At 41.7% G+C, this 288,358-nt stretch overlaps 5 protein-coding genes across 6 annotated transcripts; 1 reads left to right on the plus strand and 4 right to left on the minus strand.

The window, feature by feature from the left end:
• Window positions 1-39,050: 39,050 nt before the first annotated feature.
• Window positions 39,051-65,947, minus strand: PGM1 (phosphoglucomutase 1; the record flags this gene model as incomplete). 2 transcript variants are annotated; one of them, XM_082311802.1, is made up of 11 exons in its annotated part: window positions 39,051-39,832; window positions 40,788-40,922; window positions 41,998-42,181; window positions 43,630-43,765; window positions 46,977-47,092; window positions 47,691-47,845; window positions 48,264-48,454; window positions 49,458-49,583; window positions 50,725-50,871; window positions 51,156-51,318; window positions 65,696-65,947. In XM_082311802.1, the coding sequence occupies 11 exons, from the start codon at window positions 65,939-65,941 to the stop codon at window positions 39,743-39,745; spliced, it is 1,689 nt and encodes a 562-aa protein (XP_082167928.1). In that variant the 3' UTR covers window positions 39,051-39,742. The 2 variants fall into 2 exon arrangements, with proteins under 2 accessions (XP_082167928.1, XP_082167929.1); XM_082311803.1 differs by lacking the exon at window positions 65,696-65,947 and adding an exon at window positions 54,884-55,141.
• A 1,856-nt stretch (window positions 65,948-67,803) lies between these two features.
• EFCAB7 (EF-hand calcium binding domain 7) lies at window positions 67,804-96,973 on the minus strand. The gene is made up of 14 exons (XM_082311769.1): window positions 96,947-96,973; window positions 94,474-94,661; window positions 91,393-91,604; window positions 88,546-88,632; window positions 87,498-87,687; window positions 85,686-85,807; window positions 80,067-80,208; window positions 77,968-78,077; window positions 76,813-76,970; window positions 76,477-76,610; window positions 74,191-74,339; window positions 72,096-72,305; window positions 69,331-69,438; window positions 67,804-68,232 (listed from the first exon to the last, which is right to left on the minus strand). Exons 2-14 carry the CDS (start codon window positions 94,658-94,660, stop codon window positions 68,158-68,160), a joined length of 1,884 nt encoding a protein of 627 aa, XP_082167895.1. The 5' UTR covers window position 94,661; window positions 96,947-96,973; the 3' UTR covers window positions 67,804-68,157.
• Window positions 96,974-97,544: 571 nt separating this feature from the next.
• ITGB3BP (integrin subunit beta 3 binding protein) lies at window positions 97,545-131,914 on the plus strand. The gene is made up of 9 exons (XM_082311918.1): window positions 97,545-97,617; window positions 101,690-101,732; window positions 107,287-107,425; window positions 114,582-114,654; window positions 118,103-118,181; window positions 119,292-119,385; window positions 121,368-121,427; window positions 129,560-129,613; window positions 131,648-131,914. Exons 1-8 carry the CDS (start codon window positions 97,613-97,615, stop codon window positions 129,610-129,612), a joined length of 546 nt encoding a protein of 181 aa, XP_082168044.1. The 5' UTR covers window positions 97,545-97,612; the 3' UTR covers window position 129,613; window positions 131,648-131,914.
• Window positions 131,915-135,411: 3,497 nt separating this feature from the next.
• On the minus strand, window positions 135,412-155,897 carry ALG6 (ALG6 alpha-1,3-glucosyltransferase). The gene is made up of 14 exons (XM_082311755.1): window positions 155,792-155,897; window positions 152,468-152,552; window positions 148,900-148,989; window positions 147,854-147,942; window positions 145,471-145,553; window positions 144,710-144,774; window positions 142,216-142,401; window positions 141,579-141,714; window positions 139,398-139,483; window positions 138,692-138,776; window positions 137,511-137,581; window positions 136,434-136,502; window positions 136,087-136,285; window positions 135,412-135,817 (listed from the first exon to the last, which is right to left on the minus strand). The coding sequence occupies exons 1-14, from the start codon at window positions 155,871-155,873 to the stop codon at window positions 135,620-135,622; spliced, it is 1,524 nt and encodes a 507-aa protein (XP_082167881.1). The 5' UTR covers window positions 155,874-155,897; the 3' UTR covers window positions 135,412-135,619.
• Window positions 155,898-167,340: 11,443 nt separating this feature from the next.
• Window positions 167,341-169,622, minus strand: FOXD3 (forkhead box D3). The gene has a single exon (XM_082311836.1). The coding sequence runs from the start codon at window positions 169,016-169,018 to the stop codon at window positions 167,804-167,806; it is 1,215 nt and encodes a 404-aa protein (XP_082167962.1). The 5' UTR covers window positions 169,019-169,622; the 3' UTR covers window positions 167,341-167,803.
• Between the last annotated feature and the right edge of the window lie 118,736 nt (window positions 169,623-288,358).

A 288,358-nucleotide genomic window follows, 5' to 3' on the forward strand; every position in this document is an offset into this window, starting at 1 on the left:
CACTACCCTGGCATGCGATGAATTATTTGCATCTTTTAGATTCACATTCTGCATAAATCATTTGATGTGTGAGCAGAAAAATAAGCGAGGAAAAAGAAGCATATTTTCAAGGGGCAGGAAAAGTAGCAGCAGGGATACAGCCTTAAAAAGTCTCTCTGAGATCTCAGATGCCCCAGCACATCACTAACCACTGGTCAGGTCTCACTTTCAAGTCTCACTCTTGTAAATGAAAAACAACTCAAACTCTCACTCACTTAGGCCCTGATCCAGAAAGGCACTCAAGCGAGTATCTGAACACAAAACTAGTCCCATTTAAATCAACTGGACGTCTCGACTGTTTACAGTTACAATATATGTTTAAGTGCTTTGCTGGATTGGGGCCTTAAGCAGAGATTGTTATTTAACACTTTCTTCAAGGTATCTTGCCAGTTTCTTGTGCCTCAACAAACTTAATCTATTTTCCATCCACTGCATCTCCTGTTGTTTCTTGAACAAACACAGATGTCCCCAGTCTGAACACTTCAGATTCTGCCACCACAGTTATCTAGGAACCAGCAGATATTAAATTAAAAGGCAAGTTACTATTTTCAAAGTTTTCCTGAAGACAAGAATAAATAAGCAACGTTCACTGTCAATAGAAGAAAAAAGGCAAACACAGGCAGTGGTGCATATGCTGTGGGGCAAAGGGAGGCGATAGGAAAGGGGAAAACAAACCAGCCCTGCGGAGGAGGTAACAGCTTGAGGCATTTTTCCTCACCACAGCAATTGCCTCCGTAAGAAGATTAGCAGGAGGAGTTCTCACTTCTTGCTGTAGCTGATAAAGCACCAGAACTTTCCATAGGACTTGCCTGCTGAGAACCACCAGAGACATCTGCAGCAACGCCACGTGGAACAGCTTTTTCAACAGAAGCAGAGCATTTCCAGCACCGGTTTGCACAGAATGGCTTCTCCACCAGTCTCTATCTGACGCAAGACTCGTTTACACAGTCCCCAGCTTAGGGTGACAAACCTGGGACGCACAAAGACGTACCCCGGTTGGATGAGACATGATCACAGCAGATGTACCAAGAAGCACTGGCAGCTCTTTGGCCCCTTCTCCTCCCAGCTCTTCCACCGCAAAGAAACTAATCACACGGACAGCAATGGAATTATTTAAGTAATCAAAGGGAACAACTTCTTTTAAATCAGAGCTGAAGAAGCTGCTTAGACAGACCTCAAAATAGTCAGCAGGGGATCACTTTGAAAAAACAAGACTCCCAAGGACCGTGAAAAAAAACACACTGGAGAACAGAGATTAGAAAAGAGGAAAGAAACAGCATGAAGAGGAAGAAGCATCATGTGCTCTGCTAACTGCACCTCTTAATTAAAAGAATACAACTCTGGCTCAGTGAACTGATGTTACTGCACATCCCTGCTATAACACACATTTTTAAAAGGGATACATTCCTGTTCTTCAAAATGCTGAAGGATTTATATTCATCTGGCTACAGTATGTTACAGAACCAAAGACATTACAAAAATATAATCTCTGGAAAGCCTGTGCTGTTATTCATATATTGAAACATAAGTAAGATATTATTGGTTTGGAAGCTGTCAAGACACTTCTCTGTGTGTGCTGCAACAGAAGTCAGAACAAGACATTATCCAGCCTCTATGAAAGGCTTCCATTGGACACTGGAAAAATCAAAGGCCAGAAATCCTTTGGGGTGTTGACATTACTTTGCTAAACTAAATCATTACAAGTATAGCTCCCATTCACATAAAGCTAATTTTATTTGAGATATAAAGCTTCTAATATAAACAAGGGTTTTGAAAGAAAAATAGGTCAATTATTCTAGCTGCCACCCCACATAGCGTTGCAGCTCTGTCATTTGCTAATAGCATTACAGGGTTGGGGCACGTGAACATCTGTAATTCTGCTCCCCAGTACATTCTCCCCTGAAAAAGTAAATTGGCACAGATGGACTTTTTTTTTTTTTTTAATAACCCCAGTCACTAAAAAGTGGAAAATAAGAAAAAGCACTGGAAACTACATTGTCATTAGTGGGGCTGTATTGTATTAGGCCAGACATGACTCTGCTTGGAAACAAATTGATTGCATCTCTTAGTAAATCAGTCACACTGTGGATAATATACCAATCATTCCCTAGATTAAAGAATAAGCATCTGCTTATAAACACAAAACAACTGAAGAGCTGGCACTGCTGCATAACTTCATGGTATGTTATATTTCTCTGCTGTTCATCATGTGCACATAAGAATTGAACCATACCACATTTCTAACACCAGGTCAGGGTGTTTATTTAAAACTAACTGCCCTATGCTTTTGGCACATATACAAAAAAAATGCATTTAAATACATATTTTAAAACAACGCATAAAAAGTATGTCATGGAGCACTTATCAGTGACTACTGCTACCCATCCACGATTTCGAAGAGCTACCCTTCCTTCCATCTATTCTTTATAAAGCAGCTCAGATGAGCAGGCAAGCCTTGCAGCGTGCTTGGAAAGTCAAGAAATTTGGAGTCTTGCTGAACCAAAGGAACTGGAAACTTTCAAATCATGGACTCTTCAACAAAGACAATTTATTACCAGCATCAGTCGCAGTATGCATTTATTCTGCATTTACATTAGTGTAAGGAAGAACAGGTTTGGTCAAAATATCTTCCTGTGACTTCAAAGTTTCAATTAAGCAAAGCATATCCCAAAATTAAAAGGATGTTAATAGAAAACATCTAAGCAGATGTTGGCTGACACAAGAATACACTAAAACCCAAACAAAACTCCAGGACGTTGAATTGCCAATAGCAATGATTCGTCAGAGTAGCTCAATAACATAGCCCCAAAGTGCGCTCTGCTCCTCATAAAAGAATGTGAGTGAAAATGCAGCTGCACTCTGGATCAGATGATGCTTCCAAATACTCCTGGCATCTTTGAATAAGCCTTCTACCAAAGACAATATAAATCACGAAGTTCAGTGTACGCCATTTCACCTCCAAATCTCAACAAACAGAGTTCCAGAGAGGGCAAGTTCATCATTAAGAAACACAGAACAAAAAATAACAAAAAACCCACCCTGGAATGCAGGCACTAACACTGAATTTCCAAACCATCAGCGTTTGTGCTCTCCAGGGGTGACTCTCCTGTATATTGTATCTTCAGACATACCAGTATCCAGATACAAGGGAGATGGAAACCCTAGAAATGCCTCGGATTAAAACTGGCCCAGGACAGAACCTGTTGGTACAGGCCAGAAAAGGGCTGCCAGAACCTCGCCTGCCAGGTGCACCCCTTTTCCAGCACATTTTCACCTGGGCTTATATCCAAAATAAACCACTGAAGTCTCAAATCCCAAACATCAAAGATGAATGAACATAAAATATCCCAAACGTTTCCTAGTTTGGCTCAAACTAGTAAATTCTGCAGAACTCAAGCAAGGATCAAATCTTGTGCAACAGGAAAAAGATACTTCAAGCTGTCTTCCCTGTCACTTCATCTGAACAAACGTTTGATAGATTCAGGCAAAACAGAAAAATCCTGAAGATTATAAAATCCTTTTTCTACATACACAAAAATCATTCATTTCAGAACTCTATAAAGTGATGAGAAAACTCATAAAAGCCAAAGAAGCCACATAGGAGACTAAAAACAGGAGTTGTTTCCCAATCAAGAAAGCTAATTTAAATGCACAGCATTAAACATTTCCTTTTTCATATCTTTATATTCCTCCAAAATGTGAAAAGTAAGTTCAGGCTCAGACTCCTATTACTCTCTTGAATTGCACATGCAATTACTAAATATAGGCTTCAAGAAAAAATATTGTCTCAGGTAGTAACAGCTTTCATCAAATACTGTAAATGCTTTCCTGACATACAAACGGATTTAAAATTCGGAAATGAAACCGCTTATTTCAAGTCATACATTCAGTCTGAGAAATACTCTAGTAGAAATAAACAGCATCTTGTCGCTAGGATTTGACTGAATTCTATACTATTTATTACTAGGCAAATGAGATGCCTTTTAATTTCCTAGTATATATTCCTTTAAGAAAAAAGACAGGATATTATGGTTAAGGCTGGTAGAGGGCATGAGAACATACATGGAACAAGAAGTGTAACCATTTGCATTTGGCTGTTCATTTTAACCCCATTATGGTATGAAAGTCATGCAAAGAAGGTTGGATAATATTTTGTTTAGCGAAATCAAATACCCCCTGAGCAGATATTTTCCTGTATGCAAAGCATTTGCTTTCTCCCTTCCCCCAAACAGCTATGCAAGAATAGACACTGTTTTCTCATATGGCAAGCACTTTAAATGACAGTCATCTTTCATCCCTGAAAGCTGAGACAGCTACACATCACAGTATGGATAGCACAGATCAAAACTATCCTTTCTCCCATGGCATTTGGTGCAGGAAGCAAAAGCAACACTATATTCTGCTTAAAGACAAAATCCAAAGTATTCAAATTTCACACATTCTGCAGTGGACACTTAACATCTATGGGAAAAGGGGCACCGGCAGAACTCCAGACTATCACCATTTGTCAATTAGTTTTCCTTTGCTGCACAAACCTACAGAAGCGTAACCATCTCAGTGGTACCACCATACATTTGAACAACACTGAAGTTGATGGGAGATACTCAGGAGTTGCACCAGTGTAATGGAGCAATGTGGCAAAACAAAACAAAACACCTCTCCCATTTCTTTAAAGCACCACGTGTACTTTAAGTCCCAATGAAGTCAATTAGAAGAATTGCACTTCTCTGTTCTTTGGGATAAAATATTCTAGGACAGTCAGCACTGAAATTGCTTTCTATAAAAGGACTCCCCTTGTTCACTGCTAGATGAAGCATGCCTGGAAACAAAGTAGCAAAATTATTTTCGATGGAAAAAAATGGATTTTATTTTAAAAATAAGGAAAATATATCAAAGTAACTTTTCAATTTACCTTCTGTGTCTAGTAGTAACAAGTATCATCATTAACAGGAATGAATTCATGTTAACTGTTTCAAGATGCACCTTTTAGGGCAATAACATCACACTTAAGGGGTAAGCTTGCACCCCACATTATCACTTTCACATTGAAAGAAGCTCTATTTTATGCAGAAGTCCCATGAAAAGCTTAAAGAGTGATTCCACTGAGTCCAAAATTAAGACAGATAAATCTTTTTTGAATCGTTAGATAATTCACTTTTTACCCCTTATTTAAATAAAACTGATATGCTGAATAGCTTCAGACGCCTGTATTACTTAATACGCTCCAGTTCAGAAGAAACGACTTAGAACCCAGGAACAATATAGAACAAATACAAATCTAGTGCAGTTAACATTTATTTTTAACAAAAACAGTGATCATTAAAAAATATATATTTGTAAGAAGATACAATGAATCCAGCCTGTAATTTCCAACAGGACAGTTCCTTCCCAAGTCCAGCACAGTAGGCATTCTTTTATATGGGAAATATTTTAGCTGACTGAAAGCAATTGCCCGCTAAATTTCCTAAAAGATGCATTACATGTATTCTTTAAAGGACTTTGGCAGAAAATCTGTCAAGCTCTGTTGCTCAGATGGACTATTTTAATCAGCATTAGTGAATGAATGAGCCCCAGAGGATCATAACCATTTGTAGGATCTTTAAGACAGCAAGGCAAGTACAGATCAAAAACTAGTATTTCCTTCCTGCACCTCAGTCATCTTAGTTGTAATCACCAGCCATCTCTGGTGTCAGTAATTTACAGTAAAAGTACAGTAACAAATAGCAGAATAATATCAGCCCTTGATACCTGATGAAATGAAAGCTAAATTAACACAATAATCCTTCAAGAACATAAGTGCCTTCTCAAGGAGCCTGACACTAGCTTATACAGGCAAGGGGAGAAAAAAAAAAGTGTATCAAATTAGCTGCAGTGGGATAATGCAACAAAAGCAAAGAAAGTTGAGCCTCCTTATCACCACATAACTATCCTTTGCAGTATTTCAAATGATTTTACAGTTCTTCTGACAGATACATACATAGACACCTCTCAGCAAATTACAGGGAATATATACACGCTTAATCCCCTGCTTGCAACGTCGAGACAGAATTCTTCCCCTTAGGCTTTTTCAGTTATTACAATTAGTCCATGTGAAGTTACCCTTGATAATCTTAGGAGATAATAACTGGCAGGGGGAATAGTATAACAGAACATCGAACATCCAACAATTACAGGGCTTGGGTAGGGGGTTTCTGTAGAGCTGACCAAAAAAAAAAAAAAACCTAACGTACAAAACTGCGCAGAACCATACACACTGCATTTTTTCCAAACCAAAGGCAGTGACAGCATTGCTCTCCCTGCTATGACCCTTGCTTGATGGTCTGTGACGCCTGAGGCAACAGCTTCAGTTATTTATTGACACAACAGGAAGAACGATGCCAGTTAAGACACTTGTGCTGCACTCAGTTGAAATCTTCTTGAAAAAGGGGACTGCTCTTAGAGCTACCCATGGATTTTTAAAGCTGGATGGGATCATTATACCAGAGGTACCCCACAATAAACATAACGCAGGCCAAAAAATTCTCCCAGTACTTAAGAGTACTCCAAGCCCAGAGTCTTCAGAATGGCCTTGAATGAGAGAACTGAACAGGCCCCATGAATGATGACAGAGCAACCTTAGATGTTCAGGTTCCCCGAAATCCTTGTAAAGGTCTCACATTTGTAGGAGCCACTTCCACCTGCAACCCTCACACAAGAGACTGTATTACCCAACCAGGAGCCTTATGGCAAGGAAACGCAGCGAGTTTGCAGGTAGTCTCTCTCTCTTTATTGAACAAAATCTTTGAAAATTAACTTTACCTACTATTGACACTGAGAAGACCTTTTTCCCCTTCCCCCAATACCAACTATCAACTTTTTAAATTTTCAAGACAGATCAAAGAACTTCCCCAGAACTATTAGGACCTTCACAGATAAATATGTTTTGAAACCCGAGACAAGTGTGACGACTGCCAAATCTGGCTCCCCATTAAAACTAGTTCAGGAAGAAAGGAATGGGACAATTATCTTAATGCTCAACCTAATCTGTCTCGCCCTGACTAGCACAACCAAGAAAATAAACCAAAATCAGTCTGACTTTGACATTCCCTGTAGATTTTCAGTGTGAAATGAAAAAGGTTGATCACAGAGATCCTCATATGTGGACCATATTTGCTGCTAGGAAAAGTAGGAGACCAAAGATCTTAAGAGAAGTCCGGATGGAATGTCAAATTTCTGCACATAAAATTTTCTCAGGTTTTGTGAACCTTTTACTACTGCTCAAGGTTCACTACGCAACCAGTCATAAGAGTCAGAAATACTCATTAGGATTTAAAAGAAGATTGTGTCTTAAAAAAATAATCACAAAACCAGAATGTGAGAACATAAATCATGTCCTACAAACAGACTCTCAAAGGAAAAATGGCAAATCAGATATCATCCCCCCCACTACGTAATGGAAGAAAATCAGGAGAACATCTTCCTTTGATCCCTGATGAATTAGAATTCTGCTAATGACTAAGATTCCTCTACAGTGAGAGGATGCCTTTACAGCTTCTTCCCTCGCCTGGGCCTCTTTTTGGAGAATTTAAGTAGCAGTAGGGGCTAAAAGAAGCAAAACCCCTTCAACAGTTCTTTTTAGCTGGGCGTCCAAAGGCCTTCCTAAAGGTCTTTGCTGTACTAAAAATCTGGTTTATACACATGTAAAATACTACTGTTCTTAATGTTGTGAAGAACATGTGTTTTTCAACATATAGCAATATACTGTACACAGGAAAAATAAAGGGAGAGGATAAATAATGACAACATCCAACTTACGGCCTGGCAGTGGAATGACCCATAACTTATGAGAAACAGAGTCTAGAGCTATGATGGGCCTCCATTCGCTCTGCTGGGGAAGGCACTGTGCTCCACTACTGCATGCACTAGAATGCATTCTATTATCCCACACCAGGTTTCAATTATTCATCTCTTACTCAACTTCAGATTACTTATTTAAAAGGATACAATTTTAACAATAAATCTCATGGACAGTGTTAATTAAAAGCTAAATCTTGCCCTGAGCTGGACTTCCAAAGTCTATGAGAATGTTCACAGCCCATTTATTTATTCCAGCATTGTGTCAGTTATTAAACTACAGTAAATTAAAAACACAGTGACAGACCAATAGCTAAAATAAGTGAGGCTTGTTGCATCTCACTTACAAAGGCTGCCAGACTTGGGCTCTGACAGACTGCCAAGAAAAGTGAATTTAAAAGCAAGGGGCCCTCAGTTCAAAAACATCCTATCGTGAACATGAAGTGTTTCAACCTCAGGGATGCCAGCAGCCTGGCATTCCCAAGTTAATCATAACTGCTTCATGCAATATGGGGCAAACGGACCATGCGCTCAAACCACAGCTCCGGACCTTTCAGAGCTGTAAAAAGCATCAGCCACACTACTAAGATGCCCCAGATATTAAAAGGAAATCGATGAAGAGGCTCAAGCCTCATGAGCATCTACACCAGCTAGAAGGGAGCCAGCTTTGCACCAGCCTGTTTCCAGGAGGACTTCTGACATACTGCTAATCACAGCAAATGCAACTCTCCTGCCCAGCAGTAGCAAAATGCACCAAATGCCCAGACAGGGCCTGAACAAAAGAACAACCCATTTGGAATTTCAGATTTAATCGTTGGCTGATAGTTACTTCTAAACTACCACATTTTCACTTCTAATTACCAGCTTCCCTCTTGCTGCCAGCTTCTCAGCTATGGGATGTTACTAGCCCTCCAGGACTACTCAGCTCTCAAGGGCATTCTGTGCTTCTACGCTTCATAAAAAAGCAAAGGGCACATAAATCAAAACTGGGAACGATTTTTTTCATTTGGAGAAGAGCTTTAAATGTAGGAAGAGAAAATGGTTTAAGACACTAGAACAGTAAGTCAACAGTCAGAAGCAAAGACCCACCTAGTGCTATTCTGTGACCTTTTGAAAGCATTTAATGACATAAATCCATTTCCCTGACAATCAACTGGGAATTAAATGACCTCTTGTCATTCTGGATGAAACACACTGAAAGCAGAGCTCAACGTAGTGCTCTCTACACTCAGCTTGTTCTGGAGAAAAAGAGATGTCTCCATCATACTACAAATTTTCACTAAATTCAGAGAGATAATGTACTAAAAAAAAAATCAAAACATATGGAATGAATAATTAACATATAAAATAAAATTAAAAAATAAAACATACAGAATGCTTGTTACTTATACAGCACATCAAATATTTCAGAGTAAACAAAACAATTACAAAGATACTTCCTTTTATTTGAAGCCAAGTTAATTTTGCAGAAGAGATGTTCAACCATGATAACTGACCTCTTACAGGAAAAACTGGGAGAGGCGAAAGCTGTTGTAAATACAGCGTAGACTCCACAGTGCTCAGATATACAATAACTCTATAAAGATGTCACAGATGAAAGTGATATTCACTGTACAATAAAGATGATGCCTCTCCATGAAAAGAAAGGTGAGGTAACAGAAGTTTTGCAAACAAGACTTCACTTGATCAAAAATGAATCTAATCTTAGTTCTAACGCTTTTTTTTTTTTTTTTGGTCATTTGGCCAAGCTTCTGGCTTCTCCTAGAGACCACTCTGTGTACGCAATCACACTTATCTTTGAGGACAGAATTACTGAAACTGAATTCAACAGAAAGAAAACAAAACCCCTCTCCAAGTTACATATTCCACAAATGTTCAAAGGTATGGATGCTGAGGTGGTGAGACAGGCTGGTACGTTTTATTCGGCTGCTGCTACAAACACAATGACACCATTACAACACAGCATTTCTCCTCCTTCAACCAAGTCAAAAAGGTGACTTACCACTCGCTTTGTAGCTCAGAGCAGTAACGAGCACAAGCATAGATAATTTTTTCTGCAAGTGGGAAGAAAACTTTAAAAGCTTCATCAAATACAAGAATCGTCTGGAAACATTCAAACCCCTTTCAATTTGTAGTGAGAGAAGGTCAAGAATATACCCGCCTGACCTCACGGGCTGTACTGAGTCTGGGCTAATCCCTTCTGGCTTTTTCCAGACGTCTGACTATCTCAAGGACTTCAACGATTAGCAGTTCCATAACATGTTCATATTTGCAACAAAATGTCTCTGGCAAGCTGGTTTATATTATCCAAACACAATCAGTGCATACTGTTGTGTAAGAAAAGCTGGTACCAAGTCTAAGAAAGACTAAAGAGAAGTGCTCACCACAACCAACAGACTCTCCTAGGAGAACATCAAGACTCCTATGCCCTTATTATATGTGCCTCAAACTTTTTAGGATGTCCATCAGCCCAGCCTTGTCACCATACTCTGCAATTCATTCCACCATCCTGGCATTTTTTGTTACCCAAGAATCCTTATACATACGTGACCACCTTTACATCCCTGCTTTTAAGTGAAAGCCTTCAGGAAGAGCAATCCTATCCAGACACTCACATTTTCTTCAGAATCAGACAAAAGCTCTCTGGAAGACAGTGGAGAAGTCACTTTAATTGAAAATACTTTAACATAGCAAGTGTCATAGTAACTTTCCTGTAGTACTAGTGCTAACGAAAACAAAACAAAACACTAACCTGCAGCCTCTGCCTAGCACAAATTAATCAATGTACTACTGGAAGCATTGCCATTATTTTTCAAATAATGGTAGTTACAAGGTTGTAACAATTTAAAGAAACAAGGAAAGGTGGTGGTGTTACTATTAGGCCTTATTAGGGTCCACTCTTGCTCTCAGGTCTGAGCCCACATTCTGCACTCAAAAGCTTGTCAGCTGGGCTAACGAAAGAGAGCACTTTTCCCTACAAATGCCATTCCTGCCTTTTACCTAGATGCGGTTAGGAGACTGAAGTACAAAGACAGGTTCTTTTCAAAGTGGTATTAGCCCAACAAAAAGAGATGAAGTACCAGATATGATTTAAAAAGGGCTCTAGTAAAATTTCTCACTCACTGTATCAGCTCAAGCAGCTTCATTTCTCCTGACCAGGTTTCTGAAGCCTTTGGACTGATCTGCGCCCTATGCCCTTTCTGATGAGATTCTGAGACGTGCTCGGCTCTCCCAAGTAAATGTGATAAGAGCTAAAGGTCCTCATGAGTTTTGAAAATAAGGCCACACGGGTCATAAAATCCCTCTTTCTCTAGCCTGTATTCTCAGCACTGAAGCACACAGTTTCTCTGAATGAGTAGCCATTATGTTCTGTATTGACCAGCCACGACGTGGACACTCTCAGGCAGCACATTACACTTGCACCATCAATCCTTTAAAGCGTGGCTTAGCATCTTCAGGGAGAACTGTGCCATCTCCTTCAGAGGAGGACAAAATAGCTGTCTCTCAAGAGGAATGCTCACGCTGTGAATCTGGAAGTACATATCCTTCCAAAGATAATCTCAAGTTCTAAGGGTAAGAAAAGCATACCCTCATACATTTCCAGTCTCTGGAGGGAATGTGCAATGAGGTTATAAAGCTGCCGAACATTTTTGCTTGCTTATCTCTGATCTTTCAATTTCCCATGGCCTGCTGCTATGCTCCGAGACAGAGCTTCACCACCCCGTTTCTTTCCCAGATCTGCGCGGAGCAGATGTTCAGACCTCTGCTGCAGACAGAGCAGAACATCTGGGAACGGGACAGGAGTACGCACAACTAACACCCCTTGGAGGAAAGGAGCAGAAGGTCACAGGAAGCCATCATGAAGTATCAGTTTCAACAGATGAACTGACCAGTGCGAAAAAAACCTTTTAATAAAATGCAGGCTTCCACCAGGGCCTCCACCAACTGTTTTCTCAAGAACTCAGCTAGTTATGAAACTTCACCATTGCATATTGGGATGGCTAAGTCCTAACATAAACCTAGTACCAAATATCTGTTACAGAGTGAAAGCATGTCTTTGTACAACACAACACAGAACAGGGCATCAGCAGCAGTTATAAAAAACATGCAACATCTGCACAAAGTTACCAGCACTTTTGCTCGAACTCTTCAGGAGGAGGGTGTCTTGCCGCTACATACGGTGACTTACCTCAATTATTTTTTTTTAAACCTTCCTTGACACCAAGGCCAGACAGATCTTTCCCTTCGACACTCTCAAAGTGCCATGAGCGTGCCCAGGCTCCCTGCCTCCAATGTGACAACAGAAAGGCCTGGGTGGCTTAAGCCACGCCTGGACCAGCACTACTGAACTGGCATGTAATTGTCCCGATCCAGCCCACAGGGACACGCTGCCCAGACCTTGCCAGCATCAGCGATACAGGATACTTCCCACAAGAGACAATTTTTTGTTGTTCTTCAGTCTCCTGTGAAGGTGCCCTGTAGCACCTCACTGATCAAACACAACCAGAGCCTCTATGCAGCTCTCTGAAGGGATTTTGTTAAAAGAGGATATCAAGTACAATCACCCCATGGAACTCAGTAGAAGTAACAAAGCAGACTTGACCTAGGCTTTCTTCTGCTTTAGAGCCTATTTCATGCCTTCAGCATGAACTCCAGCTAATGACTTGTTGAAATACATTAGAAAAAGCCTAGCATTGTACACAGCACTGCTGAAACACAGTATTGGCCCCACAATTAATTTATACCTGTCAGTTCCACCTCAACAGGAGTGATGTGGCTTTTTGTTCCTGTTGGTGACCATTCTGCACTATTTTTCAGGAATCATATCTAACTAATCACTCTCCAAATTTGTGTCCATCCCAGCAATGTGCACCATGGGATTCTTTTCACACGTCACTAGCCATTTCCTTTCATATATTGCTCTGCAGATTTACTTGGAAACAGTGGCACTCCAGTGTCTCCACTTCAGGAGGAGATCCTAGAAAGCAATCTTCCTCACTACGGGATGCTGGCATGGAAGTATGCTGAGAAGCCTGAGTTATTGCTTTCCCTCACTAAAGGGTTCCTTTCTAAAGCTACTTCTTTTTCCCAAGCTGTCTGACTTCGCCGGATCACCATTTTCAATATCACATTGCATTAGATTCCAAATATATGCAAGTTCTTTTATTTTACATTATATTCCCAAGAGGACCTAAAAGAACTTTACTATTCTTTACCTAAAAGAACATTTATATAATGCTAATATTTAGATCTTTATTATTACATAATACATGAGTAGTATCTATTTAAGCTGAAATTACTCCATTTTTTCAACTTAGCAAACTTCATACCCTCCCCATGAATTCTGTCATTTCAGCCCAATTAAGACAGTAAACATGACCAAACCTCTCACATGCCACACTCCTGGCAAGGGGGGACAGGCAGTGACTCTGCTTGTAAGCAGACAGAAAAAATTATAACTTCTGCAGCAGCTGACCAAATGAAATTTTACACCAAATGTAAAATTTCAGGAATTTTAGAATGCTTTTCATTCATCATAACGTATGTAAAACTGCAATCACCAAACCTACAGAAGCATCCTTCAGCTAACACCACTATTTTGTTATTATTTCCAAAGAATCACAGACAATTGATCTCATTTATTAATTTCACTGGTTTTTTTTTTCATTTATAAATGAGCAGATTGACTTTTAATATCTCCATGATTAGAATGAAAAAGAAACCAGGATGGAAGAAGCCCTACAAAGTCACTTAACTATTCAACTGTTGCCCCAGCCCCAATCAACCCAAGATTTCTTTAAGCTCTGCTTTAGGGAGTTGGATCCACAGCCCTCCCAGTGCTGAACTACCCTTACCACTAGAAACTGTTTCCTACCACATAAGCAGATTCAGATTTCATATAAACCTTCCCTCTGCTTTCAAGTGCAAGAGAATATTATAAGACAACAGTTCCAGTTTCCTGATTTTTAAAAGCAGAAACTTGGATCGAAGATAGCATTTTAATAATAAAATAACTTCATTTGATATTCATTTAAGTGTTTCAATACGTATCAGCCACTGTCAAAATGTAAACTGCATTATCACTGTCATGCCTCTACCTACACAAAGCTGGGTGTGCGACTTCCCAGCTTTGCCAAGGCCAGCCCTGACACAGGCTGCCTCATTTCTTTTGGTTCAGGGAGCAACTGCACCAGTGAAGTACCAGCACGTATTACCTGGGTACCTACGGCAAGACGAGAACGTCACACTGAAACAGTAAATAAAACACATGACTTTGCAGCCCAAAATAATTGCAGCTCACAGTCTACCAGATATTACTAAATATTATTTCTTAAGATGCAAAATTTCAAAAACATGCACAATTGTGTGAACATAAAATTTGCAATTGAGGATGACTGAGTTTTTTCCCAGGGCTTGGGGAAGAAAAGGTTTACACTTTTTATTTTTTATTAGTTAACTTTCTAGATATTTCTGGCTTGCAAGACAATTCCTATGTGGAAAGCAGCTGCATTTAGTTAGAGACTTTTTAAAAGGAGTTTTCAACTCTGAGGTGCTCTTTTGAGTCTCAGAAGACTGCTGCATTTCTACATGTGTTTCCAAAGAGTGGTATCTAGTGTCACACCTCAGGGAAGCTTCCCCCTCTGCCCCCCTTTGCCTAGATTTAGGTATTTGCATTTAAAATCCATACACGAGCTTTAAAACCCTCCCCTGCCCAGATCTCATTTGCAATACTTTAACTTCAAGTTCCTGTATGTACATAATCAACACAGCAGTTTCAGTAGACATTAATTATAGAAACAAAGAAGCAATGTCCTGAAGATAATTTGCTGATACTTCCAGCAACTTTTTTCAAGAAATGCAAGACTACAATCATGGTGAGTCAAACAGTGACATCTACTCTCATCTTCTTATAAGCTTATGGCAACAAAAGCATTTTGTTTGTTTGTAAACTCCTAAGTGGATACTGGCTGGAATAGCAGCCTGTTGACCTATGGATGAAACAACCACCAGAATATTACAGGGACTAATCAAGAGCTGCAGAACTTCAGCTCACAAGAGAGAACTTTCAAGGAAATCAACAGTACCCCCTATAATCTGAAACATAATCTAGAGATCTGTGGTTTTACTATATGCTTTTAAAATGCTTTTATACTATTCACACTTCTTCCATTGTGACTCCTCACAAAGTTACATGACACGGAATAATAAAGCTGAAGTGGTAATATCCACAGTCAGATACTGCAAAGAATGAAAAAATATCCAAGTTAGAGCGCTCTGTTATTTATATTCCCATTAACTTTGTGGTTTTATTCAGAACACTTGGGCCAGCCCGTGAGCACCCTTGGGAAGAGCACGCATTAAAGATGGCATGAATGTACAAAGGAAAATGAGCTTTCTGTTTTGTTTTGCTCTCTACAAGGAAAGGTCATTGACTAAAAGGAAGCAGCAGGAGACGGGGGAAAAGTGAAGAGGAGAAGACAAAAAAGAGCTTTTGGAAGGCAACAAAGCAAAACAGTTTTGGTTACTTGACAATATCTCAACTAAATGGACGACTTGGTAATAATCCCCCCAAAAGAGATGTCACAATAGCTGTGCAGGTTCCTGGCCTCCAAGCAGATACACATCTGACTTGTCCTACTGAGCTGCATCAGCCTACTCACACGAGGCCGTTTGTGCACATCTGTATGCGTTTACTGGATCACAGTGTCAAACTGGGAAGTCTCTGGAGTGGGAGTCATGTCTTCACAGATGTTTGGACCAAGCACAGCACAATGAGGCTCTGATCCTTCTGGACCTCAGGGAGCTAACAGCCCAAACTACTCTTCAATATTTTCCTTGTGTTAGACTGTCAGATCTTGGACTCCCAGCCCATCTTTTCTGGTAGTAGAAGTTAGGCTACTACCAGAGATGGACTTACACTGCAGTCCTTATTTGACATGCCTGGAAAAAAAAAAGTGGTTTACTTATTTAGTGGTCCATATTCTATCTTTTTGAAAAATGTGAGGCTAAAAGGGTAGGGATTGAAGGGTTCTGTATGGTTGGCTGGGTTTCTGATGGAGCAAAATCTATTCACCCAGCCACTATGGTTATCTTAAAGAAATCTGTAAAACACTTTATAATAGGTTGTTTGTTTGTTTGTTTTTTAATTAGAGTGTTAGATGTTCAGGTTCCCCTATTCTTCTACAAAATCTAGATCTTTAGCAAGTTTGGGGGAAAATGTAGTATGTGGTTGTAACATATGTGATAGATAACTATCTATAAAAAAAAAAAAAATCATTTGATCTGCCTATAAGTCAACACTGTAAGTTTTTGCCAAAGATATTAGTTAAAATACAGGAAATATTTCACTGTGGAAAGTAATTGTGCATAATGACTGTATTAATAGTCATACATAAAGGTGAATTCATATAATGAAAGATACTTCCCAGCAGAATTCACAGTAAATAAAAAACGGCCAGTTTTGGACCTAACGTGATCAGTTGCTTTATGTTCAGGTTTTTTTTTCTCCTCCAGGCTCTTAGAAACCCACAAAATTTCACATTATAACCCTAAAGTTTTGAAATTAACTGAAAAACAAGAAAAAAGATGGCCTGTCTTTTTTCCACCCCTTTTAAAAGTACAGCTATTTGTTAAGCACATACAGCATTCCCTGGAGACACTAGAAAACAACATTTGAAAATTTTCTCACTGAGATGTCACAGAGAATTCCTACCCTAAGCTACAACATCATCCAGCCATTGAATCTGCACCAGGAGACTCCTGTGTCCAACAGAGTCGCACTGTGGTATCTCGAAGTCATTCAAACAGATCTACTGCCTAACACACGGTCCCAGGTAATGGCATCATTACGGACACACTGAAACACAGAGAGAAATTCAGGCACAGCCATACGACAAGAGCGATGTATCTGCTAGCTACGACTTTTTAAAGGCAGTTATCCTACAGTATCTGCATTTTGGCTTAGAGGTTTTATAACCACGGCTTTTTCAGTTCTGAACTGCTAGGTATTTAAACTCATCAGCTTTCTCTCTTTAGTGTTCACTTTTTTCCCTTCTTTAAATACTAAGTATGTCCATATTATCAACCAGGACTTTTCAGAAGTGGCTTGTGATTTAAGTACCCATCATAAAATACCTTCAAGGAGTCGAAGTTCACGAATATCCACCTCTTACTGAAATTCTCATGCAGGCGTCCAAAAGCGCTGCTCACTTTTTACTGACTTGGCCTCAGAAATCAGTCCTTCTTGCCTAATTCCGTCTAGGTCCCTTTATGCATGTGCTACGCTTTAAACGTAAATCATTTGCAAAAGGCTGAAATCAAAACCCTAATAAAACAGAAGGATCGCAAAATAAATATTACTCGTTAAAACTAAATCAAAGAGGCTTTCTTTAAGGTTGTTGTTAAAAAAAAAAAAAATTAATAAAACCTTCTTGGACGACGACAAGGGCGATGAGATGGCATCACATCCCCCAAAGCTGGAGCTAAAGCACAAGTCATCATTGATAACACCACCTCGGGAACCATCAATCACGTATCAAAAGCGGGACCGCCTGGGAATGGTTACGCTTAGCTAATAACTCGGCCAAACACTTGGAAGGGCTTTTTACGAAGCAATTAAACACAGATCGAGTATAAAACTCGGAGTTCGTTAACGGGAAGGGGGGGCGGGGGAGCGCCGGAGCCGCCGGGCTCTCCGGCGGGCGGCGGGGCCGCGCAGCCCCGCGGACGCCCTCGGACCCCCTCGGCAGGGCGGCGTCCCGCCGGCGGGCAGCGCCGGGCCGCGCTCCGCTCGCCCTCAGGGCCGGGGCAGGGCGACCGACCGCGCCTGAGAGCCGGCCCCGCCGCGCCGGACCCCCCGCGCGCGGCCCGCGAGGCGGCACCGACGGCTCGGCGGGGGCTCGGTCCCGGCCCCCCTCACGGGCGCCCCCCGCCCCGGTATCACCCCCGTCCCGCCGCGGGCGAGGGGAGGCTCCCGCGGGACAAAAGCCGGGACGCGGCCCCGCGCACCCCTACCTTGCGTGGCGTCCCCCAGCTCCGCCCGGCTGCCCGCGCGCAGCAGCAGGAGCAGCGGGAGCAGCAAGAGGCTCCCGTCCCCGCCGCCCGGCTGCTGCATTCCTGAGCCGGCGCCGCGCTACTCGCACATCCACCGCGCAGCGCCGGCGTCCCGGGCCGGCCCGCGCACCGCCGCGGGGCCGCGTCTCCTCCCGCGCCGCCGACCCGTCCCACGCCGCGCCCTCGGGGCTGCGCTCTCCTGGCGGGCGGGGAAGCGAGCGCGGGCGGCCGCCGCCTCTGCCGCCTTCAGCCCCTCACTTGTCACTTTCCGCCAGCTCCGCTCGCAGACCGGCCCGGCCCCGGCCCCGGCCGAGCCCCCCCGGCCCCGCCGCAGCCCGGCCGAGCAGCGCCCCCTACTGTCCCGCCCGCGCCGCCGCCGCCGCCTCCCGCCCCGCCCTGGCCCGGCGGCCGCGGGCCGCAGGGGGGCGCTCGCCTCGCCTCTCCCCGCCGGGCGCCATTTTCCCCCCTCCTCAGGCGGCTGCTCGCCGTCCGGCCCGGCGTCTCTCACCTGCGAGCCCTCACGGGTGGCCGCCGCGTCCCTGCCCTGTGAGCCAGGGGCCGTAGGAAGGGGAGGTGCCGGCCGCCGTGCCCACACGGCTGAGGTGTCCTTCTTCACAACCCACCTCGTTCCTTCCCCTTCCAGGCAGGAGGATTTATGAAAGCACCAGTTGGGCTTACCACGCCTTCCCCTTCTCTTTTTGCTTTCCAAGGGTCTGCTGCTCATACAGTAAACGTGATCCCTGGGATCCCCATGATCCCCACCTGCGGGGGCAAAACACTCTTCCAGATAGAGCCCAGTTTTGTTACTTGCTGCCTCCATTCCTAATTTTCCAAGGTCTCCTCCTGGTCTTCCCCTATTGTGCATGAGAACCAGGATACCTTGTTGGCGAACTTCACTGAGGAAGCTCCCCAGCCACAAAGTAAAGGATGCCGTGTCAGTAGAGAGGTGGTGAAATCACCATCTTAGGGTGTCCGGCACAACTGCAAGCACAGGTCAGCCTGTACCTGTCCCCCACACCAAAGCCTCCCACAGGGCTCATGGCAATGGGGGTGGCCAGCGATCAGGAGATACCGATGCACGTCTGAGCCACGATGGAGGCACGCGACTGACACCAGCCACCTTCTGTCCCTGGGAAGGGCATCGCTTACTGCCCAGATGCAGCCATGGCTCTGGGGAGGGCAGCTGATCGGTTTTACAGAACTTAAAGTTTATCCCACTGAGCTCTGTGGATGTAGTGTTCTACTTATTAGACCATTTCTCTTGAAACAAAGCAAAGAAATTGAGAAGGAGCAGTGTGGAAAAGTGATTTCTCAACTGTTCTTCATATGTGGGTTGATAGTCAAGAGCTTCTGATTTTCCCCTCACAACATTTCCAATTTATTGGATCTTTCCTACTTTTCCTGTCAGTCAGGACCTCAGAAGTCCAGTTTGCATCTTAGGAATCATTTTGAACCCTCTCAGCCTGAGTGAAATCAACATTTAACATACTAAGTTCTCCTAGTTTAGCTTTTACACCAAAAAAAAAAAAAAAAAAAAAAAAAAAAAGCCTGCCTGAAAAGGAGTAGGGTGTAGCTACTGCCTGAGATCATAAGTGCCAAGAGCAGCATTTTGCTCTCATTCCCCGATTCTTCAGCACGTCTCAGGCCAGGCTGGGGACTGGCCTCATGAGCATCCTTCCTACACAGCTGTGGCCTCATTACAAGGGCTCGATCAGCCCATGATATGGTGCCCACGACCAGACCCCAAACATGCTTTTCCCTCTCACTGGTATGGGCAGGAGCGTTGCAGTTTACTCCCTTCTGCCAACACAAAGTACCAATTCACCATACATTATATCAGAGCTGTAACTGTGGTCAGGCAGATTCGATAGTGGGTAGCACTGTTTTGCTGGAATTGAAGGACACTGCCAAAGCTGGTTGAAGGTACTAAGAGTGATAACTACTTTCCATTGAGGAGAATGATCACATTCCTGGAATGCTTAGATTACGTTTAGGATTTCAAAAGTCAGCAACTGTTTAATAAAAAGTTCATAAGCAGAGTGGAAACAAGGACAAGATTAAAGGAATTTCCTCCTCACTTCCTGCTAGATCAGATCTCACCCCTCTTAGGCTTGCTTTCTGCCATATGAATCTTGTATTTCTTGTCAGACACTAATAGAGTTTCAAGAGGAGGAACAAACCCAGATAAGCATCTGGCTGCGTGTTAGGGAAGGAGGCTGAGGTCTGAAACCACCTTCTCCTCACTTATACAAACACGCACATATTCCTCCTCAGACCAAGGAAGACAATGGCAAGAGATTATCCACTTCCTAGTGAAAACTGATCAATATACAAGTATGAACTAAATGGAAGAGGCAAGACAAGCTTGATACTGCCAGAGCTGTTATAGGATCTAGGTGTGACACATGGTAGGGACTGTCTGCTGCTGGGACCTGGGTGCCTATGTTTGCAGCATGGTGGGGTTTAATCTCTGCAGCATTAGACCAAGTAGCTCCTTGTTCGAGGTGCAGGACTTTTTACCACCTTGCTCTGGAATGCCTTAGGATGCAGTTTCAAGGCTGGCTGAAGACAGCCATGTTTCCACCTCCTCCCCCCGCCTTTCCCAATCATTCATTCCCAATACAGTCTTTGTGTCGGCTGTAGGAGTTGCACAGCCACACAGGGCCTGCCCTTTCAGCAGCAGTATGAGCTTAGGTCAGCTTAAACCGACCACAAAGCCAACCCCCTCCATACCAGCCAGAGATGATTCAACTCAAAGTTAGAAAGGACCCACACCATTGGCTTCCCCAGACAGCTACATGGTCTTTCCAGTCCTACACATTGTTTCTGACACAATGAACCAGGAGCTGAGATGGTTCAAGAGCTAAGCTGGCAGACCTAAGCTCCACTCTTCAGAGCGGAGATGTTCCTGCCAATTTAAGTCCTTGAACCACCTTTTTGCCTGGGCACCACAAATGCTCTTTGGTCCTTAAGGGACAGGGAGTTGAAGGGGTGCCACAGCCAGCAGAACAAGGGTCTCACCAGCCAGAGCCTGTCCCACTACCCCCAAGCAAGGGCCAGGTCCAACCAAGAGTCTAGATCACCAGGCAAGTTCATGGTGGTGAGGCAGGTCTGCGATCAAGCTGAGAGATCAACCACAGGTCAGGGTCCATTCCAGCAGTGGTCACTGGGACACAGCCCAGTGATTGCGAGGCAGGTCCATAGTGATAAGGCAGGTCTGAGGTCAAGCAGGGAAGTCAATCCACATGTCAGGGTCCAGACCAGCAGGGTCCATAGCCAGACACAGGGGAGCTGGAGTTACAGACTACTAGTCCTCCAACATAGCTCAGGCAGGGGCTAAGCGGGGGCCAGGGCTGAGCTTAAATAGAGCCCCTAGGCAAGGGTAGGGCGGGGTTGGAGGCCCCAGTTGAGACTGGTCAGTCATTAAGAGCTATGAGTGCCCTCAGGGTCCTGACGCTTACAATCTAGATACAGGAATACTAGAGCTAACGCCAGTGAGAAGGTCAGGCCGTACAGCTGGGATAGAATTTCTGCAGCACCAGCCCAGGCTTGCCTGCCCTGACCCTCGAAGGTGACATTTCAAGTTACTTCTAAGCTGATCCAACAGCAAGCTGCCTGCAATAAAAAAAAAATCTCTTTTGTTTCCTGTATGTTCATCTGGGCAAGTCCATTCAGCCAACTGGCCCAGTGGAAAACTAACCCTCTGATGAGAGAAAAGAAGAGCAATGTTCCTCCAGATCATCCAGCTGGGTCAGCTCCCCCCACAGCTGCTGGGGTGTTACATCCAGCAAAGGCAAGTGGGACCCTTGTTCAGGGGTGGGGTAGAAGCAGTTCAACCATTGCTTTTGGCAGCAACCTGCCGTTGGACTTGTTTAGCTGTAACACAGAAGTGTTTCCTTAATCGCTCTGTCTGTTGTGTAATGAAGCAAGATGTCCATGAGGTCCAGATACCTCTGAGCTGGGCACAGGGACAACCCACAGTGGGTGCCTAAAGATACAAAAGAAGTCTATGGCAGATGGGGAAACTAAATGCAGATTCCCCAAGTCTTCAGCTAGCTTCTAAGTGTTAGATACATGCAGTGTGAAAGGATAAATCATTTATAATTAAAAAACAAACCACTTATTTTTAGCTGCAAATCTACCAAAGTGCATGCAATTAGCAAATATAAATCACTTCCTGGCTTGAAGACTGTTCAGCACAGCACATAAACGAAAGTTAAAACATACGTTTTGGGAATACATGGTACATCTGCTCTCAATCTGCAGCATTTTGAAATCAATACAAATATTCTCCTTACTTTTTCTTTAACATGCTGCAGTCTGTCATACCACAGTGGAAGAACTAAAAATATATTAAACAAAGGAACTAGAGTGGACACAGCCCTAAACACCATAAAATGAGTAGCACAGAGTATTCATAACGATCTGACGGCAAAAAGTAGTCGAGGTAAGGATAAGCACTGGCTTGGGAGCACAAATTACAGAGAGTTTCTCCTACATGGTCTGCAGGATGCTTCGGAGATGTAATGCACAGATAAAGCTTCAGAAGGTGACTCTGAGGAGAAGAATCAACTGTTTGATGCATGTCTACATATTTTAAAACAACGAAAGGCTTGTAGTCAATATCTTTGTGGAATTAGTTCCCGCAGGGAAAATATATTACACACAAAACTTTTTTATTCTTTTTTTTAATGAAAAGATAGCAGAGAAGCTGACTGTCTGGGAATAATTTGTAAGTACAATAAACCTCACAAGAGGATGATAAGCAAAATATTGTAAGAGAATAGTGTCAGAAGTACAGCAAAATAAAAGAGAAACATTACACATTTGTAGTTACTGACGTGTGTTTTTAAGTATCATGTCACATTATAAAAGAATCCTTGTTTTCCTTTCCATCTTTCACTAATTCTCCTATTAATCTATACCAGAGTTTTTTCATTTCAATTGTTTGAGGCCACATCAATCACCCATTGCCCATTTGAAATTTAACAAGAATTACACCAATGTGTTAAGATTTCCAGAGAAGAACCTGGAGATAAGGCTAGAACTGCTCGTGGATTCCTAGCATCTGTGCATCCCTGGAAAGACCACTGTAAATCTGGTTTCACCACTGATTTTTAAATGCTGACATAATATGGAAAACAACAATTGCTGGTACTTTTTAAAGGTTGGAGATTTACATACATCTTTTCTTACACTGTCAATTCTTTAGAATAGGAATTCTGTCCAACTTATGTGAAGACATTTTCTCACTTGATGCATCCTTCATTTTCTAGCTGAGTTTTCAGGAGCAAGTGCAGTATAAATAATAACACATTTCTTTAAAAGGAGCAGGAGATACGAGTGTAAATTTTCTGAATTCTCAAAAAAAATCAGCCACTTTATAGAGAATTGGCATGTACAAGACAGACACATATCTTGCTAGGCAATTTTTTCTGGCAAGTTACATTTGTTGTAAAAGTCTGTTGCAGACAGTTTAAGAAATACAGATATTGGCCAACATGCATGTGAAAAATTTTGCTTTATACAATCACGTAGCAAAAGCTTTCCCTTTTGTTCATAACTGCATGAGAAAATGGTTGATAAATCTGGTGATCATGACAGAACACTATTAAGCAATTAAGGCTGGTTTCAGTATTTGTGTGTTCAGCGGGAGTAAGAAAAGACACCAAAGACAGGGAGGTAATGGATTGCACTTGACGTGTTGTTCTAGTGAGTTAGGAGTTAAATCCAGCGCTGGTCCTTGTCAGGATGTTTCCTGACATGCCTTTCACTGCCTGAATCAGGCAGCTCAGCTGCAGACATCATGGAGTAGCTCAAGGTATGTCCACAGGCAGTGGGATACGCATCCTCTGCCAGGGGCCTCTTTTTATTTTGAAGGCAACGGGTTAGGCCGATGAGTAGGTGCGTTTGTGCCAGTCTTTGCAACAGCTCTGTCTCCTTCTCAGGCTGAAAATTTTTCTTTGCCTTAAGAGGAAAGCAAAGGACTGGCTAGCCGTAGGGAACGGTGGAAGAGAGCACCAGCAGGGGTCAGAGGACAGGTTGTAGCCCTGGGGAATGACAGAGGGAGTATCAGGAGGTGCAGCACAATCTTGTTCAGATAATCTAGTTCAGTCTGTGATCTGGGAGTACTTTGAAAATTGGCAGGAGACTATGGAAAAGATAAAAGGAAAAGCCTTGAAATAGACCACAATTCTTTCCCTTTCATATGGGTATTACACTGGAATTTTATATATATAGCAGAAGGACTCTGTTCTTTATATCCTTGAATTACATACCTCCATAACATGTAATGTTACCCTTCTGGAAAAATGAGGGTGATGGAGTGGGACACAAACACCAGCAACTACTTAATAACATATGCAAATACTGGCACACTTATTATGCATTGCTTTTGTTGTTGTTATTACTTTATTTTTGCAACTGTGTGTTGACACCCCAGCATTTCATTAAATTTGATATCCATTGTGCTGGGCACTTTCAAAGTGTTAATTTAACAATCAGACATGGTACAGAGCAGGACAGGCAACAGGAGAAGTATGTGACAGTGATGCTTCCAAATAGTCACACAGGCTGGTCATTTACATTTCGGATGCTGAGCTTTGTAGTTATCCTTCAGGAGGAAAGAATTGCAATTGTTTTATCTCTGACTTTCCCATTAGCCCCAGAAGTGAGTCTTGGAAAGAAGGCAACAGATTTACAGCTTAGTTCAGGCACGACCAGGTTGTACTTTTGCAAAATATCTCAGGTAATTTCAGGTGAAACTCCTCCTTAACTTCAAAGGGGCCATGATTCCTCTTGCAGAGTTGGTTTGCATTTTCTAAAAGGAATCATTTAACCCAATCCTCAAAAATCTGATTGAGGGAGGAGGTTATTAAGGCAATAGTTTGGAAAGCAACTGCTATTACACTCAACTGTCTTAATCCATGACTTCACACCATTTGCAGGTAGCCCCAGACCAAATTGTAGTAAGTCGTCCTGCCAGGGAAGGGCCATGGCAGTCATCAGCACGAACAAGGGAGATTTCACCACCTTCCTAAACAATATCATCTTTGTTACCAGGCATGTAAAGCAGCAAAATACTTCAGTCAGTAGAAGAAGAAGAATGTCACAATTTTTGCAGGAGAAAAATAGATTCCAGAATTCGTGGTTTGATAGGTTAATAAGAAGGCCTGTACGTTTGCCTTTACAATTTATTTACTTGTAAGTCTACACAGGGATTTTGTTAGGGATTTGGCATCTTAAACAGGTTTTTATTCCAACAACATTTCAATTCACCTTTAAGACTTTCAATTAAGACAAACTGAACAAGAGATCCATCGGTGGAATTTGCATGGAAGTTAGCAGGGGGTTGGCAAAGTCATGATAGCAGGTTTTAGGTATCAGGTTTATAGACTTGTATTGTACTATCTAACATCTCGTATTTTCCACTAATTTTGCATGTAAAACTTTTATTGATATCAGCGTGAGTTTAGCACGCCACTAAAATGGAGACTATGCCCCTAGGACACAAAATGTTGTAAGGTACCCCGTTTAGTTATAACAATTTGGCTGCACTAAATCTTGATGTTGAATGTTTGGTTTAGTTCCCCCATAAACTTCGTCTGCTGGATTTATATATTTTGGCTCCTTTTATTTTGACTCTAGTGGCTAGATTTGCCATGGGCTTAAGTGAATGCAATTCCACTCACACCAGCAGCAAATCTGCAGCACAGTGGGTATTTCTTGTTATATAAATATGGGGCCTCATCTGGCAAGATGCTGAGCGGACTAACTTGGTCGGGTTTCTGTGAGATCCGAGAGTGCTCAGCACCTCGAGGGAGAAATTCCAGACCTTGCAGCAACTGAACCTCCACACAGCATGTCTGTGGTCATTTTCTATAGCCCTTTGTCCGAAGCAGAGTACACAATACATTTGCTTATCGTCTTTTTAATCACAAACACAAAAGCTAAAATATTTATTTTCCTGGCTCCTATAAAAGCACACCTCTATCTGCAACAGAGTTATGTAAATTATGAGGATGATGGAGGTTTTTTTTCCTCTATAGCTCTGTGAAATTTAGCTTTCAGTCACATGGGTGTGGGGTTTTTGAAATAAAGCAGTATTTCAGTAATGGCTTCAGTGGGATTTTTTAATTCTTTTGCTCTATTTAGAGGTTTTTTTAAAATCCATTTCAATTCCAGTGAAAATGTCTCTGATCTGATAAAGGAGATGAAGTCACTGCATAGGCTTACTATTTTATTTCCATAAGGTTTGAAAGTTTTGTTCCCTGCAGTGTTTTGGAGCCCAGGAGTATTCATCTGTTTTGTAAAAGGCAAGTTCTACGGAGCAACATTTGGTCACTGTTGTCTGAATTTCATTATTCTGTTCTCCAGACTAGCAGAGGGGAAAAGTGCAAGTTAGCTGGGTCACAGTCTGAAATGTGAGAGCAGTCAACTTTTTCTGAAGTTTATGGGAATGAAAGGAAATTTAATACTGTTCAAAAGAGAGATTTAAAGTTGCATCATGTGAAAACAATTGGAGAAGTTTAATCCTGAGGTCTTGGGTTATTTGGTAACTTACATGACCATTTGTCAGCCTGCAAAAGATGAAGTTGGCTTTGCCTCTGTTAACAGTTGCCCTCTGTTTCGGAGTGGTATTGCAATGCCAAAGGAACAAATACAAGTTATATTGGTTTTATAGACCACTACTAGTTCTATTCTTCTTTATCCTTTCAGCTCATGACATGTCTGCTGGTCTCCTCTGGGTTGCCAGTGCAGATCTCCCACCGATCTCAGCAACACGTGCTGACAAGCCTTTCATGTAAAAGGGACCACAGAGCTTGACAGCTTCTTAGACTTTTAAAATGCTGAATACATATCCATAATTTAACCTTTACCTCTCAGACTGCTTCAGGACTCATACATTTCATTGTACGTGGAATAAAAGTGATAGGACCCTGGGATGTAACTGAATGCTTAGTATTTTGTAATGTTTCTAGTGTATCATTTATGCTAAAAGGTGTTGATTAAAACATTCTTTACATTTATATTAGTTTCTATGGAGTAAATTAAACTGAAAATCTACAGAGCTTTAAATGCATAAAAATTAGAGATGTTTTCCAGAATGTTTCATCACAAATTCCATCAAACAACCCTTAGCAAAATCTCTTACTGTTAAGAAAATTCTCTTAAAAGAGATACCTCTTAAAAGGTAGCCTGCGCCTCCCTATGTCATCTCCTTCGCCTACCACTGATACATCCTCTCTGGTTTTGGCATCCACATCAGCGCCTTCTGCATTTGGCCATCACTCAAGGTCTCTCTGCAGAGATTTAAAATAATGCTCATCATTGTTAATGGGAAAAAAATGAACAATGTCAAAATAAAGACACCTTGGTTTTGAAGGACATTTCATATGCTTTTAAAGACTGTTTTGAGGGAGCTGAGTCCCATAACAAGACTAACTTTTAAGCAGATCTTTGAGGTTTACATTGGTACTGGGTATCACTGCCCCATGCAGCTGGCAGGAGTGCTGGAGCTCAGGGAATAAGACCACGTACATAGCACAAACATCCTTGCTTCTACTTCTGGGTTAAATATTCCCTGTTGCCCATCAGTGCCTGAGTGCCCTGGTGCATCCGCGCCAGGGGCTTCTGCCCATGTTCTGAGCTGGGCGAGTACCGAGCTGCTCCCGTCAGGCTGCTGCACGCTCAGCCGGGCTCTGCAGCAGAGCACACTGGTTTGTGCACAGGGTCGTGGCCATGTAGCTGCCATGCAACTGGACAAGATGTGGTTTAATCCATCTAGCTCAGGTTTGCAGTGACTGATGAGCCTCTTTCCCTTTGTTTCTCAGTGTGATTCATTTATAAGTTGCTTATACCAGCTCTGAAAATAGGGGTTTATGTCCTTTTTTTCCCAGTCAGTGCTTCATTGCTTCAGCATTCCTTGCAACGGACAATCACTGCAGTGCTGTAAAGCGCGGGAGTGAGGCAGTCCCGTATGCTATTGCTACTACAAACACTGCAGTTGCTATGGAGCATGTTCTTTGCTTTAACACAGCCGTACACATTACAACATCTTTTAGTAGGACAAACCTACACAGCTCAGGCTACATGGCCAGAACTCCCCCAGGCTCCCAGCCACCCTCAGCCAGCCCAGAAGGAGCCACTGCAGCCGAGGTGAGCCAGAGGAGCCACCACCTCACTCTTCTCCCGTGGGCGCTTTCCAGGGACGTTACAAAAACTGCAGTGTCTACCTTTTCTGCAAGCTCACCTGATCGTACAGTGACTCCTCAGACATCCACACTGGAGTTCCGCAAAGGGGATTTTAGTCAATGCTGAAAGCACAGACCAGCGGAGGGCCTGCAGATGTTAAACTTCAATATTGATCTTGAATTCTTGTGTTCGCACACAGAGTACTACAAAAGAGAAAAGAAATCTAGAGGGGAAAAAATATTATGTACGCAGAAGATGGCAAGTTGGAAAACTGTGAAGGAGACTGAAGAGGAAGAAAAGCTGGAAACAAAGAAGAGAAAGAAGATAGGAGAAGAAACTCCAAAAGTTAAGATGAAAGAAAGATCCAGTATGCAAGCACTGAGCTACAAAACCATTAGGCATAATTTTGCAGGAATTGGTACATAGTGAGAGGAGTCTGTAACACTTCCTTGGATCTAAAAACCAATTCTTACGAAACACCAGCGGCTATGCTGTTTAGCATTACCCCACTTGGTAATGGCAGAAAAAATTAGCAGCATGTTATTTATATATGAGCTGAGGTATATTCTGTACCTTCTTTCTACCGCACAATAAGTTTAACATACATGCACGGGGGCATTCAGCTACTTAGTGGGTTTTCAAGGCCTGTATATAAAATTGAAAAATGCAGCTCAGCTGCTTTTTATAAGACATTTACAATAATCAGTTCAAAGTAGAACATACAATAGCTGCTTAAAAATTGACTTTGATTCCCTCTATAATAGAGAGCTTACCAGTACAGCCTGGGTATTTGAAACCACTAATGTCTAGTTTAGTTTTTGCTGCTGTTTAATTTGCATGGATCTATTCCATCGTTGCTTTCTTTTTTTTTTTTTTTTTTGGTGAAAGCAGGAAAATAAAATGTCTTACATTGCTAGTGCTGCCATAAATGTTACCAACAGTAAATGCTTGAAATGCTGCCAGAAGTTCTACTATCCCACCTGCTACTGCGAGCGAGATACTAATTAACAGCCCTGTACATCTAGCACATTTTTGCTTGCAATTTTGTTTTGCAATAAACTAAAAAATAAATGGCTTCAATTTACATTAAACATTTTGCTCAATCAAAATAAAAAGTACAACAATGAGGAAGTTTATCCTGATAATACAGAAGCAGAAAGATTAGCTTTTTAAAAATGCCTCCCTGATTTTCTGAAATCAAAACCATTTGCCAAAGCAAACAAGTATCTGCAGCGTCACAAATCATGATCCATCTTCACCGGGGCGCACTTCTGGAGAGCAGCCCCGGCTCCGCACGGCGCCCGCCAGCCCCCACCACGAGTCCTGGCCTCCGCTCAGCCCCCGGTGTTGCACCCAGCCAGGTGATGCAGGCCAGCACCATGGCTCTGCAGGGTAGATGTCCAGCTTTTCGTGGGGGGTGTCTTCATGGCTCTCATCACATACAGATTTTAATCGAACACACACACACAAAAAAGTCTAAAATGTCAGCAGCTAGCATCCAACAGCATGTTACTATAAACAGAGCAAGTTATAAACTAGCTGGGAGTGTTACCAAAACAGAAAGACAGCTTTTATGCCCTGTAGATTCCCTTTACTTCTGCTGGGCCAGCTTTGGCCATATTCTGCCATATTTCATTCTGTGTCGTGATTCTAATGACCAATATCAGAATCTCCAAATATATTTTTAGGCAAGATACAAACAGCACAAGTAATGATACCCAGCAGTTTTGTGTCCTTCCTCCTTTATACTTGCACCTCAAAAGTCTCCCACCATCCCTCCAACATCCATCATGACTCCAATTTTCCGAGTTTCCCACCTCCTCGCAGAGCCCCCACCTGCCATCTCCCTCCTTGCCCCAGAGCTGCTGGTGTGGCTGGTGCCGAGCTGCAGTGCCTGCGCACACGCACAGAGGCCAAGGGCAGAGCAGCCAGAGGCTGAGGTCACACCACAACTTTTCCCTTAGGAAAATAAGCAGAAGAAAGAGTAAACAAAAAAAAAAAGCTTTCCAGCAGATCCTTCCGCAGCTGACCAAGTGCAGCTGCTGCTGCAGTTGCTCTGGGGCTGAAGAGTTATGGCACCCCTTTTCACGTGTGGAAGTACCAAACCCTGAGTTTGGAGGGCTCCTACAGTGTCAGGGATCATGGAAAAGAAACTCGACATTAACAACAGTGACCGGAGACAGGATGAGCCAGACCTCTGCCATGAGCCAGACTGCTGCGAGCTCTGCCCTGCCTGCTAAGAGAGGAGGAGGTGAGAGAAGCGGGTTTAGGGGCTCTGTGCCACACCACGCACCCCAAGGGGAAAACAGCAGAAGACCGTGGAGAAGCACCAGAACCTCGCGCCTTTCTTTTGGACAAACAATTAGAAAACAAATAGTTCCACTGGCCCGACAGACAACGGTACTGGGCTTCCTATGGGTGTGTGTTTTGGGCATGGAGTCCTGTCTGGATTCACTGATGTCTAGGAAGGGCTGATCTCCCAGAGCTGCTGTTCTTCAGCAAAGGTCTCACCAGGGTTTCTCTCTCTCTCCCATTCTGCTGTGAAGTGCCATTGAACTGACAGTATTTAACATCTTTGCCAACTCTACATCTGTATCCAATTCGAAATATGTCAACAGATTTCCTGGTGTCACCTAGAAGAGACATGCAAAGGTGGGGTGACCGCATGGGACTCTTTAGGAAACCAGGCTAAAAAATTCACAAGAGTGATGTGCAGGAGGTGTGATACCCATGCCTTGCCCATTAAGAAGTTAAACTCGGGAAAATAAAAGTTTCCTTTGATTGCAGGAAGTGGGAGGGAATCTCTGATAATAGGGTTTCGGTTTGAACACTGGAAACCAGAATGTCTTAAGAATGTTGAACAGAATGATTTTAGTTTTTAATAAGCTTGACTAGTTGGTTAAATAACACAGGATGAATGCTGCCATCCTGCGTTGGGAAACCTGTCCTTAAGTTATCTAAACTTACTGACTTCTCTACTCTCCCTACAACCTAGTGTTTCAACTTCCACAAAAGCAAAAATTTTATCAGGAGGACACTCAAAGCTAAAAACCAGTAAGCATGGGGTACACTCTGACCTCTCAAAGTTGGTAGGAGCTCATGTACTCCTGAAAAAGGCAATCAGGACCTAACTGGGCCATACCCATTTTAGCATTCTAATAAACTCCGATTTAGCTATTTAAAATAACACTTACAAAACTTCTTCAGCCTAATCTGCATGTAACTGATGCTTTCATTTTTCTTCACTCTGAAAGACGTAGGCGTCTGGAACTAGACAGGACCATCATTTAAATATATTTTTCTTTCTTCTCTGTCATCCAAGTGACCAGACTCTCAAACTTCGAATTTCTTACAAAGGGAGAAACACCTCTAAACTGTTGGTGACCCAAATTAAACCCCAGCATTGTTTAAAAAAATCACATTCTTTCATTTTGTGCCATGGATTTTAAGAGCTGAGCATCTGATTACTGCCATCATAAAGTTTCTTCTTTGAGGCTGACTATAATTACAGAGTATTTTAACGCTTTTGTCTTTGGGCTACACTGGGACAGGATAGATCTGTAATCTCTGTCTCCTGTTTCATCCACTTTTGCACAGTCAGAAGGAAAAGATACAGAAAACTTTCTCTCTCCTTCCCTTCTTTCAGAACTGAAGTGTAGCATTAGCATAGCCAAAACCAGACGGCGGCAATACACTAGGTTCAGGGAGGGAACATTAGTGACCTGAGCACGAAAATGCTTATATAGATGTGCTTGCCTTGAAACAAATCTTAAACTCAGGAAGGCCTCTCTCTTGGTAAGGATCCTTGCAGGCAGGTGACCCCAAAGGAGAAGGCAAAGCCCCACATGCTACTGCCCCTGGTCAGTGCTCCCTCGCGCGAGGGATCCTCCGGCCAGGGCAGGTCTTCAGCTTCTGCTGCCTTGATGCCGAACGGCTGGATCATGTACCTTCCTCCGAGCGAGTCACCCCCCAGCTCTCAGCACCATTCAGAGATAAAAGCTGTTTCTCATTTCAATAGCAGCTGTCTCCAGCACTTTAACCCGCATTTATCAGATTTATCCTGCATAACTGGATCCTGCCCCACCTTGCTCATGGCTCCTACCGGCAGTCCAAGCCTTGCTGCCACCAGGAACAACTGCCTACGTCATCCGTGGAAGTGGTAGAGCTGATCATTTCTGAAGGTCTCCCAGCCTCGCCATGGGAGGTTAATGGCATTGCGAAGGGACACATGACTGGTAATTTTGTGCCAGAAACAACACAAGCACTCTGCTTGCAAACTTCCTAAACTCCTCCGCTTCCCTCCAGCTGCCCCCGTCTCCCAGGAGCAGTGGATAAACACAGAGTCAAATGATTCAAAGCTTCGCATACAGTGACACAGGACTTTCTTTGCCCATTTATTCCCTCTCCAACTTACCTTCTTTTTACCTTCCTTTCTGCCATGGATGCGAGGAGGTTCACCGGGACCTGAAAGAGCAGAGGAAAGACCCCACAGGGAGCTGTACACCATGGTGGGAGCTGCAGCACATCTAAAAGTTACCCTGTGGCACCCAAACAGGCACCTCAAGGGAGCAGAGCATGAAAGGTTTTTAATAGTCCTTCCAGAATGGCTTTTATAAAGCAGGCGAGGGAGCTGATTTGATTTGAAGTGGTGCAAAGTCTTTCTAATCAATGGCATGATATTAAATATAGCCATTAAATACTGCCAGACTCCTCTGATGTTCATCTCATCCCGACTGCTTCTAGGGATGGGGTGTGGAGAGGGGTGTGTGTGTGATACCAGATGTGTGAGTGGCTTCTCTGTACTGGATGACAGCCAGGAGGGACTGATGGAAGTGCAAAGTTTAACCCCTGGCCATTAGGGAATGCCCTGCACTCAATGACTAGCACCCTGCTATTGTAAAATGAAAATAAACAAGTGGATAGAAAGGTCGAAATTATGCAAAATTGAATGTGCCACAGGCAGGATTTCTTCACCAGCCTTTGCCTCACTGTAGTTTTGCTGGTGCGGTGCACAGCATTGCTGCTTTGTCCAGGAGCTGGTGGGATGCCGGGAGACATTACCCATGCCCAGCCCCTGTGCGCAACCCAAGATGATGCAAATTATAATCCGTGCCATCGGAAATGGGAGGATGGATATTTAATAATGACTTCAGATGCCGTACGAATCCCATCTAACGGCTGCGGCTTTGGCTTCTCTCACACGCTGTTACACAAGCCTGGAGCATGCCAATGAGTTTCAGATCTGGACTGTTGCTCCTTGCTAGGATTCCTCATCCTAATTAAAACTTAATTTGTTCCCTGTAATCAAGCTGTATGTGAGTATATCTGAGTGTTTAGCCACAGAGGAAAATGTGAGTTTACAGAATTAAAGTGCAGGTGGGATGCTGTGAACAGCAGGTTCTGCACTGGCATATAAAGCCATTTCGCATAATGGAGAATAGGGCTGTTATCTGTGTTAATTCTGGCTTGTAATCACAACCTGTGAAAACAAAGGCAGTAAAATCAAATCTGTCACTGTTTTGAAGTTTTTATCCCTTCCAGTCTCCATATATACCACCCCACTCCCCCCACCTCCACCCCAGGGCCAACTCCTGATCCCATCTCGTTCTTGCCATGTTTCCCTGACCCTGCTCCTTCACCCACACTCCTTGGCCCCAGCCTGGTCCTGCTCCTCGCTGATCCCAGCTCATGGTTTTTGGGATCCTCCCAGAGCCTCCTAGATCCTCCCAGAGCCGGGGACTGCAAGGGAATACTAGGGGAAGGGTTGAGAAGAAGCTCTTCTGATGGTGGAGAAAGTGCACAGAGACACTGGGATGTGCTGGCAGTCCCACATGCCTGGACAGCGTGTGAAAACATTAAGGAAAAAAATGAGAATTGGTTTATTTGATTTGATAATTGGCTTATTTCATTAGCAGCCACTTTCCTTGCCTGGGCATAGCTGTCAGTGCTGTGATGGAAACATGCTGAATAACACATGCTTTTTACGGCAAAGCTGAGGGAACAGATTTTTTTCAGTGGCAACTGGAAATTTTGCCCAAAACTGCATGCTGAAGATCCGGGGATTAGACTTTGGATTTATCACATGGAAATACCCCACAAAAGCCAGTATTGTGCGGCATTTTCCTGACTTGTTTTAGTCAGTCTCAAAGTGACCTTTCCTTTACCAGGCTGGGTTTCAGCTTTGTGCCAATACTACGCTCAGGAGACTATGCTTAGGGAACAGCTTGGCAGCCTCTGTACTCACTAAGGACTTGAAAGATGCAGTAATTTCGAATTGTGAATGAATGCCTGAATTAGAGATGAAATCATGCCGAAGTGAGGTGTAGCAAGACCCTGGGTCCATTGGAGACTGCCCTGAGACTCTTTACCAATGCTGCCATCTAGAGAGAAACAGTCCATCTTCCACGGGTGGAGCATTGTCAGATCCTACAGAAGAACAGGATTTCGGAGCTTTTCTGCCTCTAGCGTGAGGGTTCAGCCTTTGGTGCTCACTGACACCCACTAGTCATCACCCCGTGTGCTGGGAGTCACCCTGGCCGCTGCTGCCTGCTAACTTGGCTTCTGGCAATGGCAGCTCTGCAAGACCCACCAGATTGGGACAAGAAATCACCGAGCAGCAGTTCGGTGCTGGGCCGATTTCCATTCCGTGTATGGCTGCACTTGCTTTTGTCGGTGAGCTCCTGTGATGTATTTTCATTTTTGTACAGTGGAAACTGCGTGCAGAAATCAGATATTGCATTACGTAAACTTGGGGTAAAGATTAAAATGTATACGACTAGCGAGACATCTGGATCTAATTGGGTTCCTCTGGGACAGGAGTCTATAGCTTTAGTCTGAAGAGAAGCAAAGAAAGAGCAGGAGCAATTTTTCATGCAAATACCCATCTGCGCAGAGGGGCTGAGTCACTGCAAACACCTCCATTGCCACGTCTTTGGCAAACGCGGCCCATTAAGCGCTGTACAGGCTGACCGTGTTTCTGTTGTTGCACGCAGTCACTGACTTGGAAGGAATCTGCTATAATACAGCCCAGGGGTAAATGTGAATTTCCTGAGAAAATTATGACTAACTGAACCTTGGCGTGTAGAACGGAAGTCTCCCGTATTCAGAGCTGTACCAGTTATCTTTAACCACCAGCCACTTTTCCTGCATTTGCTGTATATTCAGAGACTTGCTGGCACTCGGGCAGCTGCCGAGAGCTGTGTCCTGCTCAGCGACCCAGTGGGCAAATCCACCCAGGCTTCCCCAAGAGCAATCTTTTGCCCGTAGCCGTCTCCCTCACCCATGCAAGGCTCCAGATCCCACGAGCTGAACAGGCAAGGGCCGCACGGGCACAAATTGTTTGTCATGGGGGAAGGGTTTCGACAGGGGGGAACAGTTTGAGCTCCACTTGTAGGTGCAGTGGAAAGGAACAGTTGGAGGAACTGTAGCTGAGATAAAGCCATGGGAGTGCAGGAAGGTTTCCATCTCATTCTGAAGCTGCTGAAATAAGTTGGGAGCCCCAGGAGAGGAGAGCTGCGTGCCGCCGTTGAGCCATTAGCACCATTATGGGCAAGAGAGCAGTTTTTAATACACAGAGTTTGACTGAAAAGCGCCCACGGTTCCAGTAGAAGGAACTTGGGACTGACCTGCTTTAAAAAGAGGCCAACCATAAACTACGGGGTCACTTGTTCACGCAACGCTTAAAAGGCAAATTGGAGCAGCCAAATTGTTTTTCCCCAACTAATCCCAGCTTTCTGGTTTAGTGCTTTGCAGCCAGCACTGAGGAAAGCCTCCGAGACCTGACCCTGCCAAGTGAAGCGCCGGGCTCGCAGGCACAGGACCATTGCACAGAAAACATGGCTCTCCCGGACTCGGGCACAAGCTTTCCCCGGGTCAGCAGCCGCCGCGCTGCTGGACGACAGCGCTGTACACACACACGCGGACACACACACACATTCATGCTCAGCTCACCCCAACGGCTGATCAGCTGTCTGCAGAATGCAGCCCGCGGGCCCTGCCAGCACAGCAGCTTAGCACGGCCTGCTTGTGGGCAGCAGCGTTTCTTACCTTGGCTTTTAGCCTTTATTAATATCTCCTTTTTTCTCTTTACCCTAAGCCTGATCTAGATCATTTTGTTGAGCAGCTATTAGGGTGCTAACACAATTTACAAAATGTATTATTTGCAATTCTAGTTTGTTTTTATAATTGAATCAGACTGACGCTCTATGGTGCAAATATAAGTTCTTTTGTCTCTTAGCTTAGTGATTTTATAATCACCAATTTACATTGTTTTCAATTTTGTTATTAGCTGACCGAGAGATCAAATGTTTCCATGCCATATGTGTCCCTACAGAAGAAGCTGTCAAGGAGATTTAGGCTTGGTCTTTCAAGTGCTCAGAAGAAAGGAGACTCCCCAGATTAATTTGGAAGCTTCCTTGCTGACCGCATCTGCCCTTTCCTGGCCACACGGCTCGCGCTTCCAGACGGATTCATTTGGCAAAAGTCACAGGAGCGTCCGTGCTAACAATGCCTGACATGCAGCATGGAAATGGAGTCCTTCATTAGAGCCCCAAATACTCTGAGCATTTTCTCCACTGAAACAATTACAAACCTTCTTTGCGGATTAAAAAGGGAAGAGTGAGCCATCTCCGTGCTGCGGAGCAGCAGCAAAGAGGTGTTTTTATCATAGCCCAGCACTAAGTGCTCTCAGGGAACAAGGGCTTCTATTAGAGGACTGAAATCAGTGTTTGCCAGTAAAAATGTTGGAAGAAAATCAGAAAGAGGGTTTCACAGCAGTGATTCACTTTTGAATAGAAAGAGGCAGCTGAGTCCCATGCTCACCCACATGAGCTGGGCCAGGGAAAGGGGATGGAGCAAAGATCTGACAACAGTGGTGAAAAGCAGCGGGCTTTGGTCCCGTGTCCCTGATGCTTCTGTGCTACAAGCGAGCAGGAGCCAGGCTGAAGCGGCCGACGGGACAGTGCACAAGGGGGATGTGCAGCTGATGCCACCCAGAGAAATGCTGGAAGCAAGGATTTACAAGTGAGAGGCTCCAGGTTTCACTACCAACCTCCAGCCCCAGCCACCCATGTCTTTCGACAGCGGAGCTCAAAGTTGAACAGAGCATCCAGCTTACACTGTGGATGTGCCTGGACTGCACAATTTCACTTTCATACACCTTACACTTACATGAGGACATAAGTAAGGAATATAAATTTAACTGCCATTAGCTGGGTTTGACATGCAACTCAGGTTTGATTTAGTTTCCCCCCCCCCCCCCCCCTTTCTCCCTTTAATGGAGAAGCCACAGTGTTTGCTGGGATATTGGACTGCTTTAGTTGTGTTTCGTTAAGTGACATGGCACAGCTTGCCCTGGGTAAGGCTTTTGTGCTCCCTGCGAGCAGCACCCGCCTGCTGCTCTCTGCACCTGTGCTGCCTCCCAGGAGGTTTTCCTTTCGCTCAGCAGGTTGTGACAGGAGGAATCCGCGGCTCAGCAGTGGCTGTGGGGGTCCAAGGTGCAGGAGCGAGTCCCACGGGAGCCCAGCTGCACCGGCAGAGCTCTGCACCAGCACACAGCGATTTTGGTGACAGCCGTTGGCCACTCAGCACTTTCAACACATGGACTTTGGAGACTGACCTTTAGCACCTGTTTTTTCTGAAGATCCTGATCACCAAAGCTCCTCTCCCCCACCACGTGCTAGGGTGGAAACTCTGGTCCGTCTCCATACACGTGGGTTGTTTGGGTTTGGTTTTTCTTTTGGCTTGGAGTGGAAGAAACCCATGCACCACCGCTGCTACTTTTCACTGTAAACAGGAATCCTTGTTGCTATAGTTTGTGGCCAGACCCTGAGCACAAGCATTGCTTCCTCAGACAGATGACAGAGGGTTTATTCAGATAATCTGGTGTTCTTCTGCGTTGCTGACCTGAATCCATCCAACACAGAGGCCATGGCTGATCCAAAACCAGAGCTCGGGGTGGACAGGGCTGCGGTGGAAATGGCACGGCTGCAGCTTTCCCCCAGGCCCGTTTCTCCGTGCATCCCTGTGGGGATGGCTGGCCAGCGGGAGCGAGCAGGGACAGGAGCTCTGTGCCCCCGACCCGGCAACATCCATCACTAGGGTGCAGGCAGACAACGAGCAGCAACAGGCTGCGAGGTTTTTTGGTTTTTAACATGCTCCATACCAAAGCAGCTCTGCCAGCAAAACTGTTTAGCGCATATTTAGCAGAGAAGTCTGTCTGTCAGAAGAGACACCTCACCTCTGTGAGGAAGACAAGATAAAGAGCTTTTTGTCAGCACATCTGCACCTACCTCAGAAGTGTTGCTGGCAGGTCCTGGTTAGGGTGAGGGTGGGATGTTTCACATTCCTGGAAAACAGAGCCGTTCCCTCAGGCCTGCCCAGGGACACAGCCTGAATTTCAGCTGCATGGGGAGTACCACCACAGCAAGGCCCCGCACTGCTGAGCCCAGCCAGGGCAGAGGGCGAGTCGGGGCATGAATGTTGCATGGATTTAGGTGACAAAGGCAAGCAAACCAGAAGGGGAAAGTCACCTCAACTCATTCCCACTCATGCAACTACTTTTATTAACATAGCTTAAGCCACAACAGCCTGGAGATGGAGGATTTGCCTGGGGGTATTTTCCAGAGTCCCCCCCATTGCTGGAGAGCGTCACCTCCATGGATGAAGGGCACTAAGTCAGCGGCATGAGCGCCTCTAGACCTCTCCAGGGCCAAGCCCGCCGGTTGGGCCGGGAGCAGGAACACAGCTCAGCTCCGAGGGGATGGCTTCCAGGAAAAGGGCAGGAAGGTGCAGCTGCAGGGCATTAACATCAAACAGCTACAACTGTTTCCAAAGTGACCCTCTCTGTGCCCTTGGATAAGATATTGCACATTAATGCCTGCAAATCTGATTACTCCAAGGATCTTAATATCCACGTTCAACCAAACAAGAGCTCATCAGAACAATCTTTTATTCTTCAAAAGGGAGCCTATCATGATGTAAGAAAATAAAAGAGCATTGAACAGTAATTGTAGCTCATATCACTTTAATATCCTGCAATGCTTGTTATTGCTCATTTCTATGTGGAGGGCTTGTTGTGGGTTTTTTCTTATACAGAAGGCAAATGGAGATCAATTTACATAATTTGTTTTTGAAAGGGAAAAAATCCACCTAAGCGAAAAAATACTCAGCCTTAGTACACAGCCATGGCTTATTCAGAGACATCACATTTAAAAGACTATATATTAACAAGGATAAAGTATTTGTGCTTCTTTTCCAGGAAAGTTTCCAAGATAGAAAAAAAATCTCTGTATTATTGAAGAATTTAGTCTCTCTGTTATTTCTCTATTTTCCTTTTGTTTAAGGAAAAAAAAAAGTACATATGCTAAACCAAAAGGCTGTGCTAATGTGCACCATATACAAATTGCCAGCGGTGCTGTGTGATGCAGAAAAGCAGTACAGTAACATGCACACAAAGTGTTGACAGGGCTGGGTTTTATTGTCTATCCTTAGCAGTCCAATAGTGTTCTTAAATACAGAGATAAAATTAATATTCCTCTTTTAGTAACAGATCTGACAATAAAAGGGGAGATAGGCTGACTTCCTTCACTCGGTGTGCACTCCAGCATGATGTCTGACCGGGTCTTTATGTTATGACAGTCGGACCGGTGCGGCCGGTTCTTTCATGAAGCTGTGAAAGTTTCAGTGCAATAGAAATGAGAGGTGCCAACATGACCTGCAGAAAGGAAAGAGATGGCTCAGGACTGCGGAGCAGAGCAGCGCGCGCGCAGCCTACGCACGTCGCGTCCACCCTTCCCCCGTGGGCGTCTGGTGTCAGCCCGGGACACCCAAAGCTCGGCACTGCTGGCCAAGGGGCTGTTTTGGGTTCACAACACGAGCTGCGGGACCAGCGAGAGGAACGGCGCAGTGAGGGATGCAGTGTTACGACCGCATGCAGGTTTGGAGAGAAAACCCGAGCACAGCTCCGGTGTTGCTGCTGCCACCCTCGTTGTGCTGTACTCCAAAGTCCGTTGCACCATAGGCACAGGACAGTTAAATCGTAAGTTTAGTTCATGCCTCTCAGAATGTGGGGTTTTTTTTAGTCTTTTTGTCAATAACGGCACAGTAAGTTATGCAAAAAGAGCTCACAGACTGTTTGCTGCAGAATCTAAAATGAGGATTCTTTTCCTCCTGTGCCTACCAGAGAGGTCAACAGCATTTTTAAACGATGCTGTAAAGAACATGTATTAAACTTAGTACAGAAAAGGTCAGTGTCATCTTATATACAACTGCATCCCGTTACCCGCATTTTTTTTTTTTTAAACAAGTATTTCCCAAATTTGGTATACGAATGACCTCATTTTATCCCTAGCGACGCACCATTTCAACTAGAAGGTCAGTTCAGGACTGAAACAGTGTCCTCCCACACCTGCAACCAGCCACAGATGTAACATAAACAAACAGGAAAACTAATGTGCAATTGCAGGAGCAGCTGTGAGGGATTCTGAAGAAGTAACACTTGTTCCACACAGAGCCTTTTTTTTCTTTTTAAATCTATTTATACTGGGATTAAAGATACCAAAGCCCTTGCTTCCAAAATACCCAGCACCTTCACATCGCTCTAAGCAAAGATTTAAGCTTTCTAGGAAGCCTGGGAGCCAGTGGTGCCATGACCGAGATGCAATGCTTACCTGTGGGTCTTCGTGTATCTTCTGAGCATCCTTCTCGTAGCTGTCAATGTACAGCCGCACGGTTGCTCCAGCACTGCCAGTACCGCTTAATCTGAAGATGATGCGGGAGCCATCAGAGAAGATGAGCCGCAAGCCCTGGTAAGAGAGAAGGGGAGGAGAAAAGCCTCTCAGCTACGCACCTCTTGGGGACCCAAGGTATTTTCCACGAGACCCAGCATGGCTATGCCTGACCTGCGCGATCCCTGAGCTCCTCCTCTTCAGGGAGCCACAGAAGGCTCCTCTGTTATCCTCTCCCCACTCCGGAGCACCTCTCCTAACCCACTCTGGAGAACTTGCTAGAGCTCCACACGAAGCGCGTTGCTGCTCTAAGGTCCCTTGCTTCCTTGCTGTAAGGTTTCAAGCACTTGCTTGGAAACAAGAGCCAGGGACTGATTCTCTGTCAGACACAGCATTACCAACCCACTGCTCTTCCATGAAAATAAGACATAAAGAAAATGCTCCTGTCATCCCACAGGCAAGGCAATCATTCCTGCAAGATTTCTCCATTATTCCTTCCCACTTACTGTGCTTCCACATTATGCTGTCAAACCAATCCATCTACGGGACATTTTTATTTCAATAATCTCTGGTGACAGGTTACTCATCTCTCAGGTATTTAAGACCCCTGTGACTTCTGGAGCCTGGAACTCAATCCCTCGTTACAGCCGCTCTGCACTGCTGCCTGCCCTCTTAGGGGCAAGCACATGAGGAGTGCCATCAGCTCAGGGACAAATGCATCTAGGGAGGATTCGCTTGCAGCAACCTGGGGGTCTAGTGCTAGAGACAAGACGATACCTGAACAGGAGGGTTTGTGTCTCGTGCTCCAGTGGGGTTTCAACCTTTCATTCAGCACAACCCGTTTCTTGGCTGCTGACCCATCGCCCAAAGGATCCCCCTCAACTCAGCTCCTTCACTCCTTCCCCTCCGGGGTGGCTGTAGGGAAGCTCTGCTCCCCCTCCAGGCCCTGCTGGGGCTGGAGCAGCCTCCAGACCCTTCCCTCACGCAGGGCAGGATCCCACCAGCAAACACAGGGCAGAAAAAATTTTCCAAGGGACAAATGCAACGTTTGACTTTAAAGCAGGTGCAAATGCACCGGACAAAGGTTAAGCCCAAAATACACAGCACAACAGCCCTCTGAGGTCACATTCAGCCCAGGCGAGGCTATGCCCACCTGGTTTCTGGAGACACTTCCATCCACTGGATCGTTGTACTCAAAATTATCAGCTTTCTCAACCGTGTAGACTTTGTCACCACATGATAACTGCTTCCCCACAAAGGAGCGGTCAAACATCACAGTCTCCAAATCCTTCATCATTTTGTTAGCTGCATCTGCATCCACCTCTTCATAGTCATATCTACAACCAGTCACCACACAATAAAGATTAGGAAGGGGAGGCTGTAATGAGTAGCAATGTTTTGTGATGCCCTTGTTTAAACACTGAGGTCTGCCCCGTAGATGTTCTCTACGCCCTTACTGGAGGGGAGGACAGGAAGAAAAGAGGAGGATCTGTGTGCAGCAATATAGCTACGATTCAACACAAATCCGTGGGATACACTGCAGACATTCGGCGTCAGGAGAGATGAAAGCACAAATTGAGCTGTCTTGTGCTAGGCATATCGAAGACAGAGGGCTAGACTCCAACAATGCTGACTGCAAAGAATTTATTCTAATTCTGCCGATAGGATCTCAACAGGTTCCTCACGATAACAATTTTGCTTGAACATCCTTGTGTGCGTCCCCACAGCAAAATGCAGGTGTGATTGCAGCACATGATAACATACCAGTGCCAGCTTTGATCTCATTAACCCGGGTAAGAGAGGCAGCAGAGAACGGCTGAAGCACACATCAGGATCCAAGACTTTGTACTCTGATTGCCAGTGTGATTTGTGCCGCTTTTATTTGCCCGGCTGGCTAGATGAAGCACGCACAGGCTTGCTAACCTGCCTACCACTGCACTTAGCTTGCTATGCAGACATACCTCTGGTGCTAAAAGACTGCCTTTTTATTCTAGACTTTGGCATTTTTTCCACAGGTTTAAATGCCTCAGATGTATGCTGGCTTTGTGGTGCGGGGGGGAAAAAGAAAGAAGATGGAAAAAAAAAAAAAAGGAAAAGGCAAGTTCTTTCATTTGGCAATCTGAGACAGAATTTTCACGTAGGTCTTCCAAGCTGAAAGGTTTCTGCCTAATGCTTTCACTCCAGACGGCGTTCCCACCTCTGTTTATGTGCAGGTTGGTTCTCACTCTTTCCCTTTTCAAATTCCATGTCTACTGCAGTTTAAGTTAGAGTATTTTGGGACTGGACAGAAACAACCAGGTAAATAATGGCCTAGGAGCTGGGCATCCATTCAATAAGACATTTCCATCACTGAAGATATTACAAATTAACTTGTGATTTGTGGTCTCAAGAAATATACTGTTCCAATGGCAAAAAAGACTCTTGCAAGAAAAAAAAATCTCCATTAAAAGGAAAAAAGATACCTTGCAGATATAAAATGTACAACCTTTGCAGACTTTGATACTTACTAGATTTATGTTTAGCATTACAAATCCTGAACTGGACATCATGGAAGGTTAAGGTTTTTTTATACCCACTGTTTTACTTAACCCAGATATGTTGCACACTGCAGCAAACTGCTCAGGGAGTTTGAAATTACTGCAGCACCACAGAAACAGCAAGTGTAACGAGGTAGGAAGAGCACTGCGGTAGCACATGCTGGCGCCATCGGTGCTTGGGGCTCTGACCTCGGAGGGTCGAACACAGGACAGAGGTAAGCGTGAGGCGTCAGGAGCACCTTCCCCACCTGGTGAAGAAGTTCCTGCCATATTTCTGCCAGTGATCCTTCATGATGTCCTCCACGCTCTGCTTGCGGGTGGCTAGTATGGACAGCCAAGCCAGGACGGCCCACAGCCCGTCCTTCTCACGGATGTGGTCGGAGCCTGCAGAGAGCCACAGGAGAAACACATTTCCCACCTCTTTTCATGCAAGAGTCTGTGCTACGGCCCTACCTTGTCTTCTCTCCTCCATCCAACTGGCAGCTATACAAACTCACAAATGGAAGCCATTTCATGAGCTTGATCCCTGCTGTATTGTTAAAATGGTTCAAGATATCATCTGCTTTTAGCTATAGCCCAAATAAAACGTTCGGCCCCTTTTAACACACACACACTCATTGTTCACAGATCCTTAATTCTGTTCCCAAGGAAGTAATGGGGAATGCACAGTAAAAAGGTCATCAAAAAAAACCAAAAAACAAAAAACCACAAATGTAAAGGAACAGCTCAGGAAGGACTAACATCAACCTCTTCAAGCAGCTGTCATGTACCATCTGCCAAATCAGCATACTCTGATCAGCACATATTCTGGCTGAGCACCAAGAAAAATGTCAGCCCTCGCTGAGGAAGCCAAACCCTAACGACTCTGAAATTACCCCACAATGGAGAGAAGAGCAGCCTGTCGGACAGCACCAGCCACCCGGGCTGGCAAAGAGCAGTGCAAGGAGAGACTTCATTCACACGCGGAAACCAGAAGAGAGCCTTGCGCCTGCTCTCACTCCCACACGCCAGGCACTGAAAGGCTGCAAAAGACCCTCTTTTGGCTAGAAGAGGATTCCTCCAAAGCAAGCATTGCACCCAGAGTAGGAGGCCGTCAGAGGCCAGCCCAGCCTTCCCTGGGAGCACACTGGACAGGGGCTGACAGCGTTGGGGCAGGGACTGCACAGCACCGAGGCCCTCGGGAAACCTGAGAGCGTATTGCAACTTAGACAGCACCCTGAACACCTAAATTAAACGAGGGATCAAATGGCAGCCCAGAATACATCCAACCCAGACTCCATGCTTCTGGCTTGCGAGCTTGGTGCTGTGCCCCACAGATGCATAACTTCTGAGTTTTATCTTTTGAGCTCCGGAAAACCTCCAAACAGGTATGAATGAAATCCCAAGGAGCCAGGGTATGCCTCCTAACGCAGAGAGCACTCCAGAGCTGCCATTTTACCCTCTCAAGAATTGCCAGAGTGGACAATCGTCTGGGGAAAAAGGCTGGGGGCTGGGGCATGGGTTATGCGGCGCTTTACACAAATCCCACTGTTGTGGATGCAGCGATAAATTATCCTCATGGTCCTTTACAGCGGAGAGAGCTGTACAGAGGTGATGGAGAGGAATGCTAAATAAACAGAAGTCCCATGTGATGTATCAACTTATTGCTGGAATAAAATACCCAAGAAAGCAAGCAGGAATTCTGTCATGTCGCATTACTCTAATTGCTCCTGGACTCCAGTCCCACCGGGTCACAGTTTGTTTCAATTTTTACTGGGTCTATTTGGCTGCTCCTTCACCTCTCTCCCCTTCAGCACTCACATTCTGACCGGCTTTGAACAACTCCTCATTAACTTACTATCAAAAAACCTTCCTCACCCCTTTTCATTCCTTAAAGTGCATTTGCCAGACGGACAAACCCCCTTTGCATTACGGGGGGTGGCCAACACTCCTGGGCCCTTTCTTAACCTGTTCCCCCCAAAACTGCTTCAGTCCCTGGCCACTCAGATGTGATGCTGCATGACCAAAATCTCAAACCTTTCTCTCAGCCCCTGCTGCAAATGGAATCAGTCACTTTTATTTGTAATGTAGAGTCACTTACCTATTGGGGGATGGAGAGAAACTATGAGCTCATTGCTCATACAATAAAAGATGGAAACAATTTTAGAGAGCTGCTCATTAGAGACCATCTCCTATCAGCAGCTCCATGAATCATTTGCTGCTTTTTGTTTTTATTTATTTACTGAAATGCCGGTGCCCTCTTATTAGCCAAAGTCCAGAACATAAACTTAACGCATGCTGAAGTCATTCAGGGCAAAATTCCAAAATCTTTCCTTATTCACAATTTACTCCAAGATTTCTTTACAGAGATACAATATTTTCTGAAATTTCCCCTTCCTTCCAGCCTGAGGCGAAATCACACTGATCAGAACAGCATTTGATTGTGAAAATATTGCCACTGAAGACTGCTTCGGCCCCAGAGAAAACTGCTTTCAGCCAGAGTCCGTGATGCCATTTCCTCAGCTACAGAAAAGCTGGAGTAATCCTTTTGTGTGAAGTTGTGCACCCCAGTTCCACAAAGCACTTAATTTCAGGCATTTGGGGATTTAAGGCCATCCCTGCTCCGTGAGACACCCACACACAGGCTAAAATGTTTTTCTGAAATATGGGGTGGTGGAATGAAAACACACAAGCTTTGAGCCTGAAATCATTCAGCCTAAATTCCCTCAAGACCCCGTGCCTTGCATATCCTACCAGCTGCCCCCAGTCTTCAGGGGTCTTTAGAGAATAGGAAAAACAAGATCTTGAGGAGAATTCAGAGCAGATGAAACTCAGCCTTTGTGCATGAATTAGGTGCTGACCTCCTGCGTGCAGGGAAGGTCCCATTTCCACAGTCAGGATGTTAAAACCATGTGGTAGATGCCATGGGAGAACTCAGAAACTTCTGAGGCCTCCCGGGAAGACTGCGCGTTTTGAGCACGCCGCTCCGATGCAGAGCAAAATCTGCTCACTTTAACTTCCCTGCACAAATAATAGTTTTGTGTCACGTGCACACTCCTAGTAAATTCCTTAAGATGTTCACTTTGTTTCTCAGTAACCTAATAACTTGCTTAGACTGTTCAAAGGCAAGTGTTAATTTAAACTTTATAAATCATACCTTGTTTTTAGAACAGGAAAATGAGGGTCCTATTAAGCTCAGAGATTTAATAGTGACCTGAAACCTTCCCTAATAAAACTGCATGCTCCAAACCATATTTCTTTCCAGAAATGAAAACATTTAGAAGGTTTTCCTGGCCACCAAGAGTTGAAAAATACATTTAACACTGCACTTAATCCCCATAGACTCAATGACCGGGCTAGTAAAGAGGCCCTTAAACTTCCTGCATATCTACATATGCTTTCCTAAATAACTGAAAGGAGAACTAGCTCTTGCCTGACAAAACTTTTACCATTGTGTTCATTTCCACCAGTGATTCTTGCAAGCTTTTTTTTCATTTTATTATTTTAGAAGCATTAACAACTACACATGAAAGATAAATCCCAAGCTACCCAGCACAATAAAGAACTAAGAGGAGGAATAATACTATCATTGGTGAAATCAGGAACGCTGACTTACCAGTACCAAAACTTTCCTCTCCACACAAAGACAGTTTGTTTGCATCCATCAAGTTTCCAAAGAACTTCCAGCCAGTTGGAGTTTCATACAAAGCAATCTTTGTAGCATGGGCCACCCTTCAAAGGTAAGAAAACTAAGTCACTTCACAGCTGGACTCTTAGCGCTCCCATCTGAAATACTGCTGTAGGACCTTCAGGTGCTACCAAGCATCTCTTTTGGGGTAACACTGAAGGCAGGTCATGCCACTGTTTTGGTTTTTTAAAACGAACAATTCTTTGTACAGCAATCCTCTATTTTATCCCGGTGTAACGTTTGGGAAATGGGTGGGATGCACAACTAAAGAATAAACACATAGCTCTTCTAAAGCAATTTTAAGTTATAGATCTCAAAGCATTTAACAAAGGAAGTATCACTATCAAATGAAAAAAAAAAAAAAAAAGGGGGTGGGGGAGGGAGGATCATTTGTTTGGGTTTATCTGTAGAGAAAAGAGCGGACCCCAGCTCTGCCATGTCTCCAAACAGGATTTAATTAATTAAACTTCACTGCCTCCCCTGGCAGCCAGCCCACAGCAGCCCTGGCACTGCTTCACTCTTCAGGCGGACCATGCACTCATTCCCCACTACAGACACATGTTAAACCACAAAAAAGGGACAGTCCCTCTCCCTGGCAGGGCTCCCCTCCCCTCTCCCACCACGCACAGAGGGAGATGCTACCTATCAAGAGCCCCACTGGTGGGCATGCTCCGGGCAAAACCACGGACTCCAGTCTGCTGGAAATAAGGGATACTGAAAATATTGGCAGCGATGACGGCGACAGAGTCGGAGGGGTTCACAAAGAAGCCGTGTTTCCCAAGAATCATGTTGCGATCCTGGTGAAGACAAGAGAAAAACAGCTCTCATCCCTGCTTAGCATAAAAAGGCTGCAATAGGAGAAGTGGTTCTACTTGGCAGGTGCAGCCTATAAACCCAAAAACTCTCAGAGATTTTTGACTGCACTGAAATAAATAGAGTTTTGGAAAAGTTAAATAGCAACACCTGTACAGTATTTCACTTTCCTGCTGATATTTCACAGCCTTTAAAGCTACTTAAATACAGTTTGGACTTCATTATTAACACAGTAGCCAACTATTACCATGGTGGCAAACTGCTGCAATTCACAATTACAGAATGAAGAGAAGGAGAAAAAAGGTCTTTGCCTTTGTCCTCCTCTGCTTAAAAGCAGCTGAGTGGTCACTCCCCCACAACTGCCTAGAGGGCAAAAAGGTAAATACAGAACAGCCCATTTACCCCATCTCCATCAAAGGCAGCTCCAAAGTCATACTCTCCTGTCTTCATGGTCTGGACCAGGTCAGCAGCGTAGGTTAAGTTGGGGTCAGGATGGTGGCCACCAAAGTCCTCTAGCGGGGTGCAGTTCACAGCTGAATTTGCTGGGGCTCCGAGCTCCTCACACAGGATCTTTTTTACATAAGGGCCCACAACTATCATGACAAAACGTGAAGAGGAAACGAGTCAGCCTGTTCCCTCAGGCAGCTCTGCACCAGCCACGAAACCACCCAGGCCTCCAGCCTGCTCACTTTGGGTCAGTTTATATGGTTTATGGTACTAAAGCACAAGCGCTCAACATCAAAAGCCCCAAGCAGCACATAGGTGTGCTTAAGCCTGATCCATCCAGGCACACAGGCTCTTGCCAAAGCAAGCTTTTCAGCTAAGGGGCTGTCCCACTAAGTAAGTGAAACCACTCATGGGTTTAGAAGCGAGGATGAGCCTACGCCAAGGGCTCAGCGTGTGAGCCAGGACCCCACTGTGAAGGGCTTATGCCCCAAGTGCACCGAGGTATTAGTACGACAGCCCCATATAACAGAACAAAATGCACGTGTGATTCACAGACATCCAGCGGTACAATAGGATTTACTGCTCTCAAACGCTAATAACGTAGACAATAAAAAATAAGTGAGCATAGGAATGGGAATGGCCTGCAGACAACAGAAACAAGATGCTAAGAAAGCTAGGGTGCTCCTGAAAATGTTTACTGAAAGAGACTCACAAGCTTGGCATATATATTAAATTATATAAAACAGTCCAATGGTCCCATTTTTGAACTCAAATATCTATGGGCAGAACTTTGCCTAACGACTGTGACCTCCACGGGACACTGACTGATGCAGTCTGCCAGGGCAGCTTGGATCACAGCATCAGCACTAACCTCCTCTGTCTCTCAGGTGTGTATTGACATGTGTGAGCCATATGGCACCCCCCCGAACCCCAAACATTTCCCAAGTCCAAACATTTGACAAAACAAAACAATGTAAAGCCATAAAAAGTTTGCCTGCAAAAAGAAAAATGCAACATGTTGCAAAACAAGAAAAAAATGTACAAATGATGGATATAAATATCAGAAAAAACTTTTCTCTCTGAAGTAGGTGGCAAAGCCCCAGGGACACCTGGCGCCCCGCAATCCTGCAAACCCAAGTCCACCCGTACCTCCGTGCATAGCATCTATGCGAATCTTGAGGTGGTTTTTCCCCGAAAGCAGTTCCTTTAACGCACTGAAGTCAAAGATGTTCCTCAGCATATTCGCATAAGCTTCTACCGAGTCCACAATTTCCACTGAAAAAAAAAGTAAATAGAGACCAACTCTCAGAGTCTGAAATCTTTGCGGAGAAACGATTTTGCTACATGTGGCAGTGTGCTGACAGTCCTTAGTGCAAAGGGCCAGGGCTCAGCATAAAGCCTTTAAACATCCCATAGAATCATTTCATAAAGACAATAATAATGGTCCTATATTAAGAACTTAATTACAGGCTGTCACTGTTAAGGATTTTGTTGGTCTGTTTGGTTTGTAAGCTGATTAAGACAAACACTGTTCCCAGCTACGGCTCCCTGGACTTCTTTCAAGAGGGCTCAGTCCCACTCCGCTTACCTGGAGAGCAGGATTAAAGCGGGGGGGGGCGATAAAAATAAAAACAGATCTCCAATTTCCACCAAAGTCAACAGGAACTGTGCACCTAATAATTTGAAAAAGTTGCACCTTTGCAACTAACAGGCCATCTAAAGACAGAGCCATGAAAACCCCATTAACATAAAAATCCCACTATACAGAAATGGGGACTGAGAGAAATACCAACTTTTATAATCTTTTGATTTAATTATTTTTTTTAATTACAAGCACAGGTCACCAGGAGATGGTGAAAAATACTTGCAGTAAGTGTTTTTCAAAAGTCTTTTTTTAATGTATTTTCATATTTCACTGCTAATTGACAAAAGTCACGTGTGAAATGTAATGGCTTTCCCGCTCACAGAGAGAGCTTTTATATGTGAAACCATGGAAAAAAAATTAGTTACAAAGATTAAACACTAACACTAAAACTTTTAATCTGGAAAATGCACTTTAACTGCAGAGTTGTGTGTTTGGCAAGTACATGTTAATAGTAGCCTTAAAGACAAAATAGTCTCTGATTTTAGTGAAGTTTGATGGACCAGATTTACCTACTGAAGTATAACCTTTTGCAGGACAGATACAATGACACAATTAAAGTATCTACACAAGGTAAGATGCAGACCAAAAAAAAACCCAACGCCAGGATGCCAGGAGTGATGTCCTTGCTTGGATTATCCAACAGATGAGAAGGAGAGGTCAGAACGGCCACGTCTGTCCTTCAGAAACACCAAATGTCCTTGCCCATTCATGGCAGGTCCACGCTAACTCCACCTGAAAGGAAGCTTTCCAAGAGGAAGAACAGTTGTTTACCTGTAAATGGTTTAAATTTGTTCTCCAAGTCAAACTGCTGTTTCCCAATGGTGCTCAGGTCCACCTGGAGGTCTGGGCAGATTGCATACTCTTCAATTTTCTTGCTGATTTGGAAAATTTTGTCTGTGATACCTTCAGGAGCTGGACCTGCAAGATAAAACGGTCAAGGAGGAAGACGTTAAAGAATCAGACTGCAAGAGAAGTACACTTCAGAAGTACAGCAAAAGACCCGGGCCTGGGAATACCTCCCTTGGGGAGGAATATCAGGGTATGAGGGGAACAGATCAGTCACTTGCTCTGTTTAGGGAAACCCACTGCTCGGGGCACTGAATCTCTGTGATATTAAGACAGTTAAATTAGGTTCCTCTGGGTCAATGCAAGAAATGGCCAAACAGAAACAAAGCAAAGCAAAATGAACCAAGCGACCTTACCTCCATTGGCAATATTGAATTTAATGCCAAAATCCCCATTGGGCCCACCGGGGTTATGGCTGGCCGTCAGAATGATGCCACCAATAGCTTTGATTTTCCTGATGATGCAGGACACCGCTGGGGTGGAGAGAATGCCGTTCTGCCCAATGACCAAGCGGCCAATCTGAAAATTAAAAAGCAAAACAAACTACTGTGAGTCCCAAATCCTAAAACCAGCAAAACTGGCAAACCCCCAAACGCTGGCAACAGGTAAACCGGAGCTCCCAGGAAGCGTGCTGATGGCAGAGGTGCTGCTTCTCTGCAGGCAAACAGCTTGTTCCTGGGAGGCTGCCGAAGCTCTCTGCTGTCTACAGTGAAGGTCAGCATCTGACGCTGCTCTGTTGTGCTTTTTTAGCGTTTTCCTTTATGAATGCTGCAGCTCAACTGAAAATGGCAGCTTGCACTGAAGAGCTGAGCTTTCCAGAAGCATCTAAACAACAACCAAAAAAAGAAATGCCAACCCCCCTTTGGCTATGGTCTCGAACTTTGCTTTCAAAAGACACAATGGGACTAAGAGAAGCCAAAACAAAACAACAAACATCATCACTACTCCCATTGGACCAGCTGCAGATTCTCTTACTCTCAGCGGGTAACACACCTCCTTCCTATAAATTTAGTAATATCACTGAGATTAAATCCAGACCAATGTACTAAGCAATACAAGGTAATCGGGATCCAGTTGCTGAAGTTCATGTAATAAAACAGAAGATAAATATTTTTCTGGAAGAACATGCTCCTTACTATAGCCCCCAAATGAGGTGACAGAGATTTAAAAAAATACCAGACTACTCTCCATCAACTGAGGAGATTAGACCCGGTATACAACTGAGAAAAGAGGCAGAATTTCATTCAAACACAAGATAAACCAGAAAATAAAAGGCAGTGTTCCCAGACTGAAGGTCCACGTTCGGTGCTAAGCCAAGGGCACTGGATGACTGCGATTCCTCTCCCGCAGCACTGCCTGGTGCTAAGCCCCAGGTTCGCTGCCGATCAGTTATTACATGCTACAGCTGTCACAGACCAGCTGGGCAAGCGAGGCACCGCTAAAAGAACTGCACCTCTAGCAAACAAGAAGCATAAATGTGAAACAGCCGTTTAAAAACCCAAAGTGAATGCCCTTCTTTCAGCTGGCCATAGTAGCTAATATTACAGCCCTCACAGTGCCTATCTACCAGGCTGATCGCACTAGTTTATTAGGTCATACATTTAATTTGAAGTAGCCCAACCTACATGGGTTGTGCTTTTTTCCCCCATTCTCAGTCCAAACCAGTATACCTTGTCTCATCCTTTATTCCAGCCTCCAAGTCTTGCTCCTTCAGTTTCACCGAGAATTAATGCAGTCTCCAGGAAACTCATCTCTAAAACAATCTTTTGTTTCCCAGCTTCCCTTCGAGAGTCATGCCCACCTGCAACACCCCTCTGCATCAGTGCTCTGCCAGGCGTCGCATGCAGCTCAAGGGATGCTGCGGAGGACTGGCAAAACAAGGGAGTTTCTCTCCCAAACCACGCAGCAGCTGCGGGAGAGCTGGGTGAACACATCAAATCCACTGTCCTTACACAGCTTGTCCTCCCAGCACACCCAAACCCCGGCTTTTGCATGTGTATCACTGCTCCTGTCGCAAGGAAGGAAAAGACGCAAACGCTTGTCTCCATACGAGCTGATCTGGGGTCCTCCTCGGCTTTCAGCGGTTTTTGGTGTCATTCCACCCCATCCAACACAAAATCCTTTGTGGTAACCACTGGAAAAGGTTGCTCAGTGTAGCAGCGTGCTGAGCAATTTACACTTATTTTTTTTTAATTCTCTGGAATTTCTCATGAGAAAAATCTAAGGATGTAATGATGCAGAAATACAGAATGCTCAAAACAAGCTCGTTCACAAACAGACCCACTTTATGCAGCAATTTTGGGTTACAACACTTTGAAGCAATCCAGGCAACTCTTCCACCATCCTGATTTTACTGAAAGCCCCACTGAGATGCACACAGGCAATAAAGAAGACCTCCTGTGGTCCCCCTCCTTCCCCCAGTAACACAGGCTGATGCTTTCACACCAAAAACATGCTTTCCAGGCCAAGTAAGCCGGTGTCTACAGCTCCATCGGGTCTTCAGCACACCCTTCCAGTCCTCTTTCTGTACAACAGATGCCTCACAAGAACAACCTCACCAATCCCGTACACTGTGCCACAGTTACAGTCTCTGAATAGAGACACTTCTATATATACAAGTCAGGTTAAGTGGACAAACTACCTTGGTCATTTCCTTCAGCCAAATAATCATCATTTAAAACACACGAAGTGATGCTACCAACATAGCAAGTGTGCTTGGTGCTATTCACAAATTCTGCTGATCCCACATTGGCAGAGGTAACTACCTATCACTGCCACACACCGAAAAAGAGATTTTCACATACTCCAAACACAATATGCATGCCCTCCTCGTGTTTTTTTTTATATTTGAAAGCATCCTTGGACTCATCCCTTCTATTCTATAGAGCAAGATGAGCACAATGCTTATAGTCACAGGTATTAGCCAAACTGTATAAAATCAATGAAAAATATCAAAACCAGCAGTGAAACTGGATTTTAGCCAGACACGGGCCACATTGCTGGAAAGAAGTGCATGAGAAAAGTCTCAGCTGGTGAAGATCAGTCTAATCTCATCTTCACCAGCAGAAAATCTGTCCTAGTGTCAAGCAGTCCAAGCAGCAGGCCTGGCTCTTTGTGCACATTTTCCACCTCTCCTGCTCAGCCCATAGACTGACTTAAGAGGAATACATTAATTTGCAATGCCAAAGGATTTTTTTTCCCCAAGGTGGAAAATATGTTGATTTTAAAAAAAAACAACAACTCTCTCCTATTCTCCCATTCACTACTAATTACCCTGTTGTAATCAGGTAAGTTTTTCTGTAAAACAAATTCCTAAGAGCCAGGTCTCTTAGCGTAAAGTTTTGCTCTGCACTAAGAGATCCAGGACAGACAGCAGGGTCTTTTCTTCTTAAAAAGCAGAAGGAAACAAAGACAAAACCCCAGTGCCCAAGAGCCTTGCAGTGCACGAACCATGCTCTACAGCAAACAGGCAAGCCTTCTGTTCTGCTTCCAAAATACAGGTTTCCAGCACGATCAGAGATCACTGCAAAGGTTGCCACTCACTTCCTAACTCTCATCTTATTTCAATTTTCAAAGGTTCCCAGAGTACTTATCACATAGCGACAACTTATACCTGTTGAGAAAGATACAACCATCTTTTGCCTTTTCATTTGCTGAGCAGCTCAGACCAATGCTGAATGAGCTTCTGCTGAGCTGCCATTGAACAGTGAGCCATGGCTCTACCAGTTACTTTGCTTCTGAACAGTATCAGGGTTTTATGGTCTGATGGAGAGACTATGAAATCCACAGGTGCCAATAGCTTGTGGCATGTCAAAACACAAAACAAGAACACACAAAACCCAAGCAGTATTTATTTTCTTTGCTGCATGTTTATTCCCACATACTTCTATCCAACTGCATCACTTAAAAGTGGAAAAAACAGTAATTTCTGCACTACCAAACTGATTCTGCATTAAAAAGTTAACTATCAGCAGTTGAATAAAGTCTTTGGGGAAATCAAATCTCATAGTGACTAATTTATTATGGTTTTCTGCATTTATCAACTACACAACTATAGGAATTTAGTCATTTAACATTTACCAACCCCATTGGCAGCAGCCATTTGGACTATCAGTTCCACTGCAGACTTATTAAGGTATCTCCCATCACCTCCAACTACCATAGAAGATCCTTGTCGATCTCTTAGGTCTATGGAAAAAAATATACTCTGGATAAAATTCTGCAAATAGTTCATCTTGGATTCAAAATAAAAGGTCTTCTTCCGTAATCCACTGGTTCCTGGTTTCTGATCGTTGTAAGGAGCTGTTGGCATGGTCAACAGAGGCAGAGGAGCGTCTTCCATTTTCTTTTTTCATAAAAATGCATTTAAAAAGTAAATTATGCCAAAATACAAAAATCAATCTTGACACCAGCGATGGCCCACCTATTAGACAGAAGTTCAGTGAAGTTGTTGAACACCCAAAAATAGCTCCTTGAACCTTGAGCTGAATGTGGTTTCTGTAACTGAAGACGTTTTCTTGCACTTGTTGTGGAGGATCAATGTCACGGAGAATACACAATTCCACGCTGCCGTCCCTCACTGAAACGGCTGGGAAAAGGGGATTTTTGTCTTCTTTATCATCTTCTGTTCTCCACAGGCACAGCTCCTTGCCATTCTGTGCTATCACCCACCGGAGCCCAGCACCGTCAATCCACCCAGTTTTCCCTTAGGGCAGCAGTGACAGGGGAGGCAGAGAGCAGCTCAGCCCTCTGCTCGGATGCACCGACGTGCTGCCCCGGCGTGGAGCCCAGCGTTTTCGCCAGCCAAGCAGATCTGCACGGCAGCACCAGGCCGCTGGCCAGGGCCGGCCGTCATGCCGCTCCCTGGGGCGGCAGGTCCCCGGGAGGTAAGCCTCCAGCAGGCATGGCAGCACTCTGCTGGAGTTATTTTGCAAAGTCTGGTGAGTTAAAGGTCACTCTTAAAATGGAAGGCAACAGATCTGTTACCTAGTTTGCTCATACGACTCCTGCTTTGACAACCTGACTTCTCCATGGGTCCCCTCTCAAACACAGGGACATTATACACAATGAATAGTGGGGAAAGCCACAAGAGCGATGGTTTCAACTGAATACCCACACAAGTCTCACCAAGGGCAGTATATGCACTTGGGAGTTATAAAAAACACAAAAAAAACTACCAAATGTTTTGGGAAACTGCATCTGATAAAGCCATTCATTTTGGAGCAGCTTAAACACGTAGACAAGAGACTCAGATGCCAAGAAACTTTTGTGAAGCATCACTTTCCTGAACATGGGGAAGGTAACTTTGAATGCTAGACTGAAATCAGAATTTCCTCCAAACCACTTCAATAACATTCGGAGTCCTCTGTCCGAGCTGCTGGAAACAATTTATAGATATTACTGGAGCAATTAAAGAACATATACTTTGTAATGACTCAGCTTGTCGCACTATTAAAAAGCAGGGGTGGGGCGGGAAGGAGATGTGTTCACAGCTGAATTGTGAGAATGTATGAAGGCACTCACAGGACTGTTTCCTGAGGTGCCTATTCTCTCATTGCTCCAAAAACTGAGATTTTCTTCCAAGGGGTAAAGAGATCCTGTTATATTCATCAGTACATTAAAATCGAGCTGGATAATTTGTATGAGACTGAGGGGAAACCTCATGATTGAAGGCAGAAAAACACCTTTGGAGACCTGCAAAGGCCTCAGCCAGGTCCTGTGAGGGAGCTGAGGAGACAGGCGAGCCCTTGTGTCTAACTCTCTAGGGAGGGGATTTAATTCCCAAGGAAGGGGAATTTAATTCAGGTTTGTTGTCAGAAAGCAAAGCTATTTCAGCCATCTGTGGGAACCCCAAAGGCTGCTGCCCCACGCAGCCACCTACCCAGGCTTGCCCAAGGGGCGAGCGCTGGCTTAGACAAGAGCCGGGATGTTGCAGGGCGCTGGCCTGAACACACCGCACATGAACCGAGCTGCCTGATCCATCCAGAGCCCTCTTGTCTCAGTGCCTCAGAAGCATTTATTCTGCATGGGCTCAGAATTTGATTCCTTAATTCCTCTCTTTTCCCCACCAAACCACACTGAAGCATGTGTACTGCAGAACTAGGACAAGACATATTTTAGACTAACAGCAAGATTGCCTGGGTTATGCAGCTAGAAACAACTGGTTTGTATTTTATACATTCATGCTATTTCAGCATCCTGCAAGCTGAGATGCCCTTTATTTTCATGCAAAGGCACAGGTCTCCCTCTAGTGGCACAGAAAACAAAATCCAGCCCCCCAAATGAGCTATGGGGAGCCTCCCACCGGACAGTCCCCTGGCAAGAAAAGGCCTAAGCAAGCTCTTTCGTTCTCATTCCCGGCGAGATAAACTTACTGCCCTGTGAAATGCTGCAGCATTAAGTGACAGGAGGAGGGCGCAGGTCACCTACCAGCTCCCGCAGCTGGACGGAGAAGATGCACGTGGACTTACTGGCAGGGAAAAGGCCTATGCAGGGTTTGGACTTTGTGCGTGTAATTAAGTGCGCATGTATTGGCCAGAGGAATCAAACTAAATTAAGCTGGAGAGGAAGGTGTTGATCATTAGTGCCATGCTTATGCACATAGAATGAAACACATTCTATCAAACAAAATATAAATCAGTGCATATAAAGCACAGGGACAAGAACAGCATATACCAAACCCCGCCTCCGGGGCGCCCACCTGGTCCCAGGGCTCTCCTGCCACATGTGCATCGCTATTTGGGATAAACTAAATCACCAGTAATTGGCCAAGCAGGACTGGTACAGGGGTTGGTGATCACACGGTTGCCAGAAGATTCAGAGGTGAAAAAAGCTCACCAAAGGTGGATCCTGACCACCTCTAAGGACTGGAGCAGAGACTGGGGAAGCGTCATTTGATCTGTAATCTGGGAGGCTTTGCTTGGATGACTGTGATCATTTCAGATCACTTACAGGCTAGAAGGGAATTCATCAGGTCATCTGCTCCCTCCCCAAAACTGGTACAGGATCAAATACACCTAGGGCATCGTCCAGAAAGTTGATATAACATGTTCTTCAAATCTTTTTCTCCAGGTAAGCCGTGCCAGTGCATAATTAGCCTTGCAGTTAGAAGTGTTTTCCTACAATCTGCTGTAAATCTTCCTTGCTGTGGTTTCAGTCCTCCTGAGCCGACACAGAAAACAAATTGATCATAAACCTCTTCCTGACAACTTCTCGCACATTAAAAAAAATCCTTTAGCATATAGACTCTGAGTGCCCTCTCTTTGCTACAGTAAGCAACCCCAACCTCCTTAACTTTTCCTTGTGGTCATATTTCCTAGGTCTCTTATTCCTCATGGCAGTCAGAGGCTGGTGAGGGTGTTTTCCCCTCCAAACAGCCAATCTGCCATTGGCAGGGACATTTGCTAGCTTAGGTCCCCTTTCACTATCTCGCACTTCAGACATTCAAGAATAGAGCTAAAACCATGAACTAACTGTTGACTTTGGTTAATGATAAAAAGACAAACAAGACTAATTTTGAGAGGACGCAGCTCCTCTCTCGGCTCAATACTGCCAGTCCCTGCCCCATCCCCTCTCCCATCTTCCCTCATCCCACCCACTCAGGGCCTCGGCTGCCTGGAGCCTTCCCCAAGCCTGGGACCAGACAGCCAGGCTCTCCCAAACTCCCACTCCAACACTAACTCATCCTCAGCACAGCCTTCCTCCGAGCTACATCTTATATTTTGACATTCAGGCAAGCAAAATAGTCAGGGGAGGGAAAAGCCACTGTGCAAAAGCCAGACTGAACAGTACTTCTCTCTTCTTATCCCTTGCAAACACCCTTGGGTCAGGCTTCTCCAAGGTCCAGGATGCCCTCTCCTCCGTGCGCAGCCCCTCTCCTCTCCTTTCAGCTTCCTCCCATTCCTCTGTCTCGCACTTCTCTCTCCCCATTCAGCAGGCATTATCCTTATGCTCTTTTTCTGTGATTAGTCAAAAAGTTACACTGCATGAAACCCCAGGGAACGAACAGAGTCAAATCAGGTATTTTGCACTTATTTTGTGACTCTCCTTCGAAACAGAAATCACACTTCCCTAGCTACTGCACACAGAAAAGTTCTAGTCCCTGCACTGCTGCCTGCACACTCACTGTAAGAAGGTGCCAAGAGCACCGAACAACCCCACTGTTCAGCTGCCAAAATCACGTACTTTCTGCCCGAGTACAACTGTGGTCCAGGCAGTCACTGCTGTGTGTGACATTTGGCAATGCCAAGACAAATGGAGCCATAGTAAAATAAATAGACCAACTGCAAGCCTATTAGTCATGCAAGCAGTGCTGCTCCAACTGCTAAACTCTTTTGTTTCCATAAGAATTAATTAAAAATCTAGGTTTTGAAGTTGCTGTAGAGATTCCAGGGAGGCAAAATATTCTGGCACCACCTCGACAGCATGAGTGCACATAGATGCAACCACATACATACGAGTCATTCCAGAACTAAGAGACATTGTTCTGTACCTACACTGCACCCCGGTTAAAATTAAGAGACAAGCTAGATGGGTGGCAGAGAAAGGGCTCTGCAGGGCTAGGGATGAAACCACCATCTGCAGGGCTGCTATAGATACTGTGATGGGCTCCAGGTTTGTCACACCGGCAGGGGCTGATCCTCCCTTTGCCAGGAGAGAAGTACACACCAGCAACCAAGACTGAGAAACTTCCTGTTCAAAGGTCGGCTGTTCAAATTCAAAGCACACACAAATCTGCATATTACCTTGGACTGCCCTGGTGTTTCCCGTCCTGCCCCTGCACCGGGAGACCGGAAAGGGATTCCAGCTGGTTTACCTCCAGCAAACCCAGGAATGCTCCGGGATTTCTGGCCCCAGCCTGCTGAGAGCGAGCCCCTGTCCCTGGATCCTCTTAGAAACCAGCACCTGAACCCAAAAAATCCAGAATTACAAAATGCAGACAAGGTTGTGGAGCTGAGGGAGGGCACTGGCTGGCTCAGCCAGATGCTAGCATGAGGAACAGAGACATATCTGGTTAAACCTTGCAGGATCAGGGACAGAAGCTCTGGTCTGCGGTGTACGGAGCCAAGCTGCTGTCTGGTAGCAAGCCAGTAACCCACAGTATGTATACGTGACGGTGAGGTGGCTATACACAGCAGGGAATAGCACCGATAGAAGGGGATAGAGGGGAGACATACACAAGTGTTTTCTCACAGACTTACTAGGATGTGGTAGAGAAGCTTTGTCTCTGGGCCCAGGGGAAAAAGAGGCTGGAGTACAGTAGCAGGAAAGAGGGCTGGAATGGCTGTGGAGAGGTCACCTAGACCCTGCCCTAGGCAGGGTCAACCCTACCCAAGGCAGGGTCAACCCTACCCAAACCATTCTCATTAGAGGTTTTCCCAGGCCTTTTTCATTAGCCTTAAGCTTCCAAAACATTTTCTAATGTCTAACCTGTTGCAATATTAATTCTTTCCCTATCCTCAGCAGGCCAGAGAACAATTTATTACCTTCCTCCCTGCAGCATCATTGCAGACGTTTGCGGACTGCCAGCATGCTTCCCCATCTCTAGGCTAAGTTCGTGCCTTCCTCACCGGCCCCATCTGCCCAACCTCAGGTCATTCCTGCTGGAGCCTCCCCGAAGCAGCATCCTCTCTGAGGGGCGGTACCCCAGATCAGGACTTGACGGTCCTGGTGCGACTTTATTTCCTGGGTTTCACTTACAACAACCTTATTTAAAAATCTAGGAATGACGTTTGTTTTTCTAAATAACAGGGTGATACTGTCAATAGTCTTTGTTGTCTACTCATCAGATCTGCTGCTCAGTACGTTACTCTGCAACCAGTACTATGATCATAAATGTACATATTACATTCATATTTTGTCACTTCTGCCTATGCATCCTTCTTTGCACTTCTTCTTACCGATATCCTATGTTATTTCTCTTTACTTCTAAGATATGTTCCAGCTCATCATTTGAAGCATTAATTAATATATTGATTAGCTGCGCACCTGGTGCAGCTCAGTCTTGGCATAAGGCATATGGGTAGCGCCCATTCAGTCCAACTCACCTATCCCAAACTTTGCCTTGACAAAGAGAAGGCATTAGACTCCGTCCTGCTGCCCTACCAGCACAGCCAGAGCTGAGCTTTCTGGTTATACAGTCATTGTTCCAGGAGATTACAGTTAAACCCCTGTTAGTACGAATTTCAACTCTGTCTGCTGGATTTGCAGAGGTTAACTGCGAAGCACCTTAGCTCTTCCTTTGAGCTGGAGTTTCATTATTGTAGAGTTTAAAATTCCAAAAAGGCACTGAAACTGGACAACTTGACCACTGCCTTAATAACCTTCAATTGTAAACTGATATAAGCCAATTAACTTTCCAGGCAAAAAGAAGCTAAGCTAGTGTAAAAGCAGTCTCCAAGCTGTAAGAGCTGCTGCATGCATGGCTGTCTTCTAAAACCCACCATAATCTGAAGCCAGGATATATCTGCACGGGAACGCTCATGGCACAATTGGTATCTATTTCCTTATGTCACATATCAGACTTCAATTTCCCCTTCCACTCCTAGGCAAAACAGTAACATAAGACCAGAAATTGAGATTTTTCTTAATGGCCTGTAGGATCTAGCATCACTCCATCTAATTCTGGTACACGGGGATTGCTCTTTGGAAGAGCTTTATGATCACTTTAGTTCGATGTTTTTAATACCAGGAGCTTTTACTTAAAAGGAAGATTTGACGCTGAGGGCTGAGGGAGTCTGTTCTTCAGGATAACGATGCCGATTGCTGAATGGATGAAGGTCTGTAAATCAACAAGGCTAAGGCTGACTGCACAGTGTTGTGCAGAGACAAGAACAAGAAGAGAGGTCGGTAACAGGTTTCTTAAACACTAGGTAAGAAAAACAAGTGAGGCTCAGATAGGGGTGAGCAATAATGAACGCTTCCCATCAGGAGGCCCGAAGCAGATCACAGATGTGCCAGTCCCACTACGCCCCTTCCACAGCCGGGATGCTGAGGCCGGGAACGTGGGCACGCTCTAGCCGGGACCAGACCATGGCTCTCCAAGCCTGCACTGCTTGTTATGGGCTCAGCGGCACTGTCAGAAAGGGAACTGGTCTGGAGGCTATGGCAGAACAGCACACAAAAAGGGAGCAGAGCTACAAAAGCAGAGCAGTGGCAAATAACGAGCTGCTCAGCAATGCAACAGAGTTTAAACACTTGGTTTCCCTGGGATAATTAAGTGGGGAAAAAGGTTAATAGCAGCCAAGCCAGGAAACCAAACTTTCTAGGGTAGAGAACAGTATTTCTAACAAAAGCACTGTTTGTCCTGCAGCAGTAAAACAAAACCAGGCTAGTATTTAACATGCAAAGCACTGCCTGGCATTCAAAACACCTTCAAGCTATTTGCTGTAGCGTAGCAACTTTGCAGCACTTTGAAATGTTTATTTAAGAAGGAACCAGTAAATTTGTTGAATAGCGGGTGACAGTGTTAGTGAATCCACCTGGTGCTAGCTGTATGATCAGATCTAGATTTATAGCTTCAATTCTGTAATTTTTGCATGCTTTTGACATAAAGCTATTGTACAGCCACAACTCTACTCTGACAGGTGATGCTCCAACGGGAGCTTTTAAGGTTTTATTCATGTAATTAAAGAGTCAGACTCACTAACTATGTGGGAATAACATCAAGGAAACCTGGCACAACAGACCAAAACAAAGCAGGCAGGCTACGCTGGATGCCAACTGAGAATGGCAAAACCAACAATCTCTATTTTAGTTTACTTATATAAACAGGATAAACACTCCTTAATCGCGCAACTACAAATTGAGTTGTTGCTAGTCAAATATTAGTCCTTAGTTATATATTAACCATTCCAGATGGAGACAAAACTAAAACTTACTCCAGCATCCTTTCCTTTTACATTGTAAAACTAACAATCATAAACTGTGGTCCTCAAGGCTTCTCCTGTAGCTTGAGAGGACCATTCAACCAGATCTTAAAACTACATGATTTTAAAGTATTAATCCAAACACCTCCTAATCCCTAGGACCAGAAATACAGTTTTCCAGCACTTGCTTTGGCACAGGTGGCTGGCTGGCTGACTGACTTTAGATAGAGTGAATACAGCCTGGTATAACATACCTTGTCAATCAAGCAATCAGAAGAGCTATGTTAAAAAAGACTGCAGCCCAAACTTATCTTCATTAGATGTTTACTTCTTGTTTTCAGTTTTACCACATTCATGCTATAACTATACACCAGTTCCTCCTCACATGCATTGTAATACTCAGTCTCTACAGACAAAACAGCACTGGCAGTTCAGCTGTCCAGATAGGGCAGTGCAGCCACCTCTGGAATTTTCTCTATATTACCCAGTATTTCTCAGCATGAGATTACTGAGTCTTTCTCTGAGACCTGGCTGCTGGAATCAGGAGACCCCCAAGAGCCCCAGCACTCAGACAAAACCATAGTCTCCAGGAACAAGCTACCATGTGTGCCCTGTACTGCAGTACACTTTCTTACCGGTTAACAGACGTAGTCCACCTTTCTCTTTGAAGGGTAGGCAACTTCCAGTTACTTCACATTTATTATGATGAAACAGGATTTTCATAGGCTCTTACTCAACTACACTGGGGTAACTATCAGGGAACTAATACTTGCAATTACAGACAAAAACCACAAAGCAAGCATCCCCTAACCATTCCAAAAGAGGAAAGCAAGTACATAGAAATTTATCAAAAACTAGCATTTTGCATTTGCTAAAGAAACCTCATATTTTTAGTTACTTCATTTCTTGGGACCTGACGGTTTTGCCATTCTTGAGTTTGGCAATGCAATACTTGCACTGTCTTATATAGGCCAGTGCCGCTCAAACTTCGCCAGCAACTGTATATGAAGTTTTCAATGGCTCTGTATTCTGCAGATCACTTCACTGTACCTCCTTCTGGTTACTTATTCAGGCTTTAACTGCTGTTCATTTATTAAAGAATTTGGGGGATATTTTGCACTTCTCTTCAGTGCTCCCTTATGAGGTCTTTTTCCTCCTCTTTTTTAAATGGGATACTTAGATCTATGATTTTGCAGTGCTTTTGACCTGCCAGTCCTCTCTGAATCTCTGGAGGGACAAAATGGGGTAATTTCATGGCACTCTACAGCACTCCGGCAAGCCTATACCACTACCTCTGTTTTCTGCTAAAACAAAGGTATAGAGAACCTGCGTCAGTAGATGACTGGTAATGCTGTAACATTGCCAAATTTTTGCTTGAAATAGCCTAATGTTTTGTCTTGGGCCATAGCCATTATCTTGTTTTATAAATTAATGATTCAGACCAAAAAGCTTTTAAAGTAAAACTTGTCACTTCAAATACTAGTGTCTTGGCTCTTAACCCACATATTCTTCCACCTGTTTTCTTCCTCTACCTCCTGTTTCCTTTCTTGCCTTTCCAGAACATTTTTCTGATTTTAGAGCCAATTCTGGCCTAGCAGTTTGAATTCACACAGACAAAATACTACAAGGCAAATGCCCATTAGCAAGCACACCCCTTGGGACCTGCTTCTGCAACTCTGGCAGAAAGCTCAGCGCTGTAATGCTGCACATACGTGAGTGTCTGCACGATCAGGGTTGGAGGATTCGAGCAGTGACTGGCTCTCAACCCTCTCCCAAGAAGACACCTAACCAGGCCCTAGCATGGTTTTACCTTCAGACCCTTGCTCACTTCTGGGATCGAGCTGAGACACAGATGATGGAGAATTCCTCGGTGCCTGGAAGGCTGCCTCATCCCTGGGTACACATCCAAAAACCTGTACAAACTAAGGCTTTATCCCAGGGAACAAGTCTCCCAGTCTGTTCTTCATAGGGATCCAAGGTGCTGTCTGTGCGTGCAGTCAGCTCCAACTCTTTCAACTCCAAGCCCTTCTTAGAACAAATAAATAAGTCAGTGTCTGTCGCTTGTCCCGTCAGGGAAGGCTGCACTATCCACCGCTTCCACAGGCGCACGCAGCAAGGCCGATGCTGCCAAGGGATGCTGGGACATGGACTGAAAGTTGAACAGCTACCACAAATCACAAAAGACAAATTTCTACATCGCTTAAAAAGAAACAGTTATTTGCTTCTTTATGCCAGAAGAAGGCAGCAATATCAAATTAATTTTATTTTTTCCTTAAGGAGCCAGACATTTAAAGGTATTGAGGCACCTGATTATCACTGGGAAGCTGAAATGGGTAACTCTAAGGTTTTACCCTAATGTCCAACCCTAACCACCAAGCACCCTCAGTCCACTCTCTCCTTGTTGGTCTGTGAGGAAGAAAGTTCGCTACTGATGAGGAGGAGTCAGGTGTCCCGCGAGAAAAGGTTTCTCATTTGGAAAAGACCAAATGTAGGGAAAAGCCTCCCTTTGCGGATTCAGCTTCAGCACAGCTATCCCCACCAACATCACATTCCCTGCTGGGCTTCTCTTGGGTTGACCAAATGACAGGACCAAGACAAACCAACAGTTTGGTTTGTGCTGTAAACCGGAGAACACAACTATCGCCCAAAGCAAGGGGAAGCAGTAACAGCAAAGCTGCGCTTGCTTCCCCACCTCCGCACTGGCAGAAGTCTGACTGCTCCTGCACCTATCGAAGGGAGGTGAAGCTACCAGGTAATTTTTACTGCGTGAAATACGAGCTGTCCCCACGCTGCGCCTCGTCAGCTCATGTGTCATTCGCCCGTTTACTTCCACGCCACGGCCGCGCAGAGCGCCACCGGGTTCCTGCAGCCGCTGTCAGCTCGCCCCCGCCCGCTCGCCCCGCTCCCGCGCAGCCCCGCGCAGCCGGAGCCGCCTCCGCCCCGGGGCGACACCGCTTCCCCGCCGAGGGGCGACGGTAAATGCCAGGCAGCGCAGCCCGGCGCCCCCGCCCGCCGCGCCGGAGCCCTACCCCGTTGGCGGCGGCGATGCGGACGATGAGCTGGATGGCGTCCCTCATGTAGAAGCGGCCGTCCCCCCCCACCACCAGCGTGGCCTCTTGCCGCTCGGCCGGCGGCACGGTGGCCAGGATGCTCTGGATGAAGTTCTCGGTGTAGTGGGCATTGCTCTGGAAGACCGCCACCCGCTTGCGCAGCCCGCTGGTGCCGGGTTTCTGGTCGCCGTACGGCTTGGTCTTCACCGCCACGATCCGCACCATGGCCGGCCGCCGCTGCGAGTTCCGGGCGGCCGCGGCCGGGGCGGGGGGAGCCGCAGCCGGAGCCGGCCCCGCGCCCCGCCACCGCGCCCGCCCCGCCGCCCGCCCCTTAAAGGCGCCGCCGGCCCCGGCAGACAGCGGGGGATCGCTCCCGCTCTGCCTTCCCGCTCTCGCACCGGCGGTAAGGAGGAGGCGAGGCGACGACGACGGCGGCGGCCTTGCCGCCGCGCCGGGAGCTGTCGGAGGACGCGGACGCTGCGCTGCCGGGCGCCGCGCGGGGCGAGGACGAGGGAGGTGCTCGCTCCTGGTGCGGTGTGCGCAGCACCGAGCACCGCCACGGCCTGGCGCTTCGCAGGGGCCGGGCCCCGCGTCCCCACGGCCACCAGCAGGGCGTCACCGCAGGCACGTCCAGCCAGCCGCTGGCACCCCGGGCCGCAGCGACCCCCCGGCACAAGAAGGAGACCCACCCGATGTCCCCAGAAGGGCGGCCGGGGAAGGCCAGCACTAGCAAAGCCGCGAAGAAGCTGCACTTTGTTAGTGTAGCTCTAATCCTCGAAAGAAAGATAACATTCCAGAAATTCAAATTACAGCAAGAGGCTCAGAAAAAAAAGGTTCCGCTCTGTATTGCTGTGTCATGTTAAACTAGACCCTACCTGCAACAAACCCAAGTCTTTTCAAGTGCAATGATTTCTCAGCTAAGTACTTCTTCCAGTTTTAACTGTTCCTTTCCTAAAATGCAGGAGGAGAGCCATATGGATTCCTGCCACATCTTACAAGACTGATTTTATAAACAAAAGAAATGCAAATAATGGAGTGCTCACTTTGTACTGTCTACTGTACACATAGAGCGTCTCATTATTTCCCAGCTCCTTCTTAGAGATGTAGCTAGGAACTTCTGATGTATCCACACCTTGCCTGAGGCAGCCTTTACAGAGCTCAGTTGTTTGCTAGAAAGTACCAAATATTTGTGGGGCCTCTTACTACAACTTCAACTTCTTCTAGATATTTCTGAAAATGAAAATGATCTCTCCTGTACCTGTTAAGAAAGGAAAACTAAGAGATCACCAGTGAACCTGCCTGAGGACCAATTGCTGAGGTGCGTAAATCACAGCCGGCCGCTAGCAGAGCTCTCATTTTGTAACTGACATTTACTTGCCCAGTGTACGATTACAGCAGAATGACAGCAGAGCGCAGGAGTTGCTGGCAGATGAGGTCACGTACATTTAATGTCTATTTTAAACTCAGACACTTTTCAAGCATCCAGTGACCAGGGTCATCATTTTTTTTCCACATTAACAGACATTTATATGAACTAGAAAAACATAATAGGCTGAATATTTTTAGTACCTCAAAGCTGTTTCTCATTGCTATTGCAGCTTAAACTTGGTGGACTTCAGTCTCCTTATTTCAGCTGCCCTGGAAATAATTAATTGCCGTTAACAGTCAAGAGCCTAAAACAAAACCTTCATTTTCCTCAAATAACGTTATTTCCTTATCGCATATGAAAAGGCAGATTTTATATTATACAAAAGTGTATAAAAACAGTAATTATTCAGAACAAGTGTAAGATAAGTATTATCATCAAATGCCAAAAAAAGCAAATAAAATTAAAAAAAAAAAAGTGAAAGAACCAAATCCTTTATCAGGTGGCAAAACAAAATCATAAACCCCACCCCTTTATACTTCTCATGTCAAAACCACAAGAGTATTTAATGAGAAACCCATCAGACCAATTTAACAAAGCAAGTTTCTCCTCAGTGAAACAGTTCCAGCATGTGATGCAACTCCATAACATGTTATAGAAAATAAGAGCACGTTTAGGGAAACTAGCCTTTATAAAACACAATTATATTACAACAGTCAGCTATATTACTGAACAGCACTAATTTTTATTGCGCCTCAATGTTTTCATGCCAATGTATTTCGTTAGACAGTATATTATGAATACTCTACTCTGTCAAAGGATTTTACATACTTACAGTTATTCCATCCTTACGCTGTCACTATACATGTTTCTTAAATGCCATTAGCAGAAGTGTGATACCAGAAATAAGTAAGTACTTATGTGATTCATTGGCTTTAACAAATCAAACTCTGTGAAGTATAAATGTATGCCAGCTTTTTGAGAAGGACAAGACTAGAAATTGTCTAGAAGCTGCCAAAAAAAATTCCTGGTTTAGTCTGAATGCTACCAAGAAACAGCCCTCTAACTAGAACATTTAACGTAAGAGGGAATGCACACAATTATAAAGCCATTCTTCCTGCTCGTTCAGTGGCATCACATGCTGAGAAACCTGTACAGAAGAGAGAAAACAGGTAAAACAGTTGTTTACTGGAGAACTGCAGGTATGCTACCTGAAGTGCTATGTAAGCAAAATGAACTGTTTCAGTACTTATATCACTAACATTAAATGATAAACATTCAGCATCTATAATGACAGCTGGTATTCAAAACTTACTATTGAATTTAATTGCACGACAGCAAAAAAATCCATAAGGGACACTGAGCCTACAATTTATACTGAATGAAGCCAAAATTAAGATTAATAAACCACCTTACAGGATCAGACCATAGATATGTTAAGTGTCAGCATCAATATTAGAATAGGCCCCAACCCTACCAGTGTCATGAGACTGTATCCATTTACAATGGGTTTGACTGCATTCACACGGGAAAGCTGTGAAATATAAAATAGTTTGGATGCGTCTTCTTTTAAAGAAAGAGACCTTACTTTTAGAGTAATAAAAACTGGATTTGCTTCATAAATGAATGGAGAAAAAGATCATCGGCATTTGTAATGCGTTTTCAATCTCATTCTATCCCTTAGAACCCTCATTTAGAATTTTAACTAAAGCCTGCCCAGCTCTGGAATAGGATCAGCAGATGAAATTGCCTTGCGGCTAAACATGATCCATAAGTCAAGTTTAAAAAAAAATTAGCCATCTGCAAATCACACTGTGTGTACGAGTGCAATACATATAGATAGATAGATAGATAGATATGTGTTTATCTCTGCTTGATCTGTTTCTCACAGACATCTATATATCTCATTAAAATTTGCTAAGTAAAAAAAAAGTACAGCCTTAGAAAAAGAATATTAAAAAATATTAGTAAATGATACATGTATTGAATGGACAAACAGGCACACGTATAAAGAACTGAACAGCAACGGACTTTTATAGCAATCTGCACAGCGAAACATGGATACATCAAGTACATGTTCAGCTTTGAAATATCAAGAACTATATCTGATCTGTACTGGTGATGAAGATGCCACTATCCACATGCTCATTATCATGATAAAAGACCTGCAGAAGGAAACTGTAAAGATGTCACATGATTTTTTTCTTTTTGCTTATATTTTAAGTTGGCTAAACAATAAAAATCTTACCATCATGGATTTTGGTGCCACTTCCACAGCAAAAACAGTAAGTCCCCTATTACTTAGGCAGTTCTTACTCTGCTCATTGTTGACATGAATAATCACTTTGTTTTCAGACTGCAAGTGAAAAAATGTGAAGGAACCCATTAGTCTTAATGGTTAAGTGGCTGCTCTTCATGTAACAACTACACATTGCTCTTACTTCCTCTGACTTTGCCATTTTATAGGATAGAAACGCTTTAAAGATGCTGATGTCTATTCTGTTTGAAGAGTAACAGTTTCAAATCTACCTTAGCATCATCAGAGCCCAGATCCATTGTCAAAAGTCATTTAAGACTCATTGAAATAACTTAAGCACTTACGATGCAACTTGGGAACACCATTTATTGAGAAAACTATTTGCCAGAGAATGTTACAGATTCTAACAGTTTACATAGTTTCAAAAGGTGACTGGACAAATTCATAGTAGATTTTAAGTACAAAGAAAACATTTCTGTCTCAAGTAGTCCTTGAACTGCAAATCACTAGAGGCAGGACAGTGATCTGGAGAAGTGTCACCAGATGCTTGCTCAATTTTTGTTGGCAACATTCCTTACAGGCCATTTCTGAAGACTTCATTAATAGAGATTTTAAAAAATATTTGACAAAATTCATATAATTACTTGAAGAGCAGATGCTCTTGCTAAAGCTATGCAAGAAGGATCCAATATATAAAACTGAAAGCTTGGGTAGCAAAATTCTTTAACCACCAGTTTATCCCAGGCAATACTCAGACACAAGACCTAAGGACATGCTACTATACCCCGCTATTCAGTTGTCTCCAGATAAATCTAAATTTGACAGACACGCTGGGAAATGTTTGATTTAGACAATGCCATCCAACAATCTCTCTGTATTGAGAAATGGAATAGAAACACAGTTACTTTACACAATCAGCCTTACACAGCAAAGAAGCTACTATTAGACTGGTAAGGACTGACCTGAAAAAAAAAAAAAAAAAAACCTGAAAAAAACCCAAACCAATAAAAAACCAAAACACAACCAAAAAAAGTTATCTCTGGTGTTCACAGTACGAAGGGTTTGTGGACAGCAGAGTGCAAATATGGTAATTCCTGAAGTACAGTACCGTTGCAGAAATTTAAACACAATCTAGTGTTAAGCTGCTTATTACTTTGATCTAGCTGTTCTGGCATCACTTTGGTGAAGTCCTCATTTCTACGTGGCAGTGAGATAAAGGCAAACAAAAGAATTATCTCTACAGGAAGATACCTATGGCAACGGGAACAAGGTCACAGATATTCACCTAGCACAGAGGATATATCATAGTAAGTTTGTGCTTTGGATGATAGGAAATACCTCATTAACTATTTGTTTTGGCATATAAATGGGCAGACAATAGACTTGGTACTGCTTACTCCCTGAGAAATTTGAGGCTCTGTATGCAATGTCCTTCAATCTCCCCAGCTCACACCCTGACTAGCGAGGGGTAGAAGACAGACACCTTCCTCCACCCACTGATTAAATACATATGCAAGACTAAAACAGAATCCCTCAGGAACTAGCATATTTCCTTAATTTAATTACAGAAATAACAAAGAAACAATTATTTCCATTGAAATCATCAGTACAATAACTGAAGATATAATCAAGCTGCTTGCACTGCAGGAAGCTTAGAAGACGACAGATGCATGAAACTGCCTTTCTACTATTTCTTTCCAGACATTTACAATACAAAAAAGCCTCCAGTCTGCAAATTCTAATGAGATTTTCAAGGAAGTGCAACTATTTGCTTCAACGCAGAACAGAGGCATTTATGAAACCTAAATGCTGTAAATGGCAGTGGTCAGTGATTTTCATCAGACAGCATCCAGCTGCCTCAGTACAGACCTCATCTCCTTCTCTGACATATCCCCAAACATATAAATAACTCCAGTATATCTACCCTAAAGGGCGAAGTGCAGATCTAAACCTGTAGTTCCAAGGAGCCTCGGCATTCAGTCCTAATATTAGTCCACCAACCCACCCCCTTTTGCATGTTTGTCCATTTAAAAATATACTTCTTGCCGTGATCTTTCAAGATTTAAAGCATCTTAAGTTTAGCATCTTACTGCACTGTGTTTATTTACCCACAGTTCCTGATATAAATGAAACTGAGAATGAACAGCACGTTCATTAGGTCTATGAAAAAGATTTAAAATCTCTGCTTCTCACCAACCACTTTTGCTTGCATTTACAATTGTTAACTTGGATTAGTAATAAAGTAGACCTGCTAGCCAGTTAACAATTCATCCATAATATGCTTCTAAAACACCATCAATGCAAATCACTGCTCTTTTCCTTTCTTACACATGCTGAAAATATTAAACAGTGTAAATGCTGTAGTCTTTGCTCTTTCTGTAATTGTATTTCCTGTTCTTAGTATTTGTTTTCTGGTATTATGAACGTATTATCTCTCCAATAATTATCAAAATATTAAAAAATTGGAATGTGAACACAAACAAATATTCAGATTCTATATGATACTTAAAACTGCTTGCCTCATTACAATAAGCTGTCCCTTCCAAGAACATTGATCCAGACAGACTCTTTTGAAGTCTGAGTCATATATCAAAAAGAGCTTTGCTTCAGGCACTTTTTTTTTTTTAAATGAACTAGATACAGAAACTTGATATCAGAAATATCAGAAAATTTAATTCTCAAAAATGATGCTAGGAGGGAAGAACAATAATAATAGACATTAAAACAAAGCACCTTACAGGAGTCTCATGCCATACCTTATTTTCAATAACAGAAGTGATTCTTCTGCCTGCTTTGTAGGTATAGATGATTATGTTTTCACAGCTGTCCATTACTTTGGCCTCTCCTTTATTAACAACAGACTTGCAAATAGCCCTGTTGAGTTGCCAGCTCCCTGCCTCTAGATACATGGCTTTAATTCTGGGTTTGCATTTTTCTGCATAGATGTCAATGACAAAGGGGCATGCCTGCAATGGAGAAAATGAGGTTTATCATCACTTTATCTGTAGTTTTTCCTCTCAGGTTTCATCCACAGCTCCTAAGTATTTTCATATATTCTGTGAAGCAGAATTACCCAAATACAAGTATGCCACTGAATATTAAGTATTCAAAACCTGAGAGCTGTGGCAATCTTTTAAACCGAATGAAAGCTCCGGACAAATGAACGTTTTTCATGCCAGTCACAGCACACTCGATATGCAGTTTGGTGCATTTGGCTCCAACACAGCAAACCCTTCCTTGGATAGCAAAACATATAGGAATTAAGATGACGTATGAATGTACTTCAGTGGCTGAAATAAACCCATCTCCTTTACCTGTCACACTCTTCCTATTTGTGCCACTTCATTCAGATTTAAAATATCTGCAATGTTGCATTAAGCAGTCTGCTCTTACAGTATCTTGGCTAAGATTAGTACATGTAACAACCAGGAGTTTGCATTTTCTTAGTAATAGCACCTCGGTTTCTTTCAAACGACTATTGGAATCCACTAGGATTTCTCAGTTCTGTCTTTAATTTGTTAGGCTCAATGCTCCTGAAATATCAATCTCTTAAATCATCTGAAATCAAGGAATTAAAGGGTTCTGTTATAGACACAAGTTAAGTAGATATAATTTTTATAATTTCTCATCATTTTTAGATGAGTGACTAAAGAATTCAGAGAGCTATCTTGTCCTTTGGAAAGCAAAGACTATAGCCATAAACCACAGCTAGTATAAGGCACAAAATACCTTTTCGAAATTTCTAACTTGATAAAAACCTTCCCCAAATCTTCTTACTTAGAGGATAGCTCCCTCTTATGCCTGAAATGCAGAAAGACAGTTTTGTAGTTGCTCTGCTAACCATATTCGCAGGAAAAGGAGAAAGTGCTACTCATTAAGAAATCATTCACCATGCTCTCACTATTTTCACTGAGAGACAACTGAAGTCTCTCTACCATACTGAGTATTTTTGGTTCCGCATATATTTGTTTCACACACATATGTTTCTATATGGTGACTACATTGACCTAATTTAATTTAACAAAAGTTAAAGACATAATATAATCAGATTATGATTAAAAAAAAATCAGCTTTTCTTGGGAAAGTTGAATGATTAAATTATCTGCATATTTAATGCTTTCTTTAATTTTTATGATTTCTATTGATTAAAGATATCCTCTTTCTTTAGTAAGAACTATTAACACTAACACTGATACTGTTTCTGAATGAATAAATAAATAAACGAATAAATAAATCTATAAGCACACAGAAACATTAGAGAAATAATCCCTGGTCCTGTAAAGTAAACGGTGTGCCACCAGAAGCCCTTTCATTAAAATTTTTTATTGAACACCTTCAGATACTGTTGTGAAAGGCAACAGTAACAGAAACAGCCATGTCTGAAAATTATGAATTCTCAATCATGTGGAAAAAATGTTACCTTCTCATTATCTGCTTCTGTTGTGACTTGGGCCAGGAAAGTGACTTTTTTAAGCAGAGCAAGTGCTGCATTTTGTACGTTTGCTGACAGGTCACAGTTTACCATCACTATCTTCTTATCACTTCCCACCAGCAAGGTGCATGAATTCTTTCAACGGGTGTAACCTAAGATTCCTTCCTCTACAACCCCACAAAATACTGGCTTTCTCTAAAGCAAAAGGCAGATTTCCTCTTCCAGTAATGTCAGTGTTATCCTAAGAAACAGGATACCATAATGACTGAAAGTCATAGTGTAAACCCTGTATTAACAGCGTTTGGACTGCATCGCTGACCTACTGAAATCAATTTATGACAGACAGAAACAGTACTGCAGTTAAACATGTTCAGCAAGTTGTATGCAAAGCAGTTATTTTTGCTATATGGCTATCATACCTCTGTCATTTCCAATGCTTTATTGTAGCCCAGAGACAATAAAGTGACCCAAAGGTCACTAGGATCCCCTTCACGGTCATTGGCTTCCATGAGATTCAAATCCATAAATCCTTGTCTTGTTAGTTCGTTCTTCTTCATATCAAAATTCTCTGTTTAAGAAGAAATGTACGGTAGCACTTAAACGGCTGTTCTCTTTGCAAACATCCCTTATCCTTCCAAAGCCAAACTCCCACTTTTGTTAACAAGGTTTACAAGATGAAGCCATCTTGCAGCCCCAGGCTCTCCAATGTTATTTGGGAAAGAATGTCCTTGGCCAGATACATGCTCTTTGCAGAGCTTCCCTGTGGATTTTAGATAATGACTAGAAACAGCTGGCCCCTTGTATAACCCAAAAGAGAACAAGATTTCAAAACAGAAAGAGTTCATATTGATTCTTTTTTTTTCTTTTTTCTAGCAGTATCTGTTGTGGTTGAGATTTGCAAAATGGGGTATATTAGGAATGGAAAATGAAAGTCTGCTGGGGCCAGCACCCTTAGTGCTTGAGGTCCTTGATATAGAAGTGATTTACGTAGTTCCTAAAAAGCAATAAAATGCCAGTAATCCTAACACCCCTCTCTTGATAGAATATCATAGATAGACCACTCTCATGTCAGCAAACACATAATTGAAATGTCCTTGTGTCAGAGATTTTTTTAAAATGGTTTTCTCATCTTCATAACAATGCTAAATCTTTACTATATATTATTAAAAAGGGATTAGCAATTTAATAAATCTATCTAAGGGTACAGATGCTATAATAAATGGCTTGAACTTTGGTGTCAAGATTTATGATATTCGTTTGAACCCTTCAACTGATTAATGACCTGGTAAAACATTCACCATATTCTCTTCTTTCCTCTCTTATACACTTCACACACACATACACCCCTCCTACTCATACCGAGACCAGTGCGCAGAAGGATAACGCTGACAAAGTCATAAAGTGTAGAACAGCATGTACAGGCATGAAAGGGACAAGAAACTCATACACAGAAAAGTATTTTTGTATGAGCTTTCCATCATTTAGGAAAAAGTCCAATATCTTAGAGTGTTTTAGGGAGAAACAGTTAGCAGGACTTGCCAGATTTAAAGTATTTTGGCCCAAATTAAGCAATGTGTCATAGCCTACAAAGCAATTATATCAAACGTGACATGGACCGATAGATAATGATATGCTATACTGGCATGTCGTAAATGAGTTGCAGAAAAACTATATTTCTTGTAGTAACTTCTAATTTTCATCCAATGGCTTCTCAATCTCCAGTTTGTTCACTCACTGCAGCTAAACTGCCAATGCTTTGAAACCACTGCTTTCATGCACTGTATTACTAGAGCAGCCTACAGTCACTGGTGGTTGTATTCTCCTAGCCCTGTTATGAGGTAAATATGTGCACAGTCAAGGCATTTGCAAGCTTAAAGCAATGCCACAGAATTCCTTTTTTCTTTAAAATTGACATTTGTGGCCCAACGCTGCTCCTGCAAGCTGGCAAGATGTCTAGTAACATTGATGAGATGTATCAGCAGACAGAAGACAAAGTGCATCTGGAAGAGTCTTAACTGTCTTGTCAGCTTCCTCGTCTCCCTCATGGAAGTCTCAGAATGTCATGGCTGTCACATAACGCTATATGCACAAACTGACGCACCATAGATGAACCTTCAAAAGAGATTTTTAATGAAAAGCTGCTTACATCCAAAGAAGATATATAGTTGCAATAGGCATTTTCTAGTGTCTCATTTTCTAATAACTAATTTTCTAAACAATCATCATAAGCTCTAGATGCCATTTTTAAAGCATCATATACACACTCATTAAATGTCCCTCTCAACACTTTGTGAGATATGAAAGCAGTATCAGCTTAATCTGCAGAAAGGAGATTGATTAAACGAATACCTGTTACAGCTTCATTCACCATATCCATGATTCACCATATCCATGATTAGAAAACCTGTAGTTTTTGGCAGCTATAAAATCTTTCACCTACAAAACTTTGGAATTAGCAATGGGAGGAATTTTCTCATCAGAAGGTCAGTGGCATACAAACCAGAATGAAGCAAAACAAAGGACAGGAGACTGGAGAAGGAAAAAAAGAAAAACAAAGAAGAGAACAATATCTACATGCGTTCTTGGTATAGGCTACAAAATACTCAGTTCTTCTATACTATATATATAGTAGGATGCTATAAACAACAGCTTGCAAGTAGATTGATAGCCTTAATTAGTTGTATCAAGCACAGCAACTAACTTACCCTTACATACAGCCCATGCTTCCTCATCACATTTCTCACCACTAGTTCGCAGTTCAAAGAAATTGTATTCCTCCAAACTCAGAAGGCCATTTCCATCCAAATCAATTGTCTCAAATATATCCAATAAGGCGGCTCTAAAAGATTAAAAGGCAGAACTATTTCCAAATAATTCTGTTTCCTTTACTGTCTCATAATATTGTCGATAACTATTCAGGCTATTTGAGAATATTCTGTACAAACAGTATTTTAGTAACATACAGCTTTTAAAAAGTTAGATGTTATCTGGAGCACACACTTTTGCAATAGTTACCATGCCTATTTGGGAATAGGACTCACCGGAACTCTTTGGTCAGAGCCAGTTCTCCATCTTCACCTCTATACACCAGTTTTGCTTCTGCAGTAATTTGTGGTTTTACCTTCTTCAACCTACAGCCTGTTGTGAATGGGAGCAACCAGTAAATGCCTGATCCAAGCTCCCCTTTCCATCCAGACACCTACTCTTAAAGAAAGAGAGACAAGTTTGTAAGTTACTTCTCAAATGATACCTTTATTTATTACTAGTAACATTCATACAAAAGTGATTAATTACTTGAAAACACTGGTAATGCTAGGTTCTTTCCTTAAAGAAAACATGTCTACAGCAAGATGCTGTGTGATGCCATTTTAAAGACACAAAAACTAGTGAATCTCTTAGTTATAACAGAAGTTAAAAAACATACAGGACCAGAGAGGAGGGGAGAACAGTCATTACTGGAAATGTCTAACAGCAGTCCTATTATTTTTCAGATTTGTAACACTCTTTAATTGTTAAACTTTAAAACAAAAACAGCCAGAAGCAGGCTGACAAAACCCACCGAGTTTTTAATTTCCTCCCTGATATATCAGCTTTGTTCACACTAGCAACAAAAACTTCCTATGTAAAAAGTCACAAGTGATGTGGGTTTAAGAAGCAAGCCAAGTTCCCTGTGGCTCGGAAGGGGGAAGTAACTTAATGCTACCATTTCTCCTCCCTTATTTCTGCCATAGGATAAGAATATTCTGTGCACTATGAAGTTCAAAATCATATATATGGCAAGGAGAAAGAAAATTAAAGGACATTTTTACCAAATTTTACCTTTGAACTTTTGTTTTTAAAGGTGCAGGAATATAAGTGAGTTTCCACAGAGTATCTATACAGATAATCAGTAACTCAGCGATACTTGCCAACACACCACATGATAATATGGTCCTCACAGGAATTTCATTAAACTTCTATACAAGTGGCTTGCAATTCAGCCCATCCAAAGGGCATAACTAAGACAGTATTACATCTTACCTTGTGTAGGTTCTGCCAGTTTTGAAAGGGAACATGCACAGAACAAGTGTTTCTTCTCTCCGTTAGTCTGATTAGGTACAGTTTGAATTCCTTCCAAACACTGGGAACTCACCCATGCAGCATTAACACACTAAAAATGTAACAATTAAAATAGGAATACAACAAAAATATCTAACCTCTTTGTTTTGTTGTTCTGTAAAGCTCACAAGCTGTAGATTTTCTTGGGTTTCATTTTCCTTCAGAAGATACAAAGCTGTATCCACTGACAACCAATGACAAGATTTTCCTAAAAAGAAAAACGTTCCCAACACAAATGCTTAATAATGGCACAAAATTGTTTTTCTTTGAACCCGAAGTAGATATTTCCATGGTATTTATAATATTGATCCCTGTTAATGTAAGATGGAAAAAAGAATCCATTATATGTTATCGGGATTTCCTTCCTATTTAGGTCGATCAGATAAATTGTTCCAAGTCTTGTGATTGTCTTACAGATAATGATTACTATTAATAGTTCTAATATTAAAACCTTTGATAGTTAAGGAAGCTATTTTCATTGTTCTCTACCACTAGTAGAACATTATTATTTATTACTTTTCTTTATATCAAGGCTCCTAAATACTTGCAATTAATGATGTTAGCAAAATTATATCATATTCTCCTCTGAAGTTCTGCAAAACATTGTTAAACTCACGTTGACTGGAAACACAGATTATATGCAAAAGCTAGGGATGGCAGAAGATGTAAATCTCAGAAGTATACGTTTCAATTATTTTTAAGATTTAAATAGCAAGATTCCCACTACATGGGATCACTAGTTGTTCTTTCTTTGTCTTAGGTTGGATTGGAATGGAGGCCTGGTCTTACATATGTTAAATGGCTGCCATTTGAACCTCTTTGATTTCTTGTAACTACTGAGTTCCTGAGGGCAATCAATCAATGAGCTATTTAGTGGTCTTCAAGTTAATCATACCACAGCAAAACAATGAATGCAGGGGCTTAGTTTTTCTACAGTTAGGAGTCAAGAATACTAAAGAATGGCTACACACCACACAACTTTGTTAAAAATTTGAAGATATTTTTGATTTCTCATAAAAAAGTTAATTGCTCTGCTAACATCAATCCTTTCCTTACATACTAGTATTATGCCTTCCTCTTCACAACAAAGCACAAAGATACTTCTATATACAGGACAATAATGTTGTGCAAAGTAGAATTTTTTTTACAAAAGACAAGTAAGTACTCTTTTGGGTACACAGAATGTCTGGACAATCCTGCAGCAGAACTATTCTAAGGCACAGTTTAAGAGGGTGCCACATGAAAAAAGAAAAGTTATGAGCAGAACACTTGAGACATTCTGTTACTCAAATCTGTTAGCATCGGACCACGTTTCCTCACCATTAGAAGTCTGTTGATCAGCTTCCCATTTCAGCCAGGTAGTAACTGCAAAATGGCTACTTTCTGTCAATTATTTGCAGTGAAGTTTTTATTACCAACCTCAATCAGAATCAATTACCAACCTGCAGCACAATAGCCAGTCCAGATGACTCTAAAACACGTTTGGGATCTAATGGCTCCTGTTCACAGGATTAAAGAGGAAATAATCTACTTGGGGAAAAAATAATTCCAATGTAGCAACTAGATAAAGCTCCTTGGTAAATCACTGGAGAGAACAAAGCCAACAGCATTTGGAAAAAAGGAGCACAAAGGCTGACTAATCTCAGGTGGCTCCAATGCTGGACTTCACTCTTTTAAGATAAAAATTAAAATAGGCAAACCAAGCTCTAAATCCCTCAGACAAAATTCATAATTAAAACATCAAGATACCGTACTGCCATAAGAAGCCATAACCTATTTTAAGTATTTACAAAAGTATTTGAAGTGGAGAATATTCACTAAGTTTTGTATTGTTGTTTCCCACAAAGTGCATTAACACCTTAAAGAGAGATACTGCTAACAGTGCTAACACTTGAATTTTGTAATAAGACTTCACAAATCTATGGCCAAAAATAATCTAAGAGGTTGACTGAGTAAAGGGAGAAAAATAATGGACTTAGCTGATTTTCACTGCCCAAGCAGTGAGCACAAAATGACTAAGCAGAAAATAGTGTGACAAGTTAAGTTATATTTTTAATAGGACTCTGTCAACAGAGAAAAGTATCGCTATATCGCAATATTGCAAAGTATTGCAAGTGAGAAATGGAGAGATGTATCAGCAGAAGAAAAAATATTTTTTATAGAGGAGAATTCTCCAAAGAAATACAAACACACTTACCTTCTACCTGACGAACATTTAAAGGCTTGATGGTAATACATACTGTAGACCTTTGAGGTAAGTGCAACTTGTACTTGTGACTAATGATTTCACCATCTTCTTCTAAGTAGAAGCATCCTTTGGATTGTGCACACTGCCATTCCTGGAAACCAAGCAAGTATTAGATGTTGCCTTGATGTTTAATCAAGATAAAAGCACCTTCTCTGAAATACAATAATTCGATGATTTATTAAATCCTGCATAAAATACACCACGAGACACAGCACTGATCTTCTACTCCTTTTTTTTAAATTAATCTTCTCAAATAGTCCTTTTTGTAGTCAGTTTTTTGCAGAGCAGTTAGTAACATTGTTTCACTTGTGAAAATGCTTGAAAACCATACAGATTACCCCAATGCTCAAATAGTTGAAATGAAATTTGAATTGCCATGAAGAATCAAATTCAAACTCATGAAATTTTCTGAACTGTGTGATTTACCACTGAAACACTGGAATTTTGCTACATTAGTTCCATCAGGCCAATCAAGCAAAGAACATAATTGATTAGCTGAACAATGAGGAGTTATTTGCTCAGACAAATCACAAACATAAGTACTGGTCAAATTAAGTGGTTCTTCTTGATTTCTGTCAAAGCTATTGGAAAGACATAAACTGAAAACTGCTGTATTTGTGAATAATATGGTTCCTAGAGAAGCCATGATTTTGCAGAGATGCTAAAACAGCTACATGCTTCATTTTTTTTTTTAAACAGCAAGTCCCAATTTTCAATTTCAAATATCATTTGAATGATATTTCTTTAGCAAAATAAAAATAAAAGTCCTTATAGACATATTGCATGCCTTCAGAAACAGAAGACATTCTTGATTTGCCTTCCCTGGTCTGGATTAAGTCCATCATTTCTAGTCATTTTCCTAGCAATGGAAGATAATGTTTTTGAGCAGAGCCTAGCAGAAGGAATCTTTCAGTGTAATCTCAGCAGAGAGCTCTGTCCAGGTGGCTGTACCTATGCTTAGTGTTCAATGTAACAGGTAAGCTAACACAGATTTGAGAAGAGAGCTTGTAAAAAAAGAGGTCTGCATGCAACTCCCAGTAAGGAGGCTGATACCATCTAAGGTCAGTCTTCATCAGAGTGCTACATTTCATTTCTCCTCTTAAAGAATCAGTTCTCGTTACAATGCATTCACACTCAGTTGATGGTACTTTACAGTCAATGACCTAAAGGTGTCAGGCAAGAACTGGACTTTGCTAGTGTACACACACCCAGGATGCCAAGTAACACACTTGGTAATACACGTAGCACTGATCCTGAGTTTAGATTTCTCCATTCAGAACTCTACATTTCTTAAGAATATAAATTACTCAGGAATTCATGGATTTAAAAGCCTTCAGTCCTTGAAGTACTTTTAAGTACAAATACTATATACTTTGCAACTCGCTTTCCACTGTTCTTCGGAGGTTTGAGATTTTTAAAGAAAATTAAGACTTTGCTAAGGAAGTTCTAAGAGACTTTAAAAGTACACATACTTCCTCACAGCATGGACTATCAAAAAGACGAAGATCAATTAAGCTGTCTAAAAGGAAGTGGGACACCCAATCCCTGATGGAAACTAATATCCAAGTCCCTCCCCTCCCATAATCTTTTCCAGTTAAGATAACATGTTGGATCCAGGATCTTCGTGAAACCTATCTTCTCTGCCATCAGAGATGCAGAGGGAACAGCATGCTGTTAGAGGAACAATGATCTCATCACACCATCTACATCTACACTGCGAAATAAAAGACAGCAAGAAGCAAGGTGAGGCATTCAACACCCTGTCATCCATACTGTTTAGTTCTTAGCTCATTCCCTGGCTCTGTTTCAGATGATTATAACTTACACTCTTCAAGCAAATGTGTACACAGTTCAAAGGATTGTTCACTTCAGGCGCCACTTTCAAGAAGGAATACGGATGTAACTGCACTCGATTTGGCTTTCTGTCACCTACACAGTCAACATCATCCCATCAGGTTTTACAGCCTTGCACACTCCAGGCCATGACCTACCCCACAGCTTGTAACATGTATTCTTGGCTGCGATGCAGAGATATAAGATTATGAATGGCACTAGAAAATAAGATTTCTTAAACCCACAACACTACCACATGGGTGCTAGGAAAAAAAGCAAGCCAAGTGCCATTTAAAGTGGATACAGTCTGCTTGAGAGGGTGCTAGGCCTAAGCCTTGTGGAAGTGCAGCTACCTACGCTACTTGGTCCAGAGTCAGAGATCAGTCCCTGGCCACCTTTTATGTAGCAGTATAGACCTAATTAACAGGGCCAGCTAAAAGTTTTATACCGATCTTTATCCATGAAACTAGATTTCTAGTGATGGGATACACAAAAGGGGTCAAATCACAAAGGATAATTAGCAAAGAAGAGAACAGAGACAGAAAGTTCTTGGAACTTAATGGTGAGGGTTAAAGGTTAAGCAAAAGATAGGGTTCTCTCAGTCAAATAAGTGGATAATGGGAGTTGATATTAACATTAGAGTCAGCATAAGTCAGTGCTAGAATTCAAATACATAGTTCAGTCTGTTAAATCATTCTAGTACTATTCCATTCTCAATAAACTGTTTATTCCAATACTTGCATGACTCCTAACTTCGTCTAAAGTCCGTATGTAGCAAATTGAGATTTTTCCTTAAAACTTGACACAGCTGAGATAACTGGTTGTTAGCTCATTTAGTCGCTAAGCATAATACCTTACAAAACTGTTAGAAAAATGAATGACATTTCACAAAGGTCTAAGTCAAAAGGTATGCTAATGAAGCAAAATGGCTGTTCTTTGAGACATAGGAGAGCATAATATAATTTTAAACAGCAGTCCAAATGTGCTATAACTATTAACAAAGATACAGTGACAATTTTCACGTGCAAAAATTACTCTAACAACCACGTTCTATTCCCCCTTTCTCACTGTGGCAGTGGTCTTCAAACCATGATCTCACAGATAGTCCATGGAGAGTAGCTTTGTCCTGTTTGTTTACCTTCCGTTTTTCTAGCTGTTATTTCAGATGAAAGACTATCTTTTTTGCAGTTTCGCATTCAGGTGGACATTGTTACAACAGGGACACCAAACAATCCAAGTAAGCAGGGAAAATATCTCAAAATAAAATGTGCAGGTTAAGATGTGAGCAACAGTAAGCAAAAGTTCGACAGTGCTTTAGGAATCAAATACTAAACTGTTATTCTTGCAGAGGGCGTAAGGTGGTGCTATATTCTCTAAATTATCCATGTCAAATTACAAACAGGTATGTAAACTTGGGAAGTTAAAAGATGATTTTTCTGTTTTGATTTTAGTATGTCACTTCAGTGCATAACAAAAGTTGTCGAGTAATAGCTAACATAGTGGGAAATGTTTGTATTAAAAATGTTAATCATAAAGAAATGTTAGGGACTACCTGTTGCTGCCAGTGCTGGTCACTGCCCAAATAATGCCTTCTATTGCTATACCAATGTAAGTTATTATTGAATAGTCCACACACTTATGCATAATTCAAAATAAAACACAATGTTTGTGAGAGGAATTGTTCCTATGTTTAAAGCAAAGAACTTCAGTTCAACACTTTGTCTTGTACAAACCTGTTCCATATGCACAGAAGTCTTGCTAGTGCAATTGCATGAGGCTACTTCACCGATACGAGTGGGAGCATATAACTGTTTCTTTCAGGAAAAAGACTTTTCTCAGGTATTTTGCTATCCACTGTGTGTACAGCTCTTTCACTGACTTCAGCAGAGCAGAACGCAAAGGTGAGAATCCTTAGCAGGGATAATTTAACTACCCAACGCAGAGAGAAAACTTTAGAACATGATACACTGCTTTCTTTTTTTGTTAATGTCTTTCAATCTTGACTAAAACTGACAAGAAGAATATTTTGCAGAAATTTAAGATCTCCAATAGCCATGCTTTAATTAATTGTAATTCAACCACAGTTGAAGCCCAACAGGTCAGCATGTTGTTCATGCACATCTGTAGCACTTCTGTAACTGTCTGGTCTTTTTCCCCAAAAGTTATTTACATGGCTTTGAACATGTCACAAAACTCCACTGACAAAAATAAAAAACACATGGAAGAATGTACTATGAATACATTTTGTGTTTTCTACGGGTTTTTAAATTTAGATGTTCACCACATTTTGACTTCCACAGTTTTCTTCTGTCAGAAATTTAAAGTTGGCATTGGTTCAACTTCATTTTGGCAATATTTTCGTACTGTCCCAAAAAGACAGGTGAACTGCAGAAAAAAAAAAATTCTGAATAGAAGATAAATAAGAAAAATTGTGGGGTGCTAGATTCTGATCCGCAGTCTGAATGAATCACTGTGTATTTATTCATTGATTTTGACAGAGTTTGCATTGTGCCGTTAATAGTTAAGGTTAAAAAAATTAGTAGTTCTGCTTACACCTTTTCATGTTTATTGATTGATTTCAGGTTTTGTACGATGCTAATCAATAGTAATCGATATCTACAGCTGCTTTTTTTCAGTCAGTTCTTACTAGCTTGTAAAAAGAAAGAGGAATACAATATTGGGAAACTGCGTGATGGTTTTATATACTACATATCATGTTTGAACAAGGTGAAATTGCAGGTTAAATTGCATGGAGGTCCAGATACCTAAACAGACTGCAAAAAATTCCTTTGAGATTATGTTTTTAAATTTTAATATAGAACAAATGTCACTGCATAGCAATGGTGAAGATATAAAGGACTTCAGAGTTCAATAACAAATACAGAGTTGTTATTTGAAACAAAAATGTAACTCATGAGAACAATCAGTTCAGTTTTCTAGCAGCAGTTATACTATGTGGTCATAACCATTTTTTCCCTTTCATACAGGAGTCTCAAGGTGCACATTTTTAATGTATCCTAGCAGTTTCCAGTTAATGTTTTATATTTCTACAGCTATTATTTTCTGTTGAAAGAAAACTAGTAAAGGTTCAGTCAAGAAAGGGAAAACAAAGGAAAAAGATCAATATTAACACTCTACAAATATTGACTTAGCAAAGTGACTTTGTTGTCTTTCTCCCACAGGAATTTATATTGAATGAGTGATTTATTTAAAAGAAAATGATGATAGAACATATTAGTCTAACTAAAAATCAATATTTTCAGGCTACAGCATATATTTACAAATTAATGCCCAACAAACTGAATATGCTCACAGACCTGTTATTTATTTCCAATTACCTTTCATATAAAGGTTTATGATACACAATCTTTCAGACTACTAAAGCATTTAAAGTTCTCACCAACCTAATAAATTATTAAATTTTAAATTTCTCAGAGTCATTAACGTTTTCTCCAACAGTGGTTTCATTTATAAAAAAACATACCTTGTTCTATTAAACCTTCACACCTGAAAAATTATTTTCAATAAACAGACGTCAGCAAAAACAACAGTATATAAAAATGTTAATAATAATATGTATCAAGAAACGTCTCACTAGTTTATAGCCGCCCTTGACAAATTATTAATAAAACATAAGCTAAAAATCAGAGAAAAACGGTTTCTTATTTAAAATGCAATAACATATGTGCCTAGAGGAAAACAGCATAATTTCAATAGGACTAGCTTACATGATACCTTTGTGTCTGGCTCAATTAGCTTTGTGTTTCTGTTGCTACTGGCACCCATGCTGATAGTGGTAGAAATGGACGCTTTGCAACTTTGAGCTGATGAGGGTCTTGAAGGAGTTCTGCTATCACCTATAAACATAGATATTTAGTTACAATTACATTATTTCCACCCACTCCTAGGGCTGTTTATCATAAAGCCTTACATTTATAGCACACACAAAAAATGGATGACGAGCTTCAATCAGATAAGCTGACTTCCCTTAGAATTACATAACATTTAATAATTCATTAGCCAAACACCTTTACTTCCCTGACTGTACATCCTGGGTGAATGGGCATATGAGTGGCAGAACCTTAGAATCCAAATCTGCCTGAAGGACAAGGAATTGTTACTACATGATTCCATTTACCTTGGAATCAAGGTAAATCTGTCCTTAAGTGGATAGGTTTGACCTACTTCTAATTTAAGGTTATTTCTTTCCAGGACAATGCAGTTTCCCTGCCAGATAGCACATGACTTACGCACAGCTGCCCAATGCAATTACTTCCAAGCCTTTACTTTCTAGTTCCTTATGTTGGGGCAACTCTGCTGGTACAACTGTCAATTTAGCTACATAAACTCAGTCTTCATCACTGTTCTGTCATCTTAGTACCTCTTCAGTATTGCCTAGAATCGAAGCAGCTTAAACAGTGCACACTACATACAAATGCAAATATTTCATACATGGTATCTTTGCAGTCTGTTAGACTGTGGTCTTTTTCCAGTTTGGGAAGGTTTTTAAGTATCTTCATAACTTCAGGAAGAACATTAAACTCTCATATTGATTGCGCTTGAAAAGTGGCCTCGACAATTGAAACAAACAGACTGCTTATTGATAAATGTTTAAGGTTTCATCTCTGATCTGGGAAGGAAATAAATATCTTGCCTATGCTGCAATATCTGATCATTCATTTTCTCTCTTCTTTCTGGACTGTGTCACATGAGAGTCAATGAAATTCACCCTTAAGAATTTGAGAGCTTGTGCTGGTTTTGGCTTAGATAGAGTTAATTTTCTTCATAGAAGCTAGTATGAGGCTATGTTTTGGATTTGTGCTGGAAAATGTTGACAATACAGGGATGTTTTAGTTATGGCTGAGCAGTGCTTACACAGAGGCAAGGCCTTTTCTGCTTCTCACCCCACCCCACCAGCGAGGAGGTTGGGGATGCACAAGAAGTTGGGAGGGAGCACAGCTGGGACAGCTGACCCCAACCGACCAAAGGGGTATTCCATACTGTATGACATCATGCTCAGCATATAAAGCTGGGGGAAGAAGAAGGAAGGGGGGAAGTTTGGAGTTATGGCATTTTGTCTTCCCAAGTAACCGTTATGTGTGATGGAGCCCTGCTTTCCTGGAGATGGCTGAACACCTGCCTGCTGATGGGAAGTAGTGAATGAATTCCTTGTTTTGCTCTGCTTGCATGTGCGGCTTTTGCTTTACCTATTAAACTGTCCTTATCTCAACCCACAAGTCTTCTCACTTTTACTCTTCCGATTCTCTCCTCCATCCCACTGTGTGGGGGAGTGAGTGAGCGGCAGGGTGGGGCTTAGTTGCTGGCTGGGGTTAAACCACGACAGAGCTTCAGATCATAGATGCAGCAAAAGTCCATTTGAACACAGGGGTCAGATATGTTACTGAGACATGAATGTGATTGCCACAGTAGAAATGAGTCAATAACATCCTCACTAATCTGAGAAAAATTAAAGAAATACTCAACTGTTCATTGACCCAGAGCATGATCTCCAACAGAATGAAAACTCCCAATATGAAATATAAATACCTTTTGTTGATGCTAGTTTGTGATCAGTTTTCCTTGAGAGTCTTGGTGATGGTTTTGACACTGCGATCCCTTCAGAGGAAGTTTCAGCTTGACTTCCAAACTGCTGTTGCCTCAATCGACTATCAACTTCCAGTTTCTCCCGGGCAGTCTTGCAGCACTGCTCACTGGTTGCCATGTACAAGTCACAAAACTTTATATATATAAAGAAAAGTAATCTGCTAAGTGAAACATTCTTTCTCACAGTTTTAAGGATTAAAATGTAACATTAGTAAGGAAAGGACAGGTCAATAGATGTAATGCATTTTCTCTTAAAGCACAATATTAATTTTCATTTTCATGAATCAGAGCGACCACCTAAGTGACACAGTAAAATGGAGCCATGATTCAACAAGAAGGTCCAAATATTGAATAAAAATTTAAGTGCGGCTTTCAACCCAAGAGGCGATATATATTCTTTCTAGATATTTGAATACTGATTTTTTTTTTTAACATATGATTCTTAATAGGGGGTTGTTTTTCTCCTATGAAACTCTATTTATGTACAAATCTTTGTGGATTGTTTATTCAGTTCAAAACTTAGTCGTTGCTTACAGATGATGTCAAAAAAACTGATAAGATGTTGCATCTTGAAAATGAGATGTTCAACATATGCAATAATGTCCCCCACACAAGAAATCAGGAAATATCACAGACATAGCAACTCTCACTGATTAGCTACGTTTGCTGTTAATTGTCATCTTTATTCTGCCATTCCTTTAACTCTTACCTTCACCCATACTGTTAGGCTTTGTGTTTACTACTAGGCTCTGCCTCATACATTAAGTTCACTTGCAGCAAGTGACCTTTTCAAGGATAATAACCAGATAAAGTGAGTGAAACAGAAATATATACCAGCCCACGTTCCAGTAGGCAGCTGGTGGGGCCTAGGGTAAGGTCATCAATAGACCAACACGTGGAGGTGGTATGTATTGTGTTTGATAATGCTAATACTGTCAATAACGTCAAGCCAGTAACACAAGAACAAATAATATTGCTCTGTTTGCCATACCTTGTTGTAGTCAAGTTTGCCACTGCAGTTAAAATCAACTTGTTTAGTAATGGTACTCACTTCATCCCGAGTCATTTTTTCACCTCTCTGCAATAAAAAACCAACTCAGTTTAGGTTCCTAATCAAGAATGCTGTTCACCTACAGTGCACATTTACTAAAAACACAAAGAAAGATTCTTTTAATATCCTTTCCGGGAATCTTATCTCGCAATAGATTTAAATGGATTTCAATTTGAATCAACAAAATAGAGGTCAACGTCATAAAAAATTATGTCCTTACAATGCTACTAAATACTGAACAGATGAATTGCATCAGTTTATGCAATTTTGTGGTGTCTTCTGGAAACCTACCATGAATGACACATCAATTATGGAGGAAAATCTTCCATACACTGGGGAATCCCAGCTCTCGGTCATTCTTACTTATATTGTAGCATGCTAACAACAAAGAGCAAAGTGAAACTAACCGTTAGGAAGTTATTTACTTGAGCTCTGCTATTACACCAGTCTACACCTCTAATTTAGTTCACTAGAAGGGTTATTCCAGGTATGAATTTGCCCTGCACCTATCTCTACTTGGAATCATTAGTGTGAAGCCAAAGCAGTTTCTCTCCTTTTAGAACCAAGTCTGAACTTGCATGTCAGGATACCATCTCGAGTGCCCCACTTGCAATGTGGACACAAGGTACATCTCTCTGGAAGAAAGCATGTCTTCCACAAGGTTCTCCAGTGATTTCCTCTACACAGTTTCACAGGGCTGTTCGCAATGACAGAGCAACATACGATTGCTGTACAGAAATCTACTTCACACCACTTTTTAGCTACAGATGCATAGGGTAAACTTGGGACTGGAAACTACTGCGAACTTCATTGTTGGTAAACATGTGATGTGGACATATGGTCCCGGAGCCACAGTGGATTGCAATGAACCAAATCCTGATCCTCCCCTCTTAGAACAGCACCAGTTGCTACTGCAAGCACATCTAGTAAATTCTTCAGTCTTGGTCTATATGAAGCAATGCCCTGACTTTATGTTACAATACAGAGTTTATAGCTCTTCATGGCATACCTACAGTAGGATTCAATATTTGTTACTTCTACCTTTCATTATATAAAGAATATTTCCTTACCATTGCAACTATATCTTTTTGTTCATAGAATCATAGAATGCTTTGGGATGGAAGGGACCTTTAAAGGCCATCTAGTCCATCCCCCCTGCAATTGGCAGGGACATCTACAACTAGATCAGGTTGCTCAGAGCCCCATCCAGCCTGTCCTTGAATGTTTCCAAGGATGGGGCATCTACCACCTCTCTGGGCAACCTGTTCCAGTGTTTCACTACCCTCACTGTAAAAAAACTTCTTCCTTATATCCAGTCTGAATCTACCCTCCTTTAGTTTAAAACCATTACCCCTTGTCTTATCAGTACTGGCCCTGCTAAAAAGTCTGTCCCCAGACACTCATGCAGAATAAGGATTGAAGGTTCTGCCACAATGTTTGAAGTAAACAAATAATTTTGTTTTATTGGGTCAACCACAACAAATGTATGTAAATTGGTTTTTCCTTCTGACCCAGTTTGCTCTCCTCTACATTTCCTTAAAATTGTTTTATTCTCACTTTTGAGAACTCTACTAGAATTCTACTAGTAGTCCATTTTTAATTGTTACGGCTCCCTACTGTTTGTGCTGTTCAAGATGATTGGCTTTTACAATGAAGGGGGTCTTTTTGGCTGTACAGAGCAAAAAACCTGACAGAACAGAGAAAGAAAATCATTGTAATCATCTGTGATGTACATCTATGTAGTTTAAAGTCAGAGCATCAGCTCTGCGCCAACTTGAAAGACTGTTCTGTTTCACGGGTTTTGTTTGCTTGCGTTGCAGATCCTCAGAGGACCTAGATTTTAATCTTGTCAACACTCATCATTCTAACATACTCTTGCTAATGTTTTCTTTAAAGTTCCATCTCCTACAATTTCATCATAAAAATCTCAGCTGCCCTTTTAAAAAAATTCTTTTCTATCCTTTCAGATTATACAATGAAACCTAAAAATACGGTGGCAGTTCAGCAGCTAAATAAGAAGTTCCAAATATTTTTTAATGTCATTATTTTAAGCCATATTAATGACATGTACAGGTAAGCCTTATGATATTTGCATGCTTTGGGTTGATAATGCATAATCTCTAACCAAAGTATTGACTTACCCTAGCACAGTTTACTTTAAGACCCCAATGAACTAACTATATGATCCAGTGAAGTCATTGGCATGACAGAACATCATAGCTGTGATAAAACTAAAGCACTGACCTTAATATTTTATGTGTAACATAAAAATATTATTTTTTAGCCTTGTATCTGAACATACATAGACAACAACTTGCGAGGGGAGAACAGCAAAGGTATGTAATTAATTCTCTCGGTAAAAGTTCATAACCTCAAAGGGCTGCAGAGGGGATCTGTAGAGAACAGAGGGATTTGCGCTAACTGAACCAAGGGAGAGACATGTGCTTCCCTTTCTGTTGCTCCACTGCAGTATAGACAGGGTTTCAACAAAGCATTCTGTGAAAATATGAAAAATATTTTTTCTGCCAGCTTCCACCTTCAAGGCACAATTGCTGAAAGGGACAGACAGGTTATCAACTGCAAGACTGTAAGGGGAAAAAATGGAAGAAAGAGCAGATAACCAAAGAAAAATAGACATAAAATTGAAAAAAAAAAAAAAAAAGAATCAGTTATTGATTCTTTTGATCAGGAATATGTGTTTACACATTCTGTATAGTTTTACCATCTAACTTCCAAAATCTCTATTAATGGTTAAAGATGGATAATTAAGTTTCTACTGATACTTACCGTTGTAAGAATTTTATAAAGTTCATCATGTGAAATATATCCAGTGTTATCTCTGTCTATTTTTCCAAATGCTTCGAGCAGTTCAGGTTTTGTAGCTGGTTTTTCTTTTTTTAAAATAGTACAAAAATCATCAAAATTCAGTGTAGTCGTTTGTGAAGTCCAATATTTATTAACTGTCTTCTGAGATGGATTTCTTCCAGCCTGTTGAAGTACTGAACAATAAAACACAGTATTAACTATATATTCCAGCTGTCAGTAAAGGAGTTTTCTCAAAACATCCTTTACTCACTTTCCATGTTCAGACCTTTTTTTTTAAGGCCAATCAATCCAAGGGAAAAGCAGGTCTGAAGGACAGTTTTGCTTCTAGTCTCAATCCTGTACTCTACTGATACAGACTGACTGTGACCTTCCCTGGCCTTGAATTCTGTGGTTTGTACCAGAGAGGTTCAAGCAGCCCGAGGGGCAGATGAGCTCATTTGCATATTCTTTTGAAAGCAGTCATGAAACAGGCAGTGCCTGGCATCCTAGATCATCCCTCACGAACTATGATCCAGCACAGAGATGACATATGCCGCACTGCTGAGAATCACACCCGCTTTCTTCCACAGAAAAAGGCAGAAACCAGAGAGCAGTCTGTGACTTTTTGTAACACAACAGTATCACAGGAAATATTTTGCTTACAGCTTCCACTTACTCATGTGCACTGTTCTAATAAATTCAATGGGACGTCTCCCTTAAATAAAGTTAACAGGCTCAAATCATTAATTAAGCAAAATATCCATGAATTCAAAGACAGTTTCCTCAAGTGACAAATGCAAAATTCAGCCCAGCGTCTGTATTCCCTGCCTTAATATCAAGGACCTATTATTTGTAAGCTTGCACATTATTAGATCAGATTTCTACTGAGATCCACATAAGCCTCCATTTACTTTGCAAAGAACTGAGATCTAGTGTAGGATTTATGTTAAAGAATCTTTTATGTCACCTCTATACATTTGAACTTATCAATTCAAATTATGCAGCATGAATTTCAAATGTAAAGGAAACATGATACCAACAGACATACATTGCTAAGGCCAACAGCAACTAGTCCCACCTACACCTGGCATTCTTCAAAATTTGCCAGATCTAGCTAGCCTCTTAAAAGCCTTTACCGAAAACATCCTTTCATCAGTTTCCAGTGTGAAGAAGGCATTATGTTAAACTGAAATTAAATTCTAATGCAGTCTGTCTGAAACTGGAGACATGCTTTTATATCCTCCCATACAATCAAGTTTTTTAGGGAAACGCAAAAGATCCTTCATCTTTACCTAGGCTGGCAGTTTGATTTTTAGCCAGCTGACCAAGTCTATACTGGCTGAGAGCAGTTCAGTAGCATCTGTGAAATGAGGTGGTGGCATCGTTACAATTCTCAGTAGGCAACTGTGTCACCATAAAAACAAACAAACAAAATCAGACACCTTTGTTGCTAATCTCTGATTGAATGCCAAGGACTAAATAAAGATTTCTGCCCTGTCACCTCTACAAGTGGAGTCAAAAGAATACAGCAAAGCTTATATCTTTATCCATGCAATGCTTAGGCACATAGCAATTGTTTAAGGATTTCAACATCAAGGTCAGCCAAGGAAGGGCAGTTACTCTGTGTATTTGTTTACATGGATAGCTGAGTTCCCTGGAATGTCAATATAGCACAGTATTCACTTACATTTAACAGAGTATCCTTCAAATATCCGACAATTCTGTATTTTTATATATCCTGGGAGATCAGCACTTGCCATACCCTACATGCCTCCCAAGTTTGTATTTTTGAAAGTTCAATTAGACTGCACCTTTTATTTCTACTTCTTTTCAGAGTGATTCTGATAAATACCTTAAGTAATATTACACTGCAGGAAATGAAGCTACTATCCCCAAGTAAAACTCCCACAAATAAAATTTCGCAGGGCCAATCTCTAAGTGAATATTTCATAGTTTTGAATATTAGCCAAACATATGTAGCAAGAGATGCTCAAACACTGGCACCACTCATTTGATAAATGCCAGAATTTACTTAAGATGCAACATAAGTCTACAATAACTCTCAATGCTTACAAATTTTAAGAGAAGTTCTTAAGTATCTCTGAAAAGACTGAGAGCCTGAGCAACTAATTGCCCTTTCTGAGTTGACCTTGAAACCAAAATGCCCAAACACTTGCTGCGTAGCAAAGTGGCATGTGGATAAGGATGAAAGCCAAAGCATATATAAAAGAGATGACATTTGTTCACACCACTCCTATCTTAAAATCCAGATTATCCAAAACTATCATTAGGATGTTATAAAGGCACTTTTATTACAGCTGAGAAAGCCTGGACAACACTAAGTCACATACTGAAAGAATGTGCTTGCTAATGGGTAGAATTTCATGTACTGGTGTAGGGAAAAAAGCTACAAACAATCAGTGCAACAGAGAAGTACACTCAGCTTTTATAGTGGTGGTTTCCATGTGGAGACCTCACGTATTTTAGGCACAGGCAACGCAGCCATGAGTGAGAAATATTTCCTCACGTATGCAAAAAAGGGATAAGGAAGAATTTATTGCAGAAATGTCACAATCAAAAAGCAGTACCTAGGCCCACCTCAAGTAAGCAACAACACTACCATCAAATTTGGTGTTGTTAAACAACTCACTTAGGTCCCCTGTAAGCTGTCAGCTAGTATTGACTTCTGCCCATTCCTACTGGTGATTTACAGATGAAAAGCTCTGTATACTATTCCCACTTCCACGAGTCATCCACCACCTAGCAACAAAGATTAAGGATTTGAGGAAAATTAAAAACTTTGAGGAATGGTAGTTTCTATAAACTTTGAAAAATCACTATGTGACATATTTTATAACAGGTAAATGATGAAAATGTCTTCAAAAATACAGCCGCCAACACTTGAAATCTGAACCCTATCTAAAACTACTGTAAATTCCTTAAAACAGTTACTGAGTTTATGCATTGGGATACTCTCACTACTGAATTGCTGACTGCTGTTTGTAAACTACCTACTGTAATCATCACACACAATAATTATGGGGAAAAATATCTAATCATTACCTAAACTGAGTTGTTCTTTTGATTTAATATTTTCTAAACTGCTTTTTAAAACAGTTAGATAAGCTGCTCGGCAGTTCATGTAAAAGATTGCTTCTTCGGCATGCTGGGACTTCTTTGCTTGGGAACTTTCTGAGCGTGTGACTGTCTGAATGGAGAGGGATGCATTATTCTCAGGACTGCTGGCCATTCTGTGAAGAATAAAATTACAGTCAGAATTTGTTGCTGTCTTGTCTGTTTAATAACGCCTCTGCTTTGTCCTCTGAAACACAGACTAGCACAAATTATCCTAACATCTAGGTCATAGGTTTTCCATTCTCTAAATCTAGGATGAGAATACTTATCTATGCTTGTAGGTAAGCACCATGAGATCCACAATCAAAAATAGCTTGAGCTCTACTTATTCACAATTTACTCTTAATTGGCAGTAATAAGTTTCATTTTATTTTAATTTCAGACACGTGATATCACAATGATTATATAGTCATGTTATTTGAAAGCATAAAAACAAATTTTCAAGTTATCTGTGATACAAACCATTGCTATCCATGTTTAGAAATAAACTACTAGAACTTGTCCTTACAACATATTTCCACTGGAATTTCTACTCTTGCCACATTAGCTAAATTCTCCTAATGACAGAAACAATGGGAGAATTTGTACAGAAGCACACTTGTTGGCTCTGATGACTTTACTACCACTGTCTATGCCCAGCGTGATTTGTCACAATGGTAAATTAATGAACATACCATACCTACCACTATTTTGCTCGCAGTGCCACTCTCCTCGTTGCCCCAGTTCACTAGCAGTAACAAAGGTGGAGTGTTTTTAGGAAGAAAAAAAAATGCCAATTTAAACATGGCCACAGGTGTGAGAGGCACAGAGTTATTTAAAATACTTTTCCATCAAACAACAATAACTAAGTAAATATTATTGAGAATGGATGCAGCGCTTATCTCATTGGAGAGAGCTCTGTAGCTGCATGATCACAACCGACTCATCGTATGTCAGATTCTCTGTGCTATTTCTCAGTGTTAACAGCAGAGTAAAAGCCCCCTTTGTCCTCCAGTGAAAACTACACATGAGCATGTTTATATTGAACTGCATATTCGTCCGGATTTCCTCCCTCGCTCAAAAGCTGACTTTCATATTTCCAAGACTGATTTAGCTGGAAAACTGGGTAACTTTACACAGCTTCAGCAGAGACACTGTGTAATGTTGTAAACACCATATAACATTCAGTGTAAAAAAGTGATATAATAGTTATTAAATTGATTACATGCTTTCTTCTGGTGCCAGCCCATACCAGAATGGGCCTTTGTTTTCTGCTTTTACAGTTATAACTCAATAAAACATATGGCTAGTAGTAAAGTTGGTCAAAACTGTAACCCTTAATCCTTCAAGTATGTGAAGTTAAGCACACAATTCTACTTTTAAGAGGTACCTAAATATAATTAATAGAAATAAATAAGTCTGACTTTGCATAACTTAGGCCTTTTAAGTACAAAAAGATTACCCATATAATTGTAAATGAATGGAAAAAAGTATGAAATGCATTTTTTATAAATTATTAAAACAATTCGAAGCGGTAACTAATACTGTTTGCTCACCAATGGCCAGTAAACTTTAACAGCAGCTTTTTGCTTTTACCAAGGGTGATTAAGGTTTTTAGAAGGCCACCACAGAGGGACACTAAATCGTGTTGTACTGTTGGTCTAACAGCCTCCCATATTATTTTACCCAATGTTGACTTCAGAAAATATATTCCAGTATAATAAATTGTATATCTCAAGTTCAGCAACAAGACAACGACATCATAGGGTCCCCTTCAGGACTCATTGGATTTTTACTCTGGAGGCCTAAATCACTCGCACCTTGTTGAGTTATATAGGTCTTTTACACTTGGGAAAGAAAGATAATAATCGCTTATCATGGATGAAGTACCCTATTTATAATACACAGACCGCCTGCCTGACACTTTAATATTACACTGGCATTAGAAGGACCCCATAGGGACACTGTGATACAGTCTGGTTACTGCAAACGGGTGTCACTATAATTAAGCACCAGTGTTACATACACAAAATGGAAGTGGGCTAAAGTCAAGGAGGAAAAGAAGAATAAATATTAATTTTCCAGTAACTAGTTTATAAAATGTGAACTCTCGTTTATACTCCTTAGACTTCCCATGACCAAGATATTTCTTACATGGGCCACAGTTCTGCCAAGAAGTGCTGCCAATACATTGCTCAGAAATCCAGTGGGCAATAGCTTAGTGACAGCACTGCCAGCAGCCCCATGGCTTAGGTTGTTAAATTTTTACTGGACAAATGACACTTTAGACAAACTAGACGGAGGGGAGCAATCTGGCCTCGGCTGAAGCGGGAGGACGACACAGCCTAACTATTACTTTCTATTTTAGTTGCTATGTTTCTAACAAATAAAAATCGTCTTCCAACCAGGAGTTAAGTCCTACCCTTCTTGGCAATGCTGACCTTTCCCGCCGCGGGTCCGAGGCCGAGGCTCACCTCCATCCACAGCAAACGCACACCGGAGGGAAGCTTCGCACTGCCGCTTCTTAACCGTCCGAGCCCAAGCGCCCAGGCCTCGCTCACCTGGAATGAGGAAACTCTTTTGCCACATGAATCTCATCACCTCCCTCCCCGGTGGGCGCAGGGGTCTTCTGGGGCAAAATTCACCATACACAAAGAGACATTACAGTTCCCTCCCCCCAGCCCGTCAGATGGGAATCAACTCTCCCGCCCGCACGTCGGAGACCCTCCGCCCTGCCCGGCCCGGCCCGGCCTCCCCCGCAGCCCTGAGGCGCCGGGCTTGGCCACACCTCACCTCCCGCCCAAGCTGGCCTCGCACAAACCTTCTCGGGGGGCGGGGGGGCCGCCACCGCCCCGGCTCCTACCGGTGCGCAGCACCGAGCGCGAAGGCAGCGGGGCCCGACGAGCCGGTCCCCGCCCCGCAGCCTGACGGGCGCAGGCTCCCCCAGCCCGGCCCGCCGCCTCCGCCCGCCCTGCCGCGGCCGCGTCCCGCCCTCTCGGCGCCGTTTCCAGCCGGCGGTGTTTGGCCGGTGCACGACGGCGGCGGCGGGAGATCTGCAAGGGCGGCGGGAGCGGCTCCTGGCGCCGCGATGTCGTAGGTATCGGGCCGGGGCGGCGGAGCGGGTACGCTGGGCTCTAGGCGCCGCTCTCCGCCTCGTCCCCGCTGGTCGCCGCGCCTCCCGCAGCCGGGCGGCCCCCGCGGGCGCGCCGGGCGGCGGTGGAGCGGGGCGGGCGGCCGCTGGAGCGAGGGCCCGTGTGGGACGCTGCGAGGCGGCGCGCTTCTCCCCGGCGGCCTGCGGGCTTCCTACCCGGCGGCGAGCTTGTTCCCTGAGGAGAAGCGTGCTCCTCGGGTTATCCCGGAGAGGGGAGGAGCACGCCGCTGCGTGGGGAAGGGCGGGTTTTGTTCCTACCTCTGTCTTCCAGTTGTTAGATGGGACCGGGAAACATTTAAGATGGTGGCTTCTTGGGGCAGAGCCTTATCCGGACGGAGCTTGGGGGTGTGATGCCCACTGGCATGGGTAGTACCTTCTGTATGTTACATGTATGTTTTCGGCTTCCCCAGCTTTAGAAGGGGGAGTTTGTTTACCTCTGCACACCCCATAGATTGAGGCTGTGTGGTAGCGGGCGGAAGAGTGACGGGAGCCGTGTCACGGATGGGTTGTGCGGAGTTTGACGCCTGGGTTTTGTGCGGCAGGCTGCTGTGGGAAGGTATGGCAGGCCTGCGGCGATAAGGGCATGACACGTTCCCTGTCCGTTTTCCATCAGGCTGTCTCTCTTTGTATTGTCTCCAGTGGGAATAAATCCTGTTTGTCTCTCTCCTGTTCTCTGCAATTTATCAAGCAATAGTCATGTAAGTCTGATGCTGTTCTTGTGTATCTTTGCTAATCGTGGGCTTCTGAAGAACAATAAAGAAAATGTGTAGGATGTTGCTAACTTCACCAGCAGTAAGGTGAGGCCATAAGACTTATGCTACCTCTATATAGGCTTGGGATATTGTCCCAGTTTACAGCTCCTTATGCAATTTCAAAGATAACTTATGTTAGAGCTAACGTAGGTTCCAATTTCTGCCAGTCTTTCTCCTGACCACTGGAAGTTGAAGTAATCATGCCAGACAGTAGTAATACAAAGGAAACATCAATACACAAGCTTTGATTTTTTTTTTGGTGTTTAAGTCTGTTTCTCACTGGTTGCACACCGAGTTTAACTACCATGTAACCTGAACGTAGAAAATGATCACGTATTCTTTCTGCTTTTCCAATTAATAAGACATTTTTGCTGGCAGGTTGTGAAGATGAAGCAATATGTAAATAGCATAGAGGTGTTTTCTTTTTTCCCCAGTGAAGGAGAAACTTAAGAGGAAGCTAACTGAAATGGCCTCAAAATGCACTACAATACTCTCTAGGGTATTTTTAAAGAAACAATATAATTAAGTCCCTGATTCTGTCTGTTCTTTTTTGTGCATTAAATCTATACGTGACTGTTACCATTGCATTCATTCATAAATGAATTGTGAAGGAGAGAAAGTTAAGAGTATGTGGAATTAAAAACAATATTAAAAATCCATTTCTTTATAGAAAGTTAAATTGCATACCTGGACTGTCACTGTTAAGCAGTTCCTCATATAAGTGGTTTCATCAAAGCACTATTCAAGTCAGTAAAGGTCTCCCAATATTAGCAAGGAACTGACAATATGACCTGGAATGATAGATGAACAATACGCTATAGAAGTAGTGTGTAGTTCTTTAACTTGATAAATATTATGGGCAAAATAATCATTGCAGGTTGTACAGCTAGCTATAAACATATGCCATCATACTTAGCATACTTAAGAAAATAAATTAAGCCTTGTCAGGGAATTTTGAACAAATTCAAGGATAGGAAACTCAGGTAAGTAAGTTGTTGTGTACTGTCATCACATATGCCCCATCTTTCTGTCTCCTTTTCTTGTTCACACTCTGACATTTGATTCTACACCATAGCCAAAGCAAGGCTTTTACAGCCATGTAAAAAAGATAAACCGAACTAAAGCCGGTGCTCTTCCTCCATGGTGTTTCATAAAATACTTTAGGAATTTTGTTTGCACCTAGATGCACATATTGGGTTTTTTCCATGTTCATCGTTTGAAAGATCTGAGAGAAGATATTTTGGCTGACTGGGTCTTCATGTTAGGTATCTGGATGAATTTTATTTCAGTGGTCCTAGCCAGGGACTGTATGTAGGCTAAGAGCACAAATTTTAACTTATTTTGAGATTTACCTTCTCACTTCATAGCATCAGAAAGACAATCATTAAAAACAAGCCCACAAGCAAACCAGACTGCTAGGTAGGATGGTCTGGGAAAAGCAAGGCAAAGTTGACCTGAAGCCAAAATTATATCCATGCAGCTCCTTCCAGCGTTGGAAGCACTTGCCTGGAATGAGGCTGCCTCTTCGCCACCATAGTTCAGCGTGTTTGCAGGGGTTTTGCAGGCCAGCAGAGAGAGATTTGGGCTGTCTGCAACTCTATTGCTGTACACAGTACTTGACAGACTTTAAAGAACGTAGTCTTGACCAGTCCACAACTTTCTCTCTAAGAAATTTTCTAAATGTTTATAATTTAGTGGGATTTTCATGTAGTTTCTCATTTATCTTCATCCTACAGCTATGTTGAGTCCAGATTCTGCTTTGCTTTGGCTTCCAGCTTCTTTTGAAGTCCATCATAAAAACTTCCATCACAACATGCCTTAGTATAACATGCAAATGCATTGGCCCCTAGAGCATCCTTTCAGAGTAGATGTATTAATAAATATGTTTCTCTGCTGCCACTGGGGTGGAAGATGAAATGGAGTCTGCATTCCTTAAGCAATATGGGTTTCTATTTTAAAAAGAAATACATTGTAAAGAATTCCATCAAACTGTTACAGCTTTGACTGCCCTTTGGCAAGAAGTTCACACGCTTTCTTAATTTAAATGTTACCTGTTTACTTGGCTTTTTTAAGATAGAATACTTCTCTTGCCCTTTTTGTAATAGAGATGGTTGTAAAACAGTATTCATATAAGACTGTTGCCTGAGTTATGTTTCAAAGATGTGTTTTCATTCTATTTTTCCAATACTTTAATTTACAGTTTTGGAATAGTAACATGAATTTAAAAAGGATATGTTTGGAATGAGGTCATCTTAATTCCTTACAAGTCAAAACATTCTTTTCCAAGATGAAAACTGAACTAAGTTATTGAAATATGACTTATTTTCTAAATCTTGTTTAATTTGATATAATATATATGTTTCTTGGGGGCTGTTCTTATAAAGATTTTAATTTTTTTTTTCCTCATTGTTCTATATAATGCTTTAAACTATTGTTAAGATTTAGGAATGTGCTTTAAAAGTTTCAGTTGTCTCTGGGAAAAATAGTCTTAATTTATGTTGACCTTTCTTTCCTTTGAGCATTTAGTCTGCATTCAATAAAATTTTGATGACTGCTCTTTAGAAGACAGCTGTACGATATAAAGTATTATAAATATTCAGCTTTCCTCTTCTAGCGTTGCCATTAACAGCTGGGCATCCAGTTCAGCAGAGCAGATTTTGCAGTGAGAGCTTGGCACATTCCTGAATCAGTATAGTGAAGAAGACTAGAAAATAGTTTCTTATGGTTTGGGGACCTGTAAAGACATAGAGCATCTGTTCCCCAGTTAAGTCATAGTCTGGTAGCACTGAATCATGTTAAGTGCTAAAATGATGGGAAGAACTACTTTTTTCACCTTGGCTGTACCTGTGTTTTAAATGCCTAATACATTATTTCTACTAATGGCAAAATAATTTCAACCCTTACTCAGAAGGTATGTAAATGATAATGCTTTTGCATTTTTTCATTGTTTATAGTCTTTGACAAAGAGACAAATATACAGTGCGATTTCACTTCATTGTCTTGATTTTTATCTCTAGTATAAAATGGAGAATTGGATTTTCTTATGCAAACACTTTATCCTTCTAAACAAGCAACATTGTTGGTACACAGTATTTTAATCAGTTAATGTATTTGCTTTGGATGACATTAGTTTTCTTGTGTAGTATAAAAAATGTGAAACACAAGGAAGGAAAATGTCTTTAAAATTACAGATTATAGACCTTACTAACAGAAATCTTTGTGTCTAGATGACCATAAAACTTGTCCATATTTTCCTTTGCAGAGTTAAGAGAGCATTAAAGTTGGACACTGTTAAAAAAGATAATGTAAGTATTTTATGGTGTATGGAATCATCTGGGCTGTATACATATGTATGTGTGTATATATATCTATATGCACACATATATGTGCATATAAACATGATATTTCATTATAGCTGCATTTATATTGTTACAGATTGGGTGTTGTCTAAAAAAATCTTAACAAGGCACAAAATTACTGCTGAAAATATTAGTATAAAATTTATTGTGTTCCATTTGTCATAGAACTGCCTGGCTCTAAGTAATGTACATCTGCATGAATCACTTGAAAATAATGGAGAAATATGCATATTTTTATTGCCATCAGTATTTACCCAAGAGCTGAATGAGTTAAGATCCTTGGTGAAATCATTTATTAGAAATTAGCTTCATTATCCTGGGTAATGGCAAATGTTCTGCCATGTAATTGTACATGTAACAATATGGAATTATGATAATGCTGTAAGCTGCATATTATAAACTGCAAAATTGAAATGAAAACATTAAAGGCATTTTCATGTCAAGGATATAATTACCTCCCTCAGCTAATCTGGCATAATGAAACAATAAAGTACTAACACTGCAATAAATTTCACCACAGTTATCACAATAAAAATAAAATTGTACTGTTGCTATTATTTTTTGTAAATGCAGCTATAGTATACTCCTAGTACCAGCATGTCATGACATATGTCAGTTTATTATCTGCTCCTGTCAACAGTGGGTGTTGCTGCAAACATCAATACAGAGGAGCTTGTGAGGATGGCAATGTTTAAAGGAAGGAAAATTTTGGAAAAGTATATAAAGAGAAATAGCTGGTCAGCAAATGAGCTCCCAATAAATCTCCACGTCTGTGTCATTTTGAAGAGATTTGTTTATATGCAGCACATATTTGGAGGTCTCACTGGTATTTAGCAAGATAGAAATTTGCAATTTTAAAAATTTTCTAGATACTTTTTTTTTTAATTTAAACAAAGGTGGCAAAATACCGCAGTGGCACTAAAAAAAATCATTAGCAATTTAATTAGCAGCTTAGTGTACCATTACCCAACTTGTTCTGCTCAGAATGCAGCTGTGACTGTAATTTTGCATCTGTTTCTTGGGCTGTAGTAACGTTTTTGTAGATGAGTGGTCCAGCTGAAATTACATGGAATTTTTTTTTCTGCCTTGAAGCTATTCCTTCTCTGCCCCCTCTGCATAAGATAAGAGTAAAGAGTTACTTGATGGTTACCTGCATTCAGGTTCTTGTGCAGCAAAAAGCATGACAAAAGCCCATCTGAATGATAAAAACTTTTACTGGAATCTCAGTAATGTAGATTTACACTATGAGTTTTAGTTCACACGGTGCCTCTAACAGATGCATGTCAAAGATTTAGTGTACCGTAATTAAATAACATTATAGAAGGTAGGAAGGAATGTAAGGTAATAAACACACACAATTTGTGCGAAGTATCTGTTTTAGCTCTGCCACATCCATTGCTGTTTCTACATTTTCTTCCCTGTTATTTGGAAGGACCTCATTCCACCTGCTGGTCAGACTACCCAAAGCATGCCTGAACTAACCAGATCAGAAATGAGTATTTTTAGATTTTGTAATGTTAGTATGGTATCATAAAACTCTTCTTCCTGGAAGAGAAATTCTTACTGCCAAATAAATACTGTCCTTCTAAGTACTACAGTAACTTTTTCCAGGTAGCTGCTCAAAGGAGTCTTGGTTCATATCCAGAAATATGGTGGCTGAGGTGACTGCTGTTCAAGCAGGAAAAATATCCTGAAAGTATAAGCAGATTGGACATTCTCCCTGTTACAAAAGAGTTTTGATGACATGTAAATGCCTAAAGTGGCATTGATACTTTACTGTAATTAATATTTCATTTAAAAATTACTAGAGACATTTCTTCAACCTGCTTGAATGTAGCAGAATATTAGTGACAACAGATTTTTTTTTTAATAACGGATAGACTGCAAAAAGAGTGTAAACGGCTAATGCGAAATTATTTAGAGTATTCAAGACTAGAACAAGACAGAGTAATTTCCAGGAGCTATAAGAAAGCTAGGTAAGTGGGCAGCAAGTCAAATCTTTTGAAATACTGTGTAAGTCATCTCACTGATGACCAATACTAACACTGTTAGGCACTAAATTAAGGGTAACCACTCAAGGCAGAGTAGGAGAAGAAAAACATCAAAACTGCAGCTTTGTGTAAAAGTGCCGTAAGATATACCAGAAATAGAATAGCAAGCAGCACTAGAAGTATAACGCCATTGCATAAATCAGTATTTTGTCTTCACCTGAATTAGAATTGAACATACTGTTCCTCTGTTTTAAAGTGTAATTGCAGAAATTATACTTTGAACCTATGTCATTCTGTGAAAGACAATGAGTGTGAACATAGGTTGTGGTACAAGTGGCACAAGAAATGCTTTCAAATGAAGGAGATTGAAAGATCAGGATGTTTTAATAGGAGTTCAGTAGTGAAGAGCAGGAGAGGGGTATAAGAATATGCTGTATTCTTTTTAGAGGGGATGTTGAACATTCTTTATACTTTTATATAATCAAGAGGAATTTAATAATATTGCAGTGTGGAAAACTGAAAGCCAATAATGGAGACTTATCTTTTATACAACACGTTAACTTCTAGAACTCGTCCTGAAATTTTGGTGAAGTCAAGAACGTAGTAGAAGCTGTAGTTTTTATCACACTCATTCATACACATAACAGGATTATGCATATCCATGTAGGTGTGAAAAATAGGAGTATTGTGCTTCAGGACATTTAAATCAACTGCTGACCATCTGGAATTGAGAAGAAAACTTCTGAGGGTTACATAATTGTCCGTACTTCTAGGTACAACTTGTATTCCTAGTTTTGTATTTATTGCCTCTGTAAACGTATACTTTTTAGAAGCAGTTTCCTTATAACACCTCAACAATTTAAGATTAAATATGTAAACATTAATGTTTTCTATCATTAATTTACTCAGTAATGAAATGTAGCCTTTTCCCCGGTCCTGGATTCCTGCTGGATTGCAGAGGCTTTAAGTCACCTTTGTATATGTAGCTTTGTGACCTGATATGACTTCCATCCTGATACGACTTGTGGCTTTCACACATTAGCTGGTGAACCTGATTGTTGGCCTTAAAAAAACTGCTTTTGTCACCTGTACACCCCCTTTGAGACCTGAAATTGCTGTAGTTAAATTTTCCAGGGGATATTTGTGAGACCATAAACCTCTGAGGTTCAGGCCTTCTCAGAGTTGTCTTTCCATTCTGTACCATGCTCCGGACTCCAACTGCCTTTGCTCTCAACCGTGTCCCCAGTAGATCCTTTTCCCAGAGCATGCAGGAGATTCCTGTGCTGAGGAATCCTTACTGGACTATGCCCTTTGTTTAATCTGGTTTAATCCTTACTGGACTATGTCCTTTGTTTAATCTGGTTTAAAAAGGAGTAGCATGAGGGTTTTGTTTTGGCAAAACAGAACAACATATGATTAAGTATGAAAAGAGAATAAATGAGTTATTAATTTGAAATTGCAGCGGAAATGTCAATTACCAAAGTGCAAATATCAAGTAGTCTGATGTTTTTCCCCCTGCCCCAACTTCGCGTAAGTACTGTGCTTTCTTTAATGAAAGGTCCTCACCCATTTCATTCATAGTATTGAAACAGTGTAATATGCTTACCTATTATACTTTTTCTAACATTAATAAATGGAATAATAAATGGAACTTAAAGAGAATACAGAATAATCAGTACAATAAAGCTTACAATGAAGAAATATGGTATGAAATGAAGTGACTGTAATGAGTGACATGAAGACAAATGACAGATATTCAGTTTTACAGGTGGAATGAGGCTCAAGTTGGTAGAAAAGGCTGGTTGGCTGGGAAGTGGATGAGTTATTCCTTTGCTTGCTACAGTTGCAAAAATAGAGATAAATTAATTTGCTCCTCAAACTCAAAGCCCCAGGACTGTAACGAGTTAAAAAATGAAGAAATCTCTTATTCTGTTTTTCTGTGGTCTTTGCTTTGATGATACTATGTTTCCAAGAGAAAAAAAAAAAAAAAATCACTAACCCATAGAAAAAAGTGTCTGTTTCACTGCCTTTAGACAGCCCTTCTTTAACCCCTTGAAAAAATTTTGAGAAGGGCTGGAAAAAGTGGTTTTGCACAAAATGTCCCTTTATTCTTTGCATGACAAATGTTAATACAGTGAAATCAGTTGTACGCTACTTGCATTCTCGTTGGAGGTGGCTAGTCTTGTTTGGAAGCAGCAGTGTACATGCTTACTGACTTTATCTCCTTGAAATGAAAAGTAGGCAAGAATGGGAAAGCTGTTGTTCTGAAGCCGTGTTTTCCAGCTTGCTATATGGTGTACCTTCCAGCTCTTTTGTTTAATTATTGGATCGGCTAGTTAAGTAACAGTGAAGTACTGTAGGTCTGGTAGTCCTCATATGGCTTAATACTTCCAATTCAGCTCCCTGGAAAATCCTTTAGCCCCTTGACCAGGGGTTTCTAGGAGTGTAAGATGACATTAAGATGCTGATGATGCCAATGGAGTCTTCTTCAAGTGCTACCTATGTTCTATTTCTGTGTATGTCTCCTTTTTGACAGAGTCATTGATGGTGTTATTTAAAGCTGCTAAACTTCTTAGTTGGAATCAAGTTGTTACTAGAGTGGAAGCCCTTTATGTGCAAACAAAGAGTGGGTTTGGTTTGGTTTTTTCTTCTCTATATTAGTAGCTCAGTGAAATCCCAGTTTCTCAGAGTTGCATTTCAGCATCCAATCTAGAGAGTGAGCTGTGTCCCAGGTAATCCGAGTTAATATTTCAGAATCGCAGACTAGTTCTTCTGAAGACTTCTCTGCACAATTCCTTTAACATCATTAAATAGCTCCTTTTATATCATTAGACATATTGAAATGCTAAGCCAGAGACAGAATTTTGGATTTAAGGGACTCACTTGGGTTTTTTTTAATTAACACTTGTTTAGAAAATCATTAGAAATAACTGTCTTTTGATAGAATTAAAATCTAAAAATACTTACTTCCAGTTCTTGTCTCTTAAATTCTCAACGCTGTAGGAAAAATACCAGGTTTTGACTGCTTTTGAAAAGAAAAAAGAAACAACCAAACAAACAAAAAAACGTGTTCATGCCAGAATACCTAAATGTCTAGAAACCACATACTTTTTGTTTATGAAAACTAGGAGGCTAGTGTTTGAAGGGCTTTTTATTTTTTTGAGTAAAACTAATGTTAATGAGGAACGGGAATGATAAAGAGGCTTGGTGGACACCTGACAACCAGCAAAGGTCAACCCACCACAACATATAACATGGGCTTTCCATAAATGGGAGTACATAAAGTTAGGAATTACCTAGAAAAACCTATTACCAGATAGTAAATGTCTAGAGAGGCTTTGTCTGGTTTGGGGTGCAATATATAACTCTACTGATAGGAAAGGTAGAGGCCAGAATGTATTCAGTTTGCAGAAGGGAAGTTTACAACTGTTGTAGGTTTAGATGGACATAGGTACTTCTTTATCTTTAGCCAATATTCATCTAGATTTTTTGTTTTTGCTACATTTTAGCCATCTGATGCAACACCTTTGAAGACCAAAAAGAAAAATTTAAACTCTTACTCACCGACAACAGGAACACGCCAAATGAGTCCATTTTCATCTCCCACGAGTCACAGTGCACAAAATCTCAGAGATCGCCCATCAAATGGTTAGTTGAACAGTCTGTCTTTCTTACTGCAACATTTTTCTGGTTATTGGCTTGATTTAGTAACTTATCTCTCAAGTGGTATGTTTGATTTCTTTTTCTCTTAAAGAATTTTAATCTTTTTTGGAAAAGCTGATGTTGATTTTTAAAGCTTGAATCTTTTCAGTATAAATCTTGGGGGTGTTTATGAACCAACTTGTTTATGAAACTGTTGATCAATATTAAAAATGATTGACTTTGGCTCAGCAAAAGAAACCTGCACTGGCATTTTTGTCAATGATTCCATTAATTCCACTGGTTAGGCATGTTTATGCTAGCAATGTCCTTTGTTTGCTTTCTTTCTAAGTCCCAGCTTTCACTGGCAGAACTGGTATGTGCTACTGACAGTGACTTCGTTCTTCTTTGGATTATATGGGGAGATGTTCTGAGGTTGCTGTGTGCTGCTTCAGATTATTGCAAGGAAGTCCTGGTTTACTCTTGCAAGGCAGTGCAATCCATTGTTTATAATACACAGCCGAGATCTGGCCTGTCTTGTGGTCGGGAGGGCTGGAAAGAAAAGATGCGTGCAGTTGATGCATGTTTAGTTTTGTGGCCTTTTGAGAACTATGTTGAGATGTGCAATGCCAAGTCCTGGTTTATGTACTTTCAGTTTTCTGGTAGCAAACACTTGCATGTATGCATGCATACATACATATAGCATTTCTCAGCTCTGAGTCTTTCTCTATGAATATTGAAAGTTACATAGATTTTATCAAATCAAAGCTAAAGGGCAAGTTCAGTTAGTTTAACTCTTCTGCTTTGCATTCTTTTACGTAATTTTTTACTATTGTTTTTCATAGTAAGGCACTTCAAGGCAATTTTTAATTAATCTAACATAACACTGAATGTCGTTAGCTCTCAGAAAATACGCCTTTTTATAATTATATTATTTCCAGCTCACTTTAGGCTATATGTCCACTTAGTTACACAGTTACAGTTTTTGATGCAAATATGACTGCTCAAGAAGTATATTTTCAGTAGATTAATGTGCTTTTATGGCTATATATGTTGTGGTCTTTTTAAATGTTAAAGAACCATTAGGTCACCTGGTGTGACTCTCTTATATTAAAAAAAAAAAAAAAAATAAAGAGACTGTCTTGTCGTCTTTCCCATATAGAGCCCAAGAGCTTTTATTTCCCTGCAGTATAACTGCTAGAAGATGGTTAAGTCTTGATTTGAAGACTTCAAATTATTTAAAAAATAATAATAATAATAAAAATCCATCACTTCCCTTGTATAGCAAGTTCCTTGTTCAATTACCTTCACTATTAAAAAAAAAAAATTCTCCTGTCTGATTTTGAATTTGTCTGGCTTTAATTTTCAGCCATCAGTTCTTGTTATGCCTTTTTGTTGGGTTAAAGAGCTTTTTATGCCCCATATATTTTGGAATTTATGTGCAGTAATTGAGGCCTCACTAACATTCATGAATTATGATGAGCAGAAATATTCTGAGCAGGATAGAATAACCACTGTTTGAAATTTATCTAGATGTCTGCAGGTTTTCGCACTAGCTATTGCACCATGTGCTCTCATGATGGATCTGCAAAAGTGGATTTTTCCTCTAGGAAAAAAGGGATTATTTTTTAATTTTTTTTAAAGGAATGTGATCAAGAAATTTTGGGATTCTGTCAAAGCTGGCTGACCAAAAAATGAAAATTATTGGAAGCCTTCAAGCTGAAAATACTACGATCTGTGGACATTACATACCTTTTCTTTATTAAAAATAGCAGAGTACTTGAGGAAGCATGGAAGTATCGGGTGTTTTGGTGGCAGTATAGCTATGCTTAGTTACAGGCCTGTGTGTGGAGGTTTTGTTTTGTTTTTTCCTAATTAGTAGCCATGCTAGGAAACTAAACAGAAGCAGCTATATCCCAATTCTTTATCGTGCTGCCAGTCTTCATTATGACCTGGCTTTGTGTCCTCGTTACCTGTTTGTCAAACAGTTTTAACACAGTCGAGTTTTTTATGAGCACTCGCTGCTCGTCAGAATGTTCACAACTTTCCGACCAAGTTCTCTGCTTCCAGTTCTCCCCAGAACAGCTGTTCTTTTCCACCAGTGCTGTGCTTTTGAATTGGGCATTTGCCCCTGGAACTAGTATAAAAATGACTGTTTCAACCATTGACATTCCAAGAAGAATTATACTAATTTCTCCCCATTCTTTCAGTGAGCGATAGCACGTCTCAACTAGTTGTGCAAACCTGGTATATTGAAAGGACCTGTATTTTAGAACACCCTTGCCTTCACAAAATTTAAGATATATGCAGTTGATGCGCGTTTAATTTTGTGGCTTTTTGAGAACTATGTTGAGAATTGCAATGAAAGGCCTGGTTTATGTACTTCACGGTTTGGGATGGAGGTAATAAGCCTCTGTCTACCAGAAATTAAGGGTCTTTGCCACAGTGCCTACCCTGTCTTGTGAATGATTCCTCCTCTCAAAACTAATGGCCTCTTCTTGATTCCTAAAAAGATGATTGTTTGGCACGGTGGGTATCTCCACACTTCTACTTACTTCACATCCAGGAATCTTCAGTGACATTTAATCAGCCCTTTAAAGTATTGACCCCTGCATTCTTAAAAGACTATAAACGGTTTTCCTTTGGGATTATTTTCCTTTTCAATGAAGTTGCTTAAAGCATTGTCTTAAGTATTCCCATAGATATCCCTGTTTGTGTGTTGAATTTTCTCCTTGGAGTTTAAACCAAGTTAGATAGATAGCAATCTAACCCCACTGTTTTCCAACTTTCTTCTTACCGTGAAAAGTAACTCTTCCAGTGAGCAGCATTCTGACTTAGTTTGTTAGGGAACTTATGTCTTTGACATGTAAATTTATCTACTCTCTTTTTCTGCAGAGAGAAACGTATTTTCAAAGTATTCCCAGGTCAGATTTCTATGGCAGTCTCTGCTTTCATCAGTAAGAAGGAAATTTTGTGTTCGCATGTATTAACTCCTATACCAGTCTCAGGATTTGCTGGTACTTCCTGGATGAAATGAAGAGCCTATGTGTCTTTTTTTTTTTTTTTTAACCTCGTGGTAAATATGAATCTCTTCATTCTGTACAAAGAAAACTTTCAATAAGAAGAGTTGCCTATAGGTGTTCTCTGGCAGATCAGAGATATGGCTCTTGTTAGTGCAATCAGTTGGTATGCCTGTACTGGCATCTGTCATGTCATGGAAAGGTCAACTCGTACCATACTACAACTGATTGTTTTGTCATGATGCGGCATCCTACATGCTCACCCAGAATGGAGCAAAAAGTATTCAAATTCAAGCAAAGTGACTGCATGTTATACCTAGCTGCTGATGATCGCTGAATTAAGATTGCCTGTATCCTGAGGGAAGAATCAGATTAGAACAATCTATGTCACCACTGGCTGCATTCTGAGGCACTGGGAGCAGTAAGTTTTCTGTTAGTATTGCCACATCACAAAAGCAGTTCTGAAAAAAATCTTCTACTTCTTTATATATAAATGCAGATTTTAATTTGGTGGCTGTCTGCAGAATATGAAACTATACCTCAGCCTGGCTGGATATCCACCTGCACTTTAACACTTACCTTTGCAAAAAGCTTTTAAAATTGTATATAATGATAGCAGTCAGATACAAAATTAAAAATGCTCTGGCTCTTTAGATATGTTCTCTTGAATATCCCTACATGTTTGTAATTACCTGCTTTAAGGACCTCTTTAGTTTTAGTCGATGCCTTTTGAGTGACACAACACATGAGAATACACAAACGTTTAAATCTACTAGAAGTTTTAAAACTTTATCAGCATCTCTGCATTTGCATTACATGCCTTACCTCTTAGGTGAAAGAAAAAAGGGGGCAAAATGTCTTGTATTAAAATGCCTGTATATTAGCATGCCTATGGGAAAGGTGAACATGTACTGTATTTCCATACTGATATTAAGTATGGACATAGGGGAACATTCTTTTTGCCTATAAAAAGACTGATCACATGATCATAGCTGACATTTAGATGGATAATTATTCAGTAATATAGTACTAGCCGTCTGTTGTTTTTTTTTTTTTTTCCTGTGTTCATATAGCTACAAGGTGGTGGTATGTAAGACTTCCTCTTATACCACAGGTTTCAGGTAGTCCTTTTAAACCCACAATTTCTTTTCTCCTTCTGAAAAGACACTTTTATTTTAAGTGTTGTAGTGTTTTAGTAGATTATGCATATCACCTGGAAGTGAAGTGCTAGAGTATAATCTATATTCTATTTTTCTGTGACCAATACTTAAGAAAACAACAGAAGGAAAACTATTACAAAATTAATGCCATTAGCTATGAAAACTTACTTTGTATTGTGCAACGTACACAAAGTTGCGTGCATCTGTCTCACTGAGGAGACATATGGAAATTTCATTGTCTTATGAACATGACTTTCTTTTGAATAACAATGTGGAGGACTGCCTCAAAAAAAACTAAATACCTACAGAATGCTAAGGTTGTTCAAAAGTGACATTTATTTTAGGAGAAGACATGAACCAACCCAATTATAAGATAGTGTGTCTTTATAATGTTGTCCAGTGTATGTCCTCTTGGGCTGCCTGATAATTCATATATTGCCTAACTACCCAAAATCTCACAACCCATTTATGACACAAATTTCTAAAATAACAGAATACTAAATCTTCACTAGTTTCTCATCATTGTTGGCTAACGTATTTTTGAGATTTATTTTAAATGGATTTGTTTTTATTCAAATCTATCCAGGGTTCTGCCACTCCATAGTACTGGTCTAAAAGTAGTATCTGTTTGATAATTGAAGACTGATTTAAGTGCAAGTTCTACGAGTACTTAGATTTAAAATGAAATCTTTTGGGATCTTAACCTTTAGCTACTGTAGTGGAACAGCTTAAACTTTTATAGCACCTTGTCATTCTGAGGTATTTCTAAATGTTTTACAAAATATTAAAATTAAAAGTTAATTTATCCGTGAGTGCTGATACTTGTATGTAATAATTCAGTTCTAGCAAGAAGAAATCAAAGTGTTTAATGCTTAGTGTGGCCTCTCTTTTTTAGTCTGTCAGAAAGGAGAAGTATTACAGTGAAATGTGAAAAGCACCTCATTCCAGAGGGCCTGTTCTAGGATCAATGCATTTGTTAAGGCCACGGTAAAGACCTGTTATAGTTTCCTCCAAATCTTGCACTTAAAGGTGAATTTCACCTTACAATAGCAGCTGTTCAATATGAAGCATTTGTAAGAACGTGTATGTTGGAAGGACAGCAGATAAGAACTAGTTTAAAATACCTTGTGAACTTCTTTGGCACCGGAAAAAAAGATCTTTCTTGGGTTTTGGGTAGATGAGTATAGTCTGATTATCTACAAGTACAGTGAACTCTAAAGCTGAATTACTGAAATGCAATTCTAAGTCATTAATTGTCAAATGCACTAATGATCTCATTGTTTCAGGGGAAAACTGTTTTCCGAAAAAAAGAATGAATGCATGATTATGCCTCTCCCCCTTCGTATGTATGCATACACCTCCACCATTTTGTCTTTAATGAGTATCAGATCCAAAAGAAATCCATTGCACGGGAGAATAGAACTGTGTCCAAAAAAGGGAGCTTTTACATTGCAGTAGAAATTGAGGGACTGAGTGTGTGACTGATACTGTTGAGGGGGGAAATTCTTAAGGTGGGAGTTACAAACACTCCACATTATATGATGTCTTCAACTTCAGCCACAACTAAATAGAAATAATTTCTGCTAGTCAGATGTGACCTCTTTATTGCTGGAACCTAGACAGATATAACACCTACAGTGTTGAAAGGTGACCATATAGATTGTGTGGAGCACAATACTGTGAATAGTTACGGCCTCACTAGTTCTAGTAGATTCACCAAAGACTGTTGTACTGTGGGATCCTATCAAATGTGACAGTATATACTGTTTTTTAAGTATTAGTTAGGAAGGATGCAGCACTTTTTTCTGCTAGTGCATCACCCTCCTGATATGCTAATTGGAGGGCATGGAAAGCAGAATTGCAAGCTAATGAACTGACTTTAAAAGCAGTAGTAATTGATACACAAGATAAAAATTTCATGTTTTTGTTCTAATGTGATTTCTGTCTGAATTGTTTAGCTTGTGGTAAGTTGTGTAAATAGATGGAAATTCAGAAAGTCTTTTGTGATCAGAGGTGTATTGGGTGTATTGTTATACAAACGATGTACGTAATGAGGCCTTTGTAAGTGGCTGTTGAACAATCTCAAGCAGATAGCAGCCAGTGAGCCGAAGATGTTATTTTAGTGCAGCACTTTCTTAAGCTAACCAGCATCACTGAAAACATCCCCCTGTTTTGGGAGAGCGGTCTGTGTCAGACGCTTGTCTTGGAATCTGGTCATTTAAGAATGTGCAACCTACAGTGACAGAAAGGCAGTCCACCAGTTTACCAACACCACATGTGAGCCTAGGTTTTATTAACAAATCCATAGGAAAGGACTTTGTGGTAATATCCTATTCCTATTTCCTCACAGAAACATCCATCTGCTCAAAACACCAGTGCACTGAAATGTAGAAATATGACTCGCCATGCAGAATAATGGCAACTGGCATGTGATTTATCATGCCCCATCATATGATGAGCTAGAATATTATATTGTCAATATAGCATGTCAGAGCCTTTGGAAGTAATTTGCAGTATCTCTTTGCAGTTGTTTATAAGATGGAGTTGGGGGCCAGGCACTTTTTATTGAAGGAAAATGGAGGTTTCATTGCTCAGTCATTACAGTGTTTTCATGATAATGCTCTGTGCTAATATGCTGTATTTAGGCAGTTAATAGGATAAAAAGCTTCTGAGTAGAACACAGTAACTATGTGTCAGAATTATACTAACTTCCAGTTGTTAATACTATAATCCCAAGGTTTCCCCAAATATAAACGTTGATGAGTTGATGAGAGGTCAAATTACGAAAGAGTAAATTATAGTGAACTTAGTGTGTTTCATTACAAGGGAAGCTGTCCTGCTTCATAAGTGAGTTTTGGTTTTTTTCTCTTCCTAAAAGATCATTGAACAGCCAGGGTTCATACTAACACCTTTTTCATGTGCTTCAAATATTCGATATCTTATTTTCATCCTTATTGTTTCTTTTCTTTCTTGTGAACCTCCTAGGAGATGGAACTGAGCAGAATGATTCAGAAAGCAGATTATCCAGAAGAGGGCAGCCTCAAACAGAGGAGGATGCGTAAGTGTATTAAGTGTGTTGTGGGTGCGGTGCCGTGATTTTTACTTGTGAAAGATTAATCTTTCATGCAGAATTAAATTAATAGCTATTATTTTTTAATACTTCTAATTCCACAGGATTGGATATTCAAAGGCACTGAACAGCAGGATTACAGTTATAGGTACAGATTAATGCAGGGTTTGCAATACAACTGTCCAGCCAGTTCTGTCTTTCACTGGTAGTGTGGGGCAGATGACACTGCCAATTACAGGAGTCATGCTCGTAGTACTACACAATGAGGTATCGTAATTAAATTACTGAAAGGAAGGTATGTTTTGCCTTTCCAGAGTCTTCTGACAGCATACATTCCTTTACCTTATTTTTGGAAGCATTAACTGCCAAAGATACAGGGCCAGTAATGCAGGACATTTTTTGATTAAAAGCAAGCCACAGATGGTCATGGTGAAACTTCATGTTTGCTTTGCAAAACTTTTAAAACTTTTTAAGATTCTTGTCTTTTCTGCCACAATCTTATGCTGTAAACTGTAAGCTTCCTGACATTAATGGACTTTGGGCAGTCCACAGTTAGCAAAGCACTTAAATAAATGTTTCAGGTGAAGTATCTGATAAACGTGATAGATGTGAGGAAGAAGTGATAAAATGTCTTAGAAGTAAGGGTGCTAGTGTCTCATGTTGTTAGTATTGCTTATTTTTTTCTGTTACGAAAAACACATTTAATTGTTTATAATGTTGCCAAATCTCAGCTGAAAAGGGAACTGAAATTTTCTGTGCCAACAGTGAGGTGTCAGGCTAAATGTGTTAGGTATTTCAGCCAAAACAAACACATCCATCCCTAAGAGTTAGACAAAGGAAATATTTGTTTCATCTATGATAGAACTTGGTGAAAAAGTGGAAAGCTGTGAACCTCTGTAAGTTGCATTGTATCAGAGGTGCCTTTCATCTTTATGGGAAGTTACCTAATTTGAAACTCCTGGAAGTTATGAGGTTTTTAATACAGAAGTTGTATATGCTCGGTAAAACTACTTTGAGTTTAAGCTTTAGTCTAGCTAAAAATCTGAAAGTTTCCTTCCTCAATGAGCATGTTCATACTTCTTGCTGCTAATACAATATTATCCCAGATAGTCCCCCATCCATTTCCATCCTTTTTACTCAACTGAAATTGCATTCGCCAGAGACTCTTGTGATCTATTAGCAAAATTTAAAAAAAAAAATTATTCTCATTCTTCTTCAACAGTGTCTACATTTTTGTCCTTGAAATCTTATTATCCTGTTGTGTTGTCCTGCCTTTTTAGTTGATGCTTCAACTTGTCCTCTGTTGGAATCTTGACATGTATCTTTGACATCTATCCAAGAAAGCCTAATTCACAGCTCAACATCAACATGGCTATACCACATCTCCTCTTCTCTCCTCTACGGCATTATATATTTTTTATCATTCTGTGTCATGTGACTGTCCTGTATTTCATTCAGGCCTGGTGCCTGTGCATCCAATTCAAATTGTTATGTAAATTCTCCTGTCTGTAGGTCTGGCACACCTTCTCTCCAAAATCTGAGGTGCATTTCCTATGACCCCAGTTTGTCACTAAGAGCTCGCCTCTCAGTGTAATGCAAACCTCCATTGCCTACATGCTCCTTTGTTGGCCAGCTTCTTTGTACTTCCCTTGTGTGACTGTTTCTGACAACAGATCGTACTGTAAGTCCTGTTGATATTGAAGGCAGAGCGCAACTGCTGTGCTGCAGCTTGTGTCACTTGGAAGAATTATCACCATGCTAGTGCAGTATTTGTGCAGGCTAGTTAACCAACATGAAAGAGTTTGGGTTTTGTACTTGAGTGGGTTTCTTTCATCATATGCTTAAGTATACGTTGATGCTGTTATTCTTCTGTATTCTGTTGTATGTATTAAATATTTGTATCACAGTTGTACCTGGTGTCCCCGATGAAAATTCCCTTGGGGCTAGATATTTCATGCATGCATTTCTTTTTTACTAACAAATAATATTTGTGACATTTACTCAACTAAATATCATGTTTCTGATGTTTGAAGTTATAGCTCTTCCTTTTGATTATTGCACTTGAACTCTCAATGTGTTTGTTGGGTTTTTTTCTTGTAATAGATGCTTTCCCCCACCATTAGCTTGAAATTTCTTTGTTGTAGGACACTAACTATCTTCTAAGTGATGGAACTTGACAGATAGTAGAATTGTTTGCATGGCATGTTAGATAGTAATAAGTAAAATCTTACAGTTATACCAGTGGAAAGTTGTAAACTGATTAATTGGGGTTTTTTTGTGGTTCAGTAAATCCCTTGGTCAATACATATAGACTCATTTCTTAGTGATAGTAACCTTGAATTGAGAACAATTTGAGTAATCATGGTCTTCATTGACCTGTAAATATTTGCATTCAATAATTCAGTATGTTTTTTAAAAATGGAAAGATTTTTAGAAGACTAGCGGTTAGTGACATGCCAGTAAAACATATTTATAAACTAACACCTACACAGTAATATTTATGTGAACTTCCATACACTTTATTTTTACAGGTGGAAAATATATTGTACAGTACACTGACATTACGATTTTCTTTTCTGCATAGCCTTCTGTTGCCATGTTGAAATGCAACAGTGATAAGTTTTTCTAATATTGTAGTTCTCTTTCTAAATTTGGGAGTTCTTGTAAGGGTGATTCTCCCTTCTGTGGGAAGAAGCAATAAATAGGTTATTTTTCTGTTGTCTCCATTTGATTGGCATGTTTAATTGCTTCAAAGAGAAAATAGCCTAAACAATCACTGAAAGATTTTTTTTTCAATACATATTCAGTGCAAATACTTAATCATGCATTAAGGTCTGCCATTTCGATCTAATCTGATTGGATATTATTTTAGTTTTTATTGCAAAACCCATTAAACTCTGAAAGCTGACCATCTTTACCCTGGTAGTAAAATATGTTTGTGACTTAAAAGGGGAGATAGTACAACAAAGCTGAACAAATAACATCATGCGATGTTGTCTCTATTGGGCTCAGTTCTAACTTCTCATGTTTCCTATGGCTACAAGCAGTGTCGTACAGTTTTACAGTCTGTGGGTTTGGGGAGCTTGTCCTTTTAATTAAATTCCTGCTCTTAGGAACAAGTGAGTTAAATTCCTGTTTTTACCATTGTCTTCCTGCACGATCATAAGAAAATCCTCTAATATTGCTGAACCTGAGTTCCTATCCTTAAAATTAGGATATATATATATTTGTTGGCAGTTTGCATATAAATCTTAACCAAAGGCAAGTTAAATTTGTTGTTATATGACACAATCAGGTTGCACAGCCCATCTGGTCACAGCTGATCTAGATCTATCCCGATTACAATGTGAAGAAACTGGGAAACATCTTAAACACTGATTTGCAGCAAGTGGTGATGTGGCTAATTGAAATTGTTTTATTTTAACCTTTTATGCAGGTTCATGGAATTGCAGTCCAAAGTGAAAAGTTCATTGGTTAGAATTGTGAAAATAAGAGCAAATCTGACAAGTCTACAGGTCTGATTTACACTGATTTTTTTAAACTACTCTTAATACAGGATTTGAAATAAAAATGAAAATCTTTATATGCAACATTTGAGTTTTAAGAAATAGGAAAGCAAATAAAATACTTGAAACCAGGCAAGTTTGACTTGGAAGTCCAGAAAATACAAAAAAAACCCACAGAACTTGGTAGATTTTTTTTTTTTTAAACTAGAGGAGTTGTTTTTTCAAGTACACCATTTTTAATTTGTATCACTCCTCATTTTGTACACGAATAAAAGCATATGAAGTAGTTATCAACTATTATTTATAACTTGAAGTATGAATCATTGCTGCATAGGTTTTTATGTCCTTGAAGTTTAAATATCCCTTTGTGTTGAAGTGATTGTACTATTTAATTTACCACTAATGTATCATCATTTAATAGTCTATTTAATACATGCTAAAATGCAAATCACTTTTCTGTTTTATTTACATTTTGTTTCCTGAATAAATTTAGCACAAGGTTCGTTGCTGTATATCAATATCTGAGAAATAATTCAGTGTACTCAAAGTATTGTATTGATCTATTTTACTTGCATATGTGGTCTGACAATGTATTATTTACAAAAAAGACTGATACTAATTTAAAATACTGTAATTGAAATGTTTATTCAGAAAATGCTATTGAAAAATCCTTTATATTTCTCCTGATAGCGTATGGTTTTATGTCTACCATGAAATGCTGAGGAGTGTGTTCAATAGAATCTTCAATGCTTGTAGATTGCCATTTTACTAACATATTATAGCAAGCTTGTACATGTGCCAAGATTGCTTTTCTGGGGATCAAGTGTTAATCTGTTTAAACAGCTGAAGACTTACGAATGAAGCGTAAATAACAGGAGATTTTTAAGTAACACTTTAAAAGGCACCTGAATGCCATTTCAAAAGCAGTGTATGTTCTTACACCCTTAAACTTTTTAGTCCCATTGACTTTCTGTGAGGTGGAATCTCATGCATCATTTAGAGCTTATGAAAAATTTCCAAAAGTTCTTTCTTTCAGATGTTTTTAATAAGTTGTAGACATCTAAGTAGGTAGGTTGGGAATGAGATTTAACAATGTCTTTAATTATGTTTTTTTTCCAGGCTTTAGAGGGCAGTAGAGAGCTTGAAAATATTATTGGTGTTTCGAACTTTTCTTGCATCTTGAGTGCTGAAGTGCAGAAAACCCAAGTGCTAAGTAAGGAGGATTTCCAATAATATTTATCCCCTTTATAATAATTTAACAATGATCACTCCAAACGTTTCCTAGAGTCATACCCCACTCTGTGTTATAATGGAGTGTTATACCCCAGGACTCCCCATGTGTGAGTTCTTTTGGTCAGGACAAACGCACCTTAAATGTCCTTGCGCATCCAACCAGGGACATAAAAGAAAGGCAACCCCAACGGTCCGCTCTTCTAACTCACAGTCACAGATGGGGAGGAAAAACTTGCAAGAGCAACACCTTTTCTTATGTAAATAGTTAGATACTTAGTGGATAGTTAGCTAGTGATTAGGCTAAACGTTTGCACTTTGATTGCATTGCCTTTCTTCTCTTTTTGCAAGGAAGTTGTTTTGTTTGTTTGCCTGTTAGGAGGATTAGGCTGAACATAGGTTTCCAGGCTTTAAAAATTGCTATTCATGTGTCTTTAAATGATGGACATACCAGATGCTTATTGTGTTGGGATAAGGGCACTTTACAGATGGTGCATCTGTAATACTTTTCCAAAGGAACCCAGAAAGCCAAAGATTTTCATTTTTATCTGTCCATTTTTAGGAAACTTTTTATCCTTACTCCAAGTCGGAGGTTCTTGGGACACGTGAATCCTCAGCAGCAAAAAGTGCATTCATACTTCTCTTCCCAACTGCCTCTGCAGCTAGAAGAGAAGTATGTTGATGGGGAAATACTCTAATGCAAAAAACTTGCGTTATGGATAATAACAGGAAAAAAAGAAATTTGCTTTCAGAAAGAAGAAATAAAAATCACCCTTACCAGGTCATTCCTTTAAAAGCGGTGAAAGATAGCTGTAGGCACCAAAGGGGCCCCTATCTTTATGTTTCAGAACGGTTTGTTCATTTGTTTTCACAATAGTAACACCTTTTTCTGTGTACCCACATGACATGTTTGTGGTACAGGTGTGTGTCTAAGACTGCATTTACCTACCACTGTTTCTCCTCACAGGTTTGCTTAGGTAACGCTGTTCTTGTAGACTTTTCATACCAACCTCTGATAATCTAGTTTCTAGCTGACCAGGGAATATGAATAATATATGCATATACATAGTCCCTGTGTCCAGTCTGTGGACAAGTATGCAGAGAAGATAAAACAATTTCTTAATCTGCAGCAAATGTGATATTTTGCTGGTATACATTATTCTACAACCCGGTTGCTCCGCAGAGTATAAAAACACTGGAACTAGCTATAGGAGAGCAAAACCTAGGGTGACTGGGACTGCTCCTTTGTTTGCAGTTGGAAACAGGTGGACAGTAAAGCCACAGGTGCTAGAGAATTTTCCTTACCAAGGAGCACTGTGATTCTTCTAATGCATTAGATGCATGCACCCCAGCAGTGGAATTTATGCACCACGCATTTCCAGCAGCTACTGCAGTTTAAATTACCATTTATTTCCTGACTTGTATTCCAATGCTTATTCCGTTTTCATTTTGCATGTGTATACACTGTACTAGTTCCCACTGTAATGCATATAACCAGATGTTTTCTTATACAAAACGAAGTTTTCTGAAAATAGTCTGTGTTTACATTACTACCCTACACTGTGGGTAGGGCAGTAAGACTGCCCAAATGAGATGTCAGACCTGTTGTTGACATTTTCTGTTATGTCCACTCTTTCTGTTAGCTTCTTGTTGCTTTCAAAATGGGAAAGAATCATCTTTTCCCCCCATCTCTGAATTGGGAACAAAGCACCATGTCAGCACTAGAAGACAAAAATGGGAACAGAATGTGGTATGAGGCTTGTAAGCACAACTTCTCAAAATTCTGTTCATTTTGAAAATGTTTTGTTAATTTTTTTGACCATGATACATAGGTAAGGGGGCGGATTTTTCATCACTTGAAGAAAAATACGAATGCTTTGAAAGTGAAAAAGGAAGCATAGGCATTGTTTTCTTTGAAATCTCTGGGGCAACATTTATTGATTTCAGATTTATTTATTTGACTAGTGACTCAAGCAGAAGAACTGCAGCTGTTAAAAAGAAACCATGGAAAACTTCCTGCCCGGGGTAAGGAACTCTTTATGACTCCTGTGTAACAGATGTTTTGTTGATTCCTTTTAGTTGATTCCTTTTTAGTTCTTTCCACTTGAAATAAGTTGAGTAACCTTTAGTATGTGAAAATGATGATAATCAAATGCGTCTCTTCTAAGGATGCTGGCTAGCCTAAACTTTTGCACTACTCACATGTAAATTTCATCTTTTCAGCTATTTTCACTGTATTGGGTATTTCTCCATAAAACTGTGCAAGGAGAAGAAATCATTAATGCTCTTGCTCTTGAGGCATGGTCTAGAAATAAGTGCAGTCAGGTCCTAGAGAGTTTACATACCTTTCATGTATATCAGTTATCCTTGTTCTTCCTCACTCTCCTCCCTCCCCCTGCATTTTCAGTGTATAAGCCAAGTAGCATACAGTCTTTGCAGCAAAACCTTTTTCACCTTATATGTAATGTGAGGTATTTAGCACGCTCCAGGGGACTGTGAAATCCTTACTATTAGATTTCTTCATAACTAGTGCTGTGAAAATATTTGAAGTTGGTGGCATTTAATATAGTGTGGCCCACATAGCCACTTTGGTGCCTTGTCTAGCTGGGAAGGTGGCAGGGGGATACACACAAGATTTGGGTTTTTTGCCTCACACCCAGTAAAATCAACAAACATTCACCAGCGATATTCTGATATTTCCGTTATCTTCATGTGTTCTATCTTAAACTAGAGCAAAATGAGAATCAAAATTAGTGATGGCATCTCTACTGCTTTGTCTGCCAGCTGTCCCAACCAGCAGGACTGCTTCGTATCACAAGCAGCCCCTTTGATTTTGATTGTATCTGCTCTTCCACAGGCCTAAATTCTTTTTGCTGTGGGGAATTCTCTTAAAGGAAAGAAAATTGATCAAACTTAAGTTTCCTCAGCTCCAGCAGATTACCGCAAAATGAAAAGCAGTGACATCACTTTTTAAGGGATTTGGCTCATTTGTGCAATCTGCTATTTCTGATTTACAGCTCCCTATGTCCTTCTGTTCAAATGATCACAGCCCCTATCTGGCATTGATAATGGTGAACGCTATGGGCCATTGCAGATTTAAACAGTCATTGCTTCCTTTGTACAGTGCTTTTTAATGGTCACCAGGATATACATTTATAGCTCCATCTTTGCTCTAGAAACTAGCTAAACATATATCCGGTCTTGTTAGATGAGAAATGAGATATTTTGTGAAAGTAGGATGGAAAACAGAGTTATGAGTTTAAGTTGACTAATTTTGATGAAGTTTCAGTGTCAATTTTGCTTTAATAAAGAATAAATTCAATTTTGCAGTCTTGAAAATACAGTAGTAGGAGAGGCGAAGAAGTATGTGATAAAAGAAAAGCATTTGGAGATGCTTTACATTGCCTTCTAGTTTTGGATGTGGTTTTTAGTAATTATTTTTAATTAGTTATGCTCAAGACTTAAAACTTATGACTGTTCTGTGGCTTGATACGGATGGAATGTCACATTGTCATCACATGGTGAGGCATGAAATTTATTTACTTTGCATACACAACCTCTACTTAAAACAACTTAATATAAAACATTCCTTGCTTAATGGGTAGCATTATGTAGGACTCGGTATATAATGTTGTGTGACCAGCATAAAAAATGGCATCATTGTTTGTCCATGACTAGCATTTGCAGTAAACAAAATGTTTTCGAATAGAATGTAAGCAAACTGTAAAGCAGCTGCCAAGAGATGAAATCTAGTCGGTATGTTGCAGTCCAAAACATGCTTTATGTGTGTTGAGACTAAATGTGTAGGTTGCGATATGCATATTTTAAAGGAAAATTTAATTGGTTCAGAGTTTCAAGGAGTGATGATAGGATTCTAAACAGGAAAGCTACTTAAGCTGGTTGTTTCAAATTATACTAATACTTTGCTTCCCAAAAATAAAAACACTGACATAAATCGTGTCCATGACTCCGTCTGCAGTCCAAGTAAGAAACAACAGGAGAGTGTTATAGAAGATCAATACTTGCAGTGTTAAGGAAAACTATTTTCAGACTGTATCTTGTAATGAAATAAACACTTTCTTTTCTGTGTTGTTGTTCATCCTGCCAAGCCCGTGGGCAAATATGATCACTCCTGTTAAGTTTAGTTCTAAACATTCCTTCCTTTCGTATTGTTTTTAATACAAGTGACTGAAGTTTGCACTCTTTGCAACAGTAGCGGTGGCTTTCCAAGAGACCAGATCAGGGTTAACTAGATGGATTTTCATTTAACACCACTTGAAATTACTCATGAAAGTAAAGCTGGAGAGATTAGGGACCAAGTAATACTGAGTTCCCACTCGCCAATCTAATTTTTTGAAGACTGCCTATATATGGTGAAACATAAAATCCCATTTCAGAAACACTGCAAAATATAGACACCTCCTTAATAAGCAGAGTTCCTTCTCAAAACAGATGAGATGGTAAGAATACAATATTCCACAGTTTATCCCAATTCACGTCAGTTTGAGTTTGGACTTTGTATTGGGTCTTTGCGTACAAGCAACTAAATAGCTTGGGTCTGGTGGGTTGCTGTGAGTGAGGGTAAATCAAGTTTACAATATATTTCTACTTCACTCTAAAATAAAGTAGAATAAATCTGTTGACTTTTAGGCATACTTGGGTGTCTGTCTCCCGCCTGTCCTTCCTCCTCCTCCTCCTCCTCCTTTGTGATCTTCTCGGGAAAAGGGGAATACATCAGACTTTATATTTTCAGGAACATATCTGTGGATTTTTCTGGCTGTAAAAACCCTAACCTAAAAACATAGGGCTTTTTTTCTAAGCCCACCTTTGTATTCACTTGCGGGGAAGAAATGTCATTATACCTTTTCTGGGAAAAGTAAGTCTCATGAACTGGCTGAGCAGAAATTTATTAAGTGAACTGAATGAATTCGCAAGTAAATTTATTCAGAAACTGAGTTTCTTTCCAGAGTTTCCATTCCTTGAGAGCAAATGGAACAAATACCATGATTGCCTTTGCTTACAGCAAATACTCACTTTTCAGGGAAGTGATGAGACGGATGCAGGGGTTGGACCTAGGTATTGGGAACGGCCTTTTTATCTAACAAATCTGTAGGCCTCTTTCTTAAGAAGTGATACATGAGCTGACTGTAAGGATGAACCACGTGCTGTAGCTTGTGCAAACCCTACTTCTAGGCATTTGTGATAGAGGCTTTTCTGAAGTTCAGTTCTTCCATGTTTTTAATCTGTTTGGAAAAAGCTGCTAATGCTGACACAAACAACAGTTCCTTAGTTCTACCAAGGTCCTTTCAGTTAAATCCTAGGCTTCTTTCCAGCAAAAGTTTAACAAGGTCTCTCCAGCAGCCTTTTTGTGGTGTACATCATCCTAAAGGCAACAAAGATGATGCTGAAGGACTTTTTTTCAAATAGATTATTACTAGATGGAGACTTAGAGCTTGCGTTTGCAAACGATATGCTTGCTTAAGTTCTTAACACTGAAGGCACGGTTTGATGCTTTGCCGCACACCAGAAATGTCTGCTCCGAGTTAATGTCCCTACATGGTGTTGGGAAGAGAGATGGCGGTCATCAGCACTCTTTCACTGAAGTCCTGCATGCACCCAAGATACGAGTGCCCTCTTGGCCTACTCAGAAAGGCTGTGAAACTAAGACAGAAATTGAATTAGGAATTAATATTTTCTGAAGGTCTGAAAATACGCTCTAAGGCCTGGTAGTCAATGGCATTCAAGTTCCGTCAACCTAGTACCAGAAAGCCTGTGTGCCCAAGGCTGTGTAGGCCAGAGCTGACGCTTACACAGACTAGCTCTGTAATACAGCTGCAGTATGGAGTACATACCTGCCTTTGCCACAGGACAGGGAGCCCTGAGGCCAAGAGTCTTCTCGTGGCCAAAAGTGGAACGAAGGGGCTGCAGTTGTGCAGCACTTTGCAGGATTTCCTCTAGAAGAGCCGTCGCCCTGACTGGCACAACTTAGGCCCTTCAGGTGCAGGTGAATGGCAGATTAAAGAGAGAGATTGTGCAGATGCACTGCACACGTTCCCAACTGGTAGATGATGCCTTGGAGCTGAAACCAGCCGATGGAAACGAGCGTACCCTTTGAGCGTTATGTTCTATGTCATTGGTGAGACAGAGTCAAGAAATCGTAACTTTGTTTATGTGGCGCGGGAGGGAGCCTGGCCTTGTTCATCTGCTCTTCCTTGTGGAAGATCTATCTGTACTTCTGGTCACGAGGCTTTTCTACAAGTAGGCATGGGGAAAAGTTAATCTCAGTTACGTCTTTAAGTTATACCTCAGTGTGAGCGCTTGTAAATGGGACTGCATTAAGCAAAACAGAATTAAGACTGCTTCAGTGCTGAACATGCGAGTGTACGCTTGCACACAGGGACTTAGTGCAACTCGCCTGTTTCGTTTACTCGTAAGTTATTTTGAATGTCCCCATGCAGAGACCCAGAGAAATCGTTCTGCCCTCCTGCATTTACAATCAAAACTAATTGTGCGAGTGTCCCAAAATGCACCTTGAGGAGGAGTGTGTGGTATTCTCATCTGTATCGTGTGGATCAAAAGCTGTTGTTGCTCAGGCCAAATTTGACTGTACGTCTTCTCTCATTCTGTCCAAGCGAGTCTTTTTTTTTAGTTTGTAACCATGCAAAGTCCTTTACAGTCTAGAAGAGGTAACAAAACCCACTGAGCCCGGTACCCCAAATCTGCAATGTTAGTGATTTTCCTAGGACAAGTGAGTAACCTTGTCTACTGAAAGAATACTACTGAAAGGTAAAGGAGCTGGCGGACAGGTTTCTGTTTGACCCCCAAATGCTGCGCTCTTTCCCAGCAGGTTATGGGTCTGTTGGATTGTACCTGCACCTTAAGAGCGCCTATTTTAAAATACAACCTGAGATTTGAGAAGCGTCTGGGTCTGAGGTCACCAGCATGATAAGCTTTTTGGATGGAAGGAAGGGGGCAAATTACAAACCTCTCCAATGATTTAACATCCTCTGCTATGTAGATGAAATATTAAGCTATTAACTTTTGTGGCAGATACAGAAATGCACATGAGACATATGACTATAGGCCTCAGACGTATATACATATAGAACTGTCAACCTGCATTTTATATTTAGGTGTCAGCCACATTTATTCATGAATTTCACACTTGTGTTTATACTCTATTTTCCTATGTACCTTTTTACAGACACAATAGCTATTAATTTTTAATTCTAGTGGATCTAGACTTCGGTGTATTAAGCTTAATGAAAAATTAAAAAGATTGTAGTTCTTTCAACAGCTACATGTAGCAGCTCCTACATGAGAATAAATACTGCTTTCTCCCATGAATATAATTATTTTAAATGAAAAGAAACATTCGTTTGGACTCACTTAGTAGCAATTATATGTTTAAGAGGTGTAAATAACTTGCTATCCAGACATTACAAATATCCAGGTGCTCTGTATGTGCTGATGACAACAAAATTGAAAAGAAAGACTGTAATAATTCTGACTGGTTTTCTCTGCAGAAGATATTGATTATTTGTGTGTGGTGAGAGATTTGGAAAATTCAATTAAAGGAGTTGTGCAAAGGTTTCATAAATTTTCCTTGTACAGCGTGTACACAGACATTGTTGCGTATTAAATCAATGCAGCACTTCACAATATATTTTCTTTGAAACATAAAAATAAATAACATTTAAACAGTTCTGCTTACTACAGAAACAAATTTTATTTTCTGTGAAGCATTTAGTCATGTGCTATCACTGACTCATACACATTTGCCAGCTGTAACAAATTTTATAGACGTTTTCTCCAGAGACATAGCTCATATACTATGAATTTTTAAATGAGCAAATGGTGAAGAAGGGATGTCAGCAATATAAAAATTGATCAGTTAAAAGATAAAAGCATAAGTAAAGAGATTTGTATGGTAGTCTTAATAGGTTTTATTAAATAAAAATACTATAAAAAGACAGTAATGAATAGACTGAAGGTTTTAACTGTGGTTGAGGTGGAGAAAAATTATTCTGGCACATTTAGTAGAAGATTGGTTTTATATCACCTGACAGGTGAACATTTTTTTTCTCTCTGCTTTTTAGATCTGTAAATGTTTTAGAGCAGTCAAACTTGGGAAAGAATGGTGGTGGAAGTAGGAGGGGAAAAGAAACTTGGGAAGATTCTGCCCTTTTAATGCTTTTGCGGGCCAGGGACAGGAGACACCGTGGCAAGGGGCAGCAAGGTTCTACCAACCCACCCGCGCAGGGGCGAGGTTTCTGGTGGCTCTCCAGCTGCTGCCCTGCCCTGTGCAACCCTAAAACACTGAGCCGAGGAGAAGAGAGCAGGCTGGTCCTGCGCCCCGCCAGCGCTTGTGCCGCAGTCGGCTGCAGCCCAGGCGCCTCTCTGGTCGCCTCCACGGATCCCTTCCTTTCCTGGCCGCTCTGGTCACAACAGGTTTTCATACAGGAGTTTTGCTAATGTTCTCTTTGCTTTTATGTAGTTTAACTTACTTGGGAGTTCTACATATAAAAAGATTAGAGAGACAAGGGTTGTTTTTGTCTGTTTTGTTGGGGTTTTTAAAGAACAACTCATTCTCTTCATTAGCTCATACATTAAAAAAAAAAAAGCTTAAACTGCTACAACAAGCATTGTAAGTTTTTGGAACATATGAGTAGTAAATCATATTATTTGAATATCTAAATCTTAATGCCATCTGTATAAATATTACTATAAATAGGGCTGTTTTGTCAAAATGTGCTGTCATGGTATATGTTTGGAAAGAAAGCTGAGTTGATGTTTTATATGAATCTGGGCAGCTTACATTTTTTAAGACAGCTTCTCAGAGTGAAGTGCAGATCTTGGCAGGGTTGCTTCAGCATGTGTGCGTTCTTTAAGTACTGCATAGTCAGAATGCCGCAATCGGTGATTAAAGGGTTCATAAAGACTGAATTAGGAAGTTGCATTTAGCACAAAGAAACCAAAGAATAGCAACTTGTAATTAAATGTCAGTCTTTTTCTGTTACTTTTCATACAAGACTGGACAGTAAGCAATAGTTAGTGGTAGGTTTTTGATGATAATCTGTGTAAACAAACTGTTTATTAGGTATAAAGCTGTACCCGAGGCAAAGTTGAATTGGATGCCTTTTGTATGGAGTAACCTTATGAAGACCTAGCCTGGGACAGAATTTCTGGCTTGGTCTGGGTCAGCTGCAGGTAACGTCACTGGCACCGCCCGTCAGATCCACGGGCCGGCCTGCTGTGTCACATCACGCACAGGAGGCGTGTCACACCTAAGGAATCGCAGCATGCCCAACGAGGAGAACTGAGGACAATCTTCCCCACCACCATTCATGTCTTCGGTGGCTCTGAAGCCTCTCTCTGTCTAGGTTTATACGCAGCCCCTTTCCTCATAGTAGGAGGCTTTTTAGCTATAAGCTGCTGTAAATATTTGTTTGTTGTTCTCAGTATGTTTAATATAAAGCCAGTAACTCTAAATTCTCTCTTCACCCTTTTGTGGTGGTGGAATCAAAATGCAGTACGAACCATCAGCAGACGCTAAGCGTACCGAGACCAGAGCTGCTCATCTGCTGCAGAAGGCCATTCAGAAATCTTGGCACTCAGATGCACCTGCTTCCAGACCCTTTCCCCCTACGTTCTCATTCCCCGAGTTCCTTGCTACCCTTGCACACTTTTCCTCTACTTCTTCCAGCCGTCTGCTCAGCCCTTCACCCTGGCCCTGCCTGCCTTGCCTGCTCAGGTGTGGTCGCCTCCCTTTTTGCCATCCCCTCGGAGGACCCAGGGGATGGTTGTTCCTCTCATGCAGTCCTTGACTGGATTCTGCTGAATGTGCTGATACAGTCCTGATGGATTTTTATTTATTCTTTCATTAATAGCAAAAAAGAAGGACCAGCTTCTAATACTCTTAACACATTCTGTTCTGCTTTGTCATCATTGGTAATGATGCAGCATATGTGCATACACTCACAAGTAATTAAGACCATCTCCTAAATTACTGTTGAGACACAGCAACTGTACCAAGTAAAAGGGGCTCTGTTAACCACTGCGGTAACTTATTTAACTCATATTTGTGCAAGGATTTTCACAAATTCTGTAATAACACCATTGCTCCATTTATCAAAACCGATTTTCCTCCTCCACAGAGTGTGCTCAGCCTGCCAGTAGCGCTGCGTTCCTGAAGTCGCTCCTTGACTGAGGTAAGCAGCCCCGAGGTCTGCTGTGTGGCTTCTCCACATATAATCTTAAGGTATAATCTTAAGGACCGAGGTACTTCAGTTTAAAACATTTGCAGAGTGATCTAGTATGTAGGCCTGCAGTCAAGACTGCAATAGCTTGATGGGAAAACAGTTGTTACTCTGCACGTGGTATTTCTTGTTACTGGTTTGTTAAGCAAAATGACACACTGAGTCTGTAGAAACTCTGTCCCACTCTAAAATATCCGACAGCATTTCTCCTCATCAGCCCTGTCAGTTTCTACCGGGATGTTTTTTCGGCAATGGCAATTCAGCTGTAATACATTTAACGAAAGCAAGAAAATTTGCGTACTTCAGATTATGCCGCCTTAAATGCCACGACTGATGCCCTGGAATTCACCACGGAGGCTGCCTGCTGCAGCCCTCCTGTGCTGTTGATGGCAGGGGTACTTCACTGCCTGGGCTCAGGCGCTGCTTTCCTGCAAAGCTGCTGCCTGCACCCTTCTTCACTGTCACTGATGCGCGGGTAGATGCTGCAGCTCGCTCCTGGCAGGCTGTATGCGGCCAGCCAGGACAGCTCGGCCAGCCACGGGCCTCCAAGCGGTGCTCTTTTCCAGGAGAGGACGGTGGGCTGCAGGGCAGGTGGTCCAGTTGAAATAGCAGCAGCAGCAGCCCACTTCCAAGCACCCCTTTCCCCAAGAGCATCTCGCCCTCCTGTTCCGCCTCTGCACACGCACCTCAGACAGGCTGGGCTTGCTGCTGAGCAGTCGGTCCATCGCATCGGCTTCCTTAGAGGCTTCCCAGAGCAGGAAGCCTAAAACAATACCCTGACAGGCACCTCAAGGCATGTTTTACGGGTTTTTTTAATTCTTCCTCCTTTGGCTGCTCGTTTTTGTTCCAGTGTTGTAAGCAAAAGCTCAGTTAGCGACTGACTTTGTCTAGCATCGTATGTTGCCTGGGCATGAGAAAAGTGGTTGCTCCGATCTTTCATAAAGTCTAGTGAGACAAAGAAGCCTCTAAAGATGAGAATGTCTGCAGGTTACATCGATTCCCTGTATAGTGCGAGAACCCCCCTCCTTTGGGAAGTTAAAAAGTATTCTAATTTTGTAATGGAGGAATATGGAAAAGTAGCTCTACAGATTCTACAGGCTGTGTAACTGAGTGAGTGCAGGGGTGAGCTCAGACACATGCATTTTTCTTCTCAGCGAAGGTTAAATTTTATTTTGTAATCACAAGTAACCTGGTAGCAAAAAAAAAAAAAAAAGCTTTAAACCCCTGCTTGTCCCCAGTGTTACCCTAATACTTATTAGCTGCTTCTGCCAGAGATGATTCTTTCTACTCCTTACTCCTTCCAAACCAACTACTGCACCAAAGGCCGAGTAACTGAGGGATGGAAACCAGTGCGGGAGAGCAGAGCTAGCACCCTGATTAGCGGCTCATTTTCTCCACTCAGCATAATTTCTGAGTCCTACAGGACGCAGAAGGTGACCTTTCTATGGGACAATAACCAAAGTCTTGCACTGGCTTATTAGCTTGAACTAAACTCGTAGTGACCACAGCTACAAGGCTTCAATTCCAAGTTAGCTCAGCGAGCACTCCTGTGTCTACTATTAGATAGCACTGTCTCCGCAGTGAATATTGGGTTTGCACCTTATGGCCAAAAAAAGACACATTTACTTTTTCTGGTTCTCTCTATCCCTTCCCAAGCGTGACCAACACTGTACAGCCCTTTGCTTTCCGAGTGTTTAAAAAATGTGGTTGGGATAGCTAAATGAGCTTTTAGCAATTATTTCTCAACTCTTTCTACCTATAAAAACTACAGCATTTCCTTAAAACATCGTAGAATGTTACTGCAGTTCAAGGGAGGCCGTCTGTTGCTCTGCATTGCCTTAGGATGTATGTGTGTCTGTCTGTCTGTCTTATGCAGCGAGGCTAGTACTGGACGTAGGACAGACATGTAATTCTGAAGAGATCACATGAATGATGATGCTGTTGTCTAATTGCTATTTATTTTAGTCATTCCTTATCTCCCCACAGGCATTATGTGAAAAATGCATTCCACATCAACCCAAAGTTCTACATCTGCTTGACTGTACTTAAAAGGAGAGAAGAAATGACTGTAAACCTATCTCCCCAGCAAATACCAGTTCGGGATTGCTTGTTGCGCTAGGCAGGTGCACATCTAGATAAAATTTCTGGCATCCATTTACACTTAACAATGTGCACAACCAGATAATCTCAATGTAAATAATATATCATGGTCGTTTTATGCAAGCCTGTGTACAAAATGCTGATTTAGGTTTGCTGCTGCATGGAAAATAAACCTTATTTTCTGTACGGTCTTTCTGCAAATATATAATTATGCTGCCTTGTGGTTTAAAAAAACGAAACAAAACAAAACCACACCACAAAAAAAAACAAAAACAAAAACACTATAACCCTCCCTCCAAGAACTGGGTGAGAAGAAACCATGTTAAAAGATGAACTTTGGATCCCAGGCCTCCAGTGGGAAATTGTTGCTTCCTGCGGGGGGCGGGGGGTGCGCACGCACTCATTTAATCAATTCATCATCCCCCCAAAAGCTAGCAAAACAGGATTTAAATTAACGCATGTAGTTTTGCAGCAGTCTGCATAAAAATTTACGACTTTTTCTAATGATGCTTGGGCTCAGAAGAGAGAGGAAGCTCTATCGTGCAAGGAATTATTCTGAGTGCTGAACATGTTTTAAGTAAGTTGTTCACAAACACCAATCTCCCTGTCTGTGGCTGCCACAGTTAGGGACATATTTGTCATCTACGAAGGTGTTTCCTCTAAAGTCAACCCAAGACACTCTATAGAAAGGTATCGGCTTCAAGCCCACAGCATTAAAACACGTGGCTCTAACAGCATTTGCTTTTCAGGTCAACTTTTAGTTTAGCTTTGGTATTTAATGCTGTATGGGGAGAGTTGTGATAAAAGAGTTTCTTCTCTTTTTCGTTATCCTCAAAACCTCCTCTCCCCCCTAGTGAATACCCTGCGTCTCAAATCGGTGAGTTAGGTGCAACCTCCCTTACGTTGAGAGAGAACAGTAGCATGATTTTTTTCCCCAGATGAAGGTCAACATAAATGCACGCAACTGAATGTCCTTTTTTGCTACTACTGCAAAGTACTGTTAATGTTACTCAGATAGATAAACTGATTTTTACGACACATTCTGAGAACCAAAATGATAAATGTGTTCCAGTTTGCGGTTAAACATGTATGCACTCAAGCTTTGGGAGTTTTTAATTAATAAAAATGTTTTTGCGCTTTAATGCCTGCGCAGTCTGATTGGAAAAAATGCGAGTAACTGGTTGAAGGGAATTGTGTCAGTTACTCTCTGTTGTATGGACAAGATTCACCAGCTGAGTGCTTTGTATGGTAACGGAAGGCTAGCCTGAAGCAGCAATAGTTTATATAACCGGACTGTAACCACTGTAGCTGGAAATTAAATAATTATTGATCTGAAAAGGGTCTGTAACTGAACTGTATGCCAGTCTAAATCAAGCTCTTCTGTGTAGTCTTAGAAGAACAGAATAAAACTTTTACAGAAAATAACAGTAAAGGTGATGATGGACGACGAGTTACAGCAGTAACTTAGACCATGGCAATTATTAAATACCATGAAATTTGGTATTTAATATTTTTTTTAGGGAAATACAAAGTTATATACTAAGATTCTGCTGCAAATACTCCTCATGCATGCCTTAGCTATTTAAGCAGTTACTGTTTCTTTGACCTCCTGGTGTACCAGGCTTTTGCCTTTCAGAAACAGCTGGGTCTGTTAAGAACCATTTCCAGTTCCACACAAGGTGGATCATATGACTCTCACTTTATCACCCCTGGAGGCCATCTCAAGGACAAAGAAAAGAGATACACTCAAAACTAATGTTTTTATATGGGTGGGAAGGATTGCACCGTGGTCTCGTGATGAACACAAGAGAACGGGCCGATTAGAACCTGAAACCCTTCTGCTTCCTTCCATCTTAATTTGCTGTTTCACACGTTATTGCATTGGAACTAGACGTTCCTCAAGCTGCCTGAACTTTTGGCAGTCTTTCACCCAGCGGTGGGAGAGGGAGTGGTTTTCAGCTTTCACAGCCTCTGGAGACAAAGATTCCTATTTATGCGTCCTGATACACATCAATGGCACTAGGCCTACGCTTCTAAAAAGAAAGGCCATGCTGTGGGCAGAGCTCTTGCGTGCACACCCTCAGGAAAATTCTAAATACTTGTGAAAATATTTAAGTTTTGTTGCTTTCTAGTGAACTGTTACAGTGTAGGTAAACTGCTAAACTGTACTCACCACCGATAACATTATAATTGCTACTCCAGAACACCTTCTTTATTTTGTCTCGGCTGCCACGGGTATAATGTTGGCTGTGGTTACTTTTTCCACAACAAATAAAGCTGGAAAAACTGAATAAATGCACTCAGCTGGTAGAGACTTCATTTACAGTATTCCTAAGTCACACAGTTGGAAGTTCCCAGAACAGCTGATTCACACACTCGCAACCCATGCTGCAGAGACAGCCCCAGAATGTGCTAATGTCAATGACAGTTTGGTATGTGACAGAGCGCAGTGAGGTCAGGGGAGAAGCCTTTAAACAAGGAGGGGTTTGCTTTTTTTTTTTATATATATATAAAACATATATATATATGTAGTGAGTCAGAGCAGAATTAAGAAAAAAGAATTAAGAAAAAAGGATAGACTGACTCCTAATTAAACTCTACTACCATGAATGGCTTTGTGATTTATTTTCTTACTACATGCTTTGTTATGTATATAATTATTCCATCAATTTGTATTCTCTGAACTATTGGCATTGGAGGCTGTACTGTGCAGAGGGAGAAATTGCAGAGTTTAGTTCCGTTTACATCTGCAAATTACTATGCAATAGGGGGTGTTTTTCATTGTGGGATTTTTCCTCTCTTTTTTTTAAGAGCCTAGTACCTGCTTTCAAACTGCACTGCAGTACCTCAGCTATTATTTCAGTAAAACCAAGATTTTTTTGGCTTTTCAGTCCTGTTAGAAACAGTTGGCGAGAGTCATAAGACTACACTAGTGTTAAAACCAAATCATAGCTGCTGATCTGCAGCAAAGGACCTTTCCCTTTCCAAACGTCACAGCCTCTACTTCTGCGCCCAGCACTAACTTTGGTGCGTCTCTGTGGCTTATGCAACTCTTCAGCATTCTGCAACGATTGCTAGCGTGGAAAATAACACATACTGTAATACAAGAAAACCAAAAGCCTGTGGGTGAACTGAAGCTGCTACAGAATTGCTGTCTGGATGTGCGACAGAACTTGGGTCCGTCTTGCGGCTGAACACACAGGTCTCCAGCCAGCGACACTGCTGGAAGGTTGAGTTTTCTTCCCTACAGTCTTAGCTGAAGAACCAAGCGCTCTGCTTAGATCACGGCATTCGGAGCGCGCCTCACGCTGACACGCAGCCTTGCGCAACAGCCTGGATGAACGGCAGCGTGCCATATGAAACAGCGATGGAGGACAGTGGCTTGCCTACACAAGACAGTTTATATCATAAAACAATTCAGCAAGACAACTCAAGAGCCACCAGTCAAGAGTTTCTACTTAACCTGCAGTACTTCACTCACTTAGGCTTTTTGTGCTGGGAAATGTGTAAACTTAATGCTAACAAAAGTTTGCTGTTTTGCTAATACAGCCGGGGTATTTTAGCATTAATTCAAAATTTGGTCCTTTATTAGGTATTTTAAGTTTACAAATGGTAACAAAAGTATTACATGTCTGAAGAAAACACACCAAATCACATTTCCAAGTGCTCTTCAAAATACTTCTCCTTTAAAACAGTCTTTGATTACTTTGTGTTTAAATATGCATAATGTGTTTCCTGCTTTTCATTAGGTCACAGGAACTGCATTACATCACAAACAGGTTTACCTGCAATGCCAGACACTGTTCACTGAAAATACTCTGTCCTTTCACAGTTTAGTCCTTGATCTTCACAGGTTGGTTAACTGATTTTCTTCTGACTTCTACTGTTCTTTGAGTCCCAGAGTAAAACAACATTAAAATACACCAAAAATAATAAAAAGTGTAAGCAAGAAATAACAGACACAGATACAGGGAATAAATCCGGTAACCTCTGTGGAGGATGCACGGCAGCGCTCATTACAGACAGGACGCCCATCAGGGTTACGGAAAGAAGAAACTGTAAGATAAGGAATGATATATTAGCTAATGGTGATTTAGCACCTCAAACGAGTAAGCTGTTACTTTCATTACTTGGGTGCCCTGTATTCTTCAATCTATACATAGATGACATTGCAGAAAAAAATTATAGCATGCCTCTATACTGAAATAGTGTGGCTTTCCCTGTTTGGGGCTTTATACACAGTTATGGACATAAAACTGGTTTATGCAAGTAGTTCAGTACCATGAGGAGCTCAAGTAAGAGTTATAGGAATTAAAATTGCTTACCAGACTCCTGACAATCTTGGGAAATGACTTAAACCAAGAAACATATCCCTTCAGGGAAAGGGAGAATGGCTTCAGCTGCAGGTCCTCTGCTGAAGTCTTCTCAAATATGGAAAAGGAAGCCACGCAGACTGACAGGAATGCCAGCATGGTCACCGTGTAGGCCAGCAGCAGGCCGTCCTTCAGTAGAAGAGGCAACATACTGTTAAAACAGAATTACCCACAGAAATGAGTGCGCATTCCGAGTTATATTTCAAAGAATGTAAAGAGAAGAGGAAAAAGAATACATTTATTTACTACAATTGGCGACGAACGCAGTTTTAAAATAACATTAATAGCGTCCAACTCACCTGAAAGTTGATACAAGTAAAAACCATGTAGCCATAAAAGGGATTTCATTTATGATTAAGCAGACTGGTCTAGAATGAAAACAGGAAAGAGACATGCAAACACTGAAGTGACGGCACTTTGTCCCCTCAACCTTTCAGGTGGGTGCTGCGCTCCCACTCCTCTGGGAGGCAGGGCAGAGCTCTGCCCACTCCCCACTGGCACGGGCTCAGAAAGGCCAGGAACAGGCAGTGCCCAAAGCGCTGCATCCTCTGCTGGGGCACCCCGCTCCCCCCTACACCCCACTGAACCCCAACGTGCAAATACTCTGCCCTGCACGGGGGTCTGCAGCAGGAGAGCTGCTCAGCGGAACGCCTGCAGCGCGTACCATTGGCACGCGCAGCCAGCCAGGTTAGTGCCCGCTCTGTGCAAGGCTTGTTGGCTTTGAGGAGCGGCTGTACTGCAACTTCTAGACAACTGCCTGTAGAGGTACCAGGAGTTCTCTAACCACCAGTTTAGCCTCCCTGTCAGGCATGAACGAGAAGCGTTAAGAGGGCTGCCTCTCCAAATCTTCCTTTATCAGACATTACTTTCGGGTACACGTAGGACATCCACGCAGAAGAGCAAAGCTGCTGACTGCCCCTGCTGCCCTCGCCAACTTTGGGTCAGGGGATGGGAAAAAACATACCTTAATGACAAAGGGAGAGAAGGCCCCTCTACCGATGCTGTTAGCGAGGTGTCTATCACCCAGTTCAACTTACCCCCGGGCTGCAGCCTTGCTGGGCAGCTACGTGCAAGACTCTGCTGTCTATGGCAGCATCACCTTAACCAACCCCACAGCCAGGCTGTCCCTGGACAGGCAGCTGTGCCCTGTGCCACACCGTACTCCAGGAAACACAGTCAGAAAACTGGCCCGGAGATGAGTGAAGCAGGAGAGACCAGCATGGCTGCGTTTATATACTTCCATTTACAAGTTACTCAGAAAAGCAAATGTGTAGAGTTTTTAAAATCAGATATATTTGTAAGTAAGAAAGCAGCATGCAATAACAAGATGAGGAAAGGAAGATCAAAATATATCCACAGAAAAATAATTTACTTACACTGACACTAGAAGAATAGATTTTTCATGTACTTGAAAAGAGAACAGGAAAAATGACAATGCACAACTAACCTTAGAAAAGGAAAGCAGAGATGTATTAGTATATGTGACTGCAATGCAAAACCCTGTTTTAGTTTCTCAGCTGGCATAGACTTTACATGGAGTGTATGAGCTAAATGATCTGATTTTTCTAATTAACTGCTACATTTACTCCAGTGCAATTTACAAGTACACAGAGCTGCTTCTGTAACCACCTATACATACTAAAAAATACATTGTTTGAAAGTTTACCCAGAATTATTCAGAAAGCACTTCATGTAAAGAGCTCTCGCTCTTGCTTAGCTCTGCTGATAAGAGTATCCTCACCAAGTAAACACAATATTCACACACATAAGCACTGGCAAAGTTCAGTCATGGTGAGAACTACCCACCTTTTTGACATAAAATTTTGCTCATTACCATGAACAACCAATACATCAAAATAAACACTGTCTTTTTTTTTCCCACCAAATAAAAACACACTGTAAAATATAAACCAATTCTTAGAAAGGATAAATGTTAGTTTTAGGCAATGTTGCAATAAACTCTCAAACAGTACTCACATAAAATTAAAAATAGAAATTATCTTGTAACTCTTGAAACCTTAGGACCAGCTCCATATAATTTTGATTTCAAAGAAAACCGATTTTTGCATGTAAGTCATGTTAACGTGCTTAAATTCAATGATATATGATGACTAAGGAAAGGCAAATATTTGGGAAAATAGTATCATTTTCTTTTCAAACTGCTAATGAGGTTACAATGCCCATCTTGGGACTTTTTTTATTGAATTTTGCAGCCAATGCAGTAAGGAAAACTAGCACTTTGGAAGCTAAACAAAAAGAGGAGAAATTCCAACTCTATATGAGGCTTTAATGTGTACAGAACCTTCTAAAGACTCTTCAGAGGAAGGTAATCAAAATACAGCATTAAATAAAGAAAATTGAGGCTAAGGAGAAAAGACAGGTCAGACTCCCCTGGACACGTGATAGCAAAACACTTGTTAACCAACCTCTTCAGCAGAAACAGAACAGCATTTAATGGTACATGCATTTCTGCACATTGCAGCAACTCTAAGTAGAACTGTTGGTCACACACCAGTGCTGGATACAAAATAAGGAGCAATTAAAAATATACACTTACCAAAGCAAATTTAAATCCTCGGAGAGAAGGCTGGACGGTTAGTTTTATACAAGTAGGAAGCAGGCTCAGGAATGTTACAGCAAAACTAAAGAATTTTGTAAGAAAAAACAGTTTTAATACCTGAGTAACTACATCCATGATATCATATAATCACTTTTGAAAACTATATAAGTTAGGAATTCAGCTGTAATTTTCAGAAATACAAAATCACTCAAGGAGACTCAATCATAAGAGAAGAGCACTGAATGGTCTTCACTGACATAAGCGCTTCTGAAAAAGGAATAAACCATTTCCATTAATACTTCAGACTCTGTAGACCTAGACTTGAATTCTCCACTTAGTGAAAAACCAGACCGGTGAACTCTGACTTCTAAAAGCACTATAAGAGGTAATTCTTTTAAGAGGAAAGCATGCAAATTTTAACTCAGTTTTAACAAACCAAGTAGCTTAAACCACTACATAAACAAGCAGGAAATTTTTCAGTCATAAGTATTCCTAACACTTGGAGAAACTCTTGGAGACACTCTTATTGCTTGGGAGTACTTGGAGAAACTCTTATTGCTTGGGAGAAAAGTACAGTACAGGAAAGAAAACAGTTTTTCAATATTTTAAACACCACTTCTCATAATTCTTTGACAAAAATTACTCATTTTGCAAAAAATAATGCAAATAAAAAACTACCTAAAGCACTTCAGTTATGTCTTACCTGAGTTTTAGTTGAGTTTGAGGTGATATTATATTCTTTATCTTTATAAGGACACTTAAACTGCACCAAATATTGGCTACTTTATCCTGGAATGGAAAAAAAGGTAATTAGTGATATTGCATTCATTTAAACTTATGTTTGTGACAATAATGGGGCTTGGGAGGTGGGGGATTGTTGGGTGTTTATCATGATACTGCAAAAAGACACTTGCAAATATACAGCATATTCTTAGATGTACTTTAAATTATTCTGATCTTCAAAAATATAAAGTCTCAAGAGATTCAATTAAAACATGTTCTAAAATAACTGAGAAATCGTTCTTCAGCACAAGAGACTACTTCTTAACTCATGAGATCACACATTTTGTGAAAATAAGGCTCTGAAGCTATCTGTCCCTGATTAAACACTGGCATATATGAATCTTTCTTCAAATGTGAAGACGTTCTGTATACTGTCACATTGCATTACATACCTGAATGTATTTAGCTGTGCTTACTGCTTGCTAGCAATGACAGAGTTAACCTCTAATAAATCAAGAAGTCTAAAGACATTAGCAGTTGTGCTAGGATCACTTTCAAAATTAAATTTGTAACTACAGCTATCATGCTCATGAAACTCATCCCTAAACAGCTGCTTGAATCACAGCTGTGTAGACATAACAGCAAGAAAGCTACTAGCACCAACAACTGAGCCATCTTCCTCATATGCTCACTAGCAATACAGAATATGCACTTCAAATCTGCTGAGGATTACAAGTGAACAGAGGGTTTGGCAGCACCCGCAAACACACAGGACGCCTACTTAATAGCCAATACGATTTTACAACCATCAGCATTTGTTACTGCTTCTGTAAATGGGAACCAATTCAAAGAACCTGTTACACGCACCAGTATAAATTTACTGCGCATTGCTTACATGGACAATTTCTCATTTTATCTAGATTAGCATCCAGCAAGTCACTCCCCGATCAACTCAGAAAATATTTGGGCTAATATTAGACTAAAATCCTTAAGCTCTTTCAGACTCACTGGTTATTGTCATTTACAGATTTTATTTTTAAACTTTGTACTGAATAAAAAGTGTGGTGGTCAAAACTATTTATTTATAAATTCCAGATAATTCCCAAGGAACAGGGTTTATTTGGGTTTTTTTTTGTTTTGTTTTGGTGGGTTTGGGGGGGGTGTTGTCTTCTGCTGGGGGGGTGTTTGGTTTTTGTTTTTTTTTAAATAAACTAGCAGAGGATACACTGAGAACACTTCTGTACCACTGCCTAAATAAAATTCTGCCTTTGGTACATCAGCATTAACTTTTGAGGAAAAGTGCCAGTTGTGATATTATTTATATCTAAAGAAGATTAAAAAAAAAAAATTAAGATGAATCAAACTATGTAAGCATTTGCTTAAATGCCTGTGACACCAAAACTGAAAATTCAAAGCTTTGTTTTATTGGTTAAACTTGAAGTTGAGAATCTGCTTCTAAAAGTATAATATTAAAGACTCCTGCCCTAATTAAGCAAAACAAAAACAACAACTCACTGTTACTTGGGAAATGAGTACCCTTTCTTTAATCATTGAGACTGCTGTGGCATTAGCACTAGGTAAATGAGTAATTGCTTTACTGGATTAAGGCTGCAGTACTCAGCACCTTGCAGCATGCAAATATTGATAGCCTGAGGAAAAGTAAAAGCAGAACTGGCCTAAAACTTTTGCAAAATATTGTGAAAACTTGCACTGAAAATACAACGTGGGTGAAAAAGGAAGTTCTAGGCTGCACCCAAAACACTATTTTTTGATTTTTTTAAAATAATGAATCCTGTTGAAAATAGCTGAGCAGAACCAAAGACAGAGACTGAAGCTGTTAGCTTTTAAGGTTACATCTTCTGACACTGTCAATTACTATGGAATCCATTTCAATGGAAAAATGTATGGATTGAAGTATGGGTTTGATGATGGGATAAGTGTTGTCTACTCATAGAATATCCTGGAAGATGCCAGCTGAGCTAGGGTTAAATACTGGATTAAATAACTGGCAAGAAATGACTGCTGAAGAAGCCATCTCAAATTACTAGTTCTGTGGTGTGTCTCCCACATGAAATCCCTAAAGGTCACGATGAAGGTTTCTCAAGGGATCTAAGAATACAGAACATTTACAGTGGGGTGGGGGAGAAGAAAACATGCATGCCTCAAACAAGCCTCGGTCAATGGGAAAGAGTCTTCTGAGTACTTGCATGATTTGTTCCATGTCGGTACAGAACGGCAGCCAGCAGACAGCAAAGGAAACCACCACTGTCCCTGCTATTTTAGTTAACAATACTAATCTGCAATCAAGAGAAAAGCTTACATCAGAAAAGATAAATCCAGCTACTGGTAACAAAAGTCAGTTCTTATTTTATAGCATAAACCTTTTTCTAAAAGAGATACAGAACGGAAGGTAACAAATCTAAACAAAAAGAGCTACCAGTACCACAGAAAGTTCATCATCCTCAGATTAGTGAGAACTCCATGAGAACCACAGAGCTACTGCTGTCAATCTAACCTGCTTGCCCACTGCAGCCCAGATTTAATTTAGCTTACAGAATGAAGAGTGCTAAGAAAGGACACCTTAACAGATTTTGCTATTTGTTCAGTGGAAATACTTAACGTAGATCTCAACAAGAGACGTTTATTTCGCATGAGAGGAATACATTACAACAAGGCAAGTACCTTCCACTAGAAATTAATTCAGAAATGACCACATGCAAATAAGGAGAATCACATTCTCGATGCCAGGCTGCCTGGACATATTCTTGAGAAAGATAAAATCGTCTAAAGTCACTTACCCCTTTCCTTTCAGTCCCTTCTTGAAGCACTTTCCAAGTAAATAGCAAAAAAAGGGCAGAGAATGGTAGAGTTCCATTTGCTTATAATTTAAGGCCAAGCAAAATGCTACTGACCCCAAAAGGTCCCAGTCATAAGACAAATAAAGTACACCCCACAAGGCAAAGCCAAGGCTCACTGAGTTGTATATGGTTTTTTATGTCAAGGACAAGATACACATCTTAGTACTAGGAGTCAGTAATGAATGCCCTGAGGGACAAGCGTAAAATAGCACACAAAATAAGTTTTTCCACATTCGTTTTAAAAACTCATTGCCAGTTGTGACTATGTTGTTTATGGACAGAAATAATTTTACTTCTATTTAAAGTGTAATTTTTATATTTCCAAGGCTTGATTCAAAGCATGCACTGGCAAAAATGAGGACAAATAGTGTGTTCGTGTTAATTACACATGTAGTGTACACTCAGTAAACCAAGCTTTTGGTGAGAGTGACACTACTTGGTCAGACGCATCAGGGTAAATATTTTTTTCTTGGTATTTACACAATTAAGACTAAAGCTTTCAAGAGTCTCTCCTCCCAGCTCCCAAAAGGTATGTGCAGAATATTCAAACACGTATTTAAATTATGTATTATTTAGTTCAAGGACTCCTGAGGTTTTTGTGATTATATTATACTCGCAACGCACCCTCATCCATGACCAGCTCCCTTAGCTGCTAATACTGTACAAACAATGAATAATAGTTACTAAAAGCAACGTTACTTCCTTATGACTGAGAACAGGTTCCCAAGCTCAGTAGAGTTTGAAGAGACTAAGCCACACTTACTATTAAATTGCAACAAAAGATTAGCTTTGTCTTTTACTGTTATTTTTACACAAAGAGAGAAACCCAGTAAGAGATACTTGTATTGTCAGAAACTTCACAATATTTTGTTTTCTCTTTGTCAATATAAATAGCTGTGATAACACATTCAGATTGTCTACATTGTTTTCTGCCCACTCAAATTTCCCACTCAAAATCACCCCGTGTATTTGGAATCTCATCAACAAATTGTTATACCAAAAGGCTGTGATCTTGTAGAGACCTGCAGCAGCAGTTAAGGTTAAATAAATCTATTGACTTCACTTCGATAGTGAAGTTATTCACGTAAGAGTCACAGGGCTGGAAGAGACCGCAGGAGACTATGCAGAACATCTGTCTGCTTCAACACAGTGTCTGCTGCACCTGTGTCATTCCTGACATGAGGTTTGCTGAACCTCTTCAAAAGATCTAGATGCTGCAGATTCCACAACATCCACAGACAATCTATCCCAGCATTTCACTGTAACTATGGTTCAAAAGATTCTTCCATGTATTTAAAAAAAAAACAAAAACAAATATTCCCTGTGGTAACTTAGGGCCGTTACTTCTTGCCCCATCCAACATAAGACACACAGGACGGATTATTGCCTTCCTCTTTGTACATCATTTGCATACTAGAAAATTGTAACCCTGTGCCGCCTTCTGACCACCAGCTTCTCTCGCTTAAGATAAGCTGCATTCATTCCCATCCCCATTCTTGTAAGTGATGTCTCCAGATGATCTACATCTTTGAAGAATCAGACCAAAACCAGAATTTCAGAATTCCTGAACTATAACTCAAATATCCAATAGCATTATGATTTTTTTTTCCCCTCAAAATCTGCTTTCTAAGATATATCATTCTCCAAGTTCACCATGCACTCTCTTGGAAGAACACCACAAATTAGTAAACTATTTGATTGTCAAAACTTCATTTAGTAGTAGATGCTGAGATTCAGTTTCTCCTTGGAATATTTAAATATCTACATTTATTACAACTCCAGGATTGTGTCCCTCTGGCTCGACGGCACTGAGCAGCACAGCCTGGAGTAGTTAACTAACAGCATTTACTTGTTGATGTGCAAAACAAGTATAAAACCAGAAATCTTATTAAAAAAGACCCACCTGTGAAGGTATCGGTCACCAATATTGACTAGTTAGCTCTGACGGCCTAACTCGTATTAGATGCCTAGTTTTTAAATGGTTAGGCATTAAGTGAAGTGAATCCAGTCTCAAGTAATTGTAAAGGCAAGACAGAACGGCACATTTTATAGCACTGAACATTTTACACAACTACACTTGACACACTCCTCTGCCATCTGGAAGAAGATCTAAGGTGATTCTCTTTCCAAACACAAATCACAGGAGCACAAGCCATCATTCTTTTCACTGTCATAGTACCATTGACGTTTTCTGCAATAAAGTGACTGACAGAAATACGAGCTTGAGGCACGGGAAGAATGCCATTCATGTTTGGATTGATTTGTCCCAATATCAACTATTTATCTCCAATATATTTCAGACTTACGGTTTTCTTTACTGAGGGGCAGAAGCCCTTTCACATACAAAGGTAACCCTCTTCCCAGCTAAAGACAAGTACTAAAGAACAGTGTTACTTCGTGAACGGAAATTCATTTCACTGCAGAACAAGGATACTGGAAGTGTCCATGGTCAATAAGAATGAGGCCTGGATAAAGCAGTATACAGAGAGCACTGGAAACCTGGAAAGAAGGATCAAAATAAGAGAGGGGAAAATAATTACTTCTAAGTTAGGCATTAGACAGAGGCACTTATACTACTTCTCCAGTACAAAAATTTGCCCCTCGATGGTGCATCTTATATGTAGGAATCTTCTCTACAAGCAATCTTCTGTAAGTAATATTTTGAGGAATAAAAAAGGATAAAGATTTTCCATAAATAAGAAAATATTGAATGGAGACCAGCCTGCCCTTTGCCAACCAGCTCAAAGATCACCCACGCCCATCTTAAATATTGGAACCACTCAAAAATCAGAAGACTTATTATTCCAAAATGTATTGGTTCTACCATAAAGAGTGTGCAAGACAAAGCAGCTCCTAGATTCCCCCATGTCACAGCACGAATCTTCTTTTTACTACCCAAGTAATAAATTCAGAAAGAAATATAATTCAGGAGTTCATAACTACTGAACTTCAGAGCATCTTATTATTGTTATTGAAAGCACTAAAATAATTGCCGTAAGATAAGTTAATGGCTTCTTTTTTTTCTTTTTAACTGAAAAGCCTTCAATACGAGATATACCGATTGTCATCAGTTTTTCATCAACTGAAGCCATCACCATGTTCTATGTTTTAATTAACTCTCATACTGTTACATTTCTACTCTGTTTTAACAGTATGTTTTCTTTGTTTTTTAATTTACACACACCAGATACTTGCCTTCTTTTTAGTAGATGTTTCTTTCAAGGAAAAACAATATAAAATAACTGCAGGAATATAAACCAGCAAATCAGCAACAAACACTGAAAAATAAAGATTAACTTTACATTAGAATCCTCCAACACACCTCATCTTAATGCTATTCAAGTTGTGTATTTTCATCTGGATTGTGAATCTTTGACTCTGCTTCTTAATGCTCCACATCTTGGTTGTATTTGGGGTAAAAAAAACTCGGATGATAACAACTACACAGTGTTGGAGTGAGACTAGTTGCCTACCTTTTGAATGTGGGGTTTGCATCTGTATCCTCACTGAAAATTTCACTTTAGTCATTCAATTCAACAGAAGATCAGAAGTCATGTGATTATAGTTTCAGCTGAATATGCTTTTCTATTGTCTTACATTGCATTACAGTATGTTTCATTGTTTCAAAGATAGCTCAGGTTTGGCAGTTACACCAAAGCTAATTTTTTCCAATTGTTTTGGGAAAGACAAGGGGAAAATATAGGCAAATAAACATTAAAATATCAGAAAGCTCTTCATTAAAATGAACTGGGTAGTTCCACTTCAAAGGATAAAAAGAAATAGGTCTATAGAATTTGATCTTGCTAATGTTTCTAACGCTATCATTTCTGATGTCCAAAAGCTGCTGCTTCCATGTGTTCAGCTGTTTTGGCTTCTGGCACAGCCTCAGTCAATAAGGGAGCACACTCTAGTTCCTCACATGCCAAAATGAGAGAAGGCATTCTTAATTCTCAAAAGAAATCAACTACGACTAGATCCAGTCAAGTTGTTTGATGGAACAGATAGTCTGGAGACACAATTAAGAAGCTCTAGATTATAGCAATCTCCAGTGTATCTGTGTGAATTACTAGTGATGTGGATAAATAGACTAAAACTATTTTTCTGGCTTTGATCATCTGCCTACGGCAAATATATGTAAGAGGATCGACAAGAAAACAGAACCAGCAGGTTCACCTGCCTAGAATTGTGTCAACTCCTGCTCATGCTTAAACCACCAGATGAATTCTTCTTGTGTGTTGTCTTAAGAGCCTGAGAAAAATCTCAGGTTATTTCTATAAACCAGTTTCAGGAAATGTGTAATTATTCCAAGAGGGAAAGTATACTTTGCCTCTTTTTAGTCACGGGCTTTGGAAGAAAACGTTTAAAGATATCAGTTATTCAGTGATGAATTGTTTTGCAGGATTAAGCCACAATTAAACAAATACACCCAAAACATTAGCAAAATAAATACACCGACGCCTAAAATAAAGGTGTAATACCAACAGCTGACATTGACGATTCTGAATTATTTTAATGCATTCTTCTAATGGCTATTGTTAAAAAGTGTTTATCAGTTCTCCTACATCCATCAGTGGTTTGTCAAGTGAGTTGATTTCAAAATTAATAAAGACCATTTCAAGGGTAATTAAGTTCTAGTGATTTTTTTTTTTCAATTCAATCAATTACTAGAGACCAGACTGAGAGGTTTGTGAAGTACAGACAAGCTATTGATGAACAACAAATTCTGCTGTTGCAATCAGAAAGCATTTTGTGGAACTCTAGTGTTACGCAAAGCAAAAGACAGATTTAAAATGAAAGAAAATAGTAACAAGATAATATGGCATCTGCCATTGCTTAGAGAACAAGAGCTCGCTGGCCACATTGTTTGCTGTCCTACTGATACAGCTATTGAATTAAGTTATCTACAAATTTCCTTCTGCACCTGTTTTATCCTTTTCTTTGTAGAGGTAGTTCAAAATAATCAAATGGTCAGAAGAGTGACTGCAGGAAAATTAAATTTAATATAAAAGTGGTAAAATACATTTTTACTTTTTTGTTAACAGAAGTTTATCTCTAGGAAGTGGTGACCGTTGGAAGGAAAAGTGACATCTTTAAAAATATCAAATATCTCTCCCTTTCAGATAAAGTATACAGCTCATAATAAAGATCTCTGAGACTTGAAGAGGCTGTTAAGTCAGTGAATGCCAGTCTACATGCAAAATAATTTTACAATAAAAACGAAGCTAAGCTGAAAATGAAAAGTGTATTTGTCAGAATGGAAGTGAAAACAACAATACTATTTTCAAAATTGAAAAAGATGTCTATGCTAAAAAAAAAAAAGTAGCTTTGTTTTAGAGTTTTTACTGAATCAATTGGGTTGAAAACTTGTTTGTATATTTTATATTGATCAGCTTCACAAATGATGGCAGACAAGAAAAGAAAACAGGAGTTTGGTTCATAAACGGACCTGCAAAGCCACCCAAGTCAAAGAGCTGAGAATAAACTGGTGAAGACAGAGAAGCTGCATGATATTAAACATGCTAAATTAGTAAGCAAGACAAATATGTATGATCATCCTAAGGAAATATAATTTTCCTACCTGTTGTACGCATAAATAACTTATGTGGCTGACTCTCATACCCCCGAGATGTATGCAGAGCAATCCAATCAGGATTTATTAACTTTGCACTGTAAAACAAAGTACAGACACATCAAAATGTAGACAGTTCTCATTTCCCTTTACACTCCTTTCAGCAATAAAGATGACATGCACAGGAGCATATTCCAAGAATTAAGATGAATGAGAAGAAATATTTCAAAGAGCAATAGTGATCAATGAAAGATTTTTTCTCACCACTAGATCAGTTTACACTACAGACTTTAGCTACTATTTCATAATTAAAAAAAAAATCTTTGAAAACAGTAAAAATGGAATACAGTATTTATTAGGACAAGATAACCACCTTCAGTCTAGTTCCACTGACTTTTAAAAAAACAATTGTAAATACTTTTCATACTTAAGTATTAAATATAAACCATTTACAGTTCACATAGATGCCCCACATAACTGTGCCCGTGCACTTTAACCTACATTCTTATTCCATAAGTCTCATTCCAACGGCAGTAAAGCCCTTGTGGAAAAAGTATTCCAATAACAGAATTCTATTTACATGATATCCAGTCATCAAATGTCACTTGGGCTCTCAATACACGAGAGCTTTCCCATGCAATGCACCCAATTCCTATAGCAATTTTCTCTGTGCATCACTGATCCAACAGCGGCTTGTATGGAAAGCTAAATATCTAAGTCACATCTAAATCTGCCAAAATTTACAGACCTGGCAATAAGCAGAATGTAACCCTTCAGTCCCCCTTGCAATAATTACAAGACAGAAAAATAGCAGTATTAGATTTAAGCAATAGGGATACATTTAAGATCTACTTCCCTAGCTTTAAAGTAGCCAACAATACCTTCCATTTCATCAGCTGCCCAGATTGGTAGTTTTAGCTACCAGTTTTTCTCCTCAGGAGAGAAAGAAAGAAAGAAAGAAAGAAAGGAAAAAAAAAAGGGGGGGGGGGGGGGGGAGGGGGAGTGAATTTGGTGTTTTGTATTCTCCACAGAAGTATTTAAAATAATGAACTTACATGTAAGCACATACAAAACTGTGATAGGCAGTAAGAGGTGGATAATCAAGGCCCCAGTACAGTAGGTTGTTATCACTTGTATTGAAGTACCTAAAAAAAAAAATTAAAGAAGGATCTACATTTCCAGCTTTGTTTCAGCCCAAGGAAAAGGCTGAATATTAAACCAAATATTTTTATTAATGTATTCAAAATCCAATATAGAAGTTAGCAACTTCTATATCTGCTTTACTTCACACAAAAAAAATCTCAAGCAACAGAACAAAAGCAAAAGTGATTCAGACTACACTCACTTGTGTTTGCAAAACAGATTAAAAAAAGCTGCTAAAGCTTACTTACCTGGAGAGAGAAAATCCTTGATGTGAATAGAGTTTGACAAAAATCCAGAAACTAAGACAAAGCCCGCACAAAAATAGTTGTACACATCTACTGTAGCTCTAAACTTGTTTATGTGGTAGGCTTTGCAGGTCCTCACCTCCATCTACAAACCAAAACTACATTTTTCATGCATGTAAATTATTCTAGAAAACAGCACTCAATTTGCCAAAAATGAAATAAAACCAATGCAGTTAAAAGGAAATTTCGAAAGAAATGGAATTCACCAGTGATTTTTTCCTTATATTAATCCTAGATTCCTTTTTTTTCTGGACTTGGACAGCACATTTAATATGTGACAATGACTTCTGAATAGTTAAATTTTATCTGCTACTCTTTTAGACTGTAATGTAGCAAAGTTGTGAAATGCTTCTATTCAACAGACCTTAACATGAAAATTCTAAAAAAATCACCAGTTGAAGTTATACTGCTGGAAAGCAACTGAAGTGGAAAAGGGTGACATAAAGATATTACAACACAGACAAACAAAAAGTAGCATAGGTCTGGAAGAAAACTATGCCACAGCAGGTGCACCTAGGCAATTCTGTCAGCACAAATGTAGGAGTCAGGGGGCTAAAAAGTTCCTTAGAAGGCAACACCAAGTTATCAGAGTAGCACCTCCTGAATAACCAACAGAAGGTCACGAACCTCAATCAGATACGTCAGCCACAACCACTTTACCTAGTTCTACCTCAAAACTCAGGCAGACTACGTGAGAGAACAGAAAAGGATTCTCCCATTTGCAATTATGTCGTGTCAGTATTTCTGTGGAAGGGTGGCAGCAGTTAAAATTAAGTCACCTCTTCCAAATGAGAAACAGAGGTTTTATCCAAGGAAAACAGAAGTTACAAAAATAAGTCATCAGACCCTTTGTATCTTACAGTGAAACAGACTGACTAGTCTACTCTAACTGCCAAGGGGCAAGCTCTTGGCTTTTCCAGTTTCTCTCTTCAAATGCAGCCAATTTTTGACATTTATTATAGTAAATTATATTTCTTGAATTCCTTATGAGCTGCCTGAAGTATCTTAGGAACTGATGATAAATCATATTTTTTTGAGTTGCATCTCTGCTTCTTATCCTACGATTCAAGATTGCTCATGCCAAGGCAGTTCAGATTCTTCATGCTGATTGTAATAGTCTGCAACTTAGTAATAAACATCACAGTTTTGTTTATTTTTTTTTATTTTACCTTCCATAAACTCATAGTTTCAACAGAAAAAAAACAATCCCCGTACTCAGTAATATTTAGCAAAAAAGCATTCAGTTTTAATTAGCAGTATAATAAGAAAGGATATTCTTAAAGTAGCCTTTAATAAATAACGTCAAGGCTCTAAAGAATAATATAAAAAAGAAACATTTAAATTCTGGCCTGTGGGTCAGAGAAATCTCACACAAGGAAACTAAGTACAAACCATACTGTACTTTACTGCCGCATTTTTTTTAATTAAATCTTTGTTTTGGATCAAAGAAAACAAGCATGAAACACGCAGCTGCATTACCTATACATGCCTGTTTAACAGTAAACGTGACAATTAAGACTGTGAAAAGATCAAGAGATCTTATAGGACTATGTCCTCACGAGAGAGTTACTCTCTATATTCACCTAGAGAAATTTACAGAAGAACACATGCTTGCTGCATAGACAGCTTTTCTAAATACTAAACAAGTAACAGCACTAGAAGTTATTAGAATCTCAACTTCAAATCTGAACACTATTTTTACATACCGGAGTATAAAGTCTTTTCACACTGCCTATTTCTATAATACAGGAGGGGAAAGACAGCTTAGTATTCTAGAATGTAACCCCTTGCATGTCAGCCAAGATGTTCTTTTCTAAATGCCCAAGACTGAATATGACTTTGCTGTACTAGAGATTCAATTCCCAAAGCAGACCGCATCCAAAAAATTTCTGTTAGAAATAAAACGAAGAACAAATACAACAAGACCGAGATGCCCAACTGGCAGCCCATAGGCTAAACCCAGCCTGCAATATAGTTTCATCTGGCCCCTGGGAATGCCTAGAAATAACGACTGCTATAACTCTTAATTTTAAGTACATATAGTTCTGTGTAGCAGAGTGGATCAAAGCTGCCAACTCTATTAGTATGTCAGCTCTCCGTTATCCCAACTCTGGCACAATGAGGGGTTTGGATATCCCAGAAACACGCGGAAGAGAAATTAGAATATAGACACAATGGGATGATCTGAAGTCACAATATAGAGTCATCTGCAGAGTTCCACAGAGTGCCACACTTTCAGAATTGACCCCACATACATTTACAGAAATACAATTGAATTAATATTCTATTCTGTCATATCGGTCTGTTCCCCAACCGATAGCTGAGGAAAAAATTACACCAGACAAACACAATGTCACTATTGCTGTTGGAAGATGACCTGGAGTTCCAATGCATTCCAATTTGTGTTGTAGCATATAAATGGACTAAATAATTTTTACCGTTCCATGCAAGCTCTAAGGAATATTAGGAATAATGTAAAAATGAATATTTGGTGTAATTTTCCTACTGTTTTAAGTGATCTGAAGAAGTTAACTTCACTATCCTTACATCTAGATTCCAGGCACCCACATTTTAAAATCTCTATTAAGAACGTGGGTGAGAACAACGAACTCGCAGGTGTAAAAAATGACCAGCGCCTCCAGCACAAGAATTCGAGGCTCTGCAGTTACTGGCATGCCCCTGCCTTTTAGCCTAGGGAAGATGAGCAGAGTTCGGTTTGGTTTTGTCAGTGCTGATAATCATGAAATTTTTTGTGCATTAGAGATCTGGAACTCAGGAAGTTGAACTGATTTTTTTCTAAACCAGGAGAACAAGCTTCTCTATGATCTCTTACATAAACCTGCTAAAAAATTGCTTCTTGATGTTTCCAGTCAGTTCAAAACAAAGCTGGAGGTTCACAACAGAGAGACCTACCAGTCAGAATATTTTGTTAATACAAGTTCATAGCTAGCAAGTCAAAGTTCCAAATTTTAGCTGTTATTCTTTTTTGTGAAGAAAATGGTACCTCAGTCTAAGAACAGGGTGATATTACTGCAAAAGTGGTTTTAGAACAGTTCAGAGAACAGTAGAAGATAATACAGAGATCATAAACTTGAAGGTGTATTAAAGCAAGATACAAACCAGTGTTTAATTACATTTAGCCCTTTGTAACCTGAACTACAATAGCACTACGTACCACTGCCTGATGGGTAAATTGTAAGTAACTTCTTGCCAGTGTCTCTGAGCTTCATAGTCTCCATACATAGGCGGTTTTCCTGCACCTAGAAAGAGATGACAGAGTATTTAGGAATTTATTCGGCTTATGCAGATTGCTTTTCCTCCAGATATGTATTTGCATATTAATATATTATTAATTTTATTCTCCATTCCTCTATGATATTTGAGAAAAAAATAGGGACCTCATCTGCTATGCAGTCTAACAGGGAATCAAAAAAAAGTTATGAGTTCTTTTGGCTTTCTGGATATTTCTGTGATAAGCATTTATCAAGATACTCCACTGTGAAGAACTGCTTCCTCATCTGACAAAAAAAAAATCATTTCCAAGTGTAGATGAAAAATGTGGCACTTTCTCTGAAATAAGAAAATGTACATAATGAACATCTTAAACTGATTTTGTGTGAACTACTACGCTTCCTTAGTACATAATAATTGACAATGTTCTGACTTGTGTTTCAGCCATATCGTGGTACCTTGCTATTAAAAGTAACAATCAGCCTTATTTTTAAATTTACTTGGAACTAGGACCTGCTGCAAGTCCCTCAATTCCTCTCCCTTTCCTCTGTTGCCTCCTTTGCAACACCAGCAAGAATACTGCATCTGTCCCTTTCCCCATGATTCTTAATAAAGAGTTAAGATGAGCCATTTACTAAATCAGGCCTTTCAGTACACAGAATGGGTTTAGAAGAATTTTTTCTTACAATCGACAAAGCTTTCTAAATAATAACTGCTCCATTTTGGTTTACAAGAATTCTCTCTCACACATTTTTCAACTGAGTGATTGTTATGTAGCAGTTCTGCAAAGTGAATTATGGTAAAGGACACTTTTCACACATGCATACATAAGTCTCTCAGGAAACTAAGATTTTTTTTTTCCACAGCAAAAAACTTTATCAATGCAAATACTTCAGATGTCTACTCATAAACAATTCCCTCAACATAAGCCTAACTCTGATAACGGCAGTATGTTAAGCATCTTTATCACACAGTTTATTTACTTTATTAACCTGTGCTTATTGAGAACAGAAACTGGACTGATAGTACTTCCAGCAAAATATTGACACTAGCCAGACAGAGATTTAAGAGTTTCTTTAAAATATAGGAAAGCCATCTATATTTTTTTCACATGATCTATGTTTGTGGGAGTCACACAAGCTCAGAAGAAATGAATTGGCTTCAGAATGATCAAAAGAGATCTTAATCCAAAGGTTCAATTACTAAAAGCTTAGTAACTTAGTTTGAATATGCATATTTAGCTTCCATCTACAGCACGCATCAAGCATACAGCCAAACAGAATTCAGAATTTATAAACATTGAGTATTTTATTTTAAAAGGGTCATGAATACTTTACATTTAGAGTGGCCTTATTCGGTTTTATTTTTACTCTTTTTAAGGGTCTGAAGCTGACTTTCAACATGGATATTTAGCTTCTAGTCATTTAGTAGGAGTTTGGCAATCCATTAAAAAAAATTATGCATTGATCTATGAAGCCAAATTTTTCCTCAGTAATTCTCCAAGACCAGCTAATCTAAGGTCATCGTAAACAGCAACCTTTCAAAACTACGTATTAGTTATCTGCTTTCTCACCATCATGACCCTAATACCAGAGGCAGATCTAAAAGCACACTAGACAGCAAGCAACAGAATGGAAATGATACAACAAATCAACACTACACAGTAAATGAGGGCAGAATTAACGTCCTTGCTTCTGGCCATCCATGCCACGCATGGTTTCAGTATGCCGAATCAGCATTTCTACTAGAGTCTGCTTCAGAGAATGAGTACTTCTAATCCTTTGCTCGATTTTATTGCATTGAGCAGCAGTGAAAGCAAAACAACAGGACCACATTAGTTTAAACATTACCCTGCCCAATTTTTTTTCTTGCTCCTGTCATTAAAGGTTTATTACATCTGAAGGAAATCAAAGAGAAAAAAAATTTCTGGTGTACTTACGCATTTGACAGCTCTTTCTAACATTCAGGTTTGTCTTTTTCTTTTTTTTTTTTTTATTTTCAGCCAGCCAGCACTCAAAGTTAAGCACATGCTTTAATAACTTGCTGGACTGGATCAGACTCAGCTTTTCCTATTCCAAAAGAAGTTCTATGATCGTTCTGTTAGCTGTTATTTTAGTTCAGGCATTATTTTAAGACTCTCAGAATCTTGATTGGTTTGAAATTAGATCAACTTAAAAAAATCTAGTTAGCAATGTAATTATCAATACTTGCAGTGCAACAGAAATTTAGTACTGTGCGGCAAAAGACAGGGTGTTTGTTTTTCTGCATATAAATGGGTAGGAGATAGCTTCAGTTACCTACAGAACAGATCTCATAATGGCATTTTCAGAAAGCAAACTCAAAATAAAACAACTGCGTAAGAAGGTATGCATGCAACTTATCTTCAAGCAAATTCCTTCAAGTAAACAAAACCCCGAAGTTACCAGTTTAAAATCACCAGAATACTACTGAACAGTTCCAGCTACCCAGTGATGAGGCTCCCAATTGCCTTAACAGAAAACCAGAGTTGAATTTGACTGAGCTTGTGATTCTTTTAGCTGACGGGGACTGAAAGCGATGGTTCTTTTTTTTGTTTGTTTGTTTTTAAATTTACAGAGAGCAAGCTTATGCTAAGTGTAGGAGAGTGTGGCATCGAGAGGTTTGGAAAAACTTGCTAGTTCTTTGCAAGCTTTACGAGATGGAGAGGAGAAAAACTCATCTATTAAAAGAATATAGCTCTAGTTGATGCTGTAAACAATCTTAAGGAAGTATAGCTACAAGGCAGACTGTAATTGCTCACATCACGTCACCTTTACACCATCTTCATTATCACCAGTACAGTTTTATCTAAATATAAATATAAATTAAGGCTATATCCACTATAGAATTTAAAGGACAAGATTAAACAAATGTACAATTGGACTGCAATAATATTCTGCAGCTACTGAAACAACAAAGGCATAGGGGTGAACAGCCAGCTGTTCTTCGGCTCCTCCTAAAACATTACTGACTGTCAACCCCCTGAAGAAAAAAAAAAAAAAAAAGTTGTGGGTTTTTTCCCAGTGTTTTTTTCCAAGCGGCTGTGATGTTAACCATTGCACACTTCAGAAAAATAAGAACAAGGTATTATACGAACCCTAGGGAAATAGAGAGGCACTAAAATACGACAATACTTGAAATAACACAGTGCTTCCTATTTATGATTTTACATGCAAGTTTATTTTAATTTATCACAAGCTCCATAATTCACCTTCATGTGGTTGTTTTACAGACCATGAACATGTATTACCTGAATAAGAACCAAGCGATACAGTCCAGCGTACAGTAAGTGCTAGTAAAACAGTAATTGCCATTAAGCTCCACTTCTCCATAGCTGGTCTTTGTAACAAGCCAAAAGGTATCTGAAAAAACACCATAAACATTGCTACAATACTGTCCATATTTTTGTTCCTTAGGCATTTAACGGCACTACTGATACTCCCGGTTTTCTCCCCACCCAGAAGCATTCTGTTACTGTCTTGCATCTGGAAGCACACTGGAATCAGGAGGGGGTTTAAGTACTGGCGAATTTCTAACCATGAAGCCAAACGCTGCCCAGAAGCAATTTCTGCCACTTCTGAGCTAGAAGCTGAAAAGGCATCTGACAAAATGCATAAAAACAACGGCAAGAAGGGTAAAAGATTTCAAAACACTTCAGAGAATTCAGATACCAGATCAACAATACATGTACATACTTAAACATCACCTTAATAAGCTCCACACAATTTGTTATGCAAGCATGGAGCATATTTCACCTCTAAGTGACAAGAGAAGATTCTACAGCAGACCAGTAGAAAAGATTGTAGTGGTAGTCAAAATATTCATGCCAACCATATGTGTTACATAGCTCACAAACTAATATTTGACACTGAACAAGAAAAACCTCTTCAAAGAAGTCTATAAAAATTCCTAGATTAATGACTCACTAGAAAAAAAAATATCCTTAGCAAGCATATGACTCTAAAAAGTGAGTAAATGTTCCAGTATTAAGTTAATGCCACTTATTTTCTCGATTAAGAATACCACAGCCAAATTACGCAAAATGCAGATCTGGTATAGGCTTCTCTGTTGGTTTAAACATACCCAAAAACAATTTAAAAGTTAACTACATACTGGCAGGTATTATGCTGGACCAGGTATTGTCTGTTCTCCTGCAGCCATTATAAAAGCACAGAGCTCATCATAAACTCTGTATTATGTGTTCTAACTAATTCCACAGGAATACAGTCACGAGCCAGTACATACTAAAAAAATTAAATGCGTACTGCCAACCTAGGAGTGCAAACATCTGGCATTAATGATGAAAAATCCCTGATCTGAATCTTCCTTCAGTCTCCCCGATATTCAAAAAGGGGCTTGAAATTCCACCTCTCCCTTCTCAAGCATAAGCACGCTATCCATCAGCTACCCCTCCCTAGAGGATACACCAGATGAAACCTACCAGGCTCAAGAGACCTTCTCCATTCTTCTACCCAAAAAGGCAGGAGGACTGATCTCCCACCAAGCTTGCTTGACTATACTAAGGATCCAGTAACAATAAGAAACATTGCTAGATCTGTCAAATTAAAGGCCACATTCATCAAACTTGGAAATCAAGAAACAGGAAAGTAATGACGTTGCCATATGCAAAAAACACTAACTATAGAATATGCAAACTTCGACCCAGAGAATGAAAAATATTTTAGTCCGAGTTAGGAAAAAAAAAAAAATTAAGAAGAAACTACTCCAGTCTTGACAGTGAGAGACAGCAGTAAATCCAAAGGCTGTACTTCTGCCAAATCAGCAGCCGTAGCACCATTCCCTCCAGTCAGCAACAGATACATGACAGAAGAGCGGATGAGCCTGGGTACAACTGCCAAAGACTTTCCCTGCAGAAAAGGCATCATCTGATTTAAGTTAATATACTTGCCACTGCCAAAAAAAAGCAACAAAACCAAATCCCGCAGAGCAGCAGTACTGAACTGCCATTTTAGTAACGGACAAGCAACATCTAAGACATGTTTAGGTTATTCTGCTCAAACTAAATCCATATTTATTTACTATTCACAGAAAGGTATAACCCAATATCATCACCAAGGGGGGGGGGGGGGGGGAAAAAGTTACTTTAACAATATAAATCTATGACAGCAATAGATCACCATCTATAGGTAGAAACGTGAACACTGATATTTGCATGTTTCCATGCTACACCTATGCCTAAACCACAAGATAGGAACATTTATCTAAATAAAAAATATGGAGGTCAACTCTGTACATCGTTTTACCCTATGTGAACTCTTCTGCTTCCTAAACTTTGGTCCAATAAGACCAGAGTCCTATCTGTCTTCCAAAAATCAAGTGTCACAAGTCTGGCCTTTCCCTTCTATAAAATACTCACATCTGCCCTTCCTTTCTCTCTCCAGTTAGAACAATTATTAATTAATTATACCTTCTTAATTCCTACGTAATGCCAGTCTCACCTACAGACAAACTCCCCTGTCTCCGTTCCTCTCATTTCCTTCTGCCATTCCCTACGTTTGGAATAACTGTCATTTTCTGGGACATTGAGTTTCTTCTTTCTCTGCTCTCAAAAGTGGTTCTTAAAATATTCTTTCCTACTTCTTTTTCCTCTTTAGTAATTATTTCATACCTCCTGAAACAAAAGCCATGCTTTTATTAGATTCTAAAGCACAGGTCTCTAATTTTTGCTATCCCATGGGTAACAATGTTAAACATATAACACTTTTTGGATTATAAAGCTGGTTTGGTCAGCCTCAAAGTTTTTACCTTCTGCCTCTGGATGGGCAACACTAGAGGGTCTCTCAAGCGAGGTGCCACCTATAAGCATAAGGTGAAAATCACAGCTCCAAAAAACCACTATCCTTCCACGCTGCCTACTGTGAAGATTCAGATAAATAGCACCGGTACAAACGACCCACTCCTTGCCAAAGGGAAGCTGACAGAACTCAGTCACAGATGCACGACCCTTAATGTAACTCATTGTTTTAAGAGAGATGTCAGCATGCAGCTGAGCAGCATCCTTTCCTTCCTCAAAAATGCAAACGCTAAATTAAGAATTTCATTTGTTGAAGCGATACCCGTTCTATAAGCCCGCTGCTTCCTCACTCCTTGTCAGAAGACGTATTTATTTCTCAAATTTCCTCATTCATCCACCCTCCATTCCCAGCCGCCTCAGAGAGAGACACGAGGGTGAGCAGTTGCAGACGGACTTGCGCCGGGGCCTCCCCGCTACCCCAGCCGGGCCGCCCTCACCCGCCAGCGGGCACCGCGCCTCCCCTCAGCTCGGTCCCGCCCCGCTCCGGGCCACCCCCTCCCCTCAGCCCCCCACCGCCGCCCGCACCCCGGGGAAGCGACGGAGGGGAGGCGTGGTACACCCGCCCCGAGCGCTAACACCGGTTCCCCGGGGCACGACAGCGGGAGCAAGGCGGCCCGCCGAGCCCCGAGGGAGCGGCCAGGACCACCTACTTCTTCGCCGCCGCCGCCGCCCCTCCCGCCCCGGCCCTTCCCTTCCCGCCGCTCTGGCGCGAGCCCGCGCCTCCTTACTGGACACAACCGGCGCGCACGCGCTTCCGCGTTGGAAGCGGCTTCCGGCCTCCGCCGGCCGGTGCGCGCGCGCATGCGTAGGCGCTGTCTGCGCCTGCGCAGCTCCGCCCGCGGCGGGCGGGGAGCCGGGAGCCGCCGTGCCGGGGGGACGGGGGCTGGGGGCGGGGGGGAGGCGCGGGCCGCGGGCCCCGGGCCGCCTCGGGGGCGGCAGCAGGCAGGTGTCGGGGAATTTGGGCGCGACAGCGCGACAAGCGGCTTTGCCTCAGGAGGCCCGGCGGCGCGGCTTGCTGCTCAGCCGCTGTGGGAACGGCGCAGGGGCCTGGTCCGCGCTGGCCAGCCGGCCCCGGACGCAGTTTTGCCCCGGCTGGTGCTGTCAGGAGTGGGCGCGCCTTCGGTTTTTTACCCTGCTCACATGCATCCCTTCATGGCGCTGGCAGTGCTCACGTCTCTATTGCAGCAGATAAGGGAAGTGGGAGAATGTAATAGCGGGTGTTATTGGTGAAAAGCATAGTCTTCACACACGGGAAGGCTGGCTTTTTATTCAGGCAACAAATCTAAGTGTGTGTTTGTTTGTTTTTGCAGAAGGAAGGGAGCAGCTGGAAGACTTGTTCTTCAACCGTGCCGGAGAGCTGGGAAGCAGCTCCTCAGCCTTTGGGAGGCGATGTCTAGGAACCAACGTGGAGAAGGAAGATGTTGAGCACCATAGGCCTCTCTGTTACAACCTTTCAGTTTTACCCTCTTTGATTCTCTTTAAGGTCTTGACAAAGTACATAGCATAACATAAATGATTCTAGGTCGTCTTTATACAACTCTTACCAATATTTAAAAGTACGGACTCTGTTTTTCTTTAGATTGCTGTATTTTTCTTCTGGGTGTGTGTCTTAACTGAGGTTGGGATATGAAATTTAGTAGGAAACTGATTATTTTTAAAACTAACACCACGTACTGGGGTTTTCATGGCCAGACCTTCCAGATGAACTGCCAGCGGTGCTCTCTTTGGACTGGAATCCCAGGACTGGAAGTTGTAAAGGTTTGAAACCCAACTGCTACAAAATGGAGGCATGGTCAAGAAGTATCTGATCACTGGGAGTAGAAACGTTAAAGTAACCAGAGACAATAGGAAAACAAAATTCTTCATTGATTTTTTTTTTTCCACATGTGCATGTTCTTTTCAAAATACATAAACATTAGGCAACGTGGTATTGCATACCACCAGAGATGGCTTTTCTTCCTTGAAGTTCTTCCAGTGCAATGTCATATAGAATACTAGTTCCCACTGTGCCAGCCATTTGTCAGTTGAGTGCCAATTACTCGGACATCCTGGTCCCTCTTACGCCTGCCGTAATTTCAGCATTCTCAGCAACTGTCACTTGTGAGTGTTACCTCAGGCAGGATGGTATGAAGAGACTGGAAGTTTGTGGTCTTATACAGGTAAACGTAAAAATCACACTAGTCTGCTGACCTGTCAAGGTGTATGGAGCCATGGTCCTATTGAAAATGGCAGATTTCGATCATCAAATTTTATATATTTTACCTAAATCTGTTATACTCTATCACTCATATTGCTGCTCAATAAAATGCTTCCATTTTAGGATATTAATAAGATGCTAAGGGATGTCTGGAGATGGGACATGTGTAAAATAAGCGTAGTCCTAAAAATCTGTCAACTGCAAAGTAAATTAGAAGACAGGAAGAGTTGCGCCTCCTGAACCGCACCACGGTCTTGGCTTTGGCGTGGCATGTGACACTGAAAATACGTGAGGCAAAGTGAGTTCCCAGCCCAAGCCTGGAGGAGAATCCCCACGGCACGTCCCTGTTTTAATTTCTCTTCTCCCACTCCCTGCCTCCTTTCCTTCTCCTCTTCCCTCCAGGATTTTCCATGCCCGGAATTCCCTAAAACCCACTCCCAAACCACGAGGCCGGGGAACACGGCAGAGCAGTACTACACCACCCCCAAGTCCGGGAGCGTTGCCTATGGGCTACCGGGCTCCTACTGCAAAAAAAAAAAAGAGTTTTTAGGTTTTACCTTGCGGGTTATTGACAACTTGGTCCTGGAGCCGGTATGGGCGAGCAGGAGTGCCCGGCTGCACATTCAAGTGCATTATTTCAATTAGCTGAGCGCTCTTTGTTGCAAGGTGAAATCATTCACTCCCCGGGAAAGCTTTTTTATTGAATGCTTTCTAAATACTTGCATTGGTCACGTCGCCTGGAATTGAGTCTCTGTCACTAGTATTTCTGCGGTGACTTTGACCAGATCAATGACTGGAAAAGGCATTAAGGACACATTGATACCGCGGGGCAGTAGACGAGGGGGGCTTGGTTTTGGTGCTCAGTAGTAAAGAGAAACCGATAATGAGGAGATAAACGGCTTTCCTTAACCCTTGGCGTTCTCGGGAGGCTTCGGCAGGTCTGCTGGCTCTTCTCCTCCACCCCGGCTCGTAGCGGTGATGTAGAGCCGGGCGGTGGTAAGGCAAATACCTCCCGGGTATTCCATAAATCTGGAGTGAATTGCGGCCGGAATAATGGGAAAGCCTTTCCCAGGGCAGGCGGGAGGAAGGGAGCCCTGGCAGGGGCTGCGGCTGTGAAAAGTTGCTTTCCAACTCATCCAGGGTTTCGCCCCTGAGCCGAGCCGTGACGCGGCGGGGAAGCAGCCCCCGGAGAGGCCTTCGGTCGTAGCTCCAGCACCCGGCCCCCGCCGGGCCCCGGCGCGGCCGCGGCAGCGGCAGCGGCAGCGGCAGCGCCCGTCGTTGGGCGGGCAGCCCCGGCGGGCGGGGGAGCGGCGCCGCAGCCGCGACGCCTCCGCGGCTTCGTTTCCCGAGCGAGAGAAATCAACGTGTTTGAAACCCCTACCATAACCCGCAGGAAGACTGATCCCCCCCCTTCCCCTCCCCTGAAATACTAGCACTTAGCAAAGTCCTTAGAAAGGCTTGAGGTTTGGGGTTGTTTTCTCCAGTTCCCGCGGTTCTGGGAGCAGCCCTCGGCGCGGGGGGGTGGGCGCTGGGGGGCCGCGGGGCTCCCCTCGCCCGCCCGGGGCCGCTCCTGCCGCCGCGCCCGGAGGATGCTCCCAGCCCTCGGTAAAACAGGACGAGACGCTTCATCCCTGAAGGGAGAGGCGAGGCTGAGCGGTCTTCGCCTGTCCCGGCTTTTCCCATTTTGGTGAAGCTGAAGGAAAGAGGGATTTTATTGAACCTGGAGTTCAAGGACGCTCCCTCTCACGTTTTGCCGTCTTAATAAAGTTGTGAAGTGCCTACTTCCTCAGCTTGCTTACCAAATCCCGAATTAATAAAGTTTACTTAGTTATTTAAATAGATTAAATGTCACATTTTAAATAGAAGGGGAAGGTTCTACCTTACTGACCTATTTTTCATTTCTGATTTAGAAAAAGGCAAGATTAGCATGGATATTGCATTTTCAAGGACCTCGCCACTATTAAATAGACTGTTAAGTGCATTTTATGGCTGAAGAGTCTGTTCCCAGTTCAGTCTGGAAGACGTGCTAAGTTGATCTCTACCTGCTACATTGAACATTCACTGACTAAAATACTTTCTGTGGATGTAATACCTAAGCTCTGTATCTTTTAAGTACATAACGTTTAATGTTTTAGGACTAGTAAAACGTAATTCAATAAAAGTCCTTGGAACATAAGTGTTGGCTCTCTGGAAAACAGGATCGCGAGTGTTTGGCCAGTTGCACGAATTCCCGGCTCGGGAAGAGGTGAGATCAAGGGACGGGAGGCTGCGGGGATGGCGGAGCGGCTGCGGGGCCGGCTCGGATGCGCACGGCTCCGGACGGCCTCTCCCGCGGAGACTTAAGCTCCGCGGAGGTTTAAGCGGGCGCGTATCAAACGCAGCCCCGGGGGACGCGCTGAAGGACGGCGCCGCGCCCGAGCCCAGCCTTGCCCGCAGCCGCGGACCCGCGGGGCCGGGCGGCGTGACTCCGGCGCGGTGCTCGCTGCGCCGCCGCAGCCGCTGCCTTTTCAAAGCGCCTGGAAGCACACCCCCAAAATGGCAAAGCTGGTTTTCCGCCTTCCCGGACCAGGCTGAGCTCCCAGGAGCAGGCGAGGACGGGCCCCGAAGCACGCCTCAGACACGAGGGAGCTTCTGCAAAACTGCCCGAGGAGCTCCAGGAGGCAAAATTCCACTGAGCTCCCCTGTCCCCCGGGAACGGCCCCGCTGCCCCGGACCCGCAGGGGGCGAGGAAAAACCCCCACTCCCCTCAAGCAAGTCTTTGTTGTATTTTTCCCGGAGTGGGAGCCCCCCGAGGGCCCCGCGAAGGACGAGGGATGACCTTTCCCAAACCGAAACCCGCGCCCTTCTTTCTTTGTTTTTGGCCCAGGACACTGGGCCCCGGCCGGCGGGCGGGGCCCGGGGCGAGCCGCATCCCCAGCGCCGGGCGGGAGCGCTCGGAGCCCCGCCGCGCCCCCCGCTCGGAGCGGCCCGGCCGCGGGGAGCCCGGTCCGGGCAGCGCTGGGGATCTGCGGGATGGTGCGCGGCTACCCGGGCAAAATCCCCCCGGTACCGCCGGCGTGGAGCCCAGCCAGGGAAGCGGGGAGCCTCAGTTAGACACCCTCGGGGCGAGAGCCGTCCTCAAACGCTGCCCGCGTCCCCAAGGCTCCTGGTGTCACCAGTGGGTGCTTTCCTCCCGCCACCTCTCCCCGGGACAAGACCGTGTCGGAGCACCGGGAGGGAAAGGTCTCTGATGGGCATCTCCCCCGCGACGCTCCCGGCGGTGCCCCCTCGGCGGACACCGGCAAACCCGGCCTCAGCGCTGCCCTCCCGCAGCTCCGGAGCGGGGGCTCCCATCGCTCCCCCGCGGGGGGCGAGCGGCCGGGCCCGGCTCCACGCCGCCTCGCCCCCGGGGGACGCGGCCACCGGCTCCGCTGCCGCCTGCGGGTCTCGGCCGTGCCGGCCGTACCGGCCGCGGTGCTGCCAGCCGGGGGGCTGGGGGGCACAGCCCGGACGCTGGGGCTCCTTCCTGAGAAACAACGTCCACGCGCTATAAATATACATTTTTAAATAACTGCAAAAGATCTTTTCCTGCCTTTTCAAATGCTCGCCGCAATCTTTCAACACCCATTAGCCTGCAACTTTCAGCCCCGCTCTGTGCCCGGGGAGAGAGCAATTATGCTATAAATAGGCGGCGCGGAGAGCGGTTAGCGCGGAGGCGGCGAGAGGGGAGCGCAACTCCCGCGGCCGCGCAGCGCCCGGCCCCGCCGGCTGCGAAAGCGGGAGGGTTCCCCGGGAGACCCGCGTCAGCCGAGGAAACGGCCCTGATGAGCCCGTCTTGTCCCTTTTTCAAGCAACGTGGTGGTTTAGAGGATTAGGGCCAGATCCTGTCTCCAGCCGATTGTCCGTTCTCCGGCACCTTACCGGGGCAGAGAGAGCGGCGGGTCCGCAATTGTAATAAATAATGGGGGGCCCGGGGGGGCCCGGAGGGGGGGGGGGGGATAGCTCTGGGTAAACTCTCCGGGCGGCGAGGATGGTCATTTTCCCGGTGCTTAGGATCTAGTTACTTTCAATGTACCCCAGGGACCGACACGACACATCTTATACTAATAGGCATCTGTCACCGACCGTGTCAAGTTTTGCCACATGCGTCGGACAAGTTTGTGGAAGGAAAAAGACAAGAAAGAACAAGAAAAAGACTTTCTGTCGCCTGGCTGAAGCGAGTGGCTGCGGAAACTTCGCGGGGAGATGGTGTCCCCGGCTGTCCCCGGCCCGCCACCGCTCCCCGCCGCTCCGGGCCCGGCTCGGCGCGGCCGTGGAGGGCTGCGCCGCTCTCCGCTGGGCAGCACCACGCGGTGAAAGCTGCTCGCCGGCCCGGCTGCAAACCCTCCCCCTGTTTGGGGGCCGACTTCTTGCGCCCCCGGGGCCCCCGAGCCCCGCGGACCCGCCCGGACGCCCCGTCGCGCCGCCCGCTGCAAGGGCGCGACCGGCCCGGCCCCGGGCACCGGGACGGCTCCCGGCCCGCCGGGGGGCTCCCGGCCCGGGGCTGCGGGGGTGCTGCCGGCCCGGGGCTGCTGCCGGGCCCGGGCTGCGGGGGTGCTGCCGGCCCCGGGGGGGCGCGCCCGTTCCCCGCGGGCGCGGCGGGAGCTGCCGCGCCCCCTGCAGGCCCCGCTGCGCCACTGCAGCCCCGCCGCCGCCACCGGGAGCCCTCACCTGCCCGCCGGGCCCCGCCGCCGCTCCCGGCCCGGCCCCGCGGCGGCGGGGAGGCAGCGGCTCCCGCGGGGAGGCGGCCGCCGGACGGGGGGCTCGCAGCCGCCGCCGTCCTTCCCGAGCCCCGCGCCCTGCCGGTGCTGCCCGGCCCCGGGAGCCGCCGCCGCCGCCGCCGCCCCTTCCCCGGGAAAGGCTTCTCCGGCGCCGCAGGGTCCCGCCGGCCGCTCTCCTCGGCGATCGGGGGGAAATCGGGGGAGAGAAAGAGAGGACGGAGGTAACCGGGGGAGAAGCGTTTCCCGGGGCCGCGCCGGAGGGAGGCGGCGGGGAGGAAAGTTGCCGGTTCCGCCGCCGCCGGCGCGCAGATGCCGAGCCCGAGGTATTGCTGCTATGTGGGGAAATATGAGCGAGTAATTTTATAAGTAACAAAGGCTGGGGAATGGAATGAGCCCCTGTTATCCGGTGTCCTCTGGAAGCCCTGGATCAGCAGCTTCTTGAGCCTAAAAGTGAATTCAAGAAGAGGCTCCTTTCTCTTTTCCCAGGGGTATCCGCTAAATATAGAAATAACCTCCGCGCGTGTTGCACAAATCACCTACCATTTGCTGTTTGTGTAAAACCGATTAGCCAGACACAACTGTGAAACAACTTGTTACTTTTATAGCCGCCACGCACAAACAAATTTAGACCCGTTGGGTTTCGCCGGGGCGAGGAGCCGCGGCGGGTGCCCATGTAGGGCCTGCCTGACACCGAATCCCCGCTCGCTTCAGGTGCCCGCTCTCCCTTTTCGTGTCAGATGATTAGCGAGTCCTTATTTATAAAGTTCAACCTATCTCATCACCGGGCTGCTTGTTTTATTTTAGTCTATGTATGCGGAGGTATAAATATTTACTTAGGAAGAAATAATGTTTACTGCTTACCAGGAAAGCAAGGACTTTTTTTTTTTTTTTTTTTTTCTTTTTAAATCCGCCGTTCCCAGCGGGTGTTGGAGGTGAAAGAAGCGCCTCGTCCAGCTCCTCCCGCAGCGAAACTCGGCGCCCGCTGCCTCCCGCCTGCGTTTTACGCCGCCGCTTTTCCTAACAAAGACAGCGAATTATTTGGGCGGAAAAGCAAAATCCACGAAGGTTTCCAAAGGCGATGAAAAATTCAACGTTTTGCGAGGGAGAGAATAAAGTAGCAAACACTGTCAGTGCACAGGAGAGACCGAGTGCCCGAGATCTGGCCAGACTAAAACCCCCGCAGCGGTGCTTTAAATATTGTAATGCGCTACAGATTTTTTAAATTTGTTTTTACCCTCTTGGCGATCTCTTTATTTTAGCCCTGAAAATGCACATAAATGTACATTTTTTTCTCAGCTTCCCTTAAAAGTTATTAGGAATTAGCTGGGAAAGGCCGTTCCCTTTCCGTGGGAACGCAGAGCCGCTTCTTTAACACCGATCGCTTTCTGATCTAAACGAAAGATCCGCGCTCTCACACCGCACGGGCACGTCTTTAATTTTTCTCCCCCTCGCAAAATAAATAGTAAACGCCGCTTAGATCGCCCCAGCGTGTTTTGTTTAAAACCATTCCCTTATAACTAGCCACGAAAGCCAACCCGAAGCGTACCTACTCCGGCCGGGAAGGGGCAGGATCCCGCCGCGCCGGGATGCAGAGCCGAAGTCTGGCTGAGAAAAATTAATATATTTAGGGAAAAATTACGGCACGGTTGAGGGAGTCTCGGCTCTGCCGGGGAAGGTTTAATTTTGGATGAATCGGTGTGACGCCGGCCCCGCCGCGGCGGCCGGTCCGGCGAGGAGCGGGGCCGGTCGCTGTCGCTGTCGCTGCGCGGCCGCGGCCGGCGCATCCCGGAGCGGCGGAGGGGGCCGGGGGGGCCGTGGGAAACCCTTCCCCGCCGCACCGAGACCGGCGAAGCCCAGACCTCGGCGGGAAGGAGAGGGCCGGCGCTCCGCGGCCGCGGGCGCTCCGCTCGCCCGCCCGGTTTTCCAGCCTCCGCGGCCCCCGCAGCTCGTCCTTCGGGTGGGTGCTCAAAGATAACGCCTCTCACACAAAGACGGGCAGAGCATTTTAAAAATTTATTTACAAAGTTGTGTACAACACGAAGGGATAACATTTAGAATACATATATTCATTCATATATAAACAGACTTCTATAATAGAATGACAGCGTTTTCCTCCTTTGTTTTTTTTTTCTCCAAAATTCTTTTTTTTTTGATCGTTCGTTTAATATTTAAAATTTCCCCCGCTTATTTTTTTATACATTTTTTTTTTCTCGTTTGTTCGTTTATGTCGGATAAAACCGCTCGGAGCGCCGGAACCTTCAAAAAAAGTGAAAGTTCGCAGCTCCTAATCGCGACCGTCATTTCGCCTCTTTAGAAAAATAAAAACCCCGAAAGCAACGTCAGTGATTTTTGATACAAATATGTACAAGCGGCGGTGGCGGGGGGCCGACGCCCGCTGCTCGGAGCCCGCAGCCCGGGCCGGGCGGCCGCGCAGCCCCGAGGGGGCGGCCGGCGGCGGCGGCGGGGCTGCGGGGACTCCCCGGGGCTGCTGCCCGGGGCTACCGCCCGGGGCTACTGCGCCGGCCACTTGGCCTGCACGGCGGCGGCGGGGGCTGCGGGCTGCAGGAACTGCCCCGCGATGATGTTGGTAGGCACGCTGAGGATGGGGGCGATGGCGGCGGTGGTCCTGGCCAGCGCCAGCGGCTGGTGGGCCATCAGGGCCGACTGCACGGTGACGGGCGGCCGCAGGAAAGTCTGGGCGCTGGCGGCCGAGCTGGCGGCCGGGACGCCGATGATGTTCTCGATGCTGAAGGAGGGGCGGCTGCTGGGCTCCGACTTGACGATGGAGCCGGCGGCGCCCAGGCTGTTGAGCTGCAGCTGGAGGCTGGGGCTGAGCTGGGAGTTGAAGGCTTTGCGGCTGAGCTCGCTGGACGGCAGCAGCGGCACGGCCGGCGGCAGCATGGGCCCCACGGGGGGGATGTAGGGGTACTGCAGCGCGGCGGCGGCGGCGGCGGGGTGGGTGTAGGCGCCGGGGTGCAGCCCGTAAGGGCGGCCGTAGGGGCCGGCGAGGCCGTAGGCGCCGAAGCCCTGCATCATCAGCGCCGTCTGGTCCCGCAGGTGCTCCTGCTGGTGCCGCTTGAAGCGCTTCCTGCGGCGGAGGAAGCTGCCGTTGTCGAACATGTCCTCGGACTGCGGGTCCAGCGTCCAGTAGTTGCCCTTGCCCGGGTTGCCGGGCTCCCGGGGGATCTTGACGAAGCAGTCGTTGAGGGAGAGGTTGTGGCGGATGCTGTTCTGCCAGGCGGGGAACTTCTCCCGGTAGTAGGGGAAGCGGTTGCTGATGAACTCGCAGATGCCGCTGAGCGTCAGCTTCTTCTGCGGGCTCTGCAGGATGGCCATGGTGATCAGGGCGATGTACGAGTAGGGCGGCTTCACCAGGCTGCTCTTGGGCTTGCTCTGCCCCGCCGCCGCCCCGCCGCCGCCGCCGCTCGCCCCCTCCTCGCCGCCCCCCTTGCCGCCCTCGGCCGCGCCGCCGGGGGCCGCCTCGGCCGGGCTGCCGCTGCCGCTGCTGCCGCTCTCCGCGCCCGCGCCCGCCTCCGCGGGCAGCGCCAGCTCCGCCGCCTCGTCCAGCGGCAGGCGCGGCAGGGCGGCGGGGCTGCCGGCCTCGCCGTCGCTGTCCTTGCCCAGCCCGTCGTCGCCCTCGCCCACCACGTCGATATCCACATCCTCGGCCGCCGGGACGGCGGGGCCGGACATGTCGCTGGCGCTGCCGCCGCCCGACAGGGTCATCCCCGCTCGGCGGACGGGGCGCGGCGGCGGGGCCTCCCGCCCGCACCCGGCGGCGCGGCGGGCTCCCCCCGCGCCCCCCTCCCGCCGCTCCTCCGACCGGCCCCTGGGGCTAGACCCGAGCGGCCCGGCTGCCCCCCGCGGCGCCGTCCCCGCGGGGCATGGGGCGGCCGCGCCCGCTCCTCTCCCGTCCGCGGCGTCCCGCGGCGCGGGGCTGCCCTGGCCGCCCGGTCACCTCCGGCTGCGCGCCCCGCTCCCGCCGCCGGGCATCGGGGATCAGGCGGCGACGCTGGCTCCCGCCCGCCGCGATGGGCGCCCGCGGGCGCCGGGCATGGGGCCGCCGCCGCCGCGGCTCCGCGGGCACCCGCCGCTCCACCGCTCCGCTCCGCGGCCGCGGCCCCGCCGCGCACCGCTCCGCCGCCCTTGGCTTTTTTTTTTTTTTTTTTCCTCCTCTTTCCTCCTCTTTCCTGTTTGGTTTTTTTTTTTCTCCCCCTTGGCGGAGGGAGGGGACGGAGCTCCCGGCGGCCGGGCGGGGCGGGGGCAGGAGGCCGGGGCGTCGCGGGGCCTCGCTCGCCACTTTGGAAGCGCGGCGGTCCGGACTGCCTGATAGATTACTTTCCCGTTAAAGATATACTCGGAGGCGGCGCCACGTGACCGCGTGACGTCAGGCGCCCCGCTGTGAAGTCATGCAAAACTCGAGTTGTTTCTTGGACTGTCAACAAAGAGCAGCGGCGGCTCCGCTCGGCCCGCCCGCCCCGTCGGGCCGCCTGCCCCGCCGGGCCCCCGCCGCCCGCAGCCCGCTGGGACCCGCCGCCACCGGGACCCGCCGGCCCCGGCAGCCGCCCCCCGCCGCCCAGCGCGGAAAAGTTGCCGCCCCGGGGCTCGCCGCCGCCTCTCTCGGTGCGGCGGGCCCGGAGGCCGCCGCGGTGCGCTCGGCAGCGGCCGCCCCGGCCGAGCGCTGGCTCAGCGGATGCGTCGCCGTAATAGCGCTTAAAACCACCAAGTTTGGGCTCTGAAATCACTTTTCCGTGGTTTTCTTTCTTTTTTTTTTTTTTTTTTTTCAACAGCCGCACCAGCTGGGAACGGAAGATCAGAGAATGGCTATTGATTAATCTATTAGGTTAGTTGCAGAGAGAAATAAAAAAGACGTAAATAACAAAGGGAAACTATAAATAAAGAAGCTTTTAGCCGCTTCCTTTTTTCCCCCCTTCTTTTTTCTTTTTTTCTTTTTTTCTTTTTTTTTTTTTTTCCAGAGGTGTTAACGACTTAATCATTGCGGGCGTTAGCATATGAAAAAGTAGGAAATGAGGGAGTGTGTGTGAATGTGAGGACGGTATTGACGCGGCCCCAGGTAAGCCCCGGCCCGGGGAGAGGCGCCCGGCGGGGCGGGAGGGGGCCCGGCCGCCCACCCCTGCCCCGTTGCGCCCAGGAGAAGGAACCCCCGCCCGGGACCTTGGCCGCGGGTGGCTCACGGGGCTTTGCTTTTTAATTCGTACCGCCGATCCCCTTCTTGTTGTCCTTCTCGCACGTGTTGTCGGATTTCGGTAAATACAATTACGTTAGGAAAACGGCCCAGGAGCCAACAATTTCCCACGAGCGGTTCTGGTTTAGGAAAGGCAAATAGCCCCCCTCTACGCTAAAGCCCATCGGCGCCTGGGAAATGTCGGTGCCCCGGCCTTCCCGGGAGCCTCTGCCCGGCCCCGACGGGCCGCTCCGGCCGCGGAGCCTTCGGGCGGGACGGGCCCGGCCCCCGCGGGGGGTCGTGTCCCCCCCACCCCCGCCCCGCTCCGTTTTTACGCGTTTCCCGGCGGATCTCCGCGGACCGCGCCCCTGGCCTCCGCACCCGCGCAGCGCCCGCCCGCATTCGCACTCACATACCTGCCTGCGCGCTCACGCGCGCGCCCGCCCGCCCGCGCTCGCGCTGCCTCCGCGCCGCAAAGGATCTCCCGCGGAAAAGGGAGGGGGAAAGGCCAACTCCGCAGCCCCCTGTTTCATTTGTTGCGCTTTTCTTCGACACAATAAAAGTCAAATTAATTGATTCATACCATTAATTACGGTGCTTAGCGTGAAAAGAAACGTTTCCCCTCGATTAGGGCTCTATTGTGCTAATCCCGTGTTCAATCACGGCTGGCGGCTGAGCGGCCCGGCCCGGTGGGGCGGCCCCGCTCCGCGCCCCTCCGCGCCCCTCCGCGGGCCGGCGGCGCTGCTGCGGCTCCCGGGGCTTCAGGTAGTGAAGTTTAGGCAAGTATTTAGGAGGCCACCCGGCTGGAAACTATTTAGGAGCCCACCCGGGCGGAGTGGGAAGGGAGAAAAGCTTTCCTAAAAATCAGGAAACTTTCCCCGAAATATGCCGGGAGCCCCCGAACCCATCGAAGTTCAAGGGCTGAACGCGAGCAGGAGCAGGGGCTGCTCCCTGCAAAGCAATAAAATAATTAAAGCAGCCTATGCGGAGGTGGAAACCCACAATAACGACACGGCCAGAAATAGAAAGTGGGCGCCCATATAGACAGATAGATTTAGCAACAGGAGAAAAACAAACTGTATCGTCCGGATCGATACGGAGTCAAATAGAGACACGGCAAGCACCGGGGAAAGGGAGGATGGAATAAGTTATGATAGAGAGGGAGAAATTAATTACAACTCAATTTGATTCTAATATGGCAAAGCAAGACCCTGGCTGCGAAGCGAGTTAAAAATAAATCCGGAGGCTGAGCGGGGTGGGGGGGGACGCTGAGGAGGAAAGGCAGGGCTGGGGCAATTTCTGCTTCTGTAATCGTTTTAAAGGAAGGAGAAACCAAAGGTGTCCCCTTTCATCTCCTTAAGCCTATTACTTTCACTAATGAGTTATATAAATCGTTGACCTGACCTGGATTAAACCAGCATTGTGGTTCGTTATAAACGTGCGGGGGTAAAGGGGCTCGCGGGAGAGGGGCTGCGGGTGAGAAATCCCTGTAAAATAAACACATCCAAGGGACACACACACACACGAACACACACACACACACACACACACCCCCACCCACACACCCGGCCGTGGCCGCGGCGGGGCCGGGGCGGGATGGGCAGACCGCCGGCCCCGGGCCTAGACACCCCCGGCCGGGCTTTTCGCTGAAGATTCAGCTTTTCAAATATAGCTGCTTTTTTTTTTTTTTCTTTTTTTTTTTTTATTTTTTTGTTAAGGCCTCTATTTTTTCACGTGTTTGGTTTCTTTTTTTCCTTTCTTTCTTTCTTTTTCTTTTCTTTCTTTTTTTTTTTTTTTTTTAAATTGTAATAAATCGCCTGTAAAACCGGCAGACCTCAGTGTAAAACGAAATTGGTCATGTTTCCAAAACGGTTTCGGATTTATTTGTATTGGAAATGTATAAACATCCATTCTGTAAAAGGCAACACGTTTAATTAACGATGAGAGAGCAGTTAGGGGCAGAAAGCTAGTAAAATTGTGTGATAAATTTATGGCATTGTTAGCGTGCTTTTAATTATGGCTATTATGTTAATTATTTCACATTAGCATGGAGTTATCAGCAGCATGTCAGATTTAATCAAAACGAGCCTTTCTCTCGAAAATTGTGCTTTTCATTCGCCGCGAGGAGAACGGGGGGTCCCGAGCCGAAGCCGCTCCCCCCCCCCCCCCTATTTATTTAAAAATAAATAAATGAAGGCTTTTAAAAAGAGGACTTCCCATTGAAAAGAGTGGCTGGACGTGATCCGGGCTGGTGCAGGCGGCAGATCCCTTTAGGCTACCGCGAGCAGCGCAGGGAGGCAGAGGAGAGAAGAGACGCTCTTGTTTTTTAGGAATTCACCATTTTCACCCCCTCCGGAGAAGGCACTTTATCATTTTGGATCATTCTGTCAAACAATATGATGTTGCTCATTTTTATCTGTCCCGTTTTACAAAGCCCCCGTTCACACTGCCGGCCAGGACAACACGCCTGAGTACAAAAGAATAAAAGAGACAAGCCGGGAGAATATAGGATCGCTGCACGGATCAAAAAGGAGAAAAGAGGAGGAGGTGTGTGAGTGTGAGTGCGGGTGTGCGCGGAGGGGGCTCGCAGCGGGCCGGGGCCGGCTCCCTGCCCGCCGCTGCCCCGCAGGAGCGCGGCGGCGGCTCCCGCACACGCTCCGCAGCCCCCGGGGCCGCCCCCCGCTCCCCCGCCGGGCCGGTGATGCCGGGGAGGCGACCCGCCGGCTCCCGAAACGCTTTCGGCGCTTCCGTGCAAAAATAAAAAATAAAATAAAATAGAAATAAATTTTTTAAAATGCCGGTTCGGGAGCAGCGGCGCAGGCGGCGAAGTTTTGCGGGGGTCCGTCCGCGACGAGGTGCGGAGCGGCCCCGGCCCCGCGGGCAGCCCCGCTCCCCGCCACCGCGCCCGCGGAGGGCCGCGGCGGACGCCCCGCCAGCCGCCGCGCAGCCCTCGTAAATCACGGCTGCCCTCCCGGCGCCGCACCCCGGCCTGCGCCGCCTCCCGCGGCTCGGCCGCTCCGCGCAGCCCCGCGCAGCCCCGCGGAGCCCGCCCGGCTCTGCCCGCGCCCTGGCGAGCCCCCTCCTCCGGCCGGCCCCGCTCCCCCTTCCCCACGGGAGCGGGGGGCTGCGACCACGGCAGCTGCTGGCTTATTTTTAGAGCATTTCCATTCCTCCGGTTAATTTTAGATCGATTCATTATTTAGCCCCAGTTCGCCTTTAGGGAAACCCAAGCTGGGGGCGGCCGGCGCTCCGCGGCCGCGGGACTTTTCCTCGTGCGGGGTGCGCGGCCGCGCAGGGGAAGGCAACTTCGGGACCCCCCCGGGGCTGCCGCAGGGGCGAGGGGCCGGCCGCGCCCCGCGAAACCTGCGCCCTCCCCGGCGGGGCACCGTGCAGGGGCGGAGCGGGCCGGGCCGCGGCACCCCGCGCTGCTTCCGCGCTGTTTCCGCGCTTTAGGCGCTGCGTTTCCCGCTGAGCCCTGTGCGGGGATCCGGCGGCCGCGCTGAGCCGCGCAGGTCGGGTTTCACCGAGGCGCAGATTTTCCACGTTCTGCGACCTTTTCCCCTCGGGGACACAACCCCAAACCTCCCCCCGCCCCTCTCAACCGGGCGGAGGCGCCGGGGCTGCCCCGCCTTCCCGGCCCCGCTCCGCGGAGGACGGCGGGCGGGCGCGGGGAGTCCTACAGCGCTCACACCCCCCCCCGAGGGATATGGTTTGTATATGCATCTATATATGTGCACGCATATGCTCCCCCCGGGCAGCCGCTCGCCGTCGGGGCCGGGGGAGCGGCGCAGCCCCGCAGCGTGTCCATCCTCCCACCGCCCCCACGGGCGGACACGGGTTTCACCCCGAGCTTCTCTCTGCTCCCTCCTCGCTGTTGCTCAGCCAAACGCGGTGTTTATGTGAAAACACGAATCGCCTTGGAATTCGGTGTTCATTTTCCGTTGGGTGCGTATTTGCGCTGGCTGTTTGCCTCCTCTCTGCCTTCCCGTCCCCTGGGAGCTGAGCTGTGCAGGGGATGGATGCTGGTGGAGGGGACCCAGCGGTGCTGGCTCTACTCGGCTCGCAGGGGGACATTCCTGTGTTGGACACAGGCAGGAACATCCCGGGGACCTGGCAAAAGCAGGCAGCGGTGCTCGGGTGTCCCCATAATGCAGTCTCTTGGGACTCATAAAATAAACCCAAAATCGTCAGAAGAGCGGAGCCCAGTACAGCTTAGAGATTCAGGCACTTTAAAAAAGAGGGAGAGAGCAAAATTAATGAAATAAGTTAAAACACAGAATTATTATTGGGCAAATTGGGCTGTGCGAGCAGAGTAACCGTGCTGCCTTTTGTGCAAGATGGCTGCGAAGTTGGTTAAGATCTGATTAAAAAAAAAACAACACCAAAACCAGTTGGCAGTTGTTCAATAAAAAATCTGTTTATTCTTCAGATTTTCGTTTTGCAAATCCCCACTCTAAACAAATGGATAAGTGACCCAGTTTGTGGCTGCAAGCACCCTGTGCCCACTCCGCAGTCCTGCACAGCCCCGGTCATCCAGCAGTGGCGGTTCCTGGAAGGGCCTGCTCACGTCCCTGTCCATCTCCAACAAAATAGCTAAAGCTCATCCTCTAAACACCCTGTCAAATCCCTGTCCCTGGAGGAGGTTCCTGTGAGGCATAATAAATACACAGGTAACAAAAAAGCAGAGGCAAGTATCAAAAAATCCTTTAAATTTGCTTTATTTGACTTTCTCGAGGGAAGGGATGGGTGGGAAGGGGTGACCCTGGCTCAGCTCCTGGGGTGGTGCAGGAGGAGGCACATGGCAGCCCCCGGCCCGGCTCTGCTTGCAGCAGCAATGCCGAGGTGCGACGTCCTCACCCAAGCTTGCGCTTGGGGAATGGCTGGTCAGTGAAGGGATGTGCTCGGGCCATTGGTGCTCCTTCAAAATCCAGGGATTTCTCCATGCATGGAGGGAGGGGGGAGGCTGAATGGGCTGGGGAAGGAAGATACATTTTACATGAAGATGCCTTTATTTGCCTGAGGAATGGGAGTAAATCAACATGACATAATATTTTTCCCTTCATCTATGCATGGCCCAAAGGGATGGTGCAAACGGTGCACATTTGGTAGCAAACATGAGGACGTACCTCAAAAAAGAGGGGACGCAACCCAAAAAGAAGGGACACAACTCAAAATGAGAGTCCGCAGAGAGGCAGTGGTGGAAGCTCATTTCAAACCGCTGCCTATGTGTGTTTTTATACTGACTTTGCAGGTAGGCAGAAGGTGTGAGGAAGGCACAGTAGTTTTTTTTCTCAGTTATTCCCCTTGCCAGTGAGATGCAAATGGCTAAGAAAGTTAAGAGGATTTCCAGGGATGTGAGGAAATCCCTTTGCCGAAAGCAGCATCGCTGGGAGCCCTCCATGGGCTGGTCCAGTCCTCTTCCCAGCATGAAGCTAACGCGTGCTTAACTCAGAGACACTCCCGTGAGATTTTGCACATTGTGAGAGCGCCCAAGGAACACCATGAGCTGATTCAGGATTTATTTTTATTAACTAGCACAGCCAGAACGTCGGTGGGAGCCAGCTCCCCCTCCACGTGCTCTCATACTTCCCAGGGCTTCATTTGTTTGTTTTTTCCAGGATAGTTTTGTAAGCCGTTCTGCTGGCTCGTGTATAACACCCTTGATTCCCTTTATTAAGCACAGAAAGACAAGCAGTGAATTATCACTGTTGTTAATAAAATTACTCTGCTAATATTTTTCCCCAACACATTGAATATTATTGATACATAACGGATGAAACCCCTCCTGATGCAGGCGGCCGGCACAGGGCCTATGCATCACCGCAGCTCCACGTACACCATCCAAATGGTGCCTTGGTGGGGCGTAAGTGGTGCATAGGCCTTTTATGGGCCTTCTGCAGAACAGTGAATTTTACCCAAAATGCAGGTTAAAACCCATGCTAGGTATTAATGTAATCAGGTCCATAATCTCTCTATCAAAAACTCCCCAAGCACTTCTTCACCTGTTAAACCAGGTAGCTCCTTATCTGGAGAGTGCTGTAACGCATTTTAGGGGACTCTTCATTTTTTTTTTTCTGTAAAGAAAACATGCATTGCTAAGTCTCTGCAAGTCCTGGCTTAGTGGCAGAGGAAGGGGAGTCACTGAAGGGCTGTCCTGACTTGCCACATGTCTGCACCAGCCCAACATTTTCCTCCTCCACCTTCTAAATACAGAATTGAGTTATCACAATTTTTCTGTGAGAAGTGGATGTCCTCCACAAACTTCTTGGAAAGAGAACTGGCAGCTTCAGAAAGAAAAAAGTCTGCTTTTTTTTTCCTCCAAAATCCATTTTTTGGGCCAAAATAGTTTTTTTTTCCTTATTTTGGGGGGGCAACATGGACCATTTCCAGCAGAGCTGCTTCCTGCTGTTCCCCACAAAGCTTTGTCAGTTTGACCATTGGGGTACTTCGGTGAATTCAGTATAGATCCTTTACCTTATTAGAGGAATCTTTATTAAACATTTTATCAAAGTATTTTAATGCCTTCCAAGGCATGTTGTAAAACCCTGCTGATTTCAGAAGCTTCTTTGAGGGATCACAGGTAGCACAGAGCCTGGATGAATGTTTCCAGCACTTGTGTGATGAAAGCACATGTTGGCAACTTAGCTCATGCCTGGGACGGGACGGATAAAACCAGGGAGGGTTTTAATTTTGACAAAAACATTACAGGGCAGTATTTCCAGTTGAAAAGGGAGGATGTGAAGAATCAGTGTTTATTCCTTAAACCACATCAACATTATTTTTTTGTTGGATTTCCTGCTTTTGCCCAGGTAAAAAAGGTTTCCAAGAGAAATTGCAGCTAAAGAGGTGATGAAACAGCATATTGAGCTCATCAGGCAGTATTTACAGTCTGTAAATAAAGCTTATTTAGGGGCTCTTGTTAAAATATTACATGATAGAGGAGTAAAACAGGCACGTTTAAATGGATTCTAAGCAACTGGGCAGAGAGAAAATATGTCTGTGGGACCATGAAACATTTATCTGTCCAGAAGGAGAGGGAAAAAAAAGCCAGGAATGATCTATCGTAAGGGAGGAAATCTGCACCTCAGCATTTGCCAAAATGTCTTAATTGCTTTGTAAACTCATCTAAATAAATAAAACGTGGGGGGCTGTCGGAGCTCTCTGCTACGGACGAGCATGGTCTGTGCGGCAGGAGGATTGCTTGGGGATGAGAGACCTAATCCTGCCCAGGGCTGGGCTTGCACTGTCTCAGGGCTGCTGCAGGGTTTATCGCAGCCGTGGCCTCCCGCTGCCAGTGTGGGAGGACAGGAAAGGTTTCACAGCTCTGGGCTTGGAGGGTGTCATGGAGGTGTGCAGGGGCTGCCGTCCCACCGGCTGGGCAGCTAATGCAGGGAGCGATCCCCTGCACCAGCCCTTGGCCATGGACGGGAGCTGCTCCAGCAGCTTTCGGCTCCACTAGAAGCTCTCACAGCCATCGTGGCTCCTCTTTACTCATTTTTTTTACTGCTGATTGTAAGTTTTACTGGTGAAAATGGCTCTGTGCAATACTTGTAGATCATTTACTTTGAGGACTCACACAGCAGAGGTCTAAGAGGGCTCCTTCTGTTTCCTCGGGTTTATTCAAAACTTTCCAATTTGTGGGGTTTTTCCCTACTTCCCTTGCGAAAATACTCCACTGCCTATGAGACACTTCTCCTTGTAGTTGGTCTACATAGGCCATATATTAATTTTACCTCATTACTGCTTGTTACACCTCTTAGCACCAATGCAGAGTTAACGTTCATTCATAATAAGAAGACATTTGTGCTGACATAAAGCTTTCAAGCCAGTGATCTCAAAACACGGAACGAAAATGAATGAATTTAACTTGTGCAACTCATTTAACTACAGAAAAGCATTATTCTTCCCCAGTGCTGCAAGGGGGGATACTGGGGTTCACACGGAGCAACCCCAGTTAGTGCCCAACACTCAGGTCTGTCCTCATGGGATTGCACCCTCACCCTTCTGCAGGTTCTGCCAAGTCATCTTTGTCCCCTGCTTTTACTCTCTGCCCTGCTCCAAATAAGTGGGTAGATAGATAGCTTTCCTCCTCAGAATCCAAAAGAGATTGTTTCTCAGGGCATGAGGACATGGTACATTTCACCCTAAGAGCATGGGGCCCCTAGAGTGCCAGTAACTGTGCTGTAGCAATGAAAAAGGACTTTCTGGATTCACTTCCAATAAGCTCTTATTTAGTCCTTCGTGGCTCTGGGTTTGGAGGTTAATGGCTGATACTGGAGCGCAGGCTCTGCGCTCTCCAGCCTTTCGCTGAACTGCCCAGGAATAGGATATGGCTTCAGTTTTTCCAAGGTGAGTATAGTCATTAGGTCCCTATGCCCATTGAGACCTGCTTCTGTGTGTGTGTATCCGTAGCCTGGGAATGCAAATTTTAACTAATTGGACTTTTCTTGCGATGGGGTTAGGACTCACAGGACATCAGGTCAGATCCTGATGCTGTTTCAGGATGGGGTAAAGCTTGCACGGGGTTGACAGATGAGGAGGTGGCTCCTCTCTTATGCGTTTGGTTTGTTTCTGCAGTATAACTCACTTCTGTCTACACCTACAGCCAGGAGTTACAGGTCTGGCTTTGTTAGATCTGTCACGGTCTTCCTCCAAGCAAAGGGATGAACTTCCTGAATATTTTTTCAGCCCTATAGCCTGTGTTTCCAGAATTACTCATCATAGCATTTAAACCATGTAAATTAATGGGACTTAAATATGTGCTTCAAGTTAACTGTATTCTAAAGCTGAACTAGAGTTTCATTTTCCAGATAAGTCTTGTTAAAATTTGTAAGGTAAATTTTCATCTTCATATATATGAAATATGATAGTTCTTCCTTCCTTGCTTTCTCCTGATAGATTTTACCATTTTATTTTCATTTCTTAGTGAACCTCAACCTGGAGCAATGGTCATTCCTGCACTGAAGCCACAACGAACGCAGCTCCTGAGTAACTTCAGTGGCAGCTGGAAGGGTCCTGCAGGGCTAGTTTGTGTTAATACGTGCTGCTGACAGAGAGACGATGACCGGAGGAGGGACACGGCTGAGGCTTTGTCACAGTATCCTGCCGGTTTGGCTTCTATTAACCACTAACTAATGGCCCAGTCCTGCATCCCTTATATGGACAAAAAAAGGACATTTTCTCAGAAAGCTCGTGTGGTTGCTTCTGTTATAGTAATTATTTGCATGAGTCCTCGAGTTGGTAAGGATTTTTTGGGCTGTCGTCCTGGGAAGGACATATGTCTAGCATAGCTTTAGCTGACATGTCCTGCATGTTTTACGTGTTTCTTGTGTGTGTGAAATGTAATATACTATGTTTTGGAGTCATGTATTTAGATATGATCTCATATAAGTTTGGCAGATAAATAAGTTCATATCATATAGCACTGACATACTTATTTTCACTTAGGACTGCTTGTATTCAAGCACTTCTTTTTGTGCTTGGTCGCGTCAGTGGGAGCCTCGTTGCTGGCTTAGCTGGATCATAATTAGGTCCAAATTTTCCCTTCAGATTGCAGCCATCTGTTTGAAAGAAAAACATGCTATGCCACGTAATCATTATGTTTAAGTCAAACCTTAATGTTAGATATGGATCCATCCTGTCAATGGCAAAAAGATTTATGCCTGTCTGTGCGAGACTAGATAATCCCTTGAAACAGGAACCATGTTTTATTTTCTATCTGCCCATGTCACTTCAGCGACCGGTCTCTGGGGTCTTATTCCTTCAAAGAATGATGTGAAACAGGCTGAGCTGCAGCTCTTGCCCAGGTAAATGGCACTTCCCTTTGCAAACAACTTTGTGCAACTTGCTGGCAGAATTACCTGGACAGAAATCTTTCCTTAAATGTACCTTTCTCCCACATTACTTGCCTGAATTCATGAAGCTAAGGAGGAGGAAAAGGCAGGAAGAGGAACATCCTGATTCTGAAGAAGCTGCAAATCTGAAAATGGAGAGGTTTAAAAAAATTCAAGGGGAGAAATTAAAGAAATAAATGCTAGGTATAGAAGTCAAACACACACTGCCCGACGGGAGAGCAGTGCTTTAATGGCATTATTAGTGAACAATCTTGCTGAAAGGTCTCTCTGCTCACTGCCCCTTTGTACCTTACTGTGCTCCTATGGTGCAATATTTGTTCCTGGTTTCTTCTGGTAAAGTTTATAGGTGCAACTTTAAAAAAAGAGGGAGTATTTTCTGTAATTATTTGTTAACCAATCTACTGCAGTAAATTATGCCCCATCCCTGTGCCTTTCTGTTTAACACGAATCAGATGAGAGCTTCATATTTAGTTTAATAAACCGTAATTTCTGACAAAGGTAACTGTCACCTTTTGTTTCATTCTGCGCGTTTATTTTTCAAGCACCAGAGCTGACCTCCGAACTCAATCTGCACTTGCCTATTGATGCATAAATATCTGTAATATCACAGTAAATTAAATTCAGTTTTAAAGGGTTTCTATTTAACAATCTGTCAGAACTTTCACAGCATTTGATTTCTAGTTTCCTCTGTCCACTGACAGGTTTATCTCAATATGGCTTGATTAATGAAACCTTTTATTTGGAGTAAGCATACCTATTATTACCATAATCTCTTAATGCCTGCTTAGGCAACATTATACTCTGACAGCAGGGCTCCAAAAACTTCCAGCCCCTTCACTACTTGGCAGCGAGATTTGGGGGCTGGGGAAGGGACAGCACTGTCCTGCCCTGCACTATCAAGGGGGGTGTTTGCAAAATCAAGCAGCTTCCCAGTTTAGTGGGTTTGGCAATGATATTTTCATAGCAGTTGGTGTTAAACAAGCCTTATTACAAAGTACTTTTACTTAAGATTAGCAAACGTACATTTTATTTGTGATTAGTCTTATCCTAGGAATGCAATAGATGTTCTAAAGATAAGTTCTTAGGGAGAATTTGTTGAATTTCGGGAAAAAATACTGTAGCATAGCCTAGAGAAGTTTAGATTTGGTTAGCAGAGTCATTGACTTCCAGTCCTTGGTTTTCCTATCATATGGCCCCGGGTAAATCACTTCATCTCTCTGTGCTGTAATCCCATCTCACTGATGGTCGTGCGTAACAGAGGAAATAGAGTTACACCCATGTAAGGCAGAGCAAAACTGCTCCAGATGAGAGGAGAGTCGGGGCAAAACATTTCCATTTTCCTCTGTTGAGTGGGGATAATAATACCTACTAACTGCGCAGGAGGGTTTGGAAGTTGCGTTACTGATTCCATCGTGCTTTCAGCATGCAGCGTTGCTGTTGTTACTATGGACTGCTCCGCAACAGTGACTTGGGTGAAAGATGAGGTGCTTTGATACCCTCAACAAGCCAGAAGCAAGGAAGTAACCAGCAAGTTACAGCCCTGGATTAGGAAAAGACGAGGACTGTGCTTTTCAACCCTGAGAGATCTTTACGTTTAGACAAGTTAAGGAGAACTGCACCTTTCCCTGGGCTCCCCAAGGATTTTGCTCCTTCCCAGCTTGTACGAGTGGTGGGTGAACTTGCAGCCCCACAGAGAGCAACGGGAGCTCTGACACTGACTTTAGCAGGGCCAGGGTTCACTGGAGTTTGGTCCCATTCTTATTCTTGTTTACAGCTGGGGTTTGGGCTTTTTCCAAACTGCTCCTCCCTGGGACTTCTTTGTTTAAGATGTGATTGTCAGACTCCGTCAGGTTCTGCTGAGTCCAGCGCTTCTGAAAATGAAGACCCCACCTCCCAGCTTGACCACCTAAAAAGAAACTGAATGATCTAGGTGGGCTCTGACAGTTGGTTGTCTCCAATTTTCCAGGGACACCCTTTGCTTTTAGCTCTCCAAGATCTCCAAGAGATTCTCTAATTGAAGTCCACATCCTGCTGGAGTCAGGGCCAAAGTTCCCACCAGTGTCAGTAAAGATTTGATTGCTGTGCATGCCAACGTACAGATCACATGTGTAAAATGTCACACATGATACGTCGCTCCAAATAGTCACAAATCCCTTTTGCGTAATATAAAGACCTACCATGTCAGCTTTATGTAACTATTCAAGATGAGAATAATTTTTAAGGTGATTTGTGCACTTGTTTCTATGGAATTAAAATATTTCAAGAGGTTTATTTCATTAAGACATTAATCAGCATCAGGAAATACATTCTCAGTTCTGCATTAAGACCCAGAGAGGCACTGTCATTCCTATATAAATAACTCACGTATGAGGATTATATTTATCTATCAGTGTACACATACAAAGAGCACATACAGAAGCATATCCAGTACTTTGCACATATATACTCGATCACAGAATATTTTTATGGTATAAAAAGTTGGAGAAACTCATTAGAAGCAAATTGTATATTTTCAATCAATAAATGCAATATGGTTCAATGGCCCTGCATACAATGTGTGCTTCTGCAGTACCAGGAGTAATACTTTCAATAGACGAATGCTTTCGATTGTCATAAAAATGTTTATTTGCTAGAAAGTACAGACTTCTGTTCATGAAATCCTCCTTGTAGAATTATTATAATTCTCCAACACGTTTCAGACTTTTTGGGTTGTTTCACACTCTGCTTTTTAACCTTCAACAACAAATATTGTTGTATCATGAAGACAGCAAATCCAAACAATTACATATGTAGTCCAAAGGCATACACAAGAAAATCAATATTTGACATCTTTGCAACTCCCTCTTTGGAGCAGCGCTCAATAGCTCTTATTCATTATACACTTATATCTCTTTCAGATTCGCCTTTGTCACCAGAAACCCATTTTTTTTTCTCCTTTGACTTCCACATAACTTCTTTGCCCTGTACTTTTACAGATGCCTTCTGGCTATAAATACTAATGAAATCTCTTTGCTTAATTCAATTTTGCTGGTACACTTACAGTTATGACCTAACTTTCCCACGAGAGAGACTGATTGAACATTCCAATACCTTATGGATGGGAGCAAACACTCCACAGAACTGGACTGACAATTTCCATAATTATAGAATTCACAGCCTAATGACCTTAAAAAACAATAAAAAGATCTCTTGTTAATTCCATTTCTGTTACTGACATTCAAGATATTTCATTTTTCACAGGACAACAAATTTACTTTTTATTTTCAAAAGAGCAGTCTATCCTTTTACCCTAGATTAAATTTTCTGAATATTGAAGGATTTCATTGAATATTTAGCATTTCTTTGTCTTTTAAAAGTTAGAATATTTATGATCCTTAGAATGCTTCTGACTGATTTATAGCAATCAATTATAAGAGTGCGTTTTCAAATAGCCCTTTTAAAAATGAAGAATAGAATAATTAAAAAGATCAGAAGTCCTCCCTTGCATATAATTATTTCATTATTTCATTACAGTGCAGAAATTGTTTTTGCTGACTGTGAACAATTTTAATTGAGCAAAATCTGTATTAATATACGATAGCAAGCAGTTCTTCCTAAGAAATAAGATCACTAATTGCCTAAATTTTTATTCAGCACAGTGAGCCTTAAAAGCCACATTGTAATATAAACCTAATCACTAGGTACAGCAGATACTTTTGCCATAGTGGAGACATTCCCAAAGCATAACCTTGCTGTACAGCTAATTTATTCCTTCAACAGGTTTATTGTCACATGAAACATTTGTTTGGGTGCTGGTTTGTCACAGGCTGAGTGCAGAGAGCTTTGCTGCCAGCCTGCCCGTCCCTGCTTAAGCAAGGCTGCTCATGCCACACGGCCCAAAAGATGGCTCGTGCCACGTGTGGCCACCTTGTCCCTATGTTTTGGTGGGGACACTGCCATGGGTGGCCATGTGCCTTGCCTAAATTGTTCTTGTTCCTCACTTACCATTGTCGGGCTCCTCTCTCCAACTGCTCTGGGGTTTCTATCTGCCCAATGGAGAGAAAGACAAACACCACCAGAGAGAAATTAAAAGTGGGAGCCTGACTTTGGTGCCTTCAACCACCATGTGGATGAGGTTTCCTCTCACTCTAAGGATCTGGGGAGTTTCTGCTGTTGCTGAAAGGTAGATACTCCACCCTGGAGTACCTGGTGGGAAGGCAGTGATGTTTGCTGCAGGCTGGGTTTTGGGTGGGCTTACTTTGACTAGGAGACCAGTTCTCAATCTGCTCATGCTGCTGTTGATCTCTGCATTGGGTGCTGCGGTTGGGTGGACATCCCCAGGTTGGTGTCTACCTAACAAACCCCAGTCAACTCCAGCCACTAGGAGGAAGCTCCAGAGGAACAGAAGGGAGTGCTGTGCACTTAAACTGGAATGCTAATATATGTTTCACTGTCACCGGTGCCTCCTCTCTGCAGGGAGTGATTTGGCTTGCCCTGGGGACTCTCTCTGTCACCTGTCGAAAACCACCCTTGTGCCGGCTGGACTGAAACTCCTTTGGCCCCATGCGACATGCCAAATTGTTTGTCTGCTTTGCAAACACACCGTGGGTCACTGGGCCACGACAGTCCTTCCTGGTGCTTGCTGCAAGGGAAGATGGGACTTGCAGGAAGGGTGAGCCTGGGCTGTCCCTGATAGTGTAGGCACTGACAGGGGCTGTATAGGAGGCTGTAGGGGCAAGACTGTAGGGGCAAGACTATAGGGGCAATGGCACCCACCAGCTGTTGCTTGCTCCCAAGCCCTCCCCAGCCGCTGGGGTGTAATATTCCTGCGTGCCTGGCACAGGCAATCCATTCTTGTGTTCAGCTCCCAAGCTGAGCTCAACATCCCAGTTGAGTTAATGATGTAGACCAAGAAACACTGGTGAGGTTGGCTCAGAGCCCTTTAACTTCATCTGAGACACTTTTTTGGAATGAAGCAAAGTCTTTTCAATAAATAATAACACCTTAGCTGGCACAGTGCTGCCAGACAGCTTGTGACAGCTTCTGCCTAAGGTCTCTGAGCTTGACAAGAGGAGCGTGCAAGTCCGCATCACAGGCAGCACGGTGCCTGCAAGTGCAGATGTGGCGTTATCAGGAAACGGTTGCTGCAGGGGAAATCTGGAGTCTGTCTGATGTGCAAGTTTCTTCTGTCACGGCATAGTTTCTTCCGAGGTGCTGGAGGAAGTTGCAAATGGGGCTGCTGCTGGTTTGTGAATAAGGCCCTTTGTCAAGGCTCAGCTATGATCCCCGTCCTCTCAAAGGCTGGCTGAAGCCCATGCAAAGAAGAAAAGTGGAAATTAAAGATAAAATTCTGGGCCAGTGCAGCAGCCTTAATATAGTGTCTGAATGGGAGAGAAAAGATTTATAATTACCTCAACGTGAGGCTGGAATTTTCCTCCTGAGCTCATTGCTTTCCGGTCCCACTGTGAATTCTCAAATGCAGTTTTGGTGCCAAATTAACACTGTAGGGTTAAAGTAAGAATGGTAGAAGTACTAGTACCAACAACACCCGGCAGCAATCAAACACAGCCACATTAAGGATTGCCTGGCAGCAGATGTGATGTATCCCTCTGCTATTCTGTAGTGGCAGCCCGCAGGTACATAGTTATAATTCCTGAGAGAGCAGGCTCTGGAGATGACAGACTGAATAGTTACAATCTATCATGAAAAATTTTCAAGGATGAGTTAATGATTTTGCGCAATTTCCAGACCAGTTGGCAGAAGACTGGAAGCCTGGAAGCCAGAGCTTCCCTGGGTTGCAGCTCTCCAGGAACAAGTAACTGTTTTTCCCTTGTGCCTCAGTTTCCACATCTATAAAATGGGTAAAGGTCCTGCTTTTTCTGTGAAATGACTTAAATCTGTTTCAATGCTGTATGGGAAATACCCCAGAGCAGGAAAGGGGGTTATAATCAACCCAACTTTTCTTGCTGTAAAATCAGTGCTAAAACTAGTCCTAGGTTAATGCTTTTGTTACTGCTGAACAACTATATCGCATGCTTGCCTGAAGAAGGTAGATAGTGTAAGACAAGGAATTTGTCTTTCTTTCTTAGTGACTTTGATGTCTGATATCTGTGCCCAAGTGGATACACGGGCGTTTACATTTCAAGCATCCTGTTACAGATCCTTGTAACTCAGCCCTGCTCCCTGCACTGCAGGCTGCAGCTAAAATTCATTTTTGGCACCCAAACAAAATAGGCACAGTAATCCAAGCTATTGATGCTGTTAAACAGGCCACTTTTTGTCCACTGGCCCAGTTTGTACACAGGACATGGTCACGCACACAGTCCCAGGGGCACTGACTAATGTAGGATTGAACTGGGGCAAATTTACTATCCTCTTCTGCAGGTGGAGGTGGGAAATATTGGAAACTCCTTTTGTACATGCTTGTTCCTAGCTGGGGTCTGCTGTTGCCTGCATGGTTTTTATGCATGTGAAAAAGTCTTGCACCTTCCCAGGTGAGCTCTACTCTGCTGTGGGCTTCCCTGGTGATGGCCATTACAAACAACACCACCACAAACACTCGCAGCAGCTCAATTTCCTTCCCAGTCTCCACCAAGTTAAGTTTGCAGAGGTCTGAAGCTTAGTTTCCCAGCCTGTAACAAACTGCTCACAGTCTGCTCTTCCAGATGTTGGCCAGAAAGCTAAAAAGTTGGGAAAGAGCCTTGGTGACTCCACAGTCCATCCCTCCCGGGTATTCACTGGAGCTGCTGGCACCCAGCATCCTGCTCCCTGGGCACCAGCCCTGCAAGGCTAGTCCTCGCAGTGCTCTGGGGCTCTGGCAAGGAGAGGAGGCTCCAGCTGTGCCCAGACACATTTCTGCAGCACTGACCCTTGGCTCACAGCTCTGTCCTTTGAAAACTTTGGCACTTTTACTCTGGTGAGCCGTCTTGGTGCTTCCTCAGTGCCCAGGGTAATATGTAACAGGTCAGTTCCCTCGCAGTCCCAGGACAGCTGTGATGGCAGTGTGTGTTACAAAGGATTTGAACTGCCATCTGTGTCCTTTGTGCCTGCTCATGGCTTCTCCCCCTGTGCTCAGGAAGATGGAGAAGGTTATTTGTCTTAAGAACATTTTCTCCTTTTCCCTCTTTGTTGTGCAGCAGTGTCAACAAGCAATTTGCTCTCTCTAGCATAATTCATTTCTGTTTGGGCCCTAATTGTCCCTCCCTGTACATGGCTGGCTGCTTGCCTAGCTATTCCCAGGCTCTCCCTGGGGTGTTTCACAGAGCTCCATCGAAGCAGGGTCAGCCCTTGGCTGCCAAGTGATGGTTACTGTGCTACTCGTGTGCCCCATGCAGAACAGGGCTCCCATGGTGCTCGATGTGAGTGGGGATGGGGAGAGCTCCAAGCAAACACTTTGGGGCAGTTTAAGATGTTACTGCCTCCAAAATAGCTGTTGTGTTGGGAGGCTGCTACTGCCCAATTCCCAACCCTCCTGTGGAGCCCTGTTCAGAAGAGGGAAGCTCTGACAAGACATGTGGGATTGGTACTATCTGCTCATCTGGAAAAGAAACCAAAGGCTTTCACAGCTTCCTGTTTGAGATGTCTCATTTGACCCCTTGCAAATAGTTTATTTGATGTTTGTGTAGCCTTGAGAAGAGGAGACATGTCAGGACTGAATTATTGGCATCTGAAACCTGATTCTGGTTTGTGTAGCCCATGTGGTGGTGGCAGGTAGGGCAGTGTGTGCTCCTTGGGTCTCCAAAATGGACCTGTCTGTAGCCGATTGCTCCCTTCTCCCAGTTCACCCCATTCCCAGATGTGCCTGTGCATGGCAGCTGGTGCACGTCCACTGGGGCACAGCAGGAGAGTGAGAGCAGGGATGTGGGCCTTTGCTCTTCCTGCACCACCCCCGCACAGCACCCATCTGGGTCCTGGCAGGAGCCTGGCTGGGGCAGAGGGACCTCAGTGAGGGCTGAGCTAAGAAGTGGAGAAGGGGGAAAGGTGCCCATCCTCTATGCTGCTGCAGCTAGGCTGCCATCAGCACCCAAATAAGCTCCTTTAAAGCTAAACTCATATAGGTATACACTGTACTGCACTGTGCAATCATTAAAAAAAAACCAAACAGACCCTTCCCTCTTTCACCAGGATGATAGGAGGCTTAATTAATTAGCACTTTAAGGTGCTTGAATAGTCTGGTGATGGAAAATCATAGCTTATTCATTTATTTTCCCCTCCAGGTGGTCAGAAAAGAGTTGGCATTTCACTCATGGATGCAATGAAGGCATCTCCATTGTGGTCAAAATTTTGCAAGGGAGAGAAGACCTTGCAGAGGGATCTTGCTTCCTGTAGGTGATTCTGATGGCAGGAATAGTTTAAAGGGATGGAAAGCCATGCTCTAGGGTAAAGGACTCCACTGAGCTCAGCCCAGAGCAGGTTAAGGAAGACTTGATGATAACACAGAAGTTTCTACAAGGACAACAAAACTTTCATCATGGTCTTTTCAATCCATATCAATCAGTCAAGACAACAGTGAGATGCAAGAAGACGCCAAGCAAATTCAGACTAAAAATCAGTGCACGGTTTTTAAGTGTGGGGAACAATTCAACAAGAGGCCCAGTGGCTTGGGTTTCTGCTGGTAATTTCAAAATTAGGATTGTTCATTTCTTTGAAAGTGATGCTGGAGTTTAAAGAATGAAGGCAGGATTGTCTGTGCCTGTGATATGAGAAGAGACTGAGGGATCCTCGCTGTTCTCCCTGGCTTTATAGTCCATAGAGACCAAAGTCCTGGTCTACCCTCACCTCCATCCCTGCAGCGGAGCCATTAGGAAGGGGTTATATCCGCCACCACTGCTAAATAAGCAGTTGCCTGGCTTGGGTGCAGAGCGCAGCAGGGCTGGCCTCCTCTCCTATGAGCAGGAACGCATGGATGCACCATGCCCTGCCCTGTTGCCTTCCTCCCTTTGATGCCCAAGAAACCGCAGGAGGGCTTAAACCTCAGGAGTTCCCCAGAGGGATCTGGTGATTCGTCCTGAGCTCCCTGTGCAGTCGGTCTATGCTGCAAAGCCATTTCTGCACTGTCCTCCTCCCCAACACCACACACACAGACACATGCTGCACCTCCAATGGCAAAAGCTAGAATGTATCTCTTAGAAAGGCCCAAAAAAATCCACTTTTCTTGTATAATAATATTTCCACAGACCAAGGAATTGATGGCTGGACTAGAGGAAAACATACATCTTTGCTTCCAAGTAATAGGCTGCAGATTTGCAAGACTAAATCCTTTTAAAAACCCAGAATCACATCCATTCAGTCCGTAAAAGAAAAAGAAGTCTAATTTGATAACATTATACGTAAAACGTTTTCTTGACTTAGATATATTCTAGGCGTGCCAGTTATATAATACGGAACAAGCAGGGGGAAAGGAGTTGATCACATTCAGATGATACTAAATTATCTTATGACACAGGCTGTATCTTTTTTACAACAGAAAATGGAAACAACTGTGTCCTTGACCTTCAAAAAGGAATTGACTTCCCTAGCTTAACTATTCAAACAAACAACTGTGTACTCTCTTCAATTCCTGTGATAATTTTGATTTACTGTAAATGACTGAATTTAATGAACTAAATTATGCTATTTAAATGCATTTTGTGAATGGTATTGTAGTTTGTTACTAAGCATTATGTCTATGCTAAAGTGTGCTGTAAATGATATGATATGGAACATATGTGCTGTATTCATAATTTAACTGTTGCTATGGAGTGCCTTCTTCAATAGGCTTCTTTGAAAAACGAGTTCTTTATTTACCTGGTGAAATGAAGGTGATTTCTCAGCAAATCTCTAGGTCTCACTGACCTTGACAGAATTACAGTGCTAATATTTTCACATGGATGAACTGTTCTTCAATAATTTTTCCAAAATAGATGGCACAAATAGGTTTTCCACTAATGCTGGGACATATTGCATGTTTTCTAATCTCACTTTTCTTTTTGTTTGAGCAAATGTTTATTACAGCTATTGCAAAATGACTCCCATCCTCATTAGTGATAACAGATTTTTGAGTTCAGAGCTGGATCTCAGGGTCTTGGACATGATTTCCACAAATGCCTCGAGCCTGATGCTGCAGAGGCGGCCAGCGCCCAGCTCCTGCGTCTGGCCATGCGATGCAACGTGTGTTACGCTCCTCCTTGGAGCTGTTGCCGAAGCACTTTGTACATTTGAATTTCTGTGTTTATGCTGATTTTTTGTATTGAACTGCCCCTTTTGCAGCTTGGTTATGAGATGGGAAAAACACCCCTGTATTTTCGTAAAGCACACTATCAACTATGAATCAGATGCAGAAGCCCAAGTGGTTGCTCTTGAGAGCTTTTTACAATCCTAACCCTGTATTTGAGACTTACTTTCAGATACATCAGCAATCAGTGTCCAGAGCATGGTTTAATACATGGTATTAATTAGACAGGATACCACTAGTAAAAGACCAAATCCTGATTCCAGAAAAATCATGCAAATTAAATAGTAATTGGAAGTGGCAGGAGCACATTTCGTTAGCTAACTAGATCATTTACTGGACAATATGTGAAGTTTGGTTAAAAATTTAAACAAACTGTACAACCATCCAAATATAGCAGCACATTGGCAGGGTACATTTTCTTCTGTAAGAGATGGATGCATCATTTAAGTCCAGAAATCCAACAGATACTTTGGCAAGTTGATGCTATGTACGCTAAAAATGTTATGTATGATAGTGTAACATTTAAAGGGAAAAGACTACATAAACAGATATTTTTGATACTGAAGGCCACAAATTTGACTCTGTTTTGCTGGTATTGTTTTGTTTTTGTTTTTTTTTTTTTTCACTTAAAGCCAGGTTCAGCAGAGCTAAATCCAACAATTGCAGTGGGTCCTGCAACAGTTTGCGAATTCCCTTCAGCCATATACACTTTTTCCTTTAATGCTTCTGTGCTAGTCAGGGCCACACAGCTGGTGGTCACAAATTAAGGATGTTATATGTAAGATTATATATAAAAATAATTCTAATGTTTTCAGGACATGATAGGAAGTTGAGTAAAGTCTCTAGAATTTCAATGGCTGCTTTTAAATGTGGAACCTCATTTCAGATCTTTCTTCTTCTCTTCCTCTTTCCAAAGGGAAAATGGTCATATTTTTTTGAGAGTAAATAATAATGCAAGAAAATTCTGGCAACAACAGGGAAGGATTTTTACAATATCTAGGAACATATCAGTCTTCATACAATGTGCATTTAATGGGTCAAATAAGGACACTCTTTAAAGTACTGATGAAACATTGAGCCATATATAATACCACCTTTTAACTAATTTGAACATTCACAATAAATTATGGCTGGATTTCATAACTGTTCATCAACCATCAGCTCCCAAGGAGAACAGCTGAATTTTCTGAATATTGATTCTTTTGGAAAACCTGGCTCATTTTAACTCTATTTTGTGTTCTACCATTGCAAACAAATGTAGCGAATATTGTAAGGTTTTTTTAATAGCCGTATTTCCAACAGCGTATATCACTGTTGGCATTTTTATATGTACAAAGGCTCCTCCTGGAGGTCAGTTGTGTTGTTAGATGCCCTGCTCCACAGTTTAGCATACTCAGGTGGATTTTTGCAGACCAGCCTCAGTTCCTGCGTATGTCAGAAAATGTACCTGAAAACCAAACTGTCAAAAATAGAAGATCAAACACATGTGGTGTGACTAAGAAACTCCTGCTGAAAAGCCCATTGCTAAATGTTTACTAAACAAGTGGAAGTCGGTCTGTCAGTTCGGATGTGTCTATAGAGGAAGAAAAACCTGAAGACAATTTCATGTTTTCACTTTCTCTGGAAAAAATAAACAGAAGGGTCTACTGAAGGAACCATGCTCACCCCTGCATATGCACGAACAGCAAGGCCTCCTCCAAAAGGGGCTAATGCTTCCAAAGACCTGTCTAAAATGGGTACCCCCCCAAGCATCTCCTCCTGTGGGGAGCTTGAGCACATAGCCAGTGTGTCCAGGAGGATGAACAAAGTTTGGGCCTGAGTTGAAGCTCAGGCCACTGCCCTCCTGAAAGGCTGCGGGGCCAAGGCTGAGGCTGCTGCTTCAGCGAGGGTGGTGCTGGGAGCAGGCTGGGACCCCTGCCCACCTCCCCTGCCAGCACAGCTCCACGAGAGGCATTCGTTCTCTAGCACTTTGTCGGCTCTGTTTTTATTTTGGGTTAATCAACTGCAAACCAAAATGATGCGCAGAAAGTGGATAAGGCCTCTTGAGCCAGGAATTACCATGGCATGAGCAGTCTCCCCTGGGTACCTGCTCTGCATCGTGTACCATGATTGTACGAGAGAGAAGGAGCTATTTTTCAGCAAGTGGCTATTGGATACTTCCTGTGCTGCATATCAACAACCAGATCTTGACCCAGAAATGTCAGTCCCCGCTCAGAGCAGACAAGGAAGCATAATTAGAGATGCTCTGGCAACGTATTTTAGCACTGACGGTGACAATGTTTAAATTTTTAATCAGGCATGTAACATAAAAAGCACATAACATGAAATGTGAAAAGAAAATTGGCAAATACCGACGTGCTGTTTGACACTTTATTTCACTGAAGGAAGTGAACATCAATAAACATTATTTATCATAAATGACAGAGAGGAAGGCGTGTTTCTAATAAAAACCTTCACATTGCAAGGGGTGAATCTCATAAAAGCACCCTTATAGTACCGTAAAAGCTATGCTGGTCCAGATCACAGAAGGAAACACAGAGACCTTTCTTATGAAGCTGTGATGTGCACCCAGATGTGTTCCCTCATGACAGCTGGCTTTGGGGGGCAGAGAGGTCCCCCCAGGGTGCAAGGACCCTCCTCTTTTACCTGCCATGTCCAGATGTGGCACAGCTCTGAGCCCTGTGGTGGATGACACAAATGTACCTACATGTGTGATACAGCAAATGTCCTCCCAGGCCTGAGGCTCAACCCTTCAAGAACCAAACATACTGCAACAAGTTTTGCTCACTGCTGGCAAACATTGATTTCACTAGTCAGATATTTCTAGCTGGAATATTAGAGACAAACCTAAGAGATGGGGTGGGGTGCAGCTGTACTGATCTGAGGTGCAAATGGGGAGCTGTTGTGTGACCCCCTCACACCAAAACTGTATTTGCAAAGCCTTTCAACACCAATGTCTCCATAAACTGTTTGGCACTTTCTCCTGCCTAAATCCTGTCCCACCCACGATGCTCATTTGATGTGGGCTCCACTGAGTGAGGCCTTGTGGTGTTCTGAGCCCGGAGGAGCACTGAGCTCACTTTACAGGACTAGATGAATGCACCCAAAAATTACTTGAGGGAAGTGCTAAGGTGCCAATCCAAGCATGCCAAAGTTAGAAAAGGTCTGATTTAGGGCTATTCTTGTCACTTTAATTTGTCTCTGTCATATGCCCGAATAGAGTATCTCCAACTGCATGATTCCAGCTTCTGCAACAAAAGAAGTACAAACTTAGAGACAACAACCCTTTTGTGCAGTACACCCTGTGTGTGATTGCCTCTGAAGCCCATGTGAATGTGTGTGCATGCTCTGCTCGCTTCCCAGTCCCTGGAGCTCCTCTCTGCCTTCTCTTGTTGTAGTTCTCCCTTTCCTCCCCCTTGAAAATCCTCTTCTCATCCAGTCCTAGTCCCTGACATCTGCCTCCCTGTTCCAGGTTCCTGCATTTGCCTCCTTACTGCCAGGTCTGACTCTTCTCTCCTGCACCAGGGTTATGTTTTCCTGGTCTGTGCTGTTGGGATATTGTGGGGGAAGAGCTGAGAGCACAGGAGGGAGAGTGGCCTGAAGCAGGAGGGAGCCTAGGAAGCCCTCCTCAAGTGCCAAAGCTGTGGGCTGCTCTTCTCTTGCTTGCTCTGATGGGATCATAGTTGCTCGGTTGATGGGAGCTGTGAGGAGAAGCAATGCGCTATGTGCAGAAGATAGAGTCTTCAGAGGATGTAGCTGACAAACCCTAAAACCTCTAGTGATTTTTTTTACTTTTTTTTTTTTTTTACTTGACCAAATCCAGACAGTTTTTGTGGGAAGAGTCAAGAGTTCATTCCCAAAAGCAATGGAAGCCTTGCAGCCAAATTTTAAGTACAAACCACAGTGAAGTGAGATCTCCTCAATGAGATGGTCATGAGATTTCTTTTAATGTTGGCAAAATAAAATACTTTGCCTTATCCTTGTTTTAAGGAAGATGTAAATGCTCGCTTTTTTTTTCTCCCCTTTTTTTTTTTCTTCTGAAATGTAGCAAGATAATCCAGCTTGAGGCAGACAGTCATCATGGGACGTTTCATCTCAAATGGGTAAAGGCTGGCAAAGATATGGGCAACTGAAAACAGATTTACACAATGGGAAGTGTCAGAAAAGCTTAACTGTAGGCACTGATCTGCCTCACTTTTCATGGTATTCATAATAACGCTTTTCATGGGAGCCTGCCTGGGTTAAGTCCTGGACGATCATAAGCCTGCATGTTGCTAATAATATCATCATTGGCTAAAATATCTCCATGTTTGCTGAGTTTCATATTCCAATTCTGTGTCTCTGTTTTGTCCTGCTTTTTCTCTTTTGTTTTCCATTCCCGTCATGCTGCTACACTAATATTTTCCATCTTGGTTCCAAGGGCTGCCATCATTAGCTCCTGCACCACGTGAACATTTGTGTCTCTCCATCAGATTTGTGAGGAGGCTGCTATGGCATGGACAGCTCTCATGGCAGTGTTTCCAGATAGCAGATGGTGACAGCTCAGTGTTGTCACCCGAAGCAGCCGGGGTGAGTTCCCTCTCTTGGAAGCACGCACCGTGGCTGGGGCATGCGTTCAGACCATGGCATGGCTAGAACTGGTCAGAAAGTCTGGGGAATTTAGGCAAAGAAGGAGAATAGAAATTATTTTTGGTTTTTTCCTAAGGAGAAGTAGTTCTGCATTTATTTCAAATTGAGGCAACTGATAAAATGCTCTGTTGTCAGACCTCACTACCCAGCAGGAGTAGCTGTTTCTATTACCTAGAGACATTACTGCACAGTACCCCAAATTAAGTTCCATCACACAGTGCTTGGCAGTTATGATGAAGGGTAAATTTGCGTCATGGGAGGAAATAAGAGAGTTTGTGACTGGACTGTTAGTCCTCCTTTAGACTCCATGGACTTGGTCAAGCACAAGACAGTTTATGCTGGGCCGAAATCCCAGCTGAAAGCCAGGAATTAATGTTCATCCCAGCTCCCTACCAACTTTTGGGGCACTGGACAAACATTTTCAGACCAGATCCTTACATTTGATCCTTACATTTGATTTCACTGGGATTTCACTGGGATACTGACGGATTTGGGTCTTCATCTCTGCTCTAGTTTCCCAGCTGAAAGACAGTAGTAATATTTCTCTGCCATACAGCAGACTTGCAGTGAGTAATTATTTCATATTTGTAGACTGCTTTGGAAAGGATGTGCTCCATATTGCTGACATTATTAACTTTTCGAGCCTAAGATGGAGCTGTAGAAGTGCCTCTGTGCTGTGCAGTCCTTTCCGCTCTTGAAATCCAAGGAATATTTAGAGAGTTTGACAGGAAAAACTCTTAGCAACAAAAAGAAATCCTTCCACACAGCAAGAATTTGGGGAAATAACAGAGAACTATCAGTACACAGCCTGTCTCCTTGTTGCAAAGTGAGTGTGTTTCCAGCCCACATAAAAGCCCTATTTACTTATCTTGTCAGACGATTTTGTGAGTGTGTTGCAGAGGGTAGGAGTATGTCAGGGTAACTGAGTCGCCTAGCAGAGAGGACTTACGCAGGCAGCAGACATGTAAGTAGAGGTCAGGGTTAACATGGACAGGGCACAAGGTCTGGTGAGCAGATGAGATATGCAGAACAACAAATAAATGTAATGTGGGACAAATCTTAGTCATACGGTCATAGAGCTCACACCTCCCTCTCCCCCAGTCATGCATGTCAATGCAAGTTAAGTTAGTACTTACATGTTCTCTTCCACAGGAGTGAGCTTTTGAATAGACTCCATCAAGTCCCAGCTTATTATTTTAGAAATGAGAAGTATGTCCTGGCCTGATCACTCAATCCTCTGAACATGTAGTGACAAAATTTCTTACTAAATAAAACATCCCTCTCTCTGTATATATGTCTGTACGTGTATGTGTGCATGTGCGCATGCATGCGTGCATGTGTGAGCATTCAAAATTCTATTGATTTGATGTGCACTGTGCAGGAATGTGAAGAAACAAACCCATAACTTTTCATATAATGCAAAGAAGCCTTAGGCAACCCATACAGAACTGTCTTTTAAAAACGGTATCCACTTCAGCATGCTTCCACTGTGGCCATGCCATTTAACATTTCAGCTGGTTCCTGTTCTTTTTCCTATTCCTGTTGGGAAACTGTTAGGTATAGAGGCACTGAATTTAAAATTTTGATTTCTGTTGTTTGCAATGGAAATCGTGACCTGGCTCACTTTGAGGCATTCAAAATAAAGGTTGCTATTTTTTTCCTTTTCTTGTTTTTACATAGTTTTCGATAATTTCCTCGTGCCTTGTGCTATTTTAAGACGTTTAACTAAGTAGCTCCAGAAGAACCATTCGCAAATAGTGTTGATCTGTGTTTTGAAAGTTTAACATACACTATCAATGCACATTTACATACACCACTGAAATCCGGCATTTGGGAAATTAAAACAACAAAACTTGATTGCATATCATGATTTCATATTTTGCAGATGTTAATATTTAATCATATGCAGAGCCATTTAGCTTAAGTGCATTAATGTAACTCATTTAAAAGAGGCCAGTAATTGTCCTATTAACTCCCAGCCTGGATGTTATCCATGCTGCCCTGCTGGTAAGGCCAGAGGGAGAGTCTCCTATTGGCACCCACAGAGATTGCTCTGATCTGTTGAAAATCCTGTTAAAATCTAATTACTTAGGAGAATAGGCCAGGGAATATCTAATGAGCTCCAGGAAACCCACTGAAAGAAATTCTCTTTTAATACAGACTGAAACATCTTCTGTGTTTCAATTACAGTGATACCACATGAACATAATTACACTTGTATAGAATGGGACTCTTCTTTGTTATTTTAATTATATATCACTAGATTTTTCTTAGTCATGGAAAAAAATAATTTGATTCCCCATAAAAGTTAAATGTTGGTGAAAAGCTTAGTGTTAAAATAAATGTAATCTTTGTTTATGATAATTTCTTCTTTGTTTTGTGAGAAAATGCTACTAAAACCAGGTCACTGAGGGAAGCTGACCAACCAAACACATGCTGGGGAAGCCCAGGGAAGGCAGAAACTTTGTTGTACCTATGCGAAAGATTTCAGAAAAGGTCACTCATTTCTTTGCCTGCATGAAATTTGGCCTTACTTTTGTTATGGTAATTTAAGCTGTTGACCATAAGCTAACAATAAAATCTCATAGCAGCAGCAGCAAAACAGACTCCTCCTTCCAAAAGGGGGGACTATTTGCAATTTCTTCCTCTTGCAGTCTCTTAAGTTTGTTCATTTGAAAATTCCCCTGCTAATGTGACCAAAATTATCAGTGATGGCTCTCTACAGTGACACAAATGGTGCTGCTTCTGCCAGTGTCAGTGGACCTGCGCTGCTTCGGCCTGTCAGGAAAGATAGGGCATGGGACTGTGCCGCTTGTGGGTTTGGCCCATTTGTTGTGGCCACCAAAACCCCCAGAGCCAGAGCAGCTGATCCAGACAGCCTGGAGCATTACCGCAGCTGCAGTAACTGGGCTCCCCCTGAGGAAGTAGTGCAGCCCCACTGAATTTAATGGGATAAAGCCTTCAGGAGACAGTGTAGGCCCAGGTGAGGTGGGATGCCGTGTCTGCCTGCCTGAAGGAACAAGCTGGGCAGCAGAGGTCTCATCCCAAGGAATGCTAACCCAAATTATTTCTGCCTCAGCATATGGTCAGACTGGTCCCAGGACAGGGATGGCAAAGAAGCCAGTGACAGAGGAGGTGTTGGATGACTCTGTCCCTGTCCCCATTCCCCGTCCCTGATCCTCAGCCCCTTGCCCCAGCTCCCTCAGGCTGCTGTGAGAGACAGCAGGGAGGCGGGAAAACACTTCCTTTGCAGCCAATCCCAGGCTGCCATCTGTCTGCTCCTGACCAATCCCATGTGCGGACCTGTGTTCCTGACCAATTGGGTGCTTCCGTGCAGCCTGGCTGCCCCTGAGGGGAGGCGGCAGGCTGAGGGGCGCTGAGGTGGGGCTGGCGCCATGTTGGGTGCCAGAGGGCCCATGTGGGGAGAGCCTGCCATGGTCTGCTCTTTCCAGGTTGGCTTGCCCACCCTGTTTCAGCCAATGCTGAAGGAGGTATAAATGAAGCCTGGTTGTACAGATAGGTTCATATGGTGACTGGCAGAGGTGTCCATCAGGTATCTGACTGCCCTGTGCTGGGGCAGGCCGTGAGCTGCATTGAGATTTAAATAAGAGGGTGGCTGACTGGCGACTATACAGAGTGAGGCACAAAGGTGTGAGGGGAGATTCCCCCTCCTCAGAAGTGATACAAACTTGTTATAGGCTAAAGTGTGCTGTCCACCACTTCAAACTCCTGCCCAGGGCTTTATGCTGTGACGAAGCTATTGCAGGCGGTCTGGCGGAGAGTCAGGACTGTAGAATAGCTTCTAAAAAGTTTAGAAGAGTCTGCTGTGAGCGGGAGTCACATTTTGGGCTACTCTGACATCACTTGGTCTAATGTTTGCACAACCAGGGACCCAGGTAACAAGGCCTTAACTCTGTTTTCCTCGTTTTAGGTGGTGCACAGCCTCAAATTTGTGCTGATGTTTTGCTTTGGTGCTGACCCTAATGTCTTCCTTTCAAGGCATTTTGATATCAGAAGTGTTTGAATGGCAGACACCACAGGTAGCGTACACAATACATTTCTATCTGATATATAGCTCTATATTGTAATTTCCTTAGTTTTCTTTTTTTCATCACTGAATGCATTTTACAAGTATGACTCTCTTGCTCTGAAAATAATGTAATACTGCAACGCAACTGCAGAAATGTGGACTGATGGAAAACATTAGCAAACTCCATTTTGTATGAATCCAGAAGAAGTCCTAATGACGACAATGTAGTTGTATTTTCTTAAGATGTTGGGGGCTGAATATGAAGGGTCAGAGAATAAGTTGTAGAGCTACATGTTGGTAAAAGGTGACCTCTTTAAAAGGATTTTCTTAGAAGTTTGAGTGATAAATCTTTGTCCAACACTTTGTAAACATATTTACTGTGCTCATTCCAGCTATCAAATTCAGCTGAGTGGGATTGCATCCATTATATTTGGTATTACTGGAAGTGAGGAAAAAAATGTGCTCCCTCAAGCTGAACTCCCACTCATCTGCCTAGAATTTGAAGGCCAAGTGCCTTAGAAGTCCCATAAAAAATCTATCTGTAATATTCCTCAGTGCATCATTCAGATTCTTTTTATACTATTAAGATGCACATTTAACAGGGAGAAGGAGAGAAACTTGGGGAAAATAATAAGATTTGTCTGAACTGTAAACTCTATATCAGGAATTGATCCAAACTTTGATTTTGCCCTTTATAAACCACAAAACTGGATCTAGATGCAGAGAGAATCATTCTCAAATTCTGAGGCTCAGTTTGGTGTGGAATTACTGAGTTCTCAAAAATCTAACCCAGGCCCTCGGGTAGGAAAGCCCTTGGAGGCGATACTGGCACAGCTTCAGCTAGCATGAGAGCTGAAGAACCAGAGAGAGCTCCTAGGCACTGCAGTCTCATTCACTGAGTGATTATTGTTAAAACTTCTGCAGTCTCTTTCCTGAATCTCATCCTTAAAAGATGTCACATAAAAATGGGGTATTCTACCTACAGAACAAGCAAAGGAGTTTAGAGACTATGGGGACTTAGGGGAAGATGAAACTCAGTGACAGGAGGAAAAAAAAGAAGGGTCAAAAGTGGAAAGGAGGGAGGAAAATGGCTACCATGAAAGACAATTAAAACCACTTGAAATGTTCCTACCCCCACCCAGCATCCTGGCTCCAGCTCTGTGTCAAATTGTTTCTTTGGAAAAAGAGCCAGTCAGAGTACCTTCCTCCTCAAGTCCGAGCGGGTGCGTTATAAAAATGGAGAGTAGCATGTAAATCATTCATGGAGACAGGGAAATAAATAACCCTTTATGCCCATATAAATACTGATCAGATGTTCATAAGGGGAATTTACAGGAAGTTTTATTCAGTACTGTCAGCCATTCCTCTGTCTTCCATCATTCCTGCCGTGCAGACAATTCAAAATATGGCGGTGGAGAGAGCAGCCTCTCCACCAATTGATCCACAGCACATCATGTAGAAAGCTCTGAACTTGCCCTCAGTACTGCTGTTATTTTTATTATGGCTCTTAGCCGAGTGAGATCATTCTTCCTGGTTTGCCTCCCAAGAAATAATGGGAAGCAGTATGTTTAGTCAGTGGATTGATTCAGTGATCTATTAGTCTAATCCTGACTCTGCCAATCATCTACTAGGTGACTGCAGGCAAATCACGTCACTTCTTTGTGCCTCTGTTTCCTCTCTGACCTTCTGTCTGTCTTGTTTATTTGGACTGTAAGTTATTGAGGGCAAGGGCTACCTCTTGCTGTTCGTATGTATGTACCATGTCTAGCGCACTGGGACCTCTGCGATGGCTTAATCTCCAAGTGGTGCTGCATGCAAATAATAACATTCAGCTCCTCCTCTAGGAAGTCACAGAAAGAGAATGAGTTGGCAGACGGTTGTATAAACTGGTGGCAAGCTAGAAAGAAATGAGGAAGAGCCTCTAACATGAGCTATTTTGCTAGGTGCTAAACAAGCACAGAGCAGGAAGATGTATCCCCTGCCCCACAGATGACGATGTAAGGCCACTTTGACCATCACAAGCTGCCCTGAGCTCTGTGTCTGGATTCACAACTTACGGACGCTTACTGAGCATCAGGGACTGAGCCGTATGCAGTCATGAGGCAGATCCATGCCATGTGGCAAATGGAAACTAAGGTGACTTACTTGGCCCAAATTAAGCTAAATTATGTGATATTATATTGCATCTACCATGAACAAGGAATACAGCTGAGGAGCTCCTGCAGGCCAAGTGGAAAGCTGTGGTAACCCAGCCTTGGGTTGTTCAGCTGAGCCCTCAGATTATGGCTATTCTTTCTAGAAGGATTAGGTTGAAATTTCTCTTGGTTTTCGGGAACTCCATGTAATGGCAAGATTCATTCCTGTCAGCAGGGCTGTACCAAGAATGTTCTTCATCGGTGGCAATACTGTCTCTTCCCAAGGATCCTTTTAGTCATCATTTTGGTTTTGAAGTCCCTCTTTTAGGTGCAGGGATGACACCAGCGTTAGGTAAGTTTTGGTTGTACTTGGCATTCCCTCAGTAGACTATCCCTCATGGATACTGTTCAAAATTTATTCATTATTTTATGTATGACTTTTTTGATAGGCCTGATGCTTTTTCAGAGATGTTTCAGATATCAGATTCTGGAAATATCTTGAAGTGTCTCTGTTCTGTTCTGGTGGAAATCAAGCATGGAGATTGGGCAGTGAGTTCCACAGTGGAGCCTAGGATTTTGTTTGCTACTCTGCTCCTGTCTGGCTGCTTCCTCTTTAGTCCCTGGAAAAGACAGTCTAAAACACGAAACAAAAGAGGATGATCCTGCATTGTGCTCCATAGCTTTTAATATGAAATTTAGCATGTTGCTTTTTTTATGTACTAAGAACCATCTTTCAGAGACTCCTTTTAATTCTAAGTATAGCCTAATAGTTAAGATCAATTTTGTTTTTTGAATCATTCAATTCAATCACCAGTTACTGGTGATTCTGAAAACAAAATTTGGCCCATCACATCCAGATAAATAACAACTTATGTCCCTTTGTTAAAAACGAAATAAGAAAATTGAAATGGTAGATGTTGTATGATATTTTCCTAATGGGATGACGCATCAAAAATGGTGCTAGGGATGTCCAGAGGTAAAGGAAGTATCTACTTAGTTCTGGCCTGATAGACTCATTTCTCTGTGAGGTGGTGAAGATGTTTCGTAACATACAGGGAACAGTGAGCTATATTTACCCTATCCCAAATAGCATTATCCTCAAAATACAGCTTAGAAGTTTAAATAAAAACTGATGTTTTAGGCAGATCCTGTACATCTGTGTTAATGGCCATTTGAAGAGGACTCAAAAAAACCCAGTCATCTAGGATGTATCCACTTTCACTATTCAAAAATACGTCCTCAGAAATGCTTCCTAGTGGGGTAAACAGCAACAACTCTTGTAGTTATTTATAAAGACCACAATAACCACAATTCTCCATTCTGCCATAGCCCTTTATACCAGATCCCCTCACTGCTGTGAGGGGCACTGCCCCATATATGATGGCAAGCTTCTGAAATCATAGGGTATAAGGACATTATAGAGCAATAATTCGGGCAATGTTATAATCCTGATGAATGGGAATTTATGGAAGCAGATCCTACTGGTTTTAATGGGAGTAACATGCATAAATCCCTGTGCATCAAGAAGATTAAACTAAACTCTCCAGTTTTAATTATGGGTTACATCACTTTTTTATTTGTCATATGTCATACTTGGTACTCAGTAAGGGAGCCTCGGTACAACTGCTGGCCCACTCTTCTGGCAGGTTGGTGGGTAAGAGCTTGCGAGAGTGGCTAACACCTCTCCTAGGGACAGATGAACTGCCTGTGTTTTGAAAGCCACCTCCAAATTGCACGTGTTCATTTCAGTATCCGTCCTCCGTGAGTCTTGTTCAAAGCCAGTATCTGTAATATTAAAAAAATCCTGCAAAATTAGAATGTGTGCTGTGCTAAAGCTTTAGTGAGCTAATCTCTCAATACAAACTATGTGGTTATCTATTGCCACAGCATCTGGAGTCGTACAAAAGGTAGTACCAGCTCACGTAGGTATTGCCCAGACTGGACAGACAGAATGGAACAACCCAGACTCTAAAGACAGGCTACTTCTGTTTTCTGTGGTAGAAAAAAATATAGAGAAACATCCTCAGCTTGCCTAAATCAGAAATATTCCATTGAAAAACTTCAATTCAGCTTATTAATTCTCTTGAATTTTTTGGTGCTACACTTACTTATGCTAGATGACAATCTGCCCCATCACTTTTTCAATTGCCAAAGAATGATGATAGTTAAAACTAACACATGTGTACTACATGTACTGTGAAGCAGACATACTGTGGAACACTTGGAAAGAAATTATTGGAAAGTTAAAGCAAATCTAAGCTTGAAACCCAAACTCTGATTAAATTTTAAAAGGTTTGATAAATAGCTTTTAAATTAATTGTGTCTAATATGTCTATGTGTGTATTTTATTTCTTGATATGTTTTCTTAAAATATACTTCGCCTAATATCTGAAATAGTTACTACCTTTTTCTGAAATGTGTGTATTTTCAATTTTAGTTTAGGTCTTGCAGAAAAGTAAATCAGACAGAAACATAAACATAAAATACTGTAGTTAAATATAAAAATTTAAGTACCTTGAATCAAAAATAATAAGATCATTGCTGTGAAATTAGAAGAGACTCATCAAAGTAAAAGTAACTGTGACTAAGGACTATGAAAATATAAAGGGATTAACATATGTGGTAATAGGGCAATTAAATCCTTAGCTTTTTCACTGTGATGATTTTATAGCATCTTCTTACCGTTGCCAGTTTGGAAGCTGCCAGCAAATATTTTCTTAATTGCAAAAGGAGACAATATGTGTCCCACTGTTTCATTCATAACATTTGATTAAGTTAAAGAGGCTGCACTTCTATTTGAGAGAACAAAGAGTTTGAGATGGAAATAGCAAAGACACATTGTGCGTTTGAAAAAAGATCCCGGGAACAAATGATTAACCAGAAATTTTACAGGGAAAAAAAAGTCTACTTGTCTTGACAGAATAGCCTGATCCTGTAATAAACCCTCCCAAAGTCAACAGTTCATAAAGTCTTTTGTTCTAGTAAAAGGGTCTTTAATTTTTAACACAAACTCACACTTTGGTATGCATGAGCTTAAGTAAAATTAGAAGACATGTATATAATAGGATTTAATGGATTATCATCTGCATTTTCCAAAGATGTCAGCTTCTCTCGGCTCTGATGGAGTAGCACTTAATGTAAATTTAATTTGAAGTGATGTATGGAGGGCTTGAGGTGGTACTCTGTGATTCCCTAACTGCCTGGAGAGGCTCTGTGGGTAGCATCTGGATTTGGCTGCTCCACATGCCCAGCAGCATCTACTAACTAGGATTAATGAGGTGGCCTGTTCACCAGTGATCCAAAGGAGGTATGCTACATTTACTCCCAACAATATGAATAGGAGGGCCAGTTTCCTTTGGGGGCACACTGTTTGATGAAACTTAATGATGGTCTTGATATTAGGTGTAATAAATATACTGTATAGAAAGCACTTTTGCTTTGTCAGATTTAAATGTTATTTAATCATAAAATGGTGTTTGGCTTAGCAGGGCTGAGTTAAAGATCATAATGGCCTCAAATGACATCTTTAAAGCTAATATTTTGCCTAAGTTGGGAAATAAAGTACCAACTTAAGAGATCTAGTATTTACCTTTGAGTCAATTTTTTTTTCAGTTTGGGGAAGAGAGGGAGAAAATCTCTGTTTGCTTGCAAAGTTATGAGACGGTCTTGAAAAATATCTTTGCACTTACCTCAATGTGTTTATGTAGAAATCAACAGCTATTAACTTAGGCAAAACTTCTCAGTGTGGTCTCAGCCTCATTTAGGCGTCAGAATTGTATTTTGCCTTTGTGTCTAACTGAGCATTGAATGAAATCGCAGCTAATTTCAAATTCCCTTTGTCATCATGGTTTTCAGCCAAAAGTCTATAATAAATGGTCAGAAGATGAGCTGAGACTGAATGAATAGTGAGTGGTATTCATCAGCCAAACATAGAGTCCAGATCCAATTATATGTATTCATTAAGTGATAATGATATCATGGTCTTTAACTAGGAAGAAAAGAGTGTAATTGAATAATAACAGTTGTACAATCCCAGCGGAACACACTTTCCATCCCAGCACAGCGACCCTCGGGGATGATGCAGAATTGATGGAATTCTATTACTCTTTGATAGATTTATTATGAAGGGCTGAGTGGACTTGCTACTCCACTTTGTCACTCACACTAATCAGTATCGTAAGGCCCCGAGCGTGCAGGCTTTTGTATCCCTTTGACAAAGACAAGGTTAGGGGAGGATGACAGACACCCAGACCTTTACAAACCCATACCGCAAGATGAAATGGGCCAGCTGAGCTCTGAGCTGGGACAGAATTTTAATTTGTTTATCAATGGCTCACATGTGCAACACCATAAGGATATTTGTCAGAGGAGTAACACTGAAGCTAAACTCTTTTGTTTGGCAAGTGGAGCTTGGAAAAATATTTATTGAACTGTAAAAAACAGGGTAAATGAAAGGAAGGTGAAAAGTCTAAATGGAGTGGAAAATAACTTGCATTACTGTGCATAAAGTATAAGGAGGATGGTTATCTTTGTCTATTTTTGTTTGTTTCAGCTGAAAGAAATTTACTCACAAACTACAGTCTGTTCTCTTGTTGATTTAGATTCTGGGGGGGACTCAGACAAAATAGAAGTGGGAAAATGAATTTCATGTGTTGTTTTTTATTGTTGTTTATTTATAAGAAGATTCCAGTTCAGACAGATGGATTGCTCTCATGCTTTTTCACCATTAAATAACCAGCAAAGTAAATAAAATACCCTGGCCTTAAAAGCTGGAACTTGTAAATACAGTCTTGGATTTATAAAAACAATCTTGTATGTGTTCAGGTGTGGCTGTTTCTACTATTCATCGTTCCCATTCAAATGCAGGCAATAGGCTCTGTCAGCATGGTCACTAGCTATCAGAGCCTGCTGGATTCAGAGAAACAGACAATTTGTTGTGCTTCTGATCTGAACAGGAGCTGCAACCAACATTGGCATAAACAAGGCAATGCATAGGAGGCTGCTGCCAGGGTTTGTTTTTTGTCAGTGTTGTTGAATGACAGATATTTCCATCCTTTTCTTCTCTCTGAATTGCTTTTCTTTTTCTTTTTTTAGTGTAGCATTCTGCATTCTAAGAAGGACTTGACAATTCAGAGTCTGGGTTCAGTGTCCCTGTCCATAAAAACAAATAACTTGAGCAGTGCTGCTGTCCTGTGTGGATTTGCCGTGCCAGCGCCTCTGTCTCTGGTTGGGATTTGTGTCAGAGGCAGCACAGTCAGCTGTGACTGCAGCAGCAATTGGCTTAGCTGGCTTCGGGGTGAATGTGCACTGTGGACAACAGTAAAGCAGAAGCGGGGATACCAGTGACCAGAATGGAAAGCATTTAGGAGAACATGTTTCCCACATTTTGTGCTGTGGATTCTCTCCAGGGCTTTTCTCCCACAGAAGCTTTTTTTGTCTTTTTTCTCTCCAGCCAAAGGCACAGTTGTGTGGATGCGTCTGTGAAGTTTGGTGGCCCTGCTGGGTACACCTAAATGGCAAACTGAAGGTGCCTCTGGAGCGTGGGAAGACATGCCCACACTGATTATTATCTTGCCAACAAAATCAGTGAAGGGAAGATGACCCAGGTTTTACCACATGTAGCAACCACAGCACAGAGTTGCTCACTGGCTGGTGCTTGGGTCTGGAGCCCAGGCAGAAGCCTGATACCACATCAGCATGACTACTATGTGTTTTTTGTTTTGTCTCTCTTGTTCCCCCTGCGCAAATAATTCTGAAGCCTGGCAGTGGACTCTTGCTGTCTTCCAGGACAAGCCACATCCATAAACTCTGTGCTTACTGGGGTTCAGTGAAGTACATTTATTTGGTTAAGGTGCCAGGGAGTGTCTGAATATTTCAGAACTGAAAATGATTGTCTGCACTACAAGTAAGACCGGCTGTGATAATGGCTCTTCTGCATGATTTCCTTTGTATGCTACAACTGTGTGTCTTCCTTTGGGTTGGATGGAGAGTTCTTGCCCAGGCAGGCATTTTTGTCACTTCTTTTCATCTTGCACAGTTATGGAAGCAATGAGCAGATGGTAGCATTTTGCATCTGTTTTGCAATGGGATGCCCAGAAAATCAGGTTCTATAAATGGAGTAGAAGAAGGGTAATCCTTTTCAGTGCCATGCATTGTGGCGACAGCATGGGATTTCACAAGCCTCTGTTGCTTTCTAGTCTCTCCCAGGGCCCGGCACAAGTGCCCGTGAACAGCCACTTCCTGTCCTGCACCCCTTCGCTTCTCTGCTTTGGCACATGGTGATCAACAGGTGTAATCAAGTGGAAGGGGGTGTGCAACACCATCGCTCCCACAAAGGACGACTTCCTGCAGAACAGATGTCATTTGCAGCGCTATGCTGCCTGCCCATCTAAGCCCCTCGGTGTCTGGCCAAAGACCCGACCAACTTGCAGGCAGGCACAGTGCCTCCCAAACAGATGGGCATGAGCATAGGCAGGCCAAGGACCACATGTGAACATGAAATATGTTGGAGGCGGGCAGTATAAGCAGCCAGGAACGTCACAGTATCTTTCACTTCTAACACCTTCACAACAGTGGCAAAATCAGATCCGGCTTAGAGGTGGCTTAACTCTCAGAAGCAGAGAGGGGAAGCACGGAGGAGAGAGATTACAGAGCCAGGCAGAGGGGTTACCTGGAAGAAATGTTTTAACAATGTCATCACTCCTGCTTCAGCTAAGGCAGAGGAGTATGTATAGAAGAGGCAAGAATAAATGTTTGTAGCTTAGCAGTATGAATCCCGTTTCTGTGATTTGCTGAGCAAAGTTATTGTAATGAGAAGAGATGTGTACATACCTGAGCAGACTTTGATACAGGACAAGAGGAGAATAATTTGAATAGAAAATCCAGCATTAAAGCTGTTTTCAGTTCACAGCTGTCACAATGAATCCATTCACTGTAACATTTCTTGTATAGTTCCAAACACTGAAGTATCTTGCAATTTAAAAAAATGTATTTATTAAAGAAGAAAGATCTGGAATAAGAAAGAGCAACTTATGGTCACTAAAAAAGGCCAACAGTGCCATAAAAATGTTTTAAGTGAAATCTGCAGTACATGAACTAGAAGAGGAAGATGTTCCAAGAAGGAAGTCTCGCTAGCTAGTTTCTTGACAGCTTTCACTTTCAAATGGAAGATCATTTTCCATGAAAAAACACTGTATGTGTGCTTGTCATGCAACATCCACTGTGTTGGCAGAGAACAAGCGATTGCATGAAACTCATTATATGAGTAGGATCTTTGTATTGCAGGGTGGGAATCACAAACCCGAATGCTAATCCATGCTCTATGCTACCAGGAAGAGGCAATGGATTGAATCTCTTGGCACTTATATCCCCTGAGGTCAGTGGAGCTGCCCTGATATTCACCACTGTAACTGATATTCACCACTGTAACTGAAGACAGAATCAGGCTCCCTGGATTTTCACAGGTTTAAATCAAGGCAGCATTCACCTCTGGATATATATGTGGTTAACAAGCATACCAATGGGAGCAGTGATGGGGGTAATTCAGGTGGATGTTCTTTCATGGGAGATACCAAAATAATGATTTTATCGTGGCCAAATATTTTGTTATAGATGATATCAAGCTCCTTTGGAAACAAGGATTCACATTCTTAGGAGAGTACGGCTGTAAGTAACAATCTGTTCCTTTGGGATCTCCACACCACTGTAACCAAGAAACCCCAGCACTGCTGGCATGGCTGGTCCGCAGTACGTGTGCTGCAGCTGAGAGAGGTGGATGCCTGTAGTTCTGCCAGTAAAATGGTATGGAACCTGTTCCTGTGTGTGTCCTGGGATTTACTTCCCACAAGACAGTACAGTGTACACTAGCTGACTTATCTGTGAACCATGGAAACATTTTGAAAAGGTAAAGCAGACAGTACACTGAAGAATCATTTGTCACAAGTAATTGCAGGCAGTCAGAAAGAGCAGAGAGAGTATATGAATCATGACGTAAAAACAGTGAAGGGCAGGCATTTAGTCTGGTCTGTGGCTATAAGTGCAGTGACACAGGTTAGTCCTGGCATGATATACAAATGTTATGTGCAGAGGGACAAGTACAATGAATAAAGAATTCCCGTTTTCTCATTATCTCATGCAGCAGAGAGGTTTTTTACTTCACACATAACTCATGACTTTTAGTAGGCAGGAGATGGCTACATTGAATTAGTGGGAACATTTTGTTTCCTGAATTTAAATATTCTCCCTGTGACAATTTATTTCCAGTGTAAAATCCTGGTAGGATGCACAGAGGCAGGGAAATTAGCCCAGCCAGCCATTTCAGCTGGCCAAACCTGGGACTGGGTACAGCAGACCCACCACTGCCAAAGCACCAGACACAGACAGAGTCTGGCAACTAGACTGTTGATAATGCTGACAGGCTATCAGGCATCAGTGAGCAGCATAGATCAGGTTTGGTGACTTCCTGGACTATAAGCAGGACAAGAGCTCTAAATAAGGATCATTAGAAAAATAATAGTGTAAAAAATTAGAAACAAACATGACAAAATGTTTTTCTAAAACTTTTGCTTCACAAATCAGTGTTTCCATTCTGAAATATAAAATAATAATAAAATCCCTCTAATCTAGATAAGGAGAGAAGTAGATTTGGATCTAGAGTGAAACCTATCATTCAAAAAGCAACAGCTGAGAAATCACATACAATGCTATTGCTTATGAATTTCTTATAAAGGTAGATGATAGTGGGAACTCCTGTTCTTATGTCTGCTTCAGGAATTTATTATTTATGGGCAAACACATGCATGATACATAATAACTTTTAGTTGTTCTGTAATTCTCTTCACTCAGACGTCTCAAAATGATCTGTAAATGCGGGTAGAATTATTAGCTCCATTTTAGAGGAAGAGGAATTGAGGCCATGCCGTTGGCCAGCCGTTGTCCACGAGGCATGGCTGGATTGAGGTGCAAATGTAACACCTCAAAGTTGCAGTGCAGAACTGGACAAAAGGTCTTTGAGTATGGGATATATTGGTTTCTCTCACTCCAGTTTTGCATCGGGATAACTCCATGGGTTGAGACTTCTGATTCACAGTCCCGTTTGGATTTAGTCAAAGCAGTTGAAAAGGTTATCATGACTATTTCTCCCCCATGACCAGTTGACAGAGTCAATTTTCAGCCTAAAATACTTGCATAGTCATGTGAATAACAAACATATCTTTAAAGTATCTTTAAACTGTTCCACCATGATTCAGCAGAACTCACAAGGTTGCACGCTCAGTTACTGGCACCTAAAATGCAAAGAGCTCTGCAAAGCATGTAAGCCATGCCACTCAACAGTTAAAAATGTGCCTGCTTCAGACTGGCTCAGTATAGGCAAGCTATAAAACAGGTAGATTGCTCTCACCATATAGCAGAAGTTTCTTGCAACTACAGTGTTCTTAGGACATGAAACACTGGACGCAGCACCAAACAACTGATTATTATCTTTGATGAAAGTACTGAAGACACTGAAAGCTCTGCTTGTTTTCTTGTCCAAGTATTTTCTTGTACCACCCCATAGACTTAGCCACAGATTAGGCTGTAGATTGCATATGTCTCTGTAACAAAGTGACAAAGTAGTTACTTAAGAAATGCAACACAGCCAAGCCTCCTCTTCCCCCACAACCTATCAAAAATAAACTGTATTGGTAGTGGCAATAGGAAATGAATGGCTGGGCTTGATATCACAGGTCATAGTGTAGTCCATCAGCTTTCCCTTTTCTGCTGACAGCCAGTTGTCCCAGTGATTCAAGTAAATGAGTAGCACAAGCTGAAAGTTCTTGTTTTAAAGTGAAAATAGGAGGGAAAAAAGTTTCCAGAAAGTTGAAATATCCTGTTTTGACATTTTCAGAGCAAAAAGTGGAAATTTCAAATGTTGAAATTACTTTTCATTTCAAATATTCAAATTCTGTATTATATTTAAATGTTGTTAAGAGATAAAAAGGTCAAATTCTAAAAGGCCATGTTAGAATTATTGTTTCAATTTTGCACTGAAACTATTTCCCACGTTGTACAAATTTTCCTTCATTGAAAATTTCAGGTTTCATTTCTGATCATAACAAAGACAAATGTTCAGACTTCAAAATCCTTCGCTCAGCTCTACCATGAGTCTTTTCTCTCCCTTTCCTCAGAATAGCTCTCAGCCTGAGTTGTGAGAAGCCCAGTGGAAGCAATCAGGAATTTTTAGGAACCAAAGAGTGTTCTTAAACCAAGCCATGATTTAGCCTTTTTGGAATTCACAAACAGAATTGACGAATCAAAACTTTTTGTTGATGGATAAAATAACAAATAAATCCTAAGCTTCTTCAAAACAGAGAAAAAAAACCCTCCCCATTTTTCTCGAATCTGTTTTTCTGTATACCTCTGTATAAAGCCAAAAAAATTAGGAGTCAAGGATGTTTATAGACATGTTTGTGTATGTTTATTTTCTAAAGCTAGTAATGATAAAACTGAACATCTGCCTTACTCTAATTACCAAGTTTCCATTTCCAGTTTTGAGATTATAGACACCCGTTCTTACAGTTTCACCTCCTTTCTATTTTGTCTGGAATTGACTGTCATCTCATCTGTCCTCTCTTCTGAAATATGTATTTTCCTAGCTGTGAACTTTGCTGTAATTGGGTTATTCTCTTAATTTCTGTATTGGCTTACCGGGGTGGGGTCAATCTTGGTGCCTGCAAAAGACTAAAACTCTGAACTTCAGTGGAACTGAAATCTCACCTTCATCTGGGTCTGCAGTCTGTATAACATTTTGTAACCCATTTGATTTTTTTCTTCTCATCCACCTCATGTTTCTCCTTTGTTAAGCAGTTGCAGTAGCTACCTTTGAAGTGAAGGATCAAGCTCAAAATCTTACTGTTTTACAAGTGAAAAGAGAGATTTGGAATGTGATGTCTTTTTCAGCCTTAACAATAACATCACTGCCAGCAACTCTATAACAAGGACTGTTATACTCCCACTCCTACTTAGTGGCAGAAATTGGTCTGTTTTATGTCCCTGCTCAGACATTTCCATTCATCTCTGCCTTGCTTTTAATGGCCCAATCTGTACCACTCTCGTTAGTCAGTGTTTACATTCATGGTCCATTTGGGTGGAACGATTTCTCACCTGAGATTTGCAGAGCCATTGTTCTGCTTAGGTTTTGTGCATTGACTTTATTTTATGCTGAATCTGGCTATGGGTGGCCTTGTGTTTTAAGATATCGGTATGTCTAAGAGTTGAGTGCTGTTGTGACAAACACCAGCTTGGCTAGCACATGACAAATGGTATAGGCAGATCCTGTAGCACATCACTGTGTTACTATACCCTGCTTATGAAAGGGTCCCTATCACCTGTCCAGTGCCATACACAGAGTATAGACTGGTGCACTTTCCCCTCCAGGACTACTTTTGAAAGAGCTCTGTGGGTAATCTAGACAGTGTATGCCATATAAATAGATGAAGGTTATTCTGGGTATCAGCACGTTCCATTTTTGCAGGACTCTAGGAGAAGGTTGGGAAGATAGATGGAAGAAAAAAAGGATGAAAAAAGACTTTCTGAGCTTATTGTAATGTATCTTTTTTTTGAGGCTGCCAAGCACTCTTTCCTTTTCAACTGTGGAGTTTTCCAGCCTCAGATGAAGCTGAAGAAATGAGTTGATATTTTTATTGCTAACAAATAGCCCATCAGAGATGACTTTTGAAGACAGGCAGAATACAGTGAATTACATACTCACCAAAGGGTGGCTGAGTCAGGCACCTGCAACATACAAGAACCCCAGTAACAGTAACAATTGAGCAACTGAGACCATTGTATTTCAGTCAAAATCTTAGTGAAGAGCTGTTAATTCAAAGTGATTTGGTTTTGGATTTTGTTTGAGTTTGTTTTTTTTGTTTTGTTTTGTTTTGTTTTGTTTTGTTTTGTGTTTTTTTTTTAAATTGGGCTGGTTTTTTTCATTTCAGTTGGTTTAAATTATGCATCTCAGCTGCTGATTTGATTTAAATTTAATAAGAGTTATTTTAGGATAATTAGATACCAAAGGACTATTAAGAATGTTTTTAAATTTAACAGGGATACTTATTACACATCGATAAACATACTCTTAATAATCAATTGGCCTTTAATCACACAATTTTTTGGTGAAACTTACGTTAAATCTTATTCAGATATAATTTAAACTGAATCAAACAGATACTCAAATATCTACTCTTGTAAAACAGCAATTTGTCTTGCATAACCACTGCTTACATGAATAATAGTACATAGCTTTTTGATCTGAGTAATACAATGGCCTGGCAGGATCTAGGATGAACGCTGCTGGGCAGATGTGGTACAATTGAAGGGTGGAAAAGGCGTGAAAATTGGATGGAAAGATGGAAATTGCTGGTGAAGTTACCTTTGCCTTCACATTGCTAACATTTTTCTAGTCATGGCCGCAGATGGGTATTGAATAGCATTAGCATATTGATGGTGAGTAAAGTAGACTGGAGAACGTTGTACTGTGTGCCATATTTTATAGATTACTTGCGATTTGGCAGGAAGGGAGAGGAGAGATATAAGACCTAACTTTACTTACCAAGGACCTGAGCTTCAGAGGTTATAACTCCTGTTGAGCATCTCAGGAAATAACAAGGGTGTCTACTTGACTCACTGTTTGACATATGCAAGGGTAGGTAGAGGAAACTGTTCTACATGGTAAAGATAGTTGGCCTTAAGAGGATGTGTATCAGATGAGATTATAAGAAACAGATCTGAGGGAAAAGAGGGAAGAAGAGGAGTGGGAAGAGGGAACCGCAAAAAGTAACTGGTCACTTGAATGAAAAAAAGACCAACCTCAGTGTATGTGTGGTTTATCTGCCATCGGACCCCCAGCAGGGTGAATGCTCATGACCTAGCAGACATGCAGCCAGCCAGGTAAGATTAAGCCTAGTCAGGCTGACCTTCTGTCTGAGTGCTGCCCCCTTGCAGTGTGCTACCGAGGAAATCCATAGTAACTGGATTAATTACATTCATACCCACTCTACCCCACTTACTCTTATTCATCATTCTGAAGACTCTTGTCATGTAAAAAAGCTTGAAAAAAAAAAAATTCAGCAAGCAGCACCGGATTCCAGCTCTGCTGTGGAAGAGCAGCCTCCTAAAGCCAGGTGTTATACCATATGTACAGGTGTTTGGATACATAGGCCTATTTGGCCTAGATGAGTGTAATAACTATGTGTGCTAGAAACAAGAAATAGAAGTGAACCTACTGTAGCACCTGTATATCAGGTGACGTTTTCAAGGTAATGCAGAGGATGCTAAAGTTTGGTTGGTCCTGATTTTGGTCTGCTTCACCTCACACACACTTTTTCAACAAAATTGTTCTATTTTATTTAATAGGCTGTTTATATCTTTCATTCCTGGCAGTAGCATATCACAGATAGGTGGGAACTTTTCCTAAGCCTTTTCTGAAGTACAGGACTCTATGCCCTTCCTACAGTTACCAAATTCCTGCTCTGAATGGGATTTCAGTACAGTAATAGGGAAGTTGTCTACCATTTAATTAGCTGGTCAAAAAAGAAAAGAGAAGTCACTGGCCTGCATGTGATAGAGGTCACTGGCAGGAGTGATAAATTTATTGTCTGTTTTCTTCCATCTTGGCTTCTAGAGCAGTCATGAGCATGTTGTGTTCCACGTTTCCCTTCCACAAGCATCCTCCGGACAGCTGACCCTCATGTGCATGGGCACAAGGCAGCTTGTATCCTTGCTAGGAGGACATCCTCCAGCTGAAACTCAGGCTCTGCCTTTAGACCCTCTGTGCAAGCTGTGCACCTTCATTTGTCCTCTGTTGGCTCCAGGCATGATATTGGGAAAAACATGTATTTCGCATTTCAGTTGCCTATTTTGATTATGAACTCTGAGGGACAGGCTGTTGCTACATATATGTTCAGCACTTTCCATGCTTAGTGCTCTGCTCAGCTAGGTCTTCCAAATGGCTTTATAATGTCAATAAATAATCATACTAGCAAGAGACTAAGGGCCAAATCCATTTCTGGCTTTATTCCTATGTTGTCAGTCTGGAGTCAGCTGTGCCATTATCTTTTTCATGGTGTGGTTCTTTTCTAGGAAAATTATAAGGTGAAACTGCAGTGGATTTATTGATTTTATTTGATTTCTGTAAGTGATCTAGCATCTACTGAAGTAAAAGACAAAGTCCTGTGAAGAGGAGCAAAACCAAGCTCAGAGCTGTTGTTGATCTACCTCTCTGGGATTTGATATTTTTTTTTCCATTAAGGTTCTGGATATCAAATGTCAGCTTGTAAACCATCTGTAGCTCCAAACATGAAGTCCATGAACAAACTCCTACTGACTTCAGTTAAGAACTTGGAGAATAAGCCCCAGTTATTAGGGAGCTATTGCCATATTTGTGAGAGGCAGCAAGGTACAGTGTAGAATTTCTCAGCCATCAAAAGGGTCACAAAAGACAATCAAGGAGATCTGAAAACTGAAAATGTTATTATAGTCTGAGGCAAAAACTCTTCTTAGTCTTCTATTCTCTCATTCTTCATGCTTAAGTATTCCCTGTCAGCTTTGTAAAATACATGCACAAGTACATTACGTTGACTTACTGTTGTTACCCTTGGTATGGGTGTAGTATCTTACTGTTATCTCTATGGTAATGTTTTTATAGAGCATAAACCTCACAAAGCTAGAATAGGTGTGAACGACTAATCATGTGTGGTTGTCCCTCTAATACTAACTTACTTAACCTTGCAGCCAGCAAGAGTGTTTGCATTAGAATCTCTTGGGATAGGTTCAAGGCTTTGGTATATTTTTAAGAATCACTGGATATGAATTTATATGAATTTGTTTAAGTCATCTCAGGGTCAGAAGGGCTGCTACAAATGCAACTGATCTGGGTTATGATGTCTGCTTCCTCTGCAGGTTATCAGCCTTCAGCTATGACAGCACAACTGCTGGTGTAATGAGTCATTAACCCAGCTCAGTCAGAAGTGATCCTGCTTCAAAAAACCTTATAGTAAAACTCTTTAAGCTAAGTCAAATAATTTGACAGATCTGGACTAACTAATGGCTACCTGAACAGTTGTGCTGGCCACTCTAAGGGGGCAATAATCTCCAGTGGGTGTTGAGGGAGTAGGGAAGTGCAGCTGCTACCTAGACCAGCTACAGCATCGTAGTACCATGATAAGTTACCCGTATAACTAACACACTTACTCCTTCCTTCTGTACAACGCAAAGAAAATGACCTGGTCTCAGGATGTCGCAGGGACTGGCTGATTAGTATTTATACTGCTCGTACATTGCTGCCTGAAGGCTATATTTATTCCAAACCAAATGTGTTGTGATTCCATATGCCAGGCTGTTCTTGAAGTGAAGGGATAGCTCACATTCTGTACAATGCACTGTCAGACATTATGAAGGGGGAGTATTAGAGACAACAAAGTATTTGTTGCTCTAAAATTGGGAGGATCATTGAACTGCAGCAAGGGAAATTTGGAAGGTTTTAGCCTGTTTTAAAAAGGAATTTACACATGACAAATAGTGGCATTTATAAACTGTTGGAGAGGGCCCTAAAATAAAGAGAATGGAGGTTGAAAATATGAAGACCAGCCTGGAAGGAGATCAGGAGGAAAGATATTAATAACAAACCCCTCCCTGAAATGGAGAGAAGCAATAAAAAAACTCTGAGAGCATTCTTATTGGTGGATTTTTTTTGCTATGACCCTTCTCAGAACATTTCATTTAGTTCTGCTGCTTTACAAAACACTGTTTTTGCACAGATGGGTTGTGCATGACTACAGGAAAAAGGGCAAAGCTTTCTAGACTAAAGCCTTACAGCTCAAGGTAAAGTCCCTCTGCCTTCAGAGGGGTTCCTTTGGGGCACGCTCAGCAAGGCTCCTCAGCTTTGTATGGAAAGCTAGTCCAGGCTCAGCACATTTCTTCCATGGCTCTGCAAGACCGTAAATATGGAGGCTAATCAGTGCTTGGGCAGCAACCTCCAAAGCAAGGCATGGAGTACAGTTCTGTTCTGAAGAGATTATTATGGACATCAATGGTTTCACCCTGTGCATCTGGCATAAATCTGCGGCCTTGAAAAAGTACATCAGCCAGCAGTGTAGTACACGAAAAGCAAGTCTTCAGAGAAATGAATTGGATTCTCTGCCTCCTTCTGCATCTTTAAGAGTATTTACTAAATAATCATTATGAAGACTGTCAGTTTTATATACATACATATATATGTGTGTGTGTACACACATAAATATATTTTTACGTATGTATATGTACATATATATATATATAAACCCCTGTTGGTACCTGGTAATACAATTCTTTAATGGGGAAGCAAAGGAGTACTGGTCAGAAAGGACACACAAGAAGATGAAACTCCAGCTTACCTTCATAAACAGAATTTGTGGATGTTAGGCTGTTAGTTTTTTACATGTAAGCCTTTGATTTGAAAACCACCAACATCCAGTAAACATCCAGTAAACATAATTGACAGAATAACTTTTCAGGAGGGAATCACAAAAATAGCATTGACATCTAGACATTGTTAATAGTTATTTAGTATAATAATATTCTAATTTTTTTTACTTAAACAAAAGCATTTCAAATATAACTGAAAATCTTCAACTCTGATTGTGATTGGGGAAGGGACTTTACTGACTCATAGGCAGTCAGTACCTTCTTTTCTGCAACTATAGTGCCCTGATGTCCTATAGTAATACAAACAAATACTGTACAGGCAGCATGTGTTAGCTTGAAATGTGAAACCAAGGTCTTGAAAACCTGGGGGAATATCTTTTGATTTTATTTTAGATAGCCCTGGCATCTTGGCTACAACTGGATTATTACATTCACTCTTCCTGCATTCTTTTTGAGGTCTCTGTGAAATACGTTTTTCACTTTCCCTTCTGAATAGCTGACACTATTGTGGTATCACAGTATGCTGCTAAATAGCTGATTCCTGCTACTCTGTATGGGGCTGTATTTCTGATGAATCCCAAATAAATCTTCAAATAGAAAATGCTGCATAATGTCAAATTATCATTATTATTACAGATCTGGAGATTCTGTTAACAATATCATAAAACATCAGTAATGTGCCTGAGATTCTTCAAGGTATAAAATAAGTCCTTTTGCAAAGGGAAGTCACTCTCTGGCATATGAACTGGCTGTGGAGAGAGAACCATACCCCACGGTATTTTGTTGTTCCCAAGTGAATCCTATTTCCTTTGAGATTTGAGTGTAGTTTAAATGGTGATTCTCTGTAGTTTCCAAGACCTATAACAATTTCTTCTCCCATTTTATTTTAACAGCTCTAATAAATCATAATCTGGTGTGACTGGGGAGCCTTACAGCTATGGGGTTTGTAAGCACCATAAAACTTTCTTCACTGCTGGTTAGCACAGATGGGAGCAGAAGCAATCCAGAGCATGTCAAGAATCTCTCTCTCCTGCATGGATAAGCTTAATAAGGCAAACTTGTTGTTGAGGGAAAGCACTGAACTGATTCCAGAAACAATTAGGAAATACAGCAAACAAATAAGCCTTGGTGATTTGAATGACTCAGGTGATCCACCTGATTCATATGCTAAACCCCACATTTTCCTTAGTTACAGACTTGCTATTATCTCACTGAATTGGAGCAAAAGCTTTCAGAAAATCACTGCCATTCACTCATTTTAAGAACTGTTACAGTAGATGCTCATAACTACAGTAGGACTGTTAGAAGATGTGGGCCAACTTTATCGAAATGGATAGAGAGTTTGGAGGCTCAGTCAAGAGCAGTCCTAAAAGGAGCCTGGTTTTTTCCATAAAGTGCCAAGTTCCCATCTTCTGAAAAGCAGCAGTTTTAAAGGTGCATGCTGATACTGTGACCGCATTTTGAAAATCTTGGCCATGTGATTTGGCTGTTAGCCAAACTAACCACTAACTACTTTTTATTTTATTATAAAGCAAAGAAAAGGCGAGTGGGACTCCCATTGTCTGGCCAACAGACTGCTCTGCTGCCAACTCTGAGAGTATTGCTTGAATAACCAGAGACCTAAAATGATATTACATAGCCATAATTCAAGATTAATCTACTTTAAGGAAACAAGACACTCGATTTTGTATTACAGCCAAAATAACCCCCAACCCTACATTAAAAGGATATTAAGAGCCCTTGCAGTGAGAGTCCTGCAGAAAAAAATGGGAGATAATTATGTTAATGACGTTATCTCTAAATGCTGTGCTGTAATATAAAAGGGAGGTAAATTAGAGTTGTTTGAAGCAAACTTAATTCTGGTATTCCTGAATGGGAGTGTTGGAGTTTATTATTTTAAAGTTGATTTTATCTGTCTGATTTCCTGGGCTGTTAAACAGACAAACTGGGTCCAACTGGAAAAATCTTGTATGAAACATCATATAGCTACCGCTTTACTTGCCTGAAGAGTTTAGTTTGCCTGTATCTTTAGATTCACCACAGTGACTTGGAGCTTGAGTTAACGGATTGATTAATAACAGAAGGTGCCATCCTGACATGTGAACCAGAACAGTACTGGAATGAGCCATACTTTGCCACTGGATTTCACAGATGCTTGCTGAGAGTAGAGGAATTTTGACATACAAGAAGCCTGGATTCCCCTCACGTTTCAAGATATGGTCACAGTCTTTTCCCCTGACTCTCTCAATTCAGTCCCATCCACTTCTCTACTTTCTGTTTTCTTCTTGGATTAGTCCTGCCTCTCCCAAACATTTCTTGCTTCTCCCCCATTACTCCCTCCTTCCCTGCTCTGCTCTTTCCTGGCTCTTTGTCCTTACGTGGAGAATTTCCATTAATCTCAGTTTCTCTCTTAACCTCATGATCTCAGCTAATAAAGTTCTTCATCTAATATCAGTCACACCCTAATTTCACACCTGCTAGTTTCTTCCAGTCCTGCATTCCCTGGTCCAGTTCTCCCTTCTGCCAGCTGTTACACAAAGACTTTCACCGGCTCTCTGTGTCCTGGTCTATACTGGTCAATGGTGCCCCTCTCTGCAAGCCCAGGGCTCTTGTCTCCTGGGTGTCTTACTGCTTTTTGCTGCCTGAGTGGTAGGAATGAAATAACTGACAGTAGCAGAAGGAGAGAAACTTCGTGAGACTGGATTTCAACTCATATCTACAGGATCTGTGAAATGCTTGCCGACATCTAGAGGGTATCTTTTTATTTCTACGTTTTAGTTTTGGCCTAATGTCAAACATTTAATGTTTCTGAAGTCTAAACGTACTTTAGGAGAGGGTAAAAACATGACCGTGTAAACTGCCACGGGGGAGAAGACTTGGGTGAGATGCCTCCTCCAGCCCGTAGCTGTCATCTGGGCGCTGACCAGGAGGGGGGGATGTTCTATGGGAGGACGGCACAGGTACAGCTGCTCAGCACAGCTGCTGTGCTTGGTGATGCAACAGGGCGGAAAAAGCGGAGGGCAGAGTTGGCAGCAAGTCGAAAAGATCCCCCGTCTGTTGACATCTCTTTTTTTTTTTCAGCTTCTGGCTTAAAACTTGGGACTGCTGGACAATGAATAATTAAGTCATTTTGTAGCTCTGCAAAAGTGTCTGTAAAAAGGACGCTGTCTGAGACCTGTAGTAGATGACAATGTCACAAGTACTAGGGCTTGAGGGCTTCTGTCACCATTGCAAGTTCTGTCATAGTGCTGAGCACTATGGAGAGCCTTTCTGGAGAGCCACATCCACAGCCATGTGTTCAGTTAGTGAGTAAACTATGCTGCATTGGACTCCCTTTCCCCAGCTGGGAGGATCCAGAGCTGCACCCTTCATGGTGTGCTCTCTTTCAGCCTTGTTACATGCATGGTCGTCATGGATCAAACTGTCATTGAGCAGCCTCATGGTACAACCCTTAACCAGCTCAGCACTGATGAGGCTTAGCACCTGAGCTCAGCACAGGATGAGGCTAGGTATGTTGGGGAGGCAGGCTGCCCTGGTGTAGGTTAGATCCTACCCTTGAGTGATAATAAAATATGCATGAGATATTGCTTCTGTGAAGCATGGTGTGTCCAAGAGCGCACCCAGTGGAGACAGTGTAATTTCGAACCGTTTGTGACAGGAACCAGAATGCAAAGTACCCTGTTGGTCCTAGTACTTCTTTACCAATCAAATGCATTAAAGACAAATATAACCCAATTACAAAGCAGATAACCCACAGTAACAATTCAGATAGCACATGGGATGAAGAAATAATGTAGCTAAAAAGTCATAAAAATGAATACTATTTGATTAGATCCAAACCAGTGGTATCAGCTGATTTTGCTCATTTAACCTGTCTCCTGATCGCAGTACAGCCGTCATTTAGCTGCAGGGTGGATGTGTTCATACCGAACTATTAATCTGTTTCAAAATGCCATAACATTTCCATGAAGAACTTCCTAATTTTTTTTTTCAGAAATTAAATGTCTGTTTAAAGTTCATTCCCTCCTGCTGCAACTAATTGAAATGAGATTTGGTTTATCTTTATGACATGAAAATGAGATTGAGTTTCATAATAATAACAATAATGATAACTCTATAGATTTTAGGACTAGTAGTTAATAATTATAGTAATATGTGGAGATTAGAAAAGAGTAATGCAGCATAAACAGTCCATTGTTACTTGTTGAGATGTGGGATTGGGTATCAGTTAATACCATTTTTCTTATTTGTATCTGTTTTCTGTTCTCATTGAATTTTAGTCAAGTGTATTAATTAATTTCACCCCAGTATATGATAGTTTAAGTAACCTTTTTTGAACAATCTAACCCATCAAAAATGGATTTTAAACCGGCAAAATTCTTGAAAAGCAAAAAGCTAAGGAATATAAACATTCATCAGCCATCTATCCTCCTCATCTCTCCTGGGGGTATATGATCAGGAGTTGGCCCTGCGGGCGACTGTAGCAGCTTTTGCTGCAATCTGAAGGTGAACCTGAAGGTTCTTCATTCCCAGCTGATGCACTGAAGTCAGGAAGGGACAGAAAGGATCAGTGCTTTGCCCAGAGTGCTAGTCCAGTGGCTTGCATGCTAGGGCAGAAATCCTTGGCATGTTTCCTAGTTCTGTTTGAGGACTTGTTTTTTTAATCCAAAGTCTTTTAAATCACCTAGTGCCCAAACCTGTACAAAACACTGTAGAATGAGCTCCATTTAGAAGTGTTGTGAGACTGGCTGCTGTGCCAAAAACCTCTGCTAGAAAAGAGTAGATTTTTTTGGAAATGCTGACTATGTCTTTCTATACATATATGTATATGTGCTGATTATGTCTATATGCGTATATATGTATAGTTGTATCTACATATAAAATACATACATGTATTTTAATGATTACTCAAAAATGTGTTTGTTATCTTTTGAACAATCCTAGGAGTTGTGTAACTGTTATGATTTTGGATATTTCAAAGCTTATGGTGCTTATTAAGAGGATGATGATTTGAGGAAGAAAAGCAGGAATATACCCGTGCAAAATGAAAAGGTGTCTTCCAGAGGAGATCTGCATGTCCATTTTTCCTCGTGGAAGTTTTCTTTTTTTGTTTTACCTTCTTTGGTTGTTTTTATTTACTGAAGATGGAAGTCATACAGCCCTCCATATGTGGAAAAATATAACCACCTCTGACTGTATTGCCTTTAACCATGGTGAGATTTACCTTATAATATAAATAACTACTGATTGCACCAGGCTTTTTGGGAAGTAAGGCAGTGTTTAATGTCAACAAGAATCTGGTCCTTAGTGCTTTGAATTGTAATGCCTTCTTTCTTATGATAGGAGACAAAGAAAATAAACATAAGGCATGCACTTCATGGGGAGACAGATCTCTGGGCTAGCTTTGCAATACAACAGTATGCTGCCATGAGCAGATCAGTGAGATCAGCAGGAGAGGTGAGGAGCCAGCAAACACAGCCCCTAGGTTTATGTTTTAAATTATTTGTATTAGTCTGTAGAAGAGATGGGAGAAAATCTGGCCAGTAGATTTGAGACTCCTGACACTTCATGAAATTCAGATTTCTCAACCAAAGCAGGAGAAAACAAATCATGTTATGGATCTCCATCCATGGTAGGTACAGATTAGAACAGTGACTGTAAAAGCTCTCAGCACTCTTAGATTTAGGACCTTTTTACCTTGGGGACATATACCAGCTCCTCTGTGTGCCTCAGAGGAGGACAGAAGAGGCTGAAGATTGGATCAGGATGGGAGAGGGCTGGCCAGGAGTGAAGCTGCCCATGTGGTGGGGGCTTGATAGTTCGGGGAGGAAGGGAATTGTTGTTATTGGAAGTAGAGTCTCCAAGGGGGACTCAGCTGAGCCCTTTTGGGAGGGAAAGGAAGGAATTAGTTGACACAAAGGACAATTGGCTGTAATGGCTCTTTCAGATGGTTATGTTTTATTGTGTAAATTCGTGTTTATAGGCTTTTTTAAAATGCAGATTAAACACCTAGCACTGCATTTAGATGTTTTGAAGAAAGCATGTCATTGACTCAACAAACCACTGCCCCTTCTTTTAAGCTGCTATGTTCCTTCACGCTAAAATGTGTTTGGGCAATGTTTAATGTGTGTATTGCATAATCAAAGTAGTCAGTGATGCTCCTAGCAGAGCTAAGGCATCAGAGGAGATACACCGATAAACAGCATCTGTGAAGCGTCTTTGAGGATATAGACCTAAAGAGTGCCCTTATTATTGTGCATATGGTTATAAGATGGAAATGAATGCACTGCATTTGAGTTGGAAGCCAATATACTGTTTAGTTGTAAGTGCTGCTTTACGAAGTATGGTTTAGATTTTGTCTGTGCAAGTTCACTGACTTTAGTGGGACCAAGTAACTTCAGCAAGATAAGGTTTTGTTTGAGAGAGTCTTTTACACATGCTGTTCTGCTTCCAGAGCTGTAATCTATCTGCTCTTGCTTTTACTGCTGACTCATGGTAGGTTCAGTGAGGAAAAACATAGGCCTCTGGTTTTTTATTACCCCTATGATTAGCTTATAGTATGGAAAGGTTGGCTTGAATCATCTGTCATGATGGTGCAAATTAGAAGTAACTCCACTGAAGTGATCAGATGGACAGACACGTCACACTGGTTATCAGTGAGGGGGAAAAGCACTCCTGCTGTTTGCCAAATATTGTCCTTAAGAACAGAAATTAGCTATGAGCAGAAGGAGTTAAAAGGTTTTTAAATAAAGAAATAGATACTTTGTTCTTTGGGACTTAGTTTCTAAATAATGAAGATGATTCTAGCTGTCCTGTTGTGGTAGGCTGAAGAATCAGGTCCAAATATTCCTCCCCAGTTTAGGGGAATCAGCAATTCTGTGCCTTCCTCACATCATTCCGCATCTTGTGGCAGTGCTACTGCCCAGAGGGTCCTCTTTTCAGGAAGGATACCTTTCTGAATGCTTAAAAAGTTTTTTTTCTCTCTTTAAACCTTTCAACACCATCATCCCAGGAAGTTTTGCGGAAGATGAGATTAAAATATGCTTTGAAACCTTCGAATGGTCAGGATGGCTTCTGTGGGAGCACATGGGGACCATCCCGTCCCTTCAGAGCAGCCTGTCTGCCTTGCCAGCCTTCTCGCCTGAACCCAGGTCTCTCACATGAAGCGAGAGCACAATCAATAGGCCACAAGGGCAACCCCAGAATAAATTTCCAAAGACATGTTCTTAACTGTCTTCACAATAGGAGATATAATGACAGTGCTGACATGGAATGGCAATGAAAGACTCTGTAATAGGGCTGGTCAATTTTTTTCTGTGTTAAAAGGAAAATTAGGTTTTCTACTATGAATATTTTTCATGACAGGTGCCCACTTTCCTCTAAGCATGACATTGTCTTGTTAAAAAACAACACTTCCAAACTGATGTATTTAATTTGAAAATGAACGTTTTTCATTTTTTGTTACCTGACAAGAAGTAGGAATTTTGCCAGGAGAAACCACTGATGTAGATGGAAAAAAAGACATCATTTTCTTAGGAAACAAATTACTGTTTTCTGTTTCACTCTGCCTTGTACCTACACCTGTAGACAACTACTTAGATCACGAGCATCAGTGATAGCCATTTTAAAATTATGCCATATTTTAGGGAGACCGCATGTAAAAAATACATTATTAAGAACAGCTTGTGCATATGGGAGTTCCTAGGACATATAATCAGGGAAAGTGACAGAACCAAAACCTAAAATTCATAATGCGAATTAAAATTCTGTCAAGAAACATGGCAAATTAGCTCACTCTGAGCTCCATAGTCTCATGGGACTTGCAGAGTCCTCACCACAACTGGTTAACACTTAGGATGTCTGTGACTGTAGCACACTCATGTCTTGTATTATGGAGATCAGAGCAGAATCCAGAATGCGACCAGTTCCATCCCCACTGGTTTAAATATATATTTGTCGGTGTTTTTTAGCAGCTGCTTCAGGTACATATGGGAATCAGTGGCATATCTGTTCATTGCACAGGAGGTGTGAATGAAGCCTGGAGGACAGCCTGATGAGTGTGCCTGGTAAGATAATGTATGATGTCACTTGCGACTTTGTATTTCTTCGCTTGCATCGTCCTGAGCTACTCTAGCCGTAGTTGCATAGTTAAGTATTTCTGGTATCTTCTGAAAAGAGAAAAGTTGCTAGATAAGGGACAAGCCATAAGAGTAATTTCTGTCCCCCCATAGGTGGTGCACAGATTTGGTATTGACAAAAATGTTTGTTGAAACATAGTGGACTCAAACTACATAGTAAATCTTTCAAATAATGTTGAACACAGAAAATGTTAATCTTCATTATCCAAGGAGCCTGGCTTGTTCATGTAGCATGGTTTCTTCTATCACATTTTTAATAGATTTAGACATGTTAAAGCTGTAGGAGCTTACACAAAGAAAAAAAAATCTCTTTAATGGCATTGCAAATGTTCACCCAGTAAACCAGTGCATTTGGCACATATTTAATAAGCCTTTGAGCAACATTCCCTGGAATCACTAAGAATTTCCTAAAGGACAAAAATCTCATTATATTGTTAACTTTTTAGTGTTGAGGTCCCCATATTTACTGAGATAAACATGTTGTATTCTTTTAACACGTAGTTGAATTATCATAAGTGTTTTTAAAGGATGGCACCTCAGATGATAGTTAATCAAATTTTAATTTCTCTTGTTATGTTTCACAGAAAAGGAGGTCTTTGTTTTTCCTAGTGAACTGAATGCAAGCAGAATGATACTTAGATTTCTTAGAACTAACCTCAGGAGGCATTGTAGCGTCAGTTAAATGTATAAGGTAGCCCTTGGGGATGAATACAACACTTATTTCTACCCAGTAAACCATGTCCTGGTTGGTAGCAACTACTGCTAAATGACTGACAAGGTGAAGCTTTTGATGTGTCAGCCAAAGGTAGTCTTGGTAGGCTTATTGTTTTGCTATCTGTGCAACACTCTCCGCCACAGTATGGGGTAATGTCCAGAGGAGTCGCAGCGTCCACACCAAACCCCTTGCTATGGCAGCAGACACTTCAAACATAGTTTCATGAATAGGAGCTCATTTGACCCTTGACCACAACCAGCCTCTAAATTGGCAGACAGAGAATCAGAGTAATTTGTATCATTTCAATTAGTTACTAGCTGCATAACAGGGAGGTCATGACTTTTTTGGGATGATTATTGCCCATGGCAACCAAACTTCAATGTACCATCAGTTTCCAAATACTTTCACTTAATAAATGTAAGTTCATAAACAAGGCCCAATTGTTGGGGGCACAACAAAGCTAATTATCTGCGCTGCTACCAAGTGAGCGGAAGATGACATAACTTTGTCGGCAAAATCCTTTTTATTAGCAACAAAAAAAGTCGCTGATAAATGGCTCTAATAATGTTGGCTGAATGAACAGTATTGATCTTTGACTATGTAAAATGGCGAGGAAAGGCAAGTTTATATAAGAGCACTGTTGTTGTACTATTGAGAGCAGGCCGGTTTTGTTTCACAGTTTGTTCTATGCACCAAAATTCTGAAATTCTAAAATCAATGTTGCCATTGTTGGGCCAAAACAGCACACCCTTACCACAGACAATGCAAAGAATTTCAAAATATAGATAGCTCCCTGATACATACAGATCGGATTGTAAGAAACATTGGGTTGTTTTTCCTACTCGAAGAAAGGGCAGCTTGTTCCAGGGTGTAGACAATGGTGTGTCTACATGCCTGTGAAACTTCATGAACCCAGTGCAATAATTCAAGCCTTTGATTTGAAAAATGTTTTTTATGTCTTCCTCCACATCTGCAAATACCTCCACTTTCCCTTGATGCCAGCCAAGAGTTGTTAGCAGGCGAATGTTTTCCACTTGAGGAAGAAAAAAAAAAGTTAGTCACGTACATAAGTTTTGCTATTTGGCTTTTGTTTTTTGAATTAAAATAAAGGTTTCCTTCTTTCATGTCACAATCTATTAGCCACTGGGATACCTGGTATCACAGTTCTTTCCCCTTCACCCCTGCATTTGTAGCAGATTTGACGGTGTGTGGAAACCAACACAGGCACTGCGCTGTGACTGCGTCACCTGCAATCAGCCAGAGATGCTGCTAAGATTAATCATGACAGTAGGCAATATTTCCAACATTATTAGAAGAGAAACCTAATATTTTGGGACATCAGGGATCTCTGAGCTGTTGTCCATCAAACTGAGAACCTTCATTTTCTACTCCTTGGATGGGTAACCTTAAGTTTTAACCATTTCACAGACAGAAGATTCGTACACATAAACACACAGGCACACTCAATGTACTGTGCCAGATACCTAAAGTTAATCCTGGGTGCTCTTTGTAGTTGCTCTCAGATAGTTGTACAAATAGGGACATTGTGGTCAGACCAAATCTCTGTCTCCTCTTTAGGTTTTAGTGAGCCACTGTTCACTGCCTTAATTCCTCACCCTTTTGATAATTTGTTTATAAATCTGTGGACATTTGCAAGACATAAAGCCAGGCACTGGTATTTAGATAACATCTGTCCATTCTACTGCATAGACTGTGAAGTGGAATTCATTTACCTTGCTGATGGTCTCTCAAGTACAATTTTAATGAATCATATTTAAAGTATGCTTAAATTTTGAGGCCTTAGGTTGTACAGAAAAAACGCTATGACGTTTAATGAGTCTAGTTGAGCTGTTTAGACTGCATCATTTTTGAAGGATAGAGTTAATGCAGCTTTTGTCTGAAGCTGAAGGAGTGCAATACCCACGTTAATGGGCTGGGAATTTTCATCACAGTTTTACTTTTTTTTGCAGCTGTTGGTTGTAGGTCAGTGACATAAATTTTATTTAAGGCTTCATCCTGCAAAACTTTATTATGGATGGTAGAGATTATTGTCAGTGGTACTGGGCACAGCAGTAAGTGCAACCTTTCACGCTAAGGACTTGCAGGGTCAAGCTGTGCTCTATTTGCAGGACTAAGCAGTGCCTCAGGTTAAAAGATATGGGGGATCTGGCTCTTACACTTAAGGAAAATCACTAAGATCATGTACAGCATTAAGCGCATTTAGTTCCTCATGAATGCAGTGGGAGTTGAAGGCACTCAGCACCTTCTGGGATTTGGCCCAGAATAACTGTTTTCAAATGGGACTGCAATATGTGATTTTATTTTTAAAACAACTGGATTCCTTACTCAGAAGGGACGGGTGACATTGTTATGAAAAAAAATCAGGGATTTTGTCCTCACTCAGCAGAGAGCCTGAACAATTGGCCTTTGATTTATAAAGAAAGCTCAGTGCACAAGTGATCTGGACACTGCAGATTTGAGATGGATTTGTGTGTTTACTTTCAAGCCGTGCCTGAGAAGCAAGCGAGAAAGGGTCTTTTTTAAAATCACCACTGCACCTTTGACAGAACTGCTCTGCAGAATGTTTTAGGACCTCCTCATTACATTTCAATATGTTGCTCTGAGCTCACACACAAAGGTGGAGGTGTTTCTGGAATAAACCAGACCTTTGGTAAGGAGCTGTGCAGATATAGAACTAGCAATTTCCTTCTATTCTCATTTGAAGCATCATCCTGAGAGAGACTGAGCTTCCTTGCTCTCCACAGATTCAGCAAGTCAAGTGCCAAGACAGTGGCTTACATGCCATTTTCTTCACAGTTAAATTCCTCTGGATTTCAGTGGCAGCCAGCCTCACTATAGCCCCTGAAGCAACTCAGAAAGGCTTTCACGTATGGTCCATTATGGAGCTCAGCCCCCCTGCAAGAACTGCACATGCATATCTAGCCATGAGAGTCAAAGAAACAATGCACTTCATCTGGGATAGACCCCTTAATATTCTCCTAGCATTCAAATTTAGTGACACTATACAAAGTCATTAACAAACTCCATAAAGCAAAATGACTGTTGAGGCAGCAAATAAAATCCAATTGCTTGTGTTCCATAATACCTTCCAAGTAAACCAACAACTCCTTCCTGTACCGTTTCTTCCCCCCTCCCCTCCGTGATGCATTTCTGAATATTTCTAGAACCTTTTCCCATTCCTTTGGCAGCTGATCCTATCCCACCTTATCCATCATCATTGCTGCCTTGAGAGCTGATTCATTTATCTCATTGCTTTAACGCTGTCACCTAGAGCTTTGGATACATAGACCCAATTTCTTGGATTTGGTCTTTCATGTGGCCTCTTCCCTGCTGGCATCCACTCAATCATCCCCTCTGCCAGCTGATCTTCTAAGCTCCTCGTATGTCATACACTTCTCAACCACCTGGTGGTTGCACATAGTATCTACTTTTAGATCTTTCTTTCCCCCTGCATTCCTTGTTTACTATCATATAATGTGGGATTCATCTTTGTGTGTCTTTGCATCTTTGGAAGACTGCTTTTTCTCAATTACAGACAGAGCACAGCAACGCAGCCAAATGGCAGTTTTGTGTCCGCTCTTCTTTATGTTCAGAATACTTTTTCACCTCTGGAAAATAATTTCTGGTGCCTATGAAATTCGGTTTTATTCTACACCTTCTTTTCCTTCTTATTTCTGTCTTGCTGTCTTGGTCCTAAAGAAGTTACTTACACTTAAAAATAATGTATGTACTCTCTTCTCCGCCATCGTCACCAGATCTCCCCTGCTAGCATATACTAGAATGTTATCTTGTAATCACCCTTGTTTTTCACATGCCACAAACTCTGACTTTGTTAGATGAGACACTGCCATTCAAAGTTCCTTTCTTTTCATCTGCTCGCCTTTCCACCAGCCCCAACACAATTAATATTCTTTGCTGCAGGTAGCATCTTCTGCATATTCCAGCACCTTTTGCTCTCTGAACATAATTCTTATATAACTCTTGATATGATAAGTCATACTGGCCAGAGTTAACCTTATTACTAGAGATGTACTGAGCAATCTTGCAGTCATGAGATACCAGGGATATTTCAGTAATGGGAAATCTGCTTCCCATACAAGATTGATTTTACTTATGACCTTTAGCTGGAATGATACCTGTAAATTCTTATCTGCATTAATTTCTTGTTTTCTCTTGTCACATGCTGTCAGTATATGTGTATCTTGCAGATATGAAGTATTAAGAACTGGCCATGCAACATGCTCTCTGTGAGGACTTTTCAAGTTATTGAAATACATTCAATTTTATTGGTCTAAAGTATCTGGACTTCTGTACTGCCCTTAGGACATAGTGGTTAAGAAAGATACAAATCCTAATACTGACTTTTCTGTTACTTACAGACTGAGAAGTATTTCAGTGCATCAGCTTAACGTTTTCTTAATGTGAGTTAGTAAGTGATACATGGCCACAGTACTCAGCTTGCTAAAGTCAGGGTTTGAAGAAATGAGATTAAATTTTAAGACAAAAAATAGGGTTTAATTTTCTAACATAATCTTTTCTTCCAACATGCTTTTTGTGTCACCCGGTCACACAGAGGATTTGGGATTCTGTTTTTCTCCTTCTGACATAGTTTGTTGTCATTGCTGATAAGTTTGACTTCATCAAACTGTAAAAATGAGTCATGAATTAAGGTTGAATATTCCCCTTAAAGATGGATTACAGCTCACACAGTAAGGTATGCTTATTAGAGAAATCAGTGTGGAGGTCCTGTGGCCATTGTTATGCAAGAGGACAGTCCCCTTTGACCTTAAAATATGTGTGTGTGTGTATAGATGAGAGGACCCTTACTGTGTCTTACAGAATCTTTTCACCATTAATTAATTTTGGAGACCTTATGTGGAAATCAGTTTCCTGGTCCTTCTTTCTGTTTGCTGTGGACAATATTTGTGTGATACTTCCTTAAACAGATTAACTTGTTTAAACTTCTACTGCTTTATAGACTGTGTACAGTTGAGTGTCTTACTGTCTATAAATAAGAGATGAAATGCATTACAGATCATTTAGTAAAACAGACATCCCATTTCCTTATTGCTGAAAAGACTGCAAAGGAATCTTCCCATTAGGTAAGATGAAAGCTGCCATCGACAAAGAAATCTATCCCTTCCATCCTTCAAACTCTCTTTATGCTGGTCACAAGACCCATTAAATATTTTCTTACTTCTCTTTGCAATACTCAAATTGCTCTTGGATATTCTGAATTTAGTTCTGGAATTAGGAACAAATTAGGTCAAAGAAACTATATGAATGAAATATCCTGGATCACTCTCCAATAACTTAAGAACAGCACTTCTAGAAGGAAGGAATAGCTTCTCAGTTCAAATGGCATAATACTGAACTCAAACTGCCAGCCGCATTAGTCGAATCATGTTGTACACGTAGTTCCTAACACGAATTAAAGAGAACATCTTCACAGATAAGGCAACCTCTGCCACAACGGTGTTTAGTTTTCCTCACAGGATCTCTAGCCAGATTGCAGAAACACTCCTGCGTATTGCAAAGGAGAACTGAAATCTTCTTTATATCAAGATGAGTAAGCAGTGCATTGCTTAGAAGAAAACTGGAGCTGTGAAGCTTGATGGAACTTTACATTTTCATTTTGATACCAGTCTCCTTTTCCAGTGCAAAAAGGGTCAGGGACCATTCTTTATAATGCATCTGACGGCTTTCTCTTGTATCATGGAGGAAAGCGCTCATGAAGAAGACCTAAGTAATAGTGTGGGCATGCTGTAGTAAAAATGTTTTCTCACTGCCTAAGATTGGTGAAAAAAAATTAGAAAGGAATGGAGAATCATCCTTAACATTATATCAATGCCAGGTGCTATTCTTGTCTTTGACCTTCTGGTCAGTTCTAGTTGCTGTGTTTTGAAAAAGATGTAGCAGAAATATCAAAGATCTCCAAAAGAGCAATAAATATTGTTGGAAACTTGAAAAGCTTCTATATTGTAGGATCTAAAATGTGGTTTCTGTGCTTAGTTCAACAAGAAGGTTGATGCTATTTGTTACGTGAAATGTATACAGTAGAAAAAAATGGTTGGTTTAAATTTTGTCCTAGTACCCAAACAAGGGAACCTTTGCATGGATGTAACACTACTGAAAACAAAAAGCATTTTGAAAATACAATATACTGGGTTATGGAGTTCCCTTTGACTAGACAATGAGGCAGAAAAGGAGAAAAATAAAAGATTAGGCCATGGTATGAAGAATAAGAACATCTGCAGATACATTAGGTAAGAAAGAAATATATAAGCCCTCTTACTTCGGAATAAAATCACCTGGTATTAGGAATTTCCCCAATGGGTATCTTATTGCATAACTGTCCATTATAGGGATTTTATATCTAGTACTAGATGGACCATTGGTCTTATTTAGTATTGAAACTCCTCTCTTTCTTCCATCATTTTCTCTTAGGGATACTTCCCATCAAAGTCTGCAATGTCATTTGAGTTAATTCATTAATTTTCATTGGCTTCTTCACTGTCTTAAGCTGGGTGCACTGACAAATCAATTAAGGTATCTTACAACAGTTGAACCTCATTCTGGATCCCCACTGAAGGCTGCTTGTCAGCTGGTCCACCTACAAATGGCTACCTGATCCTTTGGGTTGAGGACTCAAAGTTGGCCGTGTAGGAGACTAGTCACCTTGATCACTCTTGTACTGGTAACTGCAGCAGCTTAACTGCATTCCCCACCTGATTCAGTTTGGTTTTAATTGTGTTCTGTTTATTTCTCCAGTACTCTGCAAAGAATTTAGCTCCTACTTTTCTGTTTATCCTTTAATAAGGTCAATAGGAGAGTTTTTATTATCTCTTTCATTCTCTTATCTGCTTCATTTCTTTCTCCTAATTTCACCAGCTATACGAAATCCATTTTTCTACTGATTGATTTTTAACAGATCACACAGTGAATATCACACACATTTTGTCCTGGGAAACCTGTTTGGGCCCAGTACGAAATTCTCAAATGACACCAAAATACATGACTTTGCCCTTATGTATTTTGTTGTATTTAATTTTTGAAATTGTGCATTATATGCACCTGACATACTGAATCAGTACAGGGCAATAGATAATACAGCAAAACTACGGTGAAGAAAAATTATTGTCCTCTGATCTAGTGACAAAATTACTTTCAAATTTTTTCCTAAGTTTTATAATTTCATGTTAACAAAATAATGAAAGGGGAAAGTAAAAATAGAAGCTGAAAGAAAGGAGGTAGAGACTGGGGTGTGGAATTGGAAGAATGGGGCTTATTATGGCCAAAAGGTAATGCAAGAACATCATTACCTAAAACCAGTTCTTTGCATGCCAAAGGAGGAAGGGTGAATGCCATCAATTTTTCTTCTAGCATTTCTAAATGCTTGTCTTCTACTCCTCACAGTGTGGTCCTGTGCAAGCAATGACAGGTCTCTTCTATGATATGTCTTTAATCATCAGGGATTGCTTTCTCTCTTCGTAGGCAGCCAGTCTTAGTTATTGCTTGTTTCGTACCATGTTTCTCCTGGGTCTAGTCTTCTTACCTCTTTGGAGTTTTAGGAATGGCAAGAGTGACCATGGCCACCAGTGCAACCTTATGTCAACTCCAGGTCTTCCTTAGTCTCATGAACTTTCTCCCAGGTTCTTGAGTGCTCTGTGATACAGACAGATCCAGGACTTCAGAGCAGTGGAAAGCATCTTCTTAAACTGCTCGGAACATGGTAAGGGACTCAGGTTTTTTAATGTCTCTAATATATTCTCTCCTGCCGTCAATGGTGACTAGTCCTATGCATCCTTTCATCAGACAGCCTGCATGTGATGTCATGAGAACATGCTGATTTGAAGTGTTGACCCTCAAAGCATAAATCTTATTGGTGTCACATCACAGCCATGAGTAAGGAGCTGCAGGGTAAGGCTCAGGTCATGTAGCCGGGTCACGTAGCCACAGGCTATGAAGAAAGGTCTCACCCCTAGATACTATTTGCTTACCCAGCTACAGTGAAGCTATAGAAAACACAGGTGCAGACAGTTGCATACTAAGGCAAAGCTCCCACATCAAAATGTGATAATTATGCCTTAAGAGGTTATCTCTGATTGGCTGGCAAAGAGACAGGGTCCCAAAAAGTACCATCAGAGGGTAATTTGGGAAAGCATGGAAGATTGCAGCACTCTTGGGACTTCTGTGGTATTCTTAGCCAGGAAAGAAGCTTTCACCTGCAATCCAGTCTCCCCTCTGACTCACCCCATTAGTTGGAGCACAAATCCTATTTTGGGTTGAATTGTTCTGTGTGTTGAGTAAAGTCAGGACAAGAGTAGTGCTCATATCATACCCTAACGTAACAGTGTAGTGAAAACAAGGCCTTAGATTTTCTTAGACTGTTTTCAGTCAATAAAGGAAACTGAAACACTGTAAGGAGTCCAGCATATCCAAGAAAACTGTAAGTACAGACACCTTCAGTTTCAATGTCAGATCTACAGGCAGCTTGAGACCTACTAATATTCCTTGGTGTTAAGATGGCAATATATGCGGTATTACCTCCTGCACAATATGTCTTCTTCTTTTTCTTTTCCTGTTCTTCTTGGAGTCTCTAGCTTGAGCACTTGCAGTCCCTCAGCCTTAAGCTGGCTTTCATATTCTTGGATTCTCAGAGAACCTGGCTGCATGTTTTCAATGCCATTTTATCACCTTTTTTACTAGCCAGTATTTGAGTGGAAGAAAGGAAAAAAACCAAAACAATAGGCAAAGAATTACTCTGAGCATTTTTTTTTACCTTTCTGAATGTTTTAGGCTTTCTTCACACTGCTTTTGCTTAATCACTCCCGCCAGCTTCATTTGGAGCCTACAAGATGATGGTCAGATCCAATTTAACGTCTCTGGAAGACTCTTTGTTTTGTACAGTGATGCTAGGAATTCCTCCTTACTATCACACAACCAGTTAGAGCCTTCATTTAGCGAAGTGTGGAGGAGCTTGTGCTGTGTTTTCTGCCATCAAATGTGTAATTCACAAAGGTACAGGACTGTGGCTGCCCAGGTGCTGCAGGCTCCGTCACCCCAGTACTGCGATTAATAGTTTGCTGCTCTTGCGGCAAAATTGTGGCTCTGGGCTTTGTTCTATTTTTACACTCATCCTATATGCATCTGTTCTCACTTTATTCTACATCCTGTTGCCATCCTCCTGCTCATCTGTCTCTGCCATCTTTAGACATCTTCCACTATCAGGTTGACACCACTGTAAATTCACTGCCATCAAAGGAATTACTTCTGAGCTATGTCAGTAAGTAAAGACTGTAGGCTTTTGTTTTTTCTCTCACACCCACCTTTCTTTTCTTGCCATGTACAATTGGACCTTCTTTCAAGTTTGGATGTACACTGGTCATCAAAATTATTTGCCATCAAATGCAACTCTAAAGTCGTTAATGTCCTTATCACTGTCTTTCTGGGCATTCTTTTACCAAGTGTCAGTGCAGTACGGGATGGAGAGTATGATCTGAGGAGGGACATGTCTGTGATCTGCCCCTCAAGCTGATGTGCTTGCTGACAGCATGCTACGTAGCTCCCCTGCCCAAGAGGAAGAACGTATTTTGTTTGAGGCAGTGCAGGGATAGACCAAAATAATACAGTGAGTTCTGGGCTCTGTCAGTGTGTAACACATACCCTGTTCCATATTATCGGGTTTCTGGATGGTGTGATACTGTCAGCTGTACTAGTCATCACAGGTTACCACTTGGAAGCAGTGCAAAAATTTTAGGGGCCTCAACTTATTTTCAGAAAGATGTGGGCTGTTAGGAGCCCAGGTCTCATGGAAAGCCAAGAGCATATTGGTTCACAGAGTTCTAAATTATTTCTGAAATGGAATTTAAGGTGCATTTTCAAAAGTCCAATGTGCCTTTCTCAGTCACAGACACTTTTGAAATGTCAAGTTTAGATTCGTATTACCTGAATATTGATACTGGATTAACTAAAATCATGTGATTGTCGATGTGACTCCAAGATTACATAAAAATTAATGTACTTACATAATTACATAAGGATTATACAAGAAAAGTGAGATTTCAATTGTTTTCAGGCCTAGGCTCAGAGGTGCCAAACCTGCAAAGTCTCTGGTTGTGGAGTGCTCTTATGCTTGACACTTATAAAAAAGTGCTGGCTTCCACCCAAGAGTCAGTGCTAGTTGGTCCTGACCTTGGCCCTCAGATGACTGAAGAAAATGGTATTGCTCCAATGAAATTCAGTGATGCAGGGTCAGGCCTCAGTCCATTCTGTCATTCTTGTTCTAGCATGTACTGGCCTTGTGTAAAACTTTGGTAAAATAATAAAAATGTTCTACTTACATAAATGCTTGATAAATCAGTGCCTCTTAAAGTGATATTTCCTTGTTCCTGCTATGAGTTTATGATGTAGTCTCACGAAAAAAAAAGAAACATAATATAAAATGTCCAATCTGTCATCACAGGATACACTAAAATTTCCTTAACTCTTGCCACGATCACAAAATCCACTATCTAAAATTCTGACATTTTCTCTCTAACAGAAAACAAAGGAGAGCAATATGCACAAGAAGGCAGTAGGAAGCCTGAAGCTATTAGCATGTCATTGTCAAAGGCAGAAATAAAAACCACAAAAGTTAAAGGATTCTGGAATATAGTAGGAATCTCCAGACATGAGTCAGACACTAAAAATGCCCAAACTCATTTAAAAAGCTCTTTGTCACAGTCCAAAAAAACAACATTTTCAGTGTTTTTCCTTTTACTTTACATCCCGCTATTGCAAGTACATGGCTAATTATGATCTGAATGATATCTATTATTCCTGTGTCCTTCTAGATCAAGCCGGATGTGTTCCAAATATGGCCACAAACATATTACAGTGTCCAGTAAAATCAAAAGAATAAGATAATTCTGTTTTAAGGGTTAATGGTATTCCCTCCCACTCAGTTTGACTCATTGGACAAAAGCTCTAGTGTGCCTATTCTAGGCAGCTGTGCTGAACAGTAAAGATTTGGAGTCCTTTGTAGGCTGGAGAAAAAGAAAGTCTTTGTAAACTTTTTATTTAGTATATTCTACCAAACACCCATGTGTAACAGTTAAAACATTTGGAGTTGCAACAGGCTAAGGAAAGTTTGCACAGATAAACAGAGTTATTCTAAATTTTGTGCCTACTAAGGTCTGAATCACAAAGTCTCATTGCATTTCATTTAAAATGTATGTGCAAGAAATCATTTTTCTTACCAGGGCCATTGTGTTCTTTGGGCTTTGTTTAATCATGTTAAAAATGTTAATACAAAATAGCAAAATTATGTACGGTTTGAATCACTACATGTTTACAGTAATCTGTGAGTGATCATGCTTTAGAAGAGCATTGTTTTTACGCTGGTATAATTCTCTTTACTTCCTTGATGTTGTTCTTGGTTTATACTAATGAAGAGTCAGGCCCAACACCACTAAAAAGCTAATAGATCTAGGCATATTCTTTCATTATCTGGATATATCGCTTTGAAACAAAATTAGCTTTTGCAATATTCTTTCAGCCTTTGCATGCCTCAGCACTTCCCCAGTATCCTGGCTAGGAAGGCACTGAAATACTTAAATACACAGAGAGCACAGCAGAACTACAAGGAATCTGGCTCGATGGGTTCCTCCTCAGGGCTAAGCCATATTAGTATAGGGGTTTATAAACCCCTCTGGGCTGATTCAGGTTTGCTTCCTCCACCATAGTCTAAAGTATCTAGAGCCAGGACCATGGCCATGTTGTAAGGCCAATAAAAATGAATATGGCTATTTTTGTCACCCAGACAACAGTCATAAAATAATGGGGGAGACAGAAAGAGATGGGGGGCACTGGCAATGGGCATTTCAGCCCACTATAACCTTTACCTCCTTCAATGATCTTGCAGGATGTCTCTGCTCTGAACATGTGCATCTGAGGCTGGCTGAGATGACTCTGAGACTGTGTCAGGTGTTAAGTCAGTCTCTTCATTTCTCTATCTAGTTACTCAGTATTTCACAGCCCATTTTGTGAGGTGTAGTATTACTTCTATTGCAAAATGTTTCCTTTTCCAGCAGCTGTCTGCTGCGTTGAGTACCCATTGGTGGCTTTTTCTGTCCCAGGGCAGGCTGTGTTTCACTGGGATCCTCTGTTTATTTTCCAGTTTTTAAAGTGTCCTGTGGAGTAAAGATGTCACAGAAGTGGTTTCCCCAGGAATGAAAAGCAGTGAGGAAATTACCTGTGCACTGGGCTGATGACCAAATCCTGAAGATCTTACTCTATTTTCAGCCAGTAAAATTCCTGTTAACTTGAACAGGAATTTATTTCATTAGGACTGTCAAAATTTTGTTCAGAGTTCATGATTCAGGCTATAACTGAAGTAGGTGCTTAAGCACATGCATACACCCTGTTGAGTTCAGGGACTCAGGAATAATGTAGATATTTTGCTTTAATTTAAATATGTTCTTAACAAAGAGCACATCCCTGAATACCACAACCTGTTGTTTTTAGTGTTGGTGCCTAGTATTTCTCAAGTGCATCAGAAATGAAATGTTGATACAACACTTAAATCTGAGGTTTTGAAATAAAGCTTTGTTTTTAACTAGGTGCCAAAGTATTTGCTAAGGTTTGAAGAAAAAAACTAGTATTTTCCCTAGGTGTTGAATAATCCCCACGTTATTAAAGATTTTCCTACTTTCACTGATGCATAGATCTCGCCTTTTCCAGATATACATAATGTCGTTCTTCACTGTGTTTATTAAAAGCACAAGACATGAAGGCACTTATTTAAAAAACACGTTAAAAGTATATGTAATGTTATTTTGGTTGCAATTATCTCAGAAGAAGGGTTGTGCTTCCTTTTCAAACTGATTTTGATGTACAGATTTGCCAAACTATTTGAAAGCCGCAGACACTTTAGCATTCATGACACTATTATTCACTACCATAAATCTAGATCAGATATGTGCTGTCTGAATTGATAGTGGGTATTCTGTCTGAGAAAAATGTGTTCCCCTTTAACTTTTAGCAGTGACATTGCTTATGTTACATCACTTTTCATGTTATTATGCATCATATTGGTCAAAGATGTCATTATTTATAGCCCAGAGATTGTGTCACTATAATTAAGGTTGTGTTAGGGTTTATATTACCTTATAAAAGCTCTATTTTCAGGAGCTTGTAACTCCATTACCAAATTCATTTTGGCTGTGAAGCTTTCAATTGGGGAGTATAAGAAATAAAACACACTCTTGCAGTCTAAGTGGGTGATGGCCTCTTGTCTTCCAGTTTGGTCTCTGCTAGTGTGACTTCCAGTCACTGCCATGTTTTGGGTGGTTTTGCTTTAATCTAATGTGCATTGAGAGATAAACAAGTTCTTGCTTCATTATATTTCTAAACTAACAGACAACAGGAACAAAGTATGGGTACACTTTGTGAATCTGATAAATACCCCTTCTTACCTTTGGTACCTCCTGCAAGTTGCTTAGTGCCAGCAGGTTTCTGAACTGATCTAAGTCACCAGGGCAGTGTATGAGTATGGAGACCCAACCACAGAGAGCAGGTTGCAGTGGCAGAGCCACAGGCTACAAACACTTTTTGTCAGGGTCTTGTACTGTAACCTCCCAGGTCCTCTGGGTGCTACCACTGCTACCATAGCGCAAATAGAAATACAGGATGAAAGAGAGTGTGCTGCCCTTCCTAAGTACTAAACATCATAACTAGCCCAAATCCAGATTTGGTTCAAGTGGGTACAGCTCTTCTATGACAATGAATTTCTTTGCTTTTTGTCATTTGAATGTCTTATTATAGGGCTATTAGTTCTTTCTAAACAGCAGCACATAATCACTAACTCTGTAAGTCTGTGGACAGAGTCTCAGCTGGTGCAAGTCAATGCAACTTCCCTGAACTACATAGAACTACTCAAATGTATATCAAGGAAAGCTGTGGACCCACTGTTTGTGGGGGTTTTTTGTTTGGTTTTTTTTTTGTAGTAAGGATGTAACTACAGTTTATTTAGCCCGACCCTCAAGTTTGGAGTAATTTGTCACAAAATGGACATACTTAAAGTCATAAATGTGTTGACTAAAAAGCTCAGATATTTTCTTTATAGACTAAATGTAGAGCCAATGTTTGAGTAATCCCTTTTATTGGACTAACTGTACACTATTGACAAACCAGCTTTCTGGGTATAGGAATCCATTCTTTAGAGTCAACCCCTTCCTGACCTGCAGGGGAGTTTTGTATATCCCTAAAGCACGACTGTCAATATTGCTGCATTAGTCCAATAAAAGGGATTACTTGAAACTTGACTCTAAATTTTGTCTCACTAGTAAAGGCAAGTAATTAAAAATATTGAGTTGTGTAACAAGACACACTGTGTATCGTGATGTGCTAATAACCATGTCCTTCCAAAATGATTTGCTGTATTGCTTCCAATGTACACAATGAATAAAAACAAGTAGGAAATTAAAAAAAAAAAAGAAAAACAGCAGCCCATTTCTGATTGCTGTGTGAGATTAGCCAAGCTGAATATGCAGATAAGCAAAAAGAGCAAAGAGTTAAACATCCTTTCTCCGTCCAGGAATGGATAGGTCAAATGACGTTTTCAACAAGGCTTTCAGGTAAAATTCTGACTCTCATACTCATGCTGCGTAGTGGATTGCTATCTGAGCGTTCGCTTTGAAAATTTCAAAACTGCTCACATAGAAGGAGGCTACTCAACAGAAATAAAGGTATCAGAGCACGTGGCCCCTAAATGTTACAGACTTGATTAGGACTCAGTTGTAAACAAGATAGCGTTAGTACTAAGCATAGAAACTACTATTGTGTTATGAGCCCTCCAGCACAGAGCCTGTCCTTTTGTTCTTGTGTAAGTAATATCCCAGACTGCTGTATCAGGAGCTGAAAGACCTTTTTACTACCCTTGTTTCTTATGGACACTTGTAAAAGTGGGAAAAAACTACTCTTCTTTTCAACAGAGAATTTTTACCTTGCACCATTTACTTTGTAGTACATTACAGCGGACCCACAGCTGCCCAGTGAGGTCTGAGTCATACACTCTATGTTCCACCTAAGCCCAAGCCTGGACTCTCGGAAGAAGTTACAGGAATTTAGCTTCCCATTAGCCCCAAATCCCTCCACAGTGCTGTCAGCTAATGTCCTGTCAGGCAGTGTGGTAACATTGCCATAGCCCTTCTGGAAAGACGGCCAAGCAATGCCTGGGACATGTGCCATTCCACCCTGGTGTCCTTCCTTATGTTCTTATGCAGAGGGCTGTTGCCATCACAGGATTCCCAGATGTACCAGTTTGGTTTGACCTGGTAAGAGGATGGGAGGACTCAGCCACCTGTTAATACAGGCGATACACACTCTGAGGGTCTTATGCACACTGCCTGGGCATTGCTGACGACCTGGCCCCACCTGAGGATGCAAACTTCCCACTGTGCCAGGGTGCAGGAATCCTGTCCTGGGTCTTTGTTGAAAACTGCATGTTGGAACTCCCTGAAACCGGAACCTGGAAACTAAAAGCTGCTGAATTTGGGGAAAGCTGGATTTGATTAGAGCTTTACTGCTTAGGCCATTTTCTTCCAAACTACAAAAGAAAAAGCCAGCCTTGTTTCTGCCGTTCTTGCTCACTGTAGAGCAGTACTTCTCTTTAAAATGGAGTCCCTGACTGACAATTTTTGGCACCCAGCTCATTACTGTTGGCAGTGGTGCAGGAAAGGGAGAGCAGTACTGGGGAGCATCAGCATAGTGCTCCACTGCAGTGGGTTTATGATTAAAGTAGAACAAAATGTTTAGATTCACCCTCTTGTTTTATTACGTATGACTTAATCTGTTTTCTTCCCCCTTCCCCATTTCTCCTAGAAGGTGAGGAAAGTGCACATATTTTTTTTACTATCTTTATTTACTTGGGTGCTTCAGGATACTAAGTTATGACAAATTCTTCTTTGCAGTAGCTTTTGGCTTTCTTCTTCTTTGAGCTCTTTAGACCTTTGAACTGCTGCCATTACAGCTGCCTCTGAGCCTGTCATGTGGCTGTTGAATTGAGCTTTTGAGTATGCCTCTGCAATGCTCTCATTCCTAACTGTTGTACTTTTAACAGTATCATTGTTTTGAATGAAATAGCACTTCTGTGCCAAAATTGGAGGTTATTTCTCCACAATACATTCTGGGCAGGCAAGCATTCGGTCTGCCTGCTCTCCAAGCCAGTTAAGAGCCCTGCAACTGCATTAACACAGTATTGCGCCTGAGTAAATAAACTGGATTTGCATTTGGGCAAAAGTTGTCTTGAAGCACTTGACTGATTCATGGCATAGTCAGAGGCAGCTTGTCTCTTCTGAGAATGTGCAGGATGGATATATTTTAACCAGTGGGATATAATTTAATTGTGATTTGTTATTATTATTATTATTATTGTTATTATTACATAATACTTCTATCCCATTAATGACTGATGGAATAAGCATTTCACTGGGGTAGGCACTCTGCATTCACATTGATCAGAGAACCACGATGTTAACAGACCTTAATCTTGCAGGCATTTACACGTTTTTAACTTTTTACAGAAAAACAATCAACTGACTGTGTATCTTAATCAGATGTGTGAGTGTTTTGTAGACGGGGACATTTAGAGCTCACCAAGGTTGGTCTTGTCTCCCAACATACATACATACATATATATATATATATAGGCAGTAAGCTAGAGTCTGAATTAATGCAATAGTAGCATTATCTAGAGCCAAAAAGCACTCATAAAAGATCATTCGGTTGCAAAAGTCAATTAATGAATTTTCTTATTGTTTAGGTAGAGTCTCTCATCATTATAGCTAGAGCATATATCCTTGAGGAAAAAAAGCAGAAATGTGTCTTGAGTGCAGTGAGTTAAATACACAGAGACAGTGCTGCAGCCAGCTATCAGTAGGACAAATTTCAGAGACAGAGCTGGGGGAAACAATTACTACCTGATGTTTTCTACAAATGCCACTTCAGAGATGAATACGATGGCCTACTAGATTTTGCTTTTTTATTCTCTTTGAAGTAGGAGCATTAAATTAAAACTGAAGCAACAGAACGCTTAGCACTCAAGCTGGAGAACATATGATGAGTTTTAAAATAATGTTGAGGAAAAGATAACAGAGAATAGAAGAGGCTTTGTATCATGTTCGACTTCATTTTCAAGCAAAACTAAACATCAAAATATTAGAACACAAGCACAAAACCTCATTGTCAGTAAAACTAATTAGTGTTCTGCTGCTTAATGCAAAAGCCTACATGATGTCTTGACCTTTTTTACACATTGTGTCTAAGGTTGTGCAATAAAACAGAGGGAAGCACAGAATGCCTCCAGTTAGCCTCAGAGGTTTTCTTCCTTACGGAGTTCAATTGATCGCAACAATACAGGCTATGTATAGAGCCCTTTTTTAAAGCTCTACTATTTCTTAGAGCTTGAGCCAGTGAATTAAAGCAGTCATGCTGGCAAATAGTTTTCGCTAGAATGATTGCCATTCCATTTGCGTGTAATCTTGCATTTTAACAGTATACACATAACAAAGATTAAAAGATCTCAGAGAAGTAATTGCGTATGAGACATTCCCACAAATGTTTCCTTCCCTGAGTTTTTATGCAACTAGTCAGTAGACAGCCCTCTGAAACTGATAGCCAAATCTGTTTCATATTGCAGAAATACTGCGCTCAGTAATACTTTCTTACAGGCTGATACAGTATCTTCTCAGATAGTAAAAGGAGCTAAAAAAAATGTTAGAATTTGGGAAACACAGTTTACTGCATTCTTCTCTTTAAAAAAAACTTTAAATCAGTCAAAAGTCACTCTTAAAGCAAAACAAAGACCCTGGGCCTCTTGCTGGTGGCATAGAATCCTTAACTTCCATTCAGTCACTATTGGATGTGCGGATCCCTGAACTCTGGATATTTCCATTAAAGTACCTAGACAGATTTAAGTAAGCTTAGTTTAAAATTTCCATTAACATTTGGTGTTGACCCAAATGGGCCTCTGTTGAAATAATTGGTAAAATTCCCAATCAAGCACAAAACAACCATTATTCCACTACCATTTACAAAAATTGCTATTCTTAGTGTATGAAACACAAAACAAGTAAATGTGAATCAACTAAAAGTAATGCCTAAAAGTGATTTTGAAAGAAAGGAAAGAAGGAAGGCAAAGAAAATATGAAAATTACTTATTTTTACTCATGAGCTTGAAGAGAGATTGGAAACCTTTTATAGAATCGAGAATGTGTTTCTTGTACTAATACAAAATCTGTTCCAAGGTTTTTACTGGTACAAGAAATCAGAAATGTTCTACAGAGACCAACTTTTCAAAATGGAGCCAGGAAATTACCCATTTATTTGAGTAAGACACCTTAGAAAAACTGTCAGAAGGACTGTAAGTCACTCTGGAAAAGGGATATGAACTTCTCCTTGCTTGGGCTACTGAAACACTCCAGCTAATCTGTTTGCTGAAGGTGCGTCTCTATGCCTGGTAGAAAAATAAGGTAGAAAGAAGATTGTTGTATAAATTGTAGAAAGATGCAAAAAATCATGGTCACAATCCAGGGGAAGTTTTGCATTTTGTCATTCGTGCTTAGCTGCCAGATGTTGCTAGCTAGTGGGTACCATTTCTCACAGGAGAATGAAAGTCTGTGTCAGGATCCTGTTATCAAGAAAGGAAAAAGCAGTTCTCAGCATTTATTATTAATAGCGCTCACTGTTAATGCCAGTAGTGCGCGTACAAGCTGTATTTGCAAATGAAGTGCATGGTGTATTTCCTAAGGTATTAGTCGATAGCCATCGGGATGGTTCACTATACAAACTCCACCAGTCCAATTTTGAAACATAAACACTTCACTCTGTTGTCCAAATCCTTTGGCAAGGTGCTCCGGTTGCTATTAACATTATTAAGGGCTGCAGGATGAAATATCAGAGATGATACTACAGTATCAGAAAAGGCTTGTAGAGCAGTTAAAATTGAGGGACTGTTGTGGGAGTTACAAACCATACAGAATCCCTGAATGCCTACTTACACACGCTCACATATTCTTCCCAGATTCCCGAGGGTCTGTCTACCATAGTTTGGAGCACAAACTACAATTGCATTAAGGTGTTACAGGGACACATGGGGAAATGCGAGACTGATACAGACAGAACACAAAGTGGGAGATGGAGAAGTGGTTTTGTGTGACTACCTGGAAAAAATACAGCTGTCCAATTACCAGTTAGACTTACTAATTCTAGCCTCAGATAAAATACTCATTCTCCTCACCCATTTGCTGTTGCTGCTACTAAACTCTCTCATTTAGAGTTTCCTTGCATGTCAGGATCTGATCATATAGAGATGTCAAACTGAAGCATCCAGATTTGAGAAGAGGGCTGGAGCTGTTGTTCTATTGACTGACAAACACAACCCCAGGCTTTTCCTTTCTCAGAATTAACCTCCCAGGTCAGAGAGTCTGAAACTGACCTCCACAGAAGATAATATTTTCAATTCTGTGATGTGGTGGGTTGAAATTAAACATTTGCTAATTACAAAGGTACTACAAGCCATGCCAAAACCCTTTTTTGTTGTCTGGAGAGTTATAACAATCCTTTTCTGGCAGTTAGTTTTAAGATCATTAAATGATCCTCATTTGCAATATATTTGCAGAAGATTACAGCCCATCTAAATTGACCCTGAAGGAAGACTTATTTCATTAATGGGCTGTCCTGTGCTAATGCATAAAGCTAGAAAAATATATCTATTAAATTCTTAATGTGTAAATGATGTTTCTGGCTTTCTTCTTAATTACAAAGCAAAATGAGCCTGAAGTGCACTCTGTCTAGGAAAAAATGATCAATTTAATCCATCTTCCAATAGAAAACTTTTTCAGTGAGTTCCAAAATTCCAGCTATCCTCAGCTAACGCTGGAGCCTTATTGCTTTGTTCAGAAACACAATAAAATGTGCCAACACAATTTATTTTTTCCCTAGATTCCAATGAACAGAGCTTTTTCACATCAGTTTAGTTTACTCTCTATCCGTTAAGTTTTTGAGGAAAAAGCTAATGCAAAACCTGGATGAGCAGTGCTTTAGAAATGAATAATGCCATGAGATTATGGGTTGATAGGGTATATGCAGAATATTAATGCAACCCATAGAAAGAGATTTACAGTACATACGGATTTGCAGTGTACTCTCTGTACAGATCCACCTGACTATGCTCTGACTATCATCACAATATAATTCCCAGACAAAATAAACCTTACTAAGGTGAAGGTAAGGTTGTAAATACGTATCAATAATTTAGATGGGGAAAGGAAGGTAATGGAAGAGTGCAGTTTGGAGAGCCAAGTGAATGTCAGGAAATTAATTCTAAGTTAGTGTTACACTTACAACAACCAAACAATGGAAAGTGTGGAAATGAGGGAAAGCACTGAAGGCAGTCTCCTGTCACTCTGAGCACCCCAGGGTCTGCATGGGAGATGATATGCTTTCAATGACAAGTATCCTAGCTAGCTGACATGTTTAATCTAAGATATGTCTGGTTTGGCCACAGCCCTTGATGGCTGAGGACCTTTTAAATCTTGTGTACTTTGGCATTTCACTTTCAGCTGATGACATTTTAAACTGTGTCCAGTTTACACAGCAGAGTAACCATATCGTAATGAGGGGTTTCAAATGTCTGCAGATGCAAGTAAATGGCAGTAAAATTTTCCAGGGCATGTCCTGAAAGAAGTTGATTCCACCTTCTTTAGATTTTTAAGATATTCCTATAGTTGACCATTGTGCAATAAAGGAAAGACTGATCCTGTGTAAGGAAATATCTACTGTGCCATCTAGGTATGCTCAGGAGCCAGGGAAAAATGACAAGCATCTTCCTAATGTATAGGTGCTTCTTGGAGAAGGCCCCATTGGTGACTCCCTCTTGTTTGTGTCAAGCTGCTCTCTCAAGAGGCTCTTCCCTGGTTTTGGCTGCACAGAGAGCTTATTCCTCTGATTCCAGGGGTTCAGTCATCGGGAGTGAATACCTCATATCTCCCCTTGTGTCAAAGAACAGGCACCAGAGAATCAGAGCACACCAATCATTACAGATACTGTGGAGACAAAGGACGTCACCAGAGTAACTGGGCTCAGATTTAGACTGGGGACCTAGTGTTAGTTAACACCTTCGCAGAGCATGATCCTTCCTTCCCAATAGATGGCTGGCTTTCTGCACTAGCTGATGGCCCCAGTTGTCCTACAGAGTAGGGGAGTGTTCCTTCCCCTTGGATATAAGCTTTCCTTCCTCTACATCAGTTCTTTCCCTTCACAATAAGGTGTTTCCTCATTGCATTTCTTCCTTCCAAGCTCCTTGTATCTGCTAAGTATTTCTTGTGGCCACCACCAACATGGACTGGAGGCAGCAACAGTAATAGCAGCAGCCATAATGCCAGATAACACCTTCCTCTTCTTCTTTTATACTGCTTTTCCCACAGTTCTGGCACTGCAGAGCAACTGCACCACTTGAACCTTGAAGTGACAAAGTTGTGTGTGTTTTGTGCACAAAAATGTCTCAGCAGAACCTATTCAGCTCTGTTTTCTGTTAGCAAGTGAATGAGCGTGGCTCAGCTATGTGTTGATATCTATGTTGGGTTGCAGTTCAGCACTTGCTGAACACACAGTGTGTAGACGTGGTGGACTTCTGCCCTGTCTAAACTTCAATTTCCCTTGTGGACAATGCCTGGTGGAACTGCATCCTTGAGAATATTAGGGATCTATGGGTCATAGATCTGCCAGGCTTTAATCCTTTCCATAAAAATAGGTATTTGAGGAATTTCTTACTTCAGTTGAGTATTTATGTGAAATTGAGCACCTTCAAAATATAAAACAAAACCAAAGTTCTATCGTTTTAGAGAGTGAAATCCACTCCTGCTTTGAATTCAAGCCTCTTGAAGTCTGGGTTATATTTCCAATTTATTCCTACTTATTATTGCTACCATTCCACTTAATGAATTTGATATTTAATACTTTATTCACACATTTTATTTTTGCACCAATTACAGGGAAGACACATACATTGTTCTTACAGTTTTCTGTAATCTTCAAGGCATTTTTTCTCTTGCATTTTTTATTTCTTTAAAAATAACAATATCATCTTGGTATTTAAAGAGAATAACAGCAGGAGCAACATTCTTTTAATACTTAGGGTATATTTAAATTAATCTTTTCACTTCTCTCTGCTAGGAAAACAAAAATGGTGAGAGAACATCTTCAGAGTTTATGCCCTTGATAGGTCAAATGAAGTGTGTCTGAAACTAAAGAAGTCCTACTATAACCGTGCCAGCGGAAATGAAAATTATACCACTCATGCTAACAAGTATATTTCCAAAGGGGCTGGAGGTATTAGAAGACTCTAAACAGATGCCTCTGAACTTAAAATACACTTAATTCCAAAGGCTTGTCTTGTAATTAATTTAGCCAGCATAGAACCTATGAAGAGAATGCAGGGCATAGCACAGCATTACTCAGCATCCACAAACTTCAAGGAGCATAAAGACAAGTGATTTAATTTAAAAAAAAACATTCACACTCATTTTTCACATTCATTTCCGTCAGGACCATAGTGGCAAACATCAAGGAAAACATTCTCCAATTTATAGCTTAATCTCCTGCAAGAAAAATATCCATCTGCTATAAAAGGAAAGTGCACACATAAGCCACATCAAAAGGATATCACTCATACTTTAGTTTCAGTTTTTATTCACATTAACTTGGACTTGCGGTATGTAAGTCTGTAAACAGCCTATCGAACAAGTGAAGCTTACTACTGACTGTTTTAGTAACACATATTTGAACCGACAGTTTTAACATGCCTCGTGTTAACGCAGCTTGTATTTCATTAAGAACTACCAAATCTCAGCTGTTACGTGAGAATTGACAGCTGTATTTTTCTAGCATTAGCTAACGTGCAAGGGGAGAGCAGTGTGGGGACTCTAATGTGCAGTGGAGAATGCTGAACTTCTTTGAGCTTCTGGTACAAGTTGGTTTGCAATCCTGTTGCTTTGAAAGTGATTGGTACCACAAAGTGGCCACTCCATGCTGTGTTAATAGAATAGAGGCTGCTGCTTCTTCCTTTCTCCAAATGTTGTTTGGTGTTGGAGTGTGATGAGGCAAATCCTCTCTTCCCCCATCTCGACCTCCTCCCAGATGATGTTTAGCACAAGCAAGCCCAGTGCTAGGAAGCTCCTTGTGGGTTTGTGGTGCTTGTGTGTAAAGCTCCATGACAGAAATGACAGTAGCAGATAGAGAAGGTTACAGATTGAGCCTGTCATTCGTAACGATAATTAAACATTCTTAAGTGTAGTAGATCTGAGGGCCTCATCAAAGATTGACATAAGTTGTATAAAAAAGTCTTATAAAAGGAATTATTGATAAAAAGAGATACAGTTCACAGTTTTAGGATAAGTGTGGCTAGAAGTAGTTCTCTAAGGCAGTGGAAAGATCTTACATTGGGATTTCTGACCCTCCCTTCCCACCTGCCTGAGCTGCTCTCTCTTTGGAGACTTTGGCTGTGCTGCAGGGACAGCCCAGCTGATGGGAAAACAGCTTTTGGACTGCTGTAGTTCACAGCCTTACACATGAAAAGAAATTGGCAGGTATTTCTATTGGTTTGGTTTATAAGTTGAAGCACTTGAAAAGTTGCTTCTGAAGCAGCTGAACAGTCTGAACAGTAGGGTAGGTTATTTGTGAGACAAGAGCACAGATGGCAGGGTGTGACAGGTAAGGATGGAGACCACTCTTGTCACTTGATTTTACTCTGCTTTAGGATTTTCAAAGGACATCACCTGAGCACCAGGTTTCCATGGAGGATCAGTGGGTGTTGACCGCGTGTTGACCGCCCTCTTTTCTTGTAGTTGATAAATTCTTCCTTAATAAATATTTTTTAATCTAATAATTCAATACTTATGATTTGAAGAATTCCTGTTTCAGAAGTGCTGGTATCTCGGGGGACTTCTTCAGTGGGACAAACAGTCATTAGGGAACCAGCTCTTTATGTTTGGTAAGAACTGAGCCCCTCACTGATACTGATGCCTCTGAGAATATCCTCAGCTGTGAAGCAATGACCTGGGCTTCAAAATTTCCTTGCTGCTCCTATTGTAATCCTGTTCAGGTTAGTGCAGTTAGTTTAGCTTAGGTTGATCTAAAATCCAGTGAACATTATTATGTCTCTCTGTCATAATTGTTATATAAGGACATAATAACTAATTGTAGAAGCTGCTAGGAAACATGCTAGCCTTGTTGCTGGTGAGAAGCAATGGGGAGGAGGGTTGGTAACCATAAGGCAGTTGAGACTAATATTTAGGAAGGAAGTAAATCCGGGTGCAAACACATACGGATGGGAAGGTCTGAATTTCTGCTGCAGGAAATAGCGAAGAGAACTCAGAGCTGTACTTTGTCCTGACACAGCAAATATGGAAAGAACAGGTTTATCTCTTTGCTCTTTCTATAAAGTGGTAACAACATATCATTAGCAACATCTGTACTTAATTATTAAGTTTTGATGTTGTTAACCTAAGGTAAATAAGAGACAATCCTGCTTCTGAAAAAGTCCTTGCATCAGGCTCTCTTCACACTTAGGTAGACCTTATTATATGACTTCCTTTAATCTTTCCCACATTTTCTTCTTCTCCTCTTCTTTTCTTTTTTCCTTTTTTTTTTTTTTTCCTTTAGTGAAAACTTAGATTTTTAAAAGCGTGTTTTTTCTGCAAAATAGGATAAGAGATAATTACAGGAGACTTTGAGATGTTGTTATCGTCCCAGTGTAGTTAGCTGTGCTTATTTCTCTCCCACAATCTGAGGCTGACCTGTATAAGTTACACCAAGAGAAAACTACTGGGCCTTCTCTTTGCTTATATTGTAACATCAAGAGAGCCATCAATGCAAAGCTGCAGTGAAAGACTGTTTTGCAGTGAAGACATAACTTTAGACAGCCATGTAATTTCCTTTTCATGTTGGTCCCTGACAAGAGACAATATGTTATAGTTCTAGGAATGGATAACAAGGGAAGAGGGGAGAGTACGATAGCTTTATTTTAAAGTCTGTACAATCCTGCTTTGTTTTTAAAATAACTTTTTGGGGTTAGCTTGGTACTGTGCTCAATAAATTATAGTATTTTTTCCAGATTTGCTATCAGTTAAGTGACTAGTCCAGGGTGTTTCAAGACATCTGGTCTGATTTCCTGGAGGATTATGATTAATAAATACTAGCATACAAAAGCAGGTAAACACTTGTGCTTTGTCTTCCTTATAATCTCAAATTTAAGACACATTATGCCAAATTCTTTGCTGCTTATGGACCCTCTCTAACTTCAGTGATGAGTTTCCCATTGCTGTTTATAGAAAATGGATCTATCTGTTATAGTCCAATCAGTCGTATTCAGATCAATAAAAGAGCACTATACACTTCATTCAGTCTTCTTAAATCAATAATTTGCAGATTGCTTTTCGAAATTGGCTCTTACATTTGTTTAGGGAAATTTTTAGTTAGGCATGTGTTAGATCAGGGTATAAGCATGCAATTTGTTTTCTGAACAAGCAAGTGATAAGAGATAATGTATATCCAGGTTTGAACGTTGGTTGGAAAATTAATCTTGTGGAGGTGATGGGGAATTATACTTCATCTGTATTATACTGGTATTGTACCGCATATTTCCTGTTAAATTTCTCATTAGGCTTTATTTCTGTGATCTGATTTCTTACTTACTTTTTATAAAACATTTAAATTAAAATTCAGGCTTTTTAACGATAGCTCAGACTTTTATAGGAATATTACTTCATACGTTAATTACCTCTGCCCTGAGTTCCTACACTTCAGTTTTCCCTCTAAAATAATTGATTTCCTTTAGCTTTGCTCCTTCTTCTGAAAAGCTTTGTATTTGTTCTGAGGGACAAACATTTTGGGGAAGGCTTAGAAATTCTCTACAGATGTTCAGATGCCCTAGTGGTATTTGGATACTATGGTGATTGATAAATAATGACAGGAAAATTCTCTTGTAGGGACCCCGCGTGAGGATTATTCCCTTCTCTCCATTTCACAGGTGAAGTTGTTCCCTCTGATGTCAGATATTTAAAAGTTCATTAGGTAACCCAGCATCCCATCTTCTCTCCAGATTAAGACTTAACTCTGTTCAGATGTTAAAGACGACACTATCTGAACTGCACTTTTGCCATCTTTGCAAGTGTTCGAGTACAGTAAGCAGCCTAAATATGATACATGAGCCAGCAGTACCTCAGATCATTTAGATTCTACCTCTACTGTAGCCAGAAATAGGAAATAAAACTTGCAATCTGACTGTTTTCATTGTATTATTATAACAGAACAACTGTGAAATATGTAAGTGTTTCATGCCTTTAGTAATATTATGAGGAGTATTACCACTATCTAGGTTTCTAGTAAATCCAGCAGAGCTCCAAATCATTGAGTTTTAAAGGAATCTCTCATAATCACACCAAAATTCAATATAACATTTGTGAAATTAGATTGGTATATGTGCATGTGTATGTGTGTGCATGTAAATCTTTAATATTTTATCCTTAATATGCATATTATAGTGTATAAGAGAGAATTTTCTCTTCTGAGCAAGACAATTTCACAGAGATGAGAATAGGATTTTTACTGTATTGGTATTCATGTGATAAATCATCTTATATTGCTGCACTCTTGAAATTAGCAGATGAAATAGCATTCCACATTGAAAGGTACAATATTGGGAAATTAAATTTATTGATAAACATGGTCTTGGTTATTATTTTATTTTTCCTAACCAGGTATTTTGCAGGAAAATATACGTCTTGTGTTTACTTCTGTTTGTTAATGCTTTGATAAATCAGACATTTTTAGTATTCTATCAATGGCAAAAGTCTAATTGCCTTATTGTATTCTGATTTATTTCTTTCCTTACTTTCTTTGCATCTGCAGCCCAACAAATGAGTCTCCAAAGAGATATATGTTATGATACAGTGTCAGTGAAATTAATCCTGATCAATTTTAAAGTTCACATTTTTATTTGATGACTTTCCTGGGAATCACTAAAACTGAGATTGACTCGGTCTCTTTTTGTTGGTTAAATATTGTTGTTTGAGAACACTGGATACAGCAGCAGAAATCTTATTATGATTCTAACAGTTCTGCATCTGTATAAGAAAAAAGCAGTATAAGCAATGATGTTTTACTAATTAATAGACACCAAACCCTGCTCTTTGCTGACACCAGTTAAAGGTTCTCAATAAAGGTCTAATAGTGAAGAGTGTTACTTGCCTGAGAACACCTTACCTGTGTGAGGGGTTGATGTATAGCCGGAGGTCCCTGTATATAAGGAATGTAGCAAGATAAATACATATGGCTTTTTAAAACGTGTTCAGAAAGCCAGGCTCTCTGTTTCCTTTAGGATTTCAGTCCTGCAGCCCTTGTGAACATATATTATTTCTAGAAGAAATTTGAGGTTTAGGTTATTAAGGGAAAGCAGAGATGGGGTAGTCCCTTTCCATTTTTTTTCCACTGTTTTTATGGGAAAATAGTTTGTTTCTCAATTTGTAAATGCTTCCTCATCAGCCTGAAAGAACCATCTAGATTAGCGTTAGAAAATGCTTCTGTACAATAAGCATTCAGAAGTATAAATCAGACTGTGTTTGTATTTAGGTAGCTTCTGGGCTGGTGTAATTTATTTATTTAGGTATTTGATTTGTCAACAGAACTCATTTTTTCAGGTACTCATGGTAGGCGATGCTTTTGACCCAAAGGAAACAAAAGACTTACTTACTGTTTTGGTTTTGTGATTCCTGCCTTCTCTAAATCAAAGAAGATGGGAACATACAAGAGTTATTGCTATCAAAAGGAAATAATTATATTGTCTGGAGTGCACAACAAATCACATCTTAAGCCATTCTCCCCACTCTACCCCTACCTTTGTAAAGTTTAAATAGCATAACCAGTTTCTGTGAGGAAACCAGATTTTTATTTTTTTTATTGTTAATGTCAAACAAACATTTATTTCAGGTGCAAAGCCTCAGGATATGTTAGTGAAAACAGTGGCACTGCTGTTCTATTGCTTACTGCCCACTAAGTGGGTGGGAAAAGGGTACTGTGACCCTTTTACCCTTCCCACCAGTCTCCCTAACAGCTTTGGCCTTCAGGTCAGCTCAATTTCCCCTCCACTGAGTGGCCATTACTGTGCGAGGCTGTGATAAATGCTTTTTGTAAGGGACTGCATTGCCGGCAGCAAGCGCTAGGGAAGTAGGTAGCCTGGACCAGACAGACTAAGCCGAGAGACAGATAGACTAACATGCCTGCACGCTAAGTGCCTGTTACCTAGCAACATGACGGAGATCACAAAAAAATGAATAGACCCACAAACAAAAATGAAAAGGAGATAAAAAAGAGTAAAAGTCTATGGGGCTCAAAGGTTAATATTCCTCTATCTAATAACTTAGTTTCAGAAAATTGCATTTTAACCTTTTCGAAGCATTCAGGAGAGAGATTTCTTTGAAATTAAATTAGATCACATTTGTATGAAATGGGGGGAGAGAAATTAAATGCAGAATTTATTATTTTTTCCATCTTCTGACCCAGTATTTCTGCAATTCCTTGTATTTTCTGTTGACTACCACTGCTGCGCTCCCCTTCCCGACCGCATGTAGCTAGCAGCCTGGTGTAGAACTATTGATGGCTCCAGAGGCTGGCCAGTGTGAAGTACTATGATATAATTTTGGTTTTTTGTCGAACTTTCTCTTAGGGAAACAGAAAATCTTCCTCAGTATGGAATAATTAGACCTTGCATCCCCTCTGTAGTCCCCATCCATTTTGCACCTCTCAGAGAGAAAGAACAGGGAGCGACACATTGAAAGTCACGAAGCAAAGGCCTGGCAGAAGCAGGAATGAGACCTGGGATATGTGGTTTCTGGCTTGGGAGTCTCACTGCTTTCTGTGACATCATTCCCATTCTTGCCATGCACCAACATCCACACCAGACTTGCAGCTTGTGGTTTGCCAGCCCTCCTCCCTCAGCAGCCAGCCACCACCCCAGGTAGAAGTAGTCTGAAAGCTGGAACGCAACTGGAATTGACTGAAAATGGAGAAGCCTGTGGTAGAGTGGGATTGTATTCCCAGGAGTACCTCCTTTAGTAAATAATTTTGCTTGCTCTGATCTGTTTTCATTAAAAAAAAAAAAAAGTCTTTCACATAAAATAATTTGTGGTGGGGAGCTGATGTCCATTTCTGTTAACTCCATTTCTGAAATAAGCACATGGAGCTTTCACCTTGCCTTCCAGCTCCACAGGGAACCATTATAAATTCTCTTTTTATTACATAAGCCTTATTTAAACCTCTGGATCCAAATTCCTGGTGCAGTTACTGTGGTGTAACTCTGGAGTAACTCCACGTGTTCCTATGTCATTATTTTGGGTCTGCAGCAGCATGCTGGGGGCAGGATCCAGCCCATGAATTCCTTAGCTGCCAGGGAAATCCGGGTAAAGCGATTGTTCTATTTGTGTCATGGCTGTTATATTTAACTTCACAACAGAATGCCTTTAAACTTTACTGCCATCTTTAAACCAATGAGCTGTATGGTTAACTAATTTTCTTGTGCACTGTATAATACAGGATCGATAATGCTGTTTCCTCGCATAATATATATGCTCTCTTTCACTCACTCTGTTCATATATAGCGTATAATTACAAATACTGAAATTTATGAAGCATGTAAACCCGTGTTTTAAATACAAGAGATCACTACAGTTGGGATGGTTGCTATTATTTAACATATTCCAATCAACATCTTCCACTGGAGACACAGAATCTGTGAGTATATACTGTTATTATATAGCAGCTGAAATGGTCCCACGCAGAGTGTTCTGCTGGCTGAGTCTCACAGTGCTAGTGCCCACCAGCCTCTCTGCTGAGCAGCCCAGCACCTTCTGAGCTGGTGGGAGAGGCTGAGAGAGGATATGAGCCTCTGGAGGCTTTCCCAGGAGCAGGGGAATGAAGCTTCAGCTTTTTAAATCCTTACAGCCCTGGAACAGGAACCAGGAGATGTATCCAGGTTTTCCTTCATTTCGGAAAAAAATTAGTTTGCTGTATCATAAAGGCCATAATTTTAAATGACACTACGCTAATATCTTATTACTAGCTTCAGAAGGGGCAATCACGTACTTTATTTGAGCTGTTTCCCTATTTCTTTCTCTGCAATGATACAGATAGTAATGAAAGGGCTAGAGCTAATTAAAAGACAATAATTTCATGAAGGGGTGGTGATGATGATGAGGCAATAAACTGTGAGAACAAAGCTTGAGGGGTTTTAATGACTCATCAACCCCTTGATGGGAATTTAGCCTTACAATCACTATCCATTTATAATGATCAGTGATATACCTTCCTTAAGAAAAGGAGAAACTCACTGCTAATGGTGCCTGTCACACACTGGTATCTGATGCCGAGTGGCCCTTGTGTTTACAGTGTCCTCAGCTACTTCCAGGTTACAGTGCTCAGAGTGCTCAATATATCGTAAGTTAATTTATGGTGCTTTGAACTCTTGCTGTGTCAGAGCCTCAAGATGTGCAAGTGACAATGTTATATCAGTTGTGTCTGGATGTGACTTACAAGTGATAAAAGGATGAGGAGTCAGATCAGTGGCAAGGATATAACTATGAACGCGGAAGAGATCGTGCTACACACATGAGAATGCCAGTCTGCTAAGACGGTCTTGGGGGACCTTTGCTGAGCCCTGCCGCAGGATGTGGTTACAGAGCCAAGAGGTTAATTAGGTTAAATGCATTCATATATACGTTCCTTGGGAAAAAGGTCTCATCTTCCTATCTTGTGTGGTATTGCACCCAGCCAGACCTCTGGGTAGCGGGACTCAGGGCTGTCCCAGATTCTCCAATGTGCTGCAGCTTCAGTGTCAGCTTTGCAGGTACAAGAGGTTCTGCTCTGGTAGGAGCTAAGTATCTGAAGTAGAGTTCTGATATGTGTACCTGTTCGCAGTGAAATGAAAGCAGCAGGGAGAGGATGGAAAAAAGGCAAGTGGTAGAGGTTTCAGTCTTATTTTTCTTAGGTGAGATGATCCCAAAAGTCTGAACAAAAAATATCCCAAGGAACTGGTGAAGAAAAAAAAACACATTTAAAGATCTCTTTCTTTTTGCAAGCTCTGTTTGATTCTTCTCTCTCTCCTGAATTCCCTGATGCCTCAAAGACACATTTGTGCAAGGGAAGGAGTATTTCTTTGACCTTGCCATCTCTAAACTGAAAACACAACAACATGTATATTAAGAAAGAAGAAAAGGAATCTATCCATACTCACTGAACACACATTTTTCCCCAGAGAAATGACCAGAGGACAAATAACACACACATACTTCATGTGCCATTGGAGGCACCCAGATACTAATGATTAATAGAATAGCATAGGTTACATTACTGTCTACAGCAGATCCACCTAACTATAATTAACAGCTGCTTTTTCTGGCAATGGGCTTCTTCCATCTCTCTCTTCTCTGTCGTTCTTCCCTGGTTTTTTGGCCTTTCTCTTATTCCTTATTTTTTTCATTCTCTCCCTGTTACCTCAGTGCCTAGTTATCCACTTTCACCTGATGACCAACTATTTCCCACTTACAAGTCCCTACTGGCTCTTTTTTTTTTTTCTCTGCATTTTTTTCCCAACCATTGCCTGTCCTTCTTCCTTTTCCATCATTTCATCACCTTCCTCTTTTTCTTTATTCTTTCACCTTGAATGGCGAGTTTATTTCTCTGTAATTTTTATAGACATGAGACATATCTATACTGTGTATTTTGAGAGGGAGTGAGAGACATGCGTTTTTGGAGTTGTGTTGTAGCTTGCACCATGTATCATGGCTCTTTAATGCCTCAGAGTCCTCTGATATTGACCCAGGCTCTGTTAGCCTCCATGGGTCAATTTTATTTACCATTCCTTCCATTGGCTTTCTCAGTGAGCACTAAGGGCACCCTGGCAGTGTGTTTGCTTTGCTGTCTTGGATGTTAGCTCTTGTGAGGTCTGGAGAAGCAAGAATCCGGGGCAGAGTATTACAATAAAGAGATGTCCTAATGGTAATTTAGGGAGATTTTGGATGACTGCCTTTACAAAAGATTTCTAAAAGGATCCTTCCATACCCATCATGTCAGATACATGGAGAAAAATGTAGGAGCATTCTGGTAAGCCATAATAGAGTTATTTGTATTCTGTTGTGAAAATGAGATTCCCAAATGTAAAGCATGCTTCACTATACGAAACATACAGAAATGCTTCCAGTCCTAATGTTAGCATCAAAGTGAGATCATTATGCTCAGTCTTACTTTGTAATACTAATAAACAGAGATTCAGAGAGCTGGGATGGTCCAGTAAGGGTTGTGAAACTCAGCTGTGTGTCTGTATATACACAGTGCAGCAGCTTGAATGACAAATTATTGCAAATGGCAAATGAATTTGCTATATGTGTTTGAATTTGGAAGGCAGAATTGTTTAAGCTCTTTGTAAGAAATCTAGTTTCCTTAATGCATTTTAAGGTTTTTACTAATAGTCAAGCTCTTTAAGTAGTTGTGCTTATTAAATTGGTGCAACCCCCCATGCAAATGAAACTATACCTGTCTTGCTTGCACATACAAAGAAAGCATGAGAGTAATGAAATACTCAAACATGAACACTAATTTAAAGTACATTCTCCTATGTTACAAGGGGAAAAAAACACACAGAAAATTATTCCAAGTGAGTTATTCTGTCTCTCATTATCATTCATAATTTGCCTTTGCTATAATTCACATCCCTTTACAAAATAGCAACATATTAGTTAGAGCTTTTAATTAAAACCCCAACACCTGCAGGTGAGAAAACACAGATGGATTCCCTCCTCCGTGGAAACACTCAGTTACATGTGAACTGGCCACAGAGCCAAAGAGAGAATAGGTGTTAAAACAACACTTTGCTCCTCACAGTGACTCTATTCATTCCTACAGAAACAAACATACCTTGAGTGTGTACACAGCTTGCTCCACAGCTTAACCCTTTGCCTCTCACTTTGTCAGCTGTAACATGCTACCTCCATCACAGACAGGTTTGGTTCTCAAAATGGCATTGAAAAAGCAGAGTTGTGGGTTAGATGTGAGCTTTGGATTCCTAGCCTTGCCAAAAAGGAGATTTTTATGGTTCCTAAATTTACCTCTCTCTGCTAGATCTCTGACTGGCTTTTCCCTTTTCTCCCCCTGCTCTTCTGGAACCATGAGTCAAACTAAGATTCAAAACTTGCTAATCCCTTTCTGAGCACTGCAAAATGACAGAGCAAGATGCAGTAAAGCTGCTCACTGCCATGTGCACATACACCCATACCTACATAAAATCATCTGTATTGTATTTCTGCACCTGTCATAACATACAGATAAAGCCTGATCACCAGCATCACTGTTGAATGGGCTAGTTCTCTAGCATACTGGTTCCTAGTCCCAGTGAGCTTCCAGTCGGGAGTACTGGACTGATGCAGTGCTCTCCAGTTATATTAACTGTTTTTCCATGATTACTATCAGTTGCAATTAAGAACTAAAACTAATGGCTGTATTGCTGAGCGGTTTGGGGGAGCAGATGAGAACAAAGTTTTATGTTAGGCAAATGAAGCTGGTAAAATGTTAATTGTCCGTACTGGACACCATAGCATTCTGGCTTGTTAAAATTGACATAATTTATTTTTCTGTTTAAAATATTTTAATGGTTATATCAAAGGATGATGAATGTAAGGAAAAGCACATTTTTCTGTGCTCCATAAGAAAACAGTATTAACAGAGCATCGTTTTAGTTGCAACATCCAGCACCCAAAACTGAAGAATAACATGTAAGTAGCAGAGGTTACTTGAATTCACTGGGAGTTTTTCTATGTAGCCTAACAAGATTTAGATCAAGACCAGTATATTTCACGTCATGTTATATACCACAGACAGTATAGCGCATTCTAAGTATTAGCCTATTGATCTCAGAAACCCAGAAAGGATCAGCCACACCACATGAAAACTTTAATTATCTCTTAAGCCGTCTGAGAGATATCCCCAAAATTCACCAGTGCTTTCATATGACTAACCTGAACTTCAACATAATGTTTGAAGAGATTATACACTTTATAGTTCTCAAGGTACTGCACTCTGCTATATAAAACGCCCTTAGCAAGTGTTTCTGTCGTACAGTTAGAACTGAAACACAGTCTCGGTCAATACAAAATTCCCCACGCTCATGTCACGTTACGTCCAGCACCATCCTCTTCCCAAGACACCTGAACCAACCTTTCTCAGGAACCAGTGCATTGGCCAAAGGAGCAGCAAGCACACATACCATAGATGAGTGAGTTAGCTTTTTTTTAAGACTATTTTAAAAATTTCTGTGTGGCACAGCGTTGTGTTATGTTGGTGTTGGGGAGTTTCAACTCTCTGCCAGAACCAGTCTGTTCTTCCATTTGAATTTCTGCCATGCCAGACTTCTCTCAGCTCCTGGTATCATAGGGTTTCACTTGAAATGGCACAGAAGCATGAAGGTCTGCTGGTCTTTAAAGATACTTAACACTGTTACTTTATGTGGAGGAACGCTCCTTGCTTGTTTATGTGAGATAAATAATTACTTGAATTAATGATGCGATTTTAAAGCAGTTAGATACCAAAAGCTTCAGGCCTCGTCTAAATATATACATTCAACAGAAAATGCCTCTGTCAGTATCTTTATTAAAAAACAGATATTTTTCTTCAGCTGTCATAATGTTTCATACTTTATAATCCTTCCTCTGATTATTCCATTGTATCTGTGTGTTTACAGACAACCTATAATAGTTGCTTTTGAATTACTTAGGAATGAAAGCCTCTGAGTTTAAATGTGAAAACCCAGTCTTTCATTTAGTCTGTAACTGTCCCCTCTAATCTAAACTCTATCCATTCATAATTCCTTAGGTAAATGAAGGATTCAAAACATTTGCAGTAATTTTATAGGTGGACTTTAAATTTGCTATATAACAAAAGGCCAGTTAAAAGTAGATTTGTAGTACACTGAGAAAGCAACTTCTCCATTTCTGTAAACTCTTGTAACTTATTTGTAAGTTACATTTGAATTATAACTTGCACATTTTTATAGTAATTCTTAATGTAAAAATTATGAAAAAATTGTAGTGTTATCATTCCTGCATGTTGCAAAAGAGAAGCACATGGTGTGATGCACGCTTTAAGGCTTAGAAGGAAGAAGAGATGGGGAGGAAGGAGGTTAGGCCTGACGGTTCAAAGGGCTGGTGACTGCAAGTGAGGCACAGAAACAGCTGTGTTTTATGTGTCTGGGCAAAGGTACAGGGGCAAACTAGAGCTGAAAAGCCAAGTTTTACGTTCAGTGCTTTAGTACTATGAAAGACTGATCAAAACCAAGGGACGTTGGGGAATTGAGCAAACCAGTAAATAACAGTAACTGCCAGGGTCTAGGCTTAAAGAAAGTGTTTCTTTCCACCTAAGATTCAGAACCTCACATCATCCCCTAATGGTAGAAGCCTACAAATATTCTTTGAAAGAAGAGGAATTTCACTCTTTTAAAAAGCTGAGCATTACAGGACAACAGAGTGATCAGAGCTTTTTGCTCAAGGAGTTGAATTCAGTCTCTCTCCAGCCTCTTTGCATTCTGTCCTGAACCTCTGCCTTGACAGCAGTTTCCCATTCTGAGGCTCGAACTGAAGAGTTTCTCATACTCATCAAAGCAGACATGAAGGTAACCACATGGAAGGGATTGGTGTTCAACCTAAGATAGTGTGGCTGCAGTGCATGACCAGCACCTAAGACTGCCTCTGTGACATTTAGGTTATAATGTTATTTATTTCTGTGAGAGTGTCCCACAGAAGAAGTCAGGGGAACTGGCCCAAATGATTCATAAGGCTGCATTACTTTGACCTAAAGTTTCAGTAGACATTTCTGTAAACTCAGGCTTAGCATATATTTTAGTACTGTTATTAGTAACAGTTTATAATTTGTACAAGTTGTACCTCCACATTGATTTTGCTTTCATGTGGAAGTATGAAAGGTATGTGGAGGTATGAAATCTTGTGCTGCTCTTGAGATACTGATGTGTAGATAACTATAGAAACAAACAAACCTAAGAAGATAGATACTTCTAAACTTAAGTTTATCTAATAACAAATAAAAGAACACTGTATGCCATTATGGGATTGCATGGTAAATATAAAATGTTTGGTCTCTATAGTTCTTGGAGAGGACTCAGTGGTAGCTCTTATTTCTAATCCCAATTATAAGTACATTCTATTTATATATGGCCTATAAAAGGCATTTTATGCTATAAAAGCATTCCCCGTCCTTTCATACCCAGCCAAATGAGGAGTGGTACTTTAGGTGTGTAAGTTCCGTATATAATTTATTTCCACACATAAATGCAAGCACTGAAACACTTTAAGATGACCAGGCAGAGGAACTGAAAAATTTGGACAGATATAGCAAAAATGAAAAATTTTATTTAAAATATATTCTGTTAAAATCTATTAGAGATTGAACATGATGGTATTGGATTTCTTGTAAATACTATGAAAGGATTGCTAAAATACAGGGAAGTGGTCCTTGGCTCCTCTGACAATTCAGCTTCTCTCTTTAATTTACACCACTGAACTACATCTATATTCCTGAAATCCTTCTGAGTTTCTAGTTTGGGAGCAATCACTGGTCGCATCCTAACTCCTGACCTGGATGAGACTAAGACATGAACCAGTCTATTCTTTTCTCCCTTGCTCTCTTCTCTGGTTTTCTATGGAGGGGAACCCTGGGTGCAGCTGATCTCTAACGCTCTCCAGAGGATCCCTCATCCTGGGGCATGCTCAAGCATGACTGTGTCTCAAGAAAGTCTTCAGGTGCTCCAAACCAGCACAGCTCCCTCAAAATTATTTTTGCTGACATCAGTTCATATTTAATCCTTATCATCTCCCCTTCCTGCGCCCTCTGAAAATTGTGATCTTTTACTTATCCCCAAATTTACCCATAGTGTGCTAGTGGCTGTACATTAAGTTCCTGAAGCTGGCACTCCTCTCTCTACCATATTATGAACTTGCTTTTCCCTGTAAGTGTCTCAGATTCAACCACAACCGTTTTCATTAGGTGGTGAGATATGACGTTTCATGTCTGAAAATGTTAATGAGACAGGTTGAGCATTTTCAAGCAAGTGCATGCAGAAGGGTGAAATGAGGTGTGAATCCATGCTGAAATTTGGTCTGCTGTAGCTAGGAACTGACAAATTCAGTACATATAGCTACAAAAAAAAAAGGAAAAAAATAATGTTTTCCAAGCCTTGACCTGTCATTTTATATTCACTTTTCTACCTAATCAAAAAAGATTCCATAGGAAAGACTTCCAGGAAAGGATAAGAGTGTTTCATCTGTATAAGGCACTCAGAAGAAGCAGTATTAAGAGTGAACTCTGTGGCCTGTTCAGTCTATTTAGCAAGCTCTGAGATGTGTAAGTACATTATCTGCAAGGCTGGTAAAGAGCGCTTAGGGAGGATTTGTGGGTCTGTGGGAAGGACAAAGAAAAATGTTTTCTAATAAATTATTCACAATCTCACAATCCCTTTTGGGCAGATTGTTGCTCTGTTTGCCCCAATGCTTCACGTCTTTTCTCTCTGCATTCACATGCACATAGTTTCTCACCTCCAGAGAGCAGCAGAGATCTCAAGCAGGCTGCTGCAGCTAATGGTGGCAATTAATAACTTGTCATAATCCTAAGGATGAAAGGGAGGGCTCACTATCAGCAGTCAGGTCATGGCGCTTCTGTAAAGCAAATGAGGTGCAGGTGTTGTCCAGATTTAAGAGCTTTGCTAGACTGTCAGTACACTGCAGTGCCAAGCCAAGCCATAGACAGAGTATCACCCTACAGGTACATCACTTACTGTACTAGTTTTCATGCTCCAGGTGCACACACATTATACAGCCTCCCCCTCCACCCCCCCCGCTGTTCATTAGTGCTGAAGAGGAATCCTCAGAACATTTCAATAAATCATAACACAGTGCAGTTAATTCCAAACATGTAATTGCAGTTTGCCTATATATTTGCATATAAGAGGCAGACCAGTGAAGCTTTATTTTGCATTTGTAAACAGAAATGTGTTTGGAAGTGAATGTGTTATCTTTTTCTTTTAATTCAACATTGTAGATAAATAGCAGCTTGGCTACCTAATAACATTTTAGGTCCATGTTCTCTATTCAAGCTTGAGAAAATGAAACCTCATTATGCCTTTCATTAAACAACAAACTACAGAATCACTTATTTCTAGACAGCTTGGTTGGCTTTTCCTTTTTCCATTCCTGTGGGTCAGTTCTGCTTGAAATGAACCAAGTTTACAAATCTCTACTGGTTTGTACACTCCTATTATGCATACTAGGTTATGCATTTGTAACTGTCACACGAGTCAGGGTGATACAGCATTCTCATCTGACCCTATTCATTTAAATGGGTGCGTCTTGTTGACATTGATTCATGTTATAAGTTATATCGATGCATTATAATCCCTTTGTGTCACCCCACTGGTTATTTCTACTAAAATGTTGTGAATAAATGCTGGCAATAATGGTCAGTAGGATTTGAAGCTGTTTTAAAGGATGTGGAGTCCATCTGAAGTCCTGGGTCAGTGCATTACACTTGCTTTTTCTCTGAAAGACAATTAACATGCAAAGTGTCCTATTCTTATGCATTTGCATGGCAAAGCGTCTACCATCTTATTAATAATTTGGGGCTGTGCATTCCAAATGTATATTGCACTCAACTAAAGGGATAAGTAAACACGATTATGCATGCATGTAGGTCTTTATCAAGGTGTGGTTGATAATGTTTTAAAGCAGAACTATTTCTCATGAAAATAGCTCCTCTTAATAGCCTCTGTCTCTTTATTGTGCTTCTTAGCGAAACATAAATCACTAATATGTTTTCAGCTGCAAACTACTCTCTTTTTCCATTGTATTCACAGATTTAGTGGCATTTCAAATAGATAAACACAAGCAACATCTATCAACACTACAAAAAGGGGGCCTTAATCAAAGCTCCAGGTCCCAGGTCTCAGCATCTCCATTTACCTTGAGATAAATCCATTGGTGTGACCACCACTGCACAGGGTGACAAATCACCCTAGTCAGCTGAGCAGTGCAAGGGCTTATTGGCCTTTCTTTAAGTGGTCTTACCCTTCAATGAAAAGGATGGTGCTTGTCAAGCAGGGCCAGATTAAAGTTAGACAAAAAGAAATGATCTGTTATTAGAAAACTCCGATTGAGAATCACAAAACAGGAAAGAAATATGAATAAGAATTTACAGTGAGGATGCTCCCCCCACCTTTTCTCATCCTCCCCCAAGCAGAAATTAACTTTAATTACTTTCCCGGCTTAGCACATTATGAATGTCAAGACAACGATGCATTAACATTAAATAAATATGTGGCTCCAGGAATGTGCCTGTTGGAGTGCAGGAGAAGGGGAACCTATGCCTGGTGGGGCCTGGGTTGCTGAGCTGCTCCAGCTCAGCTGGAGCTGGAGTGCATCACAGGAGTGCTTCCTTCAGGTGTGGCAGGGTCACGGGATGCTTTCGCTGTAGAACAGCTGGATACTCAGCATGGAATGTCTCTGAAGAGATCCATACCATCACCTGTTGAAAGGCAGCACGCTCTGTGTGTGGATATCTGGAAAGGAAAGGATTAGGGTTCAAAGGAAGGAGAGCAACAGATGTATGAGCAGAGTCTTAGCTGGTTTGGTCAAGCACCTGTTGGTGCCAAGGGCAGATTGGAAAGGCTCTTGATGGTTCCGGGGCCACATTCTGACCTTATTTACAATGACGCAACTGCAAAAGCATCAAAATCTCCTATCAAGTTTGGCCATTAGTATTTTAGCTTACATTTAGTTCCTAAAAAGAAACTTGAGGTTAAAAAAAAGTATATGCAGATAAGCTAAAGCCCCCTGAATGTCATTAAATTATCTCAATTAATAATGGGCAAATTCTTCCCTCTAAGAGTATGCAAAGCCTCTGCCTTGTATTCTGGTGATCCATATAAATGTAAGATTGTGTTTTAAAGTCTCTCAAAAAATCCTAGTTTTAAAAAGGAAATGACTGAACAGACAGCAACTGAAAAAATTCAGACCAAACATACTTTGAAATCTGAGCAAATATTTGCCCATCCAATTGGTTTGTTTGCTAAGGAAATTCACAGTGAGGGTCTAGTGAGACAGTAAGAGGAAAAAGAAGGAAATTGTTCATGTTGAGGTTTTTTCATAGGGCCAATGTATATGGTTGGATGAGTGGCTGTGGAGTTTTGGTTTTGGTTTTTTTTTTTCCTCTTACCATTGAGATTCATGCATTTAAAAAGCACTTGGTTTGTCGTGACTTCGTAGACCACTATAGAAAGATTAATTTTCTGTAATCATTTGATTTGATAAATGTCTGCGCAGCCCAGCATAAGTTTATTTTCTATTTATCCTGATCCTGAAATTAGTTGCTAAGGGTACTCAAGGGAAACACTTCAGTAATTATAAATATGTCCTGACAACAGACATTTAAAATTGTAATAATGTAAAATGTAATATTTCACATCAGAACATAAAATTGCACTGGTACGGACACACAAAGGAAGTACATACTACTTTCTTATACATAGTCCTGTGCATAAGTAGACATGGCATTTGCAGGCATATATGCTTCATTATTTTATTTTTTTAAGGTGTGGACAGTAAGATATAGAGAAATTAAGGGACTTGCACAAGATCACAACAGAAGCAAGCAACAGAGGTAGAGAAAGGTCAAGGTTTCCCAACTCCTTAAGTGGAGGGAGCAACCGTGCTATGCCAATTTATGAAGTATTGAAAAATTAATGTTTGTGTTGGTACCTTAAAAGCCGTATTCAAAGTCCAGTGAAACCATGGGGCATGAAAGACTTGGTTCGTGATTACTTTATGGCAAAATTTCTTGTCTTCACATTCATCAGGAAGGCAGGCTTGTACCACAGGAATAAAGAGAGGGTGGCAGTGCTGCATCACCAGGTGCTATCAGAAGGCCTGCTGAGACATGTCAGCATGGCTGTGATACATCCCTTGTGCAACAGCACAGAAAAAGACCATATTTAAGTATTTAAGGTTGTAAAGTGCTTTGAAGAGGCACAGTGTACCATGGAGGTTGAGAATTGTTGACCGTAATCCTTAGGTGAGGCCAAGCAGCAGCCAAAGATGGATTGAAGCTGATTTTTCCTTCCTGGGCAAGCCATGTGCCAGACTGATTGACCTGAGCATGTTGGGGTTGTAGGGCATCCCAGGGAGTCCTGGCCAGGCCACGTAGTCTTCAGCTGTACGTGCGGTGCTGATGGTCAGGAGGAAGATGACCAGCTGCACAGGAGTACTGCTCTGGAGCTCTGCATTGTTTATTGCTGAGAGCATTTGCTGTTTTATGAGGCGTCTACACCAAAAGGCACAGCATAGACAATTAAAAAGTATCATCCTTTAAACGCCTTTTAAAGACAATGCAGTCACAGTTACTGTGGTAGTCCAGGTATAATAAAATATCTATTTAAAGATACAAGATGTGTAGATATAAAATATCAAGTAATGCTCAGAAGTTAAGGGAACATAATAATTATCTGATAAAATGTCTAATATACATAGGCATAGCCTTAAACTGCCATGGTGATTGCACAGTAATTTAATATAAATTGATTAAGTACATTTTTACTGATGCTTAAAGACTAGTCATAGCATGGGAAATGATGTTTTGTTATCAGCTGTTACTAAATATACAGTATTTGCTGGAATAAATCCAAGTGTTAGCTTTAAGGCACATTATTTAAATGGTATGCAGCTGCTGTTTCTGCACTCCAGGTTGAACACAATTACCAAACACCCGATATTCATTGCAAAAATGGGCATAAATTCTTCTTCTTCTTTCTCCACTGACCAAAATGTTCTGTGCAATATTGCTGTTATTGATAGGTCTCAATCACCCTTGATGCTGGATCATATATATCATTGCAGTTCTCTTTTCCGAACAACAACTAGCTGTGATTGATAGATAACTTGCAAGAATAATGCATGCTCCCTGGCGAGACTCTAATACAGTCTTTGGGGTTCATCTTCATGGTGTGAGAAAAAGACTCAAACAGTTTAGGAGCTTCAGGACTGAACCTCTGTCGCTGAATCACAGCTGATGTATTCAGCTTTGGACTGCGACCAGGGGAGCAGGTGAGCCTGCGCATCCCCGGCCCTGCTGCAGTCCCACCAGGGGCTCTCGTTCCCCAGGTAGGCACTAGCTGTGCCACATAGCTGATGTGCTGCTCCCAGAGGGGTGAGCGCCTGGTGGCTGAGCTGCTCTTGCGATGCTAAGCTAATTGACATAGAGAGTGGTTGAGATTTGGGTCCACATAAGCGCTGAGAAGAGGAATTCTCTTTGAAAACGTGTGTTTATCCCTCTGCCCCTGAGTCTTGTGGGGTGAGTCAGCAAGTGCTGGAGTGGAAGAGTGAGAAGGGCTTTAAATCATTAACTAAAAATAGTGAGACTAACGATACACAGACTGGGTATATCTATGTGACTTTCTTGGGATTGTCTGTGAGACTGTCTTTTGTTCAAACTACAGTGTTCAGCCAACAGGGGTAAGACTACTGCTCATGCAGTGGCAGCTTGCAGTTTCAGCTCTGGAGGTGTTCAATGTTAAGTGCTTGTCCTATAGTTGTTTCAGAAACCAGCAGGTCCTGTCAACCATAAGGGCTTCGCATACAGGGGTACAAAAGAAGAGCGGAGTTGTCCCTGACTTTAAATGAAAAACAGTTGCTTGCACCAATGTAAACAGAGGGGAATCCTCACATTCCTCATTCATGTAGGAAGATATCTTTTGCCTTGTGTGGTGATTAAAGGCAACATCTCATTTGAGGCAGAGATACTGAAATAAAGATCACTCCAAATTATATCTCCCAGTCTGTAAGAAAATTCTTCTTGATCTGCAAATAAGTAATCCCTGGACTAGCATAACCTGCCAGATCATTGGGTTATTTTCTATTATGAAAATGGCATGAATATTATTAAAATGTAAGTACAAATATTTATGCTGATAGAAAAACCACTATTGTTGTTACTATTTTTTTTATAATACCTTAGAAGAGATGCCAGATAATTGCAAGATTCAATAAGTCTCTAGAGGTAAAGATGGGAATTTTTCTGGAGTTATCATTTCTGAATACAAACTGCAAGCAAAAGTATAAGGATTTTTTCAAATCTGAAAAGTCACTATTTCTCTTTTAAAGAAGAGAACATATTCTCTTTTAAATCTTTAAAGATCATCTGTTCTGCAATGCTTGCAAATCATTACTGTTTCATACTGGTTTGCCAAGTGAAGAGTTCAGCTATCCATTTTTCTGCCGAACTCTTTCCGCCTTAGCTCATACCCTCACCTGCTCTGCTTGCTTGTGTTGTTCACCCCAGACACTCTGTGCAGTACTCTGCCACACAGACTGTTTCTGTCCGTATATCCAGGACCAAGCATCATCAAGCCTTGGTAGCAAAAGTGGCGTTTTGAAGTACTAATGTAAACCAAAGTAATAATAATTGCAAATCTTGTATTCTGAAACACAGAGTTTGATTCAACAGCCCTTTCTGAACTGAACGTGAAGAGGGTAGAGATTTTTGCAGACATAATCTCAAACACACTCAAAACATGGACACATGAAGAAATGCCACTTCTGTGAAAGCAGCCCTAGGTATCTGAACTATTGAAGCAAGTATTGCTTCAAAGAGAGAGCCTTAGAAATTAGGAATGCTGAGTGGATGGAGTAAGTCAGGGGTTTTTAAGTGTAAGGGTGAAATAAATGTTCATTCTTTATATAAATCCTAAAGAAGGCCAGTTTCTCTAAATGTTGACTCTTCAGTTTCACCCAGAATTAAGAATTTTTAGCAGTTATAGTAACAAAATTTAGTCAATTTAGTTTAAACAATTACATTAAAAACTTATTAGCGTAGTATCTGAGTCAAATCCATAGTTTTACACAATACAACATATATTGCAATTGTATAGTTTAGGCACTGTGCAAGTAAGACAAGAGCAGGCAAAAGCACACTGATATACCCCCAAGGGCTTGGAAAGTCTCTCTGGCAAAATGCTGGGCAGAAAAAACCCAGGATGAGAGGTGATTTGAGGTAAATAGATCTTCAATATATATGTACCATGGAATTCAAGAGATGCAACACAGCACAACATCAAATGTCATAGTGATTAGTACCCACTATGAAAGAAAGGTGTAAAATACATTGGTTTGCTAACTGTGGCTAATGTAACAAGATTAGTTGGTGATGCCTGCTGGAAAATCCTGTTAGCAGCCTTGGTGTGTGCATTATGCAAACAAGAAGGAATATTGCCTACAAAATGTGCACACAGAAAAGACGATATGATGGGATGCAATGGGCTCCTGACTTGGTTGGCTTGTGTATGGCAGACTGGTCAAGGTGTGAGTTGAGTTTGAATGCAGGGAGGAGCAATCGGGACAGTTGCTGGCACGGTCCATTCACTGTGCATATTAGCAAAGATTTGACACTCTTGGTATTAACAGCACTTCTAAAGCATGTGATAGCGGAGAAAGCTCTGTGTGTGTGAGCGAGAGACATAAAAAGAGTGAGATTTTTGTGGTGAATCTGGGAAGAATGTAAAAGAGTATAGAGCAGTGACATACTCTGCTGGGTAAATAAATCCTGTCATGAGCAGTGCCTAATGTTTCAGTTCTCTTTCTGAATTGGTGCATGTTTTTCCAAAAGGAGAACAACTAAGACTTGTCTGTCTCTAAGGGTCTTTTGACAAATAAACAAATTTGAGAGACCGAACTCATAAATTTCCACTTGGTATTGAATGTGGGTCACCTAAGTTAGAATTTTTGGGCCTTTTACTCTCTAGGATTTTTAGGTTCTTGCTCTGTGAAATGGTGGTTAACATCTCACCTCTGTAACTCTAAGTCACTAATTCATGCTTGTAAAGTGCTGTGATGTTAAAGGTCTTTTCCAACCTGAATGAGTCTATGATTCTATGAAAATTAACACGCAGTTGGTTAGCAAAATGTTGTATTACAAATAGGAGTATTGAGGGCAATTTCATAGTTAACCTATGTTTTTATTTAACCTGTAAAATTCTTCTGTTAGATCTGAATTTGAGTTTCTTCCAAATAGGTACAACTCCTGATTTTCTTCACTCCTTAACCACTTTGTTGGCTCTTTGAACAGTGTTGAATTTTACCAGCACACTATTCCAACTGTTATTGAAAATCACAGAGAGGTTGTCAACAAATGCTTGAGTCCAGAATTTCTTACTCTTATGATTTCTTGACTACAGTGTCCCATCCAAGACATGTTAACAACCGCCCTATGTTCTGCCTAGCTGAGTCACTGCTTTTTAGTGAAGCTCTTTGCAATGCAAGCAACAGAAACTTCAGGGAAATCAATATGGCTTTTAACCCAGCTATCAAAAGTGTTGGAGATATTTAGGTCATTAAATGGCAGTGGGCACAAGTAAAAGCCTATATCTCACATCATTAGCAGTAAAGATGCTGTTTAGTTTTATTTGCTAAATCACACAACATATATAAACTGCACAGGAGATTACAGAGGTGTGGAAAACTGATTCAGCAAAAATCCAGTGAGGAGACAAAGAATGGCCAAATTTCTGTGATCTCAGTGCTCAGTGCAAACTTGTTTTATTGAATTTTACTTTTATATGCCATATGAACATTTCATTTGCATACAGATTGCGCTCCATCTTTACTCTAAAACCGCAGAGTCAGCAGTCCTCTTCTGCAGACAAGGTGTGGTACAGCAGCATTTTAAAGTACTCTTGTTCAATTTTAAAGCAAGATGCATAAGCTTTTGGTCAATCTACTTCGGCAGTTATCATATACATTCGTCTTTTCCTTCACAATACGGTGATAGCTGTGCGTTTGATTTTACTTATTCCTTTTAGGATTGTTTGAATGCTCACAAATGAGGCACACACATCTAAATACTTCAGCTACTCCATGCATAGATTCCCTAGTAAATCCAGTGCTCTTCACACGAGGTTTCCCTGCCTTGCTAATGCTCCTGCAACTCGAATTGTGAAAGCAACAGCACAGGTAAAGCACTGCCAGTGCAGTGGTTTTGCCACAATGTTATATTTACTAGAGGAGGTAAACACTTCCTCTCTTATCGTTGTTACCAGTGCTATAACTGCATTAGAGTCAAACAGAGAGAAAACATACAGTGCTGAGCAAAATAAAATGTAAATACATCCAACAGAAGTACTACATGCACTGTAGTAGCTGTATTGTATGGTAGATTACCACAACACAGTTTTTTCTCTATGAACACAGGTAATTCCCAGCTGCCCTAGTATTTTTTTCACCAAGTAACTCTTAATTTATGAGTTCTGATAATTCTATTCTGAGGCTAAACAAATAAATACACCTACCAGACATTAGAGAACATGACAGAAATTACAGCTAGTATTAACAGTTGGTATCTGCCATGTTAGAATAATAGAGATGATAGTGGCAATACATAAATACATACAGTGAATATTACTTGGCAACTGTTGATGGTGTAACCATCCTTATGTGATTATGCAGAGATGCTGTGTTTTCTGAAAACACTGGAATTTTTGGATGTCATAATTAGTGTCGGCAGTTAGCAATGCAAGCCATCATGTCTTGTAATGTCAGTAAATGGAAAAAGCAAACAACATGAACATGTTAAGGATACGTTTGGGTCCCCAAAATCTGAGTCTCTGGAGGCTCTGTTTGGCCTTGTGCTTAGCATATAGCATATAGTTATGCTAAGTGCACACAACGCTTGGCTGCAAGCCAGATCTGTGCTATTGTCCTTACAATGTGGCATCAGTGTTTCACATACAGGATAACAAACCAACTGCTAATGGTAGTAATTAGGAGCCTTGGCGGTGATTTATACCTTTTGTCACTGTTCAAGCAGTGTAAGCGCTGAGGTTTGCAAAGATAACAATTATTGGTTCAGGTGATGATCCTTTCATCACCAGGCCCAACAGCAAGGTAGATATCTAATTTTTAACCATCAGAATTCAGAACTGAGCTTAGTAAAAACATTCTTATGAGTGGAACCAATGTGTCCAAACATTTGGTCTTAATTCCGCTTTGAAAATAAATACATAACCAAAAACTGACAAAGTGGCAGAAGATTGTAGAAATGTGGCAGATTATAACTCTAAATTGTTGATTATTTACAGATATCTAAATGTATATGCTATGTTATTTATACATTATATTATTTATTTATCTTTCAGAGACAGAGTAGAAGTACAGCACTTAATAGCACTAACTACTCCTTATCTGAGAATTTCAAATATTAGTGAACTAACTCTCTTTCTTTGTATTCTCACATTACTACCTGCCGAGTTAATGGAAGCCAGCTGATAATACTCTCAACACAAGTCCCTACCCAGTGTAGTTACTAGAACACCTTGGCATAGCCTAAGTTCCTATCAGCTGAGCCTTTGTTTACTCCGAATTATGCTTGTGCAGACAGCAATTTACTCCCTTCCTTTAAACCTGTATTACTGAGAGCACCATCACTGCTTGGTTTTGACACAGCTAGGATTTGAATTCTGAGCTGCTGGGTATTAACCTCATGTTTTCATGGTTGCATGGAGCCTTTCCCTTTTTCCTAAGATCTTAATTTTGTGCATTAGGTAATGCATGGAAGTGTCAATGTGTGTTCCCTGCACTGCTGATTTCCATGATTGCCAGTGGAGTCTGGTTTGCATCTGAACACCCGATCAGGGTCACATGTTACCCATCCTGTTGAGACCTGCATGTGCTACTGAGAAACATCTCATTCTGAAACAGCTTTCGTAACTGTTAGAGAGAGGGCAAACAGTCGGACCCAAAGTTAAAACATATTCTAAAAATACTTGCCTTTGCCAAAAAATGAAAATTCTTCAAACTTAAATTTCTTGACTAATCTTGTTCTGTACGGTGTGCTTGTTTGTGTGCAAGCTTCATTCTGAGAAGAGGCAGAATGACCTCCAGGAAAGAGCAGGATATGTTTTAGAAAAGGGAGGAAATGTGATAGTCGGAAGCTTGGAGTACAAGATCCAATCTCTCTCCATGGATGGCAAGAGCATGTCAGACATAATGGAATACTAAGAGAAGGAACCTATTGCAGGCTCAGGGGACTTCAGTAAGATAGCATTAAAAACTTTACTGTTATTAAATCTTGGGAAGCTGTAGATAATTTTGCTTTAGAGGAGCGTGGCTGCTGGTGTGGTTAAAAATGCTATCGAAAAATCCACTCAGGAGGAATCCCTCAATAAAACAGAAACAATTGGGGCTACATTGGAAGTTCCTGCTAAGGAAAACATCATTTGGCAGAGAAGATTGGAGAGGCTGGAGAGTGACAGGAGCAGTGGAGTTTTAGGACTGCAAACAGGTGCTGAGGGAAATGGTGGAAAGACTATTGAGACTTTATTAACTGCTACATTGGGGATCAGAAATAATACTCCCCACAGATAGAGAAAAAGCCTTTCACAGACCAGTGAAACATTCTGCATTAGCTGCTATGCTAGGGAGAGGGAAGAAACCATTCTTTTTCTCTGAAATCCCTCAGATTGGAGTAGCAAAGCAGGTAACTGACAACAAAAAGAGATTTCCTGCCAGCGAACGTTTTCATACCAGAGGTTTTATGCTCAAGGAAAATTATGACATGTACCAGTGGCAAAGAAACAGAAAATTGGGTCATATACAAATTCTTAAAAGCTGCTTTCTCTTTTGATTACTGGGCAGCTAATGACACTGCATTCCCTGACTCCCCCTGGGTGTCTGGCATTTAGTCACCAGCCTTAGTTTACCACCTCATCCAGTACATCTTCCTCACTAAGCACAAGCAGATAAGGAAATTGAGAGAAAAATGAGCCTTTAGAATCTTTAGAAGAAGATAGAAATATTTTGAGGTATTTGGATTTTTTTTTTAAAGATAAGACATATCCAAAGAAACAAAAGACTGTCTTTTTATCCCTTGAAATATGTGGCACTGATAAATATGCTACTTTTGTTAAAGGACAGGTACACAGAAGTACAAATGTTTAGCAGTGGTATTGCTCTTTTTATTTGTTTGCTTTTTTATTTTAACAAAATTAGTGCTGTAGCATTACTCAGGCTACAGAATACCTCAAATTCATAGCACAAGGGTGACTAAACAGACTCAGCAGAGCACACCTGTACCCAACCAAATACAAAGAAAGTCACCGAGGAAAGATGGTAGTTGTGATTGTCTGGGACAAAATACATCTATATTTTGTATAGCTGGGGCTGAATGCAGAAAGACAGAGTATAGATGAGCTCAGAAGGAAAAGAGCACCAAACTGGAGCAAAGTGCTAGTGACAGAGGAGGAATTGCCTTTGTTACTTAAAAGTGTATTAATTTTCTTTCCATTTGTGTATTGCGTAGAGGCTTTTGTCAGCACAGCCCTGTTTACCATATATCGTCTCTTTCTTCATCACATTCCTAATAGACGTAGTTACTCCAGCAAAAGTTTGTAGTGTTGGCTGCTTTATCCCAGTGAGTATCACTGACTGAATTCACTATAATCCTGCAAAATATTTCTTGGAAGTTCTGATACTGTTGGTAGGAGGCAGAGGGCAGAGAAACACTCAGTGGTGGGAGGCTGTGAGGGAGTTGGGAAGGAAAAACAGAGTTTTCTAAAATGTTTTTTGTGCTGTGCCTTGAATTTAATCTATTCTCTTTGAAAGAAGAAACTTCCTGCTGGCACAGTGGGGTCTGGTGGTTTATTTCTGTGGTTTGTTCTTCTTTGAGATGTTTCCATTCCTGGAAATCCAAATCTGTTCCATGGCTGCATCTGTGAGCAGTTTGGGGACTGTCCCCATAAACACTACAGTGTTGCATGTTATCAGTTAGGTCCCCAGAATCCTTAGAGGTTGGCCAACTAGTTAGGTGGGCCTTCTTTCCTTTGAGATTGAGCTACCCTAAATTCCAGCCTTGGCACCTTGCGAGAACTGTATGTGTCTCCTAGAAGTCTCCTTCCATGTCTCATCCAACAAAGATTCCCATTTCTCACGCACTGGGAAAGCTGCATACCTAGCTGCTGCTAACTATGCAGAAAATAGTAGAAGCTTTAAGTTTTTAGGGTCTTTCAGTCTTTACCTACTGTACTATTCTTAAAGTCTTACTATGGGCAAGGGAAAAAACCCTTCTACTGTACCAAAAATAAAAACTAAAGCATGAGAAAAGTTTATGTACATAGCTCAGAAAGTGAAATGGAAAACAGGAGGCAGAAAGTGAATGACAGCCACTAAAAGGTAATTTCCACTTTGAAGAACAGAATCAAGTTGTACCAGAGACTAGAGCATAAAACGTGTGTTATACACTGCCTGCTCTCTGTCCTTCTCTGTTTGTGCCAGTTTTCTTGTGCATCTATCATTGCTGAAATTTGTATGATTCGGTTTTTGTTGGAGTGATACTTACAGAGGGAAAAAGAGATCTGATAGTTATATAGCTTGAATATTAATCAGACATACAAAGGAAATACTTTCCAAAGTTCCCAATAAAAATAGTGTTCTCTTACTGTTTACAAGAGCATAGTGTAAGCCATGCAAAACTGCTTTGCTTTCAAGAGGACTTTCACTGTCACATACACAACAGCAGGTGAAATGAAATCAGATTTCCAGCTGCATTGTGCACTTGGGACCATCGCTTAGGTTCACTGCCCTGTGTTGCCTGATGGATATCCGGAGGAAGAACCAAGAATCTGCTCTTTCAAAGCTATTTTCTTTCAATTTTGGTGGCGAGAATGGTCTTCCATTACTTAACATTGAAGACAAAGGTAAGGAAAGAGCTGGATTTTTATCAAAAACCTCCTTCAAAGCAAATCTGCCCCCCTTCTACTACAGCTGTGAGATCCATAACATGAAGTACAAGCAAGGGATCCCATAACAGCTATCACAAGACCAGCATTTCAAGACCTCCCTTTCTTGAAAGAAATCTACTTGGGTATGGAAACATAAAAAAAAGAAAGGCAATTTTAACAAAAAGAAAAGTACTTTAATGAATTGCAAATAGACTGTAAATGACTACAGAAAAAACTGATGGTGTGAACAAAGTACATAAAAATCCTGTGCGCATACACTGTTTATAAATCAGGCTCTCACCCACCATACTTGGAACAGACATCCAAAGGAACATATCAAATTACATAAAAGGTCAGTGAATGTAAAATACTGAACGGACTGTTATGGGATCATTTTTAATCCTTTTCATCATCTAAAAACTTGTAGGGAGGGGTAAATTATATTAAATGAATTGAAGAAGCTAATGAAAATTTTTGGATTATAATGCTAAAATCAGGAGACATTTTTTTAATTCTAAAGATCTGGCACTTGCTGGAAATTCTGTCCAATTACTGAAGACATTTGGGAAAATTAATTTTCTGCTTAATTTTTTTTTATGCACTACTGGCTTTTAAAAAAAGAAACAAAGTTTGAAAATATTTATAACATTGTTAAAATAGATAGAACTCCTCATTTGATTGTTGCAGAACTCCTTTGAGATGGTGTTAGCACTGTTTTACAGAGGGAAGCCAAGGTTATGGTCACAAGTCCCATGTTATACCTGCATTCTGCTTACTCTAGGTAACAGCTGAGGTAGGCAAAAGCAATCAAAAGGTAAATGAAGATATCCAATTCTGGCTTAATATTTTTATTTTTAATTCTTTGAAACCTCACCTCTAACTCTATGTTTAGACACAAAAAAGCATGGCTTAATTTCCCGGACCACTGAGTACTCCGTGAGTACTTCTTCCCATAGGAAGTAGAGGAAGTTGATGTAGAAGAGGCTCCCCCTTTCCCTCTATTTTTTTCTTTCTCTTTTCTGTTTTCTGACTTGTCATCACTAAGAAGAAGAAATTATTAATTTGAGCTTATGGACCCCTGGTAAAATTCTAGAGAACCAGGAGGTCTGAGGCTTTTATGTGTTGGCTTTCAATTGAAGATTACAGCTTGTTTTGGCTTAATCAGAAATTTACTTGGTGTTAGTTCTTTCAAGCCTGCTGGGTAATGAACCCACACTGCCTCTGTTTTTGAAACCTCTAATGAATGGGTTTTTTGTATGTTTTATATGTGTTTCAGGAGAGAAAATAAGAAATAGCTCTTTCATCCCAATCCATCCTATTTTTTTGTGAACTCGATAGGGGCCACATTTTCTTAGTTCAATGTGTCTAGATGTAACATTTCTTGACTCTTCTGTCACTTTATGATCACTTGAATGAATAATGCTATAAAAATCATATAATCAAAAGTGTCCAGTTGCAGTCTGATGCATCAGTCCTAGGGCTGTTGCAAGATGAGAGATGTTACTTACACAGTAGGAAGTAGAAGTACTTAAAAAAGTAACCCTCTTCTGTTTGAAGTCTGGATAATCCAAGCCAGACTCATGATTCGGCATCCTCACTGTATGATGTTGCATACAGCAAAATCAAGACCTTAATCTAAACTTTGTGACTTATGTCCATCCTTTCACTGGATTTCTCTTTCTTCTTAAAAATCTCTTTAATTTGCCTGCTATTTATCTTGAATTAACTTAAAGCTAGCTCAAAATGAAACTCTGGTTTGGTTCTGAGACCATGTAACACTGCTAATTATAGCCTGGATGAACACAGAGTAGCCCCCTGAATTCCTCTCCAAAGCCTTCTTTCCTTCCACTTCCCCTTCCAGTGTTTGAGCGTCTATGCAGATTGCTGTAACAAGTTATCCCAGACAGTCCTACAGTAGCAGAGCATTTAAAAGGCATGTTGAGGACAAGATTGACTTGCCAAGCAGTCCTTCTTGAGTATGACCAAGAATATTTTAATTTGGACTTTTCCCAAGAAATTAAATTATTTGTTCGTAAATATTTTTATTGAGGTGTGTATTATTTTTGTAGGTGTGTTTTTGTATGGCATTTTGTGGGTGTGTTTATAGATGTATGCATGTAGAGAGATGTATTTGTCTGTATGTATGTCACATATTTTGCACTTACTGCTACTAGCTTTTTATATTTTTTCTCTGGGAACATGCTGTGATAGCTTCAGTATTTCAAAGAGCATGCAATCCAAAATCTGTCAGTAGGAAATATTTCTTTAAGGAAGAAAATGTGGGTTTTGTTAACTTTCTCAATCTCTCATCCATTCAGCTCTGTGTTGCATATATGTGCTGTTGCAGAGCTTGGGGTGGGGGTCCAATGACTTCTGTTTATTTCACTATTTTGTAAACACTAGTTAACAAAAGCGATGTTGAAGCTGTAAAGTTTAAATCTGTGTGTGAGGTTCCTTTCTGAAACTAGAGTTTTAAAAGTTACAATTCAGACTAGCAATTTATAGCCGTCCCTAATGAGTCACTATTCACCTTGCAAGGAAACAACATATATTGGCTTGTCATATTAGTTTTAAGCGATTTTGCATGCCTACAGGAAGACATTTAGGGAGAAGAATCCATGCAATTTCTATAGCATCAAAGCCTTGTTGGGATTTCCAGGTGACTGAATTCAGATTTATTGTTGGTGAACTTGGTTCCCAGTGATCTATTTAATTCTAAATTAGCATCTCTATTGCAATGCTTAACTCTTACAGTGTGCTTTCTAAACATACACTAATTTGGTCTCACACCATCTTTCAAACAGGAAGCCGGATAATGAGGTGTGGGATCTTTTCTTTTCCCTTTTAACTGTACCGTTATTAATGCCTGAACTATTCTGAGTTTATATAACAAAAGGAGACAAAGCACGTCAGTTTATTGGGAGAGAGAAATGCATTGAGGCCAGCCCCATTTGAGCCTTCTGGAATTCAGCTGTTGACTTCTCTGTATTGACAATTCCAGCTTCCACAAAATCCATCCGTCTGCCACAGTCTAAACTACAGTCTAAACTACAATATGCTTCTCTGATTCTTCTTGCCAACTCTTTGTTGCTTTTCCTTGAACGAAATTTTTATACATTTTATAAAACCCCCACTAGTCTTCATCTTCTACAGATTAACAAACAGTTTCTAATATGAACTTACACCTATGCTTTGCTGATGTACAGATAAATGAAATATATACACATTTTATTTGTCTGAAACAGTGGTTTCCAGACCGTCTGTGACTGACTCACAGAATTATTCTATGCATCTTATGTTGTGTCTCTGATGCATGATTAAGAGAAGTTTCTAGTGTTTTCAGATAAAAATTTGATCGTTATGGACAGATGTTGAACTGTGAGAAGTGTTAAAGATGGATAGTTGCTTCCAGTCAAAAACATTTTGGAACAACTTGATTTTAAAATATCAGTTATCTTTCTTACAAAAAAAATGTATCTTTTTGGTGTGTCCTAATCCCTTTAGTAAGTTCAAGGTATAATTTTTCCATGTCCTCTTTATCTTCATTCCTGTTTAAAACTTTGAATACCATTAAGGTCATACTTCAAATCCAGTAGCAGCATGGATCTCCATTTTCCTCTCTCTGACTTCTTATAAGAGCAGTAAGTACTATAAAATATTCTGTGCCATTCTAACTAATCACCCCTCTGGCATTCTGAGCAAATGCAGGTTAATGGTGAATCTTTTAATATTTCTATTAATTAAGTATATTATCCTAATAACTCTATTGTCAATTTTTCATTGCTAGGTAATGACTGGAGCTAGGTTAGCTATTCATAACTACTAATGTATTTAAAGAAAAGTAGTGTTTTTTGTTTGTTTGTGAATTGCTTGCTGGCAAAGTCTAATTTTTACAAACATATTATTTGTTATCTGAAATTAATTTAGGGATGTTCTGTGCAGACATGATTGAGCAGAGGCATATTCATCAGAGGTTGCAACTTCCTTCTGGTTTGGACAGGGGCATTTACACGGGTTATAGAAAAATGGTTGTTGTAGGTCTTTGGTTATAAGAATTAATATTTGAGGTAGAGTTTCCATCCTAGCCATTTTATTAAATATGACGTCTATATATGGAAATGAGTACATAGTTGGTATATTACTATTTTAGATAGTCACTATGACCTATGCCTTTGCTTAAATCCATAACAGGAAGTTAAGAGGAGGATCTCTGGAAAGGTTTTAGATTTAAGCACTACAGAGGGGAGGAAGGAGACGGAGTAATTCAGTCAGTGACTGTAATTCTTATTCTAATAAAGTTTCCTGTTTGGAATTCAAAGAAAGGACTCCTGCTACAATTATACATGTGTTACGGTGCCACCCACCATAATGAGGTAGAAACAGAAATGCAGCCAATTCAATAGGACTTTCGGTTTGATGAGCCCACAGAAAGATCTGAACATAAGGATTGTTTCACAGAATCTGAGCAGCAATGAAGCTGAAAATATCGATTCATAAATTTCCTAGGAAGATGAGAAAAACTATGCAATCATTACTGAAAAGTTGATGAACACTTCCATCCAAAAATACAATACACTAATAGGTGTGTTTGTACAAAAACATAAAGAGATGCAGAAAGCTTTTAATGCATCAACATATGAAGAAGCAGAGGAAAATGTCCTTAAGGAAACACTAGTGTAAGAATTTTAGAGGAGGAGTTTTAGGAAAAATTGTGACACTTGGTTTGACTTTGAAAAAGACAGTGCAACTGTCAGCACAGTTCAGGCAAGTGAGAAGTTACCCCAAGAGTGTGCTGAAAGAGTGATGTAAGGAGATCTGCAGGAATTCCCAGCTGCAAAAGGAAGGCTGTTAAAAATGCCTTTTCCCAGAATTTAATTTCTTGGTCAGAAATGTAACAGGTAGATCAGGCAAAACAAAAGATAAGAGGCTGGCTGAAGTCTGAGGCAGTTGTGCTGGAAGTTGAGAATGTGGATGCTGTATTACTGCTGTACTTAGATGCCCTAATTGTGGGTCAGAAGAAGACTGTACAAGCACAGCTCAAACAGCTCATCTGTTCCTCAGTCTGGAGACATGAACTCGTCACCGATGGGGAAGCAGTGAGACAACAACAGTGGAGGGAGTGATTTCTATTTTCTGGGGTTTGTGGCCTATGGACAGCATTCATGAGTGGTTTGGATTGACAGTCTTAATATTTGCAATGTAAGTGGACAGGCATCTGCAGTATGAGGCGTGGTATTTCCTTGATCTCGTGCTGGCTTTCCCAGACAGAAGTCCATGTGCCAGCCTGGGCATGTGGAAGGAGGACGCAGGACGTACCCAGGTCTTGTTGCCCATCCTGGGCAGTGAGTTTGCACTGGTAAATCCATCACATCTCAGTCACATTGGGCATGCTGTTCGTGTGTAAATCAATTGTCCTGAAAACGTGCCGTGAAGCTTTCCTGTCCCAAATGCTTTAGACTCACTGGATGTCAGTCATTTTCTTCATGCACGAGAAACAGTTTTCCAGGCTGCCCACGGGGCCTTTTGGAGCTGTGGCTACTGGCTACTGGAAATCCCAGACAAATGTTAGGAGAAGCGGTAGGGCAGTGGGTGAAGTGTAAATGGAATAGAAGAGGTAAGAATCACAGTACTTTCACATTTAAAATTGGTTCAAATATAGAAGTGGCTGTGATATATAAACTTGAAGAAGGTTAGCCTTAATCTCTAGCTAGACATTTTCATTGCCTGAGTAAACTTTGAGCTCATACTAGCTACAGAAGCAGGAATTTGGTATTAATAGAGACACTTGAGGCAGTTTTCTTAACTTAACCACCCACGGTGTCATGGGGCTTTTACAATGAAGCAGTCTGCCTAACAGAAATGACTTAGATGCTTAGAACAGCTTAGGTCCTAAGGGACCATCTGTGCTGACAATTTAGCTGCTTCCCAAAATAAAGGAAGAGTGCATAAGAAAACTATAATAAAACAGAAAAGTGTAATAGAAAACGTGAATAAACAGAGTTGTGTATCCCACAGCATTTGCTGAAGGAAATCACAGATACTGCAGACTTCAGTGGAGAATCTTCCTAAGCAGCCCAGGTGCTGTGTAAAGTTCCCAGTGCCCATAGGTAGACAGAGACACAAATAAACAAGTATTTTCACTTTGCTTTACATAGCTTTACAGACATGCCCACAGGGGTTTTTGTATTTTTGTAAAAGTGTTGTGTATCTAGGTTTTGAGTGAATTTTCCCACAAAACTATGTGCAGAAGATCTTTTCTTAACTGCAACTTCCTTGGAGATCCAAGTAATGTAAATGACTTTAAAAAAGCCAATTAAATGTATGATTGAATGTCAGTTTTTCTGATTGCAGCCTTCATTAAGAAACTGGAAATGTGAGGTATTTTTTTACCTAATATTGAACAGAGTTAATTAAAAAGGTAAAGATTACATTTTGCTTCAGTTAATTTGAAATAAAGAACCTCCATTTAAACAATAAATTTCAGATTTTAGTTATAGCAATTAATAGACCAAACTGTGTACTTAAGGTTTTATTATATTGATTCTAAAATAATTAGATTAGCAAACACATTGCAAATATATTACCTAAAACAAATAACATTATCACCACGCTTTTTGTTATATAGCACAGCAATAAAACATGTAACAGTATAATCTAAAGCAATCTCATAAAATTAATAGTCATAGAGCATATATTACATTCGTGCACTAAATGACAAAAGCCAGCATGATGATCATGTGGACAGTTTTATACTGTGAGGCTTGTTAAATGTTTTGGTGTAGAATTTGTAAAAGTTAAGACATGGCTTTTATGTTTAGCAGATAATTTTAGTCATATGTGTGTTTACTGGAGTATGTCCAAGCAGCCCTGTTACTAAGCTGCCCAAGTAACCTTGTTTTAACTGCATCTCTCAATCCCTCTCCCACCAAACTTTCACATTCTTCCTTGCAAAGCAAATTGTAAAGAGTGTTTCAGCAGTCGCCCGAGACATCAGTTTTAAAAGCCTTAAGGCTGTTTGGGAGGCCTTTTAAAAAGCATGACATTCAATCAAAGTTCAGTGGGGAAAGTTTTAATGAATAAACTTGGTAAATTAGAAAGCACCGCAGCAGAGTGATTAACTCTCATTTGTGCATTAGTGTTAAAATTAATTAAAATGTTTAAGCCGTAGGAGGCAGGTTACCTCCTCAAGACCTGGCTTTGCCCTCGGAGTCGGTCTGGATCCAGCAGCGATTCATCTTGCACAAGATGAGAGGAGGGGTAAAAGAAAAGAACAGCCAGGACAAATGTGTTTTCAATGGTGCTTAGCTGCAGGAAGGCCACGGAGACCTCAGTGCGGCGTTACTGGAGTGTGACATAATAATACAGTAGGTACATTGGAGGGGATATGCTTTGGAAAGAAGGCGACCCTCCTTTCACATGGATTTCATCTTGACTTGACGTGACAGAGCTAATTTCATTACCAGGAGGCATGCTGGATTGTGCTGCAGTGTAAAACAGACTGCTGGAAATTAGCTCTCTTTTTCTGATTGTGTTAAACTGCTCCTGGTGAATATAACTTTCTTACTGAGTACCATGAAATATATGATATAGTGATGTAATTTTATACTTATAGCTGTTGCCACCTTTGCTAACAGTCTTTCGCTACATCAATTAATTACACGGGAAGTCTGCTAAAGTATCTGATATACTAAGGAATAAGGATTTATTTTAGTGCTTTGATGGCAATACATATTAGCAACTGATTTTGTAAGAAATCATAATGTTAAATTCCTATAAACTTATTTTCTTTTAAAAATCATTTTAGATTAGTTTCTTTCAAGAACCAGGAGCCTGTATTTCGTCCTATCCAGACCCGTTATGATGTGGCTGTTTAACAAATCTGTGCTGGTTTGGAATTATAAATGACAGCCTATTTTATAAAGGGAAAAGTCTTCTTTGACAGCAGAACAATATCATATGAGTAACAAATGGAAAATTGTGTCATACAGCTGAACAGTTGTTTTCACATGTTCACCAAGGGCCAGTTATTAATTTTACATTGGTCAGAATTAAGGATTTTGGAGAAATTAATCTGAAACAAAGTATGAAAAATTTCTGCTCAATGAAAATTACCATTATTTGCTGTAGATCTATATTCATAACTTTAAAACCTGGCAGTCTTTCCTATTTTTTTTCTCTATAGATTTCTTGTCAACAAGGGTGTCAGAGGTCAATGTCAGAATGCCCCTCTGGCACCCATTAACTATAACCAGAAAACTTGTTCACTATTGATCTACAATGTCTAAATATCTATTATGTTGGATATAAAAGGTGGTTTCACATCTTTCTAAAACAGATAACTCATAAAGGCCAAAGGGTCAGGTCTACTGATATATTATTGTTTCACTGTATCAGTGACTACAAGTGCAGAAGGGGAACAGGCCAGGCTAAGTGTCATTGAACTCCTGCGGGAGACAGTTGTGTGCCTCCATGCACACTGCCCTCCCATTCCCCACCACAGCCCCTTAATGCTGTTTAATGCTGTTTGCTTGTGGGTTTGCTCAGTGTTTTACTCTCCTCTGTGCTGAAAGGAAGGTGCCTGAATGAGTCATGTTTAAAGTTTATGTTCATATTGTTGTAGTCAGACCTCAGATGAAATCTAAATGAAAGTCAAGTCTCAATATCGAAACCTCTGCCTCCGGCAATTAAATGGGCCATGGTCCAGCCTGCTGTCTGTAGAGCACTTTACACCATGATGGTCGCGCAGCCAGGGCTCTGTGTGTGGTGCAATTTGATTATTACAAGAACTGTGCACAAAAGGGCAGAGCGCCCGTGGGTATAAGTTGTCACAGTGCCGTTGACTTCAGTAGAGCAATGACACTTGATGCACACAGAGGATCTGCCCCAGCATACTTGTCAGACTGTGGCCATAGTTCCAAAATCATGTGTTTTCTAAACAGACACTTGTGTAATATCATACGAATGATTTTGTTTGCTCATATCAACTCATCAAATTTATTGAGGCTTTTTTAATCTCCTCATTATTTAACTGTTGAGATGCCTCTGCTCTGCTTAACACTCAAATGCAGAGCAGAAACAACCGTGAATTTCTTTGTTCTGCTATTCCTACAGCAGAGCACAGAAACACTGTGAGGATGGAGGACTCGATTCAGGGCTTAATTCCCCACCCAGTCCTGTGAATTCAACCTTTGAGACTACATCGCGCTTCCCAGAAGGCACCTATTACTTCTGCAGGATGAGACCCATAACAAGCAAACCCGCTTTGGAAGGTAGCTGGTACTATACACTTTAATGGAGCTTATGGCCTTCTAGCAAGCCCCCAGAATGGTTCATATTCTTCCAGGCTACATTTTTGAAGAAAGTAAATTGAGATGAATCATGCTAAGATGAGATAGTTAAAATGTCAGGCTCCATAAGTTTCAATGCATCCTTATAGCTCTGAACACTAAAATGCAACTGAACATTGGAATAAGGGAAACAAAAGAGAATCAGATAACTAGTTCTGATAGAGGGGAAAAAAGTAATTTCTGTCTGTGCTGCTACACCATGGAAATCCACATAGTACAGTTTTAGAGCTGTACCTTAAAAAAAAACAATTGCAGTTTCTTTTTATCACTGGTCTTGGTTACACATCACTGCCTACTCTATGACACACTAGAATTGCAGACTTTCTGAGGCAAACAATACACCACCAGCTTTATTTCTGTTTACAAATGTTACCTGGGGGAAATGTGCCTGTACCTGTTGGATAAATTACAAATCATCAGCACTAAATATGACCCACAACAGTAACATAGAGGCGAAAAGGGAGCGCTGTCTGTATGTATTTGGTATTAGAGAGGAGGAAACTGCCTGCTCAGTATACTGCTGTTTTAATCAGCTAATGAAATTACACTGCTATAATGTTTAAACTAGAGCTGTCTATGTGGTGTTTCCTCAAGCACTTTCTTGACAACAGGCACTGCTTCATTTATGCTTATCATAATATTTGAAGCTAGGTTGAATTAACTATTATTATCCTTTTAAATGGCTCACAGTTAAGTGTTGAACCCGTCACATTACCAGAAATGTAAAATGCAGGGAGATTTGTGTCCAAGTGGTTTTCGTATGGGAAAGGCATAGTATACAGAGAAGCATTGTGGCTAGTGGCCTATGAACCACCTCTTAGTCCAAGCCTCAGAGGTGATGTACAGCTGAGCTGACTGAAGGAAACCTTTGATAAGAACCAAGAAGGCAGCTTGCGTTCTTATTTCTAAAGCGATAGCAAGCTACCACCTAAATCACTCTGTTGTGAAAACACAACCCTTTTCCAAAGGTTGGGTAGGACAGTTTTTCCTGCCATGGCCAATGAAGTCAAGATTGGTTACATGGACCTTGTACCATGCATCTAAACGAATCAGTCTTGGGTACCTGATCACGATGTGGTTGACCTTGACCTGGTCACAAGACCATTAAAGCCTGTTGCAGGGCTTGAGCCCAAGGCCATTGTAACTAGATCACAGACCTGAGCTGGGCATGCCAAGGCTTTAGGATTAGCCGCAAGGATAAAGCCAGGCACCAAATAGGGTCAGGAGAAACAACTGTTTTGCAACTGGATCCTCTCACGCCGCTCTGGCTGCAACACAGATGGGCCAGAATGAAGGCTATCACTCCTAGTTTATAGCCATTAGCAATCATGATCTCCCTAATATGAAACAGAAATAATAGTATTATTAATAATAATATCAAACTGACACATTATTAGCCTCTACAGATGGCTCTATTCCTCCTAATAATTTTTATTTTTATTTGATGTTTGGAGATGCTGTAAAAAGTGACTAGTGCTTCA

The sequence above is a fragment of the Platalea leucorodia genome (genome assembly GCF_965183815.1).
Source record: "Platalea leucorodia genome assembly, chromosome: 5".
Classification (NCBI taxonomy): Eukaryota; Metazoa; Chordata; class Aves; order Pelecaniformes; family Threskiornithidae; genus Platalea; species Platalea leucorodia.

Bases quoted from the DNA above. Each gene is read 5' to 3' on its own strand.
- EFCAB7 (XM_082311769.1), bottom strand. From the start codon at position 94,660: ATGGCCAGCAGTCCTGAGAATAATGCATCCCTCTCCATTCAGACAGTC. The intron at 87,688-88,545 runs GTATGGCAAACA...ATATATATAAAG, and splicing joins GCAAACTTGACTACAACAAG to TTTTGTGACTTGTACATGGC. The intron at 74,340-76,476 runs GTAAGTTAGTTG...CTTCTTAAACAG, and splicing joins AGCATGGGCTGTATGTAAGG to AGAATTTTGATATGAAGAAG.
- ITGB3BP (XM_082311918.1), top strand. The intron at 101,733-107,286 runs GTAAGTATTTTA...GCTACATTTTAG, and splicing joins ACACTGTTAAAAAAGATAAT to CCATCTGATGCAACACCTTT. The intron at 119,386-121,367 runs GTAAGGAGGATT...TTATTTGACTAG, and splicing joins GCAGAAAACCCAAGTGCTAA to TGACTCAAGCAGAAGAACTG.
- ALG6 (XM_082311755.1), bottom strand. From the start codon at position 155,873: ATGGAGAAGTGGAGCTTAATGGCAATTACTGTTTTACTAGCACTTACT. The intron at 145,554-147,853 runs GTAGGAAAATTA...TTTATTTTTCAG, and splicing joins GTTATTTATGCGTACAACAG to TGTTTGTTGCTGATTTGCTG. The intron at 138,777-139,397 runs GTAAGACATAAC...AAAATTCTTTAG, and splicing joins CAAACTCAACTAAAACTCAG to TTTTGCTGTAACATTCCTGA.
- FOXD3 (XM_082311836.1), bottom strand. From the start codon at position 169,018: ATGACCCTGTCGGGCGGCGGCAGCGCCAGCGACATGTCCGGCCCCGCC.